This window comes from Heterocephalus glaber, unplaced genomic scaffold (genome assembly GCF_053883595.1).
Source record: "Heterocephalus glaber isolate CG9 unplaced genomic scaffold, H.glaber_assembly_v1.0 deba00001481, whole genome shotgun sequence".
Classification (NCBI taxonomy): Eukaryota; Metazoa; Chordata; class Mammalia; order Rodentia; family Bathyergidae; genus Heterocephalus; species Heterocephalus glaber.
Window position 1 is genome coordinate 13103699 of NW_028258317.1, and position 269520 is coordinate 13373218.

General features: G+C 45.3%; 6 protein-coding genes, 1 long non-coding RNA gene, 1 other non-coding gene and 1 pseudogene across 26 annotated transcripts; 5 read left to right on the forward strand and 4 right to left on the reverse strand.

Moving 5' to 3' along the window:
* Positions 1-229: 229 nt before the first annotated feature.
* Positions 230-1285, reverse strand: LOC110345795 (uncharacterized). The gene is made up of 2 exons (XR_002389403.2): positions 1219-1285; positions 230-1065 (listed from the first exon to the last, which is right to left on the reverse strand). It is a non-coding gene; the product is annotated as an uncharacterized LOC110345795 (long non-coding RNA).
* Tbc1d2 (TBC1 domain family member 2) lies at positions 944-48734 on the forward strand. 6 transcript variants are annotated; one of them, XM_087183623.1, is made up of 14 exons: positions 944-960; positions 1415-2030; positions 4891-5032; positions 10938-11085; positions 16585-16703; positions 21261-21457; positions 29092-29487; positions 35635-35745; positions 36558-36736; positions 37665-38141; positions 42118-42238; positions 46882-47067; positions 47643-47764; positions 48276-48734. In XM_087183623.1, the coding sequence occupies exons 2-14, from the start codon at positions 1677-1679 to the stop codon at positions 48481-48483; spliced, it is 2760 nt and encodes a 919-aa protein (XP_087039749.1). In that variant the 5' UTR covers positions 944-960; positions 1415-1676; the 3' UTR covers positions 48484-48734. The 6 variants fall into 6 exon arrangements, 5 of the variants coding, with proteins under 5 accessions (XP_087039749.1, XP_021100179.2, XP_087039750.1 ...); XM_021244520.2 differs by lacking the exon at positions 944-960 and having other exon boundaries at positions 1374-2030; positions 48328-48734; XM_004864947.3 differs by lacking the exon at positions 944-960 and having other exon boundaries at positions 1375-2030.
* Positions 48735-48870: 136 nt separating this feature from the next.
* Coro2a (coronin 2A) lies at positions 48871-118188 on the forward strand. 3 transcript variants are annotated; one of them, XM_087183626.1, is made up of 13 exons: positions 74212-82034; positions 83023-83223; positions 102628-102744; positions 106457-106606; positions 107759-107938; positions 108642-108758; positions 109670-109774; positions 110459-110555; positions 112217-112329; positions 112653-112743; positions 113696-113970; positions 115183-115314; positions 115426-118188. In XM_087183626.1, the coding sequence occupies exons 1-12, from the start codon at positions 82023-82025 to the stop codon at positions 115312-115314; spliced, it is 1590 nt and encodes a 529-aa protein (XP_087039752.1). In that variant the 5' UTR covers positions 74212-82022; the 3' UTR covers positions 115426-118188. The 3 variants fall into 3 exon arrangements, with proteins under 3 accessions (XP_004865006.1, XP_087039752.1, XP_021100178.1); XM_004864949.4 differs by lacking the exon at positions 74212-82034 and adding an exon at positions 48871-53160 and having other exon boundaries at positions 115183-118188; XM_021244519.2 differs by having other exon boundaries at positions 74232-82034; positions 115183-118188.
* Positions 118189-118872: 684 nt separating this feature from the next.
* Positions 118873-137626, forward strand: Trim14 (tripartite motif containing 14). 8 transcript variants are annotated; one of them, XM_021244545.2, is made up of 7 exons: positions 118874-119143; positions 121108-121203; positions 126949-127059; positions 128789-128951; positions 130972-131064; positions 134057-134491; positions 136510-137626. In XM_021244545.2, the coding sequence occupies exons 1-7, from the start codon at positions 118928-118930 to the stop codon at positions 136695-136697; spliced, it is 1302 nt and encodes a 433-aa protein (XP_021100204.2). In that variant the 5' UTR covers positions 118874-118927; the 3' UTR covers positions 136698-137626. The 8 variants fall into 8 exon arrangements, with proteins under 8 accessions (XP_087039753.1, XP_021100204.2, XP_087039754.1 ...); XM_021244544.2 differs by having other exon boundaries at positions 118877-119143; positions 126826-127059; XM_021244546.2 differs by lacking the exon at positions 118874-119143 and adding an exon at positions 119150-119337 and having other exon boundaries at positions 126826-127059.
* Trnas-cga (transfer RNA serine (anticodon CGA)) lies at positions 124222-124295 on the reverse strand. The gene has a single exon. It is a non-coding gene; the product is annotated as a tRNA-Ser (tRNA).
* Positions 137627-140287: 2661 nt separating the features above from the next.
* Nans (N-acetylneuraminate synthase) lies at positions 140288-164793 on the reverse strand. Its single transcript, XM_004864951.3, has 6 exons — positions 164573-164793; positions 159175-159390; positions 147157-147256; positions 145282-145436; positions 142161-142427; positions 140288-140523 (listed from the first exon to the last, which is right to left on the reverse strand). The coding sequence occupies exons 1-6, from the start codon at positions 164702-164704 to the stop codon at positions 140314-140316; spliced, it is 1080 nt and encodes a 359-aa protein (XP_004865008.1). The 5' UTR covers positions 164705-164793; the 3' UTR covers positions 140288-140313.
* An 18951-nt stretch (positions 164794-183744) lies between these two features.
* Positions 183745-238754, reverse strand: Anp32b (acidic nuclear phosphoprotein 32 family member B). Of its 4 annotated transcripts, none has more exons than XM_087183631.1 (7): positions 238671-238754; positions 203016-203165; positions 197324-197446; positions 191820-192009; positions 186527-186642; positions 185216-185285; positions 183745-184189 (listed from the first exon to the last, which is right to left on the reverse strand). In XM_087183631.1, exons 1-7 carry the CDS (start codon positions 238737-238739, stop codon positions 184122-184124), a joined length of 786 nt encoding a protein of 261 aa, XP_087039757.1. In that variant the 5' UTR covers positions 238740-238754; the 3' UTR covers positions 183745-184121. The 4 variants fall into 4 exon arrangements, with proteins under 4 accessions (XP_087039757.1, XP_004865011.1, XP_021100160.1 ...); XM_004864954.4 differs by lacking the exon at positions 238671-238754 and adding an exon at positions 212622-216942; XM_021244501.2 differs by lacking the exon at positions 238671-238754 and adding an exon at positions 211383-211798.
* Positions 198953-200244, forward strand: LOC101721928 (BCL2/adenovirus E1B 19 kDa protein-interacting protein 3-like; annotated as a pseudogene).
* A 9101-nt stretch (positions 238755-247855) lies between the features above and the next one.
* Hemgn (hemogen) lies at positions 247856-268699 on the forward strand. Of its 2 annotated transcripts, none has more exons than XM_021244584.2 (5): positions 247856-248555; positions 257203-257335; positions 260110-260203; positions 264872-266013; positions 268562-268699. In XM_021244584.2, the coding sequence occupies exons 2-5, from the start codon at positions 257257-257259 to the stop codon at positions 268663-268665; spliced, it is 1419 nt and encodes a 472-aa protein (XP_021100243.1). In that variant the 5' UTR covers positions 247856-248555; positions 257203-257256; the 3' UTR covers positions 268666-268699. The 2 variants fall into 2 exon arrangements, with proteins under 2 accessions (XP_021100243.1, XP_021100242.1); XM_021244583.2 differs by having other exon boundaries at positions 247856-248543.
* The last annotated feature ends 821 nt before the right edge of the window (positions 268700-269520 follow it).

Genomic DNA, 269520 nt, shown 5'->3' on the forward strand with positions numbered 1-269520 from the left:
TGTGGTTTCATCTTTTTGCCTTGAGGGCTATTTTATTGGTCTTTAATTACAGCTCACATTTATTGAACATTTATTGGGCCCAATCCCCTGTATTAACAGTTTCCCAGTTATTATTTTACCTAATTATTAAAACAATTCCAGGGGTATACAGGTGTGGATCCAAGTTTTGTAGGGACTGAAACTTTTAAAGGGCCGTCTTAGAAAAAAATATAAAATTATAAACACAAAATGAAGCACGATGATGAATATTTATTAAGAAATGAAAAGATAAATAACAAAATTAAGAGATCTTTTCACTTATAAGAAATTCTTCCTGGTTTCAACCTCCCCACCTAGAATACTACAATCTCAGAGTTCTGGGCAAGTTTAATTTAAAGCTCATTTGCTTCACCGTAAAATCTGCCTGGCGTCGGGGTAAGGAAGTAGATGTTACAATTAACTTTTTATAGACAAGAAAACTAAAGTTGAGTAAATAGCTCAAGGATTGCGTTGGAATCTGAACGTCATGCAAACGGACTCCAGAATTCTAGCCTTTTTACCCTACCTGCTTCCAATTATCACCCTTGGCCGTGCGGGACGATTTAGTTAAGGACTGCGGAGGGGAGACGCTAAAAAGTAACAGGAGAGACCGAAGAAAGAGGAGTACGAGGGTGAAGCCCCTTGGAAGGTAGTCCAGAAGGGGCTGCACAGCCATGCTTGGGAGGGAAGTGGAGAAACTTAAGGGGAAAAAGGTAAAATTAGGCAGGAAGTTGAGAAAGTCAGAGACCTAGTGCTTTCATTTCCAAAACGTACCGCACCCAACCAGACACGGGCGTGTCACTGAGTTGCTGCAGCGCAGCGACCGCCCCTCGACGCCCGATGGGCCATCAGTATAGGGAGGAGGCGAATGGGAGCCGGGGCCGAGGCAGAGGAAGCAATGCAGTCTCTGAGGCGCTGAAGAAACTTCACTGCGAAGAAGAGGTATAGGGGACCCTCAAGCCGCGCCCGGAAGTGGGGCCCGGAGCCAGACTGCCCTCTCAGCCAATGGCCCCGTGATGAGCAGTCGGACGGTGGCCCGCACAGCACCTGAAAGGAAAAGACGTGAGACTCAAGAGCCAGTAGAAGGCGCCATCCTTCTGCGTTACTATATGAGCTACCACGGCAGTGTGGCCAAGGGCAGGGATCTCTTCCTGAATCTTTCCAGTGGTTAACTTATCTCAGAACCATCGCATTTTCTACCTGAGTCGTGTCTCAAACACACACCACAGCTGCCCTCAGCAAAGATGGCTGACCCGGCCAAAGGAAAAGCCGGATGTGGGCGGGCCTGGGAGAGCCGGGGAGGGCCAGGCGGGGTGGGGGCGGGGCCGGCGTTTGAAGGGGCGGGGCCATCCACCCCCAACCTGGGTTTATAGTTTATTTATTTATTTTACTTTAGACAGGATTTCGCTGAGTTGTTCAAACTGGGCTTAAGCTTGCGACGTCCTTGCCTCGGTCACCCAGAATGCTGGAATTACGGTCTTTGATACGCAAACGCTGCCGCCACCCGGGTCCCTCAGTCCTCTTCTGGGGGCGGGTCCACTGCTAGTTCCGCCCCCGCTCAGGTACCTATACCTCTGGTAGGTGCCCGGGAGTCTCAGGGATCTCGGCCCTGCGGTCAGGCGGGCCCCTGGTCCCTACATGGTCCCTGGCTACCAGCAATGAAGGGTGCCCAGGAGGACGTCCCTGGGTCCGAAGAGCCTGTGGACTCGGCCCGGAGCCCCGAGGTGGGGCCTCCTGAGGAGTCGGAGGACTGTGCTCGGTCCCCGGAGGCGGCCCCCAAGAAACTTTGTGGGTATTTAAGTAAGTTTGGTGGTAAAGGGCCCATCCGGGGCTGGAAAACTCGCTGGTTCTTTTACGACGAGAGGAAATGCCACCTGTATTATTCGCGGACAGCGCAGGATGCTAATCCCCTGGACAGTATCGACCTCTCCAGTGCGATCTTTGACAGCAAGGCGGACGCTGAGGAGGGGACTTTCGAAATCAAGACCCCCAGCCGGGTTATCACCTTGAAGGTAAATGGACCGCTTTGCTGGTCTTCAAGTGAGATGCATACGCAGTTCTCAGGGCACAGCAGGGCACAAGTGTGTGGTCACTGTAAATGGACTGAAACAGGGATCCCCAACTTGGGCCCAGAGCTTTGTGCTTTCCAAAGCCCCTTCACACCCATTTACTCATTGGGATTCCAGGGGCAAGGACGAGGGACCCATTTTGTGGATCAAGAGACTGAGCCATAGATGACGTTTGTGGCCAGAGGTCAGGCATTTATTGTGGTGTAGTCTTTCTGCTTTCAGTGCTATATCAAAACTTTGACTTTTGGGTGTGCCTAACTCCATAGTTACCTTAACTTTCCTTCTTGGACTGAAGTATAATCAAGATACCATCCTTGCAAACCTCAAGAGTAGGATTCTGATTTACTTCTTAATATTTTGGCCAAGGGGAGTGAATGCTGACATTGGCAGAGATTGGGAAGATAAACACGTAGGTTTTCACTGATCGGCCTTGATTGCTCATTTGGGCATGTCTAAACTAGTGAGCAATTAGGGTTTGTTGAATGAACACACATGCACAATTACGGTTATGGAACCGAGGCCACTTAATTGGAAAGAGCTCTAGACTAGGAGTTCTATGGACCTCAGAGAAGCTATGCAAAGATACAGCCTCACTTCCCCATTCTCATCTGACTCTTCCCGAGCCTGCAGCTAACTAGGCATCTGTGAACACTCACGATTTTGTGGGGCTTGGCTAGTGAGTAGGCTGAGGGACTCACTCGTTAAAATAATGGAAACCAGGAAATTCAGACCAGGAAAGGCATTTTGGAGATCATGTAGTTCCTGGATTCTGTGTCTCCTTTCATAGATTGAGGGCTGTGTACAGGGTTTCCAATGTGTGGCTTTTACTATGCCATTGATCCATGCGTGTGTCTGGCTTTGTGCTAGGCTCTGGGGTGAGGAGCTAAGTCAGTCCTGCCCCCTAACTCCCAAATAGCTTAAGATATGATAGGCAAGACTGATGGAGGAAATGGTAGTCACAGTAAAATATCCATAATGACTGTGATAAGTCTGCATAAGAAAAGTGTGTGGCAGGAGGGGAGGCTGGCCAGAAAAGCATTGCCTGAGTCTTGAAAGAAGAACTAGGTTTTTGACAAACAGACAAGAGGGAGATGGGTGCTCCAGGCCAAGAGAGCCCTGGGAGCAAAGATAGAGCATAAGTGTCCAGGCACCTTAAAGGAATCTGGGACATAGGCAGGGCCCCAAATGATGGAGTTGGAGGGCAGAAGAGGAGGTGCATTTATGAGTTAGGCTAACAAGCTTGGACTTTGCCTGGTAAACTATGGAAGTTGTCTTAAGAGCCTTAAGCAAGGAAACAGTGAGATTAGAATGTTTAGAAAACTCAGTCTGACTATTGGGTAGAGAACAAATTATGGGAAAGGGAGGGTGGTAGTCAGAGAACCCACTAGGAGATGATCTGGAGGGAATGATGGCTGAGCTCAAGCCATTGCCCCTGGAAGGAAGGCAGATGGCAGTGGACAGGGATGGTAGGGAAGTTGAATATGGTAGAGATGTCAGGAATGGCCTGAGTACTGTCTGGTTACCTGGCTGGGTCACTCACAAGAGGGGAACTCAGGATGAGAAGCCCCCCACAGAGCATGGTCCTCCTAAGTAGAATTAAGTCTCAAGAGTATGTGTTGACTCACCATGGTATCTTCCAGTGCCCATCATAGTCCCTGACCCATATGATAGGTGCTCAAAAATGGATTATATAATAAAACAGAGTATTTGGGTTTTGCTGGAATTCATCAACTTTAACATCATAGTGAAGCCCTGGGAAGTCCCTCAGGGAAAATTTACAGAAAGAGAAAACTGGTGGGCATCATTTGATCTTACTGATATCTACATCACAGGTGAGAGCCTCTTGCATGGAGCCCCATCCTAGGTTATGCCCCATCTGTGACCCTCTTGAAAGGGAGAGTTTGCCCTGGTTGCCAAATAGCCTGCTTTTCTCATGTGGCCTTGATCATAGGCTCTGGAGACTTACCATCTGCTCCCAGCGAGTTGCCCATCCTCTGTGTTCATGTCAGCTAATTTTATGCCTTCTATACGTAAGCCACAAATCTGGCCATAAATTACAGCAAAGTTCAGATCTAGGAGTAGGTGATTAGAGGTGTGGGACCAGTTCTGCAACCACAGTTCTGTAGAAAGACCAGTTCACTCCTGCCTTGCCTCTTTCCTGGAGGATCCAGTGAGCTAATGGATGTGAGAGTGGGTGTTTGAACCATCTAGTACTGGGAAACTAATGACCAGCCTCAACTTCTAACTCGTTTGCAGTGCTGGATCATGCAGAAGGTGCTACCATGTTGTCAGAGTGTACATGTGACTTTCCAGTCCCCATTCATATCTGATTTCACTGCATCCCCCCCAGCAGGAGGGTTTACCTCCATTCCACCAAAAGACAACTAAGACTTGCAAATGTCAGAAGGAGAGAGAGAGAGAGAACACACCATGGTGCGCCCAAAGTCAGAATTCCAAAGTTCCTTCCCTTTCTACCTAACATCTATTCTTCCGGCCAGTGAGCACATTTTCAGTACTTGTCATGTGTCAGGTACTGTGCTAGGCACTTTATTTCTCCTGTCTCACTTCACCCTCATAACCATTCCATGAAAGGCTATTATTGTCACTATAGCACAGATGAGGAAATGGAGGCTCAGAGAGGTTAAAGAACCTTTGAGTGGGTGGCCAGGGCCTGATTGTTTTCCATAGCCAAGAAGCATGTGGTGTTTCAGAGGTGGGTGCCAACCCACACCCTCCCCTCATCCTACACCCAGTGCCACCCTGCAGGCACAGGACCTTGCCAACTAATCTTTGTGCTTTTCAGGCCACCACCAAGCAAGTGATGCTGTACTGGCTGCAGCAGCTGCAGATGAAACGCTGGGAGTTCCACAGTGGCCTGCCTGCACCTCCTGCTGCCCCTGATGCTGGCCCAGCTGGGAATGGGCCTGTCCTGCACCTCGAGCTAGGTACCCACAGTCTGGCCTTCTGCCACATACCAGAGCTCTGGTGGCCAGGCCTTTACCCTGCTGTTGGGAGCAAGTGGGACAAGCACTCTGCAAAGGAAGCAGAGAGTCAGGGTTATGGCCTAGGGTTAGGTAGGGCAGGAATACGGGCTCTGATGCCCAGCTGGCTGGGTACAAATCCTAATTGCATGTGATTTTAGCAATTTGTTTAACCTCCCTGAGCTTCGGTTTCCTTCCCTATAAAATGAGAGTAATAAATTACGTCTACTTTTCAGGGCAATCATATGAGGGTTAATACACCTGAAATGTCTAGAACAATGCCTGCACATTGTCAGAGCCCAGTAGACATTAGCTACTGTGATGATAGCAATCATGAAACAGTCCCAAGAAATAAAGCCTGCACAAAGTTGCTGTGAGGATTCACGTGAGAATGTAGTGTTGTAGTGGTTTCATCTATAAATGCTTTTATGCTGTGAGTTGGATGCATTCATGATTTTATCCCTATGGTTTTAAGAAAACAGAATCCTTTGCACTCCTTGACCTACAGTGGAGGTTTCTTTTGTTTTGTTTTTTGCAGTACTGAGAATTGAGCCCGGGCCTCTCACACTGACCTATATCCCCAGCCCTTATTATTTATTTTTATTTTCAAACAGGGTTTTTGTTTTGTTTTGTTTTGTTGAGACAAAATCTCACTATGTAATTCAGGCTGGCCTTGAATTCACTATGTAGCCCAGGTTGGCCTCAAGCTCTTGTCAATCCTTCTGCCTCAGCCTCCCAAGTGCTGAGACTATAGGCATGTGCCACCACACACAGCACCTCCTGGACCTCCAAACCTGAGTGAATCTGCCTTTGACTCTTTCTTCTCCCAGTTCCCTTCCCTCAGTAGGTGGCTCCCCTGTACCCAGCTGCTGCAGTGACTAGAAGTCACCTGCCACCCTCCCTCAGTCTCAGCTGCCCAGTCCAGCCAGGCTCCACACTGGCCATTCTTGCCCTCTGACCCACACGCCAGTCCCAGGCCTTCCTCCCTGCTATTGCATGGGTCAGATCTCATCTCTCAGCTGGAAAACCACAGCAGCCTCCTCACCAATATCCCCATGTCCAGGCCTCTGCTTGAACCTTTCCTCTCACTACAGCCTGTGTGAGCTTTCCAAAATGAAAACCTAAGCTTGTCACCCTCTCCCCGGTCACCCATCACCAAGACAGGTTGGTTGTAGCTCCATGTGCGATGCATAGGGTTTGTCCCTCCTGGTCACACTCCTGTTGGTTCCCCCAGCTCCCACTTTGTGCCTATGCTTAAGCAGCACCAGGTGAAGCTCTGCTCTCCTTCCTCCTTGCCCAGAAAATTCCTTCTGTTCTCTAAGGTAAAGCTCCAGTGTCACCTCCTTATCTTGTCAATCTTCTCTCAGATACCTCCTGAGACTTTGTCAACTGGATTCTTCATGGGCTCTTGACACTTCAAACATTGCTAAGGAGCCTTGTCACATTGTTTTCTGATTACCAATATCCTTGTCAGTCTCCACCCACTATCCCTTAAGGGTAGGGTCATTTCTTTGTCCCTTGTGCCCCCAGTCCTTGGTTCTCTGCCTAGCACATTGGATATTTATGGAGGGAATGTGTGAGTGAATATATTGAGCTTCATGATTGAGGAAAGGAATGTAAAGTCCATAGCATAATGTCAGGAGCATAGCAAGTGCTTAACACACAGTAGCTGTCCTAATAATGCACACATGCATATATACATATGTATGTCATTTTCATATATTTTTGCTATTGCTGTCATAATAGAACATACATGCATATATGTCATTACTATCATAATAGTACATGCATATATGCTATTACTGGTGCAATAACTACTTCTTTAATTGTTACTAATAATTTCTTCAGGATCCTTCCTTCCTTCCCTCTCTCCTTTTTTCCTTCTCTCCTTCCCCCACCCCTCTCTTTCTGACTAGGCCCTGCTGTGTTGCTCAGGCTGGTCTCAAACACACAATTCTCCTGCCTCAGCCTCCTAAGTAACTGGGATTACAGGTGAATACCACTGCATCTTTGGGCAGCCTTTTGTTTTGGGGTTTTTTGTTTTTGTTTTTAAATTTTTATTTACTTATTTCCCAGTACTGGGGATCGAACTCAGGACCTTGCGCTTACAAGTCAGGCACAGCACCACTAAGCCAAATCCCCAGCCCCTGGGCAGCCTTTTGAAGGGTTTCTTTGCACCCACATTTCTACTACACCCCTACTTCCTATCTACCAGGCAGCCAGGCAACTCTGGCTATGCAGAATATTGTAGCATGAGTTGATGAAATTGCCAAAGATCAGCCTCAGACTAGAAACAAGGAGAAGCCCTCTTTCCTGTGTGTCCTAAAGTATACTTTGAAGAACAGCATTGTGAGAAGCATGGTGCTAGGGTCTCACAGCCTTTTGTGCTATAGCAAAGCTGATATGAGCTCTTTAATTTTGTAGCTTTGCATCAGCACACATGGCCAGGCCTGTTCAGGGCCAGCCTTACTGTGGGGTAGGGGGTGGTTGCCATAGAAATCAGGGCACTAGTCTCCCGGAGGACACAGCCATGAGACTCGGGAAGCAGAGGTATGAGCCTCCTGAAGCCTTTCTTTGCCCCACAGCAAGCCTGCTTTTTCCCAGACCCACAGCCTGAGCAGAAGTCTTCCCCACACCCTCCAGAAAGACATTTCTGAAGTGTTCAGCAAGCTGGCAAGCCCAGAATTAGCTGCCTGGAAACAGACTGCCCCACCTCTCAGCCTCCGCCCTTCCTGAGGAAGCAGAGGAATGCATGATCCCCTTCTGACTTTGAGTCAGAGACAGTGGCCTATAAAAAGTGTTCCATCATTGCCATTGAGCAATCTCCAAGGCAAGTTCTTGTCAGCTCTTTAGCATTTACAAAATTATTTTATACTTTACTTAAATAATGGTCTCTACAGAGCCAAGAAAAATCAAAAGGAAATGAACAGATTTATAATAATAATAACACATTGCTAAAGTAAGCTCAATTTACAGAGAGCTTTTATATACTTCTATCTTAAAAAATATGCATACAGTTTACTGATGCTTCTCTATCAGTTGATGTGTGTTATTTTACTTAATCCTTATGACAATCTTATGGGTGTTATTCCCATTTTATAGTAGAACAAACTGAGGCACTCTAACAAGGGAGTGTTTGCACTGATGTTTAAATTAGCAGACTCAGATCCTTCTCCCATAGCTGAGGAGGCACTCAGGCCTCTGTCCAGTTACCTCCAGGGAAGCAGTGACCTTCTGGGTCAGGCCCTGTTTTGTGTAGACTTCTTCCCATTTGTGGTGGGACAGACCTAGGCCTCAGGCAAAAGGAAAGTTTTCAGTGAATGCTTCTGGATATATGCTTATAGTCACCTACTGAGGACCTTTCTCCTGGCTAGAGGGGGGCCAAAGACCTGAGTCATGGATTCTGTGTCCTGTGGGAAGTGCTAACCTCAGCTGAGGCATGGCCGTCATGTGTGGCCCATCCCTTTTTGAGAACCTCTGCACTGCCTTGTGGCCTGTGACTTGTTGGGCACCCCTCCCATCTTGGAACCATCTGCTTGTTCAAAAAGCTGCCCTTATGAGCCCTGTGGTTTAGTGGGAAAAGCACCATAATTGTGTCACATGCTAGCTTTGACTTTGGCCACAAAATTCAGTCCAAGCTACTCTTTTCTCGTTGGTGAAACCAAGGAGTGATGACACTTAACCCCCAAGACAGTTCTTTGTGGCTTCAGATTAGATCTCAGGCCACAGATTGAAGTTATAGGAGACTAGACATTGGCAGTTAGGGAAGTACTTGCTAAAATATTAAAATCTTGGAAAGACTTATTTTCTGTTTGCTTTGAATAAGGGAGAAAAAGGGTGGTTTAAAGTAATTGATAAAGAAAATCTTAGCTGAGCACTGTGGTACATCCCTATAGTCCCAATTACTAGGAAAGCTGAGGCAGGAGGATTATAAATTCAAGGCTAGCCTGGGCAATTTAGCAAGACCCTATCTGAAAATAAAATTTTTAAAAAGGGTAGGCATGGCTCCATGGTAGAGCAAAAAAACTACTTTGAAAGATTGAAGTCCACATTTATAGGACCTATTGTTTTCTAAACATTTCTATGCACTTTAACTCTGAAGGAGACAAAGTAAAAAGAGTATCCTTCCTGGTTTGTTTGGTTGTTTTTTTTTTTAAATTGTTTCCCAACTGGGTCATAGCACTCTCCCCCATGGAGACAGGGGTTGGTCACAGATCTTCCAGCCAAAGCCAGGTTCATTAAACCTGGCTCCTACCTCAGGCTCCTACTCAGACCCTGGGGGCTCTGCCTTTCCAAGCAAGTGAGGTCCAGTCTCCTAGCCACATCCCCTCCTCTGTGACCTTCCCAGCCCCATCCCCCTAGGTCTTCACCCAAGTGCTCAGCTCTGTCTCTAGAATCCTTTGCTGCCGCCTATACTTAGGCTTTGTAGAGAGATGCGTCCCCACTCCTCCCACAGCTCCAAATTAGCTCCAGTGCCCCTCTCCAGGAAATTTCTGGCTTGATTTGAAAGGACTCTGTCTCCACCTCCCAGAATGGCCCCTGCCCCAGTTTCTGCCCACCTGGCTCCTGAGGTGTGCACTTCTTCCCTTTGCCTGTTTCTTAGGCTGTTAGCGTCCTACAGCTTTGAGTCATACTACTTTCTCCATCCCCACCTGGAGGCCCCAGGGTAGACACCTGGTCTGAGCTTGGGGAGGGTTGAAGTGAAGACCTCAAATGGATAGCTTTTGGTGTTGCCAATTAGTGGATGACCTGCACCATCCCATGGAGCCTATTAAGAATTAGCAAATGTAGGGCCAGGGATTTAGCTCAGTGGTTCTGCCACTTGCCTCGCAAGCTCAAGGACCCGAGTTCGATCATTGGTACCGAAAAAAAGAATTAGCAAATATATTGTTCACTGCTGTTTGAATGATTACAAAGTATTTCTTGAGAAAAGATCCAACAAATCCCCTGACCCCCACCATTGTATTTAATGTTTTAGCATCCATACCCCTCTTTCCAGATATAATGTAAAAATAAATTTCCTCCACCTCTAAATTTTTTCACTCAATAAGAATATTCCAAATGAAAGGTGTGTGCTGCCATGTAAATTTCTTGATTAGTCAAGGACATTCCATCCCTTAAATGGTCCTGGTTCTTTTCCAGTTTTTGTAACACTTCAAAGTAACCTTTTTTTTTTTTTGAACCAGTGATTAAACCCAGGTCCTGGTGTGCTTACTAAGCAAGTGCTCCACCAGTGAACTGCACTCCTAGGCCTATTTATTTATGCTTTTTTGAAACAGGATCTCACTCTGTGGTCCAGGCTGGCCTGGAATTTGCAATCCTCTTCCTCAGAAGAGGCTGGAAATTCCAGCCTCCTGAGTGCATGGATTATAGGTGTGCACCACCTATACTCAGCCCCTATATCCTTAAGCATTCTTCATTAACATTAGTTTACATCATTGAGTAATATTCCAGTCTATGAAGGCATCACGATTTACCTAGCCTAGTCCCAGGTTTTTAGATGTTTAAGTTATTTGTAATTTGAAGCTAAGTAAACAATGCTGGAATGAACCCTTTAACACATGAAATTTTCTCCGCATTTTAGACTTCTTTAGGATGGATTCTCAGTTGTAGAAGTGTCTGCACGTTTGCATATTTTTAAGGGTTTTTCTAGAAGACTGCTCCAGCAAAATGTATCATTACATTGAATGCAGCACATAGAATGAAAAACCCCCTTTGCTGCTATTAATCTGCAAGGCAAGCTTGCTTGCCATGTATCTGGCTGTCCACATCCTGCCTGCTATCAGTCAGGGCTGAGTCTGTAGCCCTGAGATCAGCCTTTCATAGTGCTGCACCAGGTGGATTGATCATCCTGTCTTTGGCTCCCTAGAGCAAGAGGAGGCGGAGCTGAAGGAGTTCCTGTGCCCTGTGAAAACGCCCACTGGGCTTGTGGGTGCCACAGCTGCCTTCCAGCCAGTCCCTGCCATGCCCCTGGGCCTTCAGAACATCTCCATCAAGCACTTGGGAACTGAAATTCAGTAAGTGCTGGTGGGCTCGAGGGGCTGGCCAAGACCCCTGCTACCCATCTCTGCAGAGCTTCACCTGGTGCTGTTCTGCAGGAGGGTTGGACTGGGCAGAAGTTATGGACTTTTTTTTTTTTTTTTGTACTGGGGATTAAACTTGGGACCTTGCGCTTTCGAGACAGGTGGCGGAACCACTGATCTAAATCCCCGGCCCTATGGACTTATTTTTAATTAATGATGTTATCACTTTAAAATGTCACATTGGTTATTCTGATCAGAAAGGTATCACATGTTCATTATACGAAAATTAGAAATCTCTGGAAAGGAATGAATTAAAAATTACCCATAATCCAGACAAACCTTAGAAATTGGTATATCTCTTTCCTGTACATTTTCTATGTACAATGATGCCTCAGTTCATGAACTTAATTTGTCTACAGTTTTGGGAAAGACACATTTGTCTTTGTGTGGGAAAATGGCTGCAGTCGTGTTGTCACCCAATGCAGAGTTTGCAAACAAAATTTTGTCAAATACTTCTGTTTGCAAGCCTAATTATTTGCAAACAAAAGTATTTGTGAACTGAGGTGCTACTGTACATGTATACAAAATTGAGATACTGAATGGAATGGCATGTGATGCTTTCACAAATGTCTACATATATGAAACACATCAAATTACTCACTTTCTCCTTTACTATGTGCAATATGTCAACTACTTTTTTATTTAATAATGTATAATATATACAAATGTCCCACTGCCAGGCTTTGTTTTAAATAGTGTATAAAAAAGAACAGCATGGCCTTGACTTTAGAGCCAAATTGCGTAAGTTTGGATCCTGGCTTAAGCAAGGGCTGTGCTACCCACCCTTGGCAAGTTGTTTGCTTCTTTGTGCTTTACTTGATAGTGAATATAAATACAACTGTGCTTGCTCGATAAGGCTATATGGGTGAATACTTTAGAACTGTGCTTGACAATCACACACATGTAACAAATACTGGCTGTGGCTGCCATTGTTGCCCTAGTTGAAAGAATGGAAACCTTCAGGAATTCAAGCTATGCCCAGTACTGATCCTGTTTGGATGTTTATTTTCTGTGTGGACTTTGGACAAACTGGGACCTCTTAGAAGGCAGAATAGATTGCTCACTGGACTAGCATTAGGGACCCATGGTTCTGTGTGACTCAGGCACGGTATATCCCTCTGCTGGCTTTGGTGACTTGAATGAGTAGGAAGGTGGTGATGCCTTTCCCAGGAAAGAAGCCAGTTTTAGATAGAAGAAGATGAGTTCCCTTTGGGACCTGCTGCCCCACAGGCATCTGGATGGAGAAGCCTAAAGCCCAAGAGAGAGAACTAAGCTGGGAGGGTGAGTGTGGACCATGGTTGAACCCCCACAAAGGATGAGTGGACAAGGAGGACCCATGGCAGGGGCTCAAACCCCAGGAGGAGCTCAGGGGAGCTGGGTGCACTGAGAGTGTGGTGAGGGAAAGAGGGGGTCTGAGAAGCTGAGCCATCTGGCCAGCAAGCACCCAGGGCAGGCTTACCAGGATGGAGCTGGATTCGAACCTGACAGAGGTCACAGCCTCAGAAGTGGAACAAAGAATATGCAGAGACCAAGAAAGGAAGGAAGTTTCAAAGCATCACTGTGTCACTTCCCTCCTGTCATTTGTGATAGCCACAGAAGATGTGAGGCAACATCACAAGAGAAGTGCCCTGAGCTGCTGCATGCCCAGGAGAGTGTGGGGAGACCACAGCTGCCCCTATTTCCTGCACTCCTTTGCTGTTTTGCTCCCTGCGGACAGATTGTCCTCAGGGAAGGTATAGGGAACCTCCTGAGCACTGTGCCAGATGCTTTTCGCTGTCCTTGAGGTATAAGAACAAATCTGTGAAGTGGAGTCATCACATGGTCAAGTTCTCAAACCATGGAGTTAGATACCCAGTTCTGATGCTTAGTCCTACCACTTACCAGCTCTCTGGTTTGATTACTCAGCTTCTCAGTATCTCATTTCTGCTCTCTGTCCAGTGGGGCTAATGAGAGCACTTACTTCTCTGAGTAGTTGTGAAGATGAAATGAGTAGAATGCATTATAGTGTTTATCTTAGAAGTTGGCCCAGGGAAAGGCCTGCCTAGGTCTATTGCAAATGAGGAAACTGAGGTTCAGGGAAGATAACTGGGTTGCCCAATGTTATCCCTCCAGAACATGTCTTTATGACAGTCACCTCTATGCTGGCCAGGCCTTTCAGAATTAACCTAACCCTGCTCAGAGAAATGGTCTCTGAATTGCTTCTAGTAAAGACGATACATTTGTAAAACAGAGAAGCATCTTCCAAATACGGTAGTTTAGCTGAGTGATGATAATCTGGACTTGTCCCAGCTTCCTATCCCAGAGGAAACAGATATGTGCTGGGCTTACAAGACCCTTTGCTGCACTGAAGTTGGAGTTTCTGTGCCCTTCCATGCTCCAGGGATGACTGGTCATAAGCCCAGGAACATGTTCAGAGGCTACAGTTCCTGGTAAGGGGGAAGTGTGAGCACCAGTGACAGTCACCTCACCCAGTCAGTGCCTCTGGCTATATTTACAGGTTCCTCTACAATACATGTGGCTGTGGTTTGTGAAATTGTGTAACAGGCTCAGCACAGGATTCACCACAAAATGATGCTCAGTAGCTGGGTGTGGTGGTGCATTCCTATAATCACTTGAGAAACAGTTTGGAGGATCATTGTGAGTTTGAGGCCAGCCTGAGCTACATAGTGAGTTCGATGCCAGCCTGGACTACACAATGAGACCCTGGCTCAAAAACAAATGATATGGGCCTGGGATTTAGCTCAGTGGTGCCACCGCCTGCCCTGCAAGTGTAAGGACCCAAGTTCGATCCCAGGTACCAAAAAAACCAAACAAACAAATAAACAAAAACAAATGACACTAGGGCCGGGGATTTAGCTCAGTGGTGCTGCTGCCTGCCTCACAAGTGCAAGGTCCCAAGTTGGATCCTCGGTATAAAAAAAAACCCCAAAAGCAAATGATATTAGCCAGGCGTGGTGGCACATACCTGTGATCCCAGCACTTGGGAGGCAGAGGCAGGAGGATTGCTGTGAGTTCAAGGCCAGCCTGGCCTACATAGTGAGATTAAGGCCAGCCTGAACTATATAGCAAGACCCTGTCTCAAAAAGCAAACAAACAAACAAAAAATGGTACTTAGTAAATACTAACGCCCATCATGCTCAGTGCTGTTCTTTCCAACACACCTATCATTGTAAGAACTAAAAAGGGAAAGTGACTAGCCCAAGGGGCCTGAGGCCCTTATAATAGGACAATAGTAATAACAGAGCAAAAGGGATCAGAAAGCCAAATTCCAAGGCCAGGTATTAGGAGTACTGAATTTTTATTTCTTCTCTGCTCTTAATTTAACTAATGAATTTTTTCTTTCATGAATCCATAAAAGTACAATCTCATTCTTTTTCTTTTTTTTATTATGCACTCAGCTCTACCAAAACACCTGAACTGTTTAAAAACTAAGTTTCAGAGCAAATGGTTCTTCTTTGAAAAGATTGATGTTTATCTAGATGGTTTTTTGTTTTTTTTGTAAAGGAGAAAGTGCAAATTACTAAAGTCAGGAACAAAAGAAGGGACATTGCTACCAACCTTATAGAAATAAAAAGGACTATAAGGGAATAGTATCAACAACTATATAACAACAAATTTGATAAGTTAGATGAAATGGACAAATTCCTAGAAAGACACAAATTACTGGAACTAACTTAACAAGAAATAGAAAAATTGGAATGGACCTAGTAAATAATAAAGAAACTGAATTAGCAATTAAAAAGCTTAGGACAGCTGGCTTTACAGATGAATTCTACCAAACATCTAAAGAGGAGGAAGGACTGCACTTCTGGAGGTGTAGGGTGGGAGTGAATGTTTGCTGAACATCAATCAAATCTATACATTCATCTTCCCTTTTACTCTCGCTTGGGTTTCATGTCCTTTTTCATGTTTAGTTCCTGGGGATTTCTCTTCCTTCACTGGAACTTCAGCTGGGTGTCTTAAAACTATGTTTTGTATTTATCCAGCATCTAAGAGTTTGTGGAATATTGTCCATCCTATTGCTGGTGGTATATATTAAAAATAGAGGTAATATAACAAAGCTGGGGCTTCAACACAGGTCTGAAGACTTTCATATCCCCTTTTTGGGTCACACTACTGTTGCCCTTAAGTAAATCCTCTCCTAGTGCAGTATGTTTCAAAATGTTGATCATGATCACAGTAAGAAATATACTTTTGTTATACCTCAGTGCACATATATGTAATTCAGAAAATATTGACCCTAGCTAGGTGGAATGCACTCTAATATTTTCTGCTTTTTTGTTTTGTTTTGTGTTGTTTGTTTTTTGAGACAGGATCTCGATATATAGTTCAGACTGCCTTAAACTCACCATATAGCCTCGGCTGGCCTTAGACTCATGGCAATTCTCCTGCCTCAGCCTCCCAAGTGCTGGAATTACAGGCATGTGCCACCACACCCGGCTCTCTGCTTATTTTTTATTTTTTATTTTTTTGGTACTGGGGATCGAACTTAGGACCTTGTGCTTGTGAGGCAGGCGGCAGAACCACTGAGCTAAACCCCGGCCCTGTCTGCTTATTTTTCAAATGGTGTCATGACACTGAATAAATTTTATAATCTTCCCAATGGGTTACAACCTGCTGTTTGAAACAACTGACTAGCAAATTCCTTTCTTCTTCTCTTCCCTGCAATTAATTTCATAATGAGTGTGCTTTTACCTCTTTGCAAGGGAAAATAAACTCAATTGACCTGTCTTTCCATCTGGCCCACTATGCATTTTTCTGTGGTGTGTGCTCTTAGGCCAGACTTTGGTGCTACCTAGTTACTTCCTGTATTGAGCCTGGATTCTGGGCACACCCAACCCAGTGCCAGGTACTCAGATCCCAGTTCTTGAAGAAATGACACTATGAGGCTCAGCCTAAATAAGTATTTGAAAAACATGAGGTATAGTAAGCTCCTTGGAAGCTGTGAGGTCAGCAGAGGCTGCAGAGAGGACAGATCTGAGTGAGGAAAGAGAGGAAAGGGAGGCAAAAGTCACAAGATATTTATGACATATCTCAGTGGAACTGGAAGCCACTGGTAGTTCTGGAGCCAGATAGTTATAAGACCAGATGGAGGTTATAGGAACTGTAGTTTGGCAGGCCCATTCAATATTTGTTCAACATATATGTGTGAAGTACCTTGTCTATCTCAGGCACTGTTCTAGGTATGCTAGATCTATCAGTGAACAGAAGGATATTTCAGCAGCAAGGGTAGGGGATGGGAGAGTCAAGCTTATGACAGCAATGGAGTGTGTGGAAGGGGCTAAGAGAAAGAGGAAGGCCTGAGGGCCCAGACTGGTGTGTGTTTTGGGATGCATCATGCAGCTACCTGGGGCATCTCCCTGGCATGAGGCCTGAGCTCCAGCAGAGAGGGCAGAGGGGCTGTCAGCTCACACTCCTCACTTCTCCTTTCAGAAACACTATGCATACCATTCGTGGCAATAAGCACACCCAAGGAACCAGCCTTGGGCTTCTCATGGAAGAGTCTCCGCCAAGTGGGGAGCAGCCCTCAGCCCCTGACTCCAGCACCCCAGGTGAGCCTCTGACCAGATCTGAGTGGCTTCCAGAGAGTAGGGCTCCTGGGCCAGAATGAGTGCCTTCTCTCCTCCCTGCCAGCCTGCATGTACGCGCGCGTGCGTGTGTGTGTGTGTGTGTGTGTGTGTATCAGTCTCCTGCTGCTGCTATAACAAAATTCCATGGACAACTCTGTGGGTGAAACAGCAGACATGTATTTTTCACCATCATAAGGAGTCAGGGAAGTCCAAGATTAAGGTGCTGATTGCTTGTCTGGTGAAGGCCCTCTTCCAGTCTTGCTCACATGGCTAAGAGAGCTCTGATCTCTTCGTTCACCTCTACTCCCTCCCCTAAGGTCCCACCTTCTAATGCTGTCACCCTGGGGATCAGGGCTTCAACATAGGAAGGGTGTGGGGCTTCCACAAACATTCAGGTCTCAGTGATGTGTCAAAGGTGAAACTCTCCAGGTCATTTCTGGGTTTCTAGGGGTTAAGGAGCAATTTTTTTTTAGTGTGTTAAAATAAACAAAATTTACTATTTTACCACTTTTAGATGTTCACTGTGGTGGCGTTGAGTCATTCACATTGTGCAATGATCACCGCCATCTATCTCCAGAACTTTTTCATCTCCCCAACTGAGCCTTTAGTCATGATTCTTTAAGTAATAAAGATAAATATTATTCTCATGTTTTTCTTTCTTCCTTACTTTTTAATTTATAAAAGAAAGGGCATAAAAATGCCTTCCTGAGGTAATTAAGCCAAAACAGCATTTTTTTGTTTCAGTCACATGAAACAATATGAGTGACCCACACAATCAAAATGGCTTCCTAGCGACTGACATTGGTGCCCTTAGGACATATTTCACTTCAGAAGTATTGGGAGAAACCTGGCTAAGGCAGCACCTAGAGTCTTCTTATGGCAGACTAAGTGCTCCTTTGGAGCATTGCTCCTCACGAGGCCCCAGAGATCAGAGTGACCGGCCTACAGGAAGGTCCCTACTGTATCAAAGCAATAATAATAATGATAAAACTAGCACTTTCATGGTAGTTGCTTTGTAGCTGGGCTACATTAAGCACTTTTTAGGTAATAATTTTATTAAAACATAATTCATATACCATACCATACAATTCACCCATTTAAAGTGTGTGATCCCTTGGATTTCAGTATACCACAGAGCTATGCAGCCATCACTTGAATCAATTTTAGGATATTTTTATGATCCCGGAAAGAAACCTTATATCCATCCCTTAAGCCATCAGGCCCAATCTCCTGCAACCTATAGCAGCTGGTGATCTGCTGTTTGCTTGAACGGCCTTCTCCAGTGTTTCCTGTGTGTGGACTCTGTAACATATGCTCCCTTGTGACTGGTGCCTTTTAGTTAGCAGGAGGTCTTCAGGTTCCATCCATGCAATTGCTAAGCACTTAACCCATGCTGACCCGATTAATCCTTACAGCAAATGGTACTGTAGACACTGCTCTTCTCCTTGTTTGATAAATGAGGAAACTGTGGCATGGAAAAGTGGACTGACTTGCTCATGGCCACACAGTGAGCGACAGAACCAGAATTCAACCTGAGCCTTCTGGCCCCATACTGCTCCCTGATGCCTCATCTATGTCAGTGATTTTTTTCAAACTATGGATGGTCCTGACTCACAAGAACTCACCCATTGTAAAGTTTCCATCTTTACAATAGTGCAAAAGCAATGTGAAATCAGTGGAAACTTTACCTTGAATTTCAGGGGTTTTTTTCTGAGGATCAAACCCAGGGCCAAGAGTATGCTATGAAAGTGCTCTACCACTGGCCCATACCCCCAGCCCAGGAATTTTGAATTTGGATGGTTTCCCAGGCTTTTGAAGTTTATGACACTCACTCTGGATGTTGGGCGGCAGCAGCAACAAGCTGAAGCTCCCAGTCAGTCACTTAGTCATGAGGGGAAACAACCGCGGTGCACTGTGGTGCCAAGCCAGGATGTTCGGTGAGGTGTAGGTGAGGGGAACTAAATCCTTTTTCCATTTGTGCTATTTTCAACTTAAAATGAGTTTATCAGGAAATAACCCTGACACAAGTTGAGGAGCATTTGTACATCTTTATTGCCATGACACCTTGTCCCCCACTCCCAACACACACTAATCTAATATACAAGGCAGGCAGAAGCAGAGTTGAGCAGGTGCAGGAGTCTGGACTCCTGTGCTCCCCCTGCCCCCCCTCACTCTACTATCAGCTCTGAACAAATCCCACCAAATCCTAGTTCACTGGTTGAAAACCACTAACTCAGGCCTTGCTTTCCCCAGCTATAAAATAGGCACATGGTCCCTCCCCTGTTTGTCCTCAGGGTTCGTGAACAGGCATGTTTCAAGTGCTGCAGGACTGCTCCCCTAGACCCTATAACAGCAAAGAGGATGAGGCACTGCATTTTTCTGAGATCCACAGCTAAAGGCCTAGAACAAGGTCCCCAAGGCCAAGAGCTATGGGGCTTCTTTTACCTACTGAAGTCATTCCCTATCTGTTCACCCCAGTCTGGTCTCCAGAAGGAAGACACTTAAGTCATTCAGCCCTTTTTTAAGCCCTCCCTCTCCCCTGTCCTTGGATCCCTTCACATCCTTGTCTTTAACACTTTTAGTACCTAAGTCCCAGAAGGATCAGGGGTAGTTTACCAAAGTACCTATTGGGGGGGGGAAAATGAGTCATTTGAGCTAGGAAGTTTAGATAGCATCAAAATAAGATGTCAGATGCCGCCTGCCTCACAAGTGCAAAGCACCGAGTTCAATCCCCAGTACCCCAAAACAATAAAGAAATAAATAATAAGATGTCAGAGAGTGCCTAACGGTGAGTAGCAAACCAGTATGGTGACACGAAAACCTGTAATCCCACTACCCTGGGAGGCTGAGGGAGGAGGATCACAAGTTTGAGCCAGCCTAGAAAACTTAGTGATTTAGGAACACATTATCTCAAAATAAGAAATTAAAAAAGGACTGAGGCTGGAGATATAGCTCAGTGGCACCATGCCTGCCTGGCAAAGCTCAAGATTCTGAGTTTGATCAAAAAAAAAAAAAAAGGACAGAGGATGTAGCTCAATGCCCTGGGCCTAAACACATGGGGAAAAAAAGTGGGCCACAAATGTGGCTCTGGGCTCTGAGTTTCTCAGCAGCCAAGGCCAAGAGGAGAAATGGAAGTGGCTAGATTATTTCCAGTGTCCATAAGATTAATCACATATTTTCTTAAAAGAAGAAGAGCTTTTTCTGGCATATAAGAGGACTAAGGGGAATTTCTCTGCTGGGGCCTTGTGATGGGTGTGACAGGTATGTCCTGTGTGAACAAGCATCTCCATGTCCCTTGAGCACATAGTCAGGCCACTGAATGTCCTTGATGCAGATTCATGGCAGAGTCCCAAAGCACATATTAGGGGCAAGGTGTGACATGGTGGCCAAGTAGAGTGATTCCCTGATGTTGAATTTAAGAATACAGTTTAGTGACTTGAAGATAGTGCTTGGCAAATGTTTTCTGTAAAGAACCAGATAGTAAATAGTTGAGGCTTGGTGGTCATAGGCTGCAGATATGCAGCTCTCCCTTTGTGAAGTGAAAGCAGCCAAATCTTTGGTCACCATATGTAATCAAATGGGTGTGACTGTGTTCCAGTAAAACTTCACTTAACAAAAAGCAGGCTGTAGACTGGATTTGGTGTGTGAACTGTAGATTGCTGGTGCCTGCTCTTGAAGAAATAAAAGGAAAGCTTTGAGGCAATCAACTGAGGAAAATATGACTCCTAGCCTAGGTGGTAGTAAGAACCAAATTAAACCAGGCATGGTGGCATACACCTGTTTTCCCAGCATTCTGGGAGACTGAGGCCAGCTTGAGCTCAGCTAGGGCAATTTAGCTATTTAGCAAGATCCCATCTCAAAAAATGCTGGGCTGGGTATTTAGCTCAGTGGTTTCGCCACCTGCTGTGCAAGCTCAAGGACCCAAGTTTGATCCCCGGTACCTATATATATATATATATATATACAAAATAAAAAATTAAAAATGCTGGGGATATACCTCAGTGTGAAGACTTTGGGTTCAATCCTTAGTACCAAACTAATTAATTAATTCAAATTAAGAGTTTGAGCTACTGCCTGGGGCAAGAATACAGAATAGCAATATGCAGTCCATGCTCCTAGCAACAGACATATCTGCTTTGAAAATCTGAGGATAGAAATGGTATCCTCAAGTGAGAAATAGGACGTGTTGCAGGGCTGGTGCAGGAGGAGCTGGCCTCCATTAGACCCAGCAGGGTAGGATGAGAGATCCCTGCAGGTCACATGGAGGGAAGGGCACAGGTAGTTTAGGTGGCAGGCTGAATGACTTGGCCAGCACAGTGTGGACAGCCCAGTACATCTCGAAGCATGACCCCATGTCAGCATCAGCTAGGAACTTTGTAGAAATGGAAACTCTGAAACCACTCCATGCCCCCTGAGTTAAAGCCTCTAAGGGGAGGGCCCAACCATCTGTGTGTTAAGACTCCCCCAGTGCTTTGGAAGCAAACGTCTTTGAGAACCATTGGTGTTGATTGTAAGCCCAGCGTCTCTCCTCTTGAACAGGGAAGGAAGCAGCAGATTCTCCAAAGCCTGGACCCAAGTCCTCTCTGCCTGCCAGTCTCCCGCAGAAGAACAAGCGCCAGAGCAACACCTTCCCATTCTTTTCCGAAGGGCTGGTGCGTAACCGGACAGCTCAAGAGAAGGTGGTGGCCTTGGAGCAGCAGGTGCTGGTGCTCACCAAAGAGTTAAAGTCTCAGAAGGTGAGCACTGGCCTCTCCCTGGAGTCCCCAGGCCACAGGGGGCCCCCTGGGCTTGGAGCCTTGTACATAGCTCTGTGTGATATACCAGCCTAGCTGGCTCAGGCTGGTCTCAGGTTGTTAAGGGACCAACTGCAGATTGGAAATGTGCTATTGATTACTCAGGGACATGTTCAAACTAGGTGACAAAAGACCATCAAGGGCAGGGGTCTCTGGAGACCCCCTTTAATAATTATCTTGTGACATGGGTGGTCTAGCCTGGAGAGACATAGGTGATCTAGCCCACCACCCAAACAGTCAATATTTACAGCAGGGATCTGGATGCAGGGTCTTGGGAGGGGTTGCTGAGGAAAGTGGGGGATCTTGAACCTGGCCTGGCAGCTGATTACTGGGTGCAGCTATCTGAAGGACTATCACAAGACAGAAAAAGTTGGCAAGGTTGTGGCCCCAGGGCTGAGGCAAAAGAACACTGATGGATTGGGGAATTTAGACTTAATAAAGTAAGTTTATTTTAGGAATTATAGAACTGCTTCATGGTCATTGTGGAAAACAGATCTCACACACCCAGAGATGTTTACATTGCTCAAAAATTCTATAACCCAGAGAGTGAATTGTGTTTAAATCCAGAGGTCACATGCAAGGGTACAGGAGGGCTGCAACACTGGAGAGAAGCCTCTGCTGAGCACAATAAGAGTGGGGAAATTAGCACAGTTGTTACCATAAACCCCAAGCATGGGGCCCGGGGACGGGGCAGGTTCCACTGAGGGCGGGGGCTCCTCTAAGAGGAAGACCTCAGCTTTGGCTGCCCTGAGTCCTTTTCTGATTCCTTTCCTGGTCTTGGCCCCAGAGGACTCCGGCTGGGGAAGTGGGTGGGTTTGTAGCCTATTTACTGCTGAATCTTCTCCCCCTTGAATATTTCTTGTCCTTTCTGCTCTGTTTTTGGAGAAGACAATCCATAAAAGTGTTTACCTACCTTGTTTTGCCCCTTCTCAGCTTCTCCTGTCACTGTGAGCCAATCTTAGGGGAAGCAACAGAGACTTCACTCTTGGTAGAGTTAGGGTTATGCTTAATGGAGCAGCAAGTGATTCGAGGGGGTTCATTCAATCTCACCAAGTCTTTCCTGAGGGCCTGTTGTGCACATATACTATTTCAGGTGCTGGGAAAAGACAGTGGGCCAAGGACACAGGCCAACCCTACAGGATGCACATTTCATAGCAGAGATAGGCACTGAGTAAATAAAAACCTATGACAGCTCCCTTACATTCAAGGGGAAAGGTCAGGAGGAAGTTATTCAGACCTTTACAAATCTAGATTTTTTTTTTTTTAATTGGGTCATTCCCAGTAAACCAGGATTGTGGCCTGGGGAAGAGGATGGGAAGAATGAGCCTTGTGGTTTAGCCTTTGATTTGGGGCCTAAGTAGACTTGGAGACTCCAGCCATCTCACACATGCACTGCAGTCTAGTGCACTATTCCAAGCACAGGCCTTCATGGGAGATAGCACAGACGCAGATTCTGGCTGGGTGCAAGTCCTGTAACCTCTCTAGCCTGTTTCTTCTTATGTAAATGGAGGTACAACCGTGTTTTCTGGGGAAGCCCATGCCTGGCACCCCTGGCTGCCCAGCAGGTTTGGAGTATTACCATGGCATCATGGCCCTCGGTGCTGATTCCTTTCCATCTTCTGAGGGCAAGGTGTTCCCCTGAGTGGCTCTGAGAAGCTGGTGAAGTGCTGTCATCAGAGCGTCCAGGAAGCGTGCTCAAGGAGCCTTAGCAGGGATGCAGGGAAGGCCAGGTCTTCATTCACTTTTGCCCCACCAGCTGTAGGATTTCACCTGTAGCCCAGATACCAAAGCCAGAGGGGAAGGAAGCAGGAAATTGGCTCTTGGCCTTGAGGTGGAGCAGAAGACAGAGCAGAAAATCCCACTCAGCGTCTGGGTAGCTGGTGGTGCTCAGGCACTAGATGTGCTGGGTGTGAAACAGCTTATCCAAGACCCTCAGAGACCAATTGAATAGTGAGAAAAAAGTCCCTGGGCTTTCTGGGGCCACACCTGCAAGGTGCTTTCCTGTGTATTTTTAGTGGGAAAAACCCTCTAGTTTCAGGAAAACATGGGAACAGGTGTCTTGTCCTGGCTCAGCCAGCCAGGTGGTCATTGCCAATGACTTTAGTGACTGTGTAAGAATTTGCCTCTCAGACTCTGTTGCTCTCTGCTATCAGAGACCTCCCACTCCAATGGGGAACAGTAGTACAAATGCAGTAACTACACAGTGTCAAAGCTTTCTGTGCATTGTCCCTAGTTCTTAGGACAGTTACAGGAAGAAGAAATTGAGGGTCTAGGAGCTTCTGCTCAGGGCTCCTAAGAGCTGAGCTAGGGTTCAGCCTCGAGTCTATCTACCTCTGACCTTTCACCATGCCATGCTTGAGGGACTCAGAGAAGCTGAATCACCTGAGGTTACAGAGCTGGGAAGAGCCAGGACTGACCTGGCTCTCCTTTTCCTTGTCCACTATGTCCAGGATACTCATCACAGCCCAGCTGCCTCTGATCCATGATCTATGGCCCAGTGTCAGACCTAAGCACCGAGACTGCTCTTTGGGAAACATGAGTGACCCTGTGCTCCTTGGTGTAGTATTGAACCCTCATGGTGACTCTGATACCCATTAAGCCATTATCTATCCCAGCACTGCAGTGCTGGCCCCACGGGAGATTTGAACTGCAGGAGGTAGCACCAGATGGCTAGTTGGCCAGGTGACTGGGGCCCTTCAAGCTGACAGACCGCACCGCGCCTGAAGGCTGTCTGCTCTGGCAGATGGCAGGCTCAGTCTAGTGGTGGTGGCCATCTGTTGGCTGCCATGAAAGTTGAACCCTTGGGGACCCTGCCTGGGGTTCTCTGGGGCTGCCTTGGCTCACTCAGGATTACTTGGTAAAGGCATATTATTTGTTTAGGAAACTTGATGGGGATAATGTGTGGCCCCTTCTTTATATCTCCAGCCAGAGACTTCAGAGTATGCACACACACACACACACACACACACACACACACACACACACACACACGCACACACCATGAGCCCTAACACTGTGGAAGGAGGGTTGGGAGGCCCCTTGGCCGTTAAGCTTGGAGGGGTCACTCCTGGCACATTTTCTCTCTCATCTTTGAGGCAACTCTGCACAGAATAGGGGTCTTTGTCTCCATACTAATTATGAGAAAGCTGGGGCTCACTGAAGTAACCAGCCTGAGGCCAGCTTCATTAGATAAACCCTCATGGATCTAAACTGGAGACTGTGTTAGTCCATTTTTGTTGCTATAATAAAATGTATGATGCAGACTACTTTATAAAGGAGAGATTTATGTTGTCACACAGTTTTGGAAGTACAAGGTTGAGGTGTCACATCTGGGGGATGGCCTTCTTGCTGGCAAAGTCCAGAGTAATACAGGGCATCACTCAGTGAGAGACAATGAGCACTTGTATGTTTCTGTGTCTAATCTGGTGCCTCTCTCTCTCTCTCTCTCTGTTACAAAGCCACCAGGATTCAATCACAGAACCTCCACCCTAATGACCTTACCTGATCCTAATCCTTCCAAAAGGCCATATGTCTAAACACCATAGTCAGATTAAGTTCCATCCTTTCCATCCTCTTAATATATCACAGTGGATATAAAATTTCAATACATGAAGCCTCAGGGAATAATTAAACTCTGTCCAGATCCCAGCAGGTCTGAGGCCTATGTAATTCCATAGCTAATGACCCTTCACCTGACCTCTCTTAGACCCACTTACCTTAATTTTAGTGGTAAAATAGTGGGGTGGGGACAGTGACTGCACACCAATCCAGAATGTTCAGAATGAAGAATTCAGCTTCCCAGAGCTCTGCTGGGATTAACATTCCTGTAGCTCCACCATGACCAGCAGCCTAGACCATTTTCTGATTCAGCTGAGATTTAAAGATTACTGTGGGTGACTTCCTGGTGAAACAACCAGATGTCCTTGTTCAGACTTGCTCACCCTATGTGGGCATATTTCCTCCAACGTTGGCAGAATAGACTCAAAAGCTCATTCTATCTCCTGTCTCCCTCTTCCCCAATCTGGATCTCAAAATCTGAGACCAGAGTCCATGCACCAGACTAACACCTGGTGGAACACAGCCAGGAGAGAGAATGAGAGCCCCAGGTAGACCTGTTGGAGGACTGTGGAAATGAGTTACGAATGGAGGAAACCTAGAGGCCAGTGAGGTCCTGGGGACCTTCTAGCCCAGCCGTCTTGCTGTCTCAGGGGGAGAAGGAAGCCTCAGAAAGGTGAGGGGTGAGAAGTAAAGGGCACAGTGGGCTCCAACAGAGGACTCCCAACTCCTGATCCAGGAGCCTAGCACTTCTCCATGCTATGTGGACCACAGATTCTGCAGTAAAACGTTTCTTTCAAAAGTAGAAATAACCCACGAACACAGTAGCATTATGCAAGATACCCAAGAGGCAGAAACAACTCATGTGTCCACTGGTGGGTCAATGGGTAAATAAAATGCGGTGTATGCAAACAAGGAAATACTATTCCAGCTTAAAAATGAAGGAAATTCTTACATTTGTTACAATATGGATGAGCCTTTGAAGATGATATATAGCAAATGAAGTAAGCCAGTCACCAAGTGATAAATACTGTATGATTTCACTCGTATTGCTTGAGGAAACCAGTTTCTATCTCAGAGATATAGAATAGAATGGCTGTCCAGACCCCACTCTCCTGGCACACCCAAGGGCTCCCACAGCTCTGACCTGACTCTCATTTCTCAAGACCTTCGCTCCAGCTGTCTTACAGCTTCCTTTAGAAGGAGCCAGACCAGCTCTGGCCATCCTTATGCTTCACTGCTCTATTTAAACTGCTCTGCCATTTCTAATTGTTCTAGTCTGCTGCCTACCTCCACCCCAGCCAGAAGTCATTGCCTTTTTCAAGCTCTGTGCCCCTACAAATACCCTTGCTCCTCCATCACCTGTCAGGCTCTGAGGAGTTCCTCCAAAGAAGAGATAGTCCTCAACTCAACTCACTCCCCCCTTGAGGTAGGTTCGTCAGTGTCTCGTCACAGAAAAAGAATTTCAGGACACATCAGTGGGAGGCATTGGAAGATTCATTAGGCAGTTAAAGAAGTATATACTCAAAGAAAATAGAAGATGGACACTCAAGAAAGAGACGCACTATGGTCTGAGTTTGGGGATATAAGTCCCTGACTTATGAATGAGTTCAGTCCCAGGAGAATGCCTGAAAGTCAGATTCATTTGGAAATCCAACAAAGTGAGTCTTACAAATCTTTGACACAAATATACAATGTATATTGCCTTGCACTTCCTATCAGTCCCCTCTTCATTACCACTGCTTTTCCTCTTGCTTCCGGACCTCCTGGGCTCTGAGTGAGCACTGTACTACTGTACTGTACTATTGTACTGTATAGTAAGAACACAGCAGTACAGCTGTGACAATGTCCAGCAGACATGTGAGCTACTCCCACAATTTGTTTGCATCTACAAATGTTTGAAATGCGAGGTCCAGTCATATCTGTGAAAGTTCGCAACTCGAATTCTGTAAGTTGGGGACCTACTGTATATAAATGTTCTTGGAGGTATCCTTTAAGAGGTATCTTTGAATCATTTGGGTCTGTTTCTTCATTTTAAGGTCAGGTTGGTTCCCTTTACCTTATCAATAGGTTACTTTATAAACTTCTAGGGTTTTTTTTGTTTGATTGAACCCAGAGCCTTCGTACTGAGCTACAGTCTCAGCCCCTTCACACACACCTTTTAAAATTTTGAGGCAAGGTCTTGCTAAATTGCCCAGGCTGGGCTTGAACTTGAAACCCTTCTGTCTCAGCTTCTCAGAGTACTGGGGTTACTTGCATGCACCTCCATGCCTGGCTCATGGATTTATAGTATTTTGTAGGTGTTTGGGTGTGATCCTGGAAGAAAAAAACAAACAAGCCTAGGGAGGAGTACAGATACACATAGGGAGTAAAGATGTGGAACACAGAGATGGATAACCCTGGTTAACTGTGTGCCCTGAAGTTACAGTTTTTAGAAGTAAAATTTTAAAATTTCATTTTCTCCTTTCTAACTGTCTTTATTTCTTCTATTCTAGCTCACCCTCTCTTGTAATAAACTGTTCCATTGTAGTGGTTTATCTTTGCTCCCACCAGCCTCTCTGGTCATGGGAAATGGGAGCATGGCTGTCCCTCTGTGGCCCCGGCACCTGGCACAGGGCCTGGCACCAAGTAGGTGCTTGGTAGAGGTTGGATGACTGGGTGGGAAAGAGAAGGAGAGAAGAAATGGTCACTAGTACCAAGGTTCTGGAAGACTCATTCTAATGTCATTAACTTCTCAAAGAACACCCTAACTTTTGGCAGTTCTCCAAAACAGAATTTTTCTTAGCAAATAATACTCTCTAGCTGATGCATTTTTAAAAATACTTTGACATGGCGACAGTTGCTGTGCTTCTGACGTGCTTTTTCCAGTGAGTCTGTCAGGGAGCATAGCAACATGGCCTAAAAGGCCCTCTTTGCCATGTGGACCTGGCTTCTGGGCTGTCTGGCTTCTGGTATTCTGATCCTAGTGCAGAGTGAATTCACTTTCCAGCTTTGAGCAAGACAGGCCTGAGCCCTGGGCAGTTAGAGGCCTAGGAGTAGGGAGCCCAGGAGTCCTGGACTTTCCATGTGATCAGTTGCCTATGCCCAGGAGTAAATCGACACACTTCCTTGCACCAGTTTGGCGAGCTGAGGGAGCTAGGCACAAATAAATTGAATGAGGCTCTTTGTGTGGCTTTGCATGGGGCTTGCTAATGCATTTCCTCTCTAATACTGTCTCAGCCTGATTGGAAGTGACTGGATGCTATATTAAGAAAGATTTTGAGGTCTCAATTTGGCATTGCAGGAAGGAATATCATGATTAATTAGTAATATCTGCCACAGAGAGAGGAGGAGTAATACCTATGTGCCACAAAGCTGCCGCCCCAGGTCTTACTACCAACTAAGCTCAGGCTTTGGAGTCTGGATGACTTGGGATTAAATTTCACTCTGTTCTCCTGGGCATCCATTTGTTTATCCCTGAAATGGACTTGTATAATTCTGAGTATGGCTTCAGCGCCATAACAAAGGTACCTAAGAGTTCTATGGCTTGACATAAGTTCCAAGTTTCTGTCTCTTGTGTTGAAGAAAGGAGAGGAAGGTGAGCTACTCTGTGCTGGCAGGTGTAGGGGGCAGCTGTTCTGCCATCCTCAGCATGTCACTTGTGGATCTAAGCTGGCTGCTTTCATTCTTGCCATTTATCAGCCAGAAGGAAAGAGAACCAGACCGGGGGGAGCATGTGTCCAGTGGTTTCAGAGGTGACCCAGAAGCAGCTCACATCACTGCTCATTTCCTATTTAAGCAGAATAGTCACTTGGCTACCCCTATGTGTGATTTACTGGGAAGTCGAGTTTTTAGTTGGGGAGTTCTGCACTTGCCTGGCACTCTGATGGGCAGAGAAGGAGGCAATGAGTGTTGGGATGAGATGCTCAGGGCACTTTCTGAGCATGTCTTGGGGTGGGTAGGCCTGGTGACAGCATGTGGGTCCCTCTGGCACCTGACAGGCCTTCCCCAAGGTCACAGGTGCCTCCCATCTCCCTGCCCAGGAGCTGGTGCAGATCCTGCACAAGGCGCTAGAGGCTGCGCAGCAGGAGAAGAGGGTATCCAGTGCGTACCTGGCTGCAGCTGAGGATAAGGACCGGCTAGAGCTGGTACGGCACCAGGTGCGGCAGATCACAGAGCTGAGCCGGAGAGTGGAGACCCTGGAGAAGGAGCGAGAAAGTTTAACACATTCAGTCAGCCTTCGAGAGCAAGAGGTGCAGGAGCTGCAGGAACACGTGCAGCTGCTCATGGACAAGAACCAAGCCAAGCAGCAGGTCATCTGCAAGCTCTCTGAGAAGGTCACCCAGGACTTCACGCAGCTCCCCAGTGAACCCCACATGCCTCCCAGCCCTGCTGACAGGGACCTCCTAAGCCAGCAGGAGAGGATGGAGCACCTGAAGGTAAGGCCTCCCCATCCCCCAGGATGCTGTCTCAATGCTTATGGTTTTCTAGATGGAGCAAGAGTCTCCCTCCATCTGAACAGTCATACTGGAAAGAGATGTGGATGGGAAAATTGCTCTTCACTTTCTCACTGTCTTCACCTTTTCATGACAGCCTCAGCTGCTGAAAAGTACAAATGTCTCCAGCTTATCAAATTAGAGATGAAAGAGCCAGGATGTGCAAGGTCTGGGACCTGGCCTGGACAGCTTGCTTTAGTGCCACTCCAATAACCCAGAAACCCCAAGGTGCCAGGGCTGCCCTCCCAGCCACCCTACACATGGTACAGGTAACCTGTGGTGGCTGTGGCTTGCTTGTGATAATGGCTTCTTCTCATTTATGGAATTGGTAGGATGTTCACTGTGGCCAGGCACTTTGCATGATCTTACTTCATCCTCACACCAGTCCTAGGAGGCAGTCACTTGTAAGCTGCCCACTTTGCAGAAGGGAATGTTGAGGCTGAGCAAAGTTAAGAAGCTGGCCTGGTCTGCTCAGAGGTGGGGAGCTGAGATGGGGCTAGAACTCACTTCTGCTGATTTGTCTGTCTATTCTGCTGTCTCAGCTGCTCTGCCTCTTCTATCATAGCTCCTGCCCCTGTCCTGCCCCAACCTTCCTGCTCTGTCCCTGTCTCTCTACCCAGACTGCTCCAGCCCTCGGGGACTGAGGCACAGGGAGCAGGAACTTTAATTGAGGTGTAATGCCTGCCATGGCCTATAGCCTCCTCCCTCCTCTCCAGAAGGCTGTGACAGGACTACTCAGCCACGACGAGGCCTGAAGCTCGGTATTGATACATGCTTGTCATTCTCGCTGTCCCTAAAATCAGCCATATAGAACCAGGGCCAGTCTTGCCCAAATGGTGCCACTCACAGCTACATATGCATACCTAGGTAAAACCTTAGAAACTCCTGTGCTCCTAAATCAGGAGCAGGAACTGCTAGGAGGTTTCAAGGTGGGGGCAGGGTGGAAAAAAGAAAAAGAATTCAGGAAGCTTCTGAGAGAGGCAGTGGGAGTGCTGAACAGCAGCCAGGCTGTTATGGGAGGCCTCCTATAGGAGTCCAGGCTCCGCCTCCTGCTAGTCACGTGGCCTTGGGCAAGTCCTCTCACCTCTCTGTCAAGTGGCCTAACCAGTCCTGCTTAGAAGAGTTTTTAGGAGAATAAAAGACGAGAACCTGAAACCCAGATTCCCTTTCCTGTTGGCAGAAACTGAAAAATAATATAAAACCAACTAGTCCTGGAAGTGTTTATTAGTCTAAATCAGAAATTCTTCTGGTTTAAAACAAAACCAAAGCTTTTACATGGAGATGCAGCTGATGGTCGGGGAGCTGCAGTCCTGCAGTACAGTAGGATGCTTCCTTCTGCCCCGCCCTAGCCCCAGCTCCAGGCCCTCCTTTCCCCTCCCCTCTTCAGTAGAGCAGCAGAGGCCAGAAAGTAGATGAGACTGCCTGAGAGCTCCTTGTCACTATGGACTTACCTAGGAGCCTGCGTATGTCCTAAATTCACTTTTCCAGTTTTATTTTAGCAGTAGGCCCAGCTGGAAGGAGGCTCTGCAGTGTGATTCACATTGATGTGGTTCCTACATTTGCAGATCATCCTCCAGTGTCTTGTGCTTTAAAGAGTTGCATGTAGCAGATATTTCTTTTTCTTTTTTTTTTTTTTTTTTTGTTCCGGGGATCGAACTCGGGTCCTTGCACTTGCGCAGCAGACGGCGAAACCACTGAGCTAAATCCCAGCTCCAGGTAGCAGATATTTCTTAAAATTTAGCTTTTAGAAGATCCATCAAATAAGCATCCATCATCCTTAAGTCTGGCCATAGAGTTTGCATGTTTCTTGCTTGCCCTGTTTTTTTTTTTTTTTCTTTAAATTCTTTCATTGGTACATTTTAAGTATACAGTACAGTTACATTCCTCATTGGGATCTTGTACCTTTACATGACATATCTTGGTTCTTATTTTTCTCCATTCCCTGTCCTCCCTTCACTTCCTCCACCCTTCCCTATTTACAAAGACTTTGTTACCATTTTTTCCTTTTCTTATAATTTTTCCTTTCCCTTCTTTTCTTTCCCCTTCCCCTCCCACCTTCCCTACCTCTTTGGACCTTTTCTTCCTATTTCAAATTATAGACTGTCATTTTAAAAACAGAATCACTGATCTTGAGTGTCAGAGCCAGAAAGACTCAGAAGCCTAGTGTGCCCCTCCTTTTCTGGAACAAACTGGTCCAAGGTCACACAGGATGAGACATAGGCCAGCAGAAGCCCCAGGTCTCCTCACACAAGCACCCGTCCTTGGCCACAGGCACTTTCTAAAGAGAGTCTCTGGGCCTACAAAGCCGCAGCAGCAGCTCCCTGCTTCCAGTCCCCTTCTTCCACCCTTTTTCCACTTTGCTGTGCTGGTGGCTGTCATGTGGCTTTTCTCTGCTCTGAGGTTTCTCTTTTTCTTCCCTACAGTTCTGAGCCATGGAGAACACTCAAGGTAGGGCTCTGAGATGAATGGGAGGGTGCTGCTCCATCACAACCCCCTCCCCACTACTGGTCCAAGGGTGCTCACACCACCCCCATGTCTGGGCACGTTTGTGCCTCTTCTAGAACTGGAAGCAAGGTGCCTCATGTGACAAAAGCCTTGGAAATGCCACTGAGCAACTTATAGGCCTGGATAGAGTGGTAACACTTCTAGGCTAGGATGGGATGGTAACAAAAAGATGGGAGCCAGCATGTTGTGGAGGGGTTTGCTGGGATTCACTCTGAGCTGATCAACCTGTGTTTGGGTCTTGGCTCTCCCCCACACCAGTTGCAGGACAGAGGACCTTCCCTTCTCAGTGATTGTTTCCTCGACTGTAAAAGGGAATGATTGCACTTTAATACTGATCCCAAAGGTAGTGGGCCAGGTACAGAGCGGGTACTCAGAGACTTGAAGATCCTGTCTTTCCCGACCTCCCTGGTGCTCACTGCTTGTCCTGGGCATTTGGCAAGAATCCATATCAGCAGCAGTCGGAGAGTGTTCTGCAGACAAGGAGGAGCAGGTGGGCCCTGGGAGCCTTCTTGCATTGTACTTGCCCTGTGCTAGCTACCACTCTAAGCCTTTTGTACATATGAGCTCACCGATCCTCCCAGGAGCCCCTTGAGGTGGTACTACTGTTGTCCCCAGTGAGGGGACAGAGCATGGGAAAGTTAAGTAATGTGTCCAGAGGTGCAGTGGTGAGGATGGAGCATGCAGATAGTGTGGCCCCAGCATCCTTGCGCCTGACCTGTACCAGCAGCGATGCTAGCACACAGGCAGTGCCCACATCTTCAAAGTCCTGTTATTATACTGCCTGCCAGGTCAGCCTGCATGCATTAGCTGGGAGACTACAGAGGACCTCCCTGGGAGGCAGGGACTAGAGTTTGGGCCTTCTGGTGGCTTCCAGCTACGAGGGAGCTCAGAGAGTGACCAGGAAGGAAGTGCAGTGGCCACAGTACAATTGTTGAATCCACAGACCTGGGCCTGGTCATACTCTGCCTTGTCCTGGCTGCATGGCCTCTGGTAAGTTCCTTTCCCTTTAGGGTCCCTGAGGCATCCTCTATGTTCCCAAGGATGACAAAACATTTCTTCTAGTGGTGCTGGGAAGCTCAGTGTGGCAGTGGCAAAGGGAGCCATACAGGGAGGCATACAGAAAAGTCAGACTCACGTGAGTGGGGTGTGGTCCTGGGAAATCCTGCCATTCCCAGGAAGTCAGTCCCTGTGCCGAAAGCAGCGGGCTTCTCAGGACCTCGAAGGTCTCTGCCTCATAAGGATAAAGAAGTGGGAGTCCAAGTGGGAGCAGATTGCTTTGCACAGAGGAACAGCTGCACTCACTAGCAACATTTCTGAGATAGGGAGCCAGGATTCTCATCCAGAGAAAGAACATGGCTAGAGAGGAGGAAGACAAGGCTGGGGAGATGGATGGCAGGCTCCAGGCCAGGAGAGAGCAGAGTGAGCACAGCAGAGCACAGCCTTCCCAGCAGAATAAAGGTAGTGAGCCATGGCCATAGCTCAAGTCCTCATGTGACCCTTTTTTAAAAAATTCAAATAAATATCCTTTATTAAAGAAAAAAAGGAAAATTGTTAAGCACCAAAACTGTATGTTATTACATTGCATGTACAATAAGAGAAACATGATTGCAATACTTGGTGTACAAGTACTTAACTTTGAAGTCATGAGTGTAAAAAACATGAACAAAGCAATACAATAATTACAATGCAGAAAATTTGCACTAATGAGCAAAAGGCAACAGTCAAAACAATTATTGTAGATGTCCTAGCATTACTATAAATGCTTGCTTAGTATTTTGTTTGTACTTTTTTTTTTGGTACTGGGGATTGAACTCGGGTCCTTGCGCTTACGCAGCAGGCAGCGAAACCACTGAGCTAAATCCCCAGCCCTTTCTTTGTACTTTTAATACTTTAGAATGTTAATTGAGGGTATTTCTTGTAAATCTGCAGAAGATGCATTTACAACCCACTATGCACACTGTCCGTTTAATGTCATGGTGAGAAAGCCATCCATAAAGTCAATCACAACGTGCTAGTGTTTCTGCTTCTACCTTTATAATACTTCACAAAGCTAGTAAATGGTGAATCAGTTTGCCAGAATAATTTTTGTGTACCCAGAATGGCTAGAAACATGCCAGTTTTGTTAGCTCTAATGGACTTTATTCATGCAAAACGACCTATGGCCTTTGACTTTTTTGAACTACATCTGGCTCCCCTCATGTGACCCTTTCCAAGGTTTGTCCAACCTGTTGTGTGCCCCAGGAGCAGGTTCTCGCTACCACCAGGGACAGTTCACACAGACGGGGAGGTGTTGGCTCAGAGCCATTCATCATAGCAGAATTCAGAATCAAAGACCAACTGAAAACCTTAGGGCTCAAGTTTTAAAAACAAAAAGAAAAGGATTTAAGTAAATTATCATAAATTCGCCCAGAAAAGAGTCATCAGTCATTAAAAATGATCATTGGAGCTGAGCACATGCCTGCAATCTCAGCTACTTGAGAGGTTGAGGCAGGAAGATTGCAAGTTCAAGGCCATCCTGGGCAACTTAGCAAGACCCTGTCTCTTATAAGAAAAAAGAGGGGTTGGATGTGTAGTTCAGTAGCGTGCTTAGTAGGCTCAAGGCCCTGGGTTTAATTCCCAGCACCAGAATAAATGATCATTGGGAAACTTAGAACAGTATTTGCAATGTGACACTTTGCTATAAAATTTCCACATCATGATTACAAATATCTGATAAAATGTGTTGCTTTCAAAAAGACACTACTTGAGCACTTGCTGTGATTGGTCCTGTACATGTATTAGATTACCTCATCTAGTGTCCTTGCTGCCTAGTGGGGTAGCTGGTATTTGCCCCTTTTATAGATAAGGAGACAGAGGGTCAGAGTAGTTTGGAACCTCCCTGAAGCCCCTAGGCCAGGGTAATTTTTTTTTTCTCTTCCTCTTCTTTTTCTCCTTCTTCTTCCTCCTCCTCCTCCTCTTCTTCTTCTTCTTCCTCTTCTTCTTCTTCCTCCCCCTCCTCTTCTACTTCTTCCTCTTCTTCTTCCCCTTCTTCTTCTTCCTCTTCTTCCTCTTCTTCTTCCTCCTCCTCTTCTTCTTCCTCTTCTTCTTCTTCCTCTTCCCATCTTCTTCTTCTTCCTCCCCTCGTCTTCTTCCTCTTCTTCTTCTTCTTCCTCTTCTTCTTCTCCGCCTTCTTCTTCTCCTTCTCCTTCTCCTCCTCCTTCTTCTTCTTCCTCTTCTTCCTCCTCCTCCTCCTCCTCCTCCTCCTCTTCTTCTTCTTCCCCTCCTCCTCCTCCTTCTCCTCCTCCTCTTCTTCTTCCTTCTCCTCCTCCTTCTTCTTTTTTTAGACAAGGTCTCTCTATGTAGTCCACACTGGCTTTGAACTCACTATGTACCACAGACTGGTCTCAAACTCACAACAATCCTGCCTCAGCCTCCCGAGTGCTGACTTCACAGATGTCTCTACATCTGGCTCTAAACTTCCTTTTCTATATTGTTATTGGGAATTTCTCAAGAAAGGAAGCTTTGCTGCTCATTTAAGGGTGTGACCCTCAGGACCAGGAAGATGTCTGTGGTATAACTCCTGACGTGCTTTGCTCTCTTTTTCAGGATGACATGGAAGCATACCGGACCCAGAACCGCTTCCTCAACTCTGAGATCCACCAGGTCACTAAGATCTGGAGGAAGGTGGCTGAGAAGGAGAAGGCCCTGCTGATGAAGGTGCTAGTGGGAGCTGGTGATCATGTCTGGGCCCTGCCCCTCCCAGTCCCATGACAACCACCAGCCCACTCTCCTTACCAGCTGCCCTCCAATGAGTCCCTTCTGAGCAGGGTTGCATTACCCTCCAGTCCCTGTTCAGCAGTGTTATGAGCAGCTGTGGGGAAGGGACATCAAGACCAATATGCTTGCTTGCTGCCCCCCAGGAGTGCACAGCAGGCAGCCAGTCCAGGAAGAAGTGGAGCTGGGACCCAGAGCTGTGACTGTGCTCTAAGCAGACTTTCACTGTCCTGGTCTCAAGAGACAGAAGGAAAGGCCCTGAGCAAGCAGTTGTGTGACTTGCCCAGGCCAGGAGAGGGTAGTGGCCAGGGCTGTCCCAGGCCAGGGCAGAGGGTGCAGGAAAGCCAGAGGTGGAAGGGCTGAGGTGTGTTGGAGAAATGGAAAGTGTTCATGTGACCGATCATCACCAGAGCCCAGAGGAAGACTCCATGTTACCCCCAGGTTCCAAATGAAGAAGCTAAGGCACAGAGAGGTTAAGTAACACAGCTACAAGGATGAACCAGGATGGAAACTATAGGCTGTGCAGAGCCTGTGCTCACTTCCCTCCCCTCCCCACTTTTGGACTTTGATCCCCTCCTGCCTGCTTTGCTTTAAGCCACTGGATTCTGGGCCCCTCTCCTTTCTCCTGTATGGAGTTCTAGGAGAGGGGAGGAGCAGGAGAAAAGAGCTGCAAGGGCTGTGCTGCCATCCAGGGCACAGGCTGGGTGGCCTGACCCTGACAGGTGCCCTGACCGTCCCCACCTGCCCCCTTGCAGTGCGCCTACCTCCAAGCCAGGAACTGCCAGCTGGAAAGCAAGTACCTGGCCGGGCTTCGGAGGCTGCAGGAGGCCAAGGCCAGCGAGTGCTCTGAGCTGCTGCGGCAGTTCATCCAGGAGGCGCTGCAGTGGGAAGCAGGCACGGCCTCAGGGGACAGCGTGGAGCTGAGCCCTGTCAGGTGAGCCCAGCTACATTACCCAGGACCCGCGGCTGCCCTTCCTGCAGACTGCATGGGGCTCCTGGCAAATGAATGTGGGGCCAGCTGAAGACAGCAGGCTCAGAGGAGGCAGCGCCTTGCCCAAGGCCACACAGTCCATCATGCAGCTCACCAGGCTGCCCCCCAGACATGCATGTCACAAACAGGAGAGGAGTCAAGTCACTGTCTCCTCCTCGAGCCTAACCCTGGCTGAGCACAGTGAGCACTGGTAGTTATGTATAACAGAACGGGGTATGGCAGTGCCCAAAGGTCCATGGAGGCTGGGCAGCCCACTGGCAGGAGTCTGGCTTTGAGGCCAGACCTGGCTCTCTTGTGTGACATTGGGCAAGTCACCTTAGCTTTCTGAGACTCCTACTTAGCCTCTGTAAGATGTAGCCTACGACCCCTGCTTTGTAGGATCATTGGGATTGACTGAGATAGTTCATGCAGTGCAAGTGGTAGGGCAAATAAATGCCGAATACGTGAAAGGCCACTTGTGGGTCCCAGCTCTCCCATCTCTGCCTGTCATTGGTGGCCATCCTTGAGCCAGTTGGCTGTGGGAGATGGGGCATACAGCAATACTACAGGGTTTCTTGGCCCCAGGCTGCAGGGGTACTCAGAGGGCCTTGTGTTGCACGGGATGAGTGAGTATCTCCTAGGCCTGTGCAGCAGGCACTTCCAGACCCCTAGCAGTTACAGCAGAGCCTCTTACTGGGTCCTCAGGAGTCAGAACAGGAGTTCCTCTACCCACTGTACAGATGAGTAAACTGAGGCTGGGAGAAATAAAGTGACCTGCCCAGAGCTGCATGGCCAGCCAAGGCCAGTACCCAACCCTGTAGCCCCCAACTGCCCCTAAACTAGGGAAGGGCTCTTCTTGCAGCATATGGCTAACATGCATTTTTGCTGGCAGTGAGTATGATGAGTATGGCTTCCTGACAGTACCTGACTACGAGATGGAAGACCTGAGGCTGCTGGCCAAGATCCAAGCGCTGGAGGTACGCTCCCACCACCTGCTGGAGCTCGAGGCTGTGGAGCGGCCGCTGCGGCAGCGCTGGGCTGCCCTGAGCGAACTGACACCGTCGGCCGAACTGAAGCAGCTGCTGCGGGCAGGAGTGCCCCATGAACACCGGCCACGTGTCTGGAGGTGGCTGGTCCATCGCCGCATCCAGCACCTGCACACCCCGGGCTGCTACCAGGAGCTGCTGAACCAGGGTCGGGCCTGTGAGCATCCTGCTGCCCGCCAGATCGAGCTGGACCTGAACCGGACTTTCCCCAACAATAAGCACTTCACTTGTCCCACCTCCATCTTCCCTGACAAGCTGCACCGGGTGCTGCTGGCCTTCTCCTGGCATAACCCCACCATCGGCTACTGCCAGGGCCTGAACAGGTGAGCCACTGTGGTCACAAGGAGGACTAGGCCTTTGCCTACCAGAGCACTGCCACAGCTCTTTGGGGCCTCCCAAGACCCTGGAAGCATGAGCCCAAGACAAGGGCCAGAGCTTAGGGTCTTTGTCCTGTGCACTCCACTTTAAGCTTGACAGGTGCCAGCAACACAGAACCAAGGGGTGGTTAGTGCAACCCGGTTTGCATGCACAGAACTGGCCAGGTCAGGGATTGTCTGCACCAAGGGAGCCCAGAGCAGCCCAAGGAGAAAGGAGATTGTAAGTGGTATGGAGAGCTCAAGGAAGCCAGGGAAAGCAAATAGAGGTGAAGCCCAGCTGTCCAGCAAGGCCGCAGCCCAGCACAACACCCGGTCAGTTCCTGGGTTCTCCCCAGTGAGCATCATCCTGCGACGCATGGCACATAGTCTCTCTCTGCAGTGGCCTGGCCTCTGGCCTCTCCTTGCTGTCCACGTTGGTTTCCTCCTCTCTTGATGCACCAGGCTCTCTCACTCATTCTTTGGACACACATGGTTGTTTGAGGATGTCAGTGGACCTCTCAGCCCTGGAGTCATGGGCCTTTGGCTTATCTTCCCATCCTACCTCTCACATGCTTAACCCCTTTGTCCAGGTTGGAAATTCCAAAGAAGGGGTCTTAATGCCCCATTTCTGGTCCAATCAGCAGGAGAGGGAGAAGATAAGGTTGAGTTTGGGGCCACCTGGCTCATAGGGCTGCCTCCTCTAAAACTGGGAGGGTATTCTCCTGGACACCCCAGTTATTGCCATAGGAATTGCATAGAGTATCTCCTTTCCTGGACACCCCAATTAACTCCATAGAAATGGCATAGTTTGAGTATGTCCCAAAGCAAGTTTCAACTCAATTTATTTAAACACATATATACTTGAGCAAAATTTACAAAAGCAGTTCTGTTCCTTTTTCAGAAAGATGGCGTGTGACATTTATTTAACATAGAGTCAACATCCAGAATGTCCTTACTCAAATTTGAATGGTTCCCAAGTGTAAATATTTTCATTATTCTTATTTCTAACCTAAATGTGGGTGAAATTGAGCGTGTATATGTACAATTACTGAGAAAGTTCATGGTTAAACTCCAACAATGATGCTTCTCAATCTAAGCCCCTTGGAAAAACAGGATTTCATGCTGCTCTGAATATTGGCTACAGGTAATGTCTGTGGACCATTCATTCATTAACAGCTGAGCAAAGAGGCCTGTGCACCTCTTTCTGAATGTGTTAAAATCCAGAAGGGATAAAACTCCCAAAGCCTCTTTAAGAAAGCTGTGAAGGGAGCTGGAAGCTGAGATTAGTATGAATAATAATTTTTACATTTTGTGCAAAGGTCAGGTAGGAGTAACACGAATGGAGGGTGCTTTATATACCTGCTATCGTTTAATCTCATGTAAGAGTAAAGTAAGCCCTGGTGCCCCACTGAACAAGTGAGACAAAGTCTGAGAGCCCAAGGGACCAGCTCAGCACCTCACCACACAGGGCAGCTGGACACCCAGTCCTCCCAGCCCACCCTCACTCCAAGCAGGCACTGTGGCAGAAGGGGCGCTGAGAGTACTCCAGAGCCTTTTCTCCTGATCCCATGTGACCTCTCAGGGATGGGAGTAGCCACATATGGTCTGTAGATGTTCGGAGTGCAATCCATGCTGCAGGGCAAGAGAAATCCTTGTAGCAGGAGGGGCCTTGAGATCAGCCTCACAGCAGGAGAGAAGCTCCCCCTGTGTGGAAGGAGACAGGACTGGGGCAGAAGGCCCATGGGAACAACAAACCAAGAGAGTTGGGGCCGGGGATTTAGCTCAATGGTTCTGCCACCTGCCTTGCAAGCGCAAGGTCCCAAGTTCAATCCCCGGTACCAAAAAAGAGAGAGAAGTGGGAGATAATCAAGGGCATTTTTAATGTCTCTGTCTCTGTCCTTCTGTCTCTCTTTCTCTCTCTGCTATTTTTACTTAAACTTGATATGCAAGCACAGATAATTGGTATTCATGCAAACATTGATACTATTGCTTTAAATAGAAAGCTACATATAATAGAAAGCCTGTTCAAATGTGGATAAATTCTTTTGGAGGCCCCTTAAATCCAAGCTGCAGGCCCCTTATGCTTGTCTCCGTTGCCATCTAGTGATGGCCACTAGAACTGCATGTGTGTTCAAGATAACTGATCCTGCTTCTAAGGCAACAAATCCAGCCTGGTTAGACTGACAGATAACACAGTGATGATCTAACTGTGAAAATAAGTGGAATCCTTTAAAAATAGTCAGTTCTTCTCCCCATGGACACACCCCCTCCTGTGCAGGCCCAGTGGGACTCTGAAAAATGGCTGGAGTCCAGCTTAGTCCTGAGCAGTTAGTAAGCCCTGGTGGGAACTAGCCTCAGGTAACTGACCTTTTAGTGTGTATGGAAGTCTCAGCCAGTGCTGGCAGACAGCTCCTGGATTTGGAGTGGTGAGAGCACCAGGGTGGACTTTGAGAGTCCTAGGTTCTCCTCCCACTCTGCCATTAACTGACTGATTTTGAACCAGTCACTATGGTTTTCTGGGGCTCAGTTTTCCCTTCAGGAGTTTGTCTTGACCAGAGAAGACCAATAGGAGGCAGCTGCTCACAGCCTGACCTCAGGGAATTTTTGAGGTAGCCTCTAGATGGGGAAAGAGTGCCATGATCATTTAGTTAGGTCTTCTGTAGGCAGAAATAAAGGGAATGTGACACAGTTGTCTTTCTGAGGCATAGACAAAGAGAGTGGTAGCCCATATACCACACATTTACTATCCTTCAACTCAGTGACCTCTGAAGGCCACTTCTGCCAGCCTCCTTTTTCCCAGGACGCCTGTGACTCTCCTCCTCCTCTTCCACTCAGCTCGGACTCAGGAAGGTTTGTACAAATATTTGAACCAGAGTTGAAATTCCTTCCCAAACTACTGGGGAAGAAGAAAAGATTTCATTTTTGAGATTCAGCCCTGTATTTAAATGTCATGAACCTCAGAAGAAAGTAGAGGTCATGAATCCAGTCTAGTAAGAAAGAGGAGAAGCTATCAGGACAATGAAATATGCTCTTTAAATGCTCTGAGTCTATATAGAGAGCCTGTGGTCTAGTGCTGAGGTGTCTTCCCCCTGCAAGAGCTCTGAGGAACACTGCTCTACCCACCCCACCCCACCCTGCCTCCTTGGGGGTAAAGCTCCATGGCCTACAGGACCACCACAGGTGGCTGCAGGATTTCCTGGGGGCTAAGATAGTGCGTTTCATCATGGAATCAGAAGCCAGAAGTCCACAGGAGATATTTTGGGAAATGTGTTCTTGGATTAACCCCCAGATGCACCCCTGAGGGAAGATGGGTGAAGTGGAGAATACATTACTTCCCGGGAACTCTTCCCAGCTCTGCCCTGCAAGTTCTGTCTTTCTTACTCACGTCTCACTGGAGCCTCATGATAACTTGGTGGGGAGGTCAAGGGGAAAAGAGCTGTGTGTCAGGCACTGGGGTGTGCACATCAGGCAGTCAGAGGGCCCACAGCCCAGGCTGGGGAATATTGCCAGTGCCACTCTGCAGAGCCCAGAATTGAAGCTCCAAGAGGTCGTGCACTTACCAGAGTCCCAGAGCACATGAGTACAGAGGTGAGAACGGCTAATGTTTATAAACAGCTCAGTAGACGCCAGGCACTGGGCTGAGCATTGAATGTGTGACCTCTGTTCACCCTCACACCATCCTGTGATGATTCTGCAGAGGCTGTGTCACCCAGGAAGCAGCAAGGCCAGGATTCACATCCAGGCAACCTGATCTCCATTGTTCTGGAAACCACCCTGGTCATTGTCTCTGGAAGAGTGTTGTCACCAGCCTGGTTAGGGCGTTAGGTTGGGCTGGTGCTAGTATAGAAGCTCTACCCCAGGACCCATGGAGCCACCTCAGCCACCAGTTACCTGGCAGGGCTATAGCTTTTGCGTCACTCCAGGCCTCTTCCTCCCATACCAGGCTGGCAGCCATCGCCCTGCTCGTCCTGGAGGACGAGGAGAGTGCCTTCTGGTGCCTGGTGGCCATCGTGGAGAGCATCATGCCAGCAGAGTATTATGGCAAGACCCTTATGGCGTCCCAGGTAAGCTGGGGAGGGAGGGCACCTGTGGCCACACAGCCAGGAACCCTGAGTGGTTCCTGTGAGCCAGTGAATCTCAGGACAGTGGGAGTCTCTCAGGCCTCCATTTCTCCTTCTGTCTGATGGGCCAGTAACCCTTCTCTTGGACCCCTGGGAGGGTCTGGCAAGCTGGTGCTTGTAGAATTGCTGGAGCCCTGCCCACAGCACAGACTGATGATATTCATGCGGTGGTAATCTCATGTCCTTGGCTTCATGGGGAGGAGAGGAGAAAATCTAGTGTCTCTTGCCATCTGCCAGTGAAGAATTTCAAGACACAGGTCCGCGGGATAGGAGCTGGGGAGCACAGGAGGCAAGATGATGCTTCCTGCCCACAACAGCTAACCACTGAGATGCACTGCCTCCGTCATCTCCTCCCCTTCCACTGGCCTCTGGCCTTGGTGTCGGGCAGAGCAGGGCCCAGAGCCCTGCTCTCCTGGCCAGCTGTGTGGCCTTGGCACCTGATACCATCTCTCAACCCCAGGCCAGCCCACGTTAGAGTGGGAATAGGGTTGCTTCATGGGCTTATATAAATGCAAAGCAATCTCAAACCTGTCCCCTGGCTCTCAGTTTTGCCTGCCATTCTTGCTGTGTCAGCCCTTTCTGCTTTACCAAGAGAGGCCATTTACTCCTTCTGCATGACCAAGTCTAGCCGGCTACTGTATGCCTCCCATCTTTTCCCTCCTTTCCTCCACCCACTATCTAACACCAGCTCCTCCTCCTGGATACCCACCTGGGGAATGGGGTCCCTGACAGGGGAAGCTCAGGTGCATGCTGAGGAGAGAGCAAGACTCAGGAGCCATCAGTGAGTAGGTGGGGACCACATGAGGACTGCCTTTGGCTGCACGGGAGGGAGCCTGAGTGGTTTCAGTGGGGCACTGTTTTGTTTTGTTTCTGAGACAGGGTCTCTCTATGTAGTTCAGGCTGGTCTTGAACTCACTATGTAACCCAGGCTGACCTCAAACTCACCATGAACCTCCTACCTCAGCCTCCTGAGTGCTGGATAACAGGTGAGCGCCACCCCACCTGCTGAAGGGGCAATATTTTTCTCACTAATGACAAAGTGGTACCTGCTCGTTGATGCCATCAGTAGTCAGGCTCCTTTCAGCTCCCTGATCTGCCATCCCTGGCCTGGGGCTTTCAACCTCATGCTTATCACCTTGTATGCACAAGAGGACAGCACCATCCTCTGCCCTGTGGCAATGGCCTAGGCAGAAAGAAGCAGAGAAGGCAGGAGCTGGCTTCCCCACCCAACAGATTCTGCTTAGCTCTATCTATGGTCAGAACTGCCTCTTATGGCTGACCCTAGCTGCAGAGTGAGCTGGGAAATGTGCTATATTTTCTTTCCATGTCTTAATATCTCTGAATTTTAGGTGCGTTGTACCATCAATGTCAAAGTTGCATTTTTTTTAATTGTAGAGAATTTTCCACATTCAAAAAAAAAGTAGAATAGTATAATGCACCTCCATGTGTCCATCACCTAATTTTCTTAATTATTGACTCAGGGAAGCCAGTGCTGTCTCATCCATCCTCCAGCCACTCCTGCTCTGATAGTCTTGGTGTACACCAGTTCATCTATGAAACCTTCAGGAGGTTCAGTGGCATGTCAGACCCAGTGTGTTACCTGGGATTCTGAGCTAAATGTGTAGCCTCCACTGCTACATGAGGGGAGCCATTGGGTGCTTGCCATGGCCAACACCAAAGCCTAGGACTTTGGTAGGAGACAACTGAGAGCACTGTGGTCCAGGCAAAGAAACTAAAATAGGGCCATCAAAGAGGGAGAAAGGAACCATAAAAAAAACCATACCTTGGAGCCAGGGAAGGAGCCAGGGCTGGATGGTCCCCAAATTTTTTGGCACCAGAGACTAGTTTTGTTGAAGACAGTTATTCCATGGACTAGGAATAGGGGTATGGTTTGGGGATGATTCAAGTGCATTACATTTATTTTGTACTCTATTTCTATTATTATTACATTGGAATATATAATGAAATAATTATACAACTCACCATGAGCTTGTTTTCCTGTAACTAGATGGTCCTATCTGGGGGTGATGGGAGACAGTGACACCTGAAGTGTTGCTTATGTCCAGTCTACTCTGTAATCTTTTTTGGTTGCTGTCACTGCAGCAAACCCTGCTTCACAAAGATAGGATGTGGAAATAGAAGCAGGCTTTTCAGTGCTTTTGTGGTAATCTCAGGATATTCCACCTTGACTCTAATTCAAAACATATGGAAATTTGAAGTTGTCTCAAACATACCTTTAAGGCCACTGTCATTTGCAATCTCAAGCAGTTGATCTTCTGCACAAAGTCAACTTACCTAGTTTGCTTAGGAATGGGTTGCAGCTCCATTCCTCCTTATTTCAGGGGCCTTTTGTGGTAAGGAAAACTGAGTTAAGGGGGTGAGTTTTAATGTGGTTGGTAATTTTAATCACATCCTACAAGACATTGCTAAGTTCAGGTGACATTTTTGGGCTAGCCAGCATTTCTCTGTGGACAACACAGTGCATAGACTCACATTCAGAAACAACCTTTTAGCCTGAGTAGTAAAATTGGAAAACTGTCCAGTCATTCCAGCTACTCCATCTGTCCATATAGCAACACAAAATGTCTGACTTGGTTTTCCTGCTATGTAATCATTCAAAGACTTGAATAGTTCTACAGCTGTGGTGTTGGTTGGCAACAGAAGTGCACATAACATAGCCTCATGCATATCCCCCTGGAAAATGTATTGCACAAAAGAAGCATTGTTGCCTTATTGTCCCATGGGTAGACTTGTCAACCTGGATTTCATCACTGTGACTAATTAATCCTATTTAACAGTTATGCCTCAATATCCTCAGCTATTTCATCAATTCATCTAGTTATGGTGCTAGCCAAAAGAGGAAAATATGCCACCTTTTGAAATATAGCCTCTCCTAAAAGCTCACAACAGATGTTCTCAGCAGCAAGCAGGACCATTTCTTCACCAATAGTGATGGGCTTCTTAGCTTTAACAATGCAGTTAGCCACTAAGTTAGCCACTGCACACCCTCAGTGCAGACACATTTCATGACACATTTCAATAATTGCTTCTGTTCTTCATGTTCACATATTTTTTTCTTTTGAAAAACTCCAAAGGCTGGTCTTTTAATGCATGGTGCTTGGTCTCTGTGTAGCAAAGCAGGTTTGAAGGTTTCATGGCTTTGTTGGAAGCCAGTTGCCACATATTATACAAAGTAGGCTTGGAGAATGTGAATCACCTTTGAAATGAACCTTTACTATAAATAGGACTCTTGGTATTTTCTTTTAAGTGCAGCTTTCTTTTTGTTGGTAGTCTTCTGCTGTCTCATTATTGGATCTTTCCCCCTTTTCAAAGAAGCTCTCCAGTGACTTTTTTTTTTTTTTTCATTTTGGCTAGGGTCAGTTTGTGGGCTTACAAAACTGACTGAGACAAGTGTTTGGTGTGGGAAAGAGGCACAGACAGAAGTGGTAAATAACCCGAGTTCGATCCACGGTACCAAAAAAAAAAAAAAAAAAGAATTGTGTATCAGAAGTGTTAAATAAAATATTGGATAGGCCACGTGCAAACTAAAATATGTGTTGCATTCTGACTTACAGCCTGCCAGATTCAGCTATATAATTGAAGAACACCACTCACTTGCCACTCTAACACCTGCTACCAGATATAGCTTAATTTTCATTTGTTAGTCACTGATAGAATTTTTCTGTGAGTCTGAAAATATGATTTATTATGGGCTGTGCTGAGTCAAACCTCTCTGCTAATGTTAATCTTTATTTGCAGCTGCTCCCCATTGCTGACATCACTGCCTCAGCTTCACCTCAGATCATCAAGCATTAGATCCTCATAATAAGTACACAGTCTAGATCCCTCTCATGTGCAGCTCACAGTAGGGTTGTGCTCCTATGAGAATCTAATCCATTGCTGATGTGATGGGAAGTGGAGCTCAGGTGGTAATATGAACCATGGGGCTTGGCTATAAATATAGATGAAGCTTTGCTCACACCTGCTGCTCACCTCCTGCTGTGCAGCCTGGCTCCTAACAGGCCACAGACTGGTATCAGTCCAAGGCCCAAGGACTGGAGGCCCCTAATGAACAGGTTCAGTGAAACAAGTGTAGCAGCATGACAATGGCCACCAGGGAAGGTCACTGACAACCACTGGCCCACACCATCCGTTTTTGAGAAGATCCCTTGACATCTAGTGTGGCAGGACATATGTCCCAGGAGCTTCCCCAAACATCTACCAAGCTTCCATCAGGCTTCAGGCCCAAGGTGGGTACCAGCTGATAGAAACCTAGGGACAAAGCTCCCATTTCTCCCTGGCTCTATGCACCAGCCCAGTTTCTCCAAACTGCCAGGAGGAGCAGCTTGGCTTGAGATTTTTCAGGTGGGCAAAGGAGGTGAGGACTTGCCCACCCACAGAGAGTTCCACTGCAGAGGCAGCCCAGGTGACTTCAGCCTGTGTTGAGGAGCAGGCAATGTGCATCCTGGACAAGGCAGGCTCCACACAGGGGCTCCAGGGTACACATGGACTCACTGCATTAGGAGCTGGGTCCTGGTGGTGCAGTCCTGGGGCTACAGGTGACTGGCCCTCTTGCTGCCTTCCAGGTGGACCAGAGGGTGCTCCAGGACCTCCTCTCGGAAAAGCTGCCACGGTTGATGGCCCACCTGGGGCAGCACCATGTGAACCTCTCCCTAATCACCTTCAACTGGTTCCTCGTGGTCTTTGCAGACAGTCTCATCAGTGACATTCTCCTGCGGGTCTGGGATGCATTCCTGTATGAGGGAACCAAGGTAGGGTGCTGCTGGGCCCTCACCAGTCCCTTTACCACTCTGGGAATTGGTTCTACCCCTGGAGAGTGGGAAGATAATATTCATCTGGCGGGGCTGTTGGGGACATCTGATGGCATGCTTTGTAAACTGAAAAGTAGGGTGCACATATGAGAGGAAGTGGTGCCTCTGCCTCTGAAGATAGGCCCTAGGGTTGGAGGCCCTGGAATGGCATCCACTGCCCACATCACTCAGGCCCCTCCTTCTCTTCCTCCTCTTTGGACTAACCCATGCTTTAGGAAGCTGGAGCTTGGGTCTAGGCAGGTCCCATCATCAAACCCCCATGGAAAGAAAGTTTTAACCCCACTGGGTCCAACAGGACCTTGCCTTGTCTCACCTCCCCATGGAAGATGCCCAGGGGTATAGCTGGGACTCAACCTAAACCCCTTGATTTTAAGCTGTGCCCCCTTTAGGGTCTTTGGCCTCCCCCCAGCCCCTGTGGCCTTCCCCACATGTCTGCCTTCAGTGCCTCCAGGCCTCACTGCCTACCCCCTCCCTAATGTGTCCTGCCTGAATCCCCACCATGCCCACGCCCCCAGGTGGTGTTCCGCTATGCTCTGGCCATTTTCAAGTACAATGAGGAACCAATCCTGCAGCTGCAAGACAGCCTGGAGATCTATCAGTACCTGCGCTTCTTCACCAAGACCATTTGTGACAGCCGGTGAGCCCTCCCACCCCCACCCCTGCCCTGGCTGTCTGGGACCTAGGAGACCCCAGTAGTGACTGATTTTCCGGGCACTTTCAGTTTTCTGCCACCCTCCCCTACCCTGATACTCCTAGCCTGGAAGCTGGACTGAGTTCCTAGAATAAGCCCCGTGAGGCTTTTACCCTCACTGTGTCTTCTGCTTACAATGCTTCCTTACTATCTCCTCCAGCATCATCATCTTTGCCTGATTGGCATTAGTCACTTTTCAAAAACCCAGCTCCCATGTCACCTCCTCCAGGAAGCCTTCCCTGACCAGCCCATCCCCCTGGGCTAGGTGCCCCTGAGAGCTTCCTCCTTCCTTGGTGCACACTTCTCTGGGTGAAAATGGTCTTAGTTGTTTCCTCCCTGAGCATAAGGCCTAGGGACTAGGCTCAGCTCAGCCCCACGGTGGACAGCTGTCTGGAAAGGGCAGAAAATGCAGGCCTGACAAGACCCTGTGTTCTGGGCTGACTGTGCCCTCTTCCAGGAAGCTGATGAACATCGCCTTCAACGATATGAACCCCTTTCCCATGAAACAGCTGCGGCAGATGCGGATGGCCCACTGGGAGAGGTTGGAGGCTGAGCTTCGGGAACTGGAGCTGCTAAAGGCCAAGTACCTGGAGAAGCAGGCATCCCGGGGTGACACAAGGCCTGAGGGTGGTGCCAGCGAGGATGAAGGGGAAGGTGATGTCTGACCTGGCCGGTCCCCTCCCCAAAGCCTTTCTCACCCCTGGGAGTTGTTCAGAGCCCATTTCCATGTGGCCCTGGATAAGTCCCTTCTCTCCCCAGGCCTTGGTCTCCTGAGCAGGATATTATGGTGAAGCCATTGGTTGGGTTACCTCTCAAAGGGCACTGACTCGGATGCCACCCTGCCTCCCCTCTCCACAGAGCACTGTAACATTCTCTAAGTTACATCTATATAAAGCAGTGTCAGTACTGGAAATCACTCACCAGCTTTGGGACTTAAATGGTTCTCAGTTATGAGCTGTTCCTGGATGGGGCCAAGGTGCCAGGTGTGCCGCCACAGAGACCTTCTTGCTCAGGCCTCTGGCTCCCATTCTGGGTGTGTGCAGGGCCAATCTCCTCCTGGCTCCCTTGGAGATGGGTCCTGAGAGGTCAGGGTCACAGCTCCCTTCCAGGCTGACGAGGTCTGCATCCCCGTGTACCAGGGTCTGTTTCCTGCCCTTGTGCCACTATGCACCTTTCTGCTCACAGCCCATCCTGGGGAGTTCCCAGAGAAAACCCCTGCCTACCACTGCAAGGAACGTAAAGTGGCGGTTGGACAAGGAGCCCCAGGTCAGGTGCCCCACTTTTGACCTGGCACTGGCTGGAATAAGCAGGGTTAGCTCCCTTCTGCAAATCAGGCAGCTGAGAGGAGGCACTGGAAGTGGCTAGCACAGCGGCCCAATTTAGGGCTGAGCTCAGGGCTTAGTGACTGGCCCCTCATCCCCAGCTCAGGCAGGGCTGCACAAGTGGATTTGATGGCTCATTTCTCAGTAAACATCGGGGGGCAGTTTGAGTTAGGCTGTCTTGGGCGTGATACATGGTGTGGGGTCTCCTATGGAGCCCTCCTCTCTGGAAGCCACCCTGGAGCCCGAAAAACTGCCCTCCATCCTCCCAGCCTTGAACTGAGGCCCCTGGTAGAGGGTAGGGGAATCCCCATCACCAGGGACTAGGCATAGACCCTTTGGCAGCCTCTCCTGACACCCAAAAGGCATGAACTGGAAGGGTGGTGCCCCCATACTGTGTAGCCCTGGCAGGATGATTAGAGCTCCTTCCCCTCCCACACACCCATGCAGCCCTGGGGCCCAGGCTTCCCTGTGAATGCCCCGAACCCACCTCGACTGCCTTCATTTTTGCTAAACTTCTGCATCTGCCCAGGCCCTTTCACTGCCAGTTTCCATGAAGTGTCATGCTGGTAGGAGAGTGGCCTGGGGGTCCTGGCTGCACCAAATGGGCTAGGTACTAACCCTGAGGTCAGCTAGCCTCGTAGGGCATGCAGGACGGTGAAAGGAGATGATGCTGGCCCAGCACAGGGTGACAAACATCCAACAGCAGCAAGCTGCCTCCTAGGAAGGCCCAGGTAGTCCTTCTGACTCCAGCCTGAAATTCTAACAAAAGCAAAACCTGAGCCAGATGCAGTGGTGCATGCCTGTAATCCTGGCTACTTGACAGGCTGAGGCAGGAGGAGCTCAAGTTCAAGGCCAGCCTGGGTGGTGCAGAGACTGCCTCTCAAAAAACAAACAGCTCAGGTAGTGGGCCCAGGGGCTGCCGGATAAAGGTACCCCCCTCTCCCTCCTCAGCATCCTTCCTTGCCCCTCCCACCTGTTTCCTCTCCTTCCTACCTCTCCTCTCCTCCATCCCTCTTCTTTCCTCTTTCCCCATTGTCTCCCTACCTTCTCTTTCCTTTCTCCCTTCTTCCTCCTCTCCACTCCTCTGGTTCCTACCTGGCTATACCTTAAAATCCTGAGTAGCTTTGTAAAAGTATTGGTGCTGGGCCCTGTGCTCCTGGGCACTCTGACATGCTGGCAGGACAGTTAGGACTAACTCCCTCCTCCAGGCCTGAAGGGGGGAGCTGGCAATGAGAATGGCCCATCCTGCAGCCCCCACCTGCCCACCACTCAAGTAAGGTGCCTGATAGGAGACAACAGAGAAATTAACCTGTGAGAGTCATAGCCATGACTGGCAGAGCCAAGCTTGAGGGGAGAGGCCCCGAGCGCACCATGCCCTCTCAAGAACCTGGACACCTCCCAGGGGAAAGGGCTGCCCAGCTTGTGGCCTCTCATGGGGACACTCGTGGGGATAGCTCTAGGCAAAGGAAAACGGAGGAAGAAAGACCTTGCAATTTGTTGCCTCAGGCTGGAATTGGAACTCTGCTCCCTTCATCAGAGATGAACAAGGGGAGTGGGGCGCCATCTTTCAGGAAGGATGTGGCAAGGACAGGGGGCCCCACCCCAGCTGCTGCTGCTCCCAGGGAGCATGCCCACCCTCCCCCTGCCCTTCCTGGAGGGTGTCTGGGGCCCACCGTGGTGTCAGGTTGCTGCCCCACACCACAGCTGTCTCCCCTTCCCCAGGGGCTGCTGCCTTTCAGGCTGGAGGATCTGATCCCCTACAGCCCCACCTTCCTATCTCAGGGATGGGCCTTGTTTCCCAAGCATACCCCCACCAGACCCTAGGGCCCAGCAACTGGGGTACAGGTGAATTCTATAGGTAAGAGACAGAAAGGGTAACATGTCAGAATAAAGAAAAGAAAGGAAGGGCCAAGAGGACTCTGGAAGATCCCCCACACACCCCAAAGTGGGAAGTACACACTGGCTTCCACAGATGCCCACGTTCAAGACTTCCATCCCCTAGACACCCCTATCCCATGCTGTCTGTTTGTTCCTTTCTAGCTCCCTCCCCATGTACACGAGGCTACACTGCACAGAGAGATACACACACACACACACACACACACAGCTGTGCTGATCCCAGACCAGTCAAGGCAATCAGACAAAGCTTGCCATTCTGAGGCTGATGCCCTGGGAAGGAGAGGAGGGCACTGGAGAGTGCTGGCAGGTTTGGAGCCAGACATGCTGTATGGAGTTCTCACTGGGCCCTGAGCAGGTCAGGGACAGGGACCCACTGGGGCCACAGTTTCCCCATGGGCAGAGGTGGCCTTCCACATTTGGACCAGGACTAGGGAGAGGGAAGTGACAGAAAAGCAACCCCCACGCATACATACACCTCCCCACAGTGACCCCAGGGTGGGTCCAAGGTGGTATCTGTGCCTTATGGGTCCATATGCCCACAGTCCCCAGAGATCCTTGTCAAACCAGCTTTTCCCCAAACAGTACTGGCCACAGCACAAGCTGGGAAGGTGTACATGCAAGGAGGGGACCACAGGGGATCTGGGACCCTGGGCCTGGCTTAGATGAGCAGATGACGATGTGGCTGGTGTAGGAGAGGCTCAGGCCAAGACCTGTGTGGGTCAAGATTCAGGTGCCTTGGCCTGGGAGAGGTTCTGGCACCTCCCACCTGCCCCAGGTAAAACTCAAGTAAAAACAATGTGCCACCAAGAGAGAAAGGAATCCCCACCTCATTCCAGCTGTGTCCATACACTGTTTTGAAACTTCAAATGTCCAACTCTTGCATGCTGGTACCCAGGTGTACACTGGCTACCTTCCTGTAGTCCAGCCTGCTCAGTGCTCAAGGAGGAGGGGAGGGTCATGCTGGACACTGGGCCAGAAGGAGGACCCCTTCACCTCTGGGCAGGGGAATTGCCCAGTGAACTAAATTCAAAGCCTGAGTTGCAGGTTTTGGCCTTGGCAGTTCAGAGATCATCCAGAGACCCCAAGTATTCAGCCAATCTGAATTTCTATTTTCTTATATATGAAAGGGAGGTAACAATAATAGCTAGATAAAAGGTTTCATAGGATCAAATGTAACATATGAAAAGTAGTGCACAGTATTCTGATTCACCCAACCACAGATTGGGAGCCCACCATGTCCCAGGCACTGTTCTAGGCCCTCACAGATACACCACTGCACAAAACCGGGGTGGGGGGCTCAGGCTATGAGCTTGAGCTGGGGAGCTGCCGCCTGAATTACTACTGGCTGTGTACTTCTCTATGCCTTAACTTCCTTATATGTAAAATTGATGAGTAATAACATCAGCCTCCCAGCCTGTGCGACAGCGAAGTGAAGTAAGACACACAAGGTGCTCAGAACGATGCCTGGCTCAGTAGGTGTTAGGTGGAGGTAATAAAAGTCAAGGTCTCCCATTCTCCCTCTACCAAGCCTTGGCTCGGAGACCAGGCAGCAGCGCCCCCTCCTGGGTACCTCCGCGGCTCCTTTCCTCCAGGGCCCTGGGAAACCCCAGTGGCCCCTTCTGATCCCCCAGATGTGAGGCGCGCTTCCCTAGCCAGATTTCCGCGCGCCCGGCACCTGCTGTGATCTTTGATCCAGTCCTCAAACAGCATTTGAGGCAGACGCGATTACCGTCTGCATTTGACCAGAGAAACTAAGGCTCCGGAAGGTCGAGTCCCTTGTCCCACGACACGCACCAAGGTTACGGCAGGACGTGAAGCCGGGTGGGCCTCAAGGTCCCAGTCTCTAAGCCACCGCCACAAATCAGTGCGTCGTGCGCGCGCCGGCATGCGCGCCAAAATACCGGCCCCCGGGCCAGGAGCGCGCGCCGGGCGGAGGGAGTGAGGGCCCCTGCCGGCGCGTGGGAGGCGGGGCCTGGCCCGACATCCCCGCCCTCGCCCGGGCCCCACCCTCCGGTCCCGCCTGCCGGGCTGTGGGGAGGCGGCGGCAGTGGGCGCGGTGACTCGGCGGGCAGCGCGGAGCTGGAGCCGGACGCCGCCGCCACCTGCGCGGCGGTCAGCAAGGTAGGGCGGCCCGCGCCATCCGCAGCGCCTTCGCGGGTTGCGAGATGGGCGTCGGGCGGGACGTGCGCGCTGCACCTCCGGGCTGCAGTTCCCAGAGAGGGAGGGATGCTGGTTCCCTGCGCCGCAGGGCACCCGGCGAGCGCGGAGATCTGGCTTCCAGCCTCCCCGCATGACCTTGCACAAAGCCTTGCTCCTCTGTGGGCCTCAGTTTCCCCATTGGGATAGCGGGTGCAATGCAGCCCCCTCTGCACAATGCTGGGAGCGGCCGCTGCAAGGTGCGGGCTCCCGATGGCTCGGGCCGGATGGGCTCTGTGTGCAAGCCCGCCCCTCCCGCCTGCGGTGAGGCGGCTCGCCCTGGGCGCGGCCAGCCGGCCCAGACAGGCCCCTGGTGTGCCCGGGTGCCCGTGTCCCGACCCTCCCTCTCTTGGCTGGGTGACCGGCTGGGCCTCAGCTGCCCTGTACGGGAACCTGTGGTGGGAGAAGAGGCATCCCCAGGTCCCTCCCGAGCCCACCTGGTCTGGGTGGCAGGCAGACTCTACCCACCAAGACCGGCCTTGTCGGCTGGACTGGAGTGGACTGGAGGAACCCTGGGGCGAAGGTGGCCAGACCCTCAGCCAGACTTGCTTATACCAGAGCTACCTGCGTTTAGGGAATGGTATGGGACGGCCATATCCAGGCCCTGGCCAGCTGCTGGAGCCCAGTTCTCTGTCCTAGCCTGATGGGAAGTGCTGACTCGGCCACACCTGCTCAGAGGAGTGGCAGCTCCAGGAGGGCTGTGTCTGCTGAGGTTGTGTGCAGTGAAGCTCGCCCCTGAGGCCCTAGTTCCAGGCCCTAGTTCCAGGCCCTCTGGGTACAAAGGACCACTGGCATCTGGCCCAAGCCCTCTGGAAGATCCCTTCTGGAAGATCTTGCTGCCCTCTTTATGATGGGGAGCTCACTCACTGCACCAGACCTGGATCTGCTTCCCAGTCACTGCCCCTCCAACTGGTCCTGCTAGAAGCCCAGGGACATCATGACCTCTCTTCCCCCATCCAGGGGCAGCAGTCAGGTCCCCTCAATCTGCTCACCTCCAGGCTGAACAGCCCAGGCAGAGAGCAAAGGCAAGAAGAGGGAGCTGAGCTGTCTGCCCAAAAGCGAGTGGTTCTGAACATGGTCCTGGCCCATTCACAACCCACCTGTGCTCAGAACTGGACTGTCCCCTGAGGTTCCTGCACCTCTTGCACTCCTCTTGGGGCTATGGAGTGAGAGGAGGAGCCAGGGCCCCCTGCAAGTCCTCTTCCCTTTCCCTGACACCTGCCCCACTGTGGGATGGTTTTTAGGAATCAGCCCTGAGCCGTCGTCCACTCTCAGGTCTCCCTCGTGGGCTGGCCCTCATCCAGGGCCTTTCTTACAGCCAAAGAAGGGAGGGTCACCACGGGCACATAGTGAGTGCTGTGCCACTTCAGTGACTTTGCCCTGCAGAGCTGCAAGGTCTTGGTGCTGCACCGCAAATGAGTATTATTATCCCCTTGTAAAAGCAGACTAAGTATATGTGCTGTCACCTGAGCCTAGCTCCAAAGCACAGCCTAAATGCTACCTAAGTCCCTGTCATCGCCACACATAATCTGAGGCCCGTGTTCCTGCTTAGCTGGTTTAAGCCATTTTGGCCTGATTTGGAGGCATGGAAGATGCTGCTTATTATAAACCTATCGTATACTGATACGTTTTTAATGTATAATGGAATTATTGAATATCTGAGCTGTAGAAGGCCTTAACTCCTCCAATACCCTCATTTTACAGAGAGGGATCCCCTCTCCCCAGAGGGAACATGACTGACCAAAGGTCACACAGCATAACAGCTGCCAAGTCCAGGGGCCCTAATTCTAAGACTAGAGTGGTTTTTATTTTTAAAATACATATATAATAATGAGAAAGCAGTGTTTAATTTATAAAATCAGCAAAAATAACACAAAAGGTTAAAACTCTGTGCTGGCAAGGCTGTAGTGATCTACCTGTGGCATTTCATTTTGCAAGGTTATGTAGCAACCTGTTACAAAAGCCCATGAAAATGATACTACCAGCCCTTTGGTCCTTGCCTTCTACTTTGGGGACTTTACTCTAAGGAAGTAACTATAGAGAGAGAAGAAGAGAGATAGATGTGGTGCTATTGCCTGAAAGGAGTTTTCTTTTTTTTAAAATTTTATTTTATCGGTACATTTTAGGTATACAATATAGTGACATTCATCATTGGAAATTTGCACCTTTACATAATCTCTTTTGGTTCTTATTTTTCCCCCTTTCCCTGCCCTCCCTTCAACCCCTCCATCCCTCCCTATTTACAAAAACTTTGTTTCCATTTTTTCATTTTCTCACATTAATTCCATTCCCTTCTTTCCTTTCCCCTACCCTTTCCACTTTCCCTTCCCCTAAAAGGAGTTTTCTTATAGTGAAGACACTCCCAGTGTGTTATTCTAAACATTTCATTTGAAAAATGCAGCTTCAAAAGTAGTGACACTAAAGCTTACATTACCAGAGTCTGGCTAGCGTAGAAGCATTGTAATCCAGAGGCAAGGCCATAGAACTGAAGTCAACAGACATAGGTCCCAGAATGGACTCTACCTTGACCCGACTGTATGCCTTTGGGTCAGTTGGTTCTCCTTTCTGGACCTCACTTTCCCTGTCTGAGAAATGGGTACAGAATCCATGACAGCCGAATTCATCTAGCTTTGGCAATCCACGGGCTAGACTTAGCAAGTCTCTGTGGCAGAGCCTTTTACTGGACAGACCCAGGAGCATCGCGACAGTCAAAGACTATCCCAGCCTCCCTGCCCCATAAATGAATTTCTTTAAAGCAGGAAGCCAGTTTTGCCAACTTCCCCCAAGGGGTTTCAGCCTTAAGCTTGAGCTATTTTCAAATGGCCAGACCTGGGTTGTTTTTGAGCTTGATGAGTTTCTATCTTCCCTGCCAGAGCTCCAGAGCACCCAAAATAATGCAGCAGGGCCTCTTTTATTTCCACCCTGCAGCCAGAGCCTCGACTTCCTTACTACAGGTAAGAGGCTCTTTGCAATCACACCCTGTCTGAAGGCCCAGGTGACCCCACTCCAGTGGGCAAACACTTTTGGGGTGTCCCCTGCACCAGACCTTGAGGTGCCTCCTGTGGGCCTGCACAGTGCTGTGGGACGATTTTTAGGTTAAACTATGTGAATATCTGTCAATTTTTTTTTCCGGTACTGGGGATCGAACTCTGGACCTTTCAGTTTCGAGGCAAGTGGCAGCACCACTGAGCTACATCCCCAGCCCCTCCATCAATTTTTTGACTTATGAAAAATAGCAATTTCATTTGGTGCAGCCTAAGTGGAAAAAGATATAATTAAAAGATGTAATTAAGGTTTCTTAGTATAATTGAGATATGGGCCGGGTGCAGTGGGGACCAGTAAGGTGTGATTATGAGCTTGAGGAGCCCAGGAGGAGGGGCCTGCTTTGAAGAATTAGTAAAGGCAGTGATGCCCATGGCCTCTCTTCCTTGCTTCTGTCCTAGGGGTTTACACGTTCAATCATAGCTGGTAGTTTACCCAGTATTTACCAGGCACATCCATTGTGCTAAGTATTTTCTAAGCACTGGGAGTGGGGTGGGGGTCTGAGGATAAACAGAACAGCCCCCTGAAGGAGCTGGCAATCAGGAGAAAAGGCAGACAACTGACAATAAGTGAACTAGACAGTGATAACTGAGGTGGAGCCAATAGAACAGAAGAGGGTAAAGACTGTAGGGGGAATGGAAAGAGGGGTTGCAGTTTTAATCAGGGCATCCTGGGGAGCTCATTGCAAAAGTTAGAGGGAGGATGAAGTGAGGGAGGATGAAGAGGAGATGAGGTCAGACAGGCCATGGTTCACCTTGTGTTACCCACCCGACCCCTTGTGCAGCAGGCAATCCTACGAGTTTGTAAGGAACTGGTTTTTTATCCCACACTTTTGAGTAAGAAAATAAAGGTACAGAAAGGCTAAGTAACTTGCTTAAACACTGTCTGAAGAAAAACGAGGGCTTTTAGTCCAGGGCAGTAAGGAGTCCTAGAAGGCTTTTGCACAGGGTACGGGCCTGACCACATGTGAATGTTGGTATGATTCCTCTGAAGTTGCTGTTGTGGTGCACTTGTTTGTGACCCCTCACATTCATGTGTGGAAAGCCTAACCCCCATGGCTGTGGTATTAAGGAGTGCAGCCTTTGGGAGGTGACTGGGTCCCGAAGGTGGGCTCTCATGATGGGATGAGTGCCTTTATAAAAGAGGCCCTGGAGAGACCCTCACCACCTCTACTGTGTGAGGACACAGGGAGAAGGTGCCCTCCTGTGAGCCAGGATGCCGGTCCTCACCAGACACCAAATCTGCTTTACTTCCCAGCCTCCAGAACTGTAGAAATAAATTTCTGTTGTTTATGAGCCAGGTGGCTCATGGCATTTTGTCACAGCAGCCCCAATGGACTAAGAAGGATGCAGAGAGTGAGCTATGGGGACAGTCCAGGCCTGGGCATGGGGGTGGGCCTGGGTGCTGAATGAGGGGGCAGAGGATCTGCTGACCTTGGTGCGAGGGTCATGGTGGGGACCAGGCCAAGTGAGCAGGAAGAGAAGGAACCCAGGCTGGCCCTGGGCTCATGGACTTGAACACACATTAGCATTTCCTATGCTCTGAGAAGTCTAAGATTTTACCTACAGTAACCTCCTGATCTTCATAAAACCTAGAGGCTAGGTACTATTATTAGTCCCATTTTTAAACAGATATGTTATGGTGTGTGTAAATTGTATCTCCATAAACTTAACTTACAAAGAAAGTACATTTGTTTTTTCTATTATTAATACTTGATGATAATAGAGAATTTTAGAAACAAGAAAACAGATAGAAAATAAATTTCCCATATCTTCTCTTGTCCTCATCCCAGATAATCAATATAAACATTTTAGTGTGTTTATTTTCTGTCTTCTCCTCATAGCCCCATTTTATAGATGAGGATGCTGAGGCCCAGAAAAACTGGGCAGCTGGCCCTGGGGCATACATTAGCACCTCTGGACATTAGCACCCCCGGACACCCGCAGTGTCCAGGATCTCAGTTACCTGGCTCTGTTGCCTTTAGGGAAACCTTGGAGTGTCAGCCTTGGTGAGTTCCATTAAGACATCCTTTGGCCCTGGCCTCTACCCTCAGCATCACATCATAGTCTGAATGAGGCCCAGTGGAAGGCAGGCCCCTGCCCAGCGTGTGGAGTGGTCAGCAACAGATACATGAGGTCTCAATCCAGTAAAGGGAAATTGGAGCTGAGAGTGCCTGCAGGGTTGATGTGTCAGCTGCTTCCAGTCTGGCCCTGGGCCTGGAGTTTGCAGGAGTCCGGCACTGCCCTACCCTAGGGAGTGCTGGGGACTACAGGGCACCTGGGTCCTAGAGTCCTGTCTGTCACCCAGCCCTGGGTGAAAGGGGCAGGGTGGTGGGGAGAGGCTGGGGCTTTGCCTAGCTTCAGGCCCCTAAGAGTTGTTGCCTGTACTCTGTGAATATCTTTTCTGGCTCTGGTGCTAGAGGATTCCCAGGGCCTGTTGCTGACAGGGATACAGCCCTGGGTTCTAGCCTCAGTTCAGCCACTGGGTGGTCTTGGGCCAGGGTCTCTGCCCCTCCATCTGCAAAGTGGCATTGTAATGGCACAGTGAGGACTGGAGGGAGATGTGCATGCAAGTGTTGCCATGGACGTGGCTCACGGCATGGGCAGCTCCTCTTTTGCTCCTAAACTGCCCAGTGTGTTGGCCCAGCTGGAGGATTGAATCCACCACAGACAGCCCCCCACCCTCCACACCTGGCTAGACCAGGTTGAGCCCAGCTGGTTCGGGAGGAAAGAGAAATGAGCTTCAGGCAGGGGCTTGGAGTCCAAGGTAGCAGACAAGGGATCCAGTGGAGCAAAATGACCCGCGCCTCTGACATGTTCTTTAGGCAAGTCCTGTCCCTTCTTTATGCCTCATCTACAAAATGGAGAGAATATTTGGAGTCAGCTGCTTATGAAGGGAAGAAAATGGGTAGACACTGTGTGAATTACCTCACCTTTCCGAACTTCGGTTTCTTGTCTGTAAGATGGAGATAATAAATAGCTGCTCTGCCTAATTTATGGAGTTGGTGTAGGGCTCAAAACCAGACAGAGGGGATGGAAGCACCTGTGGAACTGTGAAAGTGCCAGGCATTTGTGTATTGTCGTTTGTGGAGCCCCTGAGGGGAGGGGAGAGGAGAACCAGGAGGGCTTAGGCAGGCTGCAATCAAAGCCTGTAGTGACAGGGACAGACAGACGCCACTAACTGCACACCCTTTGATTTAAGAGCTCCTGAGGATTTCTGCACCAGGGTGTGGCCTCCCTTGAAGAGGACCCTGAGGGAAGTTGTGACCCAGTCACAGATCACAGCTCTGCTGAAGAGGAGGGACAATGTCCACAGAAATCTTCAGGCCCAAAGCACTGAAGGCCTGGCTGCTCTCGGGTCAGGCCTCAGGAAGTAGGGACTGCGACAGGCCACCCTGTGAGCTGAGCCAGTGTGCACCCAGAGGGGTCTGCAATGCCGAGTTAACTGGGGGAGCGGGAAGAAGAGCAGAAAGTATGGCATGAGCCCATTGGGGTTCAAGTGTGATACAGACAAGGATTCAGAGAGACAGGGTGTTAGTGATCAAGAAGTGACAGGATTGTTTTTCTTTGGTCTTTTCTGTGTTTTGAAATTTTTAGACATAATAGATATTTTACTGTAGTTCTATAAAGATTTTTAGCAACATCTGTAGACATAATATAGGTTATAATAAATTATTAGGTAAATTGCAAAATAATCAAGCCAATCTGATGTCATCAAGCTGGAGGGTGGAGAAGGCACCCACAGTGGGAGGACTCAGTGAGGCCTAGATGACCTCCCAGAGTCCGCCTTCCAGAACCTTGGGAGCCTGGCTGTAAGGTGGAGTCACACTGGAGGAGAGATCTTGGGGGGTCTCTTGGGATGGGTCCCAGGACTTGGACTTTCCTGGGAGCAAGACTGAGAGTTTGGGTGGCTGGAGACATAGTCGGCATTGTGACCAGACAGCTTAAAGCCAGGACCCTGTAGCATCAGTAGGAGCACAGGGTCAGAACCAGAAGGTGAGTATCCTGCTGGAGTTGGGGCCATCCTCACTGGGACTGGATAGTGGGGACAGATCCAGGGAGCCCCTGGCTGGGAAAGAACCTGAGATTCCAGGGTGAGGCCAGACTGCAGTGGAGCCCTTCCCTCAGCCATATTTGTTCTTGACCTTTGGCCCCTGAAACTCTCGGAGTTTCTAGCCTCCTTGCAAAGGAAGTAGTCCATGCCTATAACCTCAGGGCTCTGGGAGCCTAAGGCAGGAGGATCATGAGTTCAAGCCCTGCTTAGTGAACTTAGTGAGGCACTGTCTCAAAATTTAAGGGGGGGTGAGGGGTGGACAAAGCCCTGTAGATAGTACCCGGGGGGGGGGGGGAGGGGACTACTGCCATTTTTCATTGAAAGCCAGGTTCCATCTATTATTTTATACCTATTAAGAAGGAAAAGGCAGGGCCGGGGATTTAGCTCAGTGACACCACACCTGCCACACAAGCACAAGGTCCTGAGTTCAATCCCTGGTACCAAAAGAAGAAGGAAAAGGCAGTAGACAAGGCATTAAGATTGTAAATTAAGACTGGTTTCAGAGATGTTAAGATGTAAACTGGGCTGGACATGGTGGCACATGCCTATAATCCCAGCACCCTGGGAGGATGAGACAGGATATTGGCAAATTCAAGTCCATCCTGGGCTACTTAGAGATTGAGCAGGACCCTGTCTCAAAAAATAAGAAAAGGTCTGGGAACGCAGGTCAGTGTGAAGAGCCTGAGTTCAGTTCCCAGTGCTGCAAAGGAATAACAACAAAAAGATGTAAATCTGTCTTATATGACATGTGGCAGACCCCACCTAGTCTGTTCATAGGCTTTCACATATTTAGTCCTCACAGCGGCCTTGCAGTCCTCTTTTTATAGGTGAAGAAACCGGCCCGGACCAGTCAAGTAATTTTGCAGGGTCACACAGCAAGAGGTAAAGCTGGGTTTTGAACCTGCTTTCACTAGATCCTACCTCCTTTTCCTCATCCAACCCTGCAAGGACAAAACTCCTGAGTCTTGGCCCTGGGGAAGAAGAGAGTGCCCATACTGCAGAGTGGATGTGTGCCAAGTCAGAAATGCTCCAGGGGACTGGTTGTTGACTGCCCTGAGCTGTGGAGGAGGGCTGAGGAGATAATGACAGGAAGGAGCTTTGAGAGCTTGTTGGCTGGTCATTAGCTTCATCCTTGCTATAACCATTACCAGGAGCCACTTGGCTGGTGGCCCATCTTGGAGAAAGGCCACGGAGATCCACCCCACACATAGAATCCTGGCGTCTTGCCCAGACTGACCCATTCATTCATTCCCTAAAGCGCTATTTTTCAATTTAACTTTTTGAATAGGACCTTTGTTCATGTGTTCATGCTTTCTGTAGTGAAGCACAAGCCCCTGTGTTAGAGCAGAGCAAAACACACCCAAGCCTTGCTTAGGCTCATGGGCTCACAGGACAAAGGGGACATGGACAGTCAGGGTCCAGTCCCCAAAACCTAGGGCAGCTACCTGCAGGAGAAAAGAGGGCTAGAAGCAGGAAGAGAATAGGCCTAGCCCCAGGCCAGAGGACTACAAGACTGCCAGGAGGGAAGAATTTTTGAGCTGAACTCTGAAAGATGAGCAGATGAGGGTGGGGATCGGGGAGCACTGGAAAGGAGAAACTGCCTATGCAAAGGCCCTTGAAGGTAGATGGAACCGGCCTTTGAGGAATTAAAAGCACCCTGTGTATCTGCAGCTCAGACCCCCAGGCAAGGTGAACATGGAGAGGTAGAGCTGTGGCCAGAAAGTGAAAGGCTCAGGTTTGCATATTTTGAAAACATGCAAGATGGTTGGTGGCAAAGACTAACCAGAGAGGTTTTTGTCTCGGTCATGGGAGAGGAGATAGGCGATGGTCTGAGAGATGTTTCAGACCTGGTATGGGAGGACAGGATTTGTGATGGTTTGGCTTTGAGTGTAAGGAAGGATGCCAAAGGTGAGCTGCAGGGAAAAGCCTCCACCCTGGTGACAGCTCCTGCCCTGGGCTGGGTTTGGTCCACTCTCCCTCAGCAGTGCTTAGATATCCTCCTTCATCCAGTCTTGGGGTTTGCCAGATGATGTGAAAAACGGTCCATAGGGGGAAGGATTTAGAGTATTGATAAGAGCAAGATGATGTCCCAGGAAATGGGCGTGCACAGCATGTGGTTGTCATGTGACCCAGACACTTCCCTGGAGCAGGCAGGGGAGTGGATTCTGGCCTCTACTTAATGGGTTATGTCATCCTGGAGGGGTTCTCTGGTTTGAGTTCAGAGCCCTGTGTTCATTGATCTACCAGGGAGGGTGGCAAAGGGCTGGTCCTACTGGCAGGTGACCGGAGGCTGGAGAGGAGATGGTGTGGTCAGGTCAGCACTGGGTCCTTGCATGAGTGACACCATGTCTGAAAGACAGCATCTCCCCTTCCTTTTAGCGTGAGACTCTCTCCTTGTCCCCCTTGTCTTCCCAGGGGCTTTCCAGCAGGGGCTGTGCCAGTGCCCACCAGGGTGCAGATAAAATGTGGTCTACACGTGTGAGAAAAGAGTTAGGTGTGGACACCCTGATGCGTCCCCAGTCGGGGCATCTGTCAGGCAGCCCCATCTCCTGTGATCCAGAAGTCTTGGGAGAGAAGGATACACACCCTGGGAAAAAGGGACTTCCCTGCCTCTTGGGGATCTTTTCAGCAGGGCATCCTGATTCACTAACCTGATTGATTAATCCAGGGGAATCCAGACTAATCAATCCAGGTCAGATTTACAGATTATATTAGCCATTTGTGACTACCTCAAAAATTGACAAGTGGTTTTAAAAACTGGGTTAGCAGCCCTAATCATGCTAGCACATGTGGACAAGGATATGGGAGACTAGACGGTGGGTTTCCAGACTGATCACTTCATCAGTCACCAGACAAGGGAAAAACAGTGACAAGCTAATGGAGTCAGACAAGAAGTCAGCCACAGATTCTCCTTCTTCATTGGTGGGGGAGGTAGTGGGAAAAATTTTTTTTAAATTTTGAGCCCAGATCTCACTAAATTGCCCAGACTGGCCTTAAACTTGTGATCCTCCTGCCTCAGGTTCCTTAGTAGCAGGGATTACTGGTGTGTGGGTATGCGCCACAAGTCTGTCTTAACGGACACTCTGAAATGCCGACTGACAGCTTATCTGGCTAATGATGAATCTGACCATGTCCATGTTATGTCTTGAGGCTACTGATGGTTACTTTCATACAACAGAAATATAGGGCGAGCTCAATTTTTTTCTCCCATGGGAAGGAATGATGAAAAAGTGTGGAATCTGCTGTTCTAATCTCCCAATCCTTCTAAGTTGCTGCTACTGCCATGAGTATGGTCAAGCTTTGTTCTGGTGGGGCCTGCTTCTCTATTTTCCTACCCATTCTCTGGCTACCTCTGGTCCACACAGAGTTGTCTGCTGCTCAGACCTTGGAACATGAGAGTTGAGATGAATCCTTCAGTTTACCAGGTACAGTCAGTCTGGGGCCACTGCTGGCCCTTCTAGAAGAAGACACCTTGGGTCTGTCTGCTCTCCTGACCTTTAGGAGCCCCATCTTTCCAGCTCAAAACACTCTTAGGAGAAACATAGATCACCTTTCAAAGGTCTAAGCCCAATGAAGGAACTAATAGGGTAAATGACCCCCAACCTCACAATTATAAGGCCTTTCTTCCTTCCCTGGCTATCCTTGGAATTTGTCCCTCCACAAACAAGTTTTCACTATTACAGCAATACAGATAAGGAACAAAATATTTGATAGCGTATCCAGGCACAGGATGAAAGGAGACTTTGTTCTCTGTCATAGAGGACTCCTGGGCTGCTAGGCAAGAGACCAGGATCCTGTTTCCATATCTGGCCTGTGTGGGTAGCATTAGGCATGCTGACTCAATTTCCCCTTATGCACCTCATAATCTCTCAGGGTCTGGTCAGTGCTACTGTTCTCAGATGTGGAGTCTGGGATTTTTCTGGGGACCCGTCTGAGTGGTTCTTAGCCCCCACTGTGGGCTTGACATGGTCTGGGAACCAGATTGGGTGAGAGAGGGGGACACCTTCAAGCACCATGGGAAGACGAGGGAAGTGGAGAGGTGATGGGAACTGAATCACAATAGAAACTTCCCAACCTAGAGCAGAGCCATCCCAGGGGCCTGAGGCTGGGTTATGAGGCTGTTAATGGGGCAGAAGCAGTGGATGTGTTTGGGGGTCTCCAGGGCCAGAGATGGGAGGATGGGTGTAGAAGGGAGAAAGCCTAACAGTTGAACTCTATGAGCTCCCCACCACTGGCTTGGTTCAAGCCAAGCCCAAGACTGTTCAGGTGGAAAGATGTGGACAGGAGGACAGAGAGCTGGGCTAGGTGCCTACCTGGGGCCCTGGTCTGGGAACGGGACATTGTATCTGTTTCTTACTCCTAGATATAATGTAATGTAAAGATTATTTGAGAGAGAGGTTAATGGGTCTGGCTGATTATTAGATTCAGTGAGAGCTGGAGCTTTAGATTCTAACTCAGCACTGAGAGGTGGGGTGGGCACAAGGCTTTCTCTGTTTTCATCCAGTTACTAGGGTTTTGGTGCCTCCCAGTACAGATGGTTTCTTTCGGGTTGGATTTGTGCTTCGGTGCCCTAGTTTAATCTGTAAGTGCTGTTCGAAACTCATATTCTAGCCAGGTGCTGTGGTGCATCTCTATCACCTCAGCTGCCGCAATTCAGCGATTTCCTGTCTCAACATGAGATGGGCTGAGGATGTAGCTCCATGGTAGAGCAGTTGTCTAGCATGTGCAAGGCCCTGGGTTCCATGCCCCAGTACCAAAATACAAAGAAAGCCCATTTCAATTTTGCTAAATATTCACTGCAATCCGTCAGTACAGGCAAACCGCTTAGGACAGTGCCTGGCTCATAGTGAGTAACCAGTGAAAATCACTACTATTTACTTAATTTGAATTTAGTTAGTTAACTCGCACATAGCTGGAGTTGACCCTGAGCCAGGCAGGCTTCCAAGTGCTTGACAGATGTTTACTCATTTATTGTTGCAGATGAGAAAACCTGAGGTCTCCTGGCCACTGTGTGTGAGGCCAGTGTTTGAGCGCGACAGAGGGATTCCCCACCACATACGTCCCTAACCGGAGCATGGTCACGTTGTATATACATACCTATGCACCTTTGCCTCCCTTCTCCCTCAGAGCCTTCCTATAGCCTCAGGAGGGTGACAGGCAGGATGCTTGCTCCCATTCACGGATTAGGGCCCTAGAGCCATGCCTGTCCTTCCTTCACAAGGAGGAAGGACATGGGAGGAGAGCCATCCCTCTATCTGGGCCTGGGAAAAGGTCACCAAGGCTGACCTGGGGGGCTCCCAGTTGCCTGGGGAAATAATGAGGCTCCTTGCCCCCTAGGACTTCTTCTGCCCCAGGCCCTAAGTAACCAGGAGTTTGAATAGAGTGAACAGTCAGGGGCCAACCTGCCCCACACCCTGCCTCTAAAACCACGCAGGGACCAGCTCCAGGCCAGGGCCAGGAAAGGCCAAGGGGTGGGAGCTGCTCAGGAAAGCAGGTGGCAAGAGGGAGGCCAAGGATGCCAAGACCACAGGGAACCTGGGCTGGTACCTAGTGCTGCTGCCTTTGTCCTTTGCTTTTATTGTGGTAAAATAAAATACACATGACAGAACCTTCCATTTTAACCATTGTTAAGTATGCCTTACCATGGCCTGAAGTACATACTCATTGTCTTGGGCTCCTCACCACTATGATTTTTACATCTTGAATCCACAGCAGCCTGCTCTAGTCTTTCATGTTTTTGCTCACAGTGTTAATGAAGAGTGTCTCTGGTGCTAAATTATTGGCTTACAAAAAAGGACCATAGGAGCAGACTAACACATAGCTCTCCCCAGGCCGGGCATAGCCTGGAGACGTTTTCAGTGAATAAGCACATTAAATCCTATAGGGTGGGTTCTTTATTGACCCAGTTTACTGATGAGGAAACTGAGGCATGGAGAGTTAATAAAGATACCCAGATGCTTCACTGGTCCTACTTGGGTCCAGTGCTTGCTACTATTTATTGAGAAAATACTGTATGCTGGGACTAAATGCTCTGTTAAACCACTTGCCCTATCTCACAGCAGCCCAGTGAGAGGCAAGTGCTGAGACTTTGGGAAGGTCAGTATGGCTTCGTAGCTGGGTCTCTGACTCTGAGGCCTGCATCTTAGCTGCTGCACTGCTGCTGTTCACACAGGGAACCATTGTGAGGCAGAAGTAATGACAAATGAGTTTCATTTCATCTCAGCTCCAGTTAGCTGGAAGGGCTGTGGAGCACTAACAGAAGGAGGACAGTCAGTCCTTGTGTGTGGCCTGGGAGCAGCCTACACATTGAAAAGAGTTTCTGAGAGAAAGAAAGTGGAGGATCACAGCCCTGAGGGTTCCAAGAATAAGGAAGTGGGTGTGTATTCCTGGAGCACCAGTCATTAGCCTCAGAAAAGTATCTCCTCCGCTCTGAGCTGAGCACCAAGTCTACTTCCATCAAATGGGGGTAGTTCTTCGCACTCAAGGTGGTTTTGTTTTGAGTTTTGTTAGGTCTTGCCATGTAGTTCAGGCTGACCTTGAACTCACTGTGTGGCCCAGGCTGGCCTCGAACTCACAGCGATCCTCCTGCCTCAGCCTCCTGAGTGCTGGGATTATAGGCATGTGCCACCACCCCAGGCTCCCAAGATGGTTTTGAGGAGTAAACTGAATGGTAACCAGGCAGGACTTTACAGATCATAAGCAGGGCTGTAGAGGAGTGCTTCTCCAAGAGTGGTCCTGGAACCAGCTGGTTCTTGACCACCTGGGAACTTGTCAGGAATGCAGATTCTCAGGCCCTGCCCAGCCCTCCTGTGACATAAAGTAGTGTGAGCCTGACAGTGTGGCTGGTAATCAGCCTTTCAGGAGACCCTGATGCTCTCAGACCCGCTTGTGTAGAGCATCAACAAACACATGCAAATGAGGTGCCATTACCTGTCCTGACTGCCAGTCTTGGGCAGAATCACCTTTTCCTACGCAGGCCCTGACATCTTTCCTTCCTCTCTCCATCCTTATAAACCCTGGCTGCTGGCACTTGAAATGTAAGGAGGAGACTGTTTGGCCTGCTGGCCCAGCCTGCTTAAGTGCCCTCACACTCTCCCCTGCCAGCTGTTTCAGCCCCTACCAGGGGAATTGATTAAGGCTGAGCAGCAGCATTTATCTCCATGGCAATAAGCAGGTGAGAGAGAAACAGGAAAGAATTTCCCATCATCCTCCTGAGTGTGGTGCAGAGCAAGGAGATGGGTGTTGGGCTGTCCAGCATCTGCAGGTGCTGGCAGGCCCTGAGTACTGTTTGCGGACTGTAGACATGGGGCATTTACACTCCTGAATCCAAACAAGGAAAACCTTAGGATCCTCTTCCTCCTCACAGGGTTCCACAATACCTCTAGCCCATGGGAGCCAGGCATGAGACAAAACCCACTTGTGCTTCCTTAGATATTAGCCCAGCATTGAGGAAAGGAAATCTTTTCCCAGGGTGTGTTCTAGCTTCCTAATGGCAGAGGTAAAATCCACTTCAGCTCTGGCCCTGTTAAATCCCCAGTCACAAACCTGGCGACTCCCTATCGTCTCCCTGCCAACCCCTAGGCTGGCATTCAGAGCCCTTGTTCAGTGCTTGTCCAGCTGCAGCCCTCATGGCTCTGCATTTACCCAGACACCCAGCTTCCCACCCTCACCCCACACACTGCAATCTTGTGGCTCCACCCCAGCAGGACACCTTAACACAGTGCCTTCTGCCTGGCATGTCTTTCCTTCTCCTCTCTGTTGGGCTTGCTCTGCTTGGCCTTTAAGCACTCATACATGTCCTCCCGGAGGCCTTCCCTGGTCTCCAGATTGCCACCCCCTGCTGCACATTGCAGCTCTGGGCTGTTGAGGTTGCACTGCACTTGCTGGTTCCTGTCGGCCTCTCCCACCAGCTGAGCACCCATCGCTCTGACCCTGTTTGAGTCGTCCCTGTCTCTGCCCCACAGTGCCCAGCAAGTTGCCAAGCTCTGAGAAGGTGCCAGGGATGTCAGTGGCCTAACTCTGAGCTGTAGGCCGAGGGCAGATGTGTGGGTCCATAAGGGTCCTGCTCACAGTAGAATGCAGGACCCCTGACTGGATAACTGTCCCAAGGAGAAAGGGAGCCGCAGGGCCTCGGCCCAGAGTAGCACATTTCCCCTCCTTGACCTCAATGCTCCTCTCTGTCCAAAGACAGATCTGAAAGCTCCTCGCCAGGAACTAGACAGGGAGCAGGAAGTGGCATCTCTAGGTATTCAGTGTTTCAGAAAAACTCCCAGTGACCCTTGTTGCCTGAAACTCCCAGATAAGGAGCTTGTGGGGCAATAAACCTGCTTGGAGCTTTGGTCAAGGTTTGATTTGGGGAATAAACAGGAAGAAGCTCTGTTCTGTGTCTCCAGAAATTTCAGCCAAGAGGGGACTAGCCCTTTGAGGACCAGGACAGCTGACGGGTAAACAACTCAGACATCTGCACAAGTCTTAGGATTGTCTGGATCATGCGGGCTGGGGAGCCGTAGCACGTCATCCTGATGAGTACTATCATTCATTCACTGCATGAGTGAAAACCAGAGAAGGGATGACATTTTCCCAGCGTCACAGAGCAAATTAATATCAGAATGAGGACACTCCTGCCATCCCAGCACCCTGGCCCCAAGGTTCCTAGTAAACAGGAGAGGGGTAGGGGAGAGGTGGGTGGTGTGTGTCAAGCCAACCTCCCCTGGGTACTGGTGGGTCTGTGAGTAGGCAGAGCAGAGGGAAAGGCCATTTGAGGTTGACAGTCCTATGGGGGAGTGGGCAGGTGGGGGACAGGAAGGAAGAAGGCATCTATCAGCTGAGCTCTTCTTCCTGCCAGATCTGTGTAAGCTGATTTGCACAGATTTTCCATTTGCTCTGCAGACTCTCTGACATGGATACTAGGATACCCTTTTAAGATGTGCGTGCTGAGGTGCAGAGACAACTAGGGTGCAGGACTTAAACCTGGTGCCTCGCTGTACCCTGAGTTGCCTCCCCACGTTTGATAATGGAGGCCTCATAGACTGGAGAGGCTCACTGTTTGGATGCTGTGCTGTTGGAGCAAGGCCCTGGAGGTGGGTGAGAGGAAGGGTACCCTTAGAGCCCAGCTCAGTGCCAACCAGAGACCTGTCAGGCTGATTGGTTCCAGGCTGAGAAGGGCATGAGCCAGAGAAGAGGTGTCTGGACAAGCAGGATCCTTGGAGAGAGGGCAGATGGGGCAGCTTGGCCCAGAGGGCAGGTGTGTGGCAGTGAGGACAAGGAGATGGGGTGGGTCGGGGGCTCACAACACAAGGCCAGCACAGTGCTTTATTCTAAGGGCAGAGAGGACCCGGGGTAAGGCTCAAGGGAAATGACAGGACAGAGTGTGGGACAAAATAGAAGGCCTGGGAATGGTGCTGGGAAAATGGAGCCCGCAAGTGAGCCACGCCTCAGGCCCCTGTATTAGCCAACTTTTCCATTCCTAGGACAAAATACCTGACACCTGCAACTTTAAAAAGAGAGGTTTATTTTAGCTCACAGCTTTAGCAGGTTCAGTCCATGGTCAGCCCGCTCCAAGGCAGGTAGGAGGCACGGTAGGAGGGTCTGGCAGCATAGTGGAGGGGCATGGTCAAGGAAAGCTGATCATGTTGTCAATCAAGAAGCAGAGAGAGAAGGGGAGGAGAAGTGGGGACAAAAATACACCCTTTCGGGTCAAGGTCAACCCCCAGTGACCTACCTCCTCCGACCAGGCCACACCCTTAACAGCATATTTAGCTATGAACTCATCAATGGATTAATTCATTGCTGAATATAGTGTCCTCATGGTCCAATCACTTTCCAAGAGCTCTGCCTCTGAATGCATGAGACTTGGGGCCGGGGGGGCATTTGGATCTAAACCATAACAACCCCACAGGGTTTGAGGGATGGGTAGGGGTCACAGGGCAGAGCTGGCTGGGAGCAGGCTATCCCAGGAGGTGCCTGCCTGAGGACCAACCTCTGGGCACATCATATGTAGGAGGTGGTGCCTCTCAGGCCTAATTGCATCAGGAAGAAAGAGGCCTGTTCTTGGTCCCGCCTGACTCAATATGCATTTCCTGTGAGCCCACAGGGAGGCATCTGCTGAGCCAAAAGGACAGAGGACTGGAGGAGGGGGAGGCTGGACAGAGGGATCTGGGGACAGGATGTCATTTGCTGGCCACAGGATTCCTCTGTGACATGAACTGTGAGGCTCAAGGGGGCAGAGCATCCCCAGACAGCCACCCCCTTTCCTGTTCCCTGCCTGGGTTGTGCTGTCCCCGTACCCAAAAGGTTTGCTTACCCTCCACCTCTCGCCTCATCCCCTGTGTACAAGCAGATCAGCCTCTTCCTGGCCCTCTGAGAAACGCACAAATCTGTAGCCTCCCTGAGCAGCAGGGCATGTTAGCTCCTCACCTGCCTGCTTTGGTTCCTCTATCCCCGAGGTCAGCATCAGAACCCTCACTTTTAGAGGGCTGATTTGCACTTTCTTGTTTGAGATTTCTTTCACCAAGATCCCCAAAATGTTGGGCCCTCAGCCTGTACCTGTCATGTACTAAATCAAATCTGAGTGTCCTGTAAACGCGGGGCTGCAATAGTCTTGCAAGCTAACATTTGTTGAGCACTAAGTATGCACCAAGCATCACTCCCACACCTTGTCCATTCGTCAGGGTAACCCTGTCAGAGATGTGGATCTGCCTCTGATCACCTTGGCCTCAGCGTCCAGGTCAGCCACTAACTGCTGTGTGATTGTGGGCAAGTGACTTAACCCCTCTGTGCCTCCGTTTCCTCATCGGTAAAAGTAGGGTGGTAATAGTACTTGGGAAACTGCTGTGAACTGAGTGCCTACAGAGAACATTCTTGACACACTGGAAGCAATACAAGTGGTCACTGCTGTTTGAGTCTGTTACCATGCCTGACGTCGCTGGTAAGGAAACAGACTCCTTCATGGCAGAGCAGTGCTGTCCAGCAGAATGCTCTGCGAGGAGGACCTGTTCTGTAATGACGCTGGACCCGCAGCCCCACTAGCCACTGGGCCCTGGAACATGTGGCAAGTGTTACTATAGAGCTGAATTTTACATCACATTAAATTTTAATTCGTTTTAACTTTAGAAGTCACTAGGTGTAAAGGCTTTTGTGGGGGCTGGAGCAGGTGCGCCAGGATGAAACCTGTGTTACCACAGGCTCCGCTGTGTCTCGCTTGCTGCAATCTTTTACTATGGACACTTAAAAACATACACAAATTAATTAAAGAGAGCACTCTAACTAATCCTCGTGTGCCCTCACCCACCCTCAGGAGAGACCCCCAGCCTGCTTTGTCTCTGCTGTTCCTCCTCACTGTCCACAGCCAGCCGGGGTATTTTAAGTCAATCTTGATCGTCAAACCATTTCATCTATGAATGCTAAGCTTGTGCGTTCTCTAAGAGACAGGCTCATATTTAGCAACACTGTGTTACTATCACCTGGACACAGTTACAAGCAACTCTTTTTTTTTTTTTTTACTACAGTACTGGGATTTGAACCCAAGGCCTTCCCACTAAACTGTATCTCCAGCCCTTTTATTTTTTATTTTGAGACAGGTTGTGTTTTTTGTTGTTGTTGTTGTTTTTACAGTTTTTTTTCCCCCATTAACTTTATTGGTACATTTTAGGTATAAAATACAGTTACATTCATCATTGGGATCTTGAGTCTCTTGGTTCTTATTTTTTTCCCCTTCCCTTGCCCTCCCTTCAGCCCCTCCACCCTTCCCTATTTGCAAAGACCTTGTTTCCATTTTTCTTCCTCTTTTCATATTTTTTCCTTTCCCTTTTTTCCCTTCCCCTACCCCTCCCAATTCCCCTGCTCTTTTAGACCTTTTCTTCCTGTTACACAATATCAGTTATACATTTTTTAAATTACAACATTAAGATCTAGGAGACATTACCACAGATTTTACAGAATTTAAAAGGATATGGAAAGCATATTACAAAAATCTTTTTTGAAATAAATTTGACAACTTCTAAGAAGTAACTTGGAAGACAAATTAATGAAGCTAACTCTGGAGGAAATATAAAATTTGAATAGCACCTATTAAAGAAAGTATATTCCTAGCTTGAAAACCTACCTATATGACAACAGCAGGCTCCTAAACATTTTAACTGATAAATTATATCAAACAATCAAAGCAGAAAAAAGAAGGAACACTTCTCCCCTCATTTTAGGAAATCAACATTGTGCTAATCCCAAAACCAGATAAAGATAATAGAAGAAAAAAGTATGAACACAGATAGAAATTTGTTTAACAAAACAAACTATTGGAAGTCCGATCTGGCAGTATGTAGAAAGTGATTTTGTTACAGGGATGGCAGTGTTGGTTCAGCATTGGAAGATCTGCCCCCAAAAGTCATCATTTTAACAGAGGAAAGGAAAAAGCCATATAATCCTGTCAGTAGTTGGAGAAAAAGTATTGGACTAAATTCTACAGCTGTTCATGGTAAAAGCTATCAGGAGACTAGAAGTAGAACAGAACCTTCTCAACAGATTAAAGACATGTACTCCATACTTCCAGCGAGAATGCCTTATATGAATGGAGAAGATACAATGCTTTCTCCTTAAGGTGGGGAACAAGGGCAGATATGCTTACTCTTTATTTTTTTATTTTCTTTTTTGATCCCAGGGATCAAACTCGGGTCTTTGCGCTTGCACAGCAGGCAGCGAAACCACTGAGCTAAATCCCCGGCCCGAGACAGGTGGTTGTTAAGTCACTAAATTACCCGGACTGGATTTGAACTTGTGATCCTCCTGCCTCAGCCTCCCAGACTGCTGGGATTTCAGGTGTGTGCCACCATGCCCAGCACCAGTAGTTCTTTGATATTATCAGTATCCATTCAGCTTTTCCCAAATGCTTCATGAGTATCTTTCTGCACCTGCTTTGTCTGAACTGAGGTCCACGCAGGCCCATGCATTGTACTCATTGCTAGATCTGTTACCCATTGTCTCTTCTGATCTATAATCATTCTTTTCCTTGTTATCTATTGAAGAAAAAGAAACCAGGTCGTCACATTTTTTATTGTGGTAAAATACACATGACATATTTACCGTCGTAACCATTGGAAGTGTACAGTTCAGTGTCGAGTACATGCGTGTTCCTGTGTAGCCATCCATCTCCAGAACTCTCATCTTGTAAAATTGAGACTCTAAGCCCTTTAAACCACGTTCCTCACTAACCTCCACCCTCTCTGCCACTGCATGGCTCTGATTCTGGGTACCTCATGTAGGTGGGATCCTATAGTATCTGTCATTTTTGCACTGATTCGTTTTACTTAGTGTAATGTTCTCAGGGTTCATCCATGTCCTAGCATATTGCAGAGTCTCTTTCCTTCAACCCTTTTTTTGGCATGTGTGTATATCTGACTGTCTGTGGAGTACTCAGGGTTGAACACAGGGCCTTCACACTGAGCTACATCCCTAGCCCTTTGTTTTTTGTCTTGTTTTATTTTGTTTTTGAGACTGAATCTCACTAAGTTGCTCAGGCTGGGCTTGAACTTTCGATCCTTCTGCCTCAGCCTCCCAGAGTGCTGGGATTACATGTGTGTGCCACAGTGCCCGACTTAGAATTAACTCATGATCCTCCTGTCTCAGCTTCCCGAAGTGCTGGAATTAAAGGCATGAGCCATAGTGCCTGACTTGATAGTATCATCTTTGGAGAAATATCTCTTCAAATCCTTCGCCATTTTCTTCATTAGGTTATATTTTTGTTGTTTTTAGGAGTCCTGTGTATCAATTCTTTAACAGATACATAATTTTCAGGTTGATATTTTCCTCCTTGCTATAGATTGTCTTTTTACTCTGTTAATAGTGTCTTTGGTAGACAAAAGTTTTTAATTTTCATAAAGACCACTTTGTCTATTTTTTTCTGCCTGTGCTTTTTTGAGAAATCACTGCCAAATTCAATTTTTTTCTAAGAGTTTTATAATTTATAATAATTTATTATTATTTTATAATCTAGCTCATATATTTAGCTCTTTGGTATTTATGCTGTACTGGGGATTGAACCCAGGGACTTTATCCTGATACATCCCACCCCTTCGGTTTTTTTATTTTTTAATTTTGAGACAGGATCTCACTACTGGCTAAATTGCCCAGGCAGGGCTTGAATTCACAATCTTCCTGCTTCAGCCTTCCAGAGAGCTGGGATCACAGGGGTGCCCCACCACACCTGGCTTGTGTGTGTGTGTGTGCGGTATCTCCTGTTTGAACCCACATAGTGCTAAGTGACATCCCCCAGGCCTTTTTATTTTGAGACAAGAGTTTGCTAAATTGTGTGAGCTGGCTTCCACTTGTGATCCTCCTGCCTCAGCCTCCTGTGTAGATGGGATTACAGGCATGAGCCATCAGCCCAGCTTCTTTGGTCCATTTTATATGAACATTAGAACCAGATACTTCAATGTGTAGGAGTTCCTGGTTCTAGAGTTTGTCAACTGCAGCTTTGGGGTTGTTGAACATGTTTCTCCATACTTTTTGTGCATAGTTGTATCCAAAGTGTTGGTCAATTTTCCATTGCTTCATATTTGGTGACACACAATGTCTGGCTATTTCCTGTGATGCTAAGATTGGTCATTGGGTTCTGGTGGTACCAGTTGGACCCATCCATTCCACCAGGGCATCTCAGACTTGACCTCAGTTCACCAGCCACCAGAGGGCTGGTTAAGACACAGAAGGCTGGGCCATGCCCTGGAGTCTCACTCGGGCCATATGGCAGGGCCTGGGGTTTTGCAATTTAACCAGTTTCCTGGTGAAGACGAGTGGGGGGACTCTGCTTTGAGAACCTCTTCATCACATCCAGTGTAAGTTTCCATTATCCTTTCACCTCATGTAGGTGGGCATCCCCTGGGATATTTAAAGGATGCTGGAGCCTGTATCCCCACACCCAGTGCTGGGATTAAATGATCCTAGTATGCAACCTTGCAAACCACGGCTGTGGGCCTCTGCATCCCCTCAAAATCACACCATCGCATCTCTTCCTGCCCTTGGCCATTCCCCAGAGAGGGGTGGAGAGCAGAGACAGAATTATACCTTCTTCAGCCCCCAGCACTGCACCCCCTATAGGGCCTGGCAGGGACAAGCACTGAGCCAGCCCCGGACCAAGACCAGTGACTAAGTGAAGTCATAGCCACCTGTCTTTATAAACCTTCTACGACCTCTGTGTTTTGAAGTGTTCTTGTGTCTGATTGAAGATGCTAGGCGCATTAGTAAATCAGTTCTAGAGCTTTCTTTCGTGGGCCAGTTGTCAAAGTGAGGGCTATTAGGCACTTAATAGAATAATTCTGTGGGGTAGAGTGGCCAACTTGTTTGCCTGGGACTTTCTCAGCTGTAGCACTGAAAGTCCCACATCTGGGAGCCCTTCACTATCCGGGGGCAGACCTGGACAGCTGGTCACCTTGCTTCTGTGGAGCTGCCAGCCCCACCTACCCCCACCCTTTTCTCAGTACTGAAGATTGAACCCTGGGGCTACTGAGTTACATCCTCTGCCTTTTAAAATTTTTTATTTTGAGACAGTATCTCACTGAGTTGCCCAGTCTTGGCCTCAAACTTGTGATCCTTCTACCTCAACCTCCCAAGAAAGTGGGATTACAGGAGTCTCTTCTTGATTTGAAGGAGGGAAGAAAAGTAACCCTGTAGGGCAGGACTCTGAGATCCCAGTTCCCTGGATCCCACTGTACCACTTGAGATCATTGCTGGCCCGTGCAAGGCAAAAATAAAGACACCTTGTGGCAAGAAGTTGTGGTTTAAGCCAGGGCCTGGCCTCCGATTGACAGAGACCGGTTATGAATAAAACCTTCACCCTCTCCTGGGAGAAGGAGCTGAAACTTGTGGTTTCTTCCTTCCGTTTAGTGGAAAGAAAGGCTGCATGAGAAATGGCTGGGGAGGCAGAGGCCTAGGCTGGCAGCTGGGTGGCCTTGGCTCCCATGGCCAGCTGTCCCATGCATCTAGGGTGGAGCAGGGGTCCTGTTAAGGGTTCTGGATGTTTCCCATCAAGTTTGAGGGCAAAATCGGGATCAGGATAAACTCTATGATGGATAATGAACAGTTGGCCAGGGATTGGAATCAAGGTGAGGGACCTGCCCCTAATAGGCTTTCACTGAGTTAATTCTGATCTTTATAGATCACGTTCAAATAGAGCATTTTTTTGTTCTTGCTAACAGAAATCTCTTTGCATTTTTAAAACATCTGCATGACTTGTGGTTCCATTCTCCCTCTGTTAACCACAGCTAGGACCTACGTGGTCCAGACTCCTCCCCGGAGGCACCTGCAGGGGGCAGCTCTCTGTGCACATGGGGTCAAATTTGAAGAGGAAAAAACTTCAGACATTAGATGTGGAACCATAAGCTTACAGAAGGACAGTGGTAGCCAGTAGTGCCAAATACCTACCCATCCCACTCAGTCAAGCCCCAAATCCGGTAACTTCATTCCTACTCTGGGGCCACAAACAATGTGACTAATAATCCATTCCGCTGGTTTGTGTCACACCCAGCTTGGGTTTGGTTTCAGCCACTGTGTAGTTAACCCTTGTCCTGCAATCAATCAGTTCCCTCTCTCTCTCTCTCACTCTCTCTCTCTCTCACACACACACACACACACACACACACACACACACACCACCGCCGCCACCACATGTCTATTAAAGGAGGAAGACGGGGCACATCAGGCAAAAGACTCAGCCTCCACTGCCCACCTCCACTGCTTGTACCAAGATGATTTGGGCCCAGTTACTTCCTCATTTTTCTAGTTGTCAGGCCCTCAGCCATCCAGTGCTGCACAGTAAGAAACTCCTTGTGATGTTAAATCCAGAGATGATTCAATTCTTTGGGGGGCAGGGAGCTCCCAGTCCTCAGTCTGATCCCTTGGCATTAGGCCTGCCAAGCATGCACTGGATGGCAGCAGCAGGTTGGATGCCACCCCCTCCTCTGTGCCCAGGAGGCTGGGCTGAGTGAGCTCCTGAGAAGGCCTGCGGAGGCTGTGATGGGCCTTGCCTGGGGGCCAGGGCCTGCCTGCCACTCCAGTCCTCCCTGGCAAGCAAGTGCCTGCCCGTAGAGAAAATGAATCTCTGGTGTCTGAATTGCTGAGTCATTAAAGTCACACACAGGATCCATGCGTGCACCCCCATAACAGAACCTTGAATGCATTGCACATGCACGTGCACACACGGCCAGCACATGTGCACGCTCGCCCTCGTGTACATGCACACTCCCATACCATGCACCAAGGGAGACAGGCTGAGGCCAGCCTTGCTGGGAACAACCCCACCCCCACTGCTGTAATTTTCCTTCCCTGGTAGCCAGTCTGGGAGAACCTTGGCAGTGGAGATAAGGGCTGTGACGGGGCTGGAGGGCACTGACGTTCAGGCTGCCCAGCCACCACCTGGCTTCATCCATGGCGGCCAACAGCCCCCTTTCCAGAGCGGCCCTGTGATCTTCCTACACTTATTTTCCTTCGCTGTCAAGTAGGGCTGGGGATGGTCATGGCACTAACACTTCCCCTTAGGGGCTGAGGTCCAGGGGTGTAATAGGTGTGCAGATGCTGTCATCATCAGGATTATTACCTGTGGGAGCCTGGAGCTGGAGGCTGGAGAGACACAGCTGGGTTCGACCCACAGCTGTACCATTTACCAGCTAGGGCCCAGTTGCTCGCCTTACCCCCTGGATCATAGTGGGAAGCCACATGGCACCTACCTGTTGTATTTGTACGTAGAAAGCACTTGGCACATAGCACTCAAAACCAGAGTGGCATTGCCAAGGAGCTGCGGAGCACCAAGAGGGCTGTCTCCTGGGCCTCTTGTGGGTCCCTGACTCCTCCTGGGCCAGGAGCTGGCCCTCAGATGTTAAGCAAGCCCTGCATGCCCCCAGGAGCAAACCCAGGCTGTGAAAGGGGCTGCTTGGAGGATCAGAGGGGCCACAGCTATTCATGGTAGAAGGTCACCTTGACTCTAGCAGCAGTGACTGGGCCCCCTGCCCCACAGCCTGCTGTGTGCACTCAGCTGCCGAGTCTGGCTGATGCCATTTCCTTGGTATTTCACTAACATCTCCCCACCCACCCCTGCACACATCACTGCTTTATTTCAGCCTAGGTGACCATAGCCTTTCCTCTGCTCAGCAGTCAAGAGTCCACCAGAAAGTGAGGTCTGATCCTTCTTTCCTCTGTTTGAGTCCCTCCGAAGCTCCTTGTTGCTCTAAGCCCACCTCGCTGAGAGAATCTGGCCATGGACCAGGGATTTAGCTCAGTGGTTCTGTGCCTGCCTCGAAAGCGTAAGTTCTTGAGTTTGATCCCCAATACCAGAGAGAGAGAGAGAGAGAGAGAGAGAGAGAGAGAGAATCTGGCCATACCAAGCACAGGCAGCCACTTGCCATCTCCCAGGGCTGGACCTGCTGGGCCAATGTATTAGTCAGGATGAGTAGGCTATGCTTTGTGACAAATAAGCCCTATCCCAGTGGTTCCCTCTGCAAGCTGATTTCTCTGTCCTGCTGTCTGTCAGTTGGAGAACTGCTCTGCTCCACACAGTCCTCAGGAACCTTCATCTGAAAATATGCCTCTTCAACGAGGGACAAGAGTGCTACAGTGTCATAGACAGGTCTTACATGCTGTGTTCTGCAAGTGACCACATCGCTTTCTCCCATAATCCACCAGTCAGAGTGAATGCTGTGGCTGCCTAAACTGCCAGGGAGGTGCGCCAGGAGGGAGGACAGGGAAGGCTAATGGGCATCACCATCTGCCACACACAGGCGCCCCTCCCAATGCAGCAGCTGCTTAAGGTGAGCAGAGCGGGGGCTGGAGCAGAGCCTGCTGACTTGCTCCCTGCTTTCCTACACCCAGCTCAGACTCAAGGCAGCTCCTTAGCTGCTGCCTGCTTGCCAGAAGCCTAAGGAAATCATTATGTTTGCCATTCCTTTCCAAGAAGATCCCAGTACCCATTTTCTCATGACCCAGTACAGAGAAAAGCTACAGCGCTCTTTAGCAAGTGGTGGCTTTTAGCTAATAGATACTGATTCTGATTTTTCCCTTGTCAAATTGGCCACTGGGAAGCTCAGACCCAAATCTGAGGCCTAGCTCACCTTCTCTGAATGGAGGACCAGGCAGCATGTACTTAATAGTGTAAGTCCCCCTACAGTTCAGATGATTGGTTTTTTGCCTGCATTTTCCCTCTGTTTCTATTTCCTTGGCTATGACTTTTCTATTTCTTTGTTTTGTGTTCTCTTGGGGTCTATAAATGAGGATCAATGGGCTTTAATGAGTCCATCACTGTGTTCTGTGGTCCTTCCTGTAGCTCTGGCAAATGCAGCCAGGGTTTTGGCAGAGCTCCCAGAAGGAAGCTTGAAATTTTTGAGCTTTGCATAGTAGAATGGCCCCTGGAAGACCACAGGACCACCCGGTGCTTTGTAAAAGCCCAGGGATCAGGACCCAGATATGACATTGATCAAGATATGTTGACTTGATTGATCCAGATTTGTCAACTAGGATTAAGAAACACCTAGCAGATTGGTAAAGCATGCTTTTGGGAGTGGCTGTGTGAGTCATGGAGGTGTGACCTTGGGGACTATATCTTGTCCTTGGCCCTTGTCCTTTCTGGCACTATTTCCTTGCTCTGCTTCCCAGCCACTGTGAATGGGGCAGCTTTGCTCCACCACACCCTTCTGCCATGATATTTCTGTCTTGGAGCCAGCCGATTATTTGTGAGCTGAATAAATCATTTCCTCCTTTAAGCCGTGGGTCTCAGGTATTTGATCACAGCAATGGCAAAGCTAATATACTTGATCACTGTGACCTCCCTATGGTCACACAGTCTACTCCTGTGCCTAGGACTGAGCACAGAGCAGAGCCTGCTGGGCCAGCCACCCAGGTGGGGCAAGCATCTTCTTTGTCCTCCCTTGTGTCCTGGGCCTGGGAAGCTGCTGCGCTGGGCACTCCACAGCAGAACCCCATGGCTCCCTGAGGAACCTTCCCACGAAGAAGATGAGCCCTGACATCAAACTCTGAATCCGGGCACAGTGCCAGGGGCTAAGGTGGGATGGGGAGAGGCAGCTGGAGGGAGGCAGAGGGGAGTGAGAGCTCTGAAATTTGGAGATCATAAAAGATTCTCTGGAGGAGGTAGCTTGGGAATGAGGGAAGAGGTGGAATTGGATGTGGAAATTGGAGCAGGGGTTGGGTGGGAAGAACAACCCAAGTAGTGGGGAAGGCCAGGGACTGGAAATGCAAGGGCAAGTACCAAGGAAACTAGATGGTACTGTTTAGGGGGTAAGCAAGACAAATTAAAACCTGAAATATTTAGTGAGACTTGACCCAAAGGCCTTGAATGCCAGGCTCAGGAGTTTGACCTGATCATGTAAGGTGGCAGTGAATGGGAGCATCATGGGATGATGTGAGTATGTTAGTTACTTTTCTTGTTGCTGAGACAAAACACTTGACACTCAAAGTTAAAGAAGGAAAGATTTATTTAGATCACAGCTTGTAGAGGCTTCAGTGTATAATCGGCTGGCTCCAAGGCAGGATGGCATGGCAGAGAGGCAACAGTTCATGGTGTACTGAAGGTAGCAAAGCAACAAGGGACCTTAATAGTGTCTTTTGGCCCCTTCTGTCTTATCCAGACCAGCAGGATTAGGCCAGTGCCAAACCAATCAGTGGACTGATTTAGTAACCACATACACTTAATCCCAGCATCAACAAGCTAGATTCAGCCACCTCTGAAAAAGCTACCTATGACCACATAAGGCTTTGGGGGAACAGCTAGACCCAAACCCTAACAGTGAGATGGGGGTAGGGGTGGTGAGGATCGATCAGCTAAGGCCTAGTGCCTGAAAGTGTCCCTTTGGCGGAGACAAGGGCCCAGATCCTGTTTGGTCACTGCCAAGGCCTGGACCTCTCACAAGCCAGTCACAATTTTGCCCTGCTGACCCCTTCACCTGACCTCTCCTCAATCCCACATCCAATGGATAGGCTTGTATGTGTGTCTGCAATATATGGAAAGTTCCCGACTTACGAACAAAGATACAAATAGACCTTGTATTTGGTTTTTTGTTGTTTTTTTGTTTTGTTTTGGTTTTTGATACTGGGAATCAAACTCATGACCTTGTGCTAGCGAGGCAGGCAGCAGCACCACTGAGCTAAATCCCCGGCCCTGTATTTGGTTTTTTTATGCTTTACATGTATATTTGTGTCAAGGGTGTGTATAAGACTCACTTTGTAAGACTTACGAACGAGTCCAACTTACAAATGTTCTTCCAGAACAGAACTTGTTTATAAGTCAGGGACTTACTGTGTATGTTTTTTTTTCTTTTTAGTATCTCCTTGCTAATCTTAATAAACCACAGATGGTTCCCCAAACATCCACTGTCTGCTGCAGTCTCAGGGTCTTTGCTCAGATGCTTCTATCTGCCTGGGACACCTTCCTCAGCTCTTCCTTGTCCTGCCTATGTGGTCAACACCTACTCATCCTTCACGTCAAACTCATGTGTCACTTCCAATATGAGTCCTCCCCACTGGCATGTACGAGTCCCCAGTGTTACCATCGCATGAGGACTCTTCCCTCCTGTAAGGGTGGAGCTCAGGCTCACGCTCACCAAGCTCCTAGTGCTGGAAATGGGATCTGGACACCACCTTGCTCAGTAAATACTCAACAAATACAAGCTGGATGAAGAGCACCAGAAGCTCAAGATTCTTGGATGATAACACAGGTTAAGCATCCCTGATCAAAAAACTCAAAGTTGGAAATTCTCTGAAACTTTTTGAGCACCCACATGATGACCCAAGTGGAAAATTCCACACCTGATTTCATATAACAAGATAGAGTTGGGCTGGGGATTTAGCTCAGTGGTTTCGCTACCTATTGTGCAAGCACAAGGACCCGAGTTCAATCCCCGGTACCAAAACAAAAAAAAAAAGATAGAGTCAAGTGCAGTTACACTAAAAATATTGTAAGACGTTGCCTTCTAGCTGTGTGTACAAGGTGTGCATGAAACATCAAAGAATCTGTGTTTAGACTTGAGTCTCATCCCTAAGATATTTCATTATGTATATGCAGATATTTCCAAATCTGAGAAAATTCATACTCGGAAACACCTTCAGTCCCCAGCATTTTGGATAAAGAATTCCAATCCAATTTGGTGGTAGTAACTGCTACTATCAATTAAAGGTCTTTCCCTGTGCCTAGGGATCTAAATACATTGCCCAATTTAGTTGTGACAAATCTACGAAACAGATACATTTGTCATCTCATTTTACAGGCAAGAAAACTGAAGCTCCAGAGGTTAAGTTACTTGCATACCCAGTGAGTAAGCACAGCTGGAAGTGGAGCCCAAGCCCTCTGGCTCCAGAGAACACAGCTATCCACTCAGTTGGACAGAGCATTGAGATGGTGTTGCTGTCAAGTTCTCTATGGTTTCTCTGCCTTTTTGTGTTCACCCTTGAAGAGATGAAAAGCCCTAATACAACAGCAAACAATTTGGTGGTTATGATGCACTGTCCCCCTTACCTCACTGAATCCATAGGGATAACCATGACTGTAATCTATGTGCTTGGTTGCCCTTCATAACTATCACTGTCCACATACAGCTGACCACTGCCCCAGTTGTGCCTACTTACAGATTCTCAAGGTAAGACCTCCATGTGTCCCACAATCAGGGCAGTGAGCCTCATGCCTTTTGTCCTGTTTGCCTCCAACAGATGTCATGGCACCCCCAGTACCGGAGCTCCAAGTTCCGCCATGTCTTCGGCAAACCAGCCAGCAAGGAGAACTGCTACGACTCCGTGCCCATCACCCGCAGTGTTCATGACAATCACTTCTGTGCGGTGAACCCCCACTTCATTGCAGTTGTCACTGAGTGTGCAGGTGGGGGGGCCTTCATCGTCATCCCCCTGCACCAGGTAAGGGTACCTGGTCATCCCCAGGCCCAGACAGGTCTCCAGAGGTCCTCAGGACAGAGGGAAAGTAGACAGAACCTGGGTTTCTAGGCTCAGGTGTGACTCAAGTCCCAGCCCTGTCTCGTGCTAGTTGTGTGACCTTGGTAAGTCATGCCTCCTCTCTGAGCCTTGGTGTCCCCCTTAGAAAAGTATACCTATCTGAGGTTTCAGCTTCCAACAGCTGTCTTGGCTGTCATAGGCCTCTGCTCCTCTCTGCAAAACAATTCTGCAAATCAGTTCACTCCTGAATAAAATATAGTTTTGAATGTCTTCCTGGGCTCACATGGAATTGGGAAAAATCTCCAAAGCCATCTATCTTTGCCATATAGAGGAAGACAAGCACTGGGCTTAGAAGAGGTGAGAGAGAAAGTGAGAACAGGCTTGTCCTAGGCAAACAGACCGTGTACCATTGCTGATAGTCATGTTTCTGACCCCTGAGAGTGACAGTTTCATACAGATCACCCTCATATCAGGATACCAGCTCTGAATCTCTGCCCTAAGGCTGGACACCTGAATGGACTAGAGTACTTCTCAGTTCCTAGAGCCTCTGGCTCCCAGCAGAAGAGCCATGATGGCCCTCCAGAGCAAAGCAGCTCACAGACTAAGATCAGAGCACTAGGAATGCCTAGAGACCACCACTGCATGACCACCACTGTAAGAGTCAGCTGCAATGGCAGGTGCCTGACCTAGACCCCCAAAGGACTCAGCAGTTATAGTCATAAATATAGATTAGAGTTGGATAGGACAGACTGGCTGGCTAGCTCCCCACCACCACCACACGTGTTGGGTGTTAAACCCAAGGACTTTGTACTGAGTTATATCCCCAGCCTTTTTTTTATTGGGGATGGGATCTCACAAAATTGCCCAAGTTGAGCTCAAACTTGAGGTCTTCCTGCCTCAGCTTCCCAGAGTGCTGAAATTACAGACATGTGCTACCATTCCTGGTTTATGCATAGACCAGGCTTTCTGATCGCAATGCAATAGAGTTAGAAACCAGTAATACAACATAAATGTTAAATTTCTGCTCACTTAGAAATTTTAATACACATTTCTAAAATAGTATAGGCAAAGAAGCAATCAAATGGAAATTTAAAAGTACTTTGGCTTATATCATAAAGGGGATGCCAAAAATATATACCAAGGAAAAGGTATAGCTCTCATACAAAGGAAAAAGGAAAATGGCTGAAAATTAATTACTAAGTATTCAATCAAGAAGTTAGAAAAAAAGCAACAGAGTAAACCCAAAGGAAATTTGAGGACGAAGATAATAAAAAGCAGAAATTGGCAGGCATGGTGACTCATGTCTGTAATCCGAGCACTCTGGAAGCTGAGGCAGGAGGGTGACAGTTGGAGGCCAACATGGGCTACATAGCAAGTTCAAACCCTAGACTACATAGTGACTGACACTCTATCTCAAAAAAAACCCTTATAGACAAGCCCTTGGAGAAGCTGATTAAGTGGTAAAAGAGAGAAGATACAAATAACATCAGGAACAAATAAAACAATGTAACCACAGAGCTTTAAAATCTAACAAGACAGCTAGGCATGGTGGCACACAGCTGCAATCCCAGCACTCGGGAGGCTGAGGCAGGAGGATCACTGTAAGTTCGAGGTATCCTGACCTACATAGTGAGTTCAAGGCCAGCCTGAACTACGTAGTGAGACCCTGTCTCAAAAAAAACAAAAAAATAAAAAAAATATTAATAATATCTAATAAGATAGGCTGGGAATATAGCTCAGTGGTAGAGCACTTGCCTAGCATGTACATAGGCCCTGGGTTCAATCCCCAGCACTACAAGAAAAAATTTAATAAGACATTTTAATGAGTAGTTTTATGCCAGTAAATTTGAAAACATTGACAATGTGGGCAAATTCCAAAAAATATGTTATTTATCAATATGGATTCCAGTAGGAACTCTCACCTCATCACCAGGAAGCAAAAGAGAAAGAAAGGAATAGCTCTATAATTTTTTTAATTGAGCAATAAAAATTTCACTGCACCCCATATTGTCAAAATATAAATGTCTGATAATAGTAAGTGATAGCAAAGATAGGAAGCAGTGTAAAGTATGTACCAACACTTCTGGTTGGGAGTGGAAGCTAACATGCCTATTTTGGGGGAGAAAAGGAAAATATATATGCCTATGACCAAGAAATTCCACTCCTAAGCATATACTAAGCAGAACATATTCCCAGGAGCACTAGAACAGAAGAATGGGAAGGCACATAGGAGCTCATATTATTGCAAAACTGGGAAACCCATAGGTTTTTATTTGTTTTGTTTTGTTTTGTTTTTGGTACCGGGGATTGAACTCGGGATCTTGCTCTTGTGAGTCAGGTGGTGGAACCACTGAGCTAAATCCCTGGCCCTAACCATAGGGGGTTTTTTTGTTTGTTTTGTTTTGTTTTTTTAAATTCTTTTATTGGTACATTTTAGGTGTACAGTACATTTACATTTCTCATTGGGAATTGTACCTTTACATGATGCATCTTGGTTCTTATTTTTTCCCCATTCCCAGCCCTCCCTTCACCCCCTTCACCCTTCCCTATTTACAAAGACTTTGTTTCCATTTTTTCCGTTTCTCATCATTTTTCCTTTCCCTTCTTTCCTTTCCCCTGCCCCTCCCACTTCCCCTACCCCTTTGGACCTTTTCTTCCTATTTCGCATTATCAATTATTCATTCTAATCATTGCTACATTTTAGATATACAATAAAATGACATTCATCATTGGAAATTTGCACCTTTACATAATCTCTCTTGGTTCTTATTTTTCCCCCTTCCCCTGTCCTCCCTTCAACCCCTCCATCCCTCCCTATTTACAAAGACTTTGTTTCCATTTTTCCATTTTCTCACATTAATTCCATTCCCTTCTTTCTTTTCCCCTACCCCTACCCCTTCCACTTCCCCTTCCCCTTTGTATGGAGATACCTCAAAGAACTAGGACTGGAAGCCCCATTTGACCCAGCTATCCCCCTGCTGGGTATCTTCCCAAAAGAATTAAAAGAATCATACCACAGTGATATATGTGCACCCATGTTCATAGCAGCACAATTTGAAATAGCTAAAATTTGGAAACAGCCCAACTGCCCATCAACTGGAGACTGGATAAAGAACATGTGGTGTTTTTATAAAATGGAGTACTACTCAGCCATAAAAAATGAGAAATTAGAGACATTTATAGCTAAATGGATGCACATCGAAGGGATACTCTCAAGTGAAATAAATAGGACACACATGTATAAATACTGAACAGTTTCTCTAGTGTGAGAAACTGAAAATGTAAATTAGAACTAAAAGGTATAATAGAAAATGTGAAATACCCCCATAGGTTTTTAAAATGACCTGTTGATAATTTATTTTCCAACAACTCACTAGGTGGAACATTTACATTCTGTGCACTTTTTTGCATGTTTGTTGTGTTTTACATATACATATACATATGAAAGACTCCAGGCCTAGATGAATTTATAGGCAAGTCTTACAAAACTTTCAAGAAAGAGATTATTGAATCTTGTGCACATTATTCCAAAAATAGGAGAAGAGGGATAACCTCCTTCCTCATTCTCTGACGCCTATGCAACCTTGATACCAAAACCACACAAGGATAGAACATGAAAGAAAAAAGTGTAGATAAGACTGTACTCATGAAAATGCAGAATTACTAGCAAAGAGAATCTAACCATGAATAAGAAAAGATACTTTGGGATCATTAGATTTATAGAAACTAAAAGTGGCTTAATATTTGTCAATGATAGACCATCTTATTAACAAATGAAAGGAGAAAAATCATGTAGTCATCTGCATAGATCCAGAAAAAGCATTTGATAAAGTGCAGTAACCACCCATGAGATAAATCACAGCAGACTAACTAGGTGTGTTAGCTTTCCATCACTACAACAAATACCTAAGTAATTAAAGAGGAAAGGTTTATTTTGGCTCACAGCTTTGGAGGCTTCAATCCATGATTGATTGGCCTTGCTGCTTTGGGGCCTGTGGCATCACCAGAAAGCAAAAGAGAAAAAAAGGAAGGGAAGTAGATCCAACAACAACCTGTGGGGGGCTCGCACCCAATGACCCAAAGACCTCCCACTAGACCCCACCCTGCAAAGACTCCACCACCTTCCAGGGACCCCTTGCTGGGGGCAGTCAATATCAAAACTATAGCACCAGGGATAGAAGGGAAATTTCATAACTTACTGCAAACAGTATTTTATAAAAATTTTATTTTGAAATAATTTCAATCCTACAGAAAATTTACAAATATAAATGAAGGAATTCCTGGTTATCCTTACCTGGTTAACTAGTAATTAACATTTTGCCAATTTGCACTGTGTGTGTGTGTGTGTGTGTGTGTGTGTGTGTGTGTTACTTTTCTCTTGTTGCTGAGACAAAATACCTGGCACCAAAAGTTAAAGGGGAAGGGGTTTATTTAGCTTATAGTTCATAGAGGTTTCAGTACATAATCTCCTGACTTCAAGACAGAGATGACAAACAGGCATGCAGAGAAGAAACAACATGGCACGCACAAGGTAGTAAAGGTAACAAGAGGGATTAACAGTGTCTTTCTGCCCCTTTTATCTTATTTAGACTACCAGGATTAGGGCGGTGCCAAACTAATCGCTCACATATAGTGGTTTAGTAATCTCTCACCCTTAACCCCAGCATCACACATTCCAGATTCAGCTACCTCTGAAAAAGAAAATCCCACCTCATCCTCATGAGGCTTTGGGGGGCCAACTAGACACAAACCAAAACAGTGTGTATTTGGCAATGTAGAGAAGTTACAGATCTAACCAACCCTTCACCCCTGAATGCTGCACTTCAGTCTATAAGTTCTAAGAACAAGAACATTTTCTTATATTACCACAATATAACCACATTTGGGAATATAACACAATACAATGCTAATTATAATATACAGTCCAAATTAAAATTATGCCAATTGTCTCAATTAATGTTCCTGATAGCAATTTTTATTTTCCTGACCTAGAATCCAATTCACAACCACACATTACATTTTAGTTGTCAAATCTCCTGGCCATCTTTATTTCATGATATTAATAGTTTTAAAGAATAAAGGCCAATGGTTTTGCAGAATGTTTCTAAATTTGGATTTATCAGATTATCTCTTCCTTAGACCCATTTGTGTATTTTTGGTAAGACTATTACACATGTGCTATTGTGTCCTCAGTTCATTGTATCATGGGGCATATGATGTCATTTGTCCCATTATTGGTGCTGTTGACTTTGGTCTCATTGGTAAATAGTACAAACATCATTTATAAAGGAGGAATATTAGAAGCATCCTTTTGAAATCAGTAATAAAATATAAAGGTCATGACCTGCACAGTAAGAGTAGAAAAATAAGTGTAGGATGGAAAAGTAAGAAATGAAGTTGCTATTATTTACATATCTGATTGTCTCCATAGAAACCCAAAAGAACACGTTGTCAAATTATTAGAAAAGTAAGAGTGTTTGGAAGGCAGTTGAATACAAAACTCAAAATACAAAAATGAATTGCTTTTGTACATAACAAGAATATTTAGAAAATGTAATTAAATATTTCCAGCAAGATAATAGAAAATCAGATACCCATGAATGAACATTGAAGACTGGGAGAAAACTGTAGAGCATTATTGAAAGACTATTATTATAGATGGCCTAAGTAAATGGAAGTATATACTATATGCATCATGGACAGACACTTTTTCTTCTTCCCCAAGTTTCAAACTTCTGTAGCACCCCCTTCCCTAGTGGGGATTAAAACCAGGGCTTTTGCACTGAGCTATATTCCCACCCTTTTTTAATTTTTAATTTTTTTTTTTTTTTTGAGATAAAGTCCTGCTATGTTGCCTAGGCTAGGTTCAAACTTGCAGTTCTTCTGCCTCACCTCCCAGAGTGCTGGGATTGCAGATGCATGCCACCATGCCGGGTTTAGCATTGTCCTTTCTTAAAACACATTCCACAGCATATTCCTTTCTTAGCACACCACACCCTGACTCCTTTAAATTAATTTGTGGTCTACTATGTAGCACCTCCTAATGTACTTTGAACGGGGGGTGGGGGGGAGGAATCACTTTGCCATTTTGGGTACATAATTGATGCTCATTAATTTTCATTGACTGAATGAATTACCTAATGATTCTTCTTCCACATATACAGGGTGGCGTAAATGGCAAAGGGAATGGCAGTAGCAAAAGCTTGGAGGGGGATTACACCTTCAGGGTTCAAGAAACAATGCAGAGAGCAGTCTGGCTAGAATAAATAATCAATCTGAGAGGAACAGGGAGGGAAATACCCTGGAGGTGTGCACTGGGGACAGATGAGAAGAGCCTTGAGTGCTAGGCTGAGGCAAGTGAACTCACTGAAAGAGATGACATTTTTCAAGCTGAGGAGGGTCAAGTACAAAATGAGATCTAGAGAAAGACTTGAAGGTCAGAGCGGGAGGGACCTTTAGAGATGTTTTGCATGGCCACTTGTTTAAACCAAGATCTGGGTGTTTATAAAAGGTTCTGTCCGCCATATAAACCACATTCTTAAAGGATTAATTGGTTGGCTCTGCTAATTTTTATTACTCACACTCTTTCAGAACTGTCAGTTCCTAACTCACATGAACTACTCAGTATAAATCAGTACTAACTACCAATATGAAGAAAATAAATTGGTTTGATGTGATAGGCTATGACAAGGGTTGGGAGAAGGGATCTGGCTTAGTGTGATCTGGGAAGGGCTTTCTCAGGGCACAGCCTTTAAGCAGAGAGCCACTTGAAGCACTAGAGGGAGAGTGTTCAGGCAGAATGAATAGCATGTGCAAAGCCCCTTAGGTGGAAGTGGGTTTGGTGGGTTTGGTGTGTTTGTGCGTCATTACTTGGGCAAGAGTGGTGAGAGATGAGGTCAGATGAGGAGCAGAGCCCAGCCTGTGAAGCTATTTAGACCAAAGTGAGTCTGGGCTCTTCTGAGTCAAGCAGGAAACCACTGGAGGGTTGGAATTCAATTGTCCTTACACAGCCTGATCCTAGGTAAGATGTCTGATCTCCTTTGGGCTTTGTGAAATTTCATAGATAGCTCAAGGACATGGGCTGCTATCCCAGTCTCCTGAGAATCTGGGCACCATCCAGAGCTTCTCACAGGTTAGTGTTGCCCCAAAGGTCCTCATTCTGCAGGTCTGGAGTACAGCCAGAGACCAGTGTTTCCAACGGGCGCCCAGCATCACTGGCTCTGATACAGGAGGCCCAGTTAAATTCCACTTTGGATAAAAAAGTAATTTTTTCAGGGTATTTTGTAATTAAACTTTTTATTTTGATAATTGTACACTTAAAATGCAGTTGTAAGAAATAATTCAGCAAGATCCCGCTCTCCCTTTGGCCAGAGCCCCCCTGTAGTAACATCTCAAAGACTGCAGCACAGGCTCACAACCATGCTATTGACAGCATGCAGCCAAGATACACAGTATTTCCATCAGAGACCTCTTCTCTTTGCTTTGACAGCCACAGCCACTCCCTCCCTAACCCCGGACAACTGCTAATCTGTCCTCCATCTTTATATTTCACCATTTTAAGAATGCTGCATACCTGGGCATGGTGGCATATGCTTGTAATCCTAACCTGCAATCCCAGCACTTGGAAGGCTAAGGCAGGAGAGTCATAGATTCAAGGCCAACCTAGGCTACATAGCAAGACCCTGTCTCAAACAAACAAATGAATACATAAAGTTGAATAAAGAGAACCCTACAGTTGTGAACTTTTTTGGAGGGGCTTCTTTCACTCAGCATAATTCTCTGGGGATTCATCCAGTTATGTGTTCCTTCTTATTGCTAAGTAGTGCTCCACACAATGGAAGTACAGTTTATTTAACCACTCACCTGTCAAAAGCCATGCAGTTGTTTCCTGTTTGGGATTGCTGTGCGTAAAGCTGCTATAAACATTTGTGTGCAGGTTTATGTGAGAAAATAAGGCTATCTCCGTTTCCCTGGGATAAGTGCCAGGAGGGCAATTGCTGGCTCATAAGGTAGTTGCATGTTTAATTTTCTAAGAAGTTGTAAACTGTTTTTACAAATAATTTTTTAGAATTAGTAAAATTTGCATGAGACCTACTTACAATAAAAAAAATTCTTGTTTGTGTATCTGAAATTAGAATTTACCAGTGACCTCTGTGTTTTTATTTGCTAAAACTGGCTGGACTGCTTCCTGGTGGTGCTGAAGCTGCTGGTTTTCAAACTCCATTTTCGGTAACGAGGTTCTAATCTAGTTCACTTTTATATTTGTGAAGAACGGTCTCAAACACAAAACAATATACTGGACTCTCTATACCCGGATTGTAGAATTATCAAGAGCTTAACCTCTTGCTTCATCTACCTGTGCTTTGTTTTGTTTTTGCAGTGCTGGGGATTGAACCCAGGGCCTTTGGACTGAGCTACATCCCCAGCCCTTTTTTATTTTTTACTTTGAGACATGGTGTTGTTAAATTGCCCAGGCTGGTCTCAAACTTCAGTCCTTGCCTCCACCTCCCAAAGCATTGGGATTACAGGTGGGTGCCACCACTATGTTCCCTCTTATTTCCCCTAAAATATTTTAAAGCAAATCCTGGACATTTCATCATCTGCCCCCACACACTTCAGTATGCAATTCTAAAAAACAGGGACATTTTCTGACATAACCACAGTGTCAGGATCACAGCATAATAACAACTCCCTGTGCCATCTGATTCCCAGTTGGTGTGGAAATGTCCCTGGTTGTCTCCTAAGTGTGTCTGCCTGTGGTTTGTTTGACCAGAGGGCCAGACAAGGTGTCGGCCCTGGGTTTGGTTGACACATTTCCTGAGTAACCACCTCAGTATTTCTGACCAGGTTTACATGGCTGAGAGAGGAAACACGGACAGCAGCCTGTCCCATCACAGTGCATACTCATGCAGACAGGACCTTGTCATGGGGTAATGAGGGTGGGGCGTGCATGCTGGTGCCTCGCCGACACCCAGCTGCCTCACTGGAGTGTCCCCCTGTTCTCCAGAGAAGGGTGCTGAGGCTCAGTGATGTGACTTCCCCAGCTTCTTGAGCAGTGAGGCCAGGACCCAGATGGTCACTCAGTCTTGCGTGTGGCCAGGAGCCTCACTCACAATGAGCCTACCTTCTGCTCCTGAGGCTTGGCTGTATTAATTGGCTTTGGCTCCTCCTTAGTTTTCAGGAATGCATTCCTCAGCAGGCCCAGAGAAGTGTCAGTAAGCAGGTGTGCCAAAGAAAGAGGGCACAGGCTGGCCCATCCTTCAGTGCAGTGAGTAAAGGAGCACCACACTGGGCAGTGTCTGGCCATGCCACAGAATCCCAGAAATTATCATCAGAGAGCCCTGGCTGGGCCAGGCAGTCTTTCATGCCCCAAAGGAGGTGGCTCCACAGTTGGTGTCCCTGCCTCTCCTCCACTGGGACCAGGGTGAGCCCTTGGAAGAAGGCTAAAGGGTGAATTTCACAACCTGGACAACCTGGGCCCTTAGCAACCAAGATCTGTGCTGCTCCTGACCCTGGAGCCCAGCCCTGGACAGAGACACCCAGCAGGGCTGAGGAGTGTGGACTTTGCTGTGAGGTGTGGAGGGTAGGGAGGAGGGAAGGTGAGGCAGCCAGAGCCCTGGGAGTGGGTCCTGGAACATTGCTGGGCATGGGCCAGGCCCACGGGGCCCTGTGCCGGAGGGAGAGGCCAGGTGGACACTATGGCTAGGAGGCCAGGGTAGGGCACTTCCTGCTGTGCTCACAGAGACCAGACTGACCCTTCTCAAGCCTGTCTGACCACATCGCTCTCCTGCTCGAACACCTCCCAGGGTTTCCTATTGCCTGCCTTCTATCAAAGCCCTCCATGGCTTGTTCCAACCTGTACTTTTTGGTTGGTTGTTTGGTTAATGGGTTTGAAGTACTGGTGGTCAAACATAGGGCCTTTACACTAAGCTGTTTTTGAGACTGGGTCTCACCAACTCACTAAGTTGCACAGGCTAGACTCAGACTTGTGCTCCCTCTGCCACTCTGTCCCAGAGTGCTGGGATTACAGGCGTATGCTACTGCACCCACTTCCCACCTGCACATTTTGAGACCCAAAACCTTCCAAAGCACAAACCTGTTCCCCTACCCAGGTTCCCTGTCTAGAAATGCAGAGCATGGGCTAGTCTGGTTTGAGGAAGTCTTTCCGGTTCCAGAGTCTATTCAGCCTGGAAAAGAACACACCCCACGAAAGACCCCCTCTGTCTTCAAGTAGCCAAGGAGCTGGTCCTGGACAAAGGTGTCTATATCTAGGGGACCTGAAGGGCGGAGCTAGGATCAGCAGCAGGGAGTGGAGGGAGTAGAAGGCTGCACAACCTGGACATAAGAAGTGCTCTTTCAGAATTAATGAGGTCTAAAAGTGGAATAAACCACCTTGGGAGGAAGTGAGTTCCTCATCCCCAGGGGTGACCAAGTGGGGTTACCAGGTAGCCTTTGTGGTTCCTCGTGTCCAGCCCTGTCCTGTGTATTGGATTCTGCAGGTGAACCTCTGTGTGTTCATCTGTGTGCTCCCGAGTAGAGGGTGATGAATGACACTGTTCCCCAAATCCTCAGGACAGTGTATTGTGTGTTCCAGAATCAGGGAATGCTCACTCCTCTCCTCCTGAGGTGGCACCTGCCTTGCGCCTCACCCCTTTTGTCTCCAGACAGGGTCCAAGGAGGTTCCCAAAGTACTGATAGAGAATCTAAACCCACCCTATCCATGGAGTAAGTTGTAGGTTTGCTGACTCCCATTGCAGACAGAGAATTTTCAGGACGCTTCAGTAAGAGATATAAAGGGATGAATTAGGCAGAAATTTAAAAGTACACACTCAGAAATACAGTGTAGGCTCTCAAGAGAAATGCAGATCATGGTCTGGGGCTGGATGTATTTATGGGGGGACACTTAGGGCAGAAGTCTGTGGACCTGTAACCCTGTGGAAAGGAGATGAAGGTCCTCTTCTACAGAGGATGGAGGTGATGGTCCATTTGAGGGTGGTAGACGTTGCTGAGCTGAGGCCCATTTCTAAATAGAAAGGAATGGCCAAAGTCCATTGCAGGGAAAAGGAAAAGGCCCAGGCTTATTGTGTCTTTAGGGACCTTAGGAATTTTTTTTTTTGTACTAGGTTTTCATTCTGAATGTGTAGTTTTTATTAAAAGTATAATTTTCCTTGTCTCCTTTTTGCCTACCTTATTTCTCCTATCCTACCTCACTTCCGGTGAACACATGGTTCTTCTGAGTCTCTCTGCAGATCCACCATGAGTTCTGGGCAAGAGAAGAGGACTCCGTGCCACAGCCTCAGCCCTCCTGCCTGGCCTCCTCTTCTACTCCATCTTTCCTCCTGCTTTTCCCTCAGCTGCTTTAGCATCCTCCCCACTTGGAACCTACCTGTGCCTCCTTTCTGACTTGAAGTGCTCCCCTGCTCCCCGGCCTGGTCTAGGTCTCCCTTCTTTAAGCCTCAACTCAAGGGCCTCCTCCAGGAAGCCTTCTCTGACTTCCTCCATAGGCCCTTTGCCCCTCTTTCCAAGCCCCGAGTATATTATGTCTCCCATCCTCCACGAGTGCCCATCTCTGTCACTGCCTGCACTCAGCATGAGGCCTGGCACACAGTAGACTGTGAGGATGGCAAGAGGCAGCCTGGGTAGTGAGCAGAAACATTCTCAGTTCTGGCTGGGTCATGGGCTGGCTCTGTCACCCTTGGCACATGATGGTCAAGCTCTCTGACCCTGGCTTCTGTGCTTGTCAGTGGGGATTCTTACACTACTTCCTGGGAATGGTTGGAGATAAATGATATAAGCAGACTGCACAGTGCCAGACCTGGAACATTCATGACTCCTTAGATTATGAGTCCTAAAAAAAAAAAAAGCATTGGAAAACCTTTTCCTTATAGCATGGGAATGTGGCTGATCCAATTCTTGGGTTCATCAGTAGTTGAAATATGGTCGAGGGTGACATTTTATTCCTATGGGGACCTAAGAACAACTGCCCATTTGTTGTGTAGGGAGAGATGGGGGCCCCCCCACAGAGCAGTTTGGCCTATGCCCTGTCCCCCAGTACATACCAAGCAACATCAGAGGGTGGGCGATTGTGGTTGGCTCTGATGACCTCACACTGAGTGCTCACTGTGGCCCAGGTGCTGTCTCGGTGCTTTTACTCTTTGTAGTCCTTGTACCCATCCCATGAGTGAGGCCCATTTTGTGGACAAGGAAACTAAGACACAGAGCTCTTGTCTCTTGTCAGAGGTTGCAGAGCAGACTCAGCTGCCGGAAGCCCAGTGAGTCAGCCTGCCAGCCCCCTGGCCTCCCCTTGTCTACACCGAGTGACCTTATCTGGCCCTCCTCCCACCCAGCCTCCCTGTTACCACCCTGGGTGATTGGGAGGCTCCTTTGAGGCCATGACCGGGACACTGTGGTAGGAAGAGGCACAGCCCTGTGGTGCTGAGGGTCAGGACAGTGGCCTCCCAACCTCTCCCATCCTGGCAGCTGAGGTCTGTCCCCGCTGGCTGGCTCTGCCCTTTGAAGTCTTGCCTTTCAGTCCACTCCATCTGCCTCAGCACAGACCTTCAAGATGCTGGCCCCTACACCCAAGCCAGGGTTCCCTGGAGTCTGAAAAGGGGCAAGTGTATCTTCCCTGATTGAGAGATCGTGCCTCCATAAATCACACCTGCCCCTGGCTGAGTGCTGGCCTAATGGTTAGAAAGGTAGAAATGCCTCCTGATTATAAATGTCCCCACCCTGACGTGCTTTCAGCAGCTAATGTCTGCTGGTGCTGAAGGGAGTTCTCTGAGGAGGCCCAACCATCGTTTGTCCTGCTGAGAAGCAGGGGGAGGAGGAGCTGTCTGGGGCAGGGCTTCTGGGAGGAGCTCAGCTCTTTGAGGAACTGCCCCTCTGGGCCAGCGGCTCTGAAGCACCTTCCCCGAGTCTATGGCTCCAGTGGACAGGAGGCAGAAGTGGGCTCTCAGCCCAAGGCAAGCCTGCCAATTAGCATTTCCTGAGAAACCTGCAGGGCAAAAATTAGGGCATGGCGCTGGGCCAGGGAATAGAGATAAAGGCCCTGAGAGCAATCTGTGACCCATAGCGAAAGGTCCAGTACCTCATGATCTGGGAAATGATCCAAGGAGAGAAGAAGGCTGTGTGTAGGAAGGGGGCCAGGACAATGACTCAGAGAAGTTCCCCCAGAGCAGTTAGGTACCTCACTGGCTCACACTGGTGGGGGAAGGGCCTAGGCTCTGCTCCTCATATTCCCAGTGACAAGTGCCCCCTCCAGCCTAGTCTTCCCCTAGTGCAAGGGTGCTGTGATCCATTAGTGATGCCTGCCACGGGTACAGGGTAAGAGGGCTTGGGTGTGTGTTCATTACTCCTGGTCTCTAAAACCTCTTCAAGGACCCATCTTTTCAGAAAATCTGTAGTTTGGGGCAGGGGTTGTATTGTTTGTTTTTGTTTTTGAGACAGGGTCCTGCTGTGTAACTCAGGGTAGCCTTGAATTTGTAATCCTTCTGCCTCAGCCTTCCAAATGTTGAGATTACAGGCATGCCTCTCCATGACCAGCTTCTATAGTTTCATTTTATTTTATTTAAATTTTTTTTTTTTTTGGTACTGGGGATTGAACTCGGGTCCTTGCATTTGTGAGGCAGGTGAGGGAACCACTGAGCTAAATCCCTGGCCCTATAGTTTCATTTTAAAAGACATTTTTGATGAAAGTAAAATCTAATCTACTTTTTAATTTCTATTAGTACATGTTTATAGTACATAATGATTACATTCATTGTGGGGAGTTTGTACGTGGACATAACACATCTTAATTCTTTTTTCATCCCTTACTCCCCCCCAACCCCCATCTCTTAGTCCTCTCCCCTTTGGCAGAAGATCTATCTCTCTGTTTCCTATTATCTATTTTTTATTTTGCTTTTTAATATGTTTACACTTTGGGTTTCTCATAAAAGAGAAACCATGTGATATTTAAGCTTGTGTATCAGATTTACTTCACTTAACATTATGGTCTCAAAGTGCATCTATTTTCCTCACAAGTTACTCAAATTTATCCTTTATGGCAGAGTGGTACTCCATTGGGTGTAAATACCATATTTTCTTTACCCATTCATCTGGTGATAGAAATATAGGCTGATTACAAGATGAGAATTGTGCTATTACAAATTGTGCTGCTGTAAACTTGAGTATACATGTATCACTGTGATATGATATCTTTAACTTTTTAGGGACGATATCTAGAAGGGGAATAACTGGGTCAAATGGAATTTCTAGTTTTAGTTTTTTGAAGAATTTCCGTGCTGATTTCCATAGTGGTTGTACTAGTTTACATTCTCACCAACAGTATAGCAGGGTTCCTTTTTTCCTACAGCCTTGCCAGCATCTGTTATTACTTGATTTCTTGATGATGGCCATTCTTTCTGGAATAAGATGGAATCTCAGTGTTGTGTTAATTTGCATTTCCCTAATGGCTAGTGATGTCGAGCATTTCTTAATATATTTCCTGGCCATTTGCACTTCTGTGAAGTGTCTATTCATTTCACTTGCCCATTTTTTTGATTGGCTCTTTTATTTTGAGGGGATCTAATTTTTTTTTTTAGTTCATTATATATTCTAGAAGTAAATCTTCTGTCTGAAGAATCACTACCAAAAATTTTTCCCATTCTTTCTGGGTGTGGTGGCGCATGCCTGTAATCCCAGCACTCAAGAGATTAAGGCAGGAGGATTGCTGCAAGTTCAAGCCCAGCCTGGACTACATAGTGAGTTCAAGGCCAACCTGCACTCCAAGTGAGACCTTGTCACAAACAAAACAAAAACAGGGGCCAGGGATTTAGCTCAGAGGTTTCACCACCTGCTGTGTAAGCACAAGGACCTGAGTTTGATCCCCGGTACCAAAAAAAAAAACCAACCAAAACCAAAAAAATTTCCCATTCTGTACGTTGTCTTTGCACTCAGTGGTTTCTTTTGCTGTGCGGAAGCTTTTTAATTTAATACGATCTCATTTGTTGATTTTCAGAACTATTTCCTACGCAACTGGAGTTCTGTTCAGAAAATCCTTGTCCATTCTATGACTTCAAGAGTTTTATCTATCTTATCTTCCATCAGGTTAAGAGTTTCTATTTTAATATAAGATCTTTGATCCTTTTTTTTTTGGTATTGGGAATCAAATTCTGGACCTTGCACTTGTGAGGCAGGCGCAGTGCCACTGAGCTAAATTCCCAGCCCAGCCCATGATCCATTTTTATCTTAGTTGAATTCATGGTGAGCAATATGGGTCCAGATTAAATCTTCTGCTTGTGGGTAGCCAGTTTCCCCAGTGCTATTTGCTAAAGAGGCTATCTTTCCTCCAGCATTATATTTTTAACCCTTTTGTCAAAAACAGGTGACTGTGTCTGGAGTTGTTCCTGGATCCTCTATTCTGTTCCATTGATCTACGTGTCTGTTTTTGTACCAGTACCATGCTGTTTTTATCACTATAGCTTTGTGGTACAACTTGAAATCCAGGATTGTGATGCCTCCTGCTTTGCTCTTTTTGCCAAGGATTGTTTTTGTTATTCTGGGTCTCTTTCTGGTTCCATATGAATTTTAGGATTGTTTCTCTATTTCTATGAATAATGCTGTTGGTATTTTGCTTGAAATTGCATTAAATCTATGTATCAGTTTGGAAGTATGGCTATGTTGACAATATTGGTTCTGCCTATCCAGAAGCAGGGGATGTCTTTCCATTTTCTGACATCCTCTTCAATCTCCTTTCCCAGAGTACTATAGTTTTCATTGTAGAGGTCTTTCATTTCCTTGGTTAATGCTTCATTCCTAGTATTTAATTTTTCTTGATGCTATTGTGAATAGTATTGTTTTCCTAATTTCTTTCTTGATGAGTTCATATTGGTGTACAGGAAGACTACTGATTTTTGTGTGTTGGTTTTGTATCCTGCAGCCAAAATTTAAAAAGACAAAGAAGATGATAAAAAAATCCATATATCCCACCAATTGGATATAACTGTGATTAACATTATGGTGTGTTTCTTCCTGGGCTTTTCCTGAGCCTGAGGGGGGCCTCAGGGCTGTCCTGCTCTTTCCTCTCCAGGGACCTATTGTTTTCAATGGAAGAGCCAAAACCATGAGAAAGAAACCCAAAATGATGCACATCTACATTCTCGGAATGTATATACATGTGCGTATGATTTTTTTCTGAACCCTGAGGATGAGTTACATACATCTTAGCCCTTTATCCCTTACTTTAAATTTTTCTTTAAAAAGGGATGTTCATTACATAACCTTAACTTCAATAAATTTAATATTGCACTGATACTTTCATCAAATCTACTGTTCTTTTTCCAGTATGTCATGTAATGGCCATTCCAGTGTTCTCCACCCTCATATGGGATCCATTCCAGATACTGTGAGGTATCTAATCCCTTTTCCCCCAGAGGAAAGGGCTGAATTAGGCAAAGGAGAGCCTGGAACAACTTCCTCTGATCTCAAGCTCCTAGAACATATGCATGAACAACCCTGTTCCAGGGGCCTGGGTTGGCTGCATTTCCTAGTTTGCCCAAGGTGACCTGAGAAGCCCTGTGTCCAGTATCATGCCAGCTGCTCACTCCACAGCCTTGTGAAACAAGGTCAGGGACCACCACTACGGCTTGGCTCAGTCACAATTGATGTCGTCCCAGAGATGTCACACAAAAGTGCAGTGGCCACTAGGGGTGTAGCTCAGTGTTAGAGCACATTCTTAACATGTGCAAGGCCCCTATTTTGGTGCACAGCATAAAAAAGAAAGTGTGGCACAGGGCTGGGGATTTAGCTCAGGGGCACCGCGCCTGCCTGGCAAGCACAAGGTCCTGAGTTCAATCCCCAGTACCAAGAAAAAACAAAAAAGAAGAAGAAAGTGTGGTGCTTTGCACAGTGAGGGAGGTAAGGAAGGACAGGAAGCAGAGTGTTCCCTGAGTCTACTCTGTTCTTGAAAGTTCCTTTGTAAAAAGTCCTGAGACGACTGATTCTGCAAGGTCAAGAGCCATGTCTTTTATTCACCTTGCAGCCAGCGCCTCAAATAGAGCCTATCCATGGGGGCCTCATGAATATTTGCTGAATGAATAGATGTTGGCCAGTCCTCTTTTACTTAACAGGGAAGGAAGTCAGGGAGCACCCTAGTGTGTGGCTTAAGCACCTGAAAGTAGACAGTGGTATGGGCAGTGGCTACACTGGGAGGCAGACGGCCTGAGTCTGGTTGTTGTTCTACCAGGTCTATGTGGAGTGATGTGCAGAAGGAATGGTTGCTTACCACTTGTCCCAAGTTTCTGTAGATTTCCTAGTATGCTTGTTCCATGACCCCAGGAAATCCAAGTTTATGGGAAATCTCAGCTTCAGGACTGTGTGGCAGCAACCATAGGACCTGAGTGTTCTTACTGAAACCTGTACAGGAATTCTCAATAGGAAAGGGAGGGAGATGCCCTATGTTTTTAACTGAGCTACAGCGCTTATACCATGACATTCACCTTTTCAAAGTGTACAGGGTGGTGGATATTAGTGTATTCACAAAGTTGCATGCCTGTCATCACTACTCAATTTCAAAATAATTCCATCATTTCAAAAGGAAACTCCATACTCATTACCAGTTTCTCCCCATCATCCCCTACCCCAGCCTAGGCAGCCACTAATCTGCCTTCTGTCTCCATAAATTTATCTACTCTGAATTCTCATATCCATCAATCAGGACTCTACCAAACAAGCCCTAGGAAATGGGTTAATTTGCTCAAGTCCTGAAGCTACATCTGTATTTAGTCCAGGTGGAATCATAGTATGTAGCTTTTTGTTGTTTAGAGGGGGTCTCACTGAGTTCCCTGAGATTGGCCTCGAACTCCTGGGCTTAAGTGACTAAGGGCTCAGCTTCAGCCAGGTGCATACCACAGTGCCAAGCTACTATGTGGCACGTTTTCTAGTGAGTTTATTTTAGTTTTTGAAAACAGAGCTCAGATTTAATTCCATACCACTCCCTTCATGTATTTCTGATTTTCTTTCACAAAACCAGATCCAGTGCCAACCTGGTTAGGTAGAGTCATTTGACTTATAAAATGTTAGGGAAGGACTTGAGCAAGTAGAATAATTTCTGCTGAAAGGTTGCCCTATGAGATATTGGACATTTATGTTATGAAGGTTATGATCAAATTATAGTTAAGATTTATTCATTTATCATTCAACAGACTTTTATTACACACAACAACAATGTGAGTGGTCTTGTGCCTTCACATATACCGCCACCTGCATTTATTTGCACTATGGAGCAAGCTGTGCATTGTCAGAGCACTGGGCTACTTCACTTTGTGTTTCCAGAGCTGTACCTTTTTTTTAGTAGTACATGTTTGCAGTACCTTCTATATTAAGATAAAATAGAAATCAGAACAGGACAACAATATCACAAGAACTAGTATTTAGATACTAGTCCATGCTTTACCAATAACTATATTCCTCTATTCCATGCAACTGGTTTGTTGATATATAATGTTAAAGTTTCCCTCATGCTAACATTTTTCACCTTACCTCTTTATCATGACTATATCATTACTATACTTTGTCCATTATGTGGCCTTTTATGCCTGTTTCTTTCACTTAGCATAACGCTTTTGAGATCATTCATTTGCAGCACATCATCAGTACTTTAATCCTTTTTCTGGCTGGAGAACATCCCACAGCATGAACGCACTATGTGTTACATATCCATTCACACCGTGGACATTGTGGCTGTTTTCACCATTGGGCTGTTGTAAATAATGCTGCTGTGGACAGCGGTGAACAATGTTTCTGGAGATCTATGTCTTCCTCTTTTTTGAGTGCACACCTAGGGTGGAATTGCTGGTCCTATGGTAGCTCTGTTTAATCTTCCTAGGAACTGGCAGGCTGTTTTCTTTTTGTTTTTTTTTTGGTACTGGGTATTGAACTTGGGTCCTTGTGCTTGTGCAGCAGGGGGTGAAACCACTGAGCTAAATCCCGGCCCAATGCACACGAATCAAGGTTTTGTTTTTTGTTTTTTGTTTTGGTACCAGGGATCGAACTCGGGACCTTGAGCTTGCGAGGCAGGCAGCGGAACCACTGAGCTAAATCCCCCTGGCAGGCTGTTTTCTGAGGGCTGCACCTCGGTACATTCCCTCCTCAGCTTCTGTGATCTTCACACCAACCTGTGAAAGACCTCTTATTTCCTCCACTTTCCCAAGGAGAGCATCAAGCCCCTCCACCCCAGGATCACATGGGAAATGGTTCCTAGATTCACACCCTGTTCTGTCCCTTAGTTTTTCCTGGTTCCTCAGTGACTGCTGGCTGACTGAGTGGCCATCCAGATGTTAAAGTCACATTAGTCTTCTCTCCAACTCTCTGGGTACTGTTTTGCAGACAGGAAAGTTGGACCCCCACTACCCCAAGGTCTGCGGGCACAGAGGGAACATCCTAGACATCAAGTGGAACCCTTTTAATGACTTCGAGATTGCCTCCTGCTCTGAAGATGCCACGGTGAGTGTCAGCTGGGGCATGCTTCTACGGCCTAGAGGGTGTGAGGTGGAGCGGGCGGGGGTCAGTGTCTGTATTCCCCTTGGGGTGGCCCCAACTGCTTCAACACTGAAGTGAGGTTACTGTGTAAGGAGCAGAAGAGAGTCTGAGGGGAAGTTTGAGGTGCTTGGGACTTGGGGGGCAGCCCCTCCTCTTTCTGAGCCTCAGTTTTCCCCGCCTATAAAATGGGCACTATAGCTCCAGCCCATCTAATGAAGATCTAGTGAGATATTTTGTGTTTCAGTGGGAGAGCCCAACCTCTGAGGAAACTGTAAAATGCTGTGAGGGGCATCTTTATTGTGGTCAGAATCTACTAAATCTCACAGACAGTGGGGAGGTGAGCCATGAAAAGATGAGAATGGGAGCTTTACATGATTATGGACCCCAAAACTATCCCAAAAGGTCAGTCCTACCAACTTTTTTTAGGATAGAGATTTGCTATGTTGCCCAGACTGGACTCAAGCAATCCTCCTGCCTCAGCCTCCAAACTAACTGGAACTACAGGTGCACCTTGGAACACCTAACTTTCATCAACTTTTTTGAGCTCCTATTCCATACGAGGGACAGAGTCCCTGTCCCCACAATGTTCAGTATTACTTACTTGTAATTCATTCTGTATAACTCATCTGTTCTACTTCTAAAAAATATAGTGGTTGTGGCTTAAAACCAAACACATAAATGGATTATGTAAAGGTGCAAATTTCCAATGATGAATGTCATTATATTGTATACCTTAAATGTACCAATAAAATTAATTTTTAAAAAAGAAAAAACCCCAAACACATAGAGGTGACCAGCTAGTTAAAATAAGGACAAAGGTTGTAGGGACCATTCCCATGGTCCCATTGTATTCCTGACTCTCACTGAACTTATCTTTTCAGTCTTTCCAGCAACTCCACAAGGTAGGATATTTTTCTGATGGAGAAGCCAAAGATCAGAGAAGTGCAGGAACTTGGCCAAGTTACACAGTTTGTAGAAGGCAGCACTGGCTTCAGACTAGGGCCCAGCTGACTCCAGAGCCCATTCTTTCTCTGTTGACCTCTGCCACTTCCCTCCAAAGCAATGGCCTGAGCCACAGATGGAGAAAATGAGGAAATCCTAGAAACTTCAGCTGTACTGGGTGGCAGCAGCTGAGTTCCTAGTTGAGCTCAGAGTTGCCTGGTAGCTGAAGCAAAAAGGGAATTAGAATCTTACTGCTGAACCCTCACCATTTATCAGGAAAGGAAGCAGAAAGTTTGTTTTGTTTTGTTGAGACAGGGCCTTACTATGCAGCCCAGGCTGCCCTCAAACTCATGATCCTCCTCCCCCAGCCTCCTGAGTGCTAGAATTACAGACATGCAGCTCAGGAAGCCAGAAATTCTAAGAGGATCTGTGTCAGTGTCCATGTAGAAAATTGCTGAGAAACATCAAGGACAATTTCACCAAAGGGGCAATCAAATCAGGCCTTATGGAAACAGGTTCTGTCTCAATGCATGGAGGCTTCTGGCAGGATGTCACACATCTGCCACCAGCCTCCCTCCTATAGTACTCGCCCTTTTGGGCCTGCTTTGAGGCTCTTGAAAGCTCTTTGTTATAAAGACTTATGTCCTGCCACTGTCCCTTCCCAGATGCTCAGGAGCAGGGTCCTTGAACACGATGATTGAGATTGAAGTGGCAGCAGATTCCTTTTGTAAATTCATCTGGGACCTGGGGCAGGATGAGCCTTAGCCCTGGGGAGTGCGGGGGGCTGTGCTTCCTTTTTGGGGTGTGCCTGTATCTCCAAACAAACCTGCCCAGAGCCTGCACTGCCCAGGCCAGCTCTGTGCAGGGACAACTCTCGCGGACCACACTGTCTGAAGCCTGCACTACTCCAGACAGAGTTCATGTCCTAGAACCGGAAGCACAGTTGTTTGCTTGAAAAACCTGTGAACATGAAAACCTTGGTTTGTAAGCATAATTCGATTTCCAGAAACATGCTTATAATCCAAAGCACTTGTATATCAAAGCGAATTTCCCCATTAGAAATAATGGAAACCCAGATGATTCATTCCACAACCCAACAATATTCATATAAAATGATGATAACCTGTACTAGGGTACAAAATAATAAATAAAATATAAAATATAAAAAAAAATAAATTCACCTGCACTTTACCTTTGAAAACTTTTGTGGCTGAGGTGAGGGAGACAAAGAGAGGAGGGTTATTGTATAGAATGACTTTCACTATCACTAATGGAATCACTGCTCTCTATTGACTCAATGGAATCTTTTTCTTTTTGTGCACCTTTAACAAGGAACCTATCCAATGACACTTGCTTTTGCCTCCTTCTGAGGATTTCATGGAAATGTAACATTGTGTTGTCATTAAACTGATTCACCGCTCTAACTGCTGCAGCTTTATTTGGGTGGTACTTTTCTATGAAATTTTGCAGTTTCCCACATTTTACACATCTCTCTAATCTTATTTGAAGTGAGGGATTCCTCTGCCTTTTTCTCCTTCATATGCAGATCCAATCCCCTCCATAACCTCTTGTTGTTGGGAGACAGTCACCCACAATCCCGCAAAAAGAGAGAGAAAGAGAGACAGACCATTCCCCCAGGTGTGATTGTGTGACTTTCAGTGTCACATACTACTCATTTTGCAAGACATCACTGGTTTATCAAGTTAGCTGTTTATGTTTTTGTTTTTGGTATCGGGGATCGAACTCGGGTCTTTGCACTTGTGGGGCAGGCGGCTGAACCGCTGAGCTAAATCCCCTGCTATCAAGTTAAATTTTATTAGAAATGTTTGCCTGTCTTTGGAACAGTCACAGAACAAGTTACTTGCAATCCAAGGTTTTACTGTATCTCCAAAGAAGGTGGTACATTCAGCCGTGGAGGGGCCTGGGGACCTTGCTGGGCAATAAGAACATTGAGACAGCACCATCCAAGGCTCCACCTCTCTCTGCAGCACTACCCCTGCCTCTGTTTGCATTCTCCCATGATGAGGAGCTTGCTCTTTGCATGGCAGCCCCTCTTCCATCTCAGACAACACTTTTCTGAAGGAAGCCTCAGCCCCTCCCTATCCCTCACTGCGACGTGCCTGGCCTTTGACTCCAGCCAGCCAAGGCTTCTGGTTTTCAGTCTCTCCCCTTCCAGGCTATCAACAGTACCTCCTCAAATCAACAAGTTTGTCTCTGCACCAGAGTTTGCACTAGCTCCTTAGTGCCTGAGGATGCAGCACAAATCCGTCTTCCAGGTATTTGAGGCTCCACTGTGAGATCTTAGGACAAGGAAAAGGAAGACCCCTGTATTTAGAGGGGTACCCTAGGCACAGCGGCATATGTGGCCTGGCTTCCAGCCTGAAAGATAAGCCAACAGCCCACCCATCTGGCCACCACCTCAGGCTATCAGGATGGCAGAGAGCTGGGCACAGGAGGCTGAGGCAGGAGAACAATGAGTTTGAGGCCAGCCTGGGTAACTTAGTGAGATCCAGTCTCAAAAAATAAAATAAAAAGTTGGTGAAGCTCCATTCCAGGAAGATTTAGAAGCATAGGCTCACCTCCGGTCAAGGCCAGCCACTGCTTCAGCCAGGGACCTTGGTAAAGCTCCTGTCCCTCTGTCTGCCCCTCCATTGAGTGAGAGGGGACTGTGGAGAGAGTAGGCAAAATGAGGTGCCCTGGTAACCCCCCCGCCCGGGCCATGTGTCTCCTGCAGATCAAAATCTGGGACATCCCCAAGCAGCTTTTGGCGAGGAACCTCACAGCCTATAGGAAGGAGCTGGTGGGCCATGCACGCAGAGTGGGCCTGGTGGAGTGGCACCCCACGGCCGCCAACATCCTCTTCAGCTCTGGCTATGATTACAAGGTGGGTCTGAGGCTTCCCCAGCAAAGTCACCGCATGTGGGTGGCTTTCAACAACAGAAGTGTCCTCTTCCCCGTGCCAGAGATTGGAAATCTGAAGTCAAGGTGCTAGGCAGCCATGCAGAAGCCCTGGGGAGAGCCACCATGCCTGGCCCTTGGCTGGCAGCCACATTACCCCAGGCTCTGCCTCTGTTTTCACGTGGCCATGACCCTGTGTGTCCACTCTTCTTCTTACAAGGACATCCTAATTTTTGTGACCTCAATTAACTACATCTGCAAAGACACCATTTCCAAATAAAGTCACATCTGAGGTTCTGAGTGGACCTGCATTTTGGGGAGCATGATTCACCCCATTGCAGTCTGCCTGGAGGGGAGGGCTGGCCCTTAGACTTCCCTGCTGTGCTGACTGACTGCCTGGTGGCAGGCTGTGCACCCTGAGGGTTGGGGCCTGGATGCTCTTCCATCCTGGTCTCTGACTGGCAGTGTGACCTGGGAATGTCTCCATGCCTCCTCTGGGCCTCTGTTTCCCATTCTATAGGAAGACGTGGTAGGACCACACCAGTTTTTCAGCTTTACCTTGGGGCCTCTGCGATGGATTAAAAGGTGGGGTGGGAGCTGTTAGAGGGCTCTAGGCTTTCTACTGCCTTCCAATCAGAAGCATTCTCACCTGTGTAGGCTATGTGTGCAGGACTAAAGTGCATAGTTGTGCAGGTTAGTTTGTACACAGCTCCAGGGGGCGCTATTCACTTCTTAGGCTATAGGTTTAAATTGCCCAGGAGCTGCGCTGTGTGCAGCCTGTGCAACTAAACATAACCACCTTGGTTATCCATGTGAAGTGGAAAATGCTGCTACTGTTAGAACACATCTCCTCCCCTCCATTTGCTGGTTCCCTGGGGTCTTCCCAGCATAGATGTTTTGTTGCTCAAAGGCAGATGGTGTTTTCCTCTAACTACCAGACAGCCTGGCCCCCGGCTCCCCACTCTGCCCCATGCAGCTTCAGCAGCATATCTGTCCTCCCACCGAGGCTCCTCGGCCAGTCTTCCAGCTGCATTTCCCTCCTGGGGATACTGTGTTTCACTGCAGCCGGCTGGCGTGTCACTGTAGGACTGGGGCGGGGTGGCCACTGCCTCGCTCAGAGCAGGCACTCTGCCTGCAGGTGATGATCTGGAACCTGGATACAAAGGAGTCTGTCATTGTGAGCCCCATGAGAACCATCACCTGTCACCAAGATGTGATCTTGTCCATGTCTTTCAACACCAACGGCAGCCTGCTGGCCACCACCTGTAAAGACCGAAAGATTCGGGTTCTCGATCCCCGGCTCGGGACTGTCCTGCAGGTCAGTGCTGGGCCAGAATCTGTTGAAGGGGCTGAGAAGCAGGGGGCCACATAGAGCTGGGGCAGCTCTGAGAACTGGACAGTGTGCTGGTGGCTTCTGGGTCAAGCTCTCGTAGGTGACATCTTTGGCTGCCCTCTTAACACCACTGGGAAATAAGATGTGCCAGGTCCATTTCTCAGATGGGAAAACTGAGGCCAAAGAGAGGAAGGGACTTCCTCACATTGAGAGCTGGGGTTTGAAGCTGGTTCAGCTCCGAAACTGGTCTGTGTGCCCTGTCACTGGCCCCAGGGGTCAGGAGACAGAGGCAGCACTGTTTGTCTACTGTATGACCTTGGACAAGTACTTTCAGTTCTCTGAGCCTCCATCTGCTCATCAGCAGCAATGACCATTAGTCTTTCCTGTCAAAGGTCTAAATAGGACAGTGAAGTGACAGTGTGTACCCAGCCCTGTCCCTCCTTAGAGTAGCTCTCAAAGCAGAAGTGTGGAACTGGGCAGAGCTGCACCTGTATCCTAGCTTGGAGATATGACTCTCAGCAAAGAGCAAGAGAGCTCCATGATATGGGAGTCAGGCAGGCTTCCTGGAGGTGGTGCTCCTGATGGGCTCTCCCATAGCCAGGCTGAGAAAGGGAGGTCAGAACCTCCAAGCTGCACCCCAAGTCCCCTCCTGGCATCTGTCCAATGCTAACTGCACATGTCCCTCCAGGAAGCCAGCTACAAGGGGCACCGAGCAAGCAAGGTACTGTTCCTCGGGAACCTGAGGAAGCTGCTGTCCACAGGCACGTCACGCTGGAACAACCGCCAGATGGCCCTGTGGGACCAGGTGGGTCTAAGGGCACCCCTGCCCCTGCCCTCACCCCACAGCCTGGCACGGCTTTACTCATTTCTTCGTGTGATCACTCGTTCAGTTCTCACAGTGCATCATGGAGTCTGCTGGGGCTGAGGACCTGGTTGTAGAACAGGGAGGTGCCAGCAGCCCCTTAGGTGAGCCCAGGGCCTGGTGCATCTTGTCTTGGGAGGAAGGAGATGGTGGTGAAAGGGCAGCCTCAGGAGCAGTTAAAGCATAGCCTGGGAGCAGCGAGAATGGGCATCCACTGACAGGAGAGGTAGGCTGGCCAAGCAGGCTGGTTTGGAGGAGCACTAGCCAGGCATTTCAGACACTGCATAGATCGCTTCCCTGCACGGAGTCTCCTGCATTTAGTAAAACAGATGGATGACAGGCAGGGTAGCACATGCATGTAATCCCAGCACTTGGGAGGCTGAGGCAGGAAGATGGCAAGTTTCAGGCCAGCCTGGGGTACATAATGAGATGTTGTCTCCAAAAATCAAAACAAAATAATGGGGAACAAATAGAGGTGGTGGGAGGAGCAGAGTCAGATCAGGTGTGTCAAAAATGACTTACGGTCAGGGCCCGGGATTTAGCTCAGTGCCACCACACCTGCCCCACAAGCACAAGGTCCTGAGTTCGATCCTTGGTACTGGAAAAAAAAAAAAAAAGTGACTTACAGTCAAAATGCTGACAAAATAGATGGTAGCAGTTTTCGTGCCTTTAAAATGTCTTCCTTGTGAGACAGCAGCCCACAGACTGGGCCTCAAGAGCCGGGGCCCTCTTCCCCAAAGCGTTTATGCAGGAGATCAGACTCTCTCTCTGCCCTACACACACCCCAAGCCTCGCAGCAGCAGTTCTGACCTCAGGATAGACTCAGCAGCTGTCCTGCTCTCCCTTCCCTGCAGGATGATCTCTCCGTGCCCCTCACAGAGGAGGACCTGGATGGCTCCTCAGGCGTGTTGTTTCCCTTCTACGACTCGGACACCAACATGCTCTATGTGGTTGGAAAGGTCAGCCTGGCTGGCTGGGGAGGGAGGAGGCAGACTGGGTCCCTGGCGCAGGAGCAGAAATTTCCCAAGCTGAGCCCAGCAGCCTGGGGCCCTTGGGGTGCAGGCTGGGGCCAGATAATAGTGGCTGGCCCCTCTTCCCCTGGGGGAGCACCCCTCCTCACCCTCCCAGCTCCCTAGGAAGACTCGGGCCAGGGCTTTAGCTGGTCGCCACACGCCTGTCCTTCCAGCTCTGGGACCAGATGGCCTTTCCCAACAGGGACACTCAGAACCTGGGCAGAGCAGGTCTTCACTGGGTGTGGCTCTCCCATATTAGCATTTCTGGCCTCTACCTGCCAATGCCAGCAACATACCCTCCCTGTCTTCTAGTCATTATGACAACCAGAAATGTTCCTCAGGGCTAAGATTCTGACCTCCATGTGGCTCTTGGATGGGATTAGAGTTGGGGCCTATTTTCCCAAAGCCTCTGTCTTAGAGGACTGAGGGTGGATTTTGCATCAGAGTTGGGGGCACTGAGCATTAAATGAAGACCTCCTTGTCCATGTCTTGGCAACAGGCCCTGAGGTCTCTGGTGTTCCCAGGTGAGACGTGGGTTTCCCGGTTTTTCCCTCTGAAAGCCAGAGGTGGCTGCTTGACCTGCCCAAGCGCTGCTGATGGCTCAGCTCTGAGTCTCGATTGCTCTCTTAGGGGGATGGGAACATTCGCTACTACGAGGTGAGCACTGACAAACCTCACCTGAGCTACCTGACAGAATTCCGCTCCTACAACCCGCAGAAGGGGATCGGTGAGTGGGGCTCCTGGGCTACTTGGGAATCCATTTTCTGTTGCTAACACAGGACCGCCCACTGGATAAGTTACAAGAGCTGTGTTTTGGCTCATGGTTGTGCAAATGCAAGGTCCATGGGCCACATTTGGTGATGGCCTTACTGTTGCCAAGGCAGTGCAGGGCCTCACAAGACAAGACAGGAAGCACGTGGGTGTCTCTTCTCATCTCTTCTTACAAAGCCACTGGATTCAATTCTGGGGGCTCCACCCTGATGACCTTATCTAATCCTGATCACTCCCCAAAGGCCCCATCTCTAAGCCTCATAGTTAGAGTGAGTTCCACCCTCTTAATACCTCACGATGTCCCCTGAAGCCTTGGGGATACCCTCAAGCCGTAGCAAGTCTGACTTGAAGTATACAGCAGCAAAACTGAGTGAGCCAGAGCCAGGGAGGACTTCCCTGAGGAAGCACCATCTGAGGAATTGAAAGAGGAAGCTGACAGAGCACTGCCCAGGAGAGAGGAAGTGTTCCTAGTGACGTCAAGCAGTTACAATATACCAAGGAGATGAGAACTATTGACCTAAAAGAAACTCAGGGAGCAATCCTTCCCTCTTTTCCAAGTGTGTATGCAAATTTTAAAAGATCCAACTAAAAAAGTAAAAAAAATAAAATAATAAAAAGATCCAACTCTAGCCAGGCAAACGGTGCATACCTCTAATCCTAATTCCTTGAGAGGCTGAGGCAGGAGGATCACAAGTTTGAGGCCAGCCTGGGCTATTTAGTGAGACTCTGTCTCAGAATAAAAAAGGGCTGAGGATGTAGCTCAGTGGTAGAACACCCATGGATTCAATCCCTAGTGCTATAAAAATAAATAAGTAAATAAATAAATAAAAATAAGAGGGCTGGGGATTTAGCTCAGTGGTGCTGCCGCCTGCCTTGCAAGAGCAAGGTCCCAAGTTCAATCCCAGGTACAAAAAAAAGAAGAAGAAGAAGAAGATCCAATGAGGGCTGAGGGTATAGCTCAGGGGTAGGGTGCTTGCCTAGCATGTGTGAGCCCTGGGTTCAGTATCCAGTACAAGTATTGAAAAAATTAAAAATGAGGGCCGGGGATTTAGCTCAGTGGTTTCGCTGCCTGCTGCACAAGCACAAAGACCGGAGTTCGATCCCCGGTACCAAAAAAAAAAAGAAAATAAAAAATCCAATTAAATATCATTTGTAAAAAAAAAGATCACTTTATAGATATAGGGAGGTCAAAAGTAAAAGGCTCAAGGAAGATACACCTTGGAGGTGTAGCTTAGTGGCAGAGTGCTTGCCTAGCAAGTATGAGGACCTGGGTTCCATCCCCAACTTCAAAAGAAAAAAAAAAAAGAATATAGACAGCTGGAATATCCCTATTATGAGCATTTGGGTCCCAGGGCTGTGGGATAGAGGTAGAGCAAACTGCCTGTAAGAATCTAGTTAAAATAATTGAAATGCTTAAAGGTAGAGACAGCCCAATGATGAAGTCCATTCCCAAAGCACAGGGCCCGGCCCTGCCTAGGTATTTGGTTATAAGCTGTTTGCTGAGGGAAGGTGGTGGACAGTCTCCTGGGGAACACCCTGGCTTTGCCCCATATGCCAGGTCCTTGTGGGCCCAGCCCAACCAGAACCTCTTGACCCCCTGTGGCCGTCTGTCTGCAGGTGTCATGCCAAAGAGAGGTCTCGACGTGTCCTCCTGCGAGATATTCCGCTTCTACAAGCTGATCACAACCAAAAGCCTCATCGAGCCCATATCCATGATTGTGCCCCGGCGGGTAAGGATAGTGGGCCCATCTGGGTGGGAGACAAAGAACTCATCTTAGAGCTGTCAGGGTCCCACTGTACCCAGCCACAGGGAGGCTGAGGAGCACCCTTTCAGGGGAAGATCCTTTTCATGGTCATCACCATGGGCCCAGGCATCCTGGGCCTTGCTTACCTCCACTTTTGAGCTGTGTGTGACCTTTCAAAAGTCCCTTTGCCCTCTGGGCATGGGTTTCCTCAGTTCAGCAGGGTTGAGGAGAGCCTGGACTCTCAGCTCTGTCTCCGTCCGGGCAGCCTACCCTGCCACTGTCCCCTCACTGTCTGCACTCTCCTGCAGTCGGAATCCTACCAAGAAGACATCTACCCGCCAACAGCAGGGGCCCAGCCCTCCCTGACGGCTCAGGAGTGGCTCAGTGGGATGAACAGAGGTGAGGAAGGCCGAGAACGGCAACTGTGATGGAATCTGAAGTCCCAGTGGCTCCAAGTATTATGGGGGGGGGGGCGGGCGGGCTGGCTGTATTTTCATTTTCCTGTATCTTCAAAAGACAGGCCCTTGATAAGCCAGACGTCAGTGATTAGATGGTCACACACAGGACTAGGAAGGCAGGGCTTGATGGTGGTTCAGAAAGCTCCTCCAGCTCAAGAGAGGTTGCGCCACAGAACACATCTGATTCTGAGACTCTTCAGGGGAACTGGACAGTCTCAGCCGGACTCCCCTACCCATCCCCCACTCCTACTTCTGCAATTATTCTTTGGCTCAAGAGACCCTCGGCAGCAACTGCCACCCAGGCTCTTTGGCCCCTTCAGCCTGGCCTAACTCTGTAGCCAAGGCAGCCTAGTGGAAAGAGAGCAACATATGCTCCCTTGACCCCTGACTCAGAATCTCTCTCTCCCTCCATTTGAAGGAAGCTCTCGTTTCCTTCACCAGGGGCTGAGGGACCTTCTGATGCACTGAAAGGGCTACTGCCAGTGCCAAGTACCAGATTTGTGCAACCTTAGATCCTCTCCTCCCTGGGCCTCTGATTCCTCCTCTTCCTGCCTCCCCTGCCTCCTGGGCATGTTGGGAGAACTCATGGCCTTGGTAGATGGCAGAGTACAGTGTGGGTGGGACTGTCCTCACAAGGCAAGGACAAGGCTACACTTGAGGAACACATGGTGTCTGGGGACAGCTCCAATGCACACCACATGCAGTTCCTACCACCAGGCTTGCTTAGATGGCTGCACATGTGGTGCTCGTATCTGACTGTCCCTGACCCGGATTTCTGCCTGTCTGCAGGCAGTTGTGTCTCCCACACCTGTTGCATGTCTCTGTGCGCCAGCCTTCCTATGTCCATCTACTCGTGCCACTCAGTCCTCTCACAGCCCTTTGCTTCCCTCCAGAGCCAATCCTGGTGTCCCTCCGGCCCGGCTCCCAGCTGCTGAGCCCCCGGACTTTGCCTCCCGAGAGACTCCTCTCCAGTGCTGGAGCCCCAGCTTCACCCCTGCCCTTGGACCCTACAGCAAAGCTGGCTGCAGAGGGCAGCTGGAGGCCCTGTTCCCTGCTGGAGGAGAAGGTGCCAAGGTGGGCAGTGGAGCACAGGCTGGAGGAGAAGAAGTCCTGGATCACCAACGGCTTCGATGTTTTTGAATGCCCCCCACCAAAGACAGAGAATGAGGTAAGGGAGGGGGTGGGCCTGCTAGCAGTGGGCAGGGGAGGGAATCAGCACTGCCTGCCCCTCAGGGCAAGGGCCCAGAAGGAAAGAGGAAAATGCTGGCTGAGAAGTACAGCCCGATGTGTGACCTGACTTAGTCCTTAATTCATTTTGTTAATTCAGTCAACAAACGGGCAGTGAGCACCGTCAGTATGCCAGAATGGTGAATATACACACAGAAAATGCAAAGGGTTTGACCTGGTGAGCATTGAAGTCTCTTCCAGTGCTGATGTTCTGGGATTTTCTGGTTTCAGAGTGAAGTTCTGTTAAGTGCCTTATTGTATGCCAGGCCCTGGGGTAGACATTTTTGATATAGCATGTGATGGATTCTCACAGGCCACAGCCCTGGAAGTCAATGTTGAGGAGAGAAAAACAGAAGGACAGGTGTCTGGCAGAGGGACTCTGATCACAGTTCTACTAAGTATTCACTAGGAGGCCTCAGACCTGGGGGTCCCATGGCGCTAAGCTTCAGTTTGCACATGTGAAGTGGAGGTGCATCACTGCCACCCTCATAGGGCTGTTGCAAGCATCCAGGAGATAATGAAAGCCCTCGGGGAGTGCCCAGCCTCTCACAGCTGTTCTCTACAGCAGCAACAATTTTGACAGTGATGAGGTTTTCTGACCCCAATTCCCAGAGCAGGGCTGGCAAACCTTGCTGCAGCTGGCTGTTTGTTACTATTGAAAGCTCTAAAAGGTTGGCCATCACTGTCCTAAAGAAAGAAATTAAAGGTCAAAGAGGGCAAGGAACTCACTACCCACAGTCATATTGTTTAGTGGTGGTAAAAACACCAGTTTCCAGGCTACAAGACCAAATATCCTTCCTTCTCATCCCTCAGAAGCCAAAGAGGCAAAATATGTCTAAAACTTCATATTTTTGTTTTTTGGGGGTTTTTTTTGGTACCGGCGATCGAACTCGGGTCCTTCCACTTGCGAGGCAGGCGGCGGAACCACTGAGCTAAATCCCCGGCCCTAAAACTTCATATTTTTGAATTTCCCTTACTGAGTGAAATAGAGATTTTTGTAAAAAGATCTGTGCATGGATTGCCTCCTTGTTGATTTAATCACCTCTGCCTTTGTGAGTCAAAAAGAGGTAGTTTTTTAGCCTTTCTGCTGGTGCCCTGCCCCTGCACCCTAGGCCACCCAAGTGACCTTGCCCTCTGACCTCTGCCTTCCCAGCTGCTGCAGATGTTCTATCGGCAACAGGAGGAGATCCGAAGGCTCCGGGAGCTGCTGACCCAGCGAGAGGTCGAGGCCAAGCAGCTGGAACTGGAGATCAAGAACTTGCAGATGGATTCTGGGAAGTTCTAGGCAAGGCCTCTGCCATCCCCGCCCTCAGGGACACCACTGGCTTTGTGGGGAGGTCCAGAACCAAGCCTCAAGTCCCCCGAAAACAACCACTATTTCTATATTTTTTACCAGAAAACAAAACTCTCAGTTGCTGAAAGAGATTCCAGTGGGACGTGGTGCCGTTCTCTATTTGCCTTCTTGCGACAGCAGTTTCTGCACTGACTCTGTTTTTAGATGATACTTTGCCTTTTGTTGAATTCTGTCTCTCAGTGTCCACAACTTCTGAAGAGGAAAGAACACTGTAGAAAGCTCAAGCTGGAAGGATCTGGGAGGTCTGCTGCCTGTGATGTTCAAACTGCGCCCTACAGAATGGAAGGAAGACTTAGGCAGGAGCCCAATCCGACAGATGGCACCTTCTGTCTGTTTCATGTGTGGCCTGCTATGGAATATAGAATTCTGCCATTTACACCAATTTTTAGAAGTTTGAAATCTGGCCCAGCTCCCTCATTTTACAGATGGGGAAACTGAAGCCCAAAGAAGGAAAGTGAGGTTTGTCTCACGGCACGGCTGGACTGAGATCCTGGTCTCCTGGCCTGTCTTTCTGCCGTTTCCGGCCTGATGCAGTTCTCGGCCCCCTGAGCAGGAATCCCCTGGTTCTGTTCTGGGCTATGCCATTACTTACTTGGTGACCATTTACAAAATCCTTCTCTCTCAGGTCCCAGGTTCTCCATCTGAACAGGAGGGACCTGGAAGGACCCTCCCCCGACAGGTCTGCCCCCAGAGACTTTGACCTTGATCCCACATGTGGGGTAATGACCTCAGAAACTCACACACTGGCAAAGAGACTGAGGGTTAGGGTTAACCTGAAGGAATGCGTTAAGGTTCGTTCCCAATTCTACAGCACAGGCAGGAGGTCAGAACCACTGTCCCCAGCCAGAATCAGCCAGATGTGAGGAGACACTGGCCCCGTGTGGAGGCACAGGCCTTAGAGCTGAGTCTGTGGACTGTTGTCTCCATAGCCTGCCTGCTCCGGGAAGATGTGGACAGGTTTCAGCCCAGGTTAACAAAAGAGGCTCCAGGAGGTCTGGAGCCCTAGGGCTGGATCCTGGCAGAGTGCTGTGGTCACCCGCCAGTGAGGGCTTCTGGAGACAGGGAACACACTAGGTGAGGAAGTAGCACCAGATGGCCCTGAAACTCCCTTCTGGCCTGGAAGTTTTTGTGTCCTTCCTTTCTTGCTTTTGTCTTGTTTTGTTTTGTTTTTCTGATACTGGGTATTGTACCCAAGGCTTTGCACTGAGCTCCATCTCCATCCCTTTTTAAATTTTTTACTTTGAGACAGAGTCACTAAGTGACACAAAGTCACTAAGCTGCCTGAGCTGGGCTTGAACTTGTGACCCTCCTGCCTCAGCCACCCGTGCAGCTGGGGTTACAGGTGCGTGCCACCACGCCTAGCTGCATGCCTCCTTTCTGAATCTCTGTCCTGAGCCCTACTCTAAGGCTCTTACTTTCTCATGGTCAGTTCAGCAGCCCAGCTAGAAACTAAGAATAATAAGAAGCAAAATCTGCCCCTCCTTAGTCAGAAGGCGTAGGCAATAAGTTTTCCCCGTCCCATGGGGTAACTCTGGAGCTCAGATGGGACTGCAAAAGACATAGCCTAGGACGTTTCAATCCATGCTGTATGTTGAATGCCCTTGAGAGCATTCAGGAGAGAGAGACACCAGGCCCCATTCTATGTCCACTGAGGCTGTCTCTAGAGCCTGGGCCTCTGACTTCATAAGCTGCCCTGGTGGTTCTGTAAAACAGTGAGGACAGAGAGACCTGGACCAGTCCCTGAGCCCTATCTTCAATCTTTACTGAAGAGAACAATGAATACCAGACAAGAACTGGGGCTCAAATATGGTTCCCAAAGTGTGCTCCCCCCAGCTATGGCTGATGGCCTTTGCCTGTCTGCAAACACCATGTTCTTTGTTTTATTCTCCATTTCCCCAAAGCAACAGCCAGGCTTGCCTTACTTTGCTTAGAACAAAAGGCCAAGTCCCAGGCATTATCAGGGAAGCACAGCTGGGGTTACCTCGCCCGCTTTCTCTTTGCCAGCACTTCACAGTTTACAAAGCCCTCCCACCTCCACTCACTGGCACATGCTCCTACGCAGGTCAGGCAGGCGTTACAGTCCAGTGGTCAGAAGGGAAGACCTGGCCTCAGAGAAGTGAAGGAACCTCATGCCCAAGCCACTGGCTGCCCAGCTAGGGGCACAAGGTGGGAGGGGTGTTTGAGTCGGAGAGCTTCCAGCATCCCTTCAAAAGCTGCCACCCTGGGGAACCTGGACCTCACACTTGGAAACAGGACGAGGGCTTCGAACAAAGTTGTTTTCTGTCTTTTTTTTTTTTTTAACACCTAGAGTAAATTATTTAAATTATTTCACAGCAAGGGAGAGGGATAGGTAATTTTTATCAGATATTTTTTAAGCTATCTTTTTTTTAAATTATATTTTTGTTTTTGTTCTTGAGCTGATGGAGTGGACCGTGCCTAGCAAATAGGTAGTGCCTGCAGCTCATCTCCTTACTGTACCCCTTACTCCGGGAGCCCCCTTTCTGTTGACTCAGGAACTCTCCACTGGAGATGAGCCTCAGCTAGTGTCCACCATTGCTCTACAGTGATTGCACTTCCTGAGACAAGAGTTGAGACTGTATCATAGATGGAAACAGGAAGTCAGGAATGGAGCAATGCTTTTCATATGAAACCGTGCCTGAAACAGTTCGAATGATTGTTTTAATGTTTCTGAAATTCCTTGTACCTTTGTAAAAAATAAAGAAATAAAAGTGAAAATAGATATGGAATTGTGCAATGGAAAGAATGTAACAAAACAATAAACATCTGGATAGAAATGTAACAAAAGGAACTTTGCATTTCTTTATTTGTTCCACAAATACCAATTAAGTGACCACCTACTGTTTGGGCCAGACACTCGGCTGAGAAACAGGACAGGCAAGGTCCTAACCATCACCACCACCACCTGCTGCCCCAGGACTAGGACAGGCCAGACTGCTCTGGGAGAATTGGGGAAGGCACCCTAGAGGAGGTGACAGCCAGGCCAAAACCCCAAAAGAGGTAAATGAAAGTAGGCAGGGCAGAGGGCATTTGGGGAGCACAAGAGTGTTCTAGGGAAAAGCGCTTGTCGTTCACTCTGGAAATGAGCAAAGGGCAGGGTCCAAGGGTTGTTAAGAGCCCAAGACCTCGTAAATTTTAGCCTGCGGGCAACTGGAGTTTCCCAGGGATTCCTCACAACTGTGGGAGAGGGCACAGGATAAGGGAAAGTGTGGAGTGTAGCTAAGGCCACCCCAACCGCGGTCCCATCCCCACCTAGCTGCAGTTTGCTGAGTTACTGGACTAGTGTCACTGAGTGTCACTTTCTTCCAATTAGCCCATTAGGAGTGAGTCCCTGTTTCTCGGCGCACACTTTCAGTCTGGGGCGGACACGAGGAGCACCCTGCTGGGGAGAGCTCGCGCCAAGGTCGTCCCAGCGCTGGGCGGGACCCCGTGGCAGGCGGGCCTGAGCCCTGCCCCGCCCCCGACCCAGTTTCGATTCCGAGGAGCCCCGCCCCCACGCGCTGCGGGAGCCGGGAGCGTGGAGCCAATGGCCGGCGCGGCCACGCAGAGCAGGACCCCCGGGGGGCCAGGCCCCGCCGAGCCGGAGGAGACGTGCAGCTGGCGCTGCTCCGAACACGGGGGTCGCCCGGTGGAGCTCTTCTGTCGCCGCTGCGGCCGCTGCGTGTGCGCGCTCTGCCCGGTGCTGGGCGGGCATCGCGGCCACCCGGTGGCCCTGGCGCGGGATGAGGCGGCGCGAGTGCAGGTGGGAACCGTGCAGGCTCAGGGCGCAGGGCGTGTCTGGGTCCAACCATCGTTAGGACCTGGAAACCCGAAGGTGGCCCAGCAGTCATTTAGGTGGTTGGTAGACCTAAGAAGAGGAGACTGTGGCCCAGGGGAGCCAAAGCCACCGGTTAAGCTTCGGAAGAGATGGGTTTGGGGACGAGACCTGGGAGCCAGGCAAGTACCCAGATGTCCTTGACCTCACCCACCATGGCAGGTCCACCGCAGCTGGAAATCTCTCTTTCAGTTAACAGGGATGCCCCCCACCCAGAAAGCCAACAGACATGGCCTTGGGTTACTCCACCTCCTGGAGTTCACAGAAGGCCGTGATCTGAGGACTGTCCCCTGTTGGCTTGGGAGCAGCCTCAGTGGCCCCTTCTCCTCCCTGGGCAGCCCGCTTGGCCTCCACGGAGCTGCACCCTTTCCAGAGCCTGACAGCCCTGTGCCAGCTGTTGTTAGTATTGCAGTCACGTTATGGATAACAAAAACAAGGCTCTGGAATTAGAGGCAGGCCTTGAACCCAGGACCCCACCAGCAGGAATCCTTCCCACAGAGCTGGTTCTCATCTTGGTCCCCTTATTCTACCAAAATCCTGATGGTGGACAGGGGCCAGGTTCTCTGCATTCTGCCTCTAGCACTGTGGCTCTGATCTAATCCCCCCTCTCTGGCTTCTTTTTTTTTTTTTTTTTTTTTTGAGACAGAGTCTCCTTAGGTATTTCAGGCTGGTCTTGAACTCACTATGTAGGCCCAGGCTAGCAATCCTGCCTCAGCCTCCAGTGCTGGGATTACAGGCATGTGCCACCACACATGGCTCTCTGGCTTCTTAAAGGCTGGGCTAGGAAGGCCCTCCTGTCTCTGCAGACACTGACTCTACTGGTTCCAGTGAGCTCTGCCCACGATGACTGTTTCTCTGCAGGAAAGCAACCTTAGAACGCTAAGGGAAATTGGGCCTATGGGGGGCAGCCTGGCTGGTGGAGGCGCAAGACTTGCCCTTTCCCTCCAAGAATCTTCCTTTTAGCTGTAATAATGGGGGCGGGGCACAGTGTGATAAGTATTGTCACTGGGGAGCCAAGGCAATGATGAGTGACAGAGAAGATGTGAAAACTAGGGGCAGAAAGCCTGAAAAGACTTCCTGGGAAAGGTGCCATTGGAAATGGCCTTGAAGGATGAATCGGGTCCCAAGACAGAAGTGGCACCAGTGGCTGGAGCACATAGACCAGGAGCTTAGAGGTATCCTTGAGCCATGATGGACAGGAGCTGGCTTAAAAATCACAGTGGGCAAGGCCATGCTCCTGGAAGTTGAGACCAAGGCTCACATTTGGGTTGATTGTGTTTCTGCCCCAGCTCACCTCCTGCCTAGAATAGACCCGCACACAGTAGCAAATGCCTGGTGGATGTTTAAATGATGAAAAGACATGAGTTGATCAGATGTTTGCCAAGCACCATGTGCACATCTCAATAGTCTCTACAGCAGCCCTGTTTACAGCAGAGGAAACTGAAGTCTGGAGAGGAAATGGAGGTTTCATGAAGAGCTGTGACTCAAACCTAGACCTCTTCTCACTCTGGGCTTGTGCTGGGAGCAGCTTGCCTGGGGCTTCCAGCTCTCCTCTTGAAGTTGGCAGCCCCTGGTAAATCCACTTGATTCTGAAAACACTTCCATGTCTCTCCCCAACCCTGTCCCATCCCTGTAGGGGCCGGTAGTCAGGCCCAGAGGCTGAGTGTAAGGCCAGCTGTAAGGAAGGCTCAGATGGAGTATGGTCCCATGGGAGGGAGAGGGGGACCCAGACCAGACCTTTAAAAAAGAATAGCAGTGTTAGGAAGGTGGGAGGGATGCAGAGACTAGAGGAATAACCAGTGCAGGATCAGAGGACCCTGAGTCTCAGCTCAGATGAGGGCTGCTGACCCAGAGGTTGATGCTCACATTTTTCCTAACCTCCTCTTGTTTAGAAACTCATCCAAGAATGTCTCGAGCATTTGGCGACCAAGAAGCAGCAGCACGTTGGCAACATAACCCAGATAGAAGTTGTCACCGAGAAGCTCAAGGCAAGTGGAGTTTCCTCTGTGCTCCAACGCAGATGTCCACATGCCCACCCCCAACACAGGTGTCCCCAGTGTGGAGCCTCAGAGAGGCACTCAAGGTTGGGGGGGCCTGGGGCTTCTATCATTCAGGGGCCTCTTTGAGAAAAAGTGCACAAAATTACAAATTTCAGTGCAAGACCATGAAGGGGGCATGCAAGTGAGAGACCCGAGGCTCCTGCTCTGTCTGCCCTGTGGAGAAGCAGTCTTTGCCCAGCACCCCAGCCCCACCCTACTGCCTCACAAAGTGAGGAAGAAGAACTGCCTTTTCTCCCACTGTGTTCCCACCAAGGCCCTAAATTGCATCAGCTGCTACTCAGTCTTGGAGGAGCTAATCCTTCAGCCCTCAAGTCCCAAGTTGCTATAAACAAAGCAAAATACAGCTTTGTGGCATGCAAATAGCTCTGAAGTTTTCCCAGCCATGAAGGAAATTAAATAGGCATAAATATATCACATATTTTCTTCAGGCTTCTACTTTCATATAATGTTTATTTAAATGGATTCTTTTGGGAGTTTTGCTGGAAGTTGGGGCTGACATTTTTGTGAGTCACCATTTTGAGGAGGTCACTGCATCTTTCAGGGGCTTCTGTGGGGACTCTGGTGGGCCTCTTTCCCTCTTGCCCCCAGCTGCTTCCTCCCAGAAGTGAGGGCTGGCATGGGATGTCCCCTAAGGTCTGCCCTACTCAACCCATGAATAACCCACACAAGGCAGGTAGGAAGACTGGCGGGAAAAGCTGGCACTAGGTCTCCCCATGACCATCCTGAGGCCAGGAGACTACTGCATGCTGAGGCTCAGGCCAGGCCATGGACCTGTTTCCCTCATTTACCTGACATCCCTTATCTGTGAGGTAGCTACATGCCCTGATATGCTGAGGACCTTGGTTTGAACCTGTGGCCTCAGGTTAATTATTAATAGTGTCTCACATGTTGTCAAGAGCAAGACTCTGGGCTCAGGAAGATAAATCAGTCCAAAAGGACTTGGCAAGTGAAAGCTGGCAAGTTGGAAAGTGCCTCCTTCCCAGGGATGGAAGAGATACTCAGGCTCTTCAGCTTGAAGAACGAACAGTAGAAGCACAGGACCACATCTACAGATATCTGACAGATATGGTTTGGGGATCCCCAGGGGGAGAATTAGGCCCAATATGGAGGGCCTAAGAGAAGGGCTGAGCAGGTTTCAGCAACTTTTTAACTTTTTACTTTGAAATAACTATAGATTCACAGAAAATTGCAAAGATAATATAGAGATGCTTTGAGTACCTTCACCTCATTTCCCTCAAGGTTACATCTTAACTATATATAGTACAGTGTTAAAAAAAAGGAAATTGGCAGTATCTTTGTGTGTGTAGAATTATATAACCACTGGTTTCACATTTTAAATTTATTTTTATAATTTTATATTTAATAGTTTACTTTTACCTGGGTGTGGTGATACGTGCTTGTAATCTCAGCTACTTGGGAGACTGAGGCAGGAGGATCAAAAGTTCTGAGGCCAGCCAGGGCAACTCAGTAAGACCCAATTTCAAAATAAAATAAAAAGGGCTGAGAATATAATTCAGTGGTCGAGCACTTGTCTAGCATGCACAGGGCCTTGGGTTCCATCCTCAGTACTGCAAAATAATTAACTAATTAATTAACTGATATATATTATTTATATCAGTTGGCCATAGTTGTCTGGGGCTATTTCTGAGTTCTTTATTCTGTGTGTCTGTTTCTCTACCAATATTACATAATTACAATTACTGTAGATGATAATAGGCCTTAAAATAACTGATGCCTCCACTTTATTCTTCTTTTTATTTTCTCTCTCTCACTTTTTTTTTTTGACAATATTGGGGATTGAACTCAGGACCTTTGCACTGAGAGACATCATCAACCCTTTTTTTGAGGCAAAGTCTTACTGAATTGTTCAGGTAGGGCAGAATGTACAGTCCTCCTGCCTTAACCTCCCAGAGTGCTGGGATTACAAGTGTATGCCACCATATCCAGCTTTTCCCAAAATTATTTTAGCTCTTCTAGTTTCTTTGCCTTTCCATTTCAATTTTAGGATAATCTTGTGTATATCTACAAGAAAAAGATTCTGTTGGAATTTTGATAGGAATTGTGTTAACTTTGTGTGTCAGTTTGGGGAGAGTTACCATCTTCACTATGTTGAGTCTTCCATCCATGAACATGGTATGCCTCTTTATTTACATCTTTGTTTTCTTTCATTGGTATTTGTAGTTTTCACCATATAAATTTTTTTTCTTTTGGGGGGGGGGGCACCAGGGATTGAACTTGGGACCTTGTGCTTCTGTGGCACATGCCAGAACCACTGAGCTAAATCCCCGGCCCTCATCATGTAAATCTTATACAAGTTTTGTTAGACTTACATTCAAGCGTTCCTCATGAGGTAAAAGAAAATTGGAACTGGTGGTCATCATTTTAAAGCTGAGAAGTATTTATATAAAAATTTGGGCTTAGAAAGGTAGGAAGATGTTGCCATCCTTTGTCTACATCCTCTGGTCTCAGCCTCCCAGGTGCTGGGATTACAGGCTTGTGCCACTACACCCAGCCCAGACCTGTTTTTATATTAATTTTGCAGTTCCAGGAATTCATGCTTGAAGTTTATGTGATGACTGCCTGTTTGTTTGTTTATTTGTTTTGCTGATCATTCTCTTTTCAACTAGATGACTCTAGATACATGACCAGATTCCTTGCCTTTTCCCTGGGCCAGTGGGCAGACTTTTTCTGGTCCTTAGCTCACAAATGGAGCAGTTCTTTATGACTGTGGCTTCGTACAGGTCATCCCCTTCCCTCTCCCAGCTGGAATTGGCCCAAGGGCCCTGAGCTCCACCAGAGTGGCCAAATGCATTGAGGTGTGGCTCTTACCTACACACAGCTCCAACTCCAACCTTGCCAAGATCACATGACTTCCACCTCAGCTCCTGTCCCCACAACTGACACTGGGTGTCAATGTCATGTCAGCTCCTTCTCCTTCTCCTTTTTTTTTGGTACTGGGGATTGAACCCAGGGCCTTTTACATTCGAGGCAAGCACTCTACCACTGAGCTACACCTCCAACCCTTCTCCCTTATTCGGCAAAACTGCATGTCACTTTGTATATGTTGTTTGTTTGCTTTAAATATTAAAACATTTATCTGTTATTAAAATATTATTTGTCAACGTCAATATATTTTTTCTTTTTTTGATATGGGGTCTCACTATGTTGCCCAGCCTGGCCTTGAACGCCTGAGCTCAAGCAGTCCTCTTGCCTCAGCCTCCTGATTAGCTGGGACTACAGATGTGCACCACCATGACCTGCCTAGGTCTCCTCATATATCTAAGGGCTTTTCAATTCTGACAGCTTGTGCACATTCTAGGTCTCTAACTATGGCTAGATTCAACAGACAGTAACAATTTCTTGTCACTTTGATTCATTTCCTGCAGGAACCACTCCTGGAAATGCCGCGTTCACAATAGGCACAGACCTGTATAATAACCTAGGTGCTGCTAGGCCACCTTGCTGAACTTGCCACCTGCTCCATACTTACTTTCATGGAGTCTGTACTTGGGAAAAGGCCATGTGCATGGGAACTAATCTATAAAACAGCTTTGTAAACAGGTTGATAAAGTCTGTACATGGTTCAATGTCTCTTGTGCAGAAGCCAGTGAGGAGACCTAACCAACCACACCTTTCCAAAGGCCAGTGAAGATGGACTTGGTCATTAATCCCCAGCCAATACCCATTAAATAATTCCCTCTTATGTCCTCGTTAGCAGGCTATCTACTTCCATAGGGTGGCTCTTAAGGGGCCAACACACCCAGGTGCAGGGAAAACCCAACACTTGCCTGCGGCCTGGACTTGGTAGTTAGACTGAGGTTAGATGACTTACAAAGGAACTTTCTAAATCTTCCACATATTCTGCAATGATCTTTGGATGTTTTTATAAGTGAAAAAAGGGGATATGTTTGTATATACATATGTGTATATACATATAGATATTTATTTATATACGTTGAGATTGGTTACTGTCTGTTGAATCCAGGCCTAGTTAGGGATGTAGAACGTGCACAGGTTGCAGAGCTGAAAGGCCCTTAGATATAGGAGGCTTCTGGGCCTGGCTTGGTGGTGCACACCTGTAGTCCCAGCTACTCTGCAGCTTGCTCCTTCTCACAGGTGCCTCACAGAGCTTTCCATGCCAGCACACTCCTCCCCGTTTCGAGTTTTTTGTTTGTTTATTTGTTTTTTGGTACCAGGGATTGAACTTGGGACCTTGCGCTTGTGAGGCAGGCAGTGGCACCACTGAGCTAAATCCCTGGCCCCTGAAATTGTTTTAGGGTGCTAAAATATACATAACATAAATTAGCTAATTTTTAACCCTTTTTAAGTTCATTCAGGGGCATTAATTATTTTTACAATGGTGTACAATCATCACCATGACCTGTTTCTAGGACTTTTTTATTACCCCAAAGAGAGACTCTGAAACCACTGAGCACTCATACCCTATTCCCCTTCCCCAGCCCCTAGTCACCTCTACCTCACTTTCTGTCTCCACCAATTTGCCTGTCCTAAATATTTTGTTTAAGTGCAAACATACGTTATTTCTCCTCCTGTGTCTAACTCATTTCACTTAGGATAATGCTTTCAAGGTTCATTCATGTTGTAGCATGTGTCAGAACAGTGCATGCTTTTTGTTATAAATTTTTTTTTTGAGGCAGGGTCTCACTGTGCAGTTGAGGCTGGCCTCGAACTCACTGTGTAGCCCAAACTGGCCTCAAACTCACAGTGATCCTTCTGCCCCATTCTCCTGAGTACTGGGACTACAGGGTTGCACCACCACACCTGGCATAAATTATTTCACTATATGAATGTAGCATAATTTATAAAACTAATACACATGCATGTCTCATATTGAAAAGTATGCCTAACTGGCCTCTATTCTGTATGTATAAATCCCATAGTGACAATTTTGGTACACAAATCTTGCTGCAGCCCAGGATTTAGCTCAGTGGTGCCGTGCCTGCCTCATAAGCGCAAGGTCCTGAGTTCGATCCCCGGGACCAGAAAAGAAAAAAAAACAAATCTTGATGGACATGTGAATGTTTTTTCTAAGACCAGTTCCTATATGAGGAAATAACATCTTTATGAAAGTAATGAATCTTCCTAGTCAGGAATGTTGTTTTTACTTTATGTAGTCAGAGATTTTTTTGTCTTTAAGTATAATTTATACTTTTCTTTATCTAGGTCATTCACATTTTTGTTTGTTTGTTTGTTTGTTTGGTACCAGGGATCGAACTTGGGACCTTGCGCTTGCTAGGCAGGTACCGGAACCACTGAGCTAAATTCCCAGCCGTCATTCACATTTTTGTTAGATTTAGTTTTAGATATTTTGCTATTCCCTTCCTTATTTTAAAAAGAATCTGTGTTTGTCTGTGTATTTTCCGGTCAGCGTTGGCCAGTACTTCAAAAAGCTCTGGTTTTTACAAATTGACCTTGTGTCTGACTGACCACCTTGCTGAACTTGCTTTGTAGATGTTATCATCTTTTTCATATCGATTATCCTGTGTTCCTTGTCGGAAAACTCAGCACCTGAACTGGTTTTCTTTTTAGGCTCATGCAGAGTCAAGTAAAGCCTGGCTGAAGGAGAAATTCACTGAACTCAGATTACTCCTTGATGAAGAGGAAGTGTTGGCCAAAAAATTCGTTGATAAAAACATGCAACTTGCTCTCCAGGGATACAGGGAGCAAGCTGAGTCTTGCGAGAAGCAAGTTGATGTCATGAATGAGCTCTCCAGCAGAATCTGGAGTATCGGCCAGGAGCCCAACCCCATCCAGCTGCTGCAGGTAATGCTGGGGTTTTTGTTCCTGCAGCTGCCACCTGCCATCACCACACCCCATTGTGGTTGTCGTGGCACTGAACACAATGTTTGCACAACAAGTAAATGCACAGATATTTGCCTTATCAGCTCATAGACTTTCTCTCCCCCATACAAGTGGCCGGAGAGTATACATAGCTAGGAAAATAATGTGCATCTTGTGCTAATTAAATAACTTAATAGCCACCATTTTCAAAGGCTTCTGAGCTGCCCATTTTAAGTATCTTAGCTGTGATAGTCACTAGAGCTCTGTGAAGTAGATATTCTCACCCCATTTTATGCATTAGAACTTAGGGTTCAGGTTCCTGAAGACTCACCAGGCTCACACAGCTGGAAGGTGGCAGAGCTGAGATCAGAATGTGGGTCTGTCTGACTCCTAATCCCACAAGGCACCTTGCCTGGCCCTCTGCTTATAGAGTCTTAAATGATACACACACACCCCTCTCCTGAAAAAAGAGTCTCACATCGTAACACCCAGTTTCGAGGCTTTGACATCTCTTTCTTTTTACTCTCTGTGGCAAAGCTCCTGATTTTAATCAGTCATCATCCCTTCCTTCTATTTGTTCATTCATGGAGTCATCAAATACACACTGAACCCAGCCCCTGCTGGAAATGAACTCAGAGTGAGATGGGGAGACACAGTTAGAGTTATTTATAATATAGCTCAAGCAAACTAGCAAAAGTATATACAACAAATACCTAACTCTCTATAGGAAGAGAGGTGTGGGGAGACTTTTAGGAGGCACTGTGGAGCTGGGTATGAAGATGAGTAGGTATGTACGGAGGGACACGGCAGAGAGGATGTCACAGGCAGGAAGAAACTATGGACATGTGAGCGCTTGACAGCCTGGAGAACTGACTGGGGTCAGCCTGCCTAGAGGAAGGTCAGGTGTAGGTGGGGGAGGTATTGGGAAATGGCACTGTGTCAGGAGATCAGGGTCAGTTCATGCAGGGCCTTATACACCAAGCCATAAGGTTAGACTCTGTCCTGTAAAATGGTGGGAGCCAGAGGAATGTGCTGAATGGGGGAATGAAAGCATCGATATAGTCAAGTCACTGCTGAGGAAAGGTCATAGTGGTGACAGGGCAAGGGTTGCTCCCTAAAAGCTGGACAGAAGGCTGGACCGGGGAGACCACATGGTTCGAGAGTGATGGCAGTGGCCTGGACCTGGGTGGGGGCAGCAGGGAAGGTGTGAAACAGGAAGATTCAGACATACAGTAGGAACGGAGATCGGAGCTGGGGGGTGAGAAGGCAAAATCCAAGATGGTGCTTGAGTTTCTGGTTTGTGTGATGGGAGCTGTTCTCTTTATCTGGAAAGGCGAGAGGCAGATGTGCTTGGTATCATTCACTCATTTATTCCACCATACATATATTGAGAACCTACTCTGTGTCAGACCCCAGGCCAGATGGTGGAGTTTGGGGTTACCATGTGGTGGCATTTTCCTCTGTTGGCCTCCAGTCTCACTCCATCTACTCATATGTCCCCTGGGCCAGCCTCTCACCTTTATGGGTACAAAGCAGGCTGGGAAAGTGAGTTTCCTGGGGTTGGCTTAGTGAAGCCCCACTACTCTATATGGAAGGAGCTGCTCTGGGCCAACTGGAGCTGACCACAGGAGAGGGGCATGGTGGGCCTGGCTGGATGGCATGGCCCTGTCCACAGGCCCCCAGGCGCACTGACCCTGTGTCCCCCACACAGGCATACACAGCCATTGAGCTGGAGATGCAGCGGCACATGAGCCTCCCAGAGCTGAGCCACCCTGTGCCCCAGTCCTTTGAGCCTGTGAAGAGCTTCTTCAAGGACTTCACAGAAGCCATGCAGAGCATGTTACAGACACCACTGGACATTCGCCTGAAGGAAAGTGAGTGGCCATGCAACCACCTTTGGATCCTTACCTCCCCTAGTGCCCTGTAGCCCAGAGGCAGCTGCAGAGGTCCCACCCACAGTCGTATCTCTCACCCCTGGCTGAGTGATCAAGGGCTCCTAGGCCTGGTACTCCAGCCACCCTTATGACATCTGATCTTACCCTTCCTGAGACCATGTCTTGCCTGCTTCTCCAGCCAAATGGCCCTGCTTCTGACCAGACCATTCCTAGATCCTGACATACCTCACCTTGCCAGCTCCTGCTCCTCTTCTTCCTCTGCCTGGACCCAGTCCACTATCCCAGCCAGGCAGTCTGGCACCACTGGTTCTGCCCACCCCTCCCCGGCCACCTCCCTCCCGCCTAGGGTATGGGTGAGATGAACATAAGGGTCTCTCTTTGCCCCTTGTAAATGGCTGAAGGGCAGGAACCACACTGGGTCAAGTGCCGGGTACTCACAGGGCTTGCACAAAGCAGGTTCTCAGAACTCTTTCTCCTTAGCTCGGCAGGGTGGCTCATACCTATAATCCCAACACTCAGAGGCTGAGGCAGGATGATTGCCACAAATTTGAGGCCAGCTTGGGCTACATAATGAACTCAAGGCCAGCCTGAACTACATAGCCCCTGTCTCAAAAAACCCAAAACAGAAATCTCTGCTCCTTGATTCCTTCATTTGTTCACCTCTGCTGTGATGATTCACTCAGAACACTGATTGAGCCCCTGTTGTGTGCCAGGTATGAAACAAAGCCCCCGCTGAGGGGCAGACAGCAGACTCGTGTATGTCAGGTGAGAGAAGCTGCTGTGAAGTAAAATAAAGCAGGGCAAGAAGAACAGATAGTGACGATGAGGAGGAACTGTTTCATCCAGGGCAGCTGGCCAGGCCTCTCTGAGAAGCTGCATTCTGCGGGCTCTGCAGGTCCGAGGGCCGGAGAGCACAGTGGTCACATGCACGGGTGTGGAGCCAGAATGACACCATGGGCAACAAAACCAACTTTTCTAGGCCCCTGTTTCCATGTGTGTATAGTGCAGGAACTTCCGGAGCTTCCTCTTGGGAGTTGTAAAGAGTAAATGAGTTCTTGTATATAAGGGCCCAGGCATACTCAGCACCATATGCTAGCTGCTATCACTGTTGCTGTTTCCTCTGGGCAAATGTGCTCCAGGGAGAGAGTAAAGCCAAGTGCATGTCCTGAGGCCAGGTGAGAGTGAGCATGGTGTGCAGAAAGAACAGCAAAGAGGAGTGGATATGGAGTAGAGGAGGTAGAGGAGGGGACAGAGATATCAAGGGCCCCAAGGGTTTGGTCTTGAGCAACTGGAAGAAAAAAAGTGTCATTTTCCGCAATGGAAAAGTTAGGATGGGAGGAAAGGACAGTATGGGCCTGTTGGATGTGAGGAGCTTACCTTCCCGTGTGGTGATCTCACTCAGGCAGTAGGAGTGATGATTCTAGAGGTGTGGGGAGAGGCCTCTGGCTGGAAGTGCTCTCCCACATTTCCTCCCCAGACCCTGGTGATAAGTGATGGGGGTTGGGAAGGGGGAGCTTCAGAACCTGGCCAGGGAGATGACAAACTCCAACCCAAGCAACTGGGAAAGAAACCACATGGGCAAGGCCCAGGGGAGGGTTCCAGGTAGAGGGACAGCAAGTGCCCAGGGCCCCCAGCTCCCAAGGAGCCCTCTTGTTGGATGATCACCCATCATTTTCTCTTCCTGAGAACTGGCCCCTTCTGAGGACTCAGCTCTGACTTCTCTGGCCTCTTCCTCCTGGAATCTGCGCTTGGCCCACAGGCTGCCTCCCACCCAAGTGTTTGATCCTGGGCTTCTCCTCCTCTCTAGGGCTGGAACACTGCCAGCCACTGCCAGGTTGCTTGTTGTCCTGCAGCTTTCTGTTGCTGTAGATTTACATTTCCTACTTAAATTTGCATGGGATGCCTAGGAAGAGAGTATGCAAATGTTCAGTTTTATAGTATGTTTTATGTGTGTTGCTTGCACAAGCTCCAGGCATTCATTTCTCCCAATTCCCCACAGACTTGAAATGCCAGCTGTCCGGCTCCTCTAGCACCAAGCCAGGTACCTTGCTGAAAATAAGTCCCTCACCAGAGAGATCGCTCCTCTTAAAATGTAAGACCCTGGGAGAGGTACAGAGGGAGGGAGGCAGAGGCAGGGGCAGAGGTAGAGGTAGGGGCAGGGGCAGGGGCAGGCCCTGGAAATGGTAGCCCCTCCCCCTTTCCTGTTAATAGAGCCAATGCCTTTTTGGGGTTTTTAAGAAATGTTTGAGGCTGCATGTTTTGGCCTAAACCTGTAATCCCAGCATTCTCAAAGGCTGAGGCAGAAGGATCCAGTTCGAGGCCAGCCTGGAGTACCTAGAGGCCCTGTCAAAAATCATACAAACAAAACACAAGTTCTGGGCATGCCTATAGTCTCAGCATCAAAGGAGGCTAAGGAAGGAAGACTGCAAATTCAAGTTTGAGGATCGTCTGGGCAATTTAGCAAGACCTTTTCTCAGAAAATAAAAAAGGCTAGGGATGTAGCTCAGAAGGTGATCCTCCGGACTATAAAAATCCTTTTTTTTTTTTTTTTTAAGTCTGAGTCTTTTGTTTTTTGGTTTTTTTGAGACAGGGTCTTGCTTTGTAGTGCACGCTGGCCTTGAGCTTACTATGTAGCCCAGGCTAACTTCAAACTCATTGTGATTCTTCTGCCTCAGCTTCCCAAGTACCAGGATTATAGGCATGCACCACTATGCCCGGTTTAGTCTTAGTCTTTTAATAATACATGTTCACGTAGAAAAATTAGATAACAAAAGAAAAAAATTACTCATAATCTCCATACTTTACTATCTTTTTGGTATTCAAACTCATCAGAATCCTCCTGCCTCAGCCTCATGAGTGCTGGGATTCCAGGCATGTACTACCACATTCGGCAGTTTATTATTATTATTTGTTTCTTTAGCTCCTTTTTTGCATAGCTAATATACATATAATGACATACTTAAGGCATCTTTTTCCAAACAAGGTATCATATTATACATAGTTTTATTATCTGTGTTTTCATTTACTGATGTATTGTGAACATTTTTGTTCCTTAAAAAATTATAGAGGTGAAGCTGGGTGTGGTGGCGCATGCCTGTAATCCCAGCACTTGGGAGACTAAGGGAAAAGGATTACTTTGAGTTCGAGGCCAGCCTGAGCTTCATCATGAGTTCAAGGCCAGCCTGAACTACATACTGAGAGCCTGTCTCAAAAAAAAAAAAAATGTATATAGACCTAAAAGTGTAGAGAATAGCCAAGGCTATCTTAGAGACAGACAAAATAGAAAGTTCCTCCATGGGTGGTACATGTCTCCAGTCCCTGCTACGCCAGAGGCTGAGGTAGTAGGATCCCAAGTTCAAGGATAGGCTGAGAAATTTGGTGAGACTTAGTCTCAACATAAACTTTTTTAGAGGACTGGTGGTAGAGTGATTGCCTAGCATGCTTGAGGCCTTGGGTTCAATCTCCAATATCACAAATACACACACAATTGCTAAAACAACAAAAATTCTTTAAAGACTTCAACAAAATTAAGAATTTCTCTTCATTAGCACTCGGGAGTGAAAAATCAAGCCTTAAAGTAGGAAAATATATTTGCATTAGAAACATATTCAACAAAAGACTCATATCAAATTTGTCAAGAATTTCTACAAATCCATAAATAAAGGGCAGGTAGTTGATTTTTTAAAATAGGCAAAAGATTTAAGCCAGTGTTTCATGAAAGATATTTAAATGGCCAGTAAAAACATAAAAAAGTTGAATAATATTAGTCATCAGTGAAATATAAATTAAAACTTCAATGAGACAGCCTACAGTCCCTACAGAATGGCTAAAATTTCAAAAGCTATAAACATCAAGGGCTAACAAATAGGTGAATAGCAAAAATTTCCCTTACATTACTGGTGGAGATGTAAGCAGTTTGGAAAACTGTTAATCATTTTCTACTAAAGCTAAACATCCACCCCGTGTGGTGGCAGACAGCCTCTAATTCCAGCATTCAGGGAGGCTGGGACAGGAGGATCACAAGTTTGAGCCTAGCCTTGGCAATTTAGCAACATGAGACCCTGTCTTAAAAATAAAAAAATTAAAACAGGGTTAGGGATGTAGCTCAGTGAGAAGGCCTTGGGTTCAATCCCCAGTGTCTACATAAATAAAAGTGAATATTCACATATAGTATGATCCAGACTTTTAAAAAAAAACAAATTTTGTGTCTACATACTTGGTATAATGCAAAGAGAAGTGTTAAAGGGGATTTAAATTACTACAACTTTTCTTGAGGACAATTCAGCAATATCTGTCAAAGGCATTAGAAACACACATTGACCCACTGACCTAGTAATTCTTTCTTTTAGGACTCTATATCCTAAAAAAGGCTGATCCTAAAGAGTAATCAAGTCCATAAAAGTGTAATCATATTTTTTTGTTTTCAAAAAGTTTTTAAAGCCGAATTTTTTTAAAAAGAGGATTAAATTATAATGTATCCATACATCAAAATCTTATTGTCACCACTAAAATGTTCATGTAAGAGTGTATGTATGTGCTAAAATGTTCATGAATATATCAATGAATTTTAAAAAGCAGATTATTTGAGATTGTATGGTATACCAGTATTAAGAAAAACTAAAGCAGCAAGTGCGGGGGGGGGGGGCGGTTTGGAAGGACAGACCCCAGTGTTAATAGTAATAGGATTCATATTATTTGGTTTACTTGGGATTTTTTGAGACAGAGCCTCCTATGTAGCTCAGGCTGGCCTCCAACTGGGGAATCCTCCTACCTCGGCCTCTCGAGTGGATAGGATTATTTTTTAATGAATTTTTAAAGAAATTGGCAGTAAGTTTCATGGCACAAAATTCAAATAGTACACAAGGTGTACAGTAAGATTTTCTGTCATTCGTCTGTCCACAAGCCACCTCCCCCGAGACAGTCGGGGCTAAAAGTGGGTTTAGTGACTCCAGGTGGGCCCTCCCCTAAGATACCGCGCTCCTGGGACCTTCCGGAGAGAGCGGGGACGGGGAGGAACTGTGGGCGGGGAGTGGGCGGGGCCAGCACCGCTCCGCCCACCGGACATGGCTCTGTCCCCTCCGCAGACGCGCGCACGCCGACGCTGGATCCTGACACGATGCACGCGCGCCTGCGCCTCTCTGCCGACCGCCTGACCTTGCGCTGTGGCCTCGTGGGCAGCCTGGGGCCGACGCCCGCTCTACGCTTCGACAAGCTTTGGCAGGTGCTGGGTCGAGACTGCTTCGCCGCCGGCCGCCACTACTGGGAGGTGGACGTGCAGGAGGCGGGCTGCGGCTGGTGGGTGGGCGCTGCCTACCCTTCCCTGCGGCGCCGCGGGGCCACGGCTGCCGCCCGCCTGGGCTGCAACCGCCAGTCCTGGTGCCTCAAGCGCTATGACCTTGAGTACTGGGCCTTCCACGACTGCCAGCGCAGCCGCCTGCGGCCCCGGGGCGACCCGGACCGCCTCGGGGTCTTCCTGGACTACGAGGCCGGCGTCCTTGCCTTCTACGACGTGAGGGACGGTATGCGCCACCTGCACACCTTCCACGACTCCTTCCAGGAGCCATTGTACCCGGCCCTGCGGCTCTGGGAAGGGACCATCAGCATCCCCCGGCTGCCCTAGGGCCCCAGGCGTGACCACCTTCGCCCGCTCAGTGTCCCCCGAGTCCCCCGGCCTAGTTGCAGAGGTGTCATAGAGGCTTCTGCTGTTGCCCTCTCCTCGGTTCTCCCCCACCACTGTCATTGACTCTACACTGCTTTTAGAGCAGGTCTATGAAAGTGGGGCACCCACAGATACCCTGAGCATCCTGAATTGTCCAAACGCATTGTCCTCAGTCTGGGGACCTCCTCTGGCACCTAGTAGGCACACGGTAGGTAGGAAGGCGAGAACTGGCTAGTGGTTTAGGGCTCAGAGAAGCCTGAAGCCCAGGTCTGTCCCACCCCCTCCCCCAGGCAAGTGCCTACCTTGACCCTTTTCCCTGTCCTTTGAGCGTGACTTTCAACCTGGGAGATTTGACTGTTTTTCTGGGGGACGTGGGTTGGGAATCAGCAGTTGAGTATTGCTAAGCAATCACTGGGTTCAGTCTCAGGAGAGAAAAAAGAGCTACCTTTGGGCATTGAGCAGCTCCAGATAGCCTCATGCTCCTCAGACCCCTCAAACCCAGATGTTGCCAAGGAAATCCAGAAAGCCCAGTTTCTGGAATGACATGACAGAAAAAGCCAAAATGACAGGACCTCACAGAGAGGCCTCCTCTAGCTGGGAAAGATGGCCTCTTTCCAGGACCTGTGCCTCAGGTGTGAAGGTTCAGCGTCAGTTTCCTGGATGGCTGTGAAGTTACACTGTTAAAGCATCTTCTCAAGTGTATAATGGAGGGTGAGGAACATGAAAGGCCACCCCTCCTTATGGTTTAAACAGACTCAGTACATTTGTTTGAACCATATAAAACTGAGTTTCCAATAGCTTTTGGCTTTAAAATGGCACTTTAATATGGGTTAAGTAGAATATAAGGTGTAAGTAAGTGTAAGTAGAATATAAGGAACTAAAGTGCCTTTAGTTCTGACCAAATAATTTAAAACTCTGACTGGGTAGATGTGAAGGGACTATGCTTCAGGATCTCAGTAATAGAAAAATTAATTACTGGGCATGGCCCAGAGCTGAATTCTGATGGAGAGAGATGTGTACTTGACTCCACATTTTCATCGATCCCTGAAAAGCAAAATCTTTTTTACCAGACCCTGAGCTGCAGAAGCCGAGCCATAGCAGCTCTTAACGGGATGTCGTTGCTGTCACACATAGCCTTACTAAACTCATTGGTCCATGGGCCGGGGATGTGGCTCAGTGGCACTGTGCCTGCCTGGCAAGCGCAAGGTCCTGAGTTTGATCCCCGGTGCAACAAAAAGAAAGTAAAGTCATCGGTCCTTACGTTGTCCCTGAGAGGCAGAAATTTTCCCATTCTGTGCATGATGAAATGGAGACAGATGTGTCACTTTCCCAAGGTCATACAGCTGGGATTGGAGTGAAGGGTCCAGGGTGGATGTAAATGTTATTCTGTGGGACCTGATTCCACCATTGGATTACTTTTTTTGGCCTCTGAGATGAAAACATACACCTGAGGAGACTTGTTTTGAGAAGTCTAGGATTCACATAGCAGGAACAGAGCTGAACTATAAAGCAGGAAAACTGCTCCGGGCCAAGGCCTGTGCTAGCCAGAAAACTGCATTTAGTTCAGTATTCAGCCGTAGGACCACAGGTAGCCACTGTTTACTTCTTGTAGCCTCATAGTAAAATGGGGACAATGACTCTTAACTTCTAGTGCTGTGAGGAAAAGTTATGAACTTGCCTTAAAATCTGTGGTGCTCTATCCTGCTGGGATTTATAACACCCCAGCAGTGTTCTGTGTATCATCATGGTGCTGAGGCATCTGAGGTGCCCAGCCACCATGTGGCAGTAGTGGGAGTCTCCATACTCTTAGCACAGGAGCATGTCTTCTTCAGGGAGATGTTCATAAGGGTATCACTCATGTACTTTCTTCTTTTCCAGAGTCGAATTGTAGAAATTTGCATACACACACAGTGGATTGCTTGCAGATTTGTGTTTTCCCTGTGGTGCTGGGGATGACACCCAGGGCCTTGCACGTGCCAAGCAAGTGCTCTACCACTGAGGCACATCCCCAGTCCTGGCAGATATTTTTAAATGACAGCAATTTTCTAATATGTGGTTTGTTTTAATAAAACATGAATATTGTGCCTTGTAACTGTTTTTCATTGGGAATGCATGTTATTTTGATCAAGTACATAGCACCCAGGCCTGGACAGGCCCTCGTTCACCTGTCATCTCCTCCTTAACTTCCTTGTGATGGGCACCTGGTCTCTGACAACATCTCCAGCAGTGAGGAGTGCATGAATTCTAAAGCTAACAATTCCTGATTTCGTGGAAACAAACTCTTTTGACTCCCAGCTATACCTACCCAAGATAGTATTATGTAACTTGTAGCATCTTTGAAGTCATCCTTTAGAACCACTGAAGCCATTTGTGGTCAGTAACCAGTTTTTTGAGATTTCGGGAGCCCTCCCTTCTCTGTGGTATCATCTCCCTTCTGCAGTTCTGCTTTTGTCAGTGTCACCAGCCTAGTGGGGCCACTGCCTCACAGAGGGCACACAAGGATGGTGCTGCAAAGCCCAGGCCTGGTTGGGCAGAGGTGTCCTGAAGCCTGCTCAAGACAGCAAGCTGCAATCGTGTTACAGTGATACATACAGACCCATGTTTATGGAAACTTAGCTAAATCTTGGAAGCAGCCTACATGTCCATCAACAGATGAATGGACAAAGAAAATGTGCTATTTACACACAAGAAATGCCATAAAGAAAGATAAATTTGAGTCATCTGTAGGAAAATGGATGCACCTTGAGACCATAATGTTAAGTGGAATCAGACACAAGCTTCAATATCACATTGTTTCTCTTACATGAGAAACTCAAAATATAAAGTGCAAAATATAAGATAATAGGAAATAGGGAGATCTTTTGCAAGTGGGAACTGAGGGTGGGGGAGGGGAAAGAAAGGGGAGGAAAAAAGCCCATGTACCAACTCCCTACAAGGAATGTAATTATTATGTACTATAAATGAACTAATAAAATAAAAATTGGGAAAAGAGTAAGTATAAATTTAAAAACAAGCTGCATACAGTGGGGAGAGCATGAGAACAGAGGGACAGGTCTCAGTCTGCCATGTCCTTAGAAACCATGGCTCCCCAGTGCCCATAGAACAAAGCCGACCGTGGCAGGCCTTTAAGCCCTTCCTTCCTTCCTCCCCATGTGCCACTCCTACCAACACTACTTGCTAGTGCCTGTGCACACTCTGGGGATCCCAGGCCTGTGCACATGGTCCTCAGTCACTGCTCAACCTGCAAGTCTAAACTAGAGTGCCACAGCCCTCTCCCATCCTCCTCTCTTGGTTGCCATGATTCTGTTACCGCCTTGGCAGTTCACACATGTGGGGCACTGTCTGTGGAGGTGCTAGGAACGCTCACATGGGACCAGCTGCTTCCTCACTCTGGGCCCAGTACTGGGCCCCCTGCCTGGAGATACTCAGGGATCCTTTTGGACCTGAGCTTCCCAACAGGAATGGGCTGGAGGTGTGCCCCTTGGTTCAGCCTGGTGAAGCATGAGATCCCTTTAACTCGGCTGCTACTGGCTACAAGCAGCCCCATAATTTGTAATGCTTAACCTTGACTGTCAAGCTGATTGGATTAGGAGATCCCAGGAGAGGTGACTGGCTTGTAAGGGTGCTAACCTCATCAATGGGTTAACGCAGTGGATAAGTTTGTAGCTGAATGGGCAACTGGGAGGTGGGGCTTGATTGGAGAAAGTAGATCACTGGGGGCGTGGCTCCAAAGGGCTTATCTTCTCTCTGGGTCTTTCAGCGTTCTGGCTGCCTTCTGCCATATTTTTGCCTTGGAGCCAGCCAATCATGGACTGAAATCCCTGAAACCATGAGCCAAAATTACAAATCATTTCCTCCTTTAAATTGTGTATGTCAGGTATTCTGTCCCAGCCAACAGAAAGGTGATCAAAAAAACTGGCCTTCCTTTTCCACTTTCTCCAATACATGACATAGGTTTCTACTCAAAAGATAGTTGAGTCCTGTGACTCTTCCAACTCTCAGTAGCACTGACTCCTCCCCTTTGGGGATCCAGCTTGGGATTTACAGAGCAGCTTGGACCCTTCTGATGTTCCAGGCTGCCAGGACCTGGTGGTGACTCACTGGCTCCCTGTAGGAAACAACCTACACCTTCTTAGCTACAGCCCATCCCTCTCCCTCCCTTCCTTTCAGATCCAGGCCCTGAAACACATCCCACTACTGTGAGATTATGTCTCTTGTTGGAAAGTCTTTAATATCTGCTTAAATACTACATCATCTACTGTTGTAAAGAAAGGCCACTAAATGAGAAACATTGTTTATACAACACCTGCTTATAGGGAAAAACGAAGGGTAGGGAGTCCAGTCAGAAACTGATAATATCACGTTCCTGTTCATAGAACACAAATTTACTGTTTCTCTTACATAGGTACAACCCAGGGTGCCCCCCCCCCCACTACCCCATAGATGCATGCCTCTCCAGATGTTGTGTTGGGATCCACAGGAGAGACAGGCCCTAGGCTCACAAGTAAAGAAACTTTGGAAGGCTAATTCATTTGAAGAGAGCCCCATATACTTGGAGCAAAGAAGAGTTACACAGTAAACAAGGTCAAATAAATATAAACAAAGATAAAGAATCTGAAAACGCATTTTAAAAAATGATTGGTCTCTGGGCTGGGGATTTAGCTCAATGGTTCCACCGCCTGCCTTACAAGCAGAAAGACCCTAGTTCGATCCCTGGTACCAAAAAAAAAAAAAAAAAAAAAAAAAAAAAGATTGGTCTTAGTATAGATTCAAAAGCACCAAGGGAGAGATGACATTGAATCTCTGGAAAAGGTACACGATGCTTGTTCAAGAAACTAAAACACTGAATTTTGTTAGCTGGGTTTGTAATTTTATGTGATTTCATGTTCTGTTGCTTATGGAAGGGTTGATTTCAGCAACATTCTGATGTACATCTGCAGGCTTCGAGCCCCACACTGCCCATACCCTTTACACTGATCTGTTTCCCCCCTATTGCACATACCATCTTCTAACAGTGCTAACTAGCTCACCACTCTGCAGTTTGCTGTACCCCTACCCTGACTGAGGGGCACTTCTCTGAGGAACAGACTGGCCTGTGTCCTACTCCTTAGTGTGGTGCTCACACAGTAGGCCTCAGAATTTGATGGAGTCATGCCAGTCTCATCTGCTCTGGGACAGAAGTTCTTTCAGTATTCCTCTACCCACAAGATCTTCTAACCAATCCTTTCTGTAATGCCGACTGACCACTATGCCACACTGCTGGACACACAGCCAAGGGCAGGGAGGTAGGGAAAGTAGAGGAGAGACAGCTAGAGGTGTGAGGAAGTGAGACCACGGGTCATTCACGGGTTTGGCTTTGCAGAGTGAGAACAAAGGCTCCAAGGAGAGGATGCACACAGCCAGCTCTCACCCCTTCTGTGGCCACACAGAAGCTGCGGGACAAAGACTGGCCTTTGAGTACCCCTCCACTCTGGGCCGGCCAACTGGAAGCAGAGACTGCTTCATGTGCTCTTTTCCTTTCCAATGGACTGGACACAGGCCTGACCCTGAACTGGCTGCTGTGTGCAGAGGTACAGTGGGTGAAAGCCAGGTACCCAGCAACTGCCCACTCCCATCCCACCTGACCCAACACATCAGACAGTACCAGCAAGATGACTGAGATTGAGAGAATGGCACTTTATTTTAAGACTTGATTTTTTTGCCGTGATTTTCTACTAATTCTTCTAAGATGGTGTCATCTTCTTCAACAGTGACCAGGATCTTCTTGCCCACTAGATTAAAGATGTCTTCAGGAGGATAGCCTTTAGGCTCACTGACCTTCACAGTGAGCATGTCCAGTGTTAGAACAGTGCCTTCTGGAATTTTCACTTTGGCCACCACAGACTTGCCCAGCTGTGGACAAGAGGAACACTCAGTGTCACTGTACACTGCTTCCCACTGGAGGTCCTGGTAAAAGTAGGGACTCTGTTGTCTCTACAGTCTCTGCCGAGAACAGCATCTCTCACAGGCAGGGACTCTGTCAGTGTGGGGTGACTTCACAGACTCCAGGAGGGGCCTGCACAGTGGATTATACAGGAAAGGGGTCAGGCTATGGAGCCAGACAGCCAGGTTCAATCCCTGGCACCTTGGCATAAGGTGTTTTGGTTTCACTATAAGACCGGAAATATAATGCCTGTACTCTGTCAGATGACTTCACAGATTAGAGATAATACGTGACAAACCTGAAATCTACAATGCTCTCAGTATAGGAAAACTACTACTTCTGTCTACATCTAATTCAACATCTCACTGTAAACATGGGGAAATTAAAGCCCGTAGAGGGCGACTTGGCCAAGGACCCAAACAGCCAGGATGAGAACCTAAAGCAGTGATGGTGAACCTTTTAGAGCTCTCAATGATACAAATAGCTGGCTGTGGCACATGTGCCATAGGTTTGCCACTGACCTAGAGGATGAGGGCCCTGACTACTGATCTGCTGCACTCAAGGAACACAAACCTCACTGCCACTTTGTTTGGTGAAACAGAACTGTGGAGGGTTCACAAGTCAGTAAAGGTGACTGTTCAGATGACAGGAAAAGGTACCTCTAAGATGAGGCAGGCAGGACAGGCAAGTGAGGAGAATGAAGGCCACTGAAACTCACTACCAGTGTTTCTGCCTCCCCATAAATGCTTTGAAACTAGTCATCTGTTACCTCAGTCTACATTCTCCATATAAGAGCCCAAGCAATCAATTCTGCTTGGAATTTAGTGTTAGAAAAAACTGTCTGCTAACTGATGATTATCAAATCATGCACCTGTGTTTACATAGCTAGACTGCAAACTCAACTGCTATAACTCTTTCCAGTTTTTAGTACAATTTTTTCCCCTTTTCTTCTGGAAGTTGTATTCTTTTTACTATGATTTTCCCAGGATATCTGTACCTGTCATTTGGGGGCTGCAGCAGGCAGGCCCCACTAGAATAAAAGATGACCACATTCCCAAGCCTGGGGTTTGACCTTTGCCCCAACCCAGGCAGCCTACAGCAGATCCGGGACACCTGGTTCTGTGATTTGGGGACAGGAAGGTCCAGGCCACACCTTCCAAGAAGCCTAGGTGAGTGTGCCGGGCAGTGGGTCTCAGCCTCAACATCCCACGTGTCTGAAGGCCGACATGGCCCATGGAATATCTGTGTCATCGCCCACCAGCCCTGTGATGACAGCCACCACTCACACAGTGCCTCCCCGCTACCAGTGCCACAGACTCTTCTCCTGGTGTCCCTGAGCTTCCCTACTCCACCGCAGGCCAGGCTTGGCTCATCCCAGGCCCTCAGCCCTCCACACCTCGTAGAGACTAAGATTACTGGGGCCACGGGCTTCAGAGACTTAATGGGAGACTAACATGATACAAGGTGGCCGGACAAATGACCAAAGCTCCACTTTGGTAACACATTTTCCCTCACTCAGAGGGGCTAGTGCTGACCCCTCCTCTCAGGCAAGTGTGCTGTGTGCCCCTCAGGACAGCAGAACTGAGCAGAGATAGAGAGCGCCCACCTTCTCATTGCAGGCCACCTCAGAGGGCAGCATCTGCTTGGTTGGAGAGCCCAGCGCCCTCTCCACGAGCCGCACAGACCGCACCAGCTCAGCCAGTTCTCCAGGCTCCAGTGAGGCCGAGTGGTCGCTGCCCTTCCAGGTCTTGTCCAAAGTTATGTGACGTTCCAACACTTTGGCCCCCAAAGCCACTGCGGCCACAGATATTGCTGTGCCAGTTTCATGTCCTGAGTACCCTATGGGAATGTCAGGAAAGAGCTTCTGGTATTCCTTTAACATAGAAAAAGGAAAACAATGTTACTCGTGGTACTTTACGCATACTCTCTGGAGTCAGGTAAATCTAGGGTGAGCCACTCACTAGCTGCACAACCATAGGTGACATGTGGGGGCTCTGAGTCTCTCTTTCCTGGAAAAAACAGTATTACCTGTCTAGGATTGTTGTGAATGCTCCAAAATAATGCTTACTGTCATCACTAAGAATGCATTTTAGGGCTGGGGATTTAACTCAGTGGTTCTGGCGCCTGCCTTGCAAGCGCAAGGTCCCAAGTTCAATCCCCGGTACCTAAAAAAAAAAAGAATGCATTTTATGGGCCGGAGATTTAGCTCAGTGGTGCCACCGCTTGTCTCGCAAGCGCAAGGTCCCAAGTTCAATCCCTGGTGCCAAAAAAAAAAAGAATGCATTTTATGAATACTTTGCCCTACACAAACGACCAGGAATAAGAATGTAACTAAAACCAAATGCCTAGGCTCAAAAAGCATCTGTCACATTTAATTAGTCTGTGCTGCTAAAAGCAAGTGTGCTGTATGCACAAATATCATCATCAATTATATATACAGCCCAATTTCAAAACAATCCATTAGTAGAAATACTGAATAATTAATTAATCAGTTATCTATAATTCACTGAATGCAACAAAAGACATTCCAAGATGGGTGAGTCTTGTCAGTGAGGGTGACCAGAAAGCTTGAGTACAATAGTAAGACTCGGGTGGGGTTTAATGAAAGATCAGGACAGTTGCATGGCAAAGGCCTGGTGAACCAGGCTCACGGGTGTGCAATGGGCTGTAGGATGCTAGGTCAGGGAATTCATAGTGGTCAGCTGGGTGGGTGGGCCCAATGGATGGGCTGGCAAAACAACTCCCAAGTGGCATCAAGAGGGAGGAAATAGTGGCACCTGTCTGGGCATGGAAGGGAAAGGATATTTATAACATACTGAGAAAGAAAATCAAGGAGAATATCTGGAGTCACGTACACTATATTGTTAATTATGGTAATCTCTGTGGGATGAGGTTATGGGGTAGTTCACTTTCTATCCAATGTATTTTCTTTTCTTCTATTCAATATATTTCATAGTTAAGAAAAGAGTATGTTTAAGTTTTTTAAATGGCATCATTTCTTTAGTCATGCCAAGGGCGTGGCTAGAAGAGGAGGAAAAACAATTAGGAATGGAAAGAAAGAAAATTTATGTAGAGATGGCAGTGTCAATTCTGAAAAGGGTGAATTTTAAGTTAAATATGAAGACTGTATAGCAACACGTAGAAAAGCTTATTATTACCATGGAAAAAAATAAGAACAGAGTGTCAAATACTATACAGACATTATTGTTTAATGATCTACCTGTTTAACCACTCTTTGGACTTACAACCAGTTTTGTTTTGTTTTATTTTTTGAGACAGGGTCTTACTATGCAGTTCAGACTAGCCTTGAACTCACTATGTAGCCCAGGATGGCTTTGAACTTGGGGGTGATCCTCCTGCCTCAGTCTCCCAAGTGCTAGCCTTATGGGTGTGTATCCATAATGAAAAATGGTTAAGCTAGAGTAGGCAAAATTCTGGGAGTGAGAAAGCTCCCTCAAGGCTGTCAGTACAAGCAGTTTGACTATCAGGTGTTCAGAATTAACAAATAACTGGGCTAGCAAACAGCAAAGCAGAAAAGGCCAGAGTTTCAAGGTCTCTTACAACTAATAAGAAAAAAGATAGGTATCTGTACACCAAGGTTCACAGCAACATTTTTTGTAGTAGCTAAATGGTAAAAACAACCCAAATTTCCAATGACAGATGAATGGATAAACAAAATGTAATAGATATGCACACTGAAATATTATTCAGCTTTTAAAAGGAATGAAATAGCTGGGTGTGATAGCATATGCCTGTAATCCCAGCATTCTTTGGAAGCTGAGACAAGAGGATTGAAAGTTTGAGCCCAGCCTGGGCAATTTAGTGACTTAGCAAGATCCTTTCTCAAAATTAAAAAAAAAGGCTGAAAAAGAAAATTGACACATTGCTGCAACATGGTTAAACTCTGAAGACCAAGCAAAAAAAGGTAGGCACAGAAGGACAAATGCTGTATAATTCCACTTATACAAAGTCCCTAGAGTAGTCAAACTAAAAGAGACGGTAAGTAAAGTGTTGGCTGTCATAGTTGAGGGAAAGGAGAAATGCGGAGTCAGTAGAGTTTCAGTCTGGGATGATAACAAAGCTCTGGAGAGGGCAGGGTAACTGGCTGCTCAACAATGTGGATGAACTTACTGTCACTGATCTATTCAACTACAAGTGCTTAAAAGGGTAAATGGCATGTGTATTTTACCACAATTTAAAAAATAGACAATATCCTACAAAAGACATAAGGGACCCTCTACAAAAGAAGAGGGACCTCTAATGGCCAGTACACATAGGTAAAGGAAATGTATACAAAGAAAACTATGAAGACTACACTTTACATTTTATAATGGGAGAAACTAAGACCGGTCTTAAGAAAATTTACTTTATTGTTACCTTCTTAGGAATGGATGTGCTTCCTCAACCCCTCGGTTCTAAATAGACTGTAACAGCAGGACTGTCAAAGGATGTTTAAATTACAAACTATGTCAAACTAAATTACAAACTATGGTTGACTAGAATTGTGGAGACAAAAAAGGCTAGGGCGGAGGTGGGGGGTGAGGGGGTGCTCCTCAGCAGGACAGCCCTTGCCTAGTACATGTGAGGCCCTGGATCCAATCCTCAGCAGCACCACCAAATCAATCAATCAATCAGTCAATCAATCCCATTATCTTCCCCAAGGTGAACAGAACAATAAAAGCCACTGTGTTGTGGCCCGATGAGATGACGCCCTCCCGCATGCTCACCAAGATGACCCGCAGGTTGACATCCTCGGGCTGGAGTGGGTATGCGCTGGTGCACTGGAGGAAGCAGAAGTTGGGGTTCAGGGGCTTCACGATCTGGTAGACTTGCTTCATGGTGTCCATCGACTGCATCCCACTGGAGATCACCATTGGCCGACCTGAAGGACCCAGCACTGTCTTTAATTTGGGGTTTTCAGCCTCTCCCTCAAACACATCCCAGCTGCTGGTCTCATCATTCAACTACACCTACAAACACCTCTTGAGACACTGCCTGCCACTGTGGGAGAAAAGAGCCGAGTATGAGTTCGAGTGTGGTGAGATCCTGTCCTCGACCCCAGGAAGGGCAGACCACCCTCTGCCCCAACATCCATCTTCAGCAAAGTGAACTGAATTTAGGAGACAGGAATTTCACATTTCTAAGGGGGAAGAGGAGCACCTCAGCAGATCAAGAGGTTGCACAGTATGGTACAAGTTGAACATCCCTAATGTGAAAATCCGAGATGCTCTCAAATCTGGAATCTAGTCCCAAGCAGTCTGGAGAAGGGGGATCGACCTGTAGTAAGGCAGGGTGAGCACTGACTCCTAGTCAGGAGCCTGGCTGAGCTGGAGGCCCAAAGCTGCCACTTCTAGCTGTGTCTGGGTGGAGCACACCCTTCTCTGAGTCCCAGATGTCTCACCTATGAAATAGGTATAAAGCATCTAGTAAGAGGACCTGCTTCCATCCTGGGGTTGTCAGGAAGTTCATGTGAGATGGTTCATGTCATAAAGTCATTTTACAAATGATGGCCTACCGCCAATAGATAGGATATACCCACAGAATATTTTTCAAATCAGAGTTTCCTCTAAGACATTTTTTCTTTTCTTTTTTTTTTTTCTTAGTAGAGGAGACTGAACTTAGCCCCTTCACATTGAGCACTTTTTAAATTTTTTATTTTGAGACAAGGTCTCATTAAGTCACTAAGTTGCCCAGGCTGGTATTCAATTTGCAATTCTTCTGCCTCAGCCTCAGAGTGCTGGGATTACAGGTATGTGCCAACCTCTTAATTTCTTATCAATTAAAAAGAACTTTCTTTTTTCATTGACACATAAAAATTGTACATATTTGGGCCAGGGATTTAGCTCAGTGGCACTGCACCTGCCTTGCAAGCATAATGTCCTGAGTTCAATCCCTGGTACAAAAAACAAAAAATAAAAATTGTATATTTATGGAGTACCATGTGATGTTCTGATACATGTATATACTATACAATGTTTAAATCAGGGTAAACATATCTGTCACCTCAGATATCATTTCATTGTGGTGAAAACATTCAAAATCCTTTCTTCTAGCTTTTTTGGAATAAATAATACAGTATGGTTAAGTGTAATCATCCTACTGTGCAAAAGAATACTGGATCTAATTTCTCTAACCATAACTTAGTACCAGTTAACCAATCTCTTCCCATAATCCCTCCTCCACTCTCCTCAGCCTCTGATTACCACCATTCTACCTCAACCTCTATAAAATTAGCTTTACATTTTTTAGTTTAAAAAGTTTCTTATAAAACCATCATATCTTAACTTCTTGCAAGTTAGAACATTAAAAAGTGGGAGTGTAGGCTGATGGAAAAGAGGTTTCTAAAGTTTGTCTTCATAAGATCTACCTCAGCCAGGCCTGGTGGTGCACACCTATAATTCCATCACTTGTGAGGCTGAGGCAGGAGGATGGCTGTGAGTTCAAAGCCAGCCTGGCCTACAGAGTGAGTTCAAGACCACCCTGGACTACACAGTGAGACTCTGTCTCAAAAAAAAATTAACCTCCAAGTGGGCTACCACTAATAGCATAAAATATGAAGATTTGAACTCCCTTGGGTTTGATGCCAAAAATGAGACACTTACCTTTTTTGGCTGTCTTTTCCAGATAAGGGAAATTGTTAGTGTCCCCAGATCCAACTTTGAAAAATGGAACATTCAGTTCATGCAGAAACTCAACCGCCATCTACAATATCAAAGAGGGAGTTCTTGTTCACTGCTGTTGAAAAGCACTGTCCTTGTGGTAGAGGTCTAAGTGGAGAGGTGACATGAGTAGAGAAGGTCCTTCCTCTTGCCCAGTGGGGAAGATGCAACAGCTTGGAAGTGGGGAAGATGTGTTCTCAGACCTCTCATTTCAAACTGCACCATTCACTCCTAGACACCACCACTGGTTCAACACACATTTAGTGCTGGTCTGAGTGGGCTCCAAGAATTGGAGAGGAATCATCTTGGTGGACTGACTCTTCCTCCCCAGGACCAGTGAACAAATGTGAAAGCATCATAACTTAATCTGGAGGCAGAAAACCAGGCAGCCCTCCAAGGCTTGACCTTTCACTCAGGACCAAACAGCCAGGAAAAGAGGTCACTTCCATCCTTGCCCAAAGGGGGAAATGGAGTATTTGGTGGCCCAGTGTTGACACAGTGATCCACGGCTAACAGGGCCCACCAGACAGAAAGCAAGCCTCAGTCACCTTCTTGTGATGCAAGAGCAAGGCTTAGGGCTGCCTGCCTAGGTTCCTTGGCACCCTTACCTGGGATTCATCAGGAAGCGCCAAGCAAGGGGGAAATGCAGGCCAGTGCTTGCTGGAGGATCAGCGGATCAGTGACAATAGTGAAATCTCAGGTGGCTTTTCAATAACAAAAACTCAACACAACTACTTTTAAATTAAGACCTTTGTCCAGCTTGATTGAGGTATAATTGGTATGCCAAAAGCTGCACGTAATGTCAAAATCTGGTGAGTCTGGACACATGTACACACATGTTACCATCACCACAAAGTAATAAAAACACCTACCACCTCCAATTTTGGGGTCTTTTTAAATTGAAATTAGAAGATCAAATCTCAAAATGGTTTCAAATATCTAAGTTCCATCATAAAATACTGCCTGAAATTCCTAAGTAAGTTAGGATCTGATGAGCTAGGCCAGTGCTTCTAACACTTTATTAATGTGTACATCAATCTCCCAGGCATTCTTACCCTTCCACCATTTTCTTTCTCACTCTCTCCTTCTGTTTATGTGTCACACTGTTAACCAGGCCTCCAAAAATGAAACTGAAAAATAAACCACTTTTAACACACTGACTGAACAAAGTTTAATCTTCCCAGCCTTCTGACCCTATCAGGCAGACGAAGTGAGTGTTTTCCATGTACAGATGGAAACCCCTAGACTAAGTTTTCTTCCAGATAATGTTCAAATGGTGGGCCAATAACTCTCCAGGACATGTAAAGATGGATAAGCCCACTCAGGAGAGGGACGGAGCAAGCAGAGGTAAGGAAGAGGGTAAATGCAGAAAAAACATTTGGCCAAAGTTTACCTACAGAGATTGTGAAATGTGCATGAATTCTATAATTTTCAAATGATAAAAAAGGGCAAATTCCTGCCTGGTTTTGCAGTCCTCCTGGGGAAACCACCGCCACCTCGTGGCCATTTAGAAAACTGCCACTTCTGGTTCCTCACACTCTGCAAAGGATGCCCACTTTAGTCATTTAGATCTTAGCCTTCACTCCTATGGCTGTGCACCTAGGGCCTCTCAGGTTGTCACAGGTCAGTGGCCCCTTCCTTTCATGGCCTCTTTGGTTTTCCCTAGCCTGCCCCCCGTGCTGTGGAGTCCATCTAGGGCACAATGTTCCCAGGCAACCTCAGGACTTCTCCCTTCCTCTCATCCCATGGCACAGAGGTTTTGGGGTCTGTCTGGAAGGAACTTAGTCACATAAGACTCTCCTCCAGCACTCAGCTGTGTTCAGTGTGCAGAAACCAACAGATTGGTTTGGGGCAAATGCCACAGTGCCACAACTCTGCAAAGGGTCCCAGCTAATCAACCTGTCTGACTCAAGCCAACATCTGCCAAACCTGTTTGGCTCAGGAGACTGTAACACTCACTCAGTTCAGTTAATTAACCAGAGTCAATAATATGTGCCCAAAGAACCCCCTTCTGGCTCTGTGCACTGAGAAACTTCAGGAACCACAGGTCTAAGGAAGGAAAGGAGCACAGAGCGGTGTTTCTAAAGCCCCTCCCACTCTCCTGTTTCTGGGCCCTGCTGGAGAAGAAAAGAAGCCCAGTGATGAGCTGGGGAGAAGAGGGCACTGTAGAAAAAGGTGGCCCATACAGAGTGCACTACGGCACCATGCCACCTGCTGCTGGGTGGCCAGGGAGGGAGAAGAAGAGGACAGAAAGGTCCTGCAGAGGGAAGGACAACAGTGATGGCAAACCTTTCAGAGTTTCCAATAATACAAACAGCCGGCTGCGGCACATGTGCCATAGGTTCACCACCACTGAGCTAGGACATCCACTGTGCATGAAGGAAGCACCTCTTCAGGGCACCAATAAAGCCTTGGCTTCCCTCTGCTCCTAGATAGAACTGTCCATTTACTTGAAAGACCTTCTGCTTATTTCAGCTGAGTTCCATGTGCTTCTGTGCACCTTGTGGCCAGATGTCCTGGTAGTTTTTTGATCTTAATAAAATCCTGCCCCACCTTAACCTTTCCTTAGCAAACAAAGAACACTCTAGGATGGCACACAGAGTGGGGAAAAGCAGCACTCACCAAATGCCTACTGTCTATAAGGAAGCCAGGGTGGGTAAACAACGGAAACCATTTGCTCAGTAAACACGGAACAAGGAACAAGGGACCAACAGCCTGCTGGACAGGAAAGGCTGGCTCAGCAAGGACACCTGCCAGGCAAAGCTAGTCAACTCTTTAATAAAGGCTCTTAAGAATGCATTTTCCAGTCAGTAATGCACCCTGTAATCCCAGCCCTCCAGGAGGCTGAGGCAGGAGGACTTCAAGTTTGAGCCCAGCCTGGGCAACTTACCAAGGTGGGCTGGGGATGTAGCTTAGTGTGAAAGCCCAAGTTCAATCTCCAGTATGAGAGAGAGAGAGAGAGAGACAGAGAGAGAGATAGACACACACACACACACACACACACACACACACACACACACACAGAGAAACACGGAGGGGGATGGGGAGGGGAGAGCATTTTCCTCTTCCTGCCTGGGCCCCAGGTGAGCCAGACCAGCTGGGAACAAAGGGGATCAAGGACAAAGAGGTTCTCTGCCCAGTGGGACGAAGCAGGAAACCGAAAAGGGTCCTAAGTAACAGGCCAGCAATCACTGGGAGAAGGCAGATTGGCCCTGTCCTGGCTCCCACAGGCTCCTGCAGCCCACAGGGACAGGAACCTTCTGTTCCCTGGGGCCAATGTGGCTCCACGAGGTTGGTCAAGGGGCCCAGGCCACACAGAAAGTGTCAGCACCCGGACCTGAGCTCAGAGCGCTCCAGAGCAGGGATCCCAAACTCCAGACAGAGGGCTTCCTAGGGAGTGGAGGGAAAGGAAACCAAGAAAGGAGTACAGGCAGAGGTGGCCCCAACCAAACTCCCCGACTCCTCTCCATCCCCCAACTGCTTCTGGTCCTCAAGCAACACCACAGGGAAGGAACAGTCTAGAGAAGTGCCTTTTCCTCAGCAGCCACAACCGTGAGGAGGCGCTCTTCTTCTGGCAGTCAGACCAGAGCTTGGGGCCTAAACGGGTAGGCCAAGGCAGGAAAGTGCTCATTCCAGATGCACATCATCATGGTGACATCTTCTTTGGTTCTATGCCTCAGACAACAGCTTATTTACACAAAGAAAAGGAAATAGAGACCAAGGGAGAAGGGGCTGGCCAAGGACACACTGAGAGTTAGGGGCAGGGGCAAGGCAAGCTCCCACAGGTCCTGACCCTTAACCTGAATTGCTTTTCCTCACTGTAACTCACATTTGCTGTGTCCTGGCTGTGTGATGTGCTTTATGTCAATGATCACACTTAATCCTCCCAACTGCTACGAACCCCATTTACAGATGAAGAAACAGGCACAGGTAGGTCGAACAGAAAGGTAGTAAAACACCTCAGAGAACACCAGGAATGACAGGGAGAGCCATTTTCCAATTCAGGATCTGATCCCAGAGAAACCCACTTAGCCGCAGGACCAGAGTCCAGCTGTGAGCCACCCAGCAGAAGTGTGCACCACAGGACTGGATGTGTACCAAACAGCAAGGCCGAGTACCATGCGGCAGCAGCCTGTGCAATACCGGCAGGGTACACACCACTCGACAGAGATGGGCACCACAACACTCAACCGGTATCCCACCGTCTAGATTTTACAGTCAAAGATTACTGAGGGGCTGGGGGGGTGGCTAAGTGGAAGATCACTCACCTAGCAAGTGTGGAGCTTTGGATTTGATCCCCAGCACTCTAAATTACTGGGAAAAAAATTACTGAGAACTCTAAAGCCTGTTGTTTAGATGGATTCTATCTACCTATCTAATCAGAAATTAAATCAGGAATTTCAGCTAGGCTTGGTGGCCCACACCTATAGTCCTAGTTACTCAGGAGGCTGCAGCAGGAGGATTGCAAGTTCAAGGCCTGCCTACACAACTTAGTGAGACGCCATCTGAATAATTTTTAAAAAAAAAAATAATTTTTTTAAAGAGTTAGGGATGCAGCTCAGAGGTAGAACATTTGCCTAACATACCATGAGGCTCTGGGTTCAAATCCTAATATCAAAACTATAAACAAAAATCTGAGGAAATATCTTTTTTTAAGATTTTTTTAAAGATAACTGTAGACTCATAAGGTTCTGTGAGAAATGAGCAGAGATACTATGTGCCTTTCTCCCACTGGGGATATAATGTAAAACTATGGTGTAATACCATAGGTTGGTGATCAACACTGATGGAGACTACTAGTCTTACTCAGATTTCACCAGGTTTACATGGAAGTCACTTGTGTGTGACTGTATTTAACTCCATGCAATTCTGCCACCACCAAAGCCTCATGTGACCATCACCACAGCAAGATATAGGAGGTGCCACCGCTGCAAAGACCCCTTGTGTTAGCCCTTATAACCACACCTGTTCCCCTACTAACCTTTGAGAATTTCTCTTCTGGTCTACATCTGCATAATGATGTTATTTCAAGAAGGATACAAACGGAATTATGTGGTATGCAACCTTTTGAAATTGGCCTTTGAACTCAGCATATCTCTGAGATGTATCCAAGCTGTTACCTGTATCAATACTTCATTCCTTTTCATTGCTGAGTAGTATTCTGTGGTATAGATATACCACAGGGTTCTTTAAAATACATATTTATAATTGCAGAACTGCTGAATACACTTGCAATAAAAAGGTTTAAGCCCTCTTTATAAATAATTTTGACATCAATCTGATGAAGAAGAAGAACCGGCTATTACTGGAAAGTACAGATAGGGCAGGCCACTATACATGTAATAAATTTCACTCTTGGAAGACAAGAATCTTCAGAAACCAGCCACCCAGAAGGATAGTCTGTGATGATATTTCCAGTCCTTTTTTAACCTCATCTGTGTGGTAGAAGAAAGGCCAGAATAAACTGCTCTCACCCTGTTTCCACTTCCAGATACAGGACAAAAGTCATTCATACTCCACGCAGTGCTGTTCCTCTTCTCATTCCAGTTTGTTTAACTGTTCATCTGCCAAAGAACATTTGGCTTCTTCCAGTTTTGAGCTACTACAAATACATGTGTTAGGGGTACTCATGTCTGTGTTTTTGTTTTTAGGCAGTAGTGGGACAAAGTTTCACTCCGTATCCAGGCTGGTCCTGAACTCGCTATATAGCTCACACTAGTCTCAAACTCATAATCCTCCTGCCTCAGCCTCTTGGGTGCTGGATTTACAGGCATGTACCACCATGCCCAGCTTGTACAGGTTTTTGTGTGAACCAAAGTTTCTTTAGGGATACTACCAAATGAAAACTGGTGGGTCATCAGATAAGCACATGTCTAGTTTTAGAATAAACTACCACTGTAAGTGGGGTGACTTGTGTAGTATGTGAGCTATGTCTCAATAAAGCTGTTCTTAAAAGAAAGAAATTGCCATACTCTTTTCTAGAGTGACCGGACCATCCTACATCCTCATCAGCAGTGAATGGGTGATACATTTTCTCTACATCCTGGTTACCATTTGGCATCATCACCACTTTTTATATTAGCTATAGTAATGGCTGTGCAATTATATCATACTGATTTAAAACAAAAATTTTTAAATCATGAAAATAGACAAAACAATTACACATCATGAAAATTAAAGCTGTTTAGCCAACACAATGGCACATACCTGTAATCCCAGCACATGGGAGGCTGAGGAAGGAAGACTGCCACGAGTTCAAGGCCAGGCTGGGCTACATAGTGAGTTCAAGCCCAGCCTGAACTACATAGTGAGACTCTGTTTCCAAAAAAATCCAAATAAAAGAAAATTTAAGCAAACATTTGTGCTTTGAAGCAGCAGCATCCAAGAACTGGTTTGGCAGGAGACAAGTTTTCCATAGACAGGGTGGGAAAGGTGGTTTCAGGATTAGTCTTGTAAGGAGCATACAACCCAGATCCCTTGCATGTGCAGTTCACAGTAGGTTTGGAACTCCTATAAGAATCTAACCCTACCTTCAGCTGTGGTGGCGCACGCCTGTAATCCCAACACTCAGGAGGCTGAGGCAGGAGGATCACCATGAGTTCAAAGCCAGCCTGAACTACACAGTGAGACCTAACCCTGCCACTGACCTGACAGGAGGGGGAGCACAAGTAGTAATTCAATCTATGGGAAGTAGCTGTAAGTATAGATGAAGCTTTGCCCCATGGCTGGGGGCCCCTGTTTAATTAATGAATGTTCACAACAGCATTATTCATAATAGCCAAAAAGTAGAAATAACCCAAATCTCTACCTACGGATAAGTGGGTAAATGGTATATCAAAAAAACTGAATATTATTTGGCCATAAAAAGGAAGTAGTACAACATCAGTGAACCTTAAAAACATGATTCTACATGGAGTTATGTCAGACTCAGAGGACATACTGCATGACTCTATTTATATGCAATGTCCAGAATAGGGAAATTTATAGAGACACAAAATAGTGGTTGCCTAGGGCTGGGAGAATTGGGGAGTTGGGAGGTGCTGCTTGCTAATGGACAGCTTTTGTTTTGGAGTGATTTTAAAATGTTCCAATATTGGTTGTAGTAATGGTTGCATGACTCTGTAAGTATACAAAACCTCACTAAGCTGCATACTTTAATTGGGTGATCTGTATAGTATGTCAATAAAACTGTTAAAAGAAAAAAGCCACATACACACAAACAATACAGTTTTCATCGTCCACTGGCAGAACAATGTCATGACAGGTCTCAAAAACTCCACTATACACTTAGGAGAGAATGACAGTAAAAAAGGCAAATATCCTTTAGTGTCACCATGGAAACAGTTTTGATCTTGTGGATCTCCTGAAATGTTTCACGACTTCCCCATGGGTTCCTACACCACACTCTGGGAACCACTGTCATGTATGTCTTATTATTCTGGTTTGTTGTTTTTAATCGTCACTCCAGTGAAATTCTCAACTAACATTTCTTCCATTTTGCCTTAGTATGGTCAGGTTTGGAGAAAACTATGTCCTGGGCAAGCAGCTACATGGTGGAAAGAGGGATGAGTCAACTACGGAGACTGATTATTTTTAACAAAGATTAGGCCTAGTCCTCCAAATGAAAACACTTTTCCAAGTAATTACTGGAAGAAAGGGTGTATGCTTATTCCAAAGATAATCTAGGAACCCAAAAGATGTTTGCATTCTTTTTCTGGATTCTTCTCCAGAGGTGACTTATAGGCCCTGAAAAATTTTTTTTCCATTTTAAAAAAAAAATCTGTCTCAGTCTGGGGATGTAGTTCCATGGCAGAGCTGTTGCCCAGCACACACAAGACCATGGGTTCAATCCCCAGCAATGCAAAAGAAAAGACAAACAAAAAAAGAATCTTTTTCCATACTTTGTGATACTAAATTCACATCAAAAGTTTGAACCAAGAACTGTAAGCCTATTCACATTTGGCACAATTAGATTCTTGAGCTCAAACTTACCTCTAAGGACAAGGTTTTGATTATCTCTGAGAGACTGAGTTCCTACAGCAGCTCCTAAAGTGCAAGCCTAAATCACCTGAAACCAAAAGAACTAGGATGTTATGAAAACAAATGGCACATGCACGCAATACAGCCTACACTATGCCAGAAGGTGGGTTCGGGGTGAACACAACACAACAGATCTGGTCCTATCTTGAGCAGAGCACCTTACACAAATGATCCCACCTGTGCAGAAGACAGGCCTATGTGCTGGGCTTTTTCAATCCACCACCTGGCCCAGAGATGCAAAAACAAATGAGGAAACAGGCCCAGAGATGCAAAAACCCTGTGGTCAGGAGGGCTGGCATTACCTAGGCATTACCTGGGTTGGAACAGAGTATCTCCTGTTACTAGCTACTGACAGCCTCCCTGTGCTTTATTTTCTTCACCTGTAAAATGGGGATAACAACTGTCTTACCTCAAGGGGTTGTTATGAGGAGTAAATGAGTCTGTAGATTGAAAATACAGTACTTAGCCTAGAAATGGGTACAAAACATGCAAACGCCAAAAAGGCTTATTCTCATCATTCAGATAGTTAATAGTAAAACCAGAAACAATACCCAAGCCTTTTGGATTCCAAAGCTCATGTTTTTTTCTCTAAAACCTTTTTTGGCTTGCACATCCTTTAAGGACCTGATGAAAGCCACTGATCCTCTTTCGGTTGGCTCACTCATTCAACAAGTAATTCCTGAGCACCGGTGTCATGCACCGGACATGTTGGGTGGAGCCTGGTCTAGCAGAGAGAAGCAATAGTTATAGTAATCACAGAAGTACAGAGCACCATGAGAACTTATTGGGAGGGAGGAACCCTAGCCAAGCAGGGGTACAGAGAAGAATTCCCTAAGGAAATACTTTTTAAACTGGGATGAGGAAAATCCCCACTTCCAGGGTTCCTGGCTCCTAAGCTGAGAAGCCTGATCCATCCTGCTGCCCTCCAAGTGACCAGCAACTTGAAAGAACAGTATTCAACCGGAGTGATTTATCTGTTGAAAAACAGTCCTATTTCTTTAGAGGACACCAGACAGAATCTCAGAAACTCTCCCAGACTGTTGTACTCTCTGAAGGATTAACATAGTAGCATCCCTGAAATGTCTCACTGGAGCTGTCTGATTCTCTTGCCCATACTCTGCTAAATGAAGACTCTTGCGTCACCAGTTCAAACTGAACTGGAGCAAGCCCAGCTCTCAGATTTGTACCTGGATGCAGGGCGAGGCCTCCACCTCAGCCTGCAGGGCAGGAGTTGGCCGAAGGACAGCAGTATGTCTAAGGAATAGGCAGGTTTCCTAAAGAGTCTAACGCCTTCCTGCCAAGGCAGGTGCTGGGCCTGGAGACTCTCCAGCCAACATCAGGGGTCGTGAAGAACAGAGAAAAGCTCAGACTCTCTGGAGCTTCCAGACATTCACTGTGTGACTCAGGCTCTAGGGGCTGGACTGATGCCAGGTGGCGGCAGCCAAGGGATGTGACAAGCACACCCCAGGAGGCATCAGAGCTGCTGCCTTCAACACCTGTTTCCTAGCTGTGTGGCACTGGATAAATTTCCTAGCTCCTCTGAGCCTCTATTTCTTCATCTACAGAACAGGGATAAAACATACTACTGTAGGTGAAGATGTGCTATAAATTCTATCACGTACTGCAAAAGCACAGAATATGATAGTTAAATGCACAACTCTATCTGAAAAATGTCATGCTTATAAATACTGTGAGCTGAAGAATGAATGAGGTCTGCAGAGCTGAAGCCTGAAAATGCCAAGCTTCTTAGAGGCCAGGGTTCTCTACCTTCCTTCCTCTTTTAAACTACCAATGCCTGGGCTGCATGTGTGTTTCTGATTTATAATCTTACTTTGGGGGAGAAAAAATGGTACAAAGAGGCAGAGTTCTGCTTCAGACAATCTAGCTGGCCAAAAGAAATGAGAAAGTATTTTGAGAGCCATAAAATGTTCTTAGGTTTCACCTAATATCCATTTCTGGAAAGTTGTCCTATGGAAACAGCCCAGGAGGACCCAAGATGCTCACCCAAGCAGTATTTATTAGCACAAAAAATTAAAAAGTGAACTTCATGTCCAAAATCAGAGTATAAAGAGGTGTGTTATAGTATGTAGGAGACATCCCTGCCCAGTACTAGTGGGCTATGAGTGGCATGTGCTTCTTGCCTTCTATAATTCAGCTATATTATATCAGGAGCCAGACCGAAGCTCTCTGTGTCTCAAATGGGCACGTCAGGGGGTGGACTGGGCAAATATAGCCCCTCCCTCAATGGCTGCCATGGAAACCTAGACCCTGGTCTGTGAAGTGGCAGGGCTCTGCTGAGCTACGTGCAGCTGAGGTCAGCATGACCCCAATTAAAACCCTTTCCCTTGAATTATGGCTTCTCACTGACCCAATGGGTTGCGTGTTAACTGCACCCAGACCTTGTACCGGGTTTGTTCTATCCAAGCAAGATAAGCAGTGCTTACTCCCTGACAGCCCTGCCTGGCGCCATCATGCCAGGTGTTCGCAGTATTTCACTAGATGCCTTCAAAGCACACCCTGCCCCCATTCCCTCCCACAGTTGCATTCAATAAATGCTAGATGTGCCTGGGGGCCTTTGTCTTTGCCCCCATCAGCAGCACTGACCAGGACCCAAGACTCAGCTTCTCCACTCTAAGTCTCCTTTCTGTCTGTTCTTGAATTCGCCTTGTGCTGTGGTGGCTCACAGGCCAGGACTACAGCAGAGGTCCTGGTAATGTCCCCTTCCCCGTTCCCTACAATAGTACACCCTCCAAAACAAATATTACATAGGCTGGGCATGGTGCCCCATGCTTGAAATCTGAGTACTCTGGGAAGGTGAGGCAGGAAGATTGCAGGTTCAAGCCCAGCCTGGGCAATTTAGCAAGACCCTGTTTCAAAATAGAGAAAAATAAATAAATAAAAAGAGGACTGGGGATATAGCTTAGTGCAAAGGCCCCGGGTCCCATACCTATTAACTCAAGAGGCTAAGGCAGGAGGATTGTGAGTTCAGAGCCAACCTGGGCTACCTAGCAAGTTTAAGGCTAGCCTAGATTACACAGTGAGATTCTATCTCAAAAGGAAAGAAAAAAAAAAAATACATAAAATGGGGTAAAATCTTGGGCTTTTTGATTGTTTTTTGAGACAGGGTCTTGCTATGTAGTTCAGGCTGGCTTTGAACTATGTTGCCCAGCTTGGCCTTGAACTTGCAGTGAACCTCCTGCCTCACCCTCCCGAGTGCTGGGATCACAGGGGTACACCACCGCACCCGGCTAAATCTTGTACTATATTAACTGGAAAAAGCATACATGAAATGAAATGTTACAAGCTAGGCAAGTGTGGCAACCGGGCAATAAAACATATATAAAAAACTTTAGGTGGAAATCAATCAAAAGAGCTTGTATATAGGGATTATAAAACAGTTTTTCCCTCTCCTGTTTTCTAAACTTTCTGTACTGTTCAAATACTGTATAGCTACAGTGTTTCACATTTGGAGGAGAGAGCACATGAAGGGATTATAAGGAGGAAGTCACAGTGCAGATGGCACCTGGCACAGGCTGGACTCTTGCAGGATGTCAGTGCGGCCAAGCCAGAAACCACCCCTGACCATGAGCCACTCTCTTCTGAACGATGCCAATGCCACCCGACCCAAGCTATTGAGTGCTGCTCAGCAAGGCGTCCTAGCTCCTAATCCAGACCACTTCCCACTCGGGGGATCTGCCCCACGAGCTTGAGGGGTGCTGGTGGTCCAGCGTGGCTGCCCTACTCCTAGATACAACTCAGTGCGTAAACTGCCCTGGGCCTCAGCGTTTGTTGGCTTCCTACTTAGTTGGGCACAGAAAAAAGTGAGTAGGGGCTGGAACCGGCTCTAAGCCAAAAGTTATCAAGCTGCCTGCTGTGCCCAGTGTGCTACGGTGGCAAATGACAGAGTGACAGAGTGCTCACCTCATCCATGCCAGAGGCAGTGAAGAAGATGCCAACTTCCTGGGCGTATTGCTGCAGCTCCTTGTACTGCTCGTGGCTGAATTCCAGGTGCCGCTTATGTTCCCCATACGTCTTCCCCCAGGAATGCTTTGAAGTGTAGGGTCTCTCCAGGGCTTTCCGATTAAACTTGAATTCTAGCTCACTCTTCTGGAACTTGGCACAGTCAGCTCCACACTCCTGCAACACACAGTAGGACGCCTGTCAGTTGTGGGTTCTTGGGCAGCAGAAATGTGGAGGTGACTGCTATGACATCATTATCTTTAAAGACAGTATGGACCGACAGACCCCAAAGGAAAGCATGGGGCACAAGAAAAATCTGGAAATATTTACACTCCATGAGGTTTTTAATGTCTGGAATTGTGTTAAGCCTATGTGTTTGCTATAATGATACAGTGTTTATTAGGTGATCCAAGTCTAATTTGTACATTTCCATTTATTCACATCTTCTAAAACTCAAAGAATGTAGCTGACAAATGAGGAGAGGATGGTTATTTGGAAGAAGTTTTTTGCTGCTAGTGTGAGGTGGCTAACATTTTGCCTTCATGTAAATTTGTTGTTTTGAAAAATATCTGATATTATTTGTGATTTCATAATGGTCTTTGCTGGATTATAGAAATATTATATGAGTTTTTATATCTTTGAACAGTTAATTTTTTCCTTTTTAATCGGCCATTCTTTATTGGTTTTGAGTGGTACGGCTATTTATAAAACAAATTATTCTATCTTTAAAAGTATTTTGTTAGGAAAGATGTTAAAATTCCCCTATTATTGAACTGTTAGTGATTATTCATTTACTTTTTTTTTTTTTCAGTAGTGGGGACTGAACTCGGGACCTTGTGCTTTCGAGGCAGGCAGCAGAACCACTGAGCTAAATCCCTGGCCCCTATTCACTTTTTGTGACAGGGTCTTACTCTGTAGTCTGAGCTGACCTTGAACTCAAAATCCTCCTGCCTCAGCCTCTTAAATGCTGGTATTAAAAATATGGTCCATTAAGCATGACTTAGGTGAAATTTTTATGTTTTCATTTTTGGGGGGCAAGAGTTGAGACAAGGTCTCGCCATGTAATCCAGGCTGGCCTTGAACTCACTATGTAGCCCAGGCTGTCCTCGAACTCATAGCAATCCACCTGCCTCAGCCTCCCCACTGCTGGGATTAGTCATGCACCACCATACCCAGCTTGTGAATTTTGGGGGGTGGGTACGAGGGATCAAACTCAGGTCCTTGTGCTTGTGAGGCAGGCGGCAGAACCACTGAGCTAAATCCCCGGCCCTCGTGAAATTTTTATTGATAAATTTTTTAGCCTACTGATACATTAACATTGTCATACTGAAGTATTCTTTCATTATGGGTAAATTATACGATCAATTTGTTATTTTGCTATATTTAAAATATTCAATGTATAATGTTAATCTTTTATTAGATTTTGGAGTTAGAATCACAATTCCCTCACAAGGAATTATATGCATTCCTATTAGTACACACCATGGGTGTGTACACCTATGGATTCAGAACCATTAATACTATATTCCATGCTAACAAATCCTTTTATGTTTTAATAAAGAGTTATTTGCTGGAAAAAAAAAGTCTGGAGGGCTGGGGATTTAGCTCAGTGGTGCCGCCACCTGCCTCATAAGCGTGAGGGCCTGAGTTTGATCCCCCTACCAAAAAAAAAAAAAAAAGTCTGGAAGGAAGAAAAGTTTGAAAATGGGAGGTCCCTCCCAATTTTTCCTCTTTAAGTGCAAAAAGAACTTTGGGTTTTTTTTTTTTTCATTGTTTTGCATTGTAGTATTAAAGAAAGAAATCAAAGAATTAAGGAAGATTTTAGGTTTTATAACAAATTCAAGAGAAGAGAGTAAAATGAAAGAAAAGAAAAGAATAAAAAGAATGAAGTATTGAAAGAAAAGGACTTAGAAAAGAAAATCAGATTCCGGCTTAACTTTGACCCTAACTCTTAGACAAGTCCTACCTCTGGACTCAGTTTCTCCATCTGCACTAGTACAAAGAGCAATCAGGGATAGCCCCAGGTCATGAAATCATTCTGAGAAACCCCTACAGGGCCTGGGAGAAAAGGGACAAGGCTCCTACCTCTTCTCTCAACAACAGCTACTCTGCTACTGTCCTGCACTTTAGATCTTCTGCATGATAATTTGTTTGAATAGGTTGAGGGGTGAGCAGGCAAACCTGAAAAATGCCTCAGCTTAGGTGATCTATACTGAGTAGAAGGCACAGTATAACAGCTGGACTGTCTGACTGCAAAAAGCTGCAATTCGGGCTGGGGATTTAGCTCAGTGGTGCCACTGCCTGCCTCACAAGCACAAGGTCCTGAGTTCGATCCCCATACAAAAACAAAGCTGCAATTCACTGCAAATATGCCTCCAGTCTCCCTGGACTCTTTCCATAAATTCCTCAACAGAAAGATTAGGTAAAGAGGCTGGGGATTTAGCTCAGCGGCACCGCACCTGCCTTAAAGGTGCAAGGTCCTGAGTTTGATCCCCAGTACCAAAAGATTAGGTAAAACTCTCTAAAGTCTTATCTCACTGCCATTTTTGATTGTTTTTGAGACAGGTCTCCAAACGTAGTTCAGGCGAGGCTTTATCTCACTATATAGCCCAGGCTGGTCTTGAACTCATAGGAATCCTCCTGCCTCAGCCTCCAAGTGCTGAGATTACAGGAATGTGCCACCATGCCTGGCCTCCCTGCCATTTTTGTAAACATGAAGGTATTCACGCTGTTGAAAAACTCTTGGGTCCAGAAACATAGATGCTGAGAGTCCTACTCTCACTCTTGGAAAAATCACAAGATGGCACAGCCAGGACTTTCAAAAAAACATCAGGACTACAACTGGCCTTGGCCACAGACTTTTCATTATCTGGATACAGACCTCAAGGCCCAAAGTGACTTGATCAATCACCCATTGTCTGGCAGACCCCATTCTTTTTTTTTTTTTTTTGGTACCAGGGATCTAACTCAGGACCTTACACTTGCAAGGCAGGTGGTGGAACCACTGAGCTAAATCTCCAGCTCACAGATCCCATTCTTAAAGGCTGCAAGACATGTGTGCCCTGGCCCATGACTATGACCTGGGTTCCTGTTGTGCCAGGCCCTGAGCAAGAGGACAAGAAAGCTTCATACAGAACGTGGCTCTGGCTCCTTTGCTTCTCAATTCCACCTCCGGAAGTAGATGTACCTTGCATAAGCTAAAAAGCTTTTCTCCATCTGGGCAAACCTGCCCCTAATAGTTGGATGACCAAAATGAAATAGCAGAAACCGCTGATAAGAACTCAGGCAAGTTCCATTGCATTCTGCATAACAGTAGTTGTATGGGGAGAAAGCAGGCTCTTCCTTGTCTTTTTCAAACTTGTCTAAAAATGAGTGATTATCTGTTCAGTGCCATGGTGAACTCTAGCTTCCAAAAACACAGTTACTGTCATTGTTTTACCACAATGCTGGGACTGGGGCTGTAGTTCAGTGATAGAACACTTGCTGAGTCTATATGCAAGGTACTGGGTCTGATTCCAGCACCACAAAATGAAAATAAAATATAATTAAGTTGCATACTGTAATGCTGACAGTTTCTTTGTTCAAGGTTTTACTGCCTTTCTACTGGCAAAACCAAGCTTCAGTACTCCATGAGGAACAAGGGAGTGACACTCTATTTACATCAAAATGTGAAAGCTGGAAGTATGTTCAAAGAGTAAGTTTCTAATTATATTTATATACTGTTATACAATATATTTTACTACAATAAAAATAACTGAATAAAATCTACTTTTAATATTGCAAACAGATTCATTGTATGAGTAAACCAGCTTGTGTATAATACACTCTGAGTAACTAAACTTTTTTTTTTTTTTTTTTTTTGAGACAGGCTGGCCTTGAACTCACTATGTAACCTAGTCTGGCCTCAAACTCACAGCAATGCTCCTGCCTCAGCCTCCGGAATGCTGGGATTACAGGCGTGCACTACATTGCCTGGCTGGGTAACTAAACTTGCAAATGTGACTCCATCTACAAATGGCAGCAAAATCAAAAATAAATTCTGAAATACAAGATTTTCAAGCAATTCTATTCTTTAAACTTTAAAACAACAAGCACACGCATGCGCAAGCGTGCACACACTGTGAAGAAAACTAAGGCCTTGAGAAAAAAAGTCACCAGCCCAAGATTAGCCAGCTAACTCCATTGGTGCCCTAACTCTAAGTCCAGTCAGAGCTCCTTCCACTGTGATACAACTTCAATCTCCTCTTTCTCTTCCCGCTGGAAAACTAGTTCCTAAAATTAAAAGAGGGAAAGTCTGAGAGAAACTATTAATTTTGTGTCCATGGTTTCACTATTTTAAGCATTTTTACTTCAGCAGGCAAAGAAGTCACACCTTGGAAAAACAAGCTGCTCCTGTAAATTAAAAGCAGCAATTTCCCCCTTGAAAGCAATGTTACAGGGATGTAGCTCAACAGCACAGTGCCTGCCTGGCAAGTGCTAGGCCCTGAGTTCCATTTCCAGTACCAAAAATAAAATAAATAAAATAATAAATAAACATTTAAAAAAGAAAACAATGTTAGAATATAAAGCATGGAGCCATGTGGCTAGAACAAATATTTTTAAAAAGTCATTATTTACTCTTGAACAAGCTGCTATACTTTCTGAGCCTTAAAAATGAAATCAACAGCATTTCTGACTTTGGGTTGCTGCAGGAATTAACATTTAAAGCGCTTAATTCAGTATCTGAAAAAGAATTCCAAAATTGTTACTTTTATAAAGTACTTTTATGATTCAGTGATCAGGCTTCCGTAAAAGCAGTCCTGAAAGAAGAGTAAGATAAAACTTAATCATAAATGACAGGAAATCAGGAGAACAGCACTGAAGAAGGGAAAGGTGGCGTGAGCTATTTCTAAAGCAGGCTAGGGGCTGGAGTCACAACTATCATCTATCAAGATGAGGTTTCAAATGAGAAAACTGAGGCTCACCGAGATTAAACCAGGAGGTTGTGGCAGGTAGAGGGACCACAGCAACTTCCCAGGACTGTAATTCCTGGAACTCAGTGTCGTGGGAGGATGTCAGAGATGAAATACGATAGGCAGGAAGGGGCCTGGGCATTGAGATCTACGAAGATGGAAGGCAGGACTAAGATCTGTGATTTGGAAAAATTGTTCTGGCACCAGAAGGGGAAAGAGATCAAGAGGCGACTGGTGAATCTCAGACAAGTCAGAAGGGAGGTGGTGGGGTGAGGAAGAGGGCTTCAGAAGACCTAGAAAACGCAAATGGAGAGCCCGGAGAACAGGCAGGCTGCAAGGCATGGAGAGGAGAAGGCGTCCCGGGCTCCCCGCGGCCGCGCCCCTCTCCCCGGGAGCTCGCCCCTCACCTTGGCGGTGCGGATCAAGCGTTTGGCTACTTCCAGGTCGCCCTGGTGGTTCTGGCCGATTTCGGCAATGATGAAGCATGGGTGCTTCCCGCCCACCCAGCGCCCCGGACACAACTCCAGTTCTAGCGGCATCGCGACGGCTCTCGCTCCCGCGCCTTGCGGTCCACCTCAGTACCGCCGCTGCACCCAGGGTCAGTCCAGCACTCGGCCCGGCGGGTCCGCACACCGCCCCGCCACGTCAGCCCGTGGACGCCACGCAGCCAATCCCCGGGGCCCGCCTCTCTCCCGATAGCCAATCGGGAGCGGGGGCGGAGCCTTCGGGGCCCGGCGGTGGGGCGGGGCCTCCTGGTCCCGAGGCCTCGCCCACTTCCGCGCAGGGCAAGTCGCAGTCAGTGAGGCGTGGTCCTCGCAGAGTTTCGCTGGAGTAGGCGGGGACCCCTCCGCTGGTTTATCCTACGCACAGCTCCTGAGGGCGTGGGGACAGCGCTCCCTACGGTGTAATGGAAACCACAGGGGTTCTAGAGTTAGAATCCCAGTCAACTCTTGATCATGAATACGCTGCTTCTGAGCGTTATTTTCTTTTTTATCTGAAACAGGAAAAATGGTATGGAACCGTGAGGTGCTGTATAGAAACCCTTGGTCACAGTACTTGGTGTAGTAAATTTTCAGTAAATTGGTAGCCCTTCCATATTATATAGGAGGCAACAGGCTCAAGAAGTCCTGGTGTCTTTACCAAAGCCACCCAGAAAGCCAGAGCAGAGCTGGAACTGGGACTTTGTACTGTGTGGAGCCAAAGCTCCTACAATACACTTACTTGGATGTTGGATAAAATTGGGAAATGAGTTAGGCCGATTGACTTACCAGAACTGAAGAGCAAAGTAACAACTGGAAGAAGAGCATAGATTTCGGACTTGTTATGAGCGGTTGAAACTGCCCACCGGGCAGGAAGAAAGGCAGCTCTGAGGCTCAGAGTAACGTCTGCTTGGGAGAGAGATCTGGAGCCATTGTGAGAGAAGAAAAGCCTGAGGGCAGAGCAGATTGCTGAAGGAGACCAGAGAGCAGTGTGGAGGAGGCGGCCTCAAAGCTGCCCCAGAGGAAAGAGAGACGAGTAAAGAACCAGAAGCCAGTAAGAGAGGACCAGTCCGTCCTGAGTATACAGCGTCAAAGGCCCACAGCAAGCCAGGACAATGAGGAACAAGAAGAGATCAGTGGATCAGAGAGAGCGCTGTCGGAGGAAGAGGTCAGAGAGAGCGCTGTTGGAGGCAGCAGATTTGGTGGAGAAGAGTAGATAAGGAAAGAAAGGGGACAAAAGCAGGCCTTTACTTGCAACAACGCGGTTGTTAAAGTAGGTGGGAAATGGCCCCTGGGCCGGAAGGAGGTTTCAGCGTTGAGGGGTCCTCGGGAAGTTCAGGTTTGGAAACCAAGGGCAACAGCAAAGGGATGAAGGAGTTGGAGGCGGGAAACTGAAGCAGAGACCCTAGTTCCAGGGGCGCCTGTTAGCAGACTTTCCCTTTCAAATTTAAATAGCCACGCCACAGGCCCTGACCTCCGGCAGAAGGAAATCCAGCACTAAAATAACTTACTCACCTTTGGCTACAGAAAATCATTGTGGTTTTGCCTAATTTGTGAAGAAGTGGAAATTTATTCTAAAGGGAAAAAAGGAGAAATCACATTTTAAAATAGTCATCCCAGAAAAGCAAGTTAGGCTGATGTTATTTGTAACTAAATACAAACTTTAGTAAATTAAAGTACAACTTTACCTTACCTCATAAGGAGAAAAAGCTGCAGTTTTATTTCCATTCTTGGGCTCATTTTTAAAGTCAGTTTCTGGTGCTTTCAGTGGCCTTTTCTACTAATCTGTCAGAATGGATGAAAACATGTGGGAAGATCTTCTAAAACAAATTAAAACCATTGAGAGACTCTTTCCTGTTACTGGCAGGAAAGGGCACGACTTCATTTTCGAGAAACTAGAATACCTAGAGTGCTGGGTCATGGGGTTGAGTTTGAACCAGTTTCCACATTAAACCCGGGGCTGCCCTGAATGCTGCCTCCAACCTAGACTATGCCTGGTTTTTGGTTTGGTTTGGTTTGGTTTGGATTTTTGGAGACAGGGTCTCACTATGTAGCTCAGGCTGGCCTCCAACTCCACGAAATCCTCCTACCTCAGCCTCCCGAGTGCTGGGATTACAGGCATGTGCCACCACGCCCAGACTGCCTAGTTTTTTTGCCATTCCATGCTCCAGCTACACTGAACTATTTTGGGTCCCCCTAAAAGATCCTATTCTGTCACCTCCAGGCCTTGGAGCAGGCTGCTTCCTGTGTGTACTCACTCCCCCTTCCTCCACCTCTATCCTACAGAGCCAGGCTGGTCACTTTCTTCTGCAGGTCCTTCAAAATGGCAGTCACTGTGTCTCAGACCCTTGCCTGATCTCTGGGCACACAGGGAACCCTCTTTACCCACTTCTCACCCTTGGTAGCTGCCTCTTCTCTCCATCGTATTCCCTCTAGACCGTGAGTTCCTTCAGGTCAGGGCCCGTTGCGACACCTGCTCAGCCCCAAACCCTGGGGACTTGTGGTGCCAGGGAGAAGCAGAGCAGGGCTCTGCCTTGTGTTGTGCAGAGCTGGAGAACCATGTCCTTTGGAGATGAGTGCTCCTTAAAAGCTGAACCTGGATTATTTCCTGCTTCATCTGCAGCACCAAGCACATGACTTCTTAACACCTAGAAGATATTCTAGTCATGGAGATCAAACCCAGGGACTTGTACCTGCTATCCAAACACTCTACTACTGAGCCACACCCACCCCAGACTTTTAGATAGGGTCAGGATAGGTTGCCCACGCTGGGTTTGAACTCGTGATCCCCCTGTCTCAGCCTCCTGAGTAGTGGGATTATAGGCACGTGCTACCAGACTTGATGAACATTTTCTGAAGAGCAAGTCTGGAAAAGAAGAGATGGCTGTAAAAACTGAAGGAGAATTGACTTCATCCATTTATTCCTCAGGCCTCATCCAGCCTCTTGAGGGGAACAGACTGTCCTGTTTTCACTGAGGTCAGTTTTTCAGCCAGTTCCTCTGAGAAAGAAGTGAACTATGGACACACTCTTGCTCCCCAATCCCAGCTGCCAAGGACCTGCCCTGATGTCACTTGGCCAGAGTCCAGTCCTTCCAAGGTTCTCAGCCATTCTGCTTACAGGCACCCTTGCTGGTCACACCCTGCCTGGCCCACACTGGCCTCCTGCTTCCTTGACCTTGGTCTTGTCCTGGAGAACAAGGCCAACCCTGTCACCCCCTGGGGTGGTGTGTGAGGTGTCCTGTCAGTGAGCTCGTACTGTCTCCCTTGAAGGATTCTGTGGCACACCTTACCAGACTCCAATTCCCAAAAGCACCTCACATGTACAGCCAGCAAATCTTTTCTAAGAGTCTGCTGTGTGCCACATCCAGCGCTGAGGCAGAATGGAGAAAAGAGAGCCATGGTGCTTTTCCTGTAAACTGTAGTTTACATCAAAGTCATTTACAACAAAAGGAAGCCATATTCACATTTAATATTTGATGTGAATTATAAGGGCAACAGAAAAACAGAGTTGTATGTGAGAAACCAATTCAAAAAATGTGTGTGTGTGTGTGCACACGTGCGTGTGCGCACATGTATGCACTGAGGATCAAATTCAGGACTCTGAGTGTATGGTACTACTGAGCTATGTCCCCATATCCAAGAAACTTCTTTAGAAAGTGAAGCATGGTGGGACAGCTATTTAGGAGCTGAGGTAGGAGGATCACAAGTTCAAGGCTAGCTTAGTGACACTTTTTTTTTAAAAAAAAGGGAACTTGAGAGGCTGAGGCAGGAGGGTCACCATGAGTTTGAGGCTCGCATGGGATATATAGTGAATTCAAGGCCAGCCTGGACTACATAGACAGATTCTGTCTCAGAAAACCAATAATAATAATAGGGCCAGGTGTGGTGATCCCAGCATTTGGGAGGCTGAGGCAGGAGGATTGCTGTGAATTTGAGGCCAATCTGGGCTACATAGTGAGTTGAAGGCAAGCCTGAACTATATAGTGAGACCTTGTCTCAAAAAATCAAAACTAGGGCCAGGGATTTAGCTCAGTGGTTCCGGCTCCTGCCGCGCAAGCACAAGGTCCCGAGTTCGATCCCCAGTACCAAAACCAAACAAACAATAAAACAAAAACTAAAACTAAAAAAAATCGTCATCATCATCATCTCTTCCTACACTGAATCCTCACAGGATGCTGAAACAGTGTCCTGTCCTGAACTTCTCAACTACCTCCTCTGGAAAATGGGGAAAGCCACCACCAGAGGGCAGTAGTGAGGCCCACATGAGAAAGGGTACAGCAGCAACCTTCACACACACACCTACCAACATTTAGAAAGAGTCTCAATTCCTAAGCTTCTGTTCCCTAATTTGTTTCCACCCCCTGTGGTCTGCTGAGACCGTTCCACCCTCAGACTCATCCTGACAGGTTATGTCTGTCACTGGCCTCCCTCCCGGTCCAACCCCAGCTCTGAGGAAAGTGGTCTGTGATGTGTCTCCACCTCTCCTTCTCATCCTTAGCTTTGAAAAGTTCCCAAAACTTTAACAACTTGCTCTCTTCTCGCCTCATGCTGTCCTTGGGAACCTTGAACATGAGCAGAGTTTCGAGATCTGTGACCTCAGGGATAAGTCCAGACCTTCATCACCAGCCTGCTTGCTCACAGCCATCTCTGAACACAGCTCCAGGACATGAGAACTCTCCATGGCAACCTGGAGATGCTATGTAATGCTGCCAACCTGAGGCTAACCAGATTGGTCCAGACGTGTTCAAAGATAGTATTTGGAGACAGATGTGTGGTGCATGCCTGTAATCCCAGCTATTAATGAGGCTGAGGCAAGAGGTTGCAAGTTGGGGGCCAACAGAGACAGAGAGAGAGAGAGAACAAACTACTGTATAAAAGAAGTGGACATGTAGCTCAGTGGTACAGCACTTGCCTAATATGCATGAGTCCCTGGGTTCTACGCCCAACTATATTAGCTTTTCCGTTACTAAGACAAAATACCCAACATCTCAGTTTAAAGGAGGAGAGATTTATTTTGGCTCAATTTCAGTGGATTTAGTCCATGGTTGTCTGGGCTCCAAGGGAAACATTCACAGTAAAAGTGCATAGGAGAAAAGCTGCTCATTTCATGGCAGCTGGCAAGCAGAGAGAGAGAAGGGAGGAAGGAGGCAGGGACCAGAATACACTCTTCCAGAGCCAGGTGTGGTGATGCACCCCTGTGATCCTAGCACTGGGGAGGCTGAGGCAGGAGGACCACTGTGAGTTCAAGGCCACCCTGAACTCCATAGCAAGACCCTGTCTTAAAAGAAAAAAAAAAAGAACCCATCTGTCCAGGTCACACCTCAGTGACTCATCTCTTCAGATGAGGCCCCAATTCCATGAATTCATCAAGGGACTAATCCACCGATGAATACTGCATTCCCATGACCCAGTCTCCTTCCAAACACATGAGACTTTTGGGGAACATTTTAGATCTAAACCATACAGTAGTGAAAAAAAGGGAAAAAAAGACATCCAGGTCAATAAAGATATAAAAAAATGATCAATGTTGTTAGTCCTTAGGAAATGCAAAACAAAACCACAATGAGACACCGCTTCACACTTGCTAGGATGTCTAAAACTGGAGAGACAGATGGGAGTTGGATGTGGGCATCCTTCCAACGCTGTGTCAGCCAGGCTCGTTCTCCCAGGATTCTCTGCTAATGGAGATTCCAAGCCTGGTGGTCCTCGGGGGAAAAAAATCCATGCGATTCTGCTAACCGGGTACACAGAGCCTCTCATCTCCCATGTCTCCAGCCTCCCCTCGGATTCTCTGAGTCATCCCAGAAGCACCCCATGAACCACCAGGATCCCTCACTTATTTTCATCTACAGATACCCACTTCCCTCCAGCCCACCTTCACCCCAGCCCCCGGAAACCAGTGCTACAATTGTGTCACTTTAAGAATGTTGTATAAATGGAACCTCATAGCATGTAATCTTTTAGGAGGGGCTTTCATCCCTCAGCATAATTTTCTGGGGATTCACCCAGGTGGCTGGTGTATCAGTACTATGTTCTTTTTTACTGCTGAGTTGTATTCCGTGGAATGGGAAAAGCACAGTTTAGTTACCCATTCACCCCACTGAAGAACATCTGGTCATTTCCATCGGGGGCTACTATGAATATGGCTGCTTTCAACATTTGTGCACATATTATCGTGTGTAAACGTAAGTTTTTATTTCCCTGAAATAATGCCCAACAGTGTAATATCTGAATCATATGGTAGTTACATGTTTAGTTGAAGAAGAAACTGTCAAACTGTTTTCCAGAATGACAGTACTATTTTATGTTCCCACCAGCAACATGTTTCCCTGTTTCCCTGCATTTTCATTGGCAGTGGGTGTTGTAACTATTTTTTATTTTGCCAAGTCTGATAGCATGCAGTGGTAGCTCATTGTGGGATTTATTAAAGGGCCAATGATCTTGAGTATCTTTTCATGTGCTTATTTGTCCTTCGTATGTCCTCTTTGGTGAAATCTTTTCATATCTTTTGACGGTTTCCTAATTCTTTTGGTTTGTTCTGCTGCATTTTGAGAGATCTTCATACTTCTCCACACTAATTCTTCTGTTAGATATGGGGTTTACAAATATTTGCTCCTAGCCAGTGGCTGTGGCTTGTCCTTTATATCTTTGTTACAAGGTCCTTTGCCAAGAAAAGGCTTGGAGTTTTGATGACATCTTAGTCACTTCTCTCATCGCTCTGACTCAGTACCCTACAGTTTAAAGGAGAAGAGGTTTATTTTGGCTCACAGTTGTAGAAGTTTTAGTCCATGGTCAGCAGGCTCCAAGGTGGAAACAACATGGCAGAAACTGGCTGGAGAACAGTTGTTCTTCTTATGGCAACCAGGAAGGAGAGAGCATAGGGAGAAGCTGGGGAGGGAGACATGTTCTTCTAGACCACGCCCCAGCCAGCTGCCTCTTCCCACCAGACTCTGCTCCCACAGCACACTCAGCATGCACACAACAGGGGATCAACCCGCTGATGACTAGAGAGGCCCCACAATCAACTCACCTTCCAAAAGCCCCACCTCTGAACACATGAGGATTTGGGGGAACATTTTAGAGCTAAATCATAATAGATGTAGTCTAGTTTTCCAGTGTTTCCTTTGATGGATCATGCTTTTTGAACTAAATTTAAGAGCTCTTTGCCTAGCCCTAGACTCTAAAGTTTATCTCTTAGGCTTTTTGTCTGAAAGTTTTATAGTTTTATGGTTACATTTAAACCTGTGATCCATTTGAAGTTTATCTATCAATCTATCTATCATCATTTTGTGCTACTGAAGATTGAACCAGGGTTTCACACTGAGCTACACCCTCATCCCTGTTTATTTTTTGAGACAGGGTCTTGCTAAATTGCCCAGGCTGAGATTGAACTTGCAGTTCTCTTGCTCAGCCTCCCAGAGTGCTGGGATTACAGGCGTGTACCACCATTCCAAATTTTGTGTTGATTTTTGTATAAAATGTGAGACCTTCAATGATGAGTAAATGAGGGAAATTTTACAAGCCAACCTCATTCAGAAATGCAGAGTTCACTTTTTTGAGGGGAGGGAGGATTGAATTTAGGGCCTTCACACAAAGCTACATTCTCAACTTTTTTGTCATTTTTAATTTTGAGACAGGACTCCCTAAGTCACCAAGTTGTGTGGGCTGGACTCCAGTTTGTCATCCTCCTGCTTTAGCCTCACAGAGTGGTGGGATTACTGGTGCATCCCACTATTCGAAGCTCAGAGTTCACTTGCTAATTGCATGCCCCCTTCTTAAAAGAAAATGATCCCATCCCAGGGATCAAGAATTCAAATCTGTGAACAGGGTGCCTCACTCTCATTGTTCAAAAACCGATATGGGTTAGGATTTGTTCCACAATACCCTCAGCTCTACTCCTTCCACTGTGCTCTGCAGAGATCTTTCCACCCATTCCCACTTCAGTTCCTTTGTTCTTCATTCTTCTTTATAGCAAACCTAAAGCCTCTGGCCTTCAATTTCCAAGCACCGATCTTAGTGCTACAGCATAAGGCCTGCTTGATGGTCTATCTCCTGTATATCTGTATATTCGACCTCAGCATTGTCCATGAGCACTGAGCATGTCACACCCTTTAACTTGGACAAGAATGCTCTCACTCCCCAGGTCCTCATTCCAGCCTAAACCAGACCTCTCTTCACAATGAGACCTCTTGCAGGAGACTCACTGTCTCCTCTCTCCCTCTAGGCCCTCCCAGCTCTCTCAGCCTGGCCTCTGGGCAGTCAGCAATGGTGTACCTCAGGTCTTATCTACGTGCTGCCTTAAAAGCTTGAATGCAGGTGACCCCCAACCTTCTGGCGGCATTGTCTTTGGTGTCATCTGACCTGTCAGTAGCATCACCCTCCTGTTGCCTTCTGACAGCTCTGGCTGCCTCTTGTCTTATTACCCTACAGATTCCTTCCCTCCTGACCTTTAACCACCAGGCGCCTTAGGGTTCTGTTGGGTGCTTTTTCTTCATAGGAATTCTCCAAGCCTCTCTGGGTGGCTTGTCACACCTGTAAGTTCAGGGGCAACATTGCACTGATACAGCCCAAGTCCATGATTCCTGAACTTGGCAATACAATTCCTCCCTCTCCTTCTCCACTTCCTCCTTTCTTTTTTTTCAGGAGTGGGACTGAACCCAAGGTCTTCACACTGAGCTCCAGCCCCTTATAAAATTTTGTAAAATGTTGAGACAGGATCTCACTAAGTTGCCTAGGCTGATCCCCCTGTCTCAGCCTTCCAGACTGCAGCGATTACAAACATGAGCCACCATGCCTGGCTCCACGTAAAATTTCAAAAAGAAATTTTGGTCCTATCACTTTCTTGTTTAAGGCCCTTCACAGATCCCTGTGTGCTCCTAGAATAAAATCCAGACTCTTTCCAACTTTTCCCATCCCACTGCCCTAGCCTCATCCTGCTTATTTACTCTGTGGTCCATGCTGAGTCTCTCTCAGCCCTCTGCCTGTAGCCTGTTGCACGTGCTGTTTCTTTGGCCTGGAACTCTCTTCTTTCCCACGTGGCCTGGCTCCCTCCTACCCTGTCCTCAGGTCTCAGCTACAGGTGTCCTTTCCTCTGGTGCTCTGTCCCTGCCCTGCTTCTTCTCAGTTCCCACACCACCTTATACAGCAGAACTTACACACTCTATTGTAGCTGCTTACCTGTGTAATTGTTCTGCCCACTAGCCTGTGAATTCTGCGCACTCAGGACTGTTTCTATCTTGTTCTTCTTTCTATTCTCATATATAAATATAACTCATGATCTGCTGCATTTGAGCCTTTCCAAATAAACAGCATTATCACAGAGCTGTGTACATAGCAGGTGCTCAGTGAGTTGAACGAGTGAATGAATGGAGTGATTTCTTCCCACAAGCATGGGATCACTTCTGACATGGATGGCTGCCCCCATGTGGGCAGTGGTTCTGAATTTATTCCTGGAGGTATTGCTGCCCCAGTAATACCTTGTGGGTACTACTGTCTTGCTTTCCTCAAAGAACTGTCCCCACATTCACAGAGACATGAAGAGTGGGTCCTGCAGGACCAAGGAGGACTTTTTGGTTCATTGTGCTAAGTGGCCTCTAGAGAAGTCACTTGGGGGAGAACCACTGTCAGACTGAAAAACTTCTCTAGAGCCTGCAATGTTACCAGGTCCAGGATGGGGAAGTCGGGGAGACAGGCACACAGCACACCTAGGAAGTCTCAGTGCACTGAGTCCAGTGCTGTGGTCATATGTCATATTAAGAAAGGCTGGTAGCTAAGGCTATATAAATAGAGATATAATGCCTAGAACAAGGGACAGGATACTCCTGGTAGACATTCCATTGACTCTAAACAGCTAGGGACCGCTATGATGGGACAATGGTAAGACAGAAGGCTGGGATGACAAACTCCTGGACCCAGTTAGCACAGCATATTTCAACAGACTTGTCATGAGACCTTGACAAAATGACAGAAGCAGAGGGCTGGGGATTTAGCTCAGTGGTTCCGCCACCTCCCTTGCAAGTACAGGGGCCTGAGTTTGAGCCCCAGTGCCCACAAAAAAAAAAAAAAAATGATAGAAGCGGAATGTTTCCATAAAGTGAGAAATTGTTACTATGAAAAAATCTAGCCTCACTTGCTGTTAGTCAGCTTAAAATCACTTTTTTTTTTGTACTGAAAAAAGAGAAAGTGTAAAGATCAGTGAAATTGAGATAAAAAACAGTACAAAGGTTCAGTGTATCAAAGAGTTGGTTCATTGAAAAACAGAGTCTGGGGATGGGGAGATGGGAGTGAGGAGAGGAGTAGGTGAACTGGAAAGGGAACAACATTGGGGGGATGTAGCTCAGTGGTGCCACCCCTGCCTGGCAAATGCAAAGTCCTGAGTTCAATTTCGGGTACCACACACAAAAAAGGGGAACAACTTGTTTTCTCCAGAACTATAATACAGGGTTAGTTTGGCCTATTGCCCACTGGTGCTGGTGTGTGTTTCTCCTCCCCATCCTTCATGATCTATCACAGCTTACGCACCAAACGTCCTTCAGCTCTGTCACAAGGCCAGGACATTTGGGCAACACAGTGACGCCAGCCGTATCAGTAGTTCCCACCAAGTACAAGCCTGGGATAGTCTGTGCAGGATGATGGTGCCAGATACAAGAAAATTCAACAGCTTCTAGGGTGAGTTAACCACAGCCACCCAGCGATCCAAATCCATCACGATAATAAGCATCTTTTGGAACTCTACCCCAGGCCAACCAGGGAAAATTAATGGGAGTTCAGCTCATCCCAGGAAACCAGTAAAAACCTGCTCTCTTTGTTCTGTGAGCAGCAGCTTGGTCACTCTCTTGACGAACTGCTGACTCCTTTCAGCCAGGTCCCCAGTTGGGCTGATGTTCCCCTTCCCATACAGGTTTGCCTAGAATGAGTGTGTGCTTGCAATATCTGGCCCATTCTTGTCTCTACCATCTCTGAGTCAAAAGATTCATCATCCAGTATCAGTTCTACATTTTATTTTATTTGTTTGTTTATTTAGAGACAGTGTCTGGCTATGTAGTTTAGGTTGAACTCACTATGAAGCTCGGGCTGGCCTAAATCTTGCAGCGATCCTCTTCCCTTTGCCTTCTAAGTGCTGGGATTACAGACCTGTGCCACCATACCTGGCTCATGTGCACATTTTAATGAAGATGCTGACCTGTGAAGGAGAGTGATTCTAACATTGAACATTGACACGAGTAGAATATCAAATGGTTAAAACCTTCATGATGTGCACATGGTGACACATACCTGTAATCCCAGTGCTTGGAAGGCTGAGACATGAGGATCACTGCAAGTTCAAGGCCAGCCTGGGTTACATAGTGAGTTCAAGGCCAGCCTGGAGTACATAGCCTGACCTCATCAAAAAAAATTGAAAAATAGGCCTGGGGATTTAGCTCAGTGGCACTGCGCCTGCCTGACAAGTGCAAAGTCCTGAGTTTGATCCCCAGTACTGAAAAAAAAATTTGAAAAACAGAAGCTTCTTATTTTTAATTTATATATTTTGTGGTGCTGGGGATGGAACCCAAGGCCTTGTGGATGTTCCGCAAGCACTAAGGCATCCCATAAAAATCAGATAGGTGGGCCAGCAATTTAGTTCAGTGGTTCTGCTGTCTGCCTTGCAAGTGCAAGGACCCAAGTTCGAGCCCCAGTACAAAAAAAAAAGTTAGGCATTTTGCCTAGGAGTTTCCAGCATATTATGATATTTATTTTTTTGTTTTCATTCGTGAAAACCACACAGCTCCTTCTCCAAGCAAGCTATAGAAAATAGAATTTCTGGGCCGGGAATTTAGCTCAGTGGTTCCATCACCCACCTCACAAGCGCAAGGTCCTGTGTTTGATCCCTGGTACCAAAAAAAAAAAGGAGAGAGAGAATTTCACTTCCCCAAGGCAGGTCATAGACTTGAAAAGCTCTGTGGATCTCTGATGCCTTGTCCCATGCATCTCTGCACCTGTATCCTTTGTAGTATCTTTTATGCTAAACTGTAAACCTGAGCATTTGCAGTTCCGTGAGCTGCTGTAGCAAACCAGAGGAACCTGAAGAGGGACTGTGGGAACCAGGTTTATCACTGGCCGGGCAGAAGCCCAGCAAAAACAACCTGGGGCTTGCAACTGGCATTGAAGTAGGAGGCAGTCCTGTGAGACCTACCTGCGGCATCTGACGCTCCCTCCAGGTAGACCATGCAAGAAGACAATTGAATTAGTGGACACTCAGCGAGTGTTTGCTGCTGCAGAATAAACTGCTTGGCATGTAGGGAAAACTCCCACACATTCGGCATTAGAGTTGAGCTGGGTTGTGTGAGTGTTGCAGGAGAAGTGAGAGATTGAGTTGGTTTTTCTTTATCTACACACTGAGTGGTAGAAGTTTCCGCAAGTGTCTGGGCACACCAACTGTGTTAGTGTGATTTGGTGGGTTCTGATTTGTGGGACTCTAGGCACCCCTAAATCATTTGCTGCTATCTTAACCTTCTTCAAAATAAAACAATTCTTTTTGCAGGACTGGGAGGGGCATCAGATCCTTAAAGTGGGTTTGTATCTTTTGGAAGAGAATTAGTGTTTGGAATAGCTGACTTACAAGATCACAAAACTGCTAGGAGGAAAACCATGCTTTGACTTTACTCTCCAACCCTGAGCTTACGGCTTTTTTTCACCACCTCATACTGATGTCCAACTGGGAGGTGATTTAAGGGTCTGACTGCTCTTCTTTGTTCAGAAGATTTCATGATTCACTTGTTTTGTGTTATGGGTTGAATTCTGTCCTCCCACAATTCATACATTGAAGTCCTGACCCTTAACACCTTAGAATCTATTTGGAAATAGGGTCACTGGAGATATAATTAGTTCAGATGAAGTCATTAGGGTGGCCCCAATTTGAGATCACTGATGTCTATATAAAGAGGAAATTTGCACATGCACGTGCACTCCCATGTGCATGCACATACACAGAGATAAAATGAAATGGGCATCTATAAGCCAAGGAGGCTTGTAACTACTCTCAGGAGTCAATCTTGCCAACCCTTTGATTTCAGGCTCCCACCCTCCAGAACTGAGACAATACACTTCTGTTGTGTGAGCCCCTGGTGTGTGGTACCTCGTTTGGGCATTCCAGGATACTACTGCATTTGGTCACGAAGAAAAGGCTCATGAGTGGTAGTGTAGGAGTCAGACATATGGCCCAGGATGCTGTTTAGCAGAGGAGACAAGACAGGGGCAGGCAGTCTACCCCAAGGCCATGAGAACACAGAAGGCAGAACCCATGGAAGGAAGCCTCCTGCCTACAGGGCGGCTGTGTGCAAGGGCAATGCCTTCACTCAAGTCCTTGCACACAAGGATGGGTTTTGATTTTATGGACAGAGGAAGTGTCTGGATGGTGGAGAACATGAAGATTGCAGTGAAAGGCACGGGAATATGCAGGTGGCACGTGGGCATGTAGGGCCAAGTGGTAGAGGGAAGGCTGGGAAGCCAGGTTGTGAGAAAGTGGTAGGATTTGAAGCCAAGTCTGCAGGCACTGGGAAGCCACTGAGAGTCCTGAGCCAAGAAATGCCCAGGAGGACCAGCCATGGAGAGCAGGGGCAGGGAAGACAAGCTGGGTTGGTTCCAGGTGATCCACAATGCAGATTTAGGGGAAGATGTCACAGGGAACTTGGACTTCTGCAGCCTCACTTTTTGTTTTCTCCTTATCTTCCACTTGCTAAATCATTTGCATTGTGGAGAGCTCTGTGCTTCTGAAGTCCCCATCTATGTAACGGACCTTCTACAATGCGCTTCCCCCAAGCTGAGTGGCCTTAGTCCCAGCAGTCCTGCCAGCTCCCTCACCCCAGGCTTCTCCCTGGGAATGGCACTTGGAAGGACAGGACACCAGATTTGCCAGGCATGCTGGAACTTGGCAACACTAACCTTGAAACAAACTCTCAGCCTAAGTTTCCTCATCTGAAAGATGGGGGCCCTCACACTGCTTCTTTTGAACAGATAATGGATATAAAAGAGTGATGTAAACTGTAGTGTGCCACGGACACATCAGGGGCCATCACTCCTTACATTAGAAGTGGGACTTAGCCAGATGTGGTGGCGCATGCCTGTAATCCCAGCACTTGGGAAGCTAAGGCAGGAGGATCACTATGAGTTCAAGGCCAGCCTGGAATACATAGTGAGATCTGGTCTCAAAACAAACAAATAAAGCAGGACTCAAGCCAGGTGTGGTGGTGTACACCTGTAATTCCAGCTACTCAGAAGGCTGATGCAGGATTGCTTGAGGCAAGGAATTCAAGGTCAGTCTTGGCAACATAGGAAGACCCCATCTCAAAATAAATTTAGAAAAAAAAAAGGACATTGTAAACCAGATATAGTGGGAGCTGTAATCTCAGCATTTTGGGAGGTTGAGGCAGGAGGATCACAAAAGTTCAGGTTAGCCTTTTTGAGACTGTCTCAAAAAATAACAGGAAACTCTATGAAGATAGAGTAGCTCAGTGGTCCTAGACTTAGCATGAGGGATGGGTAGATGACAGCTAGTACAGTGTTTTGATTTGGGTTAATAAGAATGACCTAAGTGTGAATGTGGTTATAGTTGTACCATTCTGTGAATGCGTTAAAATATACTGATTCTTACATTTTAAGCTTATAAATTGTGTGGTATACAAATTTTTAGTTTAATGAAGCTGTTTTATTTGAAATTTAAAAAATAAATTGCTGGCTGGGGATTTAGCTAGTGTTGCCGCCACCTGCCTCGCAAGCATTAAGGTCCTAGGTTCGATCCCTGGTACCAAAAAAAAAAAAAGAAAGAAAATAAATTGATGGACACATTTAAAAATAAATAAATTGCTAGTACAGGAGTGACTAGCCCAACTGTCCCACTAGTAGTGCATTCCTACTGTACCTTCTGGAAGACATCTTGCTCATCTAGGGTCAGAACTGGGGGCACAGCCCTCACTTGGCTTTATCTGGATAACTAATTACCTGCTCACTGGGCTCGTACTGGTCTCTCCTTTTCTCCTCCATCAGTCTAAAGCACAGCTGCTATCATGACTAGCCCCAACTCTTCCTGGCTCCTCTGGTGACCAGGAGGAATAACATGAGACTCAATGGCTAGCATCCCTGCTGCTGGCTAAAATTCACTGCATACCATACTGGGACTTGGACAGCTGGAATGACATGCAAGCTCACTTAGCTTGGGCCCCAGGTTTTCAGTAAAATCTGGAGGCTCAGGGAAGGAAGTGGCTCAGGCAGCTCTAATACCAGCCAGCTAACAGAGCGTCCGGTTCTGGATTAAGGCCTCCCTCACAGCTCTACTCCTCCCCGCCTGCCACATGAACACAGACCTCTGCTCCTCTTGGCCAGGGGCAAGCTCCTTAATCAGATAGAGCAACTCTAAGGCTAATTTTCTCCTGCATGCCCTTCCAACACCTCTGGGGAGTTATAAAATACCCACTCCATCAGAGAAGTTCCAGCTGGCCTAATCAGCTCTGAGAATAACTTCCACACTCACCACAATCTTGGTGGCTCTCCCAAGGAGCAACTGTTTGGCTGGTTGAAGTCTGCCAGTAACTTGACTCCCTTTTCAAACTGTCAACACAGCGGTATCATAGCCTTATTAAAATTGATGTCAGCACAATGTGAGAAAGCAGGTCACAGAAAAGGGCAAAAAAACCCCTTCATGGTTCTGCTTCATCACCCTTCCCTGGTGGCAAGGTAGTATGAGCTAAATGGGAATGCTAGGCCAGGAAAGGGCTGCACTCTCCTGTATCTAACCAGTCTGTGCATCACTTATGGAGATGGGTGAAGGGCAGGGCACAAGCATCTCCCACAAGATGGCAAGTGCCATCCCTTTCCAGGACCCGAGTTCTGTGAACTCCAGGGAAGAGCAAGCCTCGTGGTTTCTAGGCTAGGTTCTCTGTAGGTTTATTTAAAAAAAAAATAGCAATGCTGGGGCTTGAATGCAGGGTTTTGTGCATGCTAGGCAAGCACTCTGCCACTGTACTACATCCTAGACCCCCTAGGCTAGGTTCTTCTAATACTTCACCAGGACACTGTGGGTGTCTTTGGCCCTGCCCCATGCTCCCCCCCCCCTTTCACATTAAGCAATAGTTAAGAGCACAGAACTGTGGCTTCAAATAAAATGGCATGCTGACATTTCACAGGTAGGTGTTTGTGGAACACACCTCCACTGGCCCTGCAAGTTAGAACTGGTCATCCAGGCTTGCAGTTAAAAATAAATAAAGTCCCATTCAGTTGGTCATTTTGTACTCAAATATTTGTTACAAATCCACTACATGCAGTTCTTTTTCACATAGGAGAGAACGCCAGAAATACAGACTGCTGTGACATCACCAAAAAGATCTTTATTATTAGTCCTAAGGACAGGACCTAGGGCCTCACACATGCTACCACTGAGCTACAGCCCCAGCCCTGATTCTCAGGATTTTATAACAAGGTTCTTTCACCATTGAGCCTCATGCCTCTCCCAGAGGGCAGAATCATGTCAAAAGCTCCTGGGAAAATAATTTGTTTTGGTACCTGGGATCGAACTTAGGAACTTGCACTTGCAAGGCAGGTGCGGTACCACTGAGCTAAATCCCCGGCCCCTTTAAAATGATTTTAAAAGAAAAAAGACAAATAAAATCCTGGCTTAAGGATGTTTAAGCATCTCACTGGCTACATATGGAATGCACAAGGGTTTGGCCAACAAGGCTCTGTGACAGTGGAGTGAACCTATGGCATGCGTGTGTTTTTAAGATAAAAGATGAACTAAAACCTCACTATTCAGGTTTTTTTTCTTTTTTTTGTACCGGGGACCAAACTCGGGACCTTGCGCTTACAAGGCAGGCACCGAGGCAGGCGCCGGAACCACGGAGCTAAATCCCTGGCTTACTATTCACGTTTAATTGGTGCTTTTTGAGTTTGGCACGGTCTTTTAAAGGGTTACTACCACTGCTCTATGCCAAAGTTCCAAATTTCTTCAGTATCTATTTCTCTATTGTATTTCCTTCACTAGTTACAGCTACTTTTTTTTTGAGACAGGGTCTTACTACGTAGTTCAGGCTGGCCTTACACTTACGGTGATCCTACCACCTCAGCCTTCTCAGTGCTGGGATTACAGGCGTGTGCCACTAAATCTCCCTATTTCTATCTAAATGTTCCCATCAAATTCCCACCTTTGACTCATTTGGTGTCTCTTTTCTCCATTTCTATTTCTGAACCTTACTTACCCACACAGCTTGAATATCTTTCTCTCTAGGAAAATTTCCCTAGAAAGGACACGACCTCTCCAGCCTCTACACTACACTAACTCATGCAGACCTCAGTCCTAGTAAGGATCACTCCTGTGCTGTCATCTTCCTTCCTAGATACTGTGAGCACCAAGGGGTGGCTTGTCTCTAACCCAATTGGGCTCCCTCTCACCCAGCCAATAAGCCTGGGCTATCTGTTTGGGAGATACTACAAGGTTCCATAAACTTATAGCTGCAGGAAGAAGAATTATTCAGTTACCATGTTTGGTATTTAATATATAAAAACACTGACAGAAGAAACCATTTTTACAATGCATTAAATAAATATTTCCTAAGTGGCAGAGAAGGCCTTGTGGTTTTGGAAGTCAGAGTTAAACCAGAAATTCTTTCTCTTTTTGACATAGGGTCTTGCTATGTAGCTCAGGCTGGCCTTGAACTCAAGGTGATCCTCCTGCCTCAACCTCCCAAGTGCTGGGATTACAGGTGTGCACCACCATGCCCGGCTCAAATTCACTTTTAACTTTCTTTGCAAAAAATGAATACTAAAAAAGCATATGGGCAACTTGATTTTAAAGTAAGTTAGGGGCTCAAATCAGACTAAGTCTTCCTGTATAAAGTTAGATTCCAATCTTTCATATTGCTTTCACAAGCATTCCACAGCTACAGCTACATTATAGTAAAATAATCCTCAAATCTTCCACTACAAAAAGAAAAAAAACTATTATGGACAACACTGTCATATATCTATTTTCACTAAACAGCCAAGTCACTGAATACACACAGGGAATAACTTCCCCTCCCTCAAACCCCTTAAGATGACTAAGAATAGAGAAAATTTCCACTTCTGTTAAGGTGGGGCTGGTCTTGGGCAGTGCCTGTGGGTGAGGCTTTTCACACACTGCTGCCTCCTTAGCACACCTATATTGCTAACAAGCCATTCTGCTTTCCTGTCAGTCAACCATGCATATTCAGTTTTGGTGTGAAACTCATTTTTTTCCTCCAGACCTCTGTGTCAATGGGGGTTAGAGATCATCAATGTTGCAAGACTTCAGAAGCCATTTGGTTACACCCCTTCAATTTTAGACTGGGAAGGGACCCAGAGGTCAACACAAGGTTATATAGAAAAAGTAGTAGAGCCAGAATTAGAATTCAGATCTCTTTTGGGACTCTAGTTAAGGACTTTGTGTGTTTCAGACAGGGTCTCACTATGTAGTTCAGGGCAGCCTTGATCTTGCTATGTAGCCCAAGCTGGACTTGAACTCATGATCCTACTGCCTCAGCCTACCAAGTGCTGGGATTACTGGCACGTGTCATCATGTCTAGCTTGGTTAAGGCGTTTTTTTATATTATATCCTCTTTTTCTTAATTAACGTATTACTCAAATTTAACATATTGGGTTTCACTGATCTCAGAGGATGGAATTCTAAAAATTAAAAGGTGCTAGGGATTGAATCCAAGTCCTCATGCTTGCTAGCTAGACAAGTGCTCTGCCAGAACTCTATTCCCAGGCCCTGAACACTTTTTAAAAGCCTGAATTTCTCCTGTAGTCATCAAAAATGAGGATTAGATACTCAAAGACCCCATACATTTGTGCATTCATTTTTCCATTAACAACCACTGATATAACACCAAAAACAAAAACAAAAACCCACCCCTGTTCTTTAGAATTTTAACATAAGCTTACTTTACAATTACAGGTGAATTTAAAAATGTAAGCATACAACTACGATTTACCAAAGAGTAACATGTTTATTTCACTTAGTCTTAAAAATACTTTTTGGCAGTTGTCACATATAATGTCCTATTGTTAAGAAAAACTTCATTAAAAAAAAAAAGCATGAAAAAACAGACCCAAAATGTTAAGATTTTATTTACAAAGCTTTTTTGTTGTACAGAAAGTAAAAATGCTGTTACAATCTCAGTGTAACTGGTAGCCACAGATGGTTGACTCACCAATCACAGCTATCCACGCTACAGCAAGAGTCTTACACAAAAACCTAACAACGCTTACAATTTTGTTGGGGCAAAGTACCCAGGCTTGGTGTGATTACCAAGAGGGACTAAATGGAGGAAGGTGGAATGTCACAGGAACTATTCTTTGGCTCTTTGGGTAGGTGGGTGTCCTGGGGTATCACAGCTACCTTTTTTTTTTTTTTTTTTAAACAGCTACCAAATCCATGAGCAGTCCAACCAATACTGAACAGTTCTGTTTTTGCAGGTTATTTGGGGTCTTAATCATCTTCTCCTTCATCATCTGTTTCTCTCTTCCTCTTTTCACCTTTTCCACTTTCTTCCTCCTCTGTACAAATAATAAAAATTGACTTTGAGACTAAAGGCATGTTGTCTAAGACAGTGTTAATGGACATAACATTACTTTGCTTAGGAGATACAAGACAAATTAAAAATAGGATTTCTTAGGATTTTAATTTTTTAAATTTATTTTTGCGGTACTGGGAATTGAACTCAGGACCTTGTGTTTTCCAGGTAGGCACAGTACCACTGAGCCACATCCCTGTTCCTCTTAGGATTTTTATGTTCTTAGAGTATTTGAGATGGAGACAGAAATCTCTTTTATCAACTAGTAAAAACTCATGGCTATTTTAATGAAATTAATTAAATCTATATTAAATCACATTTCAAAATCTCTTGAAACCAGTGACCAGGTATTGCTTGGCATAGAGTAGACGCTGAATAAGTATGTGCCAATGCAAAGCACAGCAACAACCTGGTTCTCTGAAAACTTAAACAACCTGGAGAATCTCAATGCATAATAAATAAATAAATAACAGCCATTTAACTATTCTTGGTTGTGGTAGGAAAAGAAGTAATAGCGATAAAACTGGAAAGGTACTATTTATACATCCTAGTAAATTATGACCCAATTAGTGAGCCTTTTTAATGAAAGAAATTCAACACAGAAATCTCATACTTGCCAGTCTAAGAGAGGAGATCTAAAAGCACTTGAAATGTGGAGATCAAGAACTAGCCAGACTCCAGGGCCTCAAGCACCAGAAGGTCCTGTAGCACTCCTGGGAAAGCTGCACCAGCTCAGATGCACTAACAAGACCACAAGGAATGAGGCCAAGAGCATTTTATCATCTTCTCAGTGGTATGACATCCTAAATAACGGACCTCTATATCTGTTTTGAGACAGGGTCTTGTTATGTCTGTAGTTCAGACTGCCCTTGAACTATGTAGCCCAGGTTGACCTCAAGCATAATCTTCCTGCCTTAGCTTCACTGGTGGGAATACAGGCATGTGCTATCATGCTGGCTTTCATCTAACTTTAAACTGAGGAGATCTAAAATGCATGCATTAGACCCACCTTCATCCTCATCTTCATCCTCATCCTCCTCATCTTCATCAATTTCTCCATCATGTCCAAATTCTTCTTCCTAAAGAATGGTAAACAGCATAACATTATAAAATTAATCCTGCCAAATCGTGGAATACAAAAAGAAATACACTTTGTAAATAAAATCACTTTTTGGGGGGCAGTACTAAGGATTGACCCAAGGGCCTCATACGGTCTAGGAAAATACTATGCCACTGAGGTACATCCCCAGCTGCAAATAAATCTAACAATAAATCAAGAAGAGTAATGTTAGTTTTTACTCAGAAGCAAGCAGTTTGTCAGATATGTTTAATTAGTATACAACTTAAAATGATAAATTTAAGAAATGATTTAAAAATCTTGAATTTCAAAGCAGATTTGGACAATGATTTTTTTCTATATTTTTATGGGGGGACTTTGGGGATTGAACCTAGGGCTTCATGAAAATTAGCCCTAACAATGAGCTACATATCTCCAATCCCTCACATCCAATCTTACACAAAACTCCCCTAGGATTGTAAGTCATCAAACACCTATGAGATCATATGATGCTTTACTTTTATACAAGAACATGCTTCTTAGTGAAAACATTCTCGGCCTATTTTCCAAGCCTCCTTCAGTTAAGGTACAGTTACTCCTTTCCCCTATCCTCCTAGGATCCTCATGGTTATTGTATTATTTGGTGCTCCAAAAACCAGACTACCTGCTCTTTTAGGACAGGATCACATTCTCACTCAACTTTTCTTCCAATATAGCAAGCATATATTTACTGAACCAAACTAAATATACATGAAGAACTTCAGACTTGGTAAACACACAACTCTTTTTGATACAACAAAGGACATATTATCAGTTCTCAGCATTTCCAGTTTTTCCATCCTACTGAATACCCAACTCGTTCCTTTCTGTCAAAGTTGAAGGGCCAAAACTTAACTTGCAGAATTGAGCACTGTGTCCAGTTAGGATTCAGTAAGCATATCATTTGATATTTGAAGGGCTACAAGGGTTAGAGATGTAGCTTAGCTCAGTGGTAGAACACTTGCTTAGCATGTGTTGAGGCCCTGGGTTCAATCTTTTGTGCTACAAAATAAATAAGGACAAAGACTGAATTAATCAAAACTCACATTTTTATTCAGTAAGCCTTTTCCTTGTCTTTCTTAAGACATTTTTGCCTTTACTACAAAAAAGGAGCAGATGCATCGTACTGGGGATGTAGCTCAGTGCTAAAGCACTTGCCTAACATGTGTGAGGCCCTAGGTTCCATTACCAGCACTACAAAAATAACCAAACCGGTGCACTGACCTCACTGACTTCATCTTCATCTTCTTCTACGTCTTCATCTTCATCTTCATCCTCTTCTTCATCAAACTCTTCTTCCTCAACATCCTCATCTTCCTCGTCCTCCTCATCTTCTCCTTCTGAAAATAGTCCAAAATGGAATTCATTAAACACCTTAGATACCCTGTGGAGTGCACCTGTAAAGGTATATGGGAGCCATGGGCTGGCCCTCACCGACACTAGAGTAGACTCACAGCCACCCTTTTTCTACAGGTCAATAGCTCAGCCCCTTCATCCAAGTGCAACACAAAATCAGGAGGCGTGAAGTCTGGCAGACTAGATGTACAGTACCACTTCAACCTAAGATTTATTTCAAAATAATACAGCAGGGGGACATGAACAGAAGAATGCATACATATATAACAAGATCAGCTATGAGTGATGAGAACACAGGTTTGTTCCATTATTTCTACCTTTGTCAACCTCTGAAGCTTTTCACCACAAAAAGTTAAAAAACAAAGCAAGCTCCCTCCCTCTGAGTAATGGTCAGAGCCAGCTTCTCTGATCATAGACCTAGAAAACACCCCTAGCACCTGCTGTGTCCTGATCACAGTGCAGTTTGGGCCTGTCTCTATCCTACTCCTGTGGCCCTCTGGTGAGACAGCAGCTCTCTCCACTGGTCTCAGGACTCACTGTGCTCTCTCTTGCCTCCTGCACACTCTGCCCTTTCTTCTCTGCTTGCCCAGCTCTGACCATGGTCCCAGGACTTCTCAGGCAGGCTCACCAGATCTCTTTATTCCAAGCTAGGGGCTCTTACATAGGCACCTGAGGCTTCTCCATTATTGCATACTTTGCCTGTTTGTAACTTTTATTGACTAATGAAAGGAAAAAATTCTCCTTTGTAGATGGTACACTAGAAGTGGACAGGGCCCATGTCTTTTTTTTCTGAATGTTTACCACAATGCCTAGCACACAGGAAACCCTCCAATATTTGTTGCCTGACTGATATTTGTGCTTAGGAACTGGCCCCTCTCTCCAAGGAGTTTCCACCAGGTTGAGGCAAACTTAGGTAATAAGCAGATTTCAGGAATAACTGGAAACCTACAGTGAAGGGAACAAGGGCCATAAACATTTGGAACGAGGTTAGATGTCCTACTTTGTCCACTTACCACCATGTAGCTCATTAATTTTTGCCTGTCTCAACCAAAAATAAATAAATAAATTTTTGCCTGTCTCAGTCTGCTGCAAAACAAAAAACTATAAAAACGTTTCCAGATCCTGTAACATTAATTGCATCAAAACAGCCTGATGTGTTTCCTCTTCCTTTTTCTTGGCCATTTCTACCTTTGAAGTTAATATATAATACACACACACACACACACACACATATTTTTAAAGAGATGTTCAGCTCATGTCTGTAATCCCAACGCTGAGGAGGCTGAAGCAAGAGGATCACTGTAAGATTAAGGCCAGCTTGGATTTTACAATACAGTGAGTTCAAGCCCAGCTTGAACTACATAGTAAGACCCTGTCTCAAAAAACAAAAACAAAATAAGAGTGGGGAAGGAGGGGAGACGGAGAGAGAGAAAATAGTGCTTCAAATATAACAATGATGCAGTCCCAACAGTATCGGAAATTGTTTCTTTTTTTTTTCCCCCTCTATGTAGCTCAAGCTGGCAAAGACACACGAGTCCATGGTTCCATAAGAATTTCAAGTAGTTTTACGGGTCGGGTGGAGCAGTCTATGCTCTCTAGATTCCCAATTTGAGGACCATTTACTAAGAAACCATTTTGAATCGTTTGAACATGTGATTCTCCTGCCTCAGCCCCCCAAGTGCCAGGATTATAGGCATGTTCTACCATGCCCAGTAGCATTAGGAATCATGAGAACAAGTTTCTTCAGGCTGACTGATCCAAAAACAATCTCACTGCTTCAACTATGCCAACCTTTTTGGCACCTGCAACTGGTTTTGTGGAAGACACTTTTCCCATGGACTCATGGGGATGGGAGGATATACAGTTTCAGCACGATTCAAGCCCATTACATTTATTATACTCTTTATTTCTATTATTACTACATTGTAGTATATTAGGATATAATTACATAAGTCACCATAAACTTGTTTTCCTGCAACTGGATGGTCCTATCTAGGGGTAACGAGAGAAGACAATGATACCCAGAGTGTGCTGCATATGTCTAGTCTACTGTCTAATCTCATTTTGGTTGCTGTCATTGCAGAAAACCCTGCTTTTCACAAAAACAGGAAGCCAGAAATAGAAGGCTTTTTGGTGCTTCTGTGGCAATCTCAGAATATTCCACCTGACTTTAATCTTGAACATATGATGGAGACCTCAGGTTCTCTCAAGTACACTTTTAAGGCCACCATCATTTGCAATTTCATGTAGTTGATCCTCTCCAAACACAGACAAAGCTGATCACCTGCTTTATTCACAAGTGGGTTGCAGATCCATTCCTTTTCAGTTTGAGGGTCTTTGGGATTGGGAAGCAGTGCTCTAACTCTTTTGAAAGCTAAAAAAGGTGATCATGCCCTAGCTTCTGTGTAAAAGAGAAGACGACTGAGGCTGGGTGTGCTGGTGCAAGCCTGTAGTCCCAGCACTTAGGGGGCTGAAGCAAGAGGACTGCCAGGAGTTCAAGGTCAGCCTGTCTGCATAGCGAGACTCTATCTCCAAAAAAAAAAAAAAAAGACAGACAGTGCTCTGCATCTATTTCTTCACAGAGCTGTGCGAACAGAATTGAGTTAAGGGCATATACTTTAATATGGTTGGTAATTTTAATCACATCCTGCAAAAAGTTAAGTTCAGGAGACATTGCTGGCTAGCCAGCATTTCTCTATGGATGGCACAGTGACTGACATTCAAAAGCAATCTCTTTGACCCAAGTAGTGAAACCAGAAAGATGTTCAGTCATGGCAGCTGCTCTGTCCATGCATAATTACTGACACAAAACAACCAACTCAAGTTTTTCTAATATGTAATCATTCAAAGACTTGAATAGTTCTGCAGCTGTGATACTCATTGGCAACAAAAGTGCATATAACATATCCTCAATGCACATCCTCCTGAAAAATATATTGCACAGAAACAAGAATTGTTGCCTTGTCAACATCAGATTTCTCAACCTGGATTGTGTATCACAATGACTAATCCTAACAATCATGCCTCAATATCCTGGGCCATTTCATCAATTGCCTAATTATGGTACTAGCTGAGAGAAGAATACATGCCACTTTTTCTTTTTTTGGTACCAGGGATCGAACTCAGGTCCTTGCACTTGCACAGCAGGTGGCGAAACCACTGAGCTAAATCCCTGACCCTACATGCCACTTTTTGAGCTGCAGTCTTTCCTAAAAGCTCACTACCAACTGTTCTCATCAGCAAGCAGGACCATTTCTTCACCAACAGTGATGGGCTTCTTAGCTTCAGCAATGCAGTTAGCCACTAAGAATGGGCACTTAGTACAGACACATTTCAAGAAGTGGTGGCCTTTTTTGTTCTTTTTGTGTTCACATATTTTTTCTTTGGAAAAACCCCAAACCCTTCTCTTCTAATGTAAGATGGTTGGTCTCCATGCAGTGAAGCAGTTTTGAAGGTTTCATAGCTTTATTGGAAGTCAGTCACCACATATTATACAAAGTAGGCTTGAAGAATGTGAATCACCTACTATAATTAACCTGTTATTTAAGTAGGACTCTTGGTATTTTCCTTTTAAATGCAGCTTTTTTTTGTTGGCAGTCTTGGAGTCTTCTGCTTTCTCATCATTGGGTCTTTCCCCCCTTTCAAAGAAGCTCTCCAGTGATATTTACTTTTCACTCATCTTGGCCAGGGTTGGCTTGTGAGCTTAACAAAACTATGACTGAGACAAATACGCAGTGTGGGAAAGAGGGACAGATGGGAATGGTAAATAATTAATGGGAGGACCTTATGCAGATGAAAACAAGTGTTGGATTCTGACTTAAAACCTGCCACCACGTATAGTTTAATTGTCACTTGCCTCTCACTGATTGGGTTTTGGTAAGAGTCTGCAAGCAACTGATTTATTATGGTCTCTGTGCAGTTAAACCCCTCTGCTAATGCTAATCTGCATTTGCAATCAATCCTCAGCTCCACTGCAGATCGCCAATAGATTCTCACAGGAAGCCCCTGTAGGAGCAGTTCACAGCAGGGTTCACTCACCTGTGAGAATCTAATGCTAATGATCTGACAGGAGATGGAACTCAGGTGGTAGGAGTGGCTATAAATACAAATGAATCTTTTCCTGCAATTTATCTCCTGCTATGTGGCCTGGTTCCTAACAGCTAGGGAGTGTTACCTTCAATTGGGGACCACTGTTCTAACCACTTGAAGGTGAGAAATCTTTTATTCCTGAGAAGAGTGCTCCAGAATAAACGAGTTGGTGTACAAAGAACAGAAGCTAATCAGGAGGAGTATTTTAGGTAGAAAATATTTCATCTATAAAAAACTTTGTTCATAGCCAAATTATTGAAAAGTATGTTTGTTTTTTGGTACTGGGGATCGAACTTGGGATCTTGCGCTTGCGAACCAGGCGGCGGAACCACTCAGCTAAATCCCTGGCCCTGAAAAGTATGTTTTAATTTCACTTTATAACCATTCCCGGTACAAAAAAGAAAAAAGTGTCATTTATAACTAAGTATTACTTTTCTTATTAATGAAACATGGAATCTTACAAGGAGTACTTTAAAATCATTACCTTCTTAAACTCTAGTCATGTTATCAAAAGCAGGAAAGTTATTTCATTCTTATTTGATTATAACAAGTATGTATTAAGTACTATACTTACCAAGTGCCAGGCCCTGTGGGTCAGGAGAAAAGAGTCTGTCTGGAAGAAATTGTCACATAGTAGGGAGAGATAAGAATACCTCTGGACAGGCCTATGAGTCTGCATGGGGTAGCCTAGCACACACAAGAACCTCAGCGGTCTGGAGGTGTGGGAATACTTCCAGCAGGTGCTGAAACAGGTGAGCTGGGGAGGATGAGCAGGCAGTAACAAGGGGCTAGCTGGGAGCAAGGCACAGAGACACAAGTACCTCGAGCACTTTGATGGGTATGTGGAGCAGCCAATCACTAGGCTCCAAATTTAAAGGACTATTTGTTAACAAATCATTTTTATTTTAAATCATTTTAAGGCTTCAATGTCAAATTCAACAGAGGACCAAATCTCATAGAGTGCCTACATTCACAGATATGAATTTTTTTCCCTCAACCACAAGAACATTCAGTAGCTTTTCTCAGCAACTTTCAAACACAGAAGTCTGATCACTAGGCCAAGTCCACTCACCTTCATCCTCCTCCTCTTCATCTACACCATCCACCTCTGCATCTGAGTCTGGGGCTTCCCGGTCCTCTCTGTCATAGCCGTCCAGGTAGCTTAGTTGGGGCAAGAGCTTGAAGACACTCTCTCGGTAGTCATTTAGGTTGGTGACCTCACAATTAAACAGATCCAGGCTTTTTAGACAATCCAATTTTTTCTGAAGGAAAGAGTAAAAGACATAACTCCTAAACCAAAGAAACACAAGCAACACACACCATCTGAAGAGGTTAAATTCTATTCTCTGCATTTGGTTAGGTGCTACCCACTTAAAACTTATACATAGGAAAACACTAGTCCTGTACCACCTTTGATCTAGACCTTAGTTCCTCCCTTCCTACACCTACTCTCCTAAGAACTATGTCTTTTTCTGGCAGTATTAGTAGTCTAAAGAAATGTAAGTGTGAAATAATTTTTACTTAAACCAGATCTTTTCAAGCATGAGACACAGTTTAAAAATTTAGTTCAAACCTTAGTATAGGGAAAGAGATTTGTAACAGTCTTGAATCTCAAGGCACTTACAATACTATTTGAGGACACAGATATGAAGCACTATAGAAGATGCACTATAACAAAATACCCGGTGTGTCAATGCAGATGTATTTTCAGGGAAGACAGAAGTCAATATGGGAAAGGGGAAGACATGACTCAAGAGTTGAAATTTCAGAAATACAGAGAAAAATTACACTCTTTTCTTCTATGTTCTGGTAAAGCCTGATACTATTACAAGATTTTTCAGATGTAAATTGTTTCTGATTCTGCCATACCTTGAAGTTCTGCTGTAATACCATATTAGTTTGGAACCATCAGTATCACCTAATGTAAAAACTTGGCCCAAGAAGTTTTTTGAGTGGCTAAAGAGGATAGAAAAAATGTCTATTTGTTTTACTTATCTCCATTTATTTGTTTTTTGATAGTACTGGGGATTGAACTAAGAGGCTTTGCACTGAGCTGTATCATCAGTCCCATTTTTAAAATTTAAGACTTAGCTAAGTTGCCCAGACTGGGCTGTAACTTGTGATCTTCCTGCCGATTACAGGTGAGTGCCACACACCCAGCTTCATGTGTTATACTGCATCACTATGCAAGTATTCCAATCTTGGGTATGTTAAGTTTCAATCAGGGTACATTAAGAGACTGAGGGAGAAATATTACAGGCAAGTCAGAAGACAGTGACAGGAAATGGCAGCAGATCCTTGTAAGCAGAAGAGGAAGCAGCTGATAAAAAGCAAACACAAGGGGGCCGGGGATTTAGCTCAGTGATTTTGCCGCCTGCTGTGCAAGCACAAGGACCCGAGTTCGATCCCTGCTACCAAAAAAAAAAATCAAACACAAAATGTGCAGCAGTGTACAGCCTGGTGCCTTCCAGGATAGGACAACAACCCTGGAGTGCATATGATTAAAAGTTTCATAAATGTAACTTTTAATGGCCCTGAATCAAGAGAAAAAGCTTGGTATTTTCTAAGAAAATTACACACATACACACACATATGCACCAAACAAATATTAGTAAGAGGATCTCTGTATGAAGTTAAGCTCTAAAAAATATACATAGAGATGCTTAAAGGACGTTGATTCTTTATTTGGAAAGCTATTATAACATTCACAAGGACCTGGGAAGAAATTCAGACAAAACAAAACTTTGTTTTCAGAACTGGCAGCACTAATGTAATTCTAGGGAGACAGAAAGTGACTTGAAAATCTTGAGAGTTCTAGAGTAGGAGTTGGCAGACCACATCCACGGGCCAATTCTAGCTTACCATCTGTTTTTGTAAAATAAAATTTTATTGGAACACAGTTGAACATGTTTGTTCATGTGCGGGGTCCTTTTGTGTTACAGTGGCAGAGGCTGTATGGCTAGTCAGCACCTCCTGTTAGCTGCTACCTGGCCCTTCAGAGAAAGGGCTGCTGACCCTGCACTGGAAGGGTCTTCATCTCCCTGAGATGAAGTTTTTGAGAACTAAGAGTGAGGGAGGAGGACTCTGAGCAGGATTGTGACAAAAGGCAATGTTGCTCCCCTCAAACAGCAATGTACAACGATTTCAGAGTTTGTTAATCAATTAATGTGCTTATACAAGGCAGTTCCTGATGTCTTAAGAAAGCCCAGTCCTGCTAGTCCCACAGAGAACTGCTTTTGTATTAAGTAACTTTCAGATTGGGTTTCCTAGTGGGCAAGGTCTCCCCTACAGAAGCCCAGGTATCACTTCTTGATCAACAAGGAAATAATACTGCAATACCACACTAGGCAAATAACCAGAACATTACACTGCCTTTCTTTTCACCAAGGCTGATTCCATACCAGTTAAGACACAATCATAAATAAGTTTGCAGTGTTTTCAGAGATTTAGTCTAAAAACTCTTTAAAAGAATGAGCCATTTACATCTCAAAATTATTTTCTAGAAGTGAGTGCACAAAAACGCAATCATCTTTGGATATTTATCTAATGCTTTATGACACCCAAGACCCTTTTCTGGTTACTCAGTATATAGGGCTACCAAAGCTCTCCTGTGTGAGATTTTTGGCTATTTTCTGACAAGGCACCTGTGAAATAATTTGGATATGCCAAATAGTATGCTAGAAAATGAAATCAAAACAATAGCAACAAATCCCAAATGACTGTAGCACTTTAGAACTGATTAAAGTAGTAAAGTTGTGCTTTAAGGATTAACAGGCACAAAACACACAGATTACTTAGGATTCCAATGTAATGTGTAAACACTGCCAAAAAAAAAAAAATAACAACTCTACCTTATCAGAAATGTGACCTAAGCTAATAGGCTAGCCATAATAAACATTAAACATTTTATTAACAATAATTTTGCTTGCCTTCTTAGAATTTAGAAGGGCTTTGGGGGATGATTTGGATGGCTCAGGTCTCTTAAAAAAGGTGTCCAAGGAAGTTTGAATTGATGCCTTCTTTGTCTCTCGATTAATGTCCCTGTAGCAAGCAGAGGCATTCACAATCATTGCATTGACTGTTAAGAACTGGGCTCAACGTAGTGTTTAAAATGTATGTGGTTAATGAAGATGAGGATGGTGTTTTTCCCCCACTGAAGAATACTTTCAGATCTCAAAATGGACCCAACATCTCCCCCCTTCACATTTTCCTACAGATTTCCTTTATTCCAAGTGAGAACATCAGGGCACCAACTTAGTAACCCCAAGGAATTGGGATAACAACAAGTATAATATAATGGTGGGAGCTCAGGTTTTTCCAAATACACCTGGTATGCAGCACTCTGGCTCTGCCATAAAGTGTGTGACTCTGGACAAGGGATTCAGCCTCATCCAAGCCTTAGCTTCCTCTATGTAAAATAAGGGCCATGCTATTTCTAACTACTTTGTACAAATGTTTTCTGGTAAGTACAAATAAGACAACACATACAGTATAAAGCACCCAGTACAGTGTATGATATGGGCACAGAGGAGCCTCCAAAATTAGTAAATACAACAAAGATGATTTCTCATTCTTCACTGGGTTTGGTGACTAAGACTTTCATAGCTACTTTCACTGGGCCCTCATATATTACAGACCAAACCAGGAATGCTCAAGTAAACAATTCTCACATAGTATGTTTCTGCTGTGCCTGTGTGCTAGAAAATGGCTACAGGCTTCTGTATCACAGGCCTCAGGATAGTCATCTTGCATTGCAAAGTATTGTATGGGTACACTGTTTAAAAGGGAGAGGTGGTGAAGGGAGCTGTTTCTATGCTCACAAGTGACCCAGAATTAAGAGGCTTGTCATTAAGCAATAAACAAAAGCTTAGTGTAGCCCACTATACTAGGGAACATCTGCCCTTAATTTTACTGCTCATGTTGGAATTCCCAACTTAACAGATTTGGGTATGGAATAAACTTATAGGAAGAAAGAATAGGTCTCAAGGGCAGTGGAACATACAGTGAACCTGGATTTGAATGCTAACTGCTATTCATCCCAATTACTTAAGCTCTCCAAACTCTTTTGAAGTCTCTCTAAATTTAGTTTCCTGATCTCTAACAAGAAAAGTCATTCTCTCTTCCTGGATTATTTGAGGACATAATGAACAAAGGTTCATGTCCTTGGATACAGTAAAATTCAATGTCTAATTTACCTTAGGAACTGGGGATTGGTCTGGAAGAAGAGAATAAAAGTACAATATTAAAATGTGGGGAAATGAGCTGGGGATGTAGCTCAGTGGCACAGTGCCTGCCTGGCAAGTGCAAGGCCTGGAATTTGATTCTCGGGGAAAAAAAAAACAAAGAAAAATGGGGGTAAGAGTATTTGGGCATTATCTTTAACAGGAGAGCAAAACTTGTAGGATGAGGGTGGGAAATAAGCTTCCAATATTTATGAGAAATATGAGCTCTTAAACATAGTGCTCTTAATGAAATGTAAAAATAAAAGGAATCAATGTAAGGTAATTAAATCTGTATTGCAGAGAAGTGCTGATTATTATTGTAAAGGAAAAGATCCTATAATTGTGGCAGGAATTCCTCTCATTAAAAGCCACAATTTTACTCTTCTCCCCAGAAATATCGACAGCATTCTTTACAAATGGTGTGAAATTCACATATTTTAATATATTGTGGTTTTAGAATAGGTAAGAGACAATGGAGATGTCTTATTCTCTTGGTTCTGTTCTTTAAGATTCTGAAAGACAGTTTCTACTTCTGCATTTACCTCCACCCCTGCACCCAGCACAGCCTTGGGGGCTTGCCCACAGCTCCATCACCCCTGCCCTCTGGAAGCTGTTTTTCGCCACTACAACTTCACATAGACTGAATTTTCAGTAGTACAGCTTTCCAACCTAAATTTGAAGGAAATGCATTACCAAACTTTATCCTGAGAGTCCCTAAATAAGACAAACATTACTGTTCTCCCCACTTCATGAATGAGGAAACTGAGGCCCAGAGAGAAGAAGCAATTTGCCCAAGGTCACACAGCAAGTCTATAGCCCAGGTGACGGTTAACTAAGCTTTCCAAGACTCATTCCAGTCTATCAGACTGAGAAAGGTCTCAGGATTTCCGCATAAAACTTTAGGTAACAGTGATCGGTACAGCAGAAGATCAGGAATTAGAAGAGCTACAACTTAGTGGAGCTGTGCTTGATTGTTCTATCAATGCCACCCAATTTATACAGCTTTAGTCCATAAATATAAAAGCACAGAATAACAACTTGGCTGGCCTGGCAAGTTGAGCAGGCAGTGGGGACACGGTGATTAACGGATATGTTTAAGGATATTATAAATGTGAATTTTAACAAGGATAGAAAACACCAAAGAGTTGCCCTTTGGAAGAAGCCACAGTATCAGGCAGGAGGAGCAAAGCCATAGGAATATATATAATTAGGCTCTGATTTTTAAAATTGGGACTTCTACAAAAAGCAAAAAGCCATCATTTTCTCACTTATTCCCAATCATTTCTCCCACTATAAATATGAAAATGAAAATGACCAATAACTCCTCCCAGTTCCCAAATTCTCAGTCACTTACCAAAGGTTCCAAGGTGCTGATATCTTTCAGTTTATTTCCACTTAAGTTTAAATGTGTGAGATTTGGAAGTTTTTCTGCTAACATGTCCAGACCTCCAAAGATTCTATTGTCACTGAGCTCAAGCTGTGAAAAAAAACCACATACAGTACAGACACAAATACAGAGAGAAACACGTATCACTAAGGTATTATAAATAGTAAATACAGCTCTCAAACACTTATTAAGATCAAAAATCCGTTTCTATTAGGACATGTATGTTGTGTTTGATTAAATCTGAAAATGTAGTTTACAGATCCAAGCAACATTTGAGGTGAGAGTGGGGGACAGAACAAGATAAGCATTTTCTCAATCAGCTGCTAATAAGTTTGCTCCAGAACTGACCTCTAATTATTAGTAAATACATTTTCTAAACAGTAGGTCAAAACAAATTAGAGCCACACGTGGTGGTGAATGCCTGTAATCCCAGCACTTGAAAGGCTGAGGCAGGAGGATCCCCATAAATTCAAGGGCTGAACTGCATGATGAGGCTGTCTTGGAAAAAAAAAAATTAGAATTCTTCAAGAAGTTGTAATACTCTATACCTGTTAGAAAGAGCAAATGAGGGCTGGAGGTTTAGCTCAGTGGCACTGCACCTGCCTCCCAAGCACAAGGTCCTGAGTTCGATCCCTAGTATGTATGTGTGTGGGGTGGTCTGTGCATTCTGAGCTTATTTTGCATGCCAAGCAAAGTTTGCAATGCTCACTTGAAACAAAATCTGCTTTCTGGGCAGTGCTAATACATTGTGGGAGTCAACATCTGAAGACAATGTGGAATATTGCTCAGAAGGCCACAGGAGTGGGACAAACCTCAGAAATGAGCTCCTAAAAATGGTGTAAGACACCAGGAAAAAGGGAGGAAGGGTCTGGGATATATAGCTCAGTGGTACATCATGTGTTTAGCATTTGAGAGGGTTTTATCCCCAACACCAAAAATAGAGAGGCAGCAGGGCAAGAGCCCCAGGTTTATGGAGCTAGTTCCTCAGAGGTCACTTAAGAACCTGGCACCGGCCTTTACAAAAACCTACTCTTAACTTCTTAGCTGTAGATCAAGTAGCACAGACAAGTAGCGTGTCAAAAAAGGAAGAAGTCTTCATCAAGGAGTACTAGTATCTTAATGCACAAGGAACTGGAGCCTGAAGAACACTGTAGATAACACCTAATTCGAGCTGTTTTACAGATGAAAAATTCAAGCCAACTTGTTTCAACTCCCTCTTTTAAGCACTAGCAATGGTTTATCTGACCCCTACACGGTACTTAACTGCCATGCACTGATCATGGTATGAGAAATATGTTAATTCACTTGATCTCACAACAACCCTAAGGCATAGGAAGAATTATCACCCCCATTTATTGATGAGAAAAGTTAACTACAAAGATGTAACTGGACTAAGATGACAAAGCTGGTACAGAGTGGACCCATGATTCAAAATCATGCAGTATATCGTCATTAAAACCCACGCCTTCCCCCATGAAAACACACTGTATAAAGTGTGGAGTTGCAGGTCTGTCGCGCACCTGCTCTTGTGCGACTGCTGCTAAGGCGCTGTTGCAGCTGGGTGCGGAGCTCCATGGTTGAGCAGTCTTTGGTGTCATGTCGCAGAGTGGGGTCCCCGGGTTGCAGGAGGAGAACCTGCAGGGCTCCTGGGCAGAATTGCACTTCAGCAATAATGGGAATGGGAGCAGTGTTCCAGTCTCAGTTTCTATTTATAATGGTGACATGGAAAAAATATCGGTAGATGCCCAGCATGAATCTGGACAGAGTAGCTCAAAGAGTTCTCACTGTGACAGCCCACCTCGCTCACAGACACAAGATACTAATAGAGCTTCTGAAATAGATACACATAGCATTGGAGAAAAAAACTCTCAGTCTGAGGAAGATTATATTGAGAGAAAGGAAAGAAGTTGAAAGCATCTTGAAGAAAAACTCAGATTGGATATGGGATTGTCAAGTCAGTCAGAAAATATACCCAAGGAGTTCCTCTTTTTTTTTTTGTTTTTGTATTCCGTTTCATCTCTACTCATTAGTATCTCCATGCCTCTACATGCTTTCTGCCAAAGATTTTACAATACAATCTGAAATCTATCCTAAGTGCTTATTCATATTCCAACATCAGAAAATTCCATCTTGTTTGTATTACTGGTCTGTTGCTATTGCACAAGTGATTTGCTTCTTTTTTCTGTCTATAGTGCTGTGTTTTATTCCTCAGTGCTCCGCAGAATCCTCCTCGCAAATGGTGATCATTCTTTGAGTTAATTCAAAACTTTCAGGGAAATGCAATCAAAATGGCATAAGACTCCTAAAACCACAGAAGACGGTTGGTTCCTCATTATCCTCTTTGAGCACAGCATGAATATTACTCCAGTTCACTGAATTTCTTCTAAGGTATTTTTATCCAGAATTCTCCACTCTAAGTTGACCTTTCAGGCCTGGCTATTTCATATTGTTCCCCAAATCACTGAGATTTTTGAGACTAGTAACCTGCTACACATGGAGCCTTCCATCATGTCAGGAGTTCCTCTTTAAACACCCAAAGTGCACAGCTACTCTCAGCATGAGAAACACAAGTGTTATGAAGAAAAGGGGGCATTTTCTCAGCAGAATTTCTGAAGGTTTTTCTTCTGTCTCTGCTGCTGTCTCATTAACAGCCATTGGATTGGGGATCTACACTGGAAGGTGTCTGACAACCTCCACCAGCACTTTTTGATGAAGAATTGGATCCAATTTATTTCACGTGGTGGGGATTGGTATCTCAGCTTGTGACAGCTAACATGAAGAGCTATCATGATCCTTGGGTGGCTGCACCACTTGTTTATTCTATACATGCTGTGTTCTGATTAGTAAACTAAAGTCATGTTGATGTATAATTATACCTATGGGATCAATTAATAAGCACGGCAGACTAATATCTACTGTATGAATTTGGTAGTAAATTTTCTTTGGATATTAGATATAAATAATATAATTTTAATATACTAGTCATGATGTATGTAGTATTTAAAAATATGTAACCTTAATTCAGTCAAAACACTTTTAACATTTCAAAGAATGAATAACATTGATATTAAAATCACATTAAGAGGTTTGCCCAAAAGAAATATTGTGGCCTTATAATTACACTATTATAGAATATGTTTTAGATGGATGCAGATTGTCTATAAAGACCACTTAACTATACAAATTGTTCTTAATAGAGAACAAGGTAGTTAGAAATTCCACTGTGAGTTGGTACACTAAGAAGTTGTTGCTTTTCCAGCGTGAGGACTCCAGGTAGTCACCTTAGGCGGTCAGTTATTTCTGACACAGGCAGTTATTCAGTCTCTCTTACCCTTCATTACTCTGGATTGCTGGATTTAATCTGTTTGTGCTCAACTTTTGTGTGCTCTTAAAATTAGCTTTATTGTAAGCAAAGCTGTGCCTACTTTATAAGTCTGGAAGTAGAAAAAATAAATTACTGCAAAAAAAAACCAACGCACACTGCATAATGCAGCATAGTGAACCTGTTCACATCTTTCAACATGTGATCTTATGGAACAGGGGTAACAAGGCAATCCATCAAAGCATTTACTAGCATATTCATTTTAAGATAAAATGGATGTGTAAATTTTGGAAACCTATGACATTTATGCATCATTTTCTCGAAGTACTTGTTTCTTGTTACAACAGTTTGTGCTCTGTAGTAAGAAGAAACATAGAGAACATTCTGTCTTTTAACTATGATTCCCTCCCATTGGCCTTGTAAGTAATTAGTGTTTAAAGATTTCAGAAATATTTTATAAAGCCCTTACATAAATGATCACTGATAGGCTGACTTTCTGAATACATTTGACAGTACAGGGGCCATATTAATTCAGGAACACTCATCAGGATGCTACTAAAACAGAAAACAAAATACATACTAGGGATCTGCTAGCATAACGTTTATGCTGAATCACTATACTGCTGAGCTAATCAGTTACCATTGTCACTGATAACTCAGGCAAATAGACTGAATCTGTAAAGTAGATACTTAGAAATGAGAAATATTTTCATTAGTGAGTGTACTGAAAACTCATGAGGACTGTGTGAGCATTAGCTAAGAAAGATGGATTAAGACATGGACACGCTCAGTATTTCTAAATTCATGTACTAAACAAATGCCATATCACAAGAGAAAGTCTCATCTCTCAGGACTTAAGCAAGCTCTGGGAATAGTCTACGTGTCCTCTGCCTAAATTTGATTATAAATTTATTTTATTTTTATGTATGTCTTTTGTTTAAAATAAAAGTTCAACTGAGTTCTGTAATAAAGGGAATACTGATACAGTGGTGAATGCTGCAAAATTTTTACATAATCATACATCTTCTTCTAGGTAATGAAAAAGGTAATGAGTTAGGAGATATGGTTTAGATTTGGCTAAACACTTCAGTGGATGGCTTTAGGCAAATTACTGTTCCTTTTTGGGACTGTTGCTGTAATAAAAGCCTGGACTAGAGTACCAAAGTTTCTTCCAGTTCTGACATTTCTAGGGCTCTGGGACAGTTAAATGTACAGGACAAGACAAGATATTTTTCTTGAGCATTTTGTTCTTTTTTGAGACAGGGTCTTGCTATGTAGTTCAGGCTGGCCTCAAACTTGCAATGATCCTCTTGCCTCGGCCTCTGGGATTACAGGCATTCACCACTATGCCCAGGTTATATTTTGTCCTTTTCTTGGGAGTGGGAGAAATGTATCCTGCAGATAAGTGGTTTTAATTAGACAAATTATAAACATAGCAAATTATAGTAATTTTGTTACACTGAATTCTTCTAGTCAATCACAACACACTTCAAATTTTCTATTTTTAAAAAATCCTGTAATGGGCTGGGTGTGGTCCCAGCATTTGGTAGGCAAAGACAGAATTACTGAGCTATATAGTGAATTCAAGGACAGCCTGGAATAGTGAGACCCTCTCTCAAAAACAAACAAACAAACAAATGAGCTGGGTGTGGTGGTGCATGCCTGTAATCCCAGTATTTAGTACAGAGGAAGGAGATCACTATGTGTTGGTGGCCAGCCTGGACTACACAGCAAGACCCTGGCTCAAAACAAAACAAAAAACAAAATATCAGCATACTAAGAACAAATGCTAACATTATAGTAAACTTTTAACAATTAACAAATAGAGGGCCCAGGATTTAGCTCAGTGGCACCATGCCTGCCTCGTAATCACAAGGTCCAGAGTTTGATCTTGGTATCGAAAAACAAACAAACACTAACAAATAAATTACCTACAAAATAACCTTTATAACCATTACTGAATATTCAACATTATTTCCAAACATCACAAAGATTCTGCAAGGTCTAATAGTATCATCAGTGTATAGGTGAAGAAAATGAGCCTAGGGAGGTGAAATACCTTGTGGAAGATCACCCATAAAGAAAGCAAGAAGCTGAGGTGTAGCTCAGTGGTAGAGCACTTGCTAGCATGTGACAGGCCCTGGATTCAACCCCCACCATTGGTTTATTTTTTGGTTTTTTAAATATCTTCAAGGAACCAGCAGAGAGCTGGAATCCAATCCCCTAACTACCCAGTTCCAAAAGCCATGTGCTTTCTATTACACAATACTTCCTTACAGGGAAAATTATTCATTTCCCCTTCCCAAGTCAGTTCTCTTTTACGGAAAAAGTACTTACCTTTTTCAATTTAGGTAGCTTGGGGAGATTTGAAACTGAAATCAAGCATACATTTATTAAACTGAGGAACTCTAAATTCACAAATTCAGCTGTTAAGCCCTCAATTTTTCCGTCATTTGATTTGCAATTGTCCAAGACAAGTTCTCGAACCTGAGGATAATAAAGAAAAAGGAGACAAGCTTTCAAAAACATAGGAAACAACAAAGAACAAAAGCAAAAACTCCAACCCTAGTACCCCTCAAAAATACCAACATACTGTATATTTAGGGCCAGCCTTTCACTTAGATGAGGATGATAGAAATAAAGCTATTAGTAGCAATATACTAATAGATTAAAAGATGGAACATTACTCCATGCTATAAATGATTTCTGCTCCACTTTCCAGAAAAAGAAACTAAAATTCTCAAGATATAAAAATGAAATGTACTTTTATTCCTTTTCTCAAGTTTGTTCCTCAAAGGGGACTTTATCCGAATTAAATGCAAGTACAGAGGAAGACACCCCTTTAGACTATCTTAAAATCCAAGACTTGACCATAGAGTGAAGCTTTACTTTTCCTACCCAATTCTAGCTAAAGGTTTCTGCACTAACACTTTCCAACTCTAAATCTATTAATCTTTATAAAGATTATCTTGACAATGGAAGAAATCAAGATGCAAGAGCTCTTAATTCAAAAGAAAGGGTTACATGTGAGAAAGATTTTTTAGGATGGAGAACTTTTTTTGTTTTTTTGGTACCAGGGATCAAACTCGGGACCTTGCACTTATGAGGCAGGATACGAACCACTGAGCTAAATCTCCAGCCCTGGAGAACTGTTAAAACATTAAATCAGGTTCTTTAAAGGTCTCCTTCAGAATTCAAATCCATCCAAAGGGTATCACTGCTGATCTCCCATAATAATCCCTATTGCCATCCCTGCTCTATGGTTGACTCTGAAACCTGCAACTTTAACACACCCTGATCTACTTACAGTAATACAAATCACAGCTTCAATGGCCCCTAGAAGGCATTCTGGGGTCAATCACCATGTTTAGCAGCATTAAATAAGTATTCATATAGAAAAGAGCTGCTGAAAAGTGTGAAAAGAGAACAGGAGCTCCTGACAATATCTTCATTTTCCCACACAAATCCAAGGATGTTACTCTAATAACTGATACAAGTTACTGAGTACTCACTCATTTGTATTTATTTGTACCCCCCCATTCACAAAGAAGGAAACATTTAGAATTGTATCTGCACCACCATAAATGTCTCACCACTTCTTGCCATCCTATCTACTAATCTCCAGAAGCCTTGGCTTCAGGACGCAGGCAGATCTATTATACCTTTTACTTCTTCCTTTCCTTTCTTCCACTTTTCTCTACATACCTATGAGATTCCTTCCTCTTTTGACAAGAAATCAGCACATTTGAACACTCAAGGGGAAAACTGTGTGACCACAGCTAGGCTCTGGAGACACCTGAAGTCATATCCTGGCTCTGTCACATGGAATGGTAAGTCACTTACCCTGTCTATGCCTTAGTTTTCTGTAAAGTGGAGATAATAACACCCTGTAAATCTGTTCTAGAATAGTGCCTGGGCCATGGTAAATACTCAGAAAGTAGCCTTTGGGGACAGGGAATGGGGGATGTGAGAGATACATGCTGTTTAATCATATCTGCCCTAACTTTCCACAAGTATTTATTTTTTATTCTATTTTCTAATGTTTCTGAGACAGGGTCTCAGTATATGGTTTAGGGTGGCCTTGGCTTGCCCAGGCTGACCTCAAACTTGCAGTGATCCTTCTGCCTCAGACTCCTGAGCACTGGGATTACAGGCATGCAATACCAATGGCTGCTGTTTTCTATATAACTAATTTCAACAATGTGACTATTCACCTATTTAAAAGAGTAAAGTTTAAAAATACTCACTGCAGCTGACAAGGTAGTACATGCCTGTAATTTCAGCACCCTGGGAGACTGAGGCAGGGCCATAGCAAGTCTGAGCCCAGCTCAGGCAACTTAGTGAGACCGTGTGTTAAACATTTAAAAAATGGCTGGAGATGTAGACTGGTGAAGTGCCTGTTTAGCTATACAAGACCCTAGATTCAAACCTCAGCACTAAAAACAAACAAAAAAAATCACTGGTAGATTGTAAGCTTCTGATGTCAGGGTCAACATGTCTATTCTGGTTACCACTATATCAGAGCTGAAAAAATGTTACCTATTACTACACTATTAGCATTTTGGTATGATTTCAATCTATTGACAGGTTAGAATAGAAACATTTGAGTGTGTTAACTAAGAGTTATTTTAAAAAGCGCGCCGCCTCCCTGCAGGGCCTCGCCGGAGCGCACTCTCTTGGCTGTCCCGCGGGGACCCTACCCGCTGCCCTGGGCTGCCTGAGCAGTGCCTGGGTTTCAGCCTTGTGGCTCAGTTGCCTTCGCAGACCAGAGCAGTGTGGAGGGGCTGAAAAGGACGATGTGGACACCGCTTGGGAGAGATGGAGATGCTTCTATGGGCCACAAGTGGCTTTCAAGGAAGCCTTGGTACGGATGGTCTCTAAGATGTAATAAGATTGCATTAAAAGTATGAAAACTCTCAAAAAAAAAAAGTTATTTAAAAAGGTTCAATGCATCTTACTCATTTAGGACTGTGGTCAAATACAGCAGGTCTGAACGTCCCATCAGTATCCTGTCAGCTTGTTTAAAGTTCTAAACAGAATTGTGGCAAAAAGATGTTCTACTCTCAGACACTGTTTCAGCAACAAAGAAGCAGCAATTGAGGTCAAGGGACAAAAAGCTCCTTTACCCTCTAAGATTAAGTGCTTTGGGCCTGTAAATTAACTGATGAGACTGTTTAACAGAAAAAAATGTGCAACATGCATACATATTTGCATACACATTAACTTATAAAGAATTCAAAAAGCTAGAATTTCAGGGGCTTATATACGTAACTTATGATAGAAGAGAAAGCTTCCTTTGAGAACAAATAGGAAAAAAAATTGTGATAGTCTGCATGCACATGCCTGGGATCCCGACAATCAAGAGGCTTAGGTTAAGATGGAAAGTTTGAGGACAGCCTGGGCTACACAGTTTATCACCAGTATGGACTACAAATATGAGACACTGTCTCCCCCCCGCAAAAAAGTTTTCGGTAGTGTTTATCTACACAGGTATGAGTGCTCTTTCTGTCTTCTTAGACACCTAAAACTATCCCAGGAAGGGGATTCATGTATGACACATTTTGGTCTAGGTCTCTCTCTGGACCAGAGGTGCACCAAAAGTGATTGTGTTAGTCCTTAATTATCCTAAGTGTCGGGCCGGGGATTTAGCTCAGTGGTTTCGCCACCTGCTGTGCAAGTGCAAGGACCGGAGTTCGATCCCTGGTACCAAAAAAAAAAAATTATCCTAAGTGTTTGGCTTTTAATCAGATAAGCCTGAAGCAGCCTTCTTTCTGAGTCCAATGTTTTCCATTTAAAATAATCTTCATACCAAACTCTAGGTCCCCATAGAGGTAATTAGGCCTCCCCTCTCTCTCCTTCTTTCTCTGGTATAAAGCAATCCAGACTGCTTTGTAAGGGAGAGAACAGCTTTGAAAGAGGGTGCTTTGGAGACAGTTGGTGGGGCTTAGCCAATAAAATCCCTCTCCCAATAGAGATCCAGAATAAACTAGAAAAGTTCTAATCCCTACCTTCTTCTTAATGTATCCCAAATCCTCCCGGGACTGCTATCTAATGAGGGAAAGCTGGGCAGGTACTTGCACATTTGTGTGCACAATTTAGGGAAGTATTTGATCCAAGACAGAGTTAATTGGCCTTCTGCTTAAAGATGGACAGTTTAACTTTTGGGGCTAAGTTCACTTTTTTCATCTCTCATTCTCTAATTAAAGTTGCTTTCTTTCAAGCATGAGTATAAGACAAACATTTAAAAACAAAGCCATACTTCCTAACTCTTGTATTTGTTAACTGCAGTTTACTTTTTCACTGAAAAATTTGAACTACGTTGTGGTCACATGGGCCTTTTCCCCTTTCATTTCTAACTTGCTCTCACTTGCCACTCCCCCAGCTATTCTGAAAAAAGATCAATTTTACCTAACTGGTAGAGTGACTTCCCCCAATTATGTGATGTTCGTCATAAAAGAGGGGGAAGGATATAGATAAATTAAGTATTGACTTATCAATTCCTTTATTTAGAAAAGTAACACATGATTATTGCAGTAAGCAAAAGAATCTGAAAATGTAACAAGGCAATTCCTGCAGCCCTTACCAACTGCTATCCTTTTGAGCCAATCAATGTTCAAATCTTCTACCCTATTACTTAAAAGATTGTTTTCAAAACAACAGAACAAATTGATATTGGTAGTTCTCAAATGTCTCTAAGTAGCAGAACCATTCACATGAAAGAAACACCCATATCCTACTGGTTGATACACAAAAAAGATAATTTTTTTTTTTCCCTTTTTGGTATTGGGGACTGGGGGCTGGGGATTTAGCTCAGTGGTTCTGCCACCTGCCTTGCAAGCATAAGGACCAGAGTTCGATCCCTGGTACCAAAACAAAAAAACAAAACAAAAACAAAAAACCAAAGGTTAAAAAAAAAAAAACAACAAAACCCCCAAAGGTATTGGGGACTGAATCCAGGTTCTTTGCATTGAGCTATATTTCCAGCTATTTTTATTTTTATTGTTTCTGGGTTTTTTGGGGGGTACCAGGGATTGAACTCGGGACCTTGCGCTTGACAGGCAGGCAGAGGAACCACTGAACTAAATCCCTGGGCCCCTATTTTTACTTTTTTAATCTTTGAGGCAGGGTCTCACTAAGTTGCCTAGGCTGGCGAACTTGTGATTTTCCTTTCGCAGCCTCCCAAAGTAAAGAAAGGAACTATTTTGAAAAGCAGTTTGGCAGAAAAAGAAACCCCTACAACCTAAAGGGGTGCTAAAATCATGCATTAACAGTGAGGCTGTGAAGCGTTAGTGACAGAGAAGATGTTCACTGTATTATTTTTAAAAAGGTATGGGCTGGGGATTTAGCTCAGTGGTGCAGTGCCTGCCTTACAAGTGCAAGGCCCTGAGTTTGATGGGGGGGGGGGGTGTTAGGCATGGTGGTGCATGTCTGTAATCCCAGTATTTGAGAGGCTGTGAGGCAAGAGGATTGCAAGTTCCAGCCCAGCTTGGGAAACTGAGCAAGATTCTGTCTCAAAATAAAAAAGGAAAAGGGACGGAGATATAGGCCCTGGGTTCGATCTTCAGTACTGCCAGGGTGGGAGTGGGCAACAAGACAGCATACACATGAACCCAAGTTTGGAAAAAAAAAAAATCTTGGTAGACTACTCATCAAAATGTATGGGGGTTGGTTGTGTATGTGTGTGATTTCTACTTTCTTCTTTTTGCTTCTCTATATCTGCTACCTTTTGGCTTATCTGTACCTAATTGTATTCCAGCAAAGACATATTATCTATACAAGGAAAAACCTCAATTAGTTGCTAGGCAACCAATTAGAATATCCAAATGAGTTCAAAATTATATCACAGTAAACAATAGATGCTGGGAGGGGGGCAAAAACAGAAGCAAGCTACAGAATATATAATTTCTTCTCTCCAGTGAACTAGGACTAAGGAAAGACTACTCTTATTAACATGGATGAAACATCACAGTCTCAACATGGTGGTGGCGAACTTATGGCACACACACCACAGCAGGCTGTTTATCATTGAAAGCTCTTTAGAGATTCTCCATCACTGGTCTAGCATGTAGTACATTGTTTCACAGATGCCTAGATTTTTTTTTTTTTAACCTCAGGAAGAAACTACTTGGCTTTCTAACTTTGAATGACAAATTTTAACAGAGTTAATATGAAAGTTAGCTGTCCCTAGCTGCTGGTGCTCACAGTAGCACAGCATGTTCATTTAACATAATGACAACTTCACAAGAAAGAGCAGGTATTCCTCATTTTGGAATACAACTAAATTTGGTCTCTTTCTTGCTACTGTATGTTAGCACCTTCTCACCTGACAATACCACCAATTTCTGTGGTGTACATGGTATGTTCCAACACTGCACAATTTATCCTCAATAGCCAAGCATGGTGGTGAACACCTGTAAACCCAGGACTTGGGAGCCTTAGGCAGGGAGGATTGCCTTGAGTTCGAGGCCAGCCTGAGCCACAGGGTGAGTTCAAGGCCAGCCTGAGCTACATAGCAACATCCTGTTTCCAAAAAACAATTTATTCTCAACAAAGTAAGTTTATACAAAATATTTCCTAGGTCTCAGAATGTAGTTCATTGCTAAGAGTTCACACTTAGCGTGCACAAGACCCTGGATTCAACCACAGCACCCCCCCCAACCAAAGAAAAACAAAACAAAACCTCCACAAAAATAAAAACAAAACCAAATCCAAAACCAAAACATATTTCCTATTCTTGCCTGTATTTCTGAATGGCAACCATTCTTATTACAGTGGACCCTTGACTTACGAACTCAATGGTTACTGAGGGCTAGTTGTAACTCAAGTTGGTTGAAGTCAATAAGGCTGAGATCTGAATGTTTACCTGGGTACACACTATTGATAACAAGCGAGAAAACGAACCTTCCATTAACCCCATTAACCCAAGTTGTTCCTATGTCAGGTCAGTCGAAACTTGAGGATACACTGTATTTTTAAAATGCTAGGCCTTTAGTCCCACTATGAGAATATAATGATTTAAGAGCTGTTTTTGAACTTAGAAAAAAGTGAATTGTTATTTCTTTATGACCCCCAGCCATGGGGAAATACCTGTGTTTGTAAGGAATCTGGTCACAGTAACCTGTGAACTGAACCTAATGGATTCATGTACTCTGGCCAAAAACCACAAGAAGCTAAATACAAAGTTTAACTTAGGCTTCTTCTAACCCTAACGTAAAACACAAACACCATTATAGACAAAAAAAAGCCTGCCTTCGAAATCAAAGGTCAACTGTGGGCTACACTATCCCGTATTTCAGAGCATCCATTTTAACCCAAAGTACATTCCATGAAACAATGGGATTTTGTTTCCCAAATGACATGAGTGTGCAGGGGCCAGAGGCCAAGCCTAATTCCCTAGCAGCTGACAGTATTACCAACAATTTCTGTGGCATACATGTGCATGTTTTACAGTATATTATGCAAAAGGTGCGGTGTGACTAGCTCATTTGAAAGGGGCCATCTTGGGGCTTCATTTGCCTTAAGTGGGATGACTTTGTGCAAAAATACCTTAAAACTCTTTGTGAATTTTTTTTCTTTAGATCTATGGCATTTTTTCCTGAGAAGTTTTAGATCAAAGCTCTTCCACAGACTGGGGGCCTAAATGTCAGAGGTCTCCCTTCCACTACTCCCACAACCTTGGCTGCCTCTCCCGACACTCTCCCTCTAACCAGCCCAAGCGCAACAAAGCACTAGCATGCCCCCAAGGTCTAATTCTTAGAGAGAGCAGGGGCCACTTCCTGACTGTTCACACTGGTTTCCCAGGACCTGGCACACTGGGCAGTCAAGTATTTTTTTTTTTTGGTACCAGGGATCGAACTCGGGGCCTTGCGCTTGTGCGGCAGGCGTTGGAACTACTGAGCTAAATCCTCGGCAGTGGGCAGGCAAATATTTAATAAACCAGGGGATCCTCGAAGCCAGTGGTGACCAGCGTAATCCACTAACCACTTGTTGCTGTGGGGGTGCTCCAAATGTGTGTAGAACCTACAAACTAATTTTTCATTTTTAATTAGTCCCATGGCTCTGTTGTTTTTGACCAGTTAAAGCGCAAGTTAAAAAATTATCACCTGCATATACGTACATACACTTTTAAAAAGTGTTAATTCATATACTATACAGAACACCACGCAGGCCAGCTGTATTTTCCAGAGAACAAAAATCTATGAGGTTTATAATAGGCATTAACAGAGCAAATTCTAAAGAACTCAAATTCTAGATTTTATTTTTGTCCCACAGGTGATGGAACCCAAGATAAAGCATGCTACGAAAGCACTTTACCATTTAGCTACACCCTTTGCCCCAAGTTCTAAATTTCGAAGCATTTTGAAGACCCACGTGTGTATTTTCTTAAGCGAAATTTGGCTACATTTAGTTACTGTGTTTTATTAATTTACACAGAAAAGTCTATAAATAAAACTCCTTCAGGTGAGAACACAGGCCCTCAAGTTGCACACACAAGACGTTGAACGACCGACTACACCAGCACGTGGCGGGCACAAAATGTCTGACTGCCGGCCGCAGAGTGCGCGCCGGTGGCGCCCCAGTCCCGCCCCCTCGGGGCCCCAGGTCGGCCGCCGCCTCGCGCCGCGGCTGTAAGGCCCGGAATGAGGACACAAAGCACGCGGGCTACACCTGGCCAGCATCCCCATAAGTTCGCAACTTGCTAACCATCGCCACCTGCGGGCGGGAAACGAGGCCTCCCACCGGCCAGGGCGGATGGCGGCTTCCGGGGCTCTCCCCGGCCGGAGAAAACAGCTCACTTGCGAGGAGTCCGGCCGCAGCGAACCGGAGGCCACCGTGCGCGTCTCACAGGCCACCTGGAACACTCAGTCTCCAGCACGTGCGGGGCAGAGGCCGCCGAACCCTGCGCACCGGGCGAGGGAGAGGCCACCGCCGTCGCCCTTTTAAGAAGGGGAGGGGGCCGGCTGCGTGCCCGAGAGGGGATGAGTCGGCTGCGATAGTGTACGGCTCTAGCAAGGGCGAGCCGAGCCGCGGCGGGTAGAGCCGGCTCACCCGGCGGAGGGAGACTGCGATCGCCAACATGGCGCTGTGGCGCGCCTCCGCTGGCGCGCGGGGCCACCGCCCGCCCACCCCAAGGGGCCAGGCTCGTGGGTCAGGGGCCGTGGGCACCGCCGCCATGGAGGGGGAGGGGGTTGCGCCGCGCGCTGACCCGGGGCGGCCGCCGTGGGAAAAGCAGGGAGCGTGAGGAGAGCTAGGGGAACAGGCTATGGAGTTTTATTTTTAGGCTTGAAAAATGGCGGGAACCGCGTCCTTTTTTCAAACTTGGCCTCCGGAGAGGAGGCAGTTGCGCCAACTCCGCCGCCCAGGCCGCCCCTCCCCCGCCCCGCGCGGCAGGCCGCGCCCGCCCAGGCCCCAGCGTCCCCGGGGCCGCGCGGCCCCTCTTCTGAAGGCAGAGCGCCCTCCGGGTCCTGCCCCGCACTGCCCGCGAGGCCCGGCCGCTGGGCCCCCGCCCGTCAGCTCGCTTCCTCACAGGCCCGGCGGCGCGCGGGGCCCGGCCCAGCCGGTGGCGGGCCCGGCGTGGGTTGGTGGCGAGGTTCTCGGCAGGCCTGGCCGCGCATCCCAGGAGGCTGCAAACATGGCTCCCAGCGTTACACAACCCCGCTCCCTCCCTCGCCGCCGGCCACACGCAAAAGCACTCCCTCCCCGAGAGGACCCGGGCGGGCGAGCAGCTCAAAGTTTGCTTTCCCCACCCGCCGCCTTCCGCGGGCGCCAAAGAGTTAATGCCCGCGCGCTCGCTCCCCCCTCCGCGCCGGCCGCCCGCCTTCGCCGACCAAGCCTGCGAGCTGCGCCTTTGCCCGCGCCGCGGCCGGCGAACCCGAGCCCCGCAGGTGGCCACCATTACGTGCAAGTCATGGGGGTGCGGGCGCCCGAGGGGGCTCTGCTTACAGCTGCCGGGGTTCGGTTCCTCAGCTCCAGGTGGATTCTCTTCTTCATGTCCATGTTCCCCTCGTCCCCCCTCTTCAAACTTAACTTTCCGCAGCGGGGGCGGAGGGGGGAGAGGCGTCCCAGCCTGCGCGGCGAGGGCCGTCGGAAGGGGTCTGCTCGCGGCAGCGGTGGCGGCCGGCGTGTGGCTTGCGAAAGGACTAGCGAGCGGAGCCCCCGGAGCCAAGTTACTCGCGGGAGCGGGGAGAAACCATGGAGGGAAAAAGGGGGCTGGAGTGTAGCGTTGGCCTCACTACCGCCGCCCCCGGCCGCGGCCCTGCACTGCGCTTAAACCGGCGACGCGGCGCGGCGGCTGCTCGGCTCCACTCGGGCCCGCGCGGCGCCTCTCGGCTTGGCGGCTGCGGCTGCTGCAGGACTGGCGGGAGGAGGGGCGGGGAGGAGGCTGGGACGGCGCCGCTGGGGCCCGGCCGCCCCCTCCCTCCGTCCGCACGTGGAGCCGCTGATGTAAGACCTTCCCGGGGACTTTCCGCCCGCCGCGGGGCTGGGACCCGGCCCCTCCGAGCACGGTCTGTGGGTCTGCGGGGCAGCGCTTGAAGGAGCCCGCGGTGCAGCTTCGGGGTCTCCGGGACCACGTCCGTCCGCGGAGGCTCCCCCGAGCCAGACCGACGGGATGGGAGGACAGCCCGAGGCAGGGGCTTTGGGGTTCACCTGCGCACCATCCCGCCCCAGTCTGAGACCGGCAGCCTGAACCTCGCTGTTCCCTTAGCTGAGTGACATCGGAAGTGTTATAGAGGACCCCGTGTCCACGGACTGGCTGCCGGCAGGAGTTGAACCGCGCGGTGTGCACTGGCGGAGTCGGGGGCTATCTGAGGCCTCGGGGACGGAGCCACTCTGGGTTTTGAAGTGTGTACCTCGGCTCTTTTCTTTAGCTTTTTAATATGAGCTAGGGAAGGAAACAATTAGCATTTGTAATAAGGCCTATTTTTCGCGCAGACTTTTAAGTCATTCTGTGGAATACCTCTGTGAGTGTAAATTCTTAATGGTCTGCGTGTGGATGAGGTCAGGCGGGGAGCCTTTGTCGTTGTCGAGCTGAGTAAGGGTCCCTGGGGTAGCGTACCAGGCTGGGAAGAGTGCTTTGTGGACTGAGGGGAAGTAACGTTAAGTCCAGTTTAAAGAAAGTAACGGTGTAGTGTGTCAAATCAGACACCTTCTAAAGATGTGAGGCAGGAAAGATTAATAAAGATTTATAAGAGGAAACCAAAATCCTATGTATTAATTTAAGGTTCTAAGGGAGCTCCCCACTCCCTTTCCCGTTTTGCCTTGGTGGTAACCAAACAGCCCAAACTTAGTTTTAAACCAATTATATACCAATTTTTAAAATGTTCAATGAGACAGATGTGGTGGCGAACACCTGTAATCCCAGCAGGCAGAGACTGAGACAGGAGGATCACTGTGAGTTTGAGGCCACCCTGGGCTGCATACTGACACCTTGTCTCAAAAAAGCAAAACAAAAATCTTAATGAATTAACATTTAAAGAGGAAAGAAAGTTTTAGGATTATGGAAAAGGCAAATATTTTCCAGTGTGTGGCTTCCTGACTTCCGTTCCAGTCTTAGCAGACAAATTTAGGACAAGGGAATATGACAATAGTGTGTTCCCTACAGTGTCACAAGAGGTCTGTGACTATGTGGTTGTAGGGATCCTGGAGCTGTGCAATGAAACTTTTACAAAAACTGTCACATCAGTCCTAGAGCTAACAGGTTGGTATTCAGCATTCTAGGGGCTTGATATATTTCTCATTTAATCCCCAGACAGCCCTGTGAAGTAGGGGATAGTAGTCATTGAACAGATAAGAAACTGAGGGTCAGACAGCACAGCCAACAAGAGGTGGAGCTAGGGCTCAGCCCCAGATGGTTCTGGCTTCCAAAGCTGCCATCTTTCTGCCCATCAGCAGTCAGGCTGGACTGGAGTCATAGTATGGGGCTCCTGCTTTGGGACAGTAGGTTGGGAACAGTTGCAGATGGCCTGTAGTACCAAACAACATGCAGGCATCCACTAGCAGGTTCAGGGAAGATGCTGAAGGAACCCTGACTGCAGGTCTGTGCTAGAGGGAGTAAGCAGTAAGCTGGTGGCTTGCAGGGGAGGTGGTATTGATCTTAGGGAGGGTCAGGGCACATCTCCAGACCCTGTCCTCTATGCCCCACTAGGGGATGAAGGACTTATGATACAGAAGATAAGTGTATGTTTTATGAGATTAAGCTACAAAGTAATTAATAAACAGCCATAATGCACAGCAAATAAAAAGAAAGCAAAAGAGCCAAAGGAGGAGAGACTACAGACAGAGCACTGTGCCTTCTTACACAGCCGGTGCTGGCATGCACCTCAGTGAACAAAGAGCATGTGTTCCAGTGACATGCTTCTTTGTCAGGGGCTTCACTGCCAGAGTCATAAATAACACAGGCAGAACAGGGTGTGTCTCACTGCCCTGCCAGAGTCTATGGAACTGTCAGTTCACAGGTGCACAGGGGCTCTGGTTTTAAATGTTGCTATACTTAACATCATTTGTGCATGTATTTATGTATGAGAAAGACAACATGTAATTGTATCTACTTTGCAGTTATCTTGTCCATGGATTTATGGATTTGAACAAGGGCTGGAAGGGACTAAGGAAAAATGAAAACAGCCTAGTTTGTTGGGAAGACTAAACTATGGGTAGATTTCTTTTTATGTCCATTGATGATAATGTTTGCCCAATAAGTATAAAAATACCTAGTAATGCCAAGCTTTGGTACTCCATTGAGTCTTAAAACTGCCTGACAATCAGGATATGTGTGTATTCCAGTAAGCTCTAAGATGTCTGAGAACACGCTAAGCTAGTTTGTTAACTCCTTGGACGGTGGCTCCTCACACCAACTCGTCAGAAGACTCAAGGGTTTACAAACCTTGTGGTTGCACACAGACTTTAATAAATCTGAAAATGAGAGGAAAATAGCCTTGCTCAGGGATTGATTTAACTGACCTAGAAATGAGCTGAACAGAATGGACACATTTTTCTTAGCACAGCATATGAAGGTGATGGATAACATGGGGTAAGGAAATTACTCTTTAAATACTAAGTATTGCCATTCTGTCCCTCTCTCCCATACACATGTATATACACTGGTAAGAAATTTCCCCTGGGCCGGATATAGTGGAACACACCTGTAATTCCAGCACTTTGGGAAGCTGAGGCAGGAAGATCTCAAGTTTGACCTGACCTGGGCAATTTAGCAACTCAGCAAGACCCTATCTCAAAAATAAAATATAAAAAGGGGCTGAAGAGGTAGCTCAGTGCAAAGGCCCTGGGTTCAATCCTCACGACTGCAAAACCAACAGACTCCCTCAAATTTCTACAACATAGCATGTGTACTTCTGTTTAGGGAAGTTGGGCAACAAATGGTATTCATTGAAAGATCTAACTTCCCAGCTAGATGGTGAGCTTACACAGATATTTCTGATGATAGGAATGGAGAGGAGAGGGCTGGGGGTGTAGCTCAGTGTAGAGCTCAGGCTATGGTAGCATGCCCAAGGCCCTGGGATTGATCCCCATCACTGAAGAAAAAAAAAAAAAGAAATGGAAGAGTCTGGGGCCATCTCTAGAATGAACACAGTAAATACTCTGCAAATGTGTAGTGTTGAAAAATGTCACATGTACTAAAAATTACCATCAAGGCAACTTAGATATTAGACACGAAAGGGAGAAGCAAACATGTACATGAAAGTGTGTTAAGGAATGAGGTCTTATTCATCTAACAGTGTGTAGGCAGCTCCAGGTCCATTAAAGGCCCCCTGTCAGGGAACCCAGCTTCCTTTCTGCTCTTGATCAGCTGTAGGTGCCAGGCCTTCCTGGGGCAGCAAGAGAGAGCTGACTACCAAGAGTCAGGTCTGATATTTATTAAACACCATCTTTGTGCCAAGGACTGTGAGTGAGACTTTCGTGTATGTTTCCTCACAGTTAATCCTGGCAAAGCTCCCTGAGACAGGACTACATCTATTTTAGTGTTTAGGAAACAGGTGCAAGGAAGCCAAGTGGGTTTGCTAAAACTCATGTAACTAGAAAGAAGCTAGATTTCTCTGTCATTAAGGGCTCACTGTGATTCGTTCTCATTACTTTGATCCACTAGTTCTCACATCTGCTTCTGAAACTTTTTTTTTCCTGCTTTAAGATCTACATGCTCCAGGCATGGTGGCACATGCCTGTAATCCCAGTACTGGAGGGGGTGGGAAGTGGCCAGGAGGGTCACTGCAAGTTCAAGGCCAGCCTGAACTACATAATGAGACCCTGTCTCAGAAAACCAAAAAAAAAAAAAAAAAGTGTTGTGTACATGTACTAACTCCCACAATGAATTGAATGTAATCATTGTATACTACAATCATACCAATAACAAAATATATAAAATAAAAATTCTATCACCCAGAAAAATAAAAAGGACTAGGATGAAGCTCGGTGTTAAGAGTATGTGTCTCTAGCATGCCTGAGGCGCTGGATTCAATCCCTGGTACTCAAAACAACAATGTTGGAGATCAGATTGAAGTTTTGTTTTGTTTTGTTTTAGAAACTTGCATTTTCCTCCTACTATTCAGATAAATCTGTATGAATATAACTTTGCTCAATTATTTCCTGTTTTATTTTATTGTATTTATTTATTTTTGTTTTGTTTTTTTGAGACAAGGTCTCACTGTGTAGTTTTAGGCTGGTCTTGAACTCATTATGTGGCCCAGGCTGGCCTCAAACTCACAGCGGTCCTTGTTGGCTTCACCAGTGCTGGGACTACAGGCGTGTACCCCCACTCCTGGCTTGATTTTTCCATTTTAAGAGAACTCTAGTGAGAGGGGAATGCATTCCATCACTTACTGGCTGTGTGCTGTTGGACAGACCCCATAACCTCTCTGGGGCTCAGGCTGCTCATCTCATCTTAAATATGATCATGTAGGTGAAGCTCCTGTTGGGCCCAGTGCCTGGAACTCTCTTTTTTGGGCCTGCCACAGTCTACAAGCCTGAGTTCTTCCCTCCCCTAAGTCTGGAGCCCTAGAGCTTGCTGGTCTCCTCCAGAATTAGCAACCTGTGACTATCAGCCTTCTACCTGTCTTCCATGCAGCTACCCTTCCCTTTTGGCTGAGAATAAAAGGGCTCACCCCAAACCAATATAAGTCTTTGACTCTCAGAAGTCTAAGCCTCATCTTATGTTTCCCACAAGCCCGTGGTCTCTCTTGGGAACTTGGAACCTGCCCCTGAGCTAGGTTAGAAAATAGCTGAGAGCCCCTTCCTCCATAATTAGCCAGCATCCCTACCATCTGGACCTTTGGAGACTGCACAGGGGTTTTCCTGTCTTCACAGAACTAAGACTGATCTGAATTCATCTCTTGCTGATTGAATACTATACCATCTGTTCTCTAGCTTGCTCACCTGTGGTTGCCCAGGAAGGTGCCCCTCAGCTGGTGTGTGGGTCAGTTCTCCCTCACTCTGGACTCTGGCACAACTGAGGTGGTTGGTTAAATGGTCCCTAATTTGCTACTGTGTTCTTGTTCATTTGTTCTCCCCCGCCCCGGGAATCAAATCCAGGGTCTTATACATGCTAGGAAAGTTTCTGAACCACTAAGCTACAGTCCCTCAACTTTTTAATTATTCTATTTTGAGACAAGGGGTCTTGCTAAGTTGCCCAGGCTGGCTTTTTTCCCCTCTTTTTTGGTACTGGGGATCAAACTCAGGACCTTGCACTTTCGAGGCAGGTGAAGTGCTACTGAGCTAAATCCCTGGCCCCTAGACTGACTTCTTACTGATGATCCTACTGGCTCAGGCTCCTGAGTAGCCGACATTACAAGTGTGCATCTCTACATCTGGCTTCATTTGACTCTTGTTTGATAAAAGCCAAATTTCCAAATATCCTTGCATGCTAATTCTTCCTTAAAAATCAGGGAAGCCTACAATCTTACTAATGAACATAGACCCAAAAATCTTTAATAAGATACTGGCAAATAGAATGCAGAAGCTCATCAACAGGATCATACACCCTGACCAAGTGGGATTCATCCCAGGGATGCAGGGATGGTTCAACATACACAAAGCAATAAATGTAATATACTATATTAATAGAGGCAAGGACAAAAACCATATGATCATCTCAATTGATGCAGAAAAAGCATTTGACAAAATCCAACACACATTTATGATAAAAACCCTACAAAAAATTGGAATAGATGGTCTCTACCTCAATCTGATAAAAGCCAGCTATGAAAAACCAACAGCCAATATCATACTAAATGGTCAAAAACTGAAATCCTTCACATTAAGATCAGGAACGAGACAAGGATGTCCACTGTCACCACTCCTGTTTAATATAGTTTTGGAAACATTAGCCACAGCAATTAGACAAGAGAAAGGAATAAAGATAGGCAATGAAGAAGTCAAATTGGCATTAATTGCAGGTGACATGATATTGTATATAGAAGACCCCAAGAATGCCTTGAAAAGTCTTCTAGACTTAATAACCAAATTCAGTATGGTAGCTGGATACAAGGTCAACACACAAAAATCAATAGCTTTCCTCTACATGAACAACAGACTAACTGAGAGAGAAACAGGGCAAACAATTCCTTTCACAATAGCATCCAGAAAACTGAAATACCTAGGAATCAACCTAACAAAAGAAATCAAAGCCCTCTTTTCAAAAAACTATAGCAATCTGAAAAGAGAGATTGAAGTTGATATCAGAAAATAGGCATCCCCTGCTCCTGGGTATGAAGGATCAATATAGTGAAAATGGCCATATTTCCAAAACTGCTATATAGATTCAATGCAATGCCAATTGAAATCCCAGCAGCATACTTCACAGACCTTGAGAAAACAATCCAAAAATTCATTTGGAACAAGAAGAAACCCAGAATAGCAAAAGCAATTCTAGGCAACAGAGAGATGGCAAGGGGTAGTATCACAACCCCCAACTAGAAACTATGCCACAAAGCTACTGTGATAAAAACAGCATGGTACTGGCAAAGAAACAGACCTGAGGACCAGTGGAACAGATTAGAAGATGCAGAAACAACTCCAGACACACTCAGCCACCTGATCTTTGACAAAGGAGCCAAACACCCTCACTGGAGGAAAGATAGCCTCTTTAATAAATGGTGCTGGAAAAATTGGGTTTCAACTTGCCAAAGATTAAAACTAGACCCATATCTCTCACCATGCACTAAACTAAAATCGACATGGATTAAAGATCTAATTATTAAAACAGAAACACTGAACTGGCTAGAACAGAGATTAGGTAGAACTCTTGAAGACATCGGTGTACGTAAAGATTTTATGAACAAAACCTCAGTTGCCCATGAACTAGCACAAACAATCAACAAGTGGGATCTCTTCTTATTAAAAAGCTTCTGCACAGCAAGAGAAAACAACAGCACTGTGAAGAGACAACCCGCAATATGGGAAAAAATGTTCACCTGCTGTTCCTCAGACAAAGGTCTACTATGTAGAATCTATAAAGAACTTACAAAAATCAGACCTCCTAAATTTAAAGATCCAATCCAAAAATGGGCATCTGAAATGAACAGACATTTCTCAGACAAAGAAGTAGAAATGGCGAAGAAACATGAAAAAATGTTCAAAATCACTGGTCATTCGAGAGATGCAAATGAAAACAACGCTGAGATTCCACCTCACTCCAGAAAGAATGGCTGCTATCATGAAATCAGCTGATAACAAATGCTGGCGGGGCTGTGGGGAAAGAGGAACCCTGCTCCACTGCTGGTGGGAGTGTAGACTGGTGCAACCACTGTGGAAATCACTATGGAGATACCTCAAAGAACTAGGACTAGAGGTCGCATTTGACCCAGCTATTCCCCTGCTGGGGATCTTCCCCAAAGAATTAAAAGAATCATACCACGGTGATATATGTGCACCCACATTCATAGCAACACAATTTGTAATAGCTAAAACTTGGAAGCAACCCAAATGCCCATCAACTGGAGACTGGATAAATAGAATGTTTTTTTTTTATAAAATGGAGTACTACTCAGCCATAAAAAATGAGAAATCAGAGACATTTATAGCTAAATGGTTGCACATTGAAGGGATACTCTTAAGTGAAATAAATAGGATATACATGTATAAATACCAAATAGGTTATTTAGTGTGAGAAACTGAAAGTGTAAATAAGGACTAAAAGGTATAATAGATAATGTGAAAAAGGAAGAAAAGGAGCAAGGAGGAAGGGGAAGTGGGAGGGTTAGGGGAAAAGAAATAAAGAATGGAATTAATATGAGAAAAGGAAAAAATGGAAACAAAGACTTTGTAAATAGGGAGGGATGGAGGAGTTGAAGGGAGGGCAGGGAAAGGGGGAAAAATAAGAACCAAGAGAGATTATGTAAAGGTGCAAATTTCCAATGATGAATGTCATTATATTGTATACCTAAAATGTACCAATAACATAAAATTAAAAAAAATCAGGGAAGCCTATCTCTTAGTTACTTCTTATGTCTATTTGTGTATGTACTATAGCAAACTTGGAAACTAAAACAAAAAGAAGAAAACAAAAATCACTGTCCTTGGCTAAGCTCTGCTTATGTTTTGGTGTCTTCAGTCTTTTCTCTGCGCACATATGGCACTTTCTCAAGTATCAGATTGTGAGAAGAATCAGCTCAATAATGGCTTTTTTGGAGCTTGGAGGGGAGGGGAACCCACTAAATAAAATATTTGTATCAATTATAAGAGGCTCTTATTTCAGAAATAGTAAGAAGTGAAAAAAATCCTAGAATCTAGGAAATACTATATATAATACATTTTTTCTTTTTTTTTTTTTTTGTACCGGGGATCAAACTTGGGTCGTTGCGCTTGCACAGCAGGCGGTGAAACCACTGAGCTAAATTCCTGGCCCTTGTTTATAATACATTTTAAGTATTCCAAAATGGGATGATAATATAACCTATTTTCAGTTAACAATGTATTTTCAACATATGTCCATGTCATTGAATAGTTTTCTATAACATATATTCCTTGAGAATATTCTTTTACACAATCAATTCATGTGTGTGTGTTATTGGGGATTGAACCTAGCACCTTTTCACTGAGCTTCATTCTCAGCCCTCAAAAAAAATTTTTTTTAATCTCAGCACTTAGGAGGCTGAGGCAGGAGGATGGCCATGAGTTCGAGGCCAGCTTGGGCTACATAGTGAGTTCAAAGTCAGTCTCAACTATGTAGTGAAACCCTGTCTCAAAAAAAAAAAAAAAAGTCTCACTAAATTGCCAAGTTGCCCAGCTGGGCTCAAACTTTCTATCCATCTGCCTCAGCCTCCAGAGTGTTGGGATTATAGGTGTGTACCACCACGTCCAGCTGAAAATTTCTTTTTTCTGAGTAGAGAGAATATACATACAATGCCAAAAAAAGTATAAAGAATAAAAGTCAGGGCACTGTTCCCCTGCTGCCATAAATTAAGCAGCTTTGTTCTGCCATACCCTTCGCCATGATGTGTCTACCTTGGAGCCAGATGATCACAGACTGAAACACTAAAGGCAGTAATTCACCTGTGTTGTGCTTCAGAATGGACATCTGAATCCAGGATCTCCAACACCTGGAATATGATAGGCCACATGAGCTTTGCCACAAGTACTTTACCCCTGAGTCACATCCTCAACTTCTAGCCCAGACTTTTCCTGACTTTCAGACTCATATATCCAACTGACTACTATACATCTATCCATGTGTAGCCATCCCAGAAGTACGTATAGGGAGCAGGCCAAGTCATTATTCCCACTGGAATTGTCAAGTCTGCCCTGATGCCTCTTCCCTGAAGAATTGGCAAATTAAAGCTGCATTGAAGCAGAAGGCTTGAAAAATGAAGGGGGCTAAAGAAAAGCAAGGCTGTACAGATAGAGTTTTGGGATAGAACTTTTTAGGGACATTACGGAAAGCTTAGTGACTGTATTCATTCTGCTGTATAAGATACAAAGATGGAACCAGAAAGTTGGCTTTTCTGGACCCCATTTGCTCAGAAGAAGGTGACCAAACAACACTGTGACTACAGTCATGCTGACAAAGCCCAGAGCCAGACCTGCAGCCCGCCTCGCCTCAGACAGCCCACATTTGGTGAAAGAAAGAGAGAGAGAGAGAGAGAGAATGAATAAAAGTTAAATAAAATCCCATTCCCTACAGTCCACCACTGTTAGACATTTTGGAGAATATTTTCTAAGCTATTTCTCTATGAATATAGATGCATACTGTAAAATAATTGTATGTAAACAGAAGACTACTGTAAATGGGACTGTAAATAAGACTTTCTAGTATTATTTTTTTTTTTCATTTAGCAATAGATCACAGAGGGCCAGGGATTTAGCTCAGTGGCATCGTGACTGCCTCGAAAGCACAAGGTCCTGAGTTCAATCCCCGGTACCAAAAACAAACAAACAAACAAATAATAGGTCACAGAGATTGCTCAAAGCCAATAGATCTACTTCATCTTTGTGATGTGTATGGGGTGGTGGGGATCAAACTGAGGGCTTTATACTAAGCAAATGCTCTACCACTGATCTACATCTCTAGCCCTTTTTAACTCTATTTTGAGACAAGGTCTTGGTAAATTGCCTAGGCTGACCTCAAACTTTCAATCCCAAGTAGCTGTGTACAAGCATGGGTCACCATATCTGACCTATCATTTTAAAAGGATGAATCATATTTTATTGTATGAATGGACTGTAATTTATTCACTCAGTTCCTACTGATAAACATTTAGGTTCCTTTTAGTTCACCATTATATATAATATCTTTGATAATAAATTCCTTGAAATAAATACCAAGGAGCACAATTACCTGAATGAGAAGTATGCACATTTCAAATACTCGAATTGCCTTCAAATGCTGTATGCTTTTTATATTCCCATTAGCAGTGTACAAGTCTTCCTCTCATCCTAGCCTGAACAAGGAATTATTATTTACAAAATCAATTAGTTTTATTTTCTTTCTTTCTTTTCTGTTTTGCTTTGTTTTGTGTTTTGGTTTGGTTTTTTGAGACAGGGCCTGACTATGTAGCTCTGGCTGTCCTTGAACTCAGATCCTCATGTCTCATGGTGATCCTCCTGCCTCAGCTTCTGGAGTGCTGGGATTATAAGTGTGTGTTACCACACCTGGCTCTCTCAATTAGTTTTCAAGGAAGTTGCCAAAATAATTCAATAGAGGAAAGAAAAGTTTTTTCAACAATGGTGCTGGAACAATTGGATATCCGTACCCAAAAGAATGCAGTTGGACTCCTTACCTCACAGTTACAAAAATTAACTCAAAATGGATCATAGATCAAGAGTTAAAGATAGAAGATTCAGAAGAAAACACAGGAGGAAATCTTTGTGACCTTGAATTAGCAAAGCCTTCTCAGATGAAACACCAAAAGCAGAACAAGCCAAGGAGGAAACAGATAAATTAGAGCCAGGTGTAGTGGTGCACACCTGTAATCTCAGCCCTCGGAAGGCTGAGGCAGGAGGACCATGGTGAGTTTGAGGCCAGCCTGTGTTGCAGAGTGAGTTCAAAGCCAGGTTGAACTATGTAGTGAAACCCTGTCTCCAAAAAAGGTAAATTATACTTCATCAAAATTAAAAACTTGAAGGGGGTGGGGATTAGCTCAGTGGTTCCAGTGCCTGCCTCGAAAGTGCAAGGTCCTGAGTTCGATATCCGGTACCAAAAAATTAAAAACGTGTGTGTTTCAAATGGTAACTTTAAGAAAGTGAAAAGAGCTGGGCATGGTGGCGCATGGGCGCAACCCAGCACTGTGGGAGGCTGGGGGTCACAAGTTCAAACAATTTACCACAACCCTGTTTCAAAATAAATAAGAAAGGGCTGGGCATGTAGCTCACTGTGAGAGCCCTCGGTTCAATCCTCAGTACCCACCCCCAAAGCACATGACAATATGCACATCTTTATACCTCGGGAAAATGCAAACCAAAACCACAGTGAGATCTAACTTCACACCTTTGTGCATTGCTGGTGGGAATGTAAAATACTGCTGGGACTGTAAAATACTGTTGTTTTGTTTTTTAATTTTAATTTTATTTAATTAATTTTTATTTTTTTGAAACAGGGTTTTGCTGTGTAGTTCAGGCTGGCCTCGAACTCGAGGCAGTCCTCCTGCCTCAGCCTCCCAAGTGCTGGGATCACAGGCATGTAGTACCACACCTGGCTTGGTGCTGTTGTTTTAGAAAACTCTTGGGCTGTCTCTCAAAAAGTTAAGCATAGAATCACCATCTGAGCCAGCAATTTTACTGTTAGATACTGTATATACCCAAGAAATTGAGAGTGTGGGTTTACACAAAATTTGTACACAAATGCTTGTAGCAGCATTAATTGTAATAGCTATAAAATGGAAACAACCCCAAATGTGCATAAACTGATGAATGAAAATTGCCATATTTATACCATAGAATGTTATTTGGGTACAAAATGGAATGAAGTACTGATCCATGGTACAACATAGATGAGCCTTAAAATATGCTCAGTGAAACAAACAGGATACAAACAGACTATATGTTGTATGATTCCATTTATAGGAAATGTCCTAAATAGAAAAATCCATAGAGGCAGATAGTAGATGAGTAGTTACTAGGGGCTGGGAGCAATGAGGAGCGCCTGCTAAGGAGTGTAGGGTTCTTGTTTTGTCTTTCTCTTCCTCTTCTTCCCCCTCTGCTTTTCCTCCTTTCCCCCCTCCCCACCTTTTTGGCACCAGGGATCTAACTCGGGACCTTGTGGTTTCGAGGCAGGGGTGGGCACCACTGACCTAAATCCCCGCTCCCCCCGCCCCCCCCCCCTTTTTTTGGTACCTGGGATTGAACTCGGGACCTTTCGCTTTCCAGGCAGGGGGCAGAACTGAGCTAAATCCCCGCCCATCCCCCCTCTTTTTTAATACTGGGGATTGAACCTCAGGCTTCACACTGAGTAACACCTCCAGTTTTTTTGTTTTTTGTTTTTTAAAATTTTGATACAAAGTCTTGCAAAATTGCCCAGGCTGGCCTCAAATTTGTAATCTGCCTGCCTTAGTCTTCCAAGTAGCTGGGATTACAGTTATATGTCATCACACTGGGCTTGGGGTTTCTTTTTGGGGCAATGAAAATGCTCTGAAATCTAATAGTGATAATCGTACAACCCTATGAATTGTGTAGAAGGATAAATTTATGGTATGTAAATTACATCTCAATAAGGTTGTAAAAAATCTTTATTAAGTAAATTGACAATGATATCCTCCTTAATTTTCACTTCTCTATATAACAAAATTTTTTTCAGATACTTTTAAGCCACTTACCATGTTTCTTTTTAAGTTGCCAGTTTCATGTTTTGCTGGTATTTTGAAATAATTTATTAGTAAGTACTCTGTACATATTACAAATATTAGCTCTTGGTTTGACATATGGGCATTCAAACAATTGTTTGTTTTTTTACCCCCACCAAGCCTGTGGTGCTGAGATTAAACCCAGGGTCTCAACCTGCATGATAGGCAAGTGGCCCCCGACTGAGCTACATCCCCGTTTTGTTTTGTATTTGAGATAGGGTCTCACTATGTAGTCCAGGGTATTTATATATATATTTTTATAGTACCTGTGATTGAACCTAGGGATGCTGTACCATTTAGCTACATCCCAGTCCTTTTAAAATTTTATTTATTTATTGGCTTTTTTGAGACAGGGTCTCACTATGTAGTTCAGGCTGAACTTGAACTCACTATGTAACTCAGGCTGCCCTCAAACTCATGGTGATCCTCCTGCCTCAGCCTCCCAAGTGCTGGGATCACAGGCATGCACCACCACATCTGGCTTTTTATTTTTTATTTTGAGATAGGATTTCACTAAACTGACCAGGTAAAGAATGAGTATTGAGGTGGGAACAGCTGAGGCAGAAGACAGCCATTTTTGGTAATCAGCTCTGTAGCAGTCCTATTTGACATTTAAAACTGTCAGGGTGTTACTCTAAAACTAATGAGATTTAAACTGGGTGTGGTGGTGAACACCAGTAATCCCAGTACTTGGGAGACTGAAGCAGGAGGATTGCTGTGAGTTCGAGGCCAGCCTGAGCTACATAGTGAGTTTATGGCCCACCTGAACTGCATATCAAGACCCTGTTTCCAAAAACAAACGGGCCAGGGATTTAGCTTAGTGGTTTTGCTGCCTGCTGCACAAGTGCAAGGATCCGAGTTTGATCCCAGGTACCAAAAAAAAAAAAAAAAAAACTTATGAAATTTAAGTTGGCAAGCTGGCAGATGAGGGTCAGATCTTTTGCCTGTGCCTATATCTTGAAGTGTTTTCCCTTAGTAGTTTGAAAATTTCTGGCATTATACCTAGGTCTTTGATCCATTTTGAACTGATTTTTGTACAGAGTGAGAGAGAGAGATAGGGTTCTGTATGTGGATATCCAATTTTTCCAGCACCATTTGTTAAAGAGGCTGTATTTTCTCCAGCCTCTTTTGTCCTCTTTTTTGGTTCTTTTGTCAAGAATTAGACAGCTAAAGTTGCATGGGCTTATTTCTGTGTCTTCTTTTTCTGTTTCATTGGTCTTCATGCCATGCTGTTTTTGTTACTGTGGCTTTGTAGCATAATTTGAAATCAGGTATTGTGATGCCTCCAGCCCTGCTCTTTTTGCTTAAGATTGCTTTGCCTATTTTGGGTCTTTTGTATCTCTATGTGAATTTTAGAATTGTTTTTTCTAGTTCTGTGAAAAATGTCATTGGAATTTTGACAATGATTGTGTTGAATCTGTAGATCACTTTTGGTAATATGTCTATTTTAACAGTATGAATTCTGCCAACTCATGAACCTGAGAGGTCTTTACATCATCTATTGTCTCCTTCAATTTCTGTCTTAGTTGTTCTTAAATTTTCATTGTAAACGTCTTTCACCTCCTTGATTAGATTGATCTCTATAGTTTTGTTTGTTTGTTTTTGGAAGATATTATGAATGGAATTGTTTCCTGGATTTCTTTTTCAGCTAGTTCATTATTGATGGATAGAAAAGCTATTGATTTTTTAAATGTTGCTTTTGTATCCTGTATACTCAAACTATAAGAATATCTTCCCTTTCCTTTCCTATCCTTTCCTTTCCTTTCCTTTTCTTGAGTCAGGGTTTTGATATGTTGCCCAGCCTGGCATATGCACCACTGTACTTGGCCTAACATACTGCATTTTCAAATCCCCCCCCCCCACTAAAACCCCTGAGCAGAATCCAGTTATTTGGTGGATACCTGTAGTCCCTGCACTAGGAAGCTGAGGTTGGGAGAATCACTCGAGACCAAGTTTTGGGATCTTCCTGGGCAACCTAGCAAGATATCCCCATGTCCCCTTGTCCCTTTATGTATTCTAGCCAGGAAGTCCTCTCACTTTAAGATTCTCTGCCCCTCCCCCTTTTCTTTCTTTCTTTCTTTCTTTCTTTCTTTCTTTCTTTCTTTCTTTCTTTCTTTCTTTCTTTCTTTCTTTCCTTCTTTCTTTCTTTCTTTCCTTCCTTCCTTCTTTCCTTTCCTTCCTTCCTTCCTTTCCTTCTTTCTCTTTCTTTCTTTCTTTCTTTCTTTCTTTCTCCCTCTCTCTCCCTCCCTCCCTCCCTCCCTCCCTCTCTCTCTTTCTTTCTTTCTACTGGGAAACAAACTCAAGTCCTTGAGCTTGCAAGGGGGCAGCAGAACCACTGAGCTAAATCCCTGGCCCCACCTCTACTTTAAAAAAAATAAAGTTACTTGGGTCACAGTGGGAAGAGCTGTGCTTTGGGAGTAAAGAGATCTGGATCCAGGCCCTACTTTGGCTGTGTAACTTAGGTCCCTTCTATACTCTGTGTCTTCTGTCAAGTGGGGAAGCAGAACTGTGTTCCAGCAGGACTCTTCCAGCTCTGACATTCTAGAATATGATGCTAATTTTTAAATAGCAGATGTTATAATGGTGAGTTATCTGTAAAGGATTTGCTAGTAACATTTCTACATTTAAGACAAGAGTAGGGCAATGAATAATGTGATTATATTTTCACCTGTTATTTCCTTTGATGCCAAAGTATCTAGAAGTGACGAGTCAAGTAAAGGGGTGTTCATTCTGGGAAAAAGAAACTGAGCTATTATTTCTGCAGCACCATTGGTACGCTCTCAATGCTGTTTGCTTGGGTTGGGTTTTAGTGCTTTTTTAGTTTTAGTTTTCAACGTTAACACATTATATGTGATGAATATATAGTACTTTATATTGATATCAATGACTAGGATGGCAAAGATCACATAGTTCAAATTATGGTGAGGCTCAAACAGGAACCTTTTTTTTTTTTTTGGCACTGGGGATCAAACTTAGGATCTTGTGCTTGCCAGGCAGGTGCGGTGCCACTGAGCTAAAGCCCCGGCCCTCAAACATGAACCTTGATGCCAAGGAGTTCACCTCCTCCTGAGGTGCCTCATTTCATTTTTATATCTCTCACATTATTAGGAAACTTCCTTAGGCTGAGCTAAAATCTTTTTTATTTTTGTACTGGAGGTTGAACCCGTAGCCCTTCCAGGCTAAGTGCAGCTATGCTCTAGCTCCAGAGCTGAAATCTTTTTTTTTTTTCCGATTAAGTTTATTGGTACATTTTAGGTATAAAATACGGTTACATTCATCATTGGGATCTTGTACCATTACATGAGTCTCTTGGTTCTTATTTTTTTTCCCCTTCCCTTGCCCTCCCTTTCCTATTTGCAAAGACCTTGTTTCCATTTTTTTCCTCTTCTCATATTTTTTCCTTTCTCTTTTTTCCCTTCCCCTACCCCTCCCAATTCCCCTGCTCTTTTAGACCTTTTCTTCCTGTTACACAATATCAGTTATACATTTTTTAAATTACAATATTAAGATCTAGGAGACATTACCACAGATTTTACAGAATTTAAAGGGATATAGAAAGCATATTACAAAAATCTGTTTTGAAATAAATTTGACAACTTCTAAGAAGTAACTTAGACAAATTAATGAAACTAACTCTGGAGGAAATATAAAATTTGAATAGCACCTATTAAAGAAAGTATATTCCTAGCTTGAAAACCTACCTATATGACAACAGCAGGCTCATAAACATTTTAACTGATAAATTATATCAAACATTTAAAGCAGAAAAAAGAAGGAACACTTCTCCCCTCATTTTAGGAAATCAACATTGTGCTAATCCTAAAACTGGATAAAGATAATAGAAGAAAAAAGTATGAACATAGATAGAAATTCGTTTAGCAAAACAAACTATTAGAAGTCAGATCTGGCAGGATGTAGAAAGTGGTTTTGTTATAGGGATGGCAGTGTTGGTTCAGCATTGGAAGATCCACTCCCAACAGTCATCATTTTAACAGAGGAAAGGAAAAAGCCATATGATCCTGTCACTAGTTGGAGAAAAAGTATTGGACTGAATTCCATAGCTCTTCAAGGTAAAAGCTATCAGGAGACTAGAAGTAGAACAGAAGCTTCTCAACAGATTAAAGACATGTACTCCATACTTCAGCAAAAATGCCTTATATGAATGGAGAAGATACAATGCTTTCTCCCTAAGGTGGGGAACAAGGGCAGATATGCCTACTCTTCATCTGTCCGTTAAACTTTGAAACATAGGCTCAAACCAAAATAGTCTGGCAATAAAATGACACAATTAGGATAGGATTGGCAAGGTAGGAGCAAAATCTTTATATGTAGATGAAATGATCATCTACAGAGAAAATACTAAGAAATCTCTAGGAGCCCTGAGAACTTATATTTGAATTTAGCAGGATTAGAAAACACAAGGTATATATAAAAATTCAGGTCTATACATACTTGCCATAAATAAAGAGTTGGATATTGAAATTTAAAAGTTATGTAGGAGTACAAAGGACCTAGAAAAGTAAAAAAAAAATCAGTGTTGGAAGATGTTTAGTACCTAATTTTAAGACTTCCTCTAAAGCTACAGTAATCAAGGCAGTGTTGGTGTAAGGAAAGACTTATAGATCACTGGAATAAAACAGAGAATCTAGAAATAGAGCCACACATGTATGGTCCACTGAGTTTTGAAAGATTATTTAACATTAACATTTTATAGAATATAAACTCAATTCAAAAGCCGAGGAAAAGATAGTGTTTTCAGCAAATGGCACTAGAACACCTGGTATCCATATATAAAAAATTAACCTCAACCCTTTATTTCCAAACATAAAAATAACTTGAAAGGATCTATGAACCTAAATATGAAAGCCTAAGCATATAAAACTTTAAGAAGAAATTATAAGGGAAAATGTTCACGAATTTAGGGTAGGCAAGAACTACCTAGGATACAAAAACATGATGTATAAAAGAAAAAAATTGATAAATGAGATTCCATCAAGATTTAGAACTTTAAATGACATCATTAAAATGAACAGTAGTCCTTAAACAGACCATATTTACAATGCATATAATCTATGACCAGAATATATAAAGAACTCTTACAGCTCATTAATAGACAACCCAATTCAAAAGTAGACACAAGAAGATGATAAATAGCCAGTACAGCACAAGGAAAGGTGTGCAACACTAGAATCAGAAAAATACTAATCATGAACGATAACAAGATTGAATTATATACTCATTAGGGAGATGAAGTTAAAAGTTTTAAAAGCCTTGTCATGACTTTTTCTTTTTGTTGGATTCTCCCCCTTTGCGTTTAATTTGTCACGCTCAATGGATTCATTCTGCTGGGCTTCCTGGGGCTGTGATCCTCATTGTCTTTTCCTAGGATATTGTCTAAAATTTTTTGGAGTGTTGGTTTGGTATTCATGAAGTTCCTAAGATGCTCCTTATCATGAAAGTATCTTATTTCTCCATCAATTTTGAAAGATAGTTTTGCAGGGTACATCAATCTGGGTTGGAGGCTGTTTTCCTTTAGGGCTTGAAATGCATCACTCCAAGCTCTTCTTGCCTTGAGGGTTTGCATTGAGAAGTCTGCTGTGATTCTGATGGGCTTTCCTTTGTATGTGAGTTGTTTCTTTTCTCTCACTACTTGTAGAATTTTGTTCTTCTGTTGGGTTTCTGGAATCCTAACTATTATATGCCTATGTGTAGATTTTTTTTGATCAAGGTTATTTGGAGTCCTATATGCCTCACTTATCTGTATGTCAAGTTCTTTTCCCCTCCTTGGAAAGTTTTCTGCCATCACTTCTGTGAACAGTTTTTTTATGTCATCTGCACTCTCTCCTGTTTCTTCATTAACTCCAATCAGTCTTATGTTATTCTTCTTCGCATCGTCTAGCCGCTGCTGGATTGATTTCTCATGATCCCTTACAATTTTAAAGCAATTTTTCTTTTTCTGGTCACTAATTGCAATCTTATCTTCTATATGTGAAATTCTATCCTCACATTGGTTCATTCTGCTGTGCAGACTTTTGATGGAGTTTTTAATCTCCTGGAAATCTGTTTGCATCTGTTTTATGGATTCCATTTGTTTCCTATGTTGGGATTCCATCATGTTCCTCAGAGCCTCTATTTTTTTAATCTGTGTCCTCTCTAGATTTGTTAATCATTTCTTGCACTATGGGCACAATCTTTGCTGTTATCTGAGAAATTATTTCTGATTTCATTTTTTCCAGATCCTCTTTTGATGCCAGTTCAGGGAGTCCGGGTGGCTGAATATCAGATTGTTCCATCTCATTTCCCTTTGGCGTTGCTGTAGATGATCTGGAAGTCTGTTTTTGAGGCTTGTTTATGTGTCTTCTCATTTCCACAGTGTGTGGAGGGGTGCTTCTGGTGCCCGTGTGGCTCACTTTCTCTGCTCTAGGAGTGTGGAATGGTGGCGGGGGAGCCTCTTCCTGGGCGCTGGGATTGGCTCACCTTCTCTGCCCTAGGAGTGTGGAATCTTTACCTCATAAAAGTAGTCATCCTAACTTTGCTCTCTCAGGCTTCAAATTATATCTATACCTATATTCTTTCTCCCTGGCCAAGGTTGGAAACTGCTGATCTTCAGACCAATTTTAGGCCCTGTCTTTCTTTTATTTATTTGTTTGTTTGTTTTATTTATTTATTTACTTTTGAGATAAGATCTGGCTAGGTTGTCCCAGCTGGGCTTGGACTTGGCATCTTCATGCTTCAGACTCCCAGAGTGCTGGGATTATAGTCATGCATCAGCACACTCAGTTTGAACCATGTCTTATTAGCTTATTACAGTGTTGAAAAATACCTCAATTTAGTTTTCAACATTAAAATATCATTTATATATATAAATATAAACTAAGTTTCTAGCTTCTCTTAAAAAATCTGAAGATCTTGTAGTTTCCTCGCTAATATGATTTGTCCCCTGCCTTTAAAAAATTATTATTATTATTATTATCTTGTGATACTAGGGATTAAACCATTAAACCCAGAGGTGTTCTGCCACTAAACTACAGCACCAGATCTTTCCTCTGTGTGTGTGTGTGCATGTGTGTGTGTGTGTGTGTGTGTGTGTGTATTTATTTGAGACAGAGTCTCACCAAGTTGCCAAGGCTTTCCACCTTCTACCTTAACTTTCAAGTAACTGGAATTACAGGCTTATACAACTGGTCCCAGATGATCTCTCCATTTTAAAAATTATAAATTGCTGGGGCTGGGGATTTAGCTCAATGGTGCTGCTGCCTGCCTGGGAAGCACAAGGTCCCGAGTTCCATCCCTGGTACCAAAAAACAAACATAAAATTGTAAATTGCTCCCTCTTGCTTTTTGAGTCTGAGTCCACACCTAGTTCTAGGAATAGGCTACACAAATTCATCCTAATTCATCACCATAGGCCCACCTCTCATCACATTGATTCAGAAGAAAGAACCATTGTAGAAGCAACCCCCCCCCCCACACTGGTGATTGAACTCAGTACCTTGTGCTTGCCAGGCAGGCGTAGTGTCACTGAGCTTCATCCCCAGCTCTGTAGAAACATTTTAAGGTATTGGAAATCAAACCCAGTGTCTTGTACATGCCAGGCATGTACCCTACCACTGAGTTGCACCCTCAAAGGAAGCATTGTTTTAGATTGAGTTCCCTGGAAACAGAATCTAAGATGGAGAATTTCATGCAAAAGGTTTATTAAGAAGAGGTCTCAGGACATTTATCTTTGGAGAAGTGAAAAAAACAGGGTTAAGAATAGAGAAGCTGACCAGCAAAATTTAGTTAAAACTAAGAGCTCAGGAGCTGGGATAGCCCTTCAGAGTTAGCCTAGACTGAAGGGCGTCCCTCCATCAGCCAGTCACTGGCCTCAGGCTGTATCTGTGAGAGGCTCAAGTAGTTTCCTGGGACTGAGAAAAGAAAGTCCCCTGCAGTTGAAGGATGGTGTGTCTGCAGGGTCATGGGAGATCTGGGCAGGGCCCACAGGATGCACAATGGACAAAATTTAGTTTTTATTTATTTTTGGACTAAATTTAGTTTAACAGAGGTTCACTAGGGAGCCCAAGAAAGAGGTCTCTAGAAGTGACTTTTGTCTTCTAATTTTAGATGAGAACTTATGTAGCTAAAGAAACTGTTGCCACCTATCTCACATCAAAGTCAGCTTTGATGACATTAGTGATCTGCTATATCCAGTCAATTCTGATGACTGTTACCCTGAACTTTCTTTTTTTTTTTTTCTTTGGTACCGGGGTTCGAACTCAGGTCCTTGCACTTGTGCAGCAGGCAACAAAACCACTGAGCTAAATCCCCGGCCCCTGAACTTTCATTTTATTGATCTTTGTGGTACTGGGGATTGAACCCAGGACCTCTGCACTGAGCTACATCCCCAGACTTTTAAATTTTTTATTTTGAGATAGAATCTCAATTGCCCAGGTTAGCTATGAACCTGCAATCCTCCTGCCTCAGTCTCCTGAGTAGCTAGGATTTATAAGCATCTACCACTAACTCTAGCTTTCCCAGAGGACTTTTAGTAGGAACTTTTATTGTTGGGTCAGTCTTTTGGTTGTATTTTAGCAACTTAGAAGTGAACATATTTTAACTGATACAACCTGCCAACACAGAGCTGCATTCCCTGGCACCTGATGAGTAGCAGCTGCCTCCTTTTAGATGGGTTTCTTGCTTTCCAGTTCACAAGTGCTCACCTGGCTTTTGGGAGCTGTAGGGCAGCTAAATTCTAATCTAATAGTAGGAAGTCAGTAGAATTGTGGAAAATGGAAAAATCAAGAAACAGCAACAGAAGCATGTGTTTATAAATTTGGAGGCAAATCTCAGAATTAACAGCTTCTGAGGGGGTTGATAGTAGTTGCCTCTGGGGAGTTCTGTCATGGGTGGGTGGGACAAGGGACTGCAGGGATTTTTGTTGTTAAGACTTCACGTGCTCTTTTGGAAGCTGGTGTAACAACTGGTAAAAATGGTGCTCTGGGCATCTCATCTTGCTCTGTGACTCCCCATCTCCTAGCTCTGCTGCCTTCTTCAGGACTTTCTTCTTGGCAAGGAGTTTCCAAAGTATGAGCAGAATGATCTTCTTAAGCTATTCTTTCTCTCTCAGCTTCTAGAAGACCTCTCCCCACCACCACTATGCCTACCTCACACATCAGATCCCTATTTCTCCTGCAAGATTGCTCTGAGCTTTCCCACTGTCTGACTTGCAGCAAGAGATGACCAAGGTCCTGAAGTCTGAAAAATACACGGAAACAGCTTCCTAAATGTCACCTAACGAGAAGGAAGAATGGATCTCTTTCATTTACTTACTATTATGAGCCATGTATTCTTCTGTCAGAGGAAACAAGTATTTATTGTGCCAAGTTTGATACCAGATGCTATCACATTTTGTGTGTGTGGGTATGTGCATGTGGTAGAGCACACTGGGGATCAGACACAGGGCCTGTGAATGCTAAGCGTGCACCTTATCACTGAGTTACACTCCAGTCCCAGTTTTGTGGTTTTAGATTTTTTTTTTCAGTGCTGGGGGACTGAACTGAGGGACTCACATATGCTCAGCATATGATTGAACTGAGTGACTCACATATTACTCTACCATTGACTTTGCCCCAGGCAACTTTTTTTTTTGAGACAGGGTCTCACTGTGTAGCCCAGCCTGGTCTTGAATTCATGATCCTCCTGCTTCAGTTCCCTGGTAGTAGAGGTATGTGGCACCATGCCCAGGTACTTTTGCTTTTTAACATCTTTTCATGCCCCAAAAGTTTTTGTTTCTTTAGTTGAATCATCTATAACATGAATATGAGATTATATGGGCAAATACATCAGTGTTTGTAAAACAATAAGTTATCAACTGGCACATTTGTAGTGTGTGCATGTGCACACACACAGCTTTAAGGACAATAAGAAGATACTCCTGCTCTTAAGAGTCACTTTCAGGCTGGGCATGGTGATGCATACCTGTACCAGAGCTCAGGGAGGCTGGGGCAGGAGGACCCCATGTTGCCCAGCTTGGGCAACTTAACAAGACCCTGTCCCCCCCAACAAAACAACAAAAAACCCCCCAACAAAACAAAACCAAAAAGGTCTCGGATGTAGCTCAATGAGAAGGCCCTGGATTAAACCCCCAGTAATGTGTGTGTGTGTGTGCGCGCGCGCACACACACACACACACACACATAGAGTCACTTTTAGGGAAGACAGACACACTGACAAAAAGTAGTATGTTATAACTGTGATGCAATGCGCTAGGCTTATATCAGGAATAAGGGAGAAGAAATAAGATTGAATCCTGTGAGGAACTAGAGAGGAGGACGGGACCAGTTCTTCCTGGAAGGTATGAGGGGTCGGGGCCTAGAAAGAGCTCAAGAAGAGGTGTCATTTTATACAGGTTTTGAAAGATACTTGAGTAGCCTTCCAGGCTGATAAGAAAGATGTTTCAGGATGTGGTTTTTAATTTTTTTCTTATTTTAGAAGTTTATTAGAATTTTTACACATATTTTGCTGTCTACTGTTAAACCAAAATCAATCAAATAAGCCTGGATTGAGATTCAATTTTCTTGGCTAATAGAAGGTAGGATGTGTTTTTTTTTATACAATGGAGTACTACTCTGCCATAAAGAAGGATGAGCTTGAGACATTTATAGCTAAATGGATCACCTTGAGACCATACTCTTAAGTGAAAGAAATCAAACACACATTTAAATACTGCATTGTTTCTCTGGTGTGAGAAACCAAAAGTAGAAATAAGGACTAAAATGTACAATAGACATTGGGAAATGGGAAGAAAATGTTCAAATGAGAAGGGGAACAAGGGAGGGGAGAGGAAAAAAGGAAGGGAGAGACAAGAAAAAAAGAGAAAATGGAAGGAAAAAATGGCAAAGGGTTTTGTATATGGGGAGGGAAAGAGGAGTCAAGGGGGGAAATGGGAAAAAAAGGAAGACATGGGATGTGTTATGTGCAGGTACAGATTCCCTATGATGAATGTTATCAAATGTACCAAAAACGTTTTGCTTAAAAAAAAAAAAAAAAAAAAAAAGATGTTTCAGGTAAAGGACTCCCACAGGCAGTCAAAAGAAATGGTTTTAAAGGACCTATGCCCTAGGGGAACAAGGCAATATTTCTGAAATATGAGAAGACCTCTCAAAGAGGACTTCAAGAATTAAAGGAGCCTCAAGAAGTCTGTGTTCTAGATGGGACAGTCCTACAAGGTACAGTATACGCCTTTGCTATTTGTGTGTGTAGTAAAATTCACATAACCATCCCTTCTGTTTTTATTTATTTATTATTTAGTGGATAGAACCCAGGGGCACCTTACCACTGAATTAAATCCCCAACACTTACTTATTTATTCTGAAAAAGGGCCTTGCTAAGTTGCCCAGGCTGGCCTCAAACTTGCAATCCTCCTGCCTCAGCCTCCAGAGAAACTGAGATTACAAGCATAGCATGTGCCACTGTGCCCAGCTTCACATAGCCATTTTAAAGTACTATAGAACTCAGTGTCACTAATACCTTCACAGTGTTGAGCAAACACCATTACTTTTCAGCTCCAGAATATTTCCTTCACTACAAAAGGAAACCCTGTACCGAGTAAGCAGTCACTCCCCATTCTAGCCTCCTCTAGTCCCTTGCAACCACTAATCTGTTTCTGTTTCTATGGATTTTGTTATTCTGGACATTTCATATAAATCAAATTATAATGCATAGTCTTTCAATACTGAAAAAGTCAAAGAACATCTTAATTTTTCTCTGTGTGTGTGTGTAAGAGGACTGAGATCCCTGAGTGGTGAGCAGACCACACTTGGAGAACTGTTGGTCTCTAGATTCTAGGCTATCCAAGACACACGGCTCCAGCTCCCTGTGACACCTTCTGTTTCAAGATTATTATATCCCCATGCCCAATCCAGGTCTTCCCCACCCTGCTCCATCTCAACCTCTTAACTGGTGAAGAATCTGTCAGCCCCGTCTGCAAAGTTGTGATTAGTCCTACACCAATGGGTTCATGTTCTGAATTTCTCAAAGGAACCAAACAACCAAATGGTGAGACATTCTTACTGGTAGTAAATCTAAATATGATTTTAGAAAAGACTATACAAACTTATTTCTAATAAAATTCTGATCTCTGTCACCATCATTACATTTTTATAATCATACCAATTCCCCTTTGTTTCCTTGTGATGAGAGCCACCATATACTTTTAAATATCAAGCAGCAGCCCATGCCATGAATTGCTAACCCCTTTCTCTTGTAATGATCAAAGCTTATTTTATTCTTCAAGTATTCTTCTCTTCTATAATTAGTACACTTATTATACAGCATATTCAAATGTTAATGTGCACACTGTACTGACGCTGTTGTCATTTTGCTCAAGAGCTAAAATTATGTTGCCATTCTGCTTAATGCTAGGGATTCTGTGCTTGAAGCCTGTTTCCCACATGCCAGGAGCCAAGGTTATTTAATTAGAATGCTGAGCTGGAATGAGCAGAGTCTGACGCTTAATATAGAACCTGTAAACTAAATGAGGTCAGCTAGTACAGGTCCTACACACCTAGAATTAGCTGTCCATCACTGGAGGCAATCCACATGGGAGCAGATCTTGGCATTGTCCCTCCAGGGTCTGTACTAAACTCTGCATGTTAGATCCCTGGAAATCATAGTTCTGACCACTGGAAATACTTTACTGGAAGTGAGTTGAAATCTGCTTAAGTTTTTACCTTTTGGCCTTTGTTTTGCCCTCTGGAGCTCCATGGTAAACCTTCAGAGACTGAAGACAGTGACTTCATCTCATGGTCTTCTCACTTGTCTCAAGTCTTTAATGGCAGCTTCCCAGTCCTTTCACCATCATGGTCAATCCCCTCAGTTAGAGCTTGTCAATGCTCCCTCTATTTAAAAAAGAGAAGTGCTCAGAACCTTGTGAAACAATGCTCCAGGCATTGCCTGTTTGGTGTGGAAGTGAGCAGACCAACCAGCCCTTGTTGGATGCTGTTCTATGGGTGCTCTCCAAGAGTACATAAACTTTCCTGTTCATACCAGCTGAAATGACCGCCGAGCATTTTAAAATCCTATCTTGCCATTTAGGCCATTTAGAGTCAAAAATAGAATGGGAGATTTGTCACCATTCTATGTCATCCTGTTAAATCTGGCCCAGTGCTTTGGACGGTCAAGAAGTTTTTCTATATTGAATCCATCTTTTCCATCTACAAAATTTAAGCCACCGGTCAATATTGCTCTTTTTATATGAATCAGAATTCAAAACTCTTGACAGAAAAGGCTTCTGAGGATGGAGCCCTTCACTTACTACCAGGGATGTTGAATCAAAATATTCATGCAGGGTTGTGGATGTAGCTCAGTGGCAAAGTACTTGCCTTGTGTGCATGAGGTCCTGGGTTTGATCCTCAGCACAAAAAAGAAAAAAACTGTGTGCAGGCAGGCGTGCGTGTGCACACACACACACAAACACACAAACACACACTACCCTAATACACACACCCCTCCATCCTAAACGTTCCATTCCTAACTCAAGTGATCAAGGAGGGAAAGCACCAAATACATTCTGGGTTACTAATGGCTGGCCAAAGTAGCCAGGAAAAAGAGAGGAGGCAGTGAATAAAGTGTCCTGAAGGGCTAGTATGGCAGGACAGCAGACTGTGAAGGTATTTTATCATGACACACATGTCCACCTAGGTTGGGAGGCAGCAAGCCTGAGTTAAATGAAAGACAGCACAGGATTCTGAGAGAAAATCAATAACTAGGAAATAGAGCCAAGGTTGGAAGCTGGAAGGTAGCCAATTAGTGTGTCAGCCTGGTGGGAAGAGGGAGAGGAGAACAGAGATGGCAAGGGTCACCTGGAGAATGAAGCTGAGAATCAGCATATGAGAGAGAATCTGGGACATGAAGTGGACTCCTGAGATTTCCAGTCCAATATGGCATTCACTATCTACAAGGGCTATTTAAGTGCTCAATAAGTACTCACGTGTGACTATGTCTATCACTGTTCTGTTATTGCAGAAAATTTTGTTGACAACACTGTTCTACAGCATACTAGAAAAAGGCTAAGTCAGGTAGACTATCATTTTAGGGTACTTATTTTTCCTTCAGGACCCAGCTCCCATTAATTCCTTGGGGATTTTAAAAAAGTGTGTATTTGTATGCTGCAGAGCATTCTGAGTTATACAGATCTTCATGATACTACTTAGATCCAGGTAGGACTTAATGTGGTGGTCCTAGAACAGCTATTTATCAATTCTGGTTTTTTTTTCCTGGTACTGGGCGATCAAACTCAGGACCTTGTGCTTGCCAGGCAGTCATGGCACTACTGAGCTACATTCTCAGCCCTATCTGTCAATTCTTAACCTTTTTTTTGGTACCCGGGATCAAACTCAGGACTTTGTGCTTGCGAGGCAGGCGGTGGAAACACTGAGCTAAATCCCCGGCTGTCAATTTTTAACTTTCTTGTGTCTGGGGAAGACATCCTCCTTGACAAAGCCAGTAATTTGGGTTTAAGACATGTGGAGGCAGGAGATGAACAAGAAAGGAACCCTGGCCCAGTCAGGCAGATCTGCTGAATCCACTGTCCTTCCATAATTGCAAAGAACAGTTAGTAACGAAAGCTTTTGACCTGCTGTCCACGACCACTATCTAAGGCCATCCTGGCCAGGTAACTGAGAAGTTGAAATCAAGGCTGCGTTTGTTTGATGCAAGATATCTTGTCATCTTACCTGTGGGCTTGCACTAAATTTCAGTCTGTTTTCTTTCTCTTTTAATTTCCTGTCCCAGAAGTTCTTAGAATTTCTAATAAGATATATCAGTTCTACCTTCTAAATCTCTCTAGAATCTGTCACTTCCTTCAATACACTCAGTTCATTTCTCATTTCTCCTTTCTCACCCAGCCCCCATACTGCCAATCAATGCTCTAAGAAAGAGCCTGCCATGACATTATCCTCCCCAAACCCTTCAGTGGCACTCCATGACATCATAAAAGCCAGGTTCCTTGGGTCCCCACCTACCTCGCCTGCTCCAGATCTTTCTACTCTCTTTTGCATAGTAGACACTCCAGCCTTGCTGATTCCACTTGCAGAACCAAGATGCCCTACTGCAACTCTGTGCCTTTGGAATTACAGTGTCCTATGTCTGAAATGCCCCTTCTCCTTTATTCCCTTGTGAATTTCTACACTCCAGTTAAGGTCCTTCTTAAGTCTCATCTTCTAGAAGCCTTCCTGAGCCCTTGGACATTTCAGTGATCTGTTTGGTATGCCCAGAGGCTGCAGGCATTGGTCACCACACATCCTGTGTGATGACACTCATGGGTCTGTTTCTCCCTGTAAACTGTGAGGTCTCGAGGGCAGGTGGCATGCCTGACTCATCGCTCATCCCCAGTGGCTAGCACAAAACCTTACTTATAATCAGCACATCCTACTAGGCACCCAGCAGAATGAATAATCTGCATCATTCTGAGTCCCCACTGTGAATGGCTGAAGACGAGGAATATTGTCTGTGTGACTTGCTGCTGTCATGCTCCTTAGGGTTCACCCATAGCCTCTGGACCAGTGGCCCTGCTGGTTTCGGATGTGGGTGGAAGTGAGGCCTGCAGCTGTTCCTCCTGAAAGCCTCTCTGTCTGCTGGCTGTGACCCGGCAGACAGTGCGGCAGGCACAGGCCCTTTCCTTGTCTTTGTAAAACAACACTGGATCCCTTGAAGAGTGGTCTCATAGGGGCTGTTTGTGGCTAACTCTGTAGGGGAGAAGGAGCAGAAGCCTCCTAGTAGAATAAGGAGGAATGAAACACTGCTCCTCTTACATTGCCAGGGGTGTGTCTCCTCTTTGACATAAGGTCTCACTCTGCAGCCTTGAACTCTCGATCTTCCTGCCTTGGTGTTCCAAGTGCTGGGATTGCATGCATGTACCACCATACCCAGCAACAGCAGCATTTTCTTTTTAAAATGTAACCTATACATTAATGGTTTTCAAGACATTTCCACCAACATCATCTTCTTTAGCCCACTATTTACCTTGAGGGACAGGAGAGGCAGAGCTAGGGTTATTATTATATATGGACACTCTAATAATCAGAAAGGTAAAGTGATGGCCTGGTGTCACACACTATAAGCAAAGGTCCATAAAAGTGAAGTCACTTTCCCGGGGGCATGAAGTAATAATAATAAGTAGAATATATAGGGGTTATGTAAAAAAAATCTTTGCTGGGTTTTTTTGCTAACAGATGCTTAAAATCAGAGACCTTTTCTAATTGAATCTGTAAAAGAAGTTCAGTCATCTTTTGGGAAATTGGACTAGATGACATTAAAGATTTCTCAAAATCTATGAGGTTTGGTATTTGCTGCATCTCAAGTTCATGTAACTCCAGAAATGATTAACTTATAAGTAATTTCCAAAACAAAGAGCTCTCCTGTCCAGACCTATATCCCTGCCTGGCTTAGAAAAGTCTCAAGCCCATTATTTTTTTACTCTATTGGCCACTTGTCAATCTATTCTTCCCACTCCTTCTGCACCCTACAACATGGCAACTCTATTACTTGATCAATTGTTCACTGCCTCTATCAGCCATAACCAGGACTTACAGTTGCAGAGGCCCTATCTATATACCAGACTAGAGAGCAGAACTGTCATCATGAATTATTGAGATCTTAATTGAGTTCCCATTAAAGAGGAATTAAACCAACTGGACCAGTGAAGGTTCACTTTGTGTATTCCTTCTCAGAGAGATGATTAACTCCATTAAGGTGCCATATTTGGTAGTGGATATGAGAAGGGAGTTTTAACAGGTCAGTATAGGTACACAATTTTCTGGAAGGGACAATCTGTTTTGGTTAGATGGACAAAGTTATTTAGGCTCTGTCTGACAAGATTCTTCCCAGTCACCCTGCACGAAAACAAAATATCATACATCTATCCCCACTGGGCAAAAACAGTAGCAGCTGGGTAGAAACAGATACCCTATCTATCTTCTAATTCAAGAGTCTAGGCTCTATCCACTGCACCACACACTCTTCAGGTGATACTTGTTCCTATTAGATAGTGTTCCCTGAAAAGTGAAACACTGGTTCCAGTTTTAATGATGAAAGTTATATCAATTATAATGTATAACATCCTATTTTTGTTTCATCAAGAAGTCCAGGGCTCCTCAGGTAGAAGAATTACAAGTAATTCTGGGTTTTCCTAGCAGTCTTTGAGGATGGCTCTTCTTTCCGGGTTTGTCTTAATTTCTCTCCTGATTACCAAGAACATTCTGTCACTTAAACATAAGAACAAGATGAGCTTCTGGCTGATGGAGCAGCTTCATTCTGAAGTCTGGGAAGGCCTGCCACCCCCTTCATTTCCAGTGGAGCATGTGACCTTGCTCTGTGACTCTCACACAGGTGTCTACCATGGCTGGGCAAGGTCAGCCTCCCTAGAATGAGGAGAGTGCTACCAATAAAGAGTGACAATGCAGAACACAGAAAAACATAAAAGGATTCTTCATCCTCACATTGAATTTTTCCACGAGATATGCTGATAAAACCAGATCGGATCAGATCCTCGGCTCACTTAAAAGTACTCACAAATGCTTAGAAGAATGACAGGCTAGAAAGACCTGGAAATATATCTTTTGCCTGCTAAAGTCACTCTGTCTCTTCCTTCCCCTACCTTGCTAAAAATACAATCAAAGTGTCACTAAATAATAAAACAAACAAAAAGCCCCAACATGTGTTGAGCAGATTGTGATAGAATATCAGTTAGCTAAGTGTTTGGTATGCAAACATCCAGAGGGGGACTTGTAGAGAGGGAAAACAGAGAATGGCTAGAGAACTGGAGCACAAGGCAGGCTGCCTTCCAGGGAAAGGTGGTGCCGGAGCTCAGGACTTGGTTCACAGACCAGGATGATGCAGTTGCCATCCATGTCCACCTAGGGGCAGCAGTTCAAGCCAGAGGCACCTGCACCTCTGGTTCAGGGGCCAACTGTATGCTAAATGTGCACTATATACCAGCCTCTCTGGCAGGTATTGGGAACTGAACGGTTGGAAAGGATGATATTTGCCAGCAGCAGTCCCTTTTGGGCTGGGTCTGATCTAGGTTTTTCCAACTCTGAAGCCCAAGTCATCCTGCTGGAAGCAGGATGTTGAAATTTTCAAACAAATGGAGCCATCCATCATGTTAGGTTCTAGTATATATTTTATGCAGGGGAGCTAAAACTCCAAGGGGTGAAGAAATTAGTTAAGTTAGGACAGGTAGACATTCAACTAGAGACCTCATGGAGAGTAACTAATATGAATGACAGTGGGCTGGTGGAGTGAGCTTGGGCCTTTGTGCTGTCCCTTCTGAGTACAGACTGGCCTCTGCAGCCAGGTGTAGTTGTGCTCACCTGTAATCCCAGATACTCAGGAAGTTGAGGCAGGAGGATCACAAATTCCAGACCATCTTGGGATGCTGTCTCAAGAAAATGAAAAGGGGAAAGGGGGAAAGGAAGGAAGGGAAAAGGAAAAGAAGAGAATAGAAGGAAAAAATGCAAACAAAGCTTTTGTAAGTAAGGAGGGGAAGAGGGTCTGAAGGAGGAGAGAGAAAGGGAAAAAAAGAATCAAGGAACATCATGTACAAGTACAAATTCCATATGACAAATGCCATCATTATGTACACCTAAAATGTACCAATAAAATTAATTTTAAGAAAAGAAAAAGGGTCTGGATGTGGTGGCGCACATCTGTAATCCCAGCACCTGGGAGGCTGAGGCAGGAGGTTTGCTGTGAGTTTGAGGCCAGCTTGGGCTGCATAGTGAGTTTGAGGCCAGCCTGAACTACATTGTGAGACCCTTTCTCAAAAAAAAAAAAAAAAAATACAGGGATGGGGAGGTAGCTCAGTGTGAAGACTGTGAGGTGAATTCCCAGTACCAAAATAAAATGAAACAAAATAAGTAAAAAAAGAATAAACTATCCTCCGCAAAGAAAAGTTTGGTTTTAGGACAGATTTGGACATGATAAGAAAGGAATTCTGAAAATAAAAGAATTCACTGGTTACTTATATAGGTCAGTGTTTCCCACACTGTGGTACACATACCACCGAGACAGTGAAGATAATTTTGGATAAAATATCTTTTATGCTAATAGTTTGGTATTTTAATGTGTCTTAGAATAAATATAATTTGTTATATCAAAACCTATGAGGGCTGGGGTTTAGCTCAGTGCTTCCACCGCCTACCCCTTGGGCGCAAGGACCTGAGTTTGATCTCCACTACCAAAACCAAAAAACAAAAACCTGTGATTTCACAGGTGATATTATTGGCTTTCTACTTATAGCAATGATATAAAAATTTCATTTTAAATACTTAGAGTAATCAGGAATTTATTTAAAATATTAAATGACTAATAATACAGGAAATGTTATTACAAGAATATGGCAAAGCTCAGGAAGATGGAGTGTTAATGATTGGAATGTTTGGGAACTGCTTCCCTGAGGCAGGGAATAAGGTGGGTTGATTCACAGACAAATGAGTTCAGGGCCAGGGATGTAGCTCAGTGGTTCTGCTCCCTGCCTTGCAAGCGCAAGGTCCTGAGTTCGATCCCCGGTTCCAAAAACCATCAAACAAACAAAAACCAAGCAAACAGACAAGTGAGTTCAGAATGCTAGATAGGCGAAGGGAACACAGTAGAGCTGTTGGGGGATTTGGTTCCAGTTCCATTTCCACTAAGTCTAGGCGACACTGGTTTCTCTCTGGGTCCCCATTTATCTATAAAATGACCCCAATTCCCTGCTTATCTTTGTTATTTGATGGATCTACTGTCACGACTTGTCACTACTGAGATTATGAACAATCAGAATAGCTCCCATGTTAAAATCCGCTTCATGCTGGGCGATGTGCTGGATACCTTCCCCAAGTCACCATTCCTACATCTCAGAAGAGCCTTACAGTTACAGTGGGTTACAGTGCCTGTTCTAGATGTGAAGGAGTTGAGGCTGGGAGACTTAAGTTACCTGTCCAAGCCCACAAAACCAGATTTGGATGAACTGAGATCTGACTCCAGAGCCTGTGTTTGTGCTGTGTCCTAGTTGTCAATCCCTATGCATGGGTGAAAACTAAGGTCAAGATCATCTCCTCCGGGAAGGCTTCTTTGGCTCCATCCCTCTGCCTTGCTCTATCTTGTTTAGACATCTTGCTTCTGTGTTGCCCTCATTTTGTATGTATGTCTGTTTTTTTGTATTTGCCCTTTTTTTTTGGTGGTTCGTGGTGCTGAGGATGGATGAAACCCAGGGTCTCGTATATGCTAGGCAACACTCTACCAGGGATTTTTATTTTATTTTGAGATAAGGTCTTGCTGAGTTTCCAAGGTAGACATCCAACTTGAAATCCTCCTGCCCCATTTGCAGCTGTGGGAGTAGCTGAGATAACAAGTGTGTCACCACAACTAGTTTTTATATTTGTTTTTGTGTCCCCAGCACTCTACATGGCTCTAGGCTTAGAGTAGGTAGTCAACAGATGATTGCAGAAAGAGATCAGTGTAAAGGAGAGGGAGAAAGGGAAGAAAGGAGAGATAGGGAATTGGAAAAGAAAATATGTTGCACCAAGTGTGATGGTATGCCTATAATCCCAGCACTCAGGAGACATAGGCAGGAAGATCACTGTCTCAAAAAACTAAAAACAGGGCCGGGGATTTAGCTCAGTGGCTCTGTCACCTGCCTCGCAAGCGTAAGGTCCCAAGTTCCATCCTGGGTACCAAAAAAACTAAAAAACAAAACACCCAAAACAAAAAGTTGCAATCTTATTTTTATTGAATACTAAAGAAGGCAAATTGAGAGGCAGGAGAGCAAGGTAGTTAAGCATATGATCTCCCGATACAAACTGCCAGCCCTGCCACTTACTAGGGTTATAATTTAGAACACAGGTTTGCTAGGCATGGTGGCACATTCCTATAATCCTGCACTTGGGAGGCTGAGGCAGGAGGATCGCCACAAGTTCAAGGCCAGCCTGTGCTATATAGTGAGTTCAAGGTCAGCTTGAACTACACAGTGAGACCTTGTCTCAAACAAACAAACAAACAAACACTTAGCACACAGGTTTAATTCTTGCACTTCAATGGTTTCTTCTATAAAATAGGAATCTCAACAGCAGTGACTGAGCCAAGTATAGTGACACACACCTATTCTGGAGGCTGAGGCAGAAGGATCATTTGAGCTCAGGAGTTTGCAACCATCCTGAGGAACATAGTGAGACTCCCCCCAGCTCAAAAAAAAAATTCCTGCCTTAAATGATGTTGTAAAGACTAAATGAGTTATTACATATAAACTGCTTAAAACAGTGCCTGGCATATGGTAAACAAGTGCATGATAAATATTGGCTATTATTGCTCCCATGAAAGAAGAGTGGGAAGCTGGGGATGTAGCTCAGTGGTGTTGTGCCTGCCTGGCAAGCGCAAGGTCCTAAGTTCAATCCCTGGTACTGAACAAAAAAAGTGGGAAAATTTAACCCCATTATCCATCCATCTATCTATCTGTCAGTCTGTCTGCCTATCTATGTATCTATGTATCTATCTATATATGTATATGTATATATATATATATAGAGAGAGAGAGAGAGAGAGAAAGAGAATCTTTATTTTCCCAACTCCACTTACTTACTTACACCAAGGTCATTCAGGGGCAATTAGAAATATAAAACAATACATAAATAAAGGTCATAGGATGCATCAGTAGTAGCCTTATCTTTCCAATCCCATAGTAGCATTAAGCAATCTTTATCCTCAGAACATTAAAAAATTTTGATATAAAAATCAAAAAAATTGATATTAAAATTATCATGATATATTTTATTCTAAATTAAAATTAACCTATTGTCTATCACCCTCAGTTAAATTGTGATTTCCTTGATGGAAAAGATTCTTGTTTGATTTCTCTTTTTCAAGCCTTAGCAAAGGGGTTGTCAAGAAATGTGTTCAATAAATGTTTGCTAAGTGAATGTAGAAAAAAGAGAAACAAATTAATATAGTAGAAAAGAAGTATATACATGAACAATAAAATAAAAATATTTTGTGATATTTACCAAAAAAGCTGAAAGCAGGTATGATTATAGCTCAGAAAAGACAGATTACTTCTAGGTAGGAAACATCATTAGTAAATAGTGGTTAAACCTATAATCCCAGCTCTCAGAGGCTGAGGTAGGGGGTCAGGGGACTGAGGTAGGAGGACGGCAAAGTTGAGGCCAGCCTGGGTTACATACCAAGATCCTGCCTTTAAAAAAATAAAAATCACTGGGGATATAGTCTAGTATAGAGTGTCCCTGAATTCTCTCTTCAGTACTCAAGGAAAGAAAAAGTTATATCTGTAAACTTTAGAATCAGACAGCCTTATTTTTAGCCCTAACTCTACCACACATGCATTTATGTAGGCTAGGGATATAACAGTAGTTTCTTTACCAGTGAAATGGGGATGATGTTATTTAAAAGAAATAAATGAGATGATGCATATAAAGTGTCAGGTACCCATTAAGACACTGTAGAGTGGCTAACATCTCATCATCATCATCACCATCATCAAAGGTTTTGTGATGTAAGCAAGCACCCACTGCCTGGATGGCCAGACACAGGGCAGAGCACCAAACAACCAGAAGGTATGCACAAAGGTACTGTGGGAGTTGGAAAGATTCACGCAAAATAGGGAGGGGAAATGGTGTTATTTAATTGATACTCTGCGTGGTTTCAGGAAGGCAGTTGGGGAGATTGGGAAGTGGCCTTTAACTTCAGACCAAGGTGTTTAGTCTTTATTCTACACACAGCACTGTGACTTTACAGAATTGAAAAACGGTAATGACTGGTTCAGAGCCAGCTATAGGAAGAATGTTCTGGCTTTTTGTGCAGAATGGGCTTGGGAGTATGAGGGGAGGCGGAAGAAGGTACACCACTTAAGAAGCTTTTCCAGTGCTTTCCCTGAGAGGTTGAAGTTGGTGGCAAGGGAAAGGAAAAGAGGGAGCAAACATGTGGGACCTTGAGAGAATCAATCAACAGAACTGAGTGAGAACTCAATGTCCTCCTGGAAACTTGCTGGCTCTTGGTTTCTATAAAGGTATGAGGAGACAGAGTAAAGAACAATTCTGAAGATGTACAGCCAGGTCTACTATTGCAACAGAAAGAAAACACAGAATAGCCTAGTTTTAATTAATTAATTAGGTTTTTTTTTTTGGACCAGGAATCAAACTCAGGACTTTGTGTTTGGCAGGCAGGCACTGTGCCACTGAGCCACATCCCCGGCCCCCATTTACCTTATATTTTGATCATATCTTGTAATAAATAAAAGCATGGAGTTGGATCAGCTGAGGGTGAGAGTCCAGAGGAAAGGGGCTCATCTTTAGAAAACATCTCTTATATCTAGGAGAGTGAAAGAGAAGCCTATGAGTGAGGAGGGAGGAGAGAGGTAGAAAACACGCCTATATAGAAACTGAGAGTGGAGTGAGTTTCCAGTATTCCGAGGAATCATGAGCTGCAGACAGCTCAAAATGAAAGAACTAAGAGTTTGGCCTTTAGGAAATCACAGATGACTTATGAGAGAATAACACGTGGAAGGAAAAACTAGATTGTAGTGCCAAGGAAGGAAGTGGTGCAGGAAAAGGTCCTGAGAACACACTGGAGTTCAAGAGGTTCCCAGACAAAAGGACAGAAATAGGATGGTGGCTCAAGGTGAAAGCAGAATTACCCTTCCCCAGATAAATATCCACTTGCCCATGATTATTCACATATGGCTACTTGTGTATATTTTAACCGCTTGCCAGTCTAATATTTAAATAAGGATCACCAACAATTGCACATTTTTTCAATTATTTTTATAAAGCAATATAACAGGAAATGCAAAAATGACAATTTTATCAAATGTATTCAATAATTTTTCTGTGTATGGTTTATCTTAAAACATTCAATATACAGTACAATTTTATGATCTGGACAGTACTATCTAGTCTCTTTCCAAATTCTTTTTGCATTATCATCTTTCTTTGAACAACATACCTGACACTGTCATGTTGGCCTTTCCTTTTTTTTCTGTGGATAGTATAATTTCAATAAAATGTCTACCTGCTAAATGTAATGGTGAAGACATCGATGGTGGACAGACTGGTTGACGTTTCGCTATTCTGTATTTTTAAGTTATTCGGTCTATTAGACCTAATCTAAATTTTGGTACCAGGGATCCAACTCAGGACCTTGCGCTTGGGAGGCAGGCAGCAGAACCACTGAGCTAAATTCCCAACCCCTTTCCTTGCTTTTTGATTGCAAGATAGATTGTTAGATGTTGGTCAACTCTGTCAACACCACTCATAGAATTATTATAATCATCCACCACTACTGGAATTTTTAAAGTTTCATTTCTTCTTTCAAGTTCTATCATTTCTGTATTATGAATAGCTGACAATAAGAGACATCTTTTTTGTCTTTCTATTTCATAATACAGATTTTCCTCTCTGATCTGCTAATATTTGTCCCTTTTTCAATTTTTTTTTTTTTTTTGCAGATCTTTTGGCACTTCCTATTCAGTCTTAGTGTCCCAGATGTGTCCGTTTTGTATTGTAAAAGAATGTCAATGAGTTCTGGAGAAGTATAGGAATTATATCTAATATACTTACAATAAGAGCTTTTATAGATTGTAGCACAAAATTACAAGTTATTTTTCACAAAATGAACATGAATTAGTAAAAGAAAATAACCAGAACTTATTGTTAGATTTCACTAGAAACAAACATCAAAGGTGAATACAATGTTCTAAATAAAGAGTATGCAAAAAATAGTCAATATAAAAAAATAAACAGATGTACGAGTGTATCTCTTGCAAAGAAGAATCAACTGGCTGAAATGACACCTTTCAAAGCGATGCTGGGAGTAGCCAGTATGTAAACAAACTTGCTGCCCAAGTGACCCTCGGGGGCAAACTCTTAAGTGGTTCACAGAAGGCACTATTAGTGGAGGAGGCCAGAGGAGGGGCTGTGGAGAAATGAGATGGAAGCCAGGCTCCTGCTGTTCTGAAGTTACAGAACACATTATCTGTACTCGTACAGTAGCATCTGTGTTAGCAGAGACAGAGCTTATTTATCACATGACCACAGACTGAGAGTAGGACACAAGAAACTCTCCTTTCCTACTTAGGAAAACAAAGCTCCATCCATTTGTTGAGAAGAATTCAGAAGCTTTGAGAAAATATTTTCGCCAGGAAGGAACGCAAAGATAAACAAGTGCATGATGTCTTCTCTTCCTTGACTTTTCTACCCAAACGTATTTTAGGAAAGTGCCCAAATGCATCATTAGAACACTCCAAATAATACTATTAACACTGCCTGAGTTTATAGGTCTGACATCAACACAATGCTTTTCATTTCATATAAAGCTCTCAGGATCTCTTTAGTCTTCACAGAATCCCTGTGAGGCATTACTTTTCTGTTTTATAGGGGAAGAAACTGAGGATCAGAAAGAATTAAGAGATATTCCCCAAATTACTCTGACAGGAAATGGCAGAGCCTTCTACCCTGGGTCTTTCAATACATGCTTCAAACCACTCACATAGTCTTCACAGTATGACACCCCAGGTGGGGTTTGACAAGTCAAAGTGTAGCAGCACTCTCATTTCCCTGATTTAGGGGCTCTAAAATTCTATCATTAGAGCCTAAAATGACATTAGCCTTGGCCACTAAACTATGCACTATATGGGCTGAACTATTTTCCCTATGCTCCCTTTATTAACCACACCATAAAGACCGTTGGAGCAGGAGTTCTTGGCAATGTGTTCTCTTGCTCCAGGTGGTCAGGAGGCAGGACAACAGCTCCTTTCCTCAATACCTAGTTTGGTCTAGTAGGAAGAGGGTCAGATTTGGACTACCAGTCTAACTCTGTGACCTTAGTTACATTATGCAAGCATCAGGTTCTTGATCTGAGAAATGAGTATAGTAACAGCTATTTTATGAGTATGCTCCCAGCATCCAGTGAAACACTTGCAAAAGTAGGACCTTGTGCTGGGTTTCTGTTGTAGCCATTTTGAAATTCTTAATAAGTTTTGAAGGAGAAGCCCAGCATTTTCATTCTGTGCTGGGCCCCAGCAAATTATGTAGCTGGTCCAAGTTGTATGCTCTTGGCTAAGACTCCATCTAACCTCTCTGAGCACTACAGTCTGTAATTAATTGAACTGAACTAGATTATAGGAAATACATTGATAAGACCATTCTCAATCCTTGCTTTACTTCACCTGTTAGCAAACTTTGACAGTTTGATCAATCCTTCCTCCTTAAAACATTTCTTCACTTTAGCTTCCAGAACACAAGACTTCTGCTTTTCCTCTGTCCCACTGACTGCTCCTTTGCTGTGTTCTCTCTAATCTGTTCATACACCTAAAAGTAAACCCTTGATCATCTCCAAGTCTGCTCCTCCTAGTCTTGCTCTATTTTTTTATTTGCTCATACAAAAACCTCAACCCATATTCAGTTTGTACATCAATCCAAAACCTCACTACCACTTCCCCACTACCATTGAAGTCCAAGCCATCATTGTTTCCCACCTGGATCACTGTGATGGCCTTCTGATCAGTCTTCCTGCTCCCACCTCCTCCCTATCCCACATGGTAGCTGGAATAATCCTTTAAACTTTCAAGTCAGTCTGTATCATTCCACTGTTCAAAACCATCCCATAACTATTCATCTCCCTCAGAGCAGAAATCCCTACTAGGGGCAACAAGCTGCTCTCTGATCCCTTCTCCTTGCCACTCTCCGTAGGCCATTGCTGGTGCCCTGTTCTAGGAAGGTCTTCTCAGATATCAGCAGAGCTGGCCTCTTTCCTCCTTCCATCCTGTTCACCAGTCACAGTAGAGTTGTAGTAGACCACACTATTGGAAGAGCAGCCCAGGTATATGGGCATGGACCTCTAGTCTCAGCTACTCAGGTGGCTGAAGCAGGAGGATCACTTGAGAGCTCAGGAGTCTGAGATCAGCCTGGATAATGTAGTGAGATCCTATCCCAGAAAAAAAAAGCAGCTACCATCATCCTCCCCTGTACCCTCCTATCATTTCTGGCTAATTTTCTCCAAAGTTTTAATTACCATCTGATATATTTACATTTTGTTTGTTTATCTTCTCCATTAAAATGTTGGTTCTGGACTGGCGATTTACCTCAGTGGCACCACGCCTGCCTCGCAAGCACAAGGTCCTGAGTTCAATCCCTGGTACCAGAAAAAAAAATTAATGAAATAAAATGTAGATTCTGTAAAGGCAGAAATTTTTTTTTTTGGTGGTGGTGGTGGGGATTAGAATCCAGAGCCTTGTGCCTGTTAGGCAAGCACTCTCTACCGCTAAGCTACTGAGCTACATCTCCAGCCCAGGGCTCTGCCTCTTAATTGCTGTATCTCCAGCACATAGGCTGAATGACTGTAAGACCTTCAGGACAGATGATGGTATTGCAGCAACATTATCCCCTCAATTGTGCATACTACCACCCCAGGCTGCATGTTCACAAAGCTGGCCTTGTGTCCAGGAGTGAGGGCATGTATAGGAATGACGGGCCCAAGCTGCCCATGAGACCACACTGTGGACAAAAAGGTGACTCAGGAGAGGTAATGCCCCCAGGAGTTTGTGGCCAAGAGGGAAGTTTTATGTACACATACACAAAACTTCAGAACAAGGTGGCATTTGTTTAAAATATCTGGCCTTTAATGCTTAATGTTTCATATTCTGGTAATAACTCTGGACTTTCTTCCCGATAGAAAAAGACCACAAACTATGGCTTATGAATTAACTGTATGGCTATTTCTGTCCCAAATTCCCGCTCTGTTCTGCTTATCATACCAGACACCTTGCCTGACTTCTAATCTTGTTTGCACCAGAGTTCCCCCCACATTAGTCCCCTCCACCCATTATTGCCCTCGGTTTGCTGTTGATTTGAGTCGACTCCACCTCTTCTAGTCCCTCTACACTCTGCTTCTAGATATAGGGAACACTGGGCAGGGGTGCAATCAACTGAGGAAGTTGTCACAGGGCCTGAAGAATCTAAATACAATCTCTTTACAATAAAGATGTATGTCTTCTCTCCTCCATGAGTCTCTGGCACTCAGAGCTCAGGTTCTACACTGTCCACCTGTGTAGCCCAACAGCCTTGTGTGCAGTCAGGCTTGCTGAACTGTTGCACAGGATACTATAAACTCTAAGAATAATCCTATTTAAGTACCTCTGTATCCTCAGAAGGTATCCTAGAGCAACTCGGTAAAGTTACTTTATTGAGCTATCATAATGTAAGAAATAATCTAACTAGCAAGAATTAAAACATCCCATTTGGGCTTGGTGGTGCATGCTTGTAATCCTAGCACTCTAGGAGGTTGAGGCAGGAGGACAGCAAATTCAAGCCCAGCCTGGGGAGTTTTAACAACTTAGTAAGAACCTGTTTCAAAAATAAAAACTAAAGTCAGGGATTTAGCTCAGTGGTTCCGCCACCTGCCTTGCAAGCACAAGGTCCTGAGTTCAATCCCCAGTGTCAAAAAAAAAAGAGAGACCAAAAACCAAAGAAACATTCCAAAAGGACCAATATTTTAAATGCTATGTTAAACTGTTAAACACTTTAATAATTTTCAAAGTTACTTTGAGATCTTTAAATCTTATATCTGAAAATCCAAAATTTTCAAAAGATAAATTACAAAGAATATTGCCATTCCCAGGATTCCCTTGAATAGGAATTCCTTGAATCATCTGACTTTTTAGATATAGAGATTTATTTAAGTGAAAACCTGGGAAACTGAGAAACATAAAGCTAGGCATTCGGATTTGGTTATTAAAAAACAGTTTAGATTTTAGTCATGGGTACTAGGGTGTCAGGTTATTTTCCATACTTTTCAGAGTGCTTGAGAAATTGTTTCTCTCTTACCTTTCCTCTACACATAATTTTCATACCCAGGCAGGATCAAGCATAAAAAAAACATGACCCAACTCAGAATTAGTAAGAGGTGGTACTGGCAATAAAAATGTTGGACCGGTGAATCCTTCCCCTCCTTGGTTCTCAGTTTCTCCAAATATAAAAAAGGAGTGCCTATAATCCCAGCACTCAGGAGACTGAGGTAGGAGGATTGCTGCGAATTTGAGGCCAGCCTGGGCTGCAATAGTGAGCTCAAGGCCAGCTGAACTGTATAGTGAGAACCTGTCTCAAAAAATGAAAAAAAAAATATATTTATATGAAAGACTAGATGATTTTGGACTCTTCCAGTTTTGTTTTTTTTGGTAACGCAGATCGAACTTGGGACCTTATGCTTTCAAGGCAGGCGGCAGAACCACTGAGCTAAATCCCCAGCCCAGACTCTTGTGGTTCTTAATGTGTTGAGATGGTGAGGGCTGCAGGCATAGCTCAAAGGCAGAGCACTTGCAGAGCATGTGTGTGTGGCCCTGGGTTCCAACAGGAAGAAAGAGTGCACACACAAAATTAGACTATGGATGTAAGGGAGTGCCTATTCACATTACAATGTGGCTTTTTTTGTTTCTGTTTTGTTTTGTTTTTTTGGAGGGTATTGAACCCCTAGACACTCTACCACTGAGCAATATCTGCAGATTAATTAATTAATTACAAGGTCTTGCTGTGTAGTTCATGCTGGCTTTGAACTCCTATGTAATCCAGGCTGGGACTGATCACAGCAATCCTCCTGCCTTGGCCTCCCATATTTATTTTATTTTTGAGACAAGGTCTTGCTAAGCTATGCAGGCCTCCCAGTGCTGGGATTTTAGGCGTGTACCACCATACCTGGTTTATAGTGGTCTGTGCCACCCCGCCCCCATACCTCCCTAGTACTGGGCAGTGAACCCAGGGCCTTCCCACTGAACTACATCCCCAGACCTTAAAATTTTTTAAATTTTGAGACAGAATCTTGCTAAGTCACTAAGCTCCCTAGGCCTGGGTCTATCTTGGAATCCTCCTGCCTCAGCCTCCCTGATGGCTGGGATTACAGGTGCTATCCTTCAGATTTTCTGAGTTTCTTCAATGCATTTACACTATGACTTGGTTTACTAAAATCTGGTTACTATAGTTTTATTATTAATATAAGCAGCTAACATTTACTAAGAAGCTCAATGTGTTAGGTGCCACTTATTCAATATGCTAGGCATATATAAAATGCCTCTTAGGCATTATCTGATTTAACCATCCCAATAAATCTATCAATAGATACTTACGTTGTCGTCATGTTGCAGATAGGCAAACCAGCTCCATGGCTAACTGTCTAGCTCGCCTAAAGTCACTGAGGTGCAGAATGGCAACACTGGAACACAAATTCTCTTCATTTCAATCTGGCTGTTGCACACACTGTTAACCCCATGACTCCTAGGCTGGGTGCCTCGTCTAGGAGGCACTCGGCATTCCTTCTGAGGAGCCATGGTCCTCTGTGCCGCCTGCCTTCACAGATGGGATGATAGATTGGAGATCGGATAGTTCCTTTGATTTCAGCTTAATTCCTGGAACATAATGTGGTGATCTTTCCATTAAGAAACGCTTTCAGACTTTCCCTCGGATGAGTAATAGTGGATTTCATCGATTATTTTGAATCACATGAATGATAGGATGAGCAAAAAAAGATACAAACTGGCTTTGAATTCCTAATTTGGTTCTTGATGTTTATTTATTGTCTAAGTCTTAACAGCATACACAGTGAGACATCACATTATTTTGCAACATATTTTGCGATGTATTCATGTTGTTATTTTGCAACATATTAAGGCAGAAAAAGCCACATCCAGAAAAAAAAGTAAAATTAATTTTACACATATACTTTATAGCAACAATATGAAATAGGCAAGGTGGATTATTTGCCCATTTTGCAAATAAGGGAGAGAGTCACAGAAAAAGGAAGTGGCTTGCCCTGGGCTCCTGAGCTGGAACCTCGTTCAGTGTTCTGCTTATACTAGGCCACCTCTGTATTGTAAAAGGAGGCCCTGTGGCCACAGCCTGGTATGGCACAACCTCCAGTACAGTTATTGCATGTCCTGAAAGGAGTTCAGATACTTCCTGGCAGATAGAACCAAATGACTGCTGTTCTGGAGGCTGCGGGTACCAGGCTGTGCCACAGAGGTTCCTGTATCAATAACAACCTGTGCCCAGGGATGAGGACGCAGTACCAGCCATTCCCCTGCTCATACCTGTGCAGTGTGATAAAGAAAGAAGAATTCATCTGCAGCTGTGGCCCACCCAGATAAAACTTTTAGGCGGGAAGTCAAGTGACAAGGGAACATATGTGTGGTTTTTTTTAAGTGTTAGGTTTTTAAAAAATATTTTTAACAAGATTTTAGGCTGCTTGTGGAAGCCAGACCAAATAACAGGAAGATATTGCAGCAAGATGGACTTGGAAGAGGATCAGTCTCATTTGCAGCTCCAACAGACACCTGACCATCATCAAAGAGAGACTCCTACTCCAGGTAAAGAAAGAAACCTTCAGAAGTGGTGGCTGCTGGGAGGAATTGGGACTGTAATTATTTTCTTCTTTATGAATCTGGCAAAAAAAAGAGGCCAACTGAGAACATTCATATAAACTTAGGTGGGAAGAACTGGTTATAGAACCACCTGAAATGACTTTTAGGGCTAAAATTCTAATAAGCCAGAGAAACAGAAGGTAATAACAAATTATTAATAAGATATCCATTTAAATGAAAGATAATGAAAATATACCCCTACGCTTCTATGGTAGCATAAATTTGGTCTAACTTTTGGAAAGTGATCTGGAAATAGATGGTAACAACTGTAGTAGTTCTTACACTTTTGATTCCTAATCTCAGTCCTGGGATCTGTTTTAAAGTAGCATTTTGCAAAATGTTTTGCAGAACTTGAGGTCTTGAGACATCCTAAGATAATGTTTTAAAACTTTTTGGTTTGATGAATCTTTTCGGTATTCTGATGAGGTCAAGATCCCTTCTTAGAATAAACATTTAAAATATATAAAATTGAGGGCCGGGGATTTAGCTCAGTGGTTTTGCCACCTGCTGTGCAAGTGCAAGGACCTGAGTTCGATCCCCGGTACCAAAAAAAAGCCCAAACAAAACCAAAAATATATAAAATTGAGTATACAGATTATAAAGGAAGCAATTACATTAATAATCAACATTTTAAAATTATGATACAATAATATGTGTTTATTTATAGAGGCATTAAATAACAAGATACAGTTGTGGGTCTAATAATCATAGTGTCAAATCAAACAAATCATGTCTAATAAATGATATTTTTAAGGCATCTGAAACAACAGCAGTATATGAAAAAATCTTATTTCTTTTGGTAACAAAATCACATACTACTAGAATTATTGTGATTTGTTACCTATATTCATAACTGTAGGAAATGGTAATTCTAATCAGAAGTTGGTAAAAATAAAAGTAGAATTTTTCCCTATGAAGACTCCTAGTCTGTCAATAATGTTAAGTGAAATAAATCAGACACACCAACTTTTATGTTGCATAGTTTCTCTTATACGAGAAAATCAAGTAAAAATAATTTAAAGAGCAAAAGGAAAGAGATAATAGGAAACAGAGAATAGATTTACAAATGGGTAGGGGACCAAGACATGGAGAGAGAGAGATGGGAGCAGGGGGAGTAAAAATAATTAAGATGTGTTATGTACATGTACCAACTCCTCATGATGAGTGTAATCATTACATACTGTCAACATGTACTAATAAAAATTAAATTAAATAAAAATAAAGAGATAAGCAAATAAATATAAGATTAAAATTGAAAAGAAAAAGAGAACCTTGTCCTTAGCACTGCACAATGGTGCATGCCTATAATCCCAGATATTCTGGAGGCTGAGACAGGAGGATTGCAAGTTCAAGCCTTGCCTGGGCAACTTAGTGACTTAGCAAAAACTTGTCTAAAAATTGGGAAAGGGTGGGGGTGTACCACAGTGAGAGGGCTCTGGGTTCAATCCTTAGTACAAGGGGGAAAAAATCTTTACCCTAAGAGAAAAAAGGTGCCATGGTACACATCTGCATCACTCCACAGGCTCTAAGAGGTTCTACATGGCCCACCCATTTGCTTTTCTCAAACTCAGATGAGAGAAGAAACTTTTTGATAATACTCTTTTTGAGGGTACTAGGGTTGAACGCAGAGGTGCTCTACCACTGAGCTATATCCTTTTTTATTTTTTATGGTGAGAAAGGGTCTTACTCAGTCACCTAGGCTGGCCTTGAGCTTGCCATCCTCCTGCCTCAGCCTACTGAGTAGCTCAGATTACAAGTATGGCCCATCTCATTTAGCTTGATAATATTCTTAATATTCTAAAGAACTTGAAGAAACACTATCTTAAAGGAAAGGTTGAAAAGAGGAAAAAGTTGTATGCAATGAATACACTTATAATAGTTTTTGATATGCAAGGCAATAGTTTGATATGCAGTAGTTTTTGTTTTTGTTTTTTTGGTACCGGGGATCAAACTTGGGTCCTTGCACTTGTGCAGCAGGTGGGGAAACAACTGAGCTAAATCCCCAGCCCCAGAATTTTTTTGGGGGGGTACCAGGGATCAAACTCGGGACCTTGCATTTGTGAGGCAGGCAGCGGAACCCCTGAGCTAAATCTCTGGTCCGATGTGCAGTAGTTTTGATATGATGGTGACAGCCTAAATGCTGGATATAAACCAGGTAAATAAGAGTGCATTGGCTATATTAAGTACTATGACATTAGTAAAATCATAGGATGACTATCTCATGAGAAATACTTCTGATATAATGTCAGGTTAAAACAAACTGTGATATGTTATCATTACAACTTTGTATGTATGGTCTAGATGGAAATGAGGAATAAAATGAAACCAGGTTATTATGTTAAAGATAGCAGAATGACACAGTGATATAGTGGTTCATGAACTTAATTCTTTCCATGATTCTGGTCACCAACTGAATTGGATGAGAACCAAATGAAATTCAATTGTTAGGTCCAATGTTGAATATATATGACATGAATAGGTTGGTAGCATACTAATGTACAAATACCATGTCTGAGTAGGTCTCTGATCTTTCTATTCAAAAAATATTTACTAAATATCTACCCTAGATTCTGTCTGGAGGCATAAGGATATGGCCCATGCCCTCAAAATCTCGAAGAAAAACCCAGAACAGGGATTCCACCACTTGGCAATAGGACTCTTCTGCTGACCGATACCACATGTCATCTCTCCCTCCAGTAACTTTCATTTTCATCCTACAGAAATCATTGGAACTTGGAGCTTGCGGAACCGAGAACAACTCAGAAAAAGAAAAGCTGAAGCACAAGAAAAGCAAACTTCACAATGGGCATTTCGGTATGGTATATCACCAGGGAAGGGGACTAATATTTGTCCAGCATAGGTTATGTGGTGAGCAGTTCTGCACTAACACACTTCTGTCTTTGCATCAACCCTATGCATGATGTGCTGTTATCCTTGTTTTATAAAAAAGCCACCAAAACCAAAACCAAGAAACTAATCTCCAACGAGTTAACTCTCTTGCCTAAAGCCATAAAGTTGTAGCAACAGAATTTTATCCCTGGTCTCTTTTAATTAAAGCACCAGGCAACCAAATGATGTGGTGGAGAATCCTGGTGTGTGGCTATCCTGGTAATATATGTGTAGACATACAAGCATCTTGTTAACAGTTCATTGTGGAGGAGCTTTCTATTAGTGTCACCCTTGGTCACTAAGTATGATTTTTCTCAGCTCAGAATAACCCCAAACATTGTAAATGAGTGACAAATACTTCGGTAGTAATAATAATAATCTACCACCAATGTCACCAATGTAAGCTCAGGGAGTGAGTACAGGAAAGTGATTATAAATTAGGCAGCATCAGTTGCATTCATTTAGAACATGACTATGGCAATGGACTTGCTTGCTTGGAGATAGAAAAAGGGAGCCCACAGAGCCTGGGCACCAGGGATACTATGGGCAGGATAGTTTTTTATTTTGGGAGGCTGTCCTGTGCATTGTAGATGCTGTTTTCAGACCTCTGGAAACCAATCGCACCTCTTTCTTCCCATCCCAGTTGAGACAGCCAAAATATCTTGTTAGACATGTTAAATGTCTTCTGGGGTGATTTGGGGAAAAGGAGAGAAAATCATCCCCACTTGAGAATGATTTTGCAAAGCATTCATTTAAAAATTTAGTTGCCTTTTTTGGGATAGGCTTTCTGCATTGCCCAGACTAGTCTCGAACTCCTAGAATCAAAAGATCCTTCTGCCTCAGTCACCCAAGTGCAGGGACTATGGGCATGCACTGTGCCCAGCTTGCCCTCTTATTAAGGGCATTTTTCACTCCCCGCCAGAACAGGGCTGTCTGTTCTGCTACCTCAGATGTTTCTGTAATGCCTGTTAGCTCACATATGATTGGTAAAGAGGAAAATGATGCCCGTACAATGTGGAAGTGGTGTCGGTTCATTTTTCTTAGTCAAAAGGACCAGAATAGTGGAAACAGAATTAAAACCTTCAGCGGAAGAGGGAAGGGCCCCTTGTGTGGCCACTATGAAAGCAGGATCCTTTTCAGCCTGCACCCAGGGCTCCCTCCCCAGAGAGGTGTGCCAGCTTTGCAGAGCTCTCGCCATGTGGCAGGTTGCATTTACCGTTGTGGCCAGCTTAAGGTCCAGTGACTACGAGCTTACAATGACACTGTTGCTTCTCATTCTGAGTTCTTTTTCACTTTTTTTTTTTTTGGTACCAGGGATCGAACTCAGGACCTTCCGCTTTCAAGGCAGGCGGCAGAACCACTGAGCTAAATCCCTGGCCCGACACTGTTGCTTCTCTACATTTTCACTATCCCCTGAGGCAGACTCCAGCCATCAGAGACTGCCTATCTGAATTATCCAAGGTTTCTCTCTTGGTACCAATTACTGGTTTTGTTAATGTTAAAAGATTGTATAGGTTTTGAGTTGTTTGTTCCAAGTCACCCCCCCCAACCACTGTTACTTTTTAGTGCATGACTTCTCAGGTGAGAATTTTCAGGAATGCAACCATGATTTTATAGCAGAAACTTCCATATTTGGGTCCTGTTGAAGGTTATCCAGTTAGCTTCCCCACTTCTACACCCATTGACCAGACTTCTGATCATTACTGGGTTTCCCACAGAGTAAGAGTGGCTTTGTTTACCTTACATTCATTTGCCATCCTAAGCACCCTCTGCTAAGTGACTTTGTACTTCTCACTGTTCATTTAAAAATTAGTCTTTAGGTTTAGTTATCAGTTTTATTGTGCCTAGTCAGTGAGCTCTGCCCCTAACAAACAGGGCTTGTGTCATTGTGCTGACAGAATTGATTCTCCAAGTTTACTGAGCTGAGGGCACAAGTCTGAGGAATTCTCTGAAGTAGATGACACCTTGGTGAGCTTGGCAGTTGGCTAGACTTGTGTGGTGACATTCTCTATGTTATTGAGAGCTAGGCCCTCTTTTTTCATCACAACACACATACATGGTGAAACCTTAGTGTCTTCAGAGTGAGGCAGCATGGCGTAATAGTTCAGAGACTGGCAGACTGGCCAGATCAACTAGATATAAAGCCTGACTTCCTCACTTCCTAGTTGTTAACCCAGGGCAAATTACTAAACTTCTCTGTGCCTCAGTTTTTTATCTGCCAAATGGAGATAATAGTAACCACCTCGTAGGTTGATGTGAGATTACAGAAGTTAGCTACTGACAACAGTGCCAGACACATAGGGAGGACTATAAATGTTTCTATATGAATATGAGAGAACTAGTTTTACTGTATTTGAATGATTCATCTATGTTAAGTTAGGTGTCATTCTTACAACTGCTACATGCAGTTGGGCAGATATTATTACATACTACATACAGAGAAGCCAAGGCAGGGAGAGATTAAGTGACTTGTCCACAATCAGGAGAGAGTTTAGGCCATGCCAAAACTTTTGTATTGTTTTGAAAACTATCAGGGAAGACATGGACCATTATATTACTCAGATCTCCCCATAAAGAAATCTATATAACATATTATTTAATAATTAATATCTAGGGGAAAATAAATATTTACTGAAGAATTCAGATATGTCATCTTTAAAAAAAAGCCCCGACAACAAGAGCTTTATAATTTGTCTTGTTACCTTGGTTACTTGGAGCAATAGTTCAAAATGCTGTGGTGCCAGAACATCATCTTCAATTTCCTTTTCTCCTATAGGATTCTTATATTTAATATTCTTATTATTTAATTATATAAAATAGCAAAATAATATTTATATTATTTAGTGTTTATTTGATAGTATTTATTTTACATATTTCTTTTTATCCTTTTTGGGGTGTTACTGAGGATTGAGCCCATGGCTTTCCCACTGAGCTACATACCCAGCCCTTTTTCATTTTTAAAAATTTTGAGATATGGTCTTACTAAGTTCCTAAATTGCTCAGGCTGGACTCAAACTTGTGATCTTCCTGCCTAAGATGCCCAGAGTTCAGGAATGAGCCACCACAATATATAAATGATTTTGACTTCAAATTGTTTTTAGTGAAGTAATCTTTAAATATTTTACTATGAAAAATTTCAAACATATGCAAATGTAGAATGATGTGGATTCTTAAAAAATGTGCAAGGAATTATGAACACTACAAAGATACAAGAAACACTGGCTTTATCTCCAAAGAATATTTAGTTTGCTAAAAGAAATATGGTCTCTTCAGAAATAACTACAGTACGAGGCAGCCTGGCTTAAATCATGACACAATAAATCCTATAGAAAACCTTTTAGAGACAAGTGCTGATAATGCAACCCAAAACTCACTAATTTATCACAAAGTGCCATCACTGCAATTAAATCTGACAACTGAAGTTTTAGTTTAGAAAAAACAACTAATACATTAACATCTTTTGTCTTAAAAGAAAAACAACACATGTGCCATAGATTCAGCATCACTGCTATAGGAGTATAAGCAGGGAGAGCATTTCAGTCTTGTGGTGTCTGTGGTCTGTTAGAGAAGGCTCCACAGAGTGGGGTAGCATGGAACAGAATTTCAATAAGTTTAGAAAAATGATGAAATGCTTATTTATAGTACCTTCCCCCTTTCCCCCAGCCCATCTGTATTAGCCATCTGTATTTGGTTATATTTGCAGTGCCTAACAATTTGTCATTGGCTGCAATTCGCATATATCTTATTTCATCTTCTAGATCTTTAATCTATTAATTAGGTATAATAAGGTCACTCATGCCATTCTACCAGGCTTCTTAACCTCAATAATTTTTTCATGCAGCTTTTGATTCAGCTTACAGTACACCTCATTTGATATATTCGATAGCTACTTAACATTCCTTAAAGAAGCTACTGTATCAGACAAGCAAGCCATATGCACCATCCACCTGCAGCCTGCACAGATGAGGAGCCATGCTTACATTGTAGATCAGAAACTCAGGTGGATCAGTTTACCCAGGGAGTAGTGAGTCTACCTCACTAAACTCAAAGAGACGAAATCATAGAGCAGAATGTAATTTTTTTTTTGAGACAGGGTCTCACTGTACAGTTCAGGCTGGCCTTGTACTCATTACGTAGCCAAGGCTGGCCTTGAGCTCACAGTGTTCCTCCTGCCTCAGTCTCCCAAGAGCTGGGATTACAGGCATGTGCCACCATGCCAGCCTTGTCCTCTATTATTTTATACAGGAATTATACATTGCCCATAACCCAACTTTAAGGATATGCTAACACACACACCACCACTACTACTAGTACTACTACTACTACTACTACTGCTGCTGCTGCTGCTACTGCTACTAGAACACTGGTGTGCAAGGTGTTAAAGTCAAAAAGTCCTGGAGGAACATTTCCTCTCCTAACAATTGACATCATGTAGCACTGTTCATTGTACAAATAAGGAAAGTGAAGCCCAAAGAGATTAAGAGACCTGTTCAAGGTGGTGCAACAAAACAGTAAGATCCTGGAACTGTTAATAAGAGTATTTATTTGAATTCTGTAGTCCTGCTGCTGACACTAATTCTGATCTCTCTGCAGAGAACAGAAGAAACGCAAGTGGCAAAAAACAGGAAAAGGAAAAGGAAAAGGCCCGAAGAGACAACAAAATGCAGAACCAAAGATAGAGCCTCCGTCACAAATAGCAAAGAAAATGATGGAGGAAGCACTGGTACCTAAAGAGGAAGAAAATGAGTCACGTGGGAGAGTAGCTGAAGCCCCTGCTTTGGTAGCTTCCCTAAAAAACACTGTGGCTGAGGAACATTCTTTTGAACTACCTCAAGAAAGCATTACATACCAGGAAAATTCTTCTGAGTGCCAAGAAATAGTGGTACAAAACCATTCTTCTGAAACATGCCAACATATGGCTGAACCTGAAGACCTTGCTCCTAAAATGTGCCAAAAGATATCTGTACTTCAAGACCATTCTTCCAAAGTATGTCAAGATGTGGCTCAGCCTGAAGTTCTTGCTCCTAAAACATGCCAAGAAGTAGCTGTGATTCAAGCTCATCCTTTCAAAATATGGCAAGATACAGTTCAGTCTGAAGTCCTTGTTCCTCAAATGTGCCAAGAAACAAGTGTTCCCAAAGCCCCTTATTCTACAACCTATGAAGTTGTTGCTGACCAGGAAGGGTGCACTCCTGAAGCAGCCCTCAAACTGGATGTGCCTAGAGACTACGCAGAGGACACAGACGAAGCCACAGCTGGACCAGAAAAACCCACTTTGAGACAAGATCAAGCTGAGACTGAAGGCTTCTTTCTCCAAACACAAGAAATAGCTCAGCCTAAAGACCTTTCTACAAAAACATACCAAGAAACAATGGAATCTGAATACTTTTCTCATAAAACATACAGAGAAATGAATGTGCCTAACAGTCTCTCTCATAAAACAATCCAAGAAACACCCAAGCCTGAACAATATTTGCCTGAAATAAACCAAGAAACACCTGGGCCTGAAGAATATTCACCTGAAATAAACCAAGAAACACCTAGGCCTGAAGAATATTCACCTGAAATATACCAAGGAACACATGAGCCTGAAGACCTCTCTACTAAAACATATAAAAATGAGCATGTACTTAAAGAACATCTTCCAGAACCATACCAAGAAACAGGCAAGCCCCAAGGCCAGGATCCTAAAGCACATGGAGAAGATGCTAAGGATGTTTATACTCTTCCTCAAGGTAGGAGGTGTTTATAGCAACAATATAGGTACATCTCACTCAGAGTAGCAATTTACAACCTTGTTTAACAATGCTCAGTTATTTCAATAGGTACTATGGCTATGATTATCTATTTTCAAGTAAAAAAATACTTGTCATGCAATGCAAGTTTGTCTTGGCAAATTTCCAAAGAATTGAAAAAAACTAATTGAAAATACAAGTATTGCATAGTAAGTACTTGTATATACTACTCATTTTAAGAAGCTATCATCAGTGAAATGAACTCAATATAGGGTGACTTATGAGCACAATTATTTTAAAGCACAATGAAATCTAGATTAACAAGAAAACTAGATGAATGAAGTTCTTCCAGGAGATTTAATTTTCCTGATAAAGTAATGGCATGTGAATTCATACTACAAAGTACTGATGGAGTTACAAAAGTGTAAAGTGTGATCCTGGAAACTAGGGAACTCATTGTGGTAGGCTTTATCAGCTTCACCAAAACCCTCTCTATTTCAGATTTATTTCTGAAAAGCTTCTTCAGCAAAGTATGTTGGAGTTTTTCTGCGGTACTGGGGATTGAACTCAGGGCCTTCACACTGAGCTACAGTCCCAGTTCTTTTTAAATTTTGTGACACCTCTCACTATATTGCCCAGGATGGGTTCAAACTTGGAATCATTCTTCCTCAGCCTCCCAGAGTGCTGGGATTACAAGCCTGTGCCACCGCACCTGGCTTCCAGCACAGTTAAAAAAAAATGTGATTGATTTTTTTTTTTTCTTGGTGTTTTGAGCCAGAGTCTCCCTAAGTATTCCAGGCTGGCCTTGAACTTGCTATGTAGCCCAGGGTGGCCTCAAACTCATGATGATCCTCATACCTCAGCCTCCCTGAGTGCTGGGATTGATTACAGGTGTACACCATCATGCTCAGCCCTCTTTCTTTATTTTGACTTGCCTCAGGGGCATGACAGAATCCTGATTCCCTTTGTGCAATACTGTGGACAGTAGAAGTGGGCTAAAGGTTGGAAGTTTAGCACAGTTGCAGAGCACTTGCCTGGCATGCATGATCTCTAGCACTACAAAAACAAAAAACAAAAACAAGAAATGGTCTGAATCTCTCAGACCATACAAGGTATTTATCCTCAGGAAACTGTTCTCTGAAGAAACCCCTTTGGGGTTTATTTGGTAGCTTATTTGTTCTTTCTGCTAAAAGATGAGAGCAACAAAAATATAGTGTTAATTGGTTTCCAAGTAATGCAGCTTTTGAGGAACTACTCAAAACAAATTTTTAAAAACAGATGTATAAAACTCTCCCTGTGCTGGTGGGAGTCCTACCTAATCATTTAAACTCAGCAAGGCCAATATGGGCAAGCAATTAATGCTAATTTTAGTTTTGGTTTTGCCTTACCAAACAAATGGGACTCTATTCTTTTGCTAATTATAAAAGTAATGTGTTCATTATAATAAATTCAAACAAGTGGATATAGAGTAAAAAAAGGTCCACATGATACTATCTCCTATCTCCAATCCCCAATGTTAAGGCTGTTGTTGTTTTTTAATTTTTAAAAAACAATTCTGTAACTTTTTTCAATTTATCTTATATATTATAGCCATCTTGGGCTGGGGATGTAGCTCAGCTACACCTGCCTGGCAAGGTCTTGAGTTTGATTCCCAGTACCAGAAAAAAAAAATGGAAATCTAGCTGTCTTTACGATGTCTTTTGTAATATTGTGTAATATTGTACTATCTGAATGTACAATAATTTATTCAATCAACCCTTATACCAACAAACAACTACATTGTCAAATTTTACTAATACATAATGTTCAACATCATTGGGAATAAAATTTATTTATTTAACATTTATTTGGTACTTCTTGTGTGCTAGATAGATTAAATGTTTTACACAGATTATTTTATTCAATGTTTTAAACCCTATGGAATCAGTAATATCTCCACTTTGTATACAGTATAAGGAAACTGGGGTTTTGGAAGCTTAAGCTTGTCTGATTATCTTTTGGATTATTCCCTACAAGTTGAATTGGTCAGCCCACAGTACTAATATTTAAAGTCTGAGCTGGATGTGGTGGCCCACACCTGTAGTCCCAGCCCTCTGGAGGCTGAGGCAGAGGATTGCTGTGAGTTCGAGGTCAGCCTGAGCTACATAGTAAGTTTAAGGCCAGCCTGAACTACATAGTGAAACTCTTTGCCTCAAGAAAAAAAAAAGTCTGGATATATTCAGACTGGCCTCTAGAAATGTTGTGGCAATTAATACAAATCAAGAATTTATATAAGTGCCCTTTCTCTACACCTTTACCAGCACTGTACATGATGATATTTTAAAAATCTGTGCCAAGGCTGGGGGTGTAGCTCAGTGGTAGAGCACTTGCCTAGTATGCATGAGCCCCTGGGGTCAATCCCTAGTACTGCAATAAAACAAAACTTTCATCTACTTGAAATTTGTTTTTGTGCTTGATATGAGGCAGGATTTTTTTCCCTCCAAGTGGACAGTCAATTGTCTCAATACTACTTATTGAATCTATTTTTGTATTTTATTTGATTTTACAGAAATGCAAGAAAAACCCAAAGTAGAAGAACCAGAAGTAGCAGCAATTCCACATGTTCAAGAGATTCATCCAGAAAACGATGTGTATAACTATGTTTTGTTTTAACAATGTTCAACCATAAAGTTGTAATCCAATGGAATGTACATCTTAATATTTTATGTGTGTTTTTCTCAAAGTATTGTAGAAATACCTACAATTTTCATGAATAATTTAACTTAGTCTCTTTTCCTTTTATATTTGAGAAGACTAACATTTTTAAGACTCAAAAACATGTTTGTGTGTGTGTGCACGTGTGTGTGTATATATGTGTGTGTGTGTGTGTGTGTGTGTGAAGGGAAGAGACAAGGGAAGGCTGAATAATTTTTCCTTCTAATAACAAACATTTAATTCCTTTTTAGTACCGGGGATCGAACTCGGGTCCTTGCGCTTTCGAGGAAGGCACCGGAACCACTAAGCTAAATCCCCAGCCAACAAACATTTAATTCTTAAGAGCAAAAAAGTGGTTATATTTTGGAAGTATATAGTTTTCTTGTCAAAGTTGTTCAATTATTGATATAACAGTACCATCAAAATTTTATCCATATTTTGTTTCTTTTAGCTAATCTGAATAATTTTTGTTCTGAGGCTCCTTAAAAGATATTTTGGAATGATGAATGTAGTTTACTTTTTGTATTTGAATTTGGATTTTCTATTTTTTACTTTTTAAATATTGTATTTATGCAAAATGTACATTAAACTATATGCTTAACTGTATGGACAGCATCATAGAGCTGTAGGGGTTAGAAGATCTATATGGCAAACAGTCTTTGCTTATTGGGGGTCAATGTAGTTTCATGGAAGAATAAAACAGAAAACCTATAATTCTAAAAGAAACTAGTAAGCATTAGTGCCATGTGAATAGTAGATACAATAGAGGAAACACTCACCTGTTGCTGGAGTTGAACCTTGAAAGATGGGGGA

Bases quoted from the DNA above. Each gene is read 5' to 3' on its own strand.
- Tbc1d2 (XM_087183623.1), top strand. From the start codon at position 1,677: ATGAAGGGTGCCCAGGAGGACGTCCCTGGGTCCGAAGAGCCTGTGGAC. The intron at 21,458-29,091 runs GTGAGCACTGGC...CTCCCTGCCCAG, and splicing joins AAGAGTTAAAGTCTCAGAAG to GAGCTGGTGCAGATCCTGCA. The intron at 35,746-36,557 runs GTGCTAGTGGGA...GCCCCCTTGCAG, and splicing joins AGAAGGCCCTGCTGATGAAG to TGCGCCTACCTCCAAGCCAG.
- Coro2a (XM_087183626.1), top strand. The intron at 109,775-110,458 runs GTCAGCCTGGCT...TTGCTCTCTTAG, and splicing joins TGCTCTATGTGGTTGGAAAG to GGGGATGGGAACATTCGCTA. The intron at 110,556-112,216 runs GTGAGTGGGGCT...GTCTGTCTGCAG, and splicing joins CAACCCGCAGAAGGGGATCG to GTGTCATGCCAAAGAGAGGT.
- Trim14 (XM_021244544.2), top strand. From the start codon at position 118,928: ATGGCCGGCGCGGCCACGCAGAGCAGGACCCCCGGGGGGCCAGGCCCC. The intron at 119,144-121,107 runs GTGGGAACCGTG...CCTCTTGTTTAG, and splicing joins ATGAGGCGGCGCGAGTGCAG to AAACTCATCCAAGAATGTCT. The intron at 127,060-128,788 runs GTAATGCTGGGG...TCCCCCACACAG, and splicing joins ACCCCATCCAGCTGCTGCAG to GCATACACAGCCATTGAGCT.
- Nans (XM_004864951.3), bottom strand. From the start codon at position 164,704: ATGCCGCTAGAACTGGAGTTGTGTCCGGGGCGCTGGGTGGGCGGGAAG. The intron at 147,257-159,174 runs GTGAGCACTCTG...TTGATATTGTAG, and splicing joins CTGCCTCTGGCATGGATGAG to ATGGCGGTTGAGTTTCTGCA. The intron at 145,437-147,156 runs GTAAGTGTCTCA...TGGGTCCTTCAG, and splicing joins GGAAAAGACAGCCAAAAAAG to GTCGGCCAATGGTGATCTCC.
- Anp32b (XM_087183631.1), bottom strand. From the start codon at position 238,739: ATGAAGTCACTGTCTTCAGTCTCTGAAGGTTTACCATGGAGCTCCAGA. The intron at 197,447-203,015 runs GTAAGTACTTTT...TTTTTTTCACAG, and splicing joins AGCTACCTAAATTGAAAAAG to CTTGAGCTCAGTGACAATAG. The intron at 184,190-185,215 runs GTGGGTCTAATG...TTATTTGTACAG, and splicing joins GGATGAAGATGAGGATGAAG to AGGAGGAAGAAAGTGGAAAA.
- Hemgn (XM_021244584.2), top strand. From the start codon at position 257,257: ATGGACTTGGAAGAGGATCAGTCTCATTTGCAGCTCCAACAGACACCT. The intron at 257,336-260,109 runs GTAAAGAAAGAA...TTCATCCTACAG, and splicing joins AAGAGAGACTCCTACTCCAG to AAATCATTGGAACTTGGAGC. The intron at 266,014-268,561 runs GTAGGAGGTGTT...TTGATTTTACAG, and splicing joins TGTTTATACTCTTCCTCAAG to AAATGCAAGAAAAACCCAAA.